Source organism: Hydractinia symbiolongicarpus, chromosome 7, assembly GCF_029227915.1.
Source record: "Hydractinia symbiolongicarpus strain clone_291-10 chromosome 7, HSymV2.1, whole genome shotgun sequence".
Taxonomy (NCBI): domain Eukaryota; kingdom Metazoa; phylum Cnidaria; class Hydrozoa; order Anthoathecata; family Hydractiniidae; genus Hydractinia; species Hydractinia symbiolongicarpus.
This window is the reverse complement of record NC_079881.1, coordinates 14,192,778-14,441,143: the sequence shown is the minus strand read 5'-3', so window position 1 is coordinate 14,441,143 and position 248,366 is coordinate 14,192,778. Positions and strand designations below refer to the sequence as shown.

The 248,366-nt window shown below is 35.7% G+C and overlaps 11 protein-coding genes, 3 long non-coding RNA genes and 1 pseudogene across 34 annotated transcripts; 10 read left to right on the top strand and 5 right to left on the bottom strand.

The window, feature by feature from the left end:
* Positions 1–19,296: 19,296 nt before the first annotated feature.
* On the bottom strand, positions 19,297–75,089 carry LOC130648972 (DNA-directed RNA polymerases I and III subunit RPAC2-like). 10 transcript variants are annotated; one of them, XM_057455137.1, is made up of 5 exons: positions 74,952–75,087; positions 66,705–66,818; positions 43,512–43,642; positions 28,252–28,674; positions 19,297–20,309 (listed from the first exon to the last, which is right to left on the bottom strand). In XM_057455137.1, the coding sequence occupies exon 4, from the start codon at positions 28,670–28,672 to the stop codon at positions 28,253–28,255; it is 420 nt and encodes a 139-aa protein (XP_057311120.1). In that variant the 5' UTR covers positions 28,673–28,674; positions 43,512–43,642; positions 66,705–66,818; positions 74,952–75,087; the 3' UTR covers positions 19,297–20,309; position 28,252. The 10 variants fall into 10 exon arrangements, with proteins under 10 accessions (XP_057311120.1, XP_057311124.1, XP_057311121.1 ...); XM_057455141.1 differs by lacking the exon at positions 19,297–20,309 and adding an exon at positions 35,659–35,718 and having other exon boundaries at positions 28,141–28,674; positions 74,952–75,089; XM_057455138.1 differs by lacking the exon at positions 19,297–20,309 and adding an exon at positions 65,598–65,651 and having other exon boundaries at positions 28,141–28,674.
* A 9,903-nt stretch (positions 75,090–84,992) lies between these two features.
* On the bottom strand, positions 84,993–85,544 carry LOC130648520 (uncharacterized). Its single transcript, XM_057454573.1, has 2 exons — positions 85,449–85,544; positions 84,993–85,373 (listed from the first exon to the last, which is right to left on the bottom strand). The coding sequence occupies exons 1-2, from the start codon at positions 85,542–85,544 to the stop codon at positions 84,993–84,995; spliced, it is 477 nt and encodes a 158-aa protein (XP_057310556.1).
* Positions 85,545–86,450: 906 nt separating this feature from the next.
* On the top strand, positions 86,451–90,835 carry LOC130648975 (uncharacterized). The gene is made up of 3 exons (XR_008982988.1): positions 86,451–89,382; positions 89,488–89,642; positions 89,761–90,835. It is a non-coding gene; the product is annotated as an uncharacterized LOC130648975 (long non-coding RNA).
* Positions 90,836–91,591: 756 nt separating this feature from the next.
* On the bottom strand, positions 91,592–92,542 carry LOC130648519 (uncharacterized). Its single transcript, XM_057454572.1, has one exon. The coding sequence runs from the start codon at positions 92,540–92,542 to the stop codon at positions 91,592–91,594; it is 951 nt and encodes a 316-aa protein (XP_057310555.1).
* A 6,676-nt stretch (positions 92,543–99,218) lies between these two features.
* On the top strand, positions 99,219–105,323 carry LOC130648970 (uncharacterized). Of its 7 annotated transcripts, XM_057455131.1 has the most exons (7): positions 99,226–101,729; positions 101,829–102,019; positions 102,145–102,469; positions 102,697–103,931; positions 104,017–104,089; positions 104,161–104,439; positions 104,666–105,323. In XM_057455131.1, the coding sequence occupies exons 4-7, from the start codon at positions 103,901–103,903 to the stop codon at positions 104,754–104,756; spliced, it is 474 nt and encodes a 157-aa protein (XP_057311114.1). In that variant the 5' UTR covers positions 99,226–101,729; positions 101,829–102,019; positions 102,145–102,469; positions 102,697–103,900; the 3' UTR covers positions 104,757–105,323. The 7 variants fall into 7 exon arrangements, with proteins under 7 accessions (XP_057311111.1, XP_057311112.1, XP_057311113.1 ...); XM_057455128.1 differs by lacking the exons at positions 104,017–104,089; positions 104,161–104,439; positions 104,666–105,323 and having other exon boundaries at positions 99,219–99,646; positions 100,891–100,992; positions 101,189–101,729; positions 102,697–103,550; XM_057455129.1 differs by lacking the exons at positions 104,017–104,089; positions 104,161–104,439; positions 104,666–105,323 and having other exon boundaries at positions 99,219–100,069; positions 100,891–100,992; positions 101,189–101,729; positions 102,697–103,550.
* On the bottom strand, positions 105,324–113,303 carry LOC130648974 (uncharacterized). Of its 3 annotated transcripts, none has more exons than XR_008982986.1 (4): positions 113,162–113,303; positions 107,805–111,239; positions 107,189–107,305; positions 105,324–106,514 (listed from the first exon to the last, which is right to left on the bottom strand). It is a non-coding gene; the product is annotated as an uncharacterized LOC130648974 (long non-coding RNA). The 3 variants fall into 3 exon arrangements; XR_008982987.1 differs by having other exon boundaries at positions 107,216–107,305; XR_008982985.1 differs by having other exon boundaries at positions 105,324–107,305.
* Positions 113,304–113,691: 388 nt separating this feature from the next.
* Positions 113,692–131,556, top strand: LOC130648968 (ankyrin repeat domain-containing protein 50-like; annotated as a pseudogene).
* LOC130648518 (uncharacterized) lies at positions 119,123–119,792 on the top strand. Its single transcript, XM_057454571.1, has 2 exons — positions 119,123–119,264; positions 119,404–119,792. The coding sequence occupies exons 1-2, from the start codon at positions 119,123–119,125 to the stop codon at positions 119,790–119,792; spliced, it is 531 nt and encodes a 176-aa protein (XP_057310554.1).
* On the top strand, positions 119,805–120,122 carry LOC130648517 (uncharacterized). The gene has a single exon (XM_057454570.1). It carries the CDS (start codon positions 119,805–119,807, stop codon positions 120,120–120,122), a length of 318 nt encoding a protein of 105 aa, XP_057310553.1.
* Positions 131,557–131,708: 152 nt separating the features above from the next.
* LOC130648967 (uncharacterized) lies at positions 131,709–153,080 on the top strand. Its single transcript, XM_057455123.1, has 2 exons — positions 131,709–150,313; positions 151,877–153,080. Exon 1 carries the CDS (start codon positions 132,221–132,223, stop codon positions 133,499–133,501), a length of 1,281 nt encoding a protein of 426 aa, XP_057311106.1. The 5' UTR covers positions 131,709–132,220; the 3' UTR covers positions 133,502–150,313; positions 151,877–153,080.
* On the bottom strand, positions 137,342–138,344 carry LOC130648516 (protein adenylyltransferase fic-1-like). Its single transcript, XM_057454569.1, has 2 exons — positions 137,595–138,344; positions 137,342–137,440 (listed from the first exon to the last, which is right to left on the bottom strand). The coding sequence occupies exons 1-2, from the start codon at positions 138,342–138,344 to the stop codon at positions 137,342–137,344; spliced, it is 849 nt and encodes a 282-aa protein (XP_057310552.1).
* An 11,940-nt stretch (positions 153,081–165,020) lies between the features above and the next one.
* Positions 165,021–169,663, top strand: LOC130648963 (52 kDa repressor of the inhibitor of the protein kinase-like). The gene is made up of 2 exons (XM_057455116.1): positions 165,021–165,738; positions 166,284–169,663. The coding sequence occupies exons 1-2, from the start codon at positions 165,452–165,454 to the stop codon at positions 169,387–169,389; spliced, it is 3,393 nt and encodes a 1,130-aa protein (XP_057311099.1). The 5' UTR covers positions 165,021–165,451; the 3' UTR covers positions 169,390–169,663.
* Positions 169,664–172,521: 2,858 nt separating this feature from the next.
* LOC130648965 (rho GTPase-activating protein 44-like) lies at positions 172,522–223,822 on the top strand. 4 transcript variants are annotated; one of them, XM_057455119.1, is made up of 19 exons: positions 172,522–172,621; positions 175,511–175,620; positions 185,775–185,814; positions 185,894–185,995; positions 186,099–186,175; positions 186,588–186,699; positions 186,787–186,863; positions 192,755–192,944; positions 195,992–196,073; positions 201,941–202,068; positions 202,822–202,869; positions 202,950–203,013; positions 203,105–203,186; positions 208,892–208,972; positions 209,061–209,177; positions 209,863–209,942; positions 218,341–218,518; positions 222,705–222,880; positions 222,958–223,822. In XM_057455119.1, exons 2-19 carry the CDS (start codon positions 175,568–175,570, stop codon positions 223,191–223,193), a joined length of 1,923 nt encoding a protein of 640 aa, XP_057311102.1. In that variant the 5' UTR covers positions 172,522–172,621; positions 175,511–175,567; the 3' UTR covers positions 223,194–223,822. The 4 variants fall into 4 exon arrangements, with proteins under 4 accessions (XP_057311102.1, XP_057311103.1, XP_057311101.1 ...); XM_057455120.1 differs by having other exon boundaries at positions 172,525–172,621; positions 175,562–175,620; XM_057455118.1 differs by lacking the exon at positions 172,522–172,621 and adding an exon at positions 172,832–172,855 and having other exon boundaries at positions 175,562–175,620.
* On the top strand, positions 218,525–221,614 carry LOC130648976 (uncharacterized). Its single transcript, XR_008982989.1, has 2 exons — positions 218,525–219,625; positions 219,757–221,614. It is a non-coding gene; the product is annotated as an uncharacterized LOC130648976 (long non-coding RNA).
* Positions 223,823–246,565: 22,743 nt separating the features above from the next.
* On the top strand, positions 246,566–248,046 carry LOC130648515 (uncharacterized). The gene is made up of 4 exons (XM_057454567.1): positions 246,566–246,749; positions 246,918–247,646; positions 247,693–247,697; positions 247,837–248,046. Exons 1-4 carry the CDS (start codon positions 246,566–246,568, stop codon positions 248,044–248,046), a joined length of 1,128 nt encoding a protein of 375 aa, XP_057310550.1.
* Positions 248,047–248,366: the final 320 nt, after the last annotated feature.

The window sequence follows — 248,366 nt, the reverse complement described above, 5'->3', positions numbered from 1 at the left end:
AAGTCTATTGCCATTTCGAGGTGAATGTATTCACCATTTATCAGATCCCCTCCCTACTTAGATGCGTACGTACTAAATGGATGGTCCCACAGTGCAACTCCCTCTCAATAACCCAAATATTCCTTCAGAATTCTAGTTATCGAGAGTTTTATAAACGAAAAATACATAATTATTGTAAAAACAATTAGAAGGCTTATTACTTACTTTAAATTAGAAAGAGAATAAACATTACAATAAACTATACAGTATCACAAAATAAAACCAACATTAGCAGTATTTTTATCAATGCCATGCATATCTCTACACATATAAAGTAAGTAGCCTCTCATTGTAGGTGGTGGTAAAACACAAAAGTGCTTTGAAATCAATGTCTCAAAAGGTGTTGAGCAGACACTCACTCTCATTTCCACAATCACATCATATTATTTATTTCGAATCCTTACTTGACTACTTCAGGGCTTATTAAAATAACAGGACGTCGTCATCACTGTAGAGAAAAGACTTTTCAGAGCATTTCACTTTTCAGAGCATTTCCAAAAAGGCCAGGCCATCTTGTGGACTGAAAATGCTCTGAAAAGCCTCTTCCTTGCAGTGACGACCGCCCGTTATTATAAGCCCTATGTAATTGTCAGTGCAAAACCTAAACTCAAAACCACCATCCCACAACACCCTCCCCCAGCATCTTGTAAATCTATTTATTTCTAAGACAAATTGTAATGGCCTCATGGTCAGTAAAGAACAAACTTTTTACACTCACATAAACAAGGAACTGTTCTAATAACGATTTTTTATGTATACATGATCTAGTATCGACCCCCCTAAAGGCGTTGGTTCTGAAACAACCTGTTTATAACCATTAAGCGTTTGTTCTAGCAGTGCATTTGGTTTTAAATTAAAATCACCAACAACAATATCAATGTTCATAGACACAGATGCACACTCCTTCACCCAGAGTTTCTAAAAATTGTCCAACTAGCACATCTTTTTTTTTTGTACAATAACAATATTTTAATTTTCTATGGAAGATTATGGCTAGGTTATGGCAGAAAAACCATTAATTTTGAAATGATCTAGTAATTTTGTTTTTGTAATACATTGATAAGCTAGAAAATCTGTGTTCATTATCATTATTACACGTCAATTTAAAACCATCAATCAAGATATCTGTCAAATTTTCAGTATTTTTCAGTTGCGTTTCAGTGCAGAGAATAATATCACTAGATAAAAGTGTTTTATCACAAGATAAATCTTTGCAATGCTTACGCAATGATCTTACATTACAAACAACTAAAGACAATATGTTATGTTCGAATTCCTTTGCCACCAAATCTGTTGTAAAGCTTAAACTTTAATTTTCTCTTAAGTACTGATATTCATTTTTAGCTTTCTTGTCAACATTGATGGCACTGGACTTGAACACCCCTATTAAGTGGAGCCCTTGCAAAGACATTACACGGCTGAGAGCTACATACATCTGTCCATTATTGGATGATCTCTGTTTCAGCAAATTAAAACTAATGACAACCTCTTGTAAACTGAGGCCTTGAACTTTGTGTACAGTACAAGCCCATGATAACATTAAAGGAAACTGGGTACGTTTAATGACCGGAGAGGAAAGTTTTTTCTCGTTTGTTCTTATTTCGGTAGTCACTCGATCAATTGGTACTGCATTTAATTGTTGTGCAAGTCTGTCTGAACGTATTTTACTTGTTCCAACATTTAGATTGTCAAATTCAACATAAATGGTTTTAATTGAATCATTTTGCGCTACAACATGGACTATTGTATCAATTTGACCATTTATTAGCTTATCAGGAATGTCAATATTAAATGTCAACATTGCCTTAGCACCTATCTTTAAGGTTACTGTAAAGGAAACAAATTTTTTTTTATGTTTTTTGCAAGAAAAAATATGACATATAAAAAAAAAATTCTCTTTCGAATGAAATATTTCATATTCCATGAAAACATTTTGAACATCCCTTTTTTCTGGAAAAAGCCTTTTCAGAGGTGTTACATTCTTCACACCTTCGAAAAAATATGTGCGAAATGAGTTGGGCATATTTTTTGTAAACATTGTGCATGATATGGAACTCCCGTTTAAAAATATGCATAATAATATTATTTAGATAGTTTACTCTCGATATATTAAGGAGTGTGCATATGAGATCTGAGATGCCGAAAAAGTTGAAGTCAGCTGGTGTAGATAATTGACCTAACAATAACGTAATCATCTTTTTAAAATATAACAACAAAATTATCTAACAAGTCGACGTGAAAATCTTTGCATTTATACGGCTATGTGCCATGCTTTCGGAAATCTTATTATTAAATTGGAATCATGTCGAAATATAGTTATAAAAGTAATCCTTTCCGTTCCTCGGGAAAACGTAAAAAAAATAGCACTAATAATTTAGCTTCGCCTGCTAAAAAAGTAAAGGGTCGTGGTTTGATGATGTTGGCGAAAATACACCTTTAATGAAATCATCAGCAAGTCGGAAAAAATCTTTGAGAATGGGGAGAAAATGATTACAGTGATGAAAGTTCATTTTCTGATACGGACGATGACTTCGATGACGACGAAGATATAACGGAAAGTAGTTCTTGGATAGTGAACATAAAACTGTTATCAGAATATGCGAAGGAACACGTTGTTTGTAGACAATGCTTTTCAAAAGTAGAGGTTCAGGAGAAATCTAATTTTAGGGCTGGATTAGCAACAAAGCTGAGCTTCAGCTGATCAAATGAAAGTTGCGTCACCCACATCGACAGATTTGACGGATTTTACACAACAGAAAATTCGGAAAAGGTTTTCGATATTAATAGAAAAAGTTTGCAAGCAGAATCATAGGAAAAGGAGGGAGAAGTTTAGAAAAATTTTGCAGTGTCCTTGGGCTATCGCAACCTGTCAGCAGACCTGCGTTTTCAGAACACACGAAGTATATAGAAGAGAAAGCATTCGATTTGATGCAGAGAAATATAAGAGAAGCAGCAAAAAGGGCCAAAGCTATTATAAATAATGACACAGAAACTCAAACTGTCACAAATTTACCAACTTCGTTCGATGGATCGTGGAGCAGCAGAGGATGGTTAGCCAAGATGGGAATTGTATCAGCAATAGCGGAAAATACTTCGCAAGTGGTAGATATTGTTTTCAAGAGCAACTCTTGTAGACAGTGCAAAGTCATGGATGGGAAAAAAAAAAGATGCGAAGTAGACACGTTGGGATATATACAGTGGTACACACAGCACGAACCTGGTTGTTATTTTAATCATGATGGAAGCCCTCAGGTATTTATCACAACGTTTTTTGTTTGTCGTATCTTTGTTTCGCAGCAATAAAGTTACCAGTATTTTCATTGCTTCCTTTTAAGAAAATGGAGTCTGAAGGGATATTGATGATGTTTAAGCGATTCATAGAATTGAATGAAGTGCGATATCGACCTTTCATTGGGGATGGAGACAGTTATCATATTCCGTTGTTGATAAAGTGATGCCGTATGGTCCACTCTGTTTCATTGAGAAGGCCGAGTGCACTAATCATGAAGAGAATGGGTTCGGGTTTACAATCCTTGATAAAAGACAATAAAGGTAATTCTTATTAGTTTTAAAATAATTTTCTATTTGAAAACTATAACATTATAAATTACGTTATAATTATGCTATTGTTATGGAAAAAACTATCCGACGGAAAGTCTTTGAGCGGAAGAGGAAGGTTAACCTTGGCAAAGTGTGATGCGATGCAAAACTTCTATGGGAGAACCATAAGAGATAATAAGGGTCATGCTAAAGCAATGTCGAAAGGAACGTGGGCAATATTGAAACATTATTCGAGTACTGTTACTGAGCCAAAACATGACGACTACCCAACAGGTGAAGCAAGTTGGTGTAGTTACCAACGGGATATAAGTACAGGAAAGAATACGCATCAGCCAACAGCATATCCATTTACAGACGCAATGGTCAAAAGTTGGGGAGTGAATGCTTCCTTGAAAGTGTCAAAGGATGTTACACGCAAACCCCAACGAAGCTTTGAATCATGTTATATGGAGTTTAGCCCCAAAAGAACAGTTCACTTCTCCTCATGAAACTTCCTTGGCAATTGATCTCGCTGTGAGCATATTCAATAGCCGTACGGCTTACACACTTACTACTTTATTTGAAATGTGTGGACTGAGTTATTCAGTTCAAACATTAGCACGGTGGCAGTCGTTCGAAATATACAATAAACAAGATGCTACAATTTGTTGAAAATGAGCATGTCAAACCTAAATTATTCTACAATTTTGCGGGTAAAATTACAGATATCAACGATATCAACGCGGACTACCTGACAGTGTCGGATCCCATTCCCACTAATGGGGGTAAGGATCAACGGTATATAGTAGGATACCATACACTGGACCTTGTGGTAGCCCTCAGGGTAATAACACCAAAAATCTAGTCCCCACATGGGGTCAACCGGTATAATGCCAATGCAGTACCTGCAACGAGTCTTGATTTTGAAGAGTAGCCCGATTGGATTGCAAAGTATCGTCAAATCTGGTTCAAAATCGAAGAGTTGATATCTGAGCAATTGACGACAGAACCTGTGAAAAAGGACCGTTATGTGAACGCTAAACTCAAATATTACAAGGATGCAATCACAACTAAATTCTACGGTATTCCAGTACCCTATGATGAACCCTGCCAAGCCAGTGCCATCCTGGCCATTTCATCGGTGTATGTGCAAGGTAAAAACTACTACCCTCAGGTACATATTACGGAATGTCGGTACAAGGATTTTAAAAAGGAATCATTGCTGTGTGAGGATTAAAAACCATCTTATATATTAATTCCCTTGCGTGAGTAAAACTGTGAGTCCACGACACGGAAATCACGGGTCACTTTCTTATGACGTGGCTGTACGCTAAAATTTAACTAAAAAGATTAGGAATGTACTTCATAGAAATCGCACATAAGGTGTAAATATATAACCCGCTGCTAATAACGATATAAATATATATACCCTTATGCCAAAAAACTCTATGTTAGCATATATATAGGTATCGCTACATATGAAACGGTATTAGATATTCACAAAGCATACGGACTGTTAAATGAAGTTCCTAGCATAAAACGGAAATTGTGTTTACGAAAAAGATGGCTGTTCTTTTTGAGTATTCTCTACTCTTTCATTCAAAATAAATCTTTAAAAAAACATTTGAAGAAGAGCATGGTTTTATAAATTAATCATAGCAAGGTTCTGTAAGGTTTTATCATGTTTTATTTTCAGTTTTGATTATATTATTGTTGCCAGACATGTTTTATAGCTAGCATCATAAAAAGCCAACCACCACCAACAACTAGCTAGCTAGCTAGGAATATATATATATATATATATATATATATATATATATATATATATATATATATATATATATATATATATATATATATATATATATATATATATATATATATATATATATATATATATATATATATATATATATATATATATATATATATATATATATATATATATATATATATATATATATGTAGCCATGTTCTTTATACCTAGCTAAGTCTCCAGTTTATATTTAAGTGACTAGCTATTAGCTGCTGTAACTAGCTAATGCTAGCTTTAAACTAAAGATTCCCAGTATATATATTCCCACAAAACCCATCAAACGTTATTAACCCTGAAGATTTTAAACATTTTCCTGGTTTTTTTTGGTTTGCGAAGTTCTTTTCCTCCAAATATTCTGAAAATAAAGTTCAGAAATTACTTATTCTTAAAATGTAAATTTAATTTGTTTCAAATTGTGGTTTTGACATTTTCATGTAAGAATTTGTGGGCAAAAACCTTAATCAGCATGTTAAAAGAACTGACTTTTCTTAATTTAGAATTACTAAACACAACCATTTTCTTACATTTAGTGTAAACTTTTGTGCGTATGGCTTATATTTAATACACCAAAAGAGCTACTTTGTTGATTTCAATTTTATACTCTTTGTAAGCTATTTTTTTCTTCTTTTTGACATTTTGAATTAACTTATTGTTGTAGAAGGCATATAATATACATGCATATAAAAAAATGAAATTTTGCAAATTTCTGTTTTATATACCACTCGATTTTTACATTTTATAAGTTATTTGGAACAGAATGGTATGAAATAGACCAAAATACCTGATCTTAGTTGTTTTTAATTTACAGGCTGTGTCTGTGAAACTTTAAGGGGAACATTTGGTGGAAGACAATGGCATGACATATACTGATAGAACTGATTTTTGTTGTGTTAGATGTCATATCTGAACCTTTTTGACATTTTATGTTAATTTTGCGAGGAAGGACCATATATATATACACAGAAGAAGAATTCAATGTTACACCTTGCAAGCTTTGTTTTTCTATATTTTGTATAAATTCTTACTGGGGAGGACTCCGTGCAATATATCGAAATGACTGATCCTTCTCGATTTAAATTTGATGTGTTCTAGATCGTATATAGTTTTGGAAATTTTGTGTAAGATTTAATGGGTAAGGGCTAGATGCAATATGTCAAAAAAACTTTTTTTGTTGAATCAGAAGCACTCCCTACAACCATTCTTTTTTTTACAGTTTGTGAAGCTTTTGTGAGGAAAGAGTGTATGCAATATTATCGAAATAACTGATTTTTGTTGCAAACTGTTTTTCTTTGGCATTTTGGATTAAAATATTCTTTTAGAGGGCATATGCAGTAGATATATGTACCTAAATAATTAAATTTTGCAAACTTTGATTTTGTCGTTACCTCTCATTTTTTACATTTTGATTAAACTTTTGTGGGAGACCGTCGGTATGCGAAGGACCAAAATAAGAGATTTTAGTATTATTTAGAATTTGTATTTTGTGTTGCAAAATTTGTGACAGAATACTATGTGAGATTTGAAATTTTGTTTACTTTATTGATGGTAAAACAGCATGCAAATTGCTAAAAGGACTTTATTAATTTTAAATTTAAACACCGTTATTTTGTTGGCATTTTGTCTAAAGTTTGGTGAGGAAGGACCGTATGCAATATATCAAAAACGTTTCATTGCATTATAATTTATCGTTGCAAATCCCTTTTTAACACCTTAGATAAAAATTTCTACTTAGCCAAAATTTATTGTTTATTTTTCACATTTTGTGTCAACCTTTTTGGCAGGGTTTGCAATAAACTAACTGATTTTAACATATACAATGAGAGAGATTTGTGTTTGACATTGATCAGCTTTTTTGTATATATGTGGCGTTTTGAGTGATTTAAATTTTATGGGTGAGATGTATGTTGAAATGCTTTTAAAAACTTCTTTCCAAATAATTTTCGCATTTGTCAGATGGTCAGAGCAAGTAATTTTAGTAGATTTAGATTTTAAATGTCACATATATACTGCAGTTGTTGAAAACCTTTAATTTTTTTGGTCATTTATATAATAATGCAGATGTAAGATGCGCACTGCTGTATTGTTTGTTTTTTGATGGACATATATCTGCTACATAAATTAAATGGAATACAGTGGATTCTTCCACGGGAAACAGCTAGTATATTTTATAGGCCATACAAGACCTATATAATATATAAGATTAATGCTTATACTCAGGTGGTGACTCTAGGTACCGCTTACATACTGCGCAGGTCGAACGTTTTTTAAAATTTCATCTTGCATTTCTTTCCTCTCTTCATCCCGACCTTTCGCAAATAGCTGGGCACGCTCCTGTTCGTTGATGCTGTTCACGACACGGTTAAACCGCTGCCGCATCTGCTCCTTTAACAACACATACCACTCATTTTCCCTGCTGATCAAGCTGTACTCGCAGTCACTAATCACACCATTTTCCATTGCCTTTGAGATAAGATCAATGATAGAGTTCAGTTTCGATTCGGCTAATAGCCTTAATGCTTCTTGCTCTGAACCCCAAGCATTTGTGAAGCGTTTCGGAGATTTGCTTGACCTATCCCGGCCGCAATCGTGAATCCTCCTATAACCAGGGGGACCCCTAGGCCTGAGGCTATAACGCCAATGCCAAGCCCCGACGTAATCATGCTCACACCAAGCAAGCCATGGTCACAGAATTGTACCCAGGTCCCATGCATTTTAAATTTCTTGACAAGCTTGTCCCGCTCTTTAATTTCATTCCGCAGATACTTTTCAATATCATCGATTTTTTGAGTCCGTAAATTTGGCTCTCATCCTGCATATCGGAGCCTTCCGCAGGTGCACTCGGTAGGTTTGGGTACAGCTTAGCTATATCGTTCATCTTTATTCTATCAGCAAATTCATCGTAAGGCCGGTGAACGAGACGTTCTTTTCATGATGGTATAAGTCCGTTAGCATGAACTCTAGACGATCCGTAGAGTCCTTTAGTGGAAGGTAAACAGGAGTGTCAAAACTCCAAGTTAACATGTCCCCCAGGCGCTTAGCTCCTTAGTGGGAAGTAAGGCCAGAATTTTAGACTTTTTACCATCCAGTAGGCAGTCGTGTTCATCCAATTGCGGACAAACGAGTCTCAATCTTTGATACACGTCGGTCCTATAATAGGCATCGTGGTCACCGCTCGTGTAGTACTTTTTCGCGGGATCGTAGGGTAGGCCCAGGAACTCCTGTAGGGGTCTGTTAATCACCACCGTATAGCCATCGCTGACATGGAGCCTACAGAGTCTATTTTTCAGGACAAAAAGCATAATCTTATCTTCCGTCTGGCTATTGACAATAGTCGCGATATCTTCTATCCTATATATACCGTTCATGATCTTGATCCGAGTTACCCTCTGATCAGGCCCAACTAAAATCGTTATTACTGTACAGGTTCAACCTAGCGCAGTCGCGTGACGCAATACAGTGACGTCACAGTAAGTCACACCAATCCCATAATAGTCACCGCACCATCCAAGACCTATTATTCACTACATTAATGACGTCATCTGTAGATAAAAAGACCCCCCTCCAAATTTCTGACGCAATTTCCCATAATATTCTACGCACACAAGGGAAATTCCCTAATGATACTAATATTCATCAAAAAATCAACGCATGCGCTGTAAGAAGATACAACATAATCATCCATCCAGATTTTCAATTAACAGTTTTTTTTAACCTAGGATTAATTATACAATCACAAAATTCTCTATAACTAGCAGAGGACCTAAATTGTGGAATACATTTCTTGATAACGACATGAAAACTATTACATCACTTAACGAAATCAAACATTAACTAAAACATAAACTATTGACTACTGACAATCTATATTTATTTTAGAACACACGACAGTTACAACATACGACACATAACACAACTCCTCATCATCTTCAATGCTAACCTTTTATATAGGTTGGGGGCTTGGTGATAAGGCTATTATAGCCTTCTTCTCGCTCCTGCCATTTTTTACCTCTCTAGCTAATATTTTTAGCATATGCAATCCTATCTTTAGATTATACGATATAATAGCTTAAGATTTGTATTTTATTCTTACGGAAAACTGTAAATTCTTCAACGGCAAAATAAAAAAAAAAAAAGTAAGGACAGGGGAATTTCCCTTGAGGGAAATAACCGCGTTAGTATTGACCGTTATGAAATCCTCCGACAATGTTAAAATTCTACATAAATAAAGAGAAAATGGATTCATACACTGCCAAACAATTACGTGATATTGCAAAAGGTCGTGGATTAACAGGGTATAATAGACTACGTAAAGCTGAATTGATTAGCCTGTTGGAGGACGATATCGCAAACCAGGAAGATTGGATCGAGGCCATTGAGGACTATCTCCGTATGTGCCTGAACATACCGGATCGGTTCAAGACGCAAGACGTGTGCAACAGAGTGGTTGAAATGTACCCTACACGATCAAGCATGTACTGGATCAATTCAAGACCCAGAACATGTGCAACAGGACCGTTGAAAGATATCCTCACATGTTTAGGCATGTGCCGAACCGGTTTTTCGAGATGCTCGAGCATGTGCCGGATCAATTCAAGACCCAGGACATGTGCCGCAAGGCTGTTGAAAAACGCTCCGGTTTGTTCGAGTATGTCCCGGTTTGGTTTGTCACCCGGGATATATTGAAAAATATAAAAATTGGGACCGAGTGGCGAAAAGTCTAACATCAAAGGAAATCCGAAAAGACCAGAATTAAGGAGGATCTTCTTCCATTGGCCTGGCATCCAGATAGGGTCATCGATTGGTGTTTTTCAGAGGATGTCTTTCTCTGAATTACTTTTTGCACTTTTTTCAAGACGAAGGGACCGTTCTTTTGTTGTTGTTTTTCGGTGTCGAGGGCCACCATTTGGGAAAAAAAAGCCGTTAAATTCTTTTCAGCAAATCAAGTTGCTCTATTGTGATCACGTGATGTAAACAAAGTAAACACGCTAGCAAAATGGATATAACTTTTTCGGAGACTTCAAAGGAATTTTCGGCTACATCAAAGGAAAATGAACACACCCACTTTGCCTGTCACAAACACACGGAATTGGCGTATTATTATATAGACTAGTCCATAAGGTCCGTGGAAAAATCCACGTTGGCGCAGAAGGACATTAAAAAATAGGTTGTTTTAGATTTTTTGCTGACGTCAGCAGTGCAGATACAAAAAAAATAGCGAAGTTTAGTTTATTGGTTGCCTGAATTGTGTAGAGGTTAAAACCCTGATGAGAAAAATGTATAGGATCATGGGTTTTCGACGAACGTATAAGGAAACATAAGGGTTTGATAATTTAGGTGACGTCAGCAAAGACCCGCAAAACACACACAAACATTTTTTCCAGAATTTTATAAATCTAATGACTTCATGTATAGATCTTGAAAGGCCGATCAAGAAAATGTATAGGATCGTTTACATTTGACAAAGGGTTGCAGAAATATTAGTGTTTGAAGGTTTTTGGATGACGTCATCAATCCGTTCATTCCGAAACGGATTCAGGGACCCAGGTTTGGGAACTTACCCAAATTGGTCCCAGGCGGTCCCTAGTCACCCACGCGGTGAAAAGTCATTGACGTCACCACCTCATTTCCAAATTATTTGGCCTCAAAGTTTTAGGTGTACTAAAATAGCTTCATTAATTTAAAGTAGTGTTATTGACGTCGCGCCGTTACGTCAGAAAATTTAACATTTGAAACATAACGTTTTCGGTGATATCAAAGCAAAATGAACACATCCACTTTGCTTCTCACAGACAGACACACTCAGCGTAATATTATATACACTAGCCGTAAATCACGTAAAGCGCATACACCATTATAGTGTTGCAACTGTCACATATTTTTTAAAAAGTAACTTTCCCGCAACAAAAGCTGAAATAAAAACAGAGTTTACAAACCGTTGTTACTCCGTTATAGCAAAAACAATTAGTCAATATTATTTTATTTTGCGGAATAAGTTTCGTAAACGTTAAGTAATTAATCGTGACATCGGGCTATGCGTTTAGTACAGTTAAACAGAGTTGAAGAGGCGTGTAATACCCAGTGACAATACCCTTTTGAAAAAAAATTCTCACAGACTCTGTTTAAATAAAAACACAAGAAACAGTCCATTACCAACACAGGGTTGAGCGGTTAGTCCAGGTAAACAGTGTTCCACACCCGTACAGACGTGATTCCCGAGAAAGTTTAAAAAGTAATTGTCACGGTGGGCCGCCCCTTAGTACAGGTAAACCACATCGCACATGCTCTAGGCGTAACAGCCTTTTCCAAAAAAACAGTCCATTGTTAACACTAAGCTTAGCACTTAGTACAAGTAAAATGTGTCGCACAAGCCTATAAGCTTATTAGCCTTTTCTAAAATACTTCAGTTCAAATAAAAACACAGGAAACAGACCGTCGTTTAACAACACGGGATAGGCACATAGCACAAGTACTCTGTGTCTCATTAATAAACTTTTGACTTTTGCTAAATTTTATATTACAGTAAAGTGGTAGCTAACTACTTAATTGCATTTAGTATGAAAAAGATTACTTAAAAATTCTGTTGCAGCCAACTGTATTTGGTTACTTTTACATTTTAGCTTAAAAAGGGTAGCTAACCCCAGTTCACAACCAAGTAAAAATCAGATTGGCAAAGTTAACACAAAAATCAGAAATGCTAGCTAACATCTAAGTTGGTAGCCAGAATCTTAAAATTGGTTTTGTTTAAGATTAATATATGGCTAGAGAACGTGACAGTAAGAGGCAAATAAAACTAATACAAATCTTTAGGTGGCTGAATAGGTAGCTTAGCTAGTAGCTAGCTAGCTAACTATAAAGTATAGGTGAATAAACATAAAAGAAACTGCAATCTTGTTAGAAAACAAATAGAAATATCAGAAAGAAAAATTAAAGCAAACAGTTAAGAAACTTTTCTTTCTCCAGCAATGAGTTGGTTCAATCTGCTTGTCAAATTTCGGACCGATAACGTAAAAATCGTTGCTAAGAAATATAAAGAGCTTTAGTTTCTGATTGGTCATTTATATAAAACTCCGCTCCTGATTGGACCTTTATTTTAGCGGCAATTGTCCCTGTGCCGGTGGGGTCCGACGGGTTTCTCGCCCGGCGTATATTGTATTTCGTGCGTGGTTAACACAAGTCGCTTTTGACGCACGAACAGACAGACGACGGCTGTTATTATAGAGACTAGCCGGGAAACCCGGCGTCGAAACGCCGGGCTAAGCCACAAGTCAAGGTGTGACCATGCGTTGAACGCCCTGAGAAGTGCTTAATAAGAGTCGTAAACTGTGCCGCACGGTCACGTGGGTGCTTTAGTACAGGCATGGAGTATGCCGTAAATTAAGTAAAGCGCATACACCATTATAGTTTTGCAACTGTTACATATTTTTCAAAAAGTAACTTCCCCACAACAAAAGCTGAAAAAAAAACAGAGTTTACAAACCGTTGTTACTCCGTCATAGCAAAAACAATTAGTCAATATTATTTTATTTTTCGGAATAAGTTTCACGTTCCGTAGGCTTAGCATGACGCTTCACGTTATTCACATCAACTTGAACCCCAACGCTTACATTGGCAGACGCAATCAGGATGTTGTTGTTATAACCGTCCATTTTACCGATACGCTGGTTTATATCTGATGGCAACATGTACACGCTGGGCCTGACGGCAAAATTAACCGGAGTCCTGGCATCGTGGAGCACTTTCTGGAATTGCGTTATGTCTTGACCTATGTTCTCTTCCCGCTTTACCATACTTTCAAAATTTTGCAGCAAGATTTGCCTTGCCGTATAGTTGTCCGCACCAGAGCCGAGTAGGGATGCCTTGGCCCCCGGCTGCGAGCAACAAGACCACGTAGACGCGGATACTTTCACTCAATTTTGTCAGACCCTCCGCCGTAAGACCCTGACTTGTTGGCATGATAAACTTCGCATAGTCCTCGTCAACCTGTGGCCACCATGAACCGTTGGTGAGTGAAGAGCTTACTGCCTTAAGTTTGCACACGCTATTAGGATCCGCACCATATCCGACATATTTGTGCAAATCCAGACGTTGAATAGGGATTTTGTACTGGACAAACCGATCGTTAAAAAGCATTGGCATCTTCATTCGTGCTAGAATACGATTCATGTGGTAGTACACGTGGAACTGAAATATCGAGTTGGTAAGTGGTACGGAACCTGTCATATGCTTGGCGGATATGCCCAAGGCCGTGGTTGCGCAATGGGTTGCGAAATTAACTTGAATGTTCCGGTAATCCAATGCTTGCCCATTAAAGCCAAGTCTAACAGCATCATTGAGGTAGGTTGTTGGAATCTTGATGGAATACCTAGTAAACTCGGGGAATACCAAGGGGTCATTCTCCCCTGTTTGATTTATACCTAGCTCTTGGTTTGTACGAGTAGATATTCATTCCTTTCTTCTAAGAAGAAAGGATGAAGCAACTCTACATTACCGATATTGAAAAACCCACGATGTTTGAGGATTACCTGGGCCAGGATGCGAGAATTGCCCTAAAGTCCATCAGTATTCGACCTACGTGGCTCAACATTTACAGCGACAACGACTTGGCGGGGTCCATGCAGGTGGAAGTCCGTATCGAAATAATTAACATTCTGTATAGGATAGAGGATTTGACGACCATTGTCAACAGTCAGGCACAGGAAAAGCTGTTTGTCCGGAAAAATGGACTCTGCAGACTTAGTTAGGGTACATAGGGGTGATTAATCGACAACTGCAGGAGCTCACGGGCTTTCCCTACGACCCCAGTAAAAGTACTACACCAAGGAAGACTATGATGCATTCTACAAGACTGGCGCTTACCAAAGATTGAGTTTGTCGTTTGCCCTCAGTTGGACGAAAATGATGCCCTACTTGATGGTAAAAAGTCCAAAATTCTGGCTTTGCTTCCCACCAAGGAGTTGAACGCCTGGGGGACATGCTTACCTGGACCTTTAACACCCCGATATACCTTCCCTTGAAAGGATCGACAGATCGTCTCCAGTTCATGCTGACAGATGAGTATAACCAGTACAAAAACGTTTCGTTTACCAGAATCACGATGCATTTGCTGGTAGAATAAAGGATGAACGATATAACCAAGTTGTATCCATATTTACCAAGTGCACCCGAAGACGATACTATCCACGAAAGCCAGGTCTACAGGCTCAAAAAGATCGACAAGATTGAACAGTACCTGCGAAGGGAAACCAAGGAGCGGGATGGACTTGCAAAAAAGTTCAAGATGCACGGGATCTGGGTACGCTACTGTGACTATGGACCGCTGGGTGTCAACGTTGTCACTGCAGGTGTCGGAATTGGGGCGTTAGCCTCGGGCCTGAGGGCTCCACTATGTATTGCCATGGGAGGAATCACATTGGCAATGGGGGTCGGGCAGGTTGGCATGAAGAACGCTTCAAAAAGATTGGGTGGTAAGTCCAAGAAACACGAAAGCATCAGGCTACTCGCGGAATCAAAGCTGAATTCAGTTGTTGATCTTATATCAAAAGCGGTAGAAAGCGGGGTTATCAGTGATTATTAATTTAGTCTCATTATGCAGGAAAAAGCTATTGAAAGAGCAAATACGACAACGCGTTGACTCAATTATCGAAAGAGAGCGCGCCCAGCTAGTTGCGAAGGGAAGACAAGAGGGTAAAGATGAACTTTTAAAAGAACTTCAATCTGTACAGTATGCCAGCGGTACTTAGAGTCTCCACCTGTTTATAAGCCTTTTTGTAGTCCTTGTACCTAAATTCCACAACTTGCACCTTGCACCTGGATGGCACTGACTTGGCAGTGTTCATCATAGGGTACCCGCATACCATGAAATTTAGTCGTGATTGCGTCCTTGTAGTATTTGAGTTTGGCGTTTATATAACGCTCCTTTTTCACTGGCTCCGTCGTTAGGCTTTGAGATATCAAATTTTGGATTTTGTTCCAAATTTGACGATATTTTTTAATCCAATCGGGATATTCGTCGAAATTAAGACCCATCGATGGTACGGCGCCGGCGTTGTATCGGCTGACTGCATTCGGGGACCAGATTTTAGGCTTCTTTACCCTCAGGGCCACTATAAGGTCTCGCGTATGGTAGCCGAGAATATACTGTTGATCTTTACCTTTTTGCGAGGATTGGATCAGACAAAGTCAGGTAATACACGTTAATGTCGTTGATATTTGTGAAATTGCAGACATGGCTGTAGAAATCCCTAGGTTTGAGCTCAGCTCCGAAAGCATCTTTATTGAAATTTCAACAAGGTCTGAGGATTGCTTCTATCGTTCCTTGCACATGCGCAACTACCTCCGTTATACGTGATACACTACTGGTAGCAGTACCAACATAGCATTTTAGCCTTTAACATGAGCCTTTGTCCGCATTTACATCTGTCGTACTCGTCAAGTACGCGTTCGCAGTCATCGCATTGTTCCATTTATCTTATAACCCTGAGGGGCTATGAGATACTCAGGGCTCCACAACTTTTCCAGATCTGTCTTTTCATGCCCTGAAAAGCACCAGCCTATGCCAGGAATTCCTTTTCCGTCAAATCGCCCCCAAATCTGACGAGGCGTCTCCAGTCTGGGGCGGCCCTTCTTTTGTAGCGCCTTTTCAACAACCACAGCGACATTCCGTTGGCGCTGTCATACACCTTTCGCTCTGCCACGTAAGCCAAGCAGCACGCATTTCCACAAAAGTAGCCCTCGTACACGTACTCACCTTCGTGTTCGCCAATATGAGCAGCCATGTTTTTCTTGACATGAAGATTCCGTCGTATGTTTTGTAATAACCTGCGGGGGGTTGTATCTCATGGGGCACCTGACACATTTTTTGTCGCACAGTTCTACACAGCACCAGTAACAAAGTACCATTTTATTAATGATAGCCCTGTAGCGCCGAAGTTTTAATTAGCTTTTGACCAATTAAAACCTATACTTACCAATCCGTTGGTTGTCGGTCTATTACCTAGGGCCTACAAATTGGTAGGAATCCATTCAACCACCCAATTACACATTTCCTGCGTCTTGATATGATCTGGAACATACTTGAGTAGCCTGGGCTCCTTTTCAACTCCTCAATCCATATTTGTTGAATAATAAGACGCTCTAGCACATTTTGAAACCAACTCATCTTTATTTTTCGTATTTGGATTTTCAAATCGGCTGTTCAAAACTGGCGCGGTCATTTTTGGTGCGGTCATTTGACACGGTCAGGACATTCAATGCATTTTGCTAACGTCAGCAGTTACGTGGCTGGGGAGTGTGCTGGAAATTGTAACTCACTTGAGGCATGATGTGTGTGTGCCCCTTTGAGCTGCGCCAGAACATACATTTTGTATTCTCTTATATATATTCGACTGCACCGACTGTGTGCTGGATTTACGGGGATTCGAGCAATTGCGGTTATCAGCGATCAAAATGCTTTCACTCAGTATCTTATTAACAATGATACCACTTTTAAAAACTGCAAGTCTCATGCTTTCAGTGGTGAAAACCGCATTATAAATAGGTCCGAAAGTGAGTTTACTGCGGGATACTTTCTTTTTTTACAGTCGACTACACTGGTTTGTACGGGATTTACGGGAATCCTCGCATTTTCGGTTTCCAGCGGTCAATCTACTTTCACTCAGGATCTAATAAAAAATAATACCACTTTTAAAACTACAAGTTTCATGCTTTTTAGTGGTGAAAACTGCATTTCAAGAAACGGGCAAGAAGTGAATTTATTCTGGAATACTTCTCATATATACATTCGGTTGTACCAAATGTGTGCCGGATTTATTAGAATTTTGGCAATTTCGGTTTACGGCGATCAAACTGCTTTTGCTAGAGCATCTGATCAAAAATTGTTACACTTCTAAAAACTACACGTCTCATGCTTTTCAGTAGTGAAAACTGCATTTCTAAACACGCTCACGAAGTGGGTGTATTCTGAAGTACTTTCCATATATATATTTGAGTGCACCGACTGTGTGCTGCATTTACGGGAATTCGAGCATTTTCGGTTTCCAGCGATCAAACTACTTTCACTCAGCGTCCCATCACAAAAGAGAGCATTTTTAAAATCTAGAATTCACATGCTTTCAGTGGTGAAAACTGCATTACCAATTAGTTCGGAAGTGAGTTTACTGCGGGATACTTTCTTTATATAAATTTGACTATACCAGTTCATCCGGGATGTACGCAATTTGCGCATTTTCTGTTTCCAGCGATCAAACTACTTTCACTCATCATCCGATCAAAAATGATAGATCTTTTAAAACCTACAAGTGACATGCTTTTCAGTGGTGAAAACCGCATTACAACTCGGTCCTGGAGTTTACTGCGGGATAATTTCTTTAATTACACTCGACTACACGGGTTTGTCCATGATTTACGAGAATTCTCGCAATTTATGTTTTTAGCGATCAAATTGCTTTCACTGGAGTATCTGATCAAAAATGATACCACTTTTAAAAACTCCGGAAGTAAGTTTACTGCGAGATATTTTCTTATTTACACTCGACTACACCGGTTTGTCCGGGATTTACGCAAGTTTCCGCAATTTCGATTATCAGGAATCCAACTGCTTTCACTCAGTAAATGATTAAAAATGATACCACTTTTAAAAAATACAAGTCTCATGCTTTTCCGTGGTGAAAACTGCATTTTAATTCTATCCGGAATTGAGTTTACTCGGAATAATTTCTTTATATACATTCGACTGTACCGAATGAGTGCAGCATTTACGAGAATTCACGTATTTTCGGTTTCCGTCGATCAAACTCATTTCACTTAGCGTCTGATCAAAAATGATACCACTCTTAAAAACTACAAGTCTTATGCTTTTCAGTAGTGGAAACCGCATTAAAAATCGATCCGGAAATGACTTTACTGAAGGACATTTTCTTTACATACACCCGACTATAACGGTTTGCCCGAGATTTACGAGAATTCTCACAATTTCGGTTTTTATCGAACAAATTGCTTTTACTCAGCGACCGATCAAAAATGATACCATTTTTAAAAACTACAGATCTGATGCTTTTCCATAGTGAAAACTGCATTTCAAATTCGTCCGGAAGTGAGTTTACGGTGGGATAATATCTTTATCAACATTCGCCTATACAGGTTATCCGGAATTTACGGCAATTCGCGCTTTTTCGGTTGCGGCGATCAAACTGCTTTCACGAAACATCTGATCAAAAATAATTCCAATTTTAAAAATTAGAAGTGTATGCATTTCAGGGGTGAAAACCGCATTTGAAATCGGTCCAGAAGTGAGTTTACTGCAGGATACTTTCTTTATTTACACTCGACAACACCGGTTTGTCCGGGATTTACGGGAATTCTCGCAATTTTGGATTTCAGTGATCAAATTGCTTTCACTCAGTATTTGATTAAAATGATACAACTTTTAAAAACTCCAAGTCTCATGCGTTTTCGTGGTAAAAATCGCATTACAAGTCGGTCCGGAAGTGAATTTACTGCGAGGTCCTTTCTTTATATATACTCGACTACATTGGTTTCTCGCAATTTCGGTTTTCAGCGATCAAACTGCTTTCACTCAGCGTCTGATCAAAAATTATAACATTTTTAAAAACTACAGGTCTCATGCTTTTCGTTGAGGAAGCTGAATTTCAAATCGGTCCGAAAGTGAGTTTACTGCCGGATACTTTCCTTATATACATTTCGTCCGGGATTTACGGCAATTCGCGCATTTTCGGTATCCTGCGATCAAACTGCTTTCACTCGACGTCTCATCAAATATGATATCATTTTTGGCAACTACAGGTATCGTGCATTTTAGTGGTAATCACCGCATTTCAAAAATTGGTCGGAAAGTGAAATATAATTTAGCTAGCTAGCAAGTACTTCCTGAAGAGAACTTTTGTTAGATAGTTAGTAGTTTCACACATTCGTAGAAATGTGTGATTTGGTATGGGCTGCGGTCTGTCATGGTGGTAACGAAAAGTTGAAAGGGGCGCGAATAGTATCAAAATCAAAGCCACCACAAATAGCGCGCTATATTGACCAAAAGTTTTTGTTTATGTGTTGTTTTTTTTGCGTAGCAGCGTTTTTTGTTGTTTTCTTATTATCGTCTAGCTTTATATAGTATACCCACAATAACGAAATCAGTAGATATCTATTCGAATTTTGAGAAATCTCGCATCAAATGAGGGTGTTCATTGTCTTGAAATAATTGTTTTGATTAACTATATGTTGACAACGTTATCATGTTCGAAATTGACTCGAGTTGTGTGCTCTTCAGGCATATCTCAGTTATCGAAAAATAGTCACAACTTTTAAAATGATTCAATTTATTATCATCTCCTTCTCTAAGTTTGTGCCTTAATATTTTATACCAAATTTTATCATTGCATATTTTATATTTTAATAAATACATTTTAATTATTTATCATCATAGTGTTGTGTGAGTGTTCAAACCGCTTCAGTTCTTGTTGTTTTTACATGAGACTTAAAATTCGATTGACAATATTATATGTTAAAACTTGGACATCATGTGTATGTGTACAAATTAAAACAACATTTTACGACGTTTCGAGTGTCATACACCCATTTTCAAGTAAAAAAAAAAATTATACAACAGGTCTATATAAACAAGAACATTGCCATAGATACAAGATATATAAACATAATCAATACAATATTTAAGTATAAAGTATGTATACAATACGAATGTGTGATCAAACCGGACGGTTTTCTTAAGTCTAGATTTCAAATCCAGTTTATGGAAGTTTTTATTTTGTGGCGTTCTGAATCCAATGGATAAAAAACAATGTAGACATCTTCAGATTATAACAGCCTGCTTTAGATGTATATTTGGATGTAAACGAAGTATATAATTCTCTGTTATCAAGATAAATCTTTAGTGGAGTTACGGGTCCTAAATTAATTAGAAATGAAGTTTTTTATGATTGGTAGTAGTCTTTTATGATTGGTTTAATTGTTAAAGTCTTGCTTCATAAATATTCAGCAATCTTGAAATTTGTGATGAGCTAAATTTTAGAAAAATATTTTGTTTACAAAAGGCTTCAGATAGCTTACAAAAGTTTTCGAACATTCTGTTATGTGAAAGAGCAAAACTATTGTATACTAAGAGAATTTTTGGGAGAACTAATTTTTAAAACACTTTTAAATTTAAGTTCCCATCTTTTTTCAAAACAGAATTTGAGAAGATTTGAGGACTTTTAAGGAGATTTTTGTGATATTTGAGGGAGCTTTTGGTAACAAAATTGAGGAGATTTGAGGAGAAAAACTTGCATTTGTAAAAATGAAGGAACACAGACTGGCATTTCAATATTTTCTTACAAAAGATAACTAAGAAACTTTGCTTAAAATACAAGCACAACAAAAAAAAGTAATGTTTGCAGGCCACAGCAACCACAAATTGTGGTGATACAAAATGAATAATATAAAAACTCAAATTTTTTTTTAGGAGATTTGAGAAGAAAACCTAGATTTCATTTGAGGAGAATTCAGGAGATCTTTGGAATTTAAGGAGACTTTGGGAGTTATGAGAAGGCATGGGAACCCTGTTATATCAATTTTGACAGTATATCAATTTTCAAAGATACATGTGCAAAAAACATTAAGAACAATTTTCATTATTGAAATATTTCTAAGTGTTTTGTTAGGGTTTAAATAAAAATTTGTACCATGTTTGATTGGTACAACTCAGTTTCACATTTGCTAATTTTTTGAACGCACTATCTCACAGATAGAAAATAAAATAAATCTTTCAAAATAAAATAAAATTCTGTTGCAGGACACCCATCAAAAAAAAGTCACCGAATGCCAGCTAACAGCGGGTAGGTTGATTTTACCTGCCCCTGTATGAATACAGTTAAGGTAGTTATGAAATTCAGGGATTTCTCAGACACTAGATCCCTTCTTTCCCAAGTTTAATAATTACATTCTCTTTTCTTAAATAAATTCATCAATTTTAAGTTAATATTTGATAAATATTTGCAAATAGGGTGCCAAGAAATATACGTATTTTTGGGAATCCGATTTCAAACAAATATTGCAAGTTTTTGAAAGAAATTTAATTAAGGAACAAAGAAATAAAGTTTCTAATGCTCTCTAAATTTGCAAATTTTACTATGAAAAGTTAAGCTAGCTAGCTAGCTAATAGCTAAATGTATAAAAATACCAAGCTAAAATATGTAAAGCTAGATGTCATCAACACGTCTACATTAGGCATTTGATCACCTACTACGTGCTAAACAAGGTACAAACCTTGTTACCTAGCTGCCCCTATTTTTCTTAATGTACAACGCGTCACCATGAACTAGTCAAAACCAAATGTTTTTTAATAAATTTATAACAAGTTTTGTTGTTTACAAATATAATAGACCACGGCTCAATGCGCAATTTTAATCTTGACCTGAAAAAGTGCTAAGGAAAAAAGTCGTAATAATTATGCGAAAATGTAAAAACCAATAATATTTCAATATCCGGTCAACGATACCAGGGTATTTTTCGACGTAAAAAAACTTAGGGACGACGGTGGGGTTACATGAACTTTTAACAAAAAGTGAATATGTCATTGAGAATTTCTTATGAAAATCTTTCAGGAAAGTCTAACTTTTAAAAGTACCGTGGGATCCCATCAACATCTGTTTCGGCATCAGATTTCAACATATATATTCTGAATCTTTATCCGATTGTTCAAATTACAGACGCTCTTACCAATAAGGAGACTAAATGTAAATCAGGCAGTTCCACGAGTCCAGACGGGCGGCCATCGGTCTAGTCTTTTCAACCTCAAGGGACGGCGATGAATTAAGTCGTTTTCCAGAGCGCCAGGCCCTAAGAAAGCTGCCAAGTATGGGGACAGGCATTTAAAGCGTCTAATATGGCCTTTTACGGCCTAATAGGGAGACTACACGTGAACCACGAGATTCCACGAGCCCAAACAAGTGGCTATCGCTGTATTCCTTCCAATCTCAATAAACTACTAAGCATTAAGTCGTTTTCCGGAGCGCCAGGCTCTAAGAACGCTGCTAACTAAGTGCAGAGGCCTTTAAAGCGTCTAATATGGCCTTTTACGGCCTAATAGGGAGACTACACGTGAACCACGTGGTTCCACTAGCCCAGACATGTGGCTATCGCTCTATTCCCACCAATCTCAATGGACTACCATGTATTAAGGCGTTTTCGTGGACTCCAGGCTTTAAGAACGCTGCTAACTACGTGGACAGGCCTTTAAATTGTGTAATATTGCCTTTTTCGACCTAATAAGGGGACTACACGTAAATCACGGAGTTCCACGAGTCTAGCTAAATGGCCATCGAACTATTCCTTTTAATGTCAATGGTCTACGATGCATTAGGTCGTCTTCCTGAGCGCCAGGCCCAGTTGTCAACTATGTGGAAAGGCCTTTAAACCGTCTAATATGGCCTTTTACGCTCTAATAAGAAGACTACACGTGAGCCACCAGGTTCCACGAGCCTAGACAAGTGGCCATCGCTGTACTCGTTCCACTCTCAATAAAGTCGTCGTCGTAAGTCGTTTTTCTGAGCGCCAGGCTCTAAGAACGCTGCTAACTGCCAAGACAGGCCTTTAAATCGTGCAATATGGCCTTTTACGGACCAATAAGAAGACTAAATGTAAATCGGGCAGTTCCACGAGTCCAGACGGGCGGCCATCGGTCTAGTCTTTTCAACCTCAATGGACGACGATGTATTATGTCGTTTTCCTGAGCGCCAGGCTCTAAGAACGCTGCTAAGTACGTGGACAGGCCTTTGAAGCGTGTAATATGGCCTTTTACGGGTAGCCTGAAAAAATAACCGTCAAAATGGCTAAAACTGTGAGGAACCATGTTATTCAAAAAAATGCAGCTTATAACAAAATTGTACGCTGACCAAAAAGAAGACGTGGTTCTTGTGTCTTTTTTGGTAAAATCTTCTGTAACTGTTGCACAGCCGAAAAGAAAGAATGCGAAGACTCTACTGTTCTAAAGAAGTAGATACTTTGTAATCGATGGCTAAGGGTAGTTTATTTTGAAAGATAGAATAGAACATACTTATAATTTTATTTGTTTCTTTTCATCTTGGAGGAAAGAATACGGAAGGAGAAACAACTTTATTTCTGTACGCTTTAAATGTATTGAATTTTCTATTGTTTTTAATTTTAAAAGAATCAGTGCGTGAGGTGCTTGACCGAGTCTTTTTCGCAAAAAATGATCAAATTCCATATTCTCCTTTAATAGGGGCTAACTTTTTTCTATTGAAATCTGACTGTAACACGCTGCAGGCACGTGATATTTGTATGGAAAGTGTGTCTAATATAAGTCGGTAAACATTGCTGTTAAAAACTTCAACAATACGTTTGGAAATAAGCGTTTAACCATGATATTAACCTATTTTTACAGGCTTGAGTATACCACTTTGATTAATGTTTATTCTAACTAAAGAAATAACTTCTTATAACAGAACGTCGTTTTAAAACGAGACATAAACTTTTTCTTTTTGTTTACAAAAGTGTCGAGCATGTGCTTCTTCGCTAATTATGTTAACAAAAGAACAAAAGAAATTTTACCGATTTCAATATGGCTTTTTGTTTTGATAATATCAAATTCATCATCAAATTATTTAATTGTTTTTATAACCAATCATAGTTGCGAATTGATATTCACGAATAATTTAGTCACACAACCGCCAAAATTTCAAATTCACCGTTCCCGTAAAAGAGAGTTTTCGCAATGCATTGTGGTAAATGTAGTCAAAAACATAAACAATCATGGAGGCGTCAGGAGAAAAAACACTTAATACAGATATTTTATCAGCTTGTTCAACACCTAAAAACAGCTTTTTTCAAAGCTTTACTTCACCAAACAACATCGAAGTTTTCTTAGACAATTTATCTACAGATTTCACCGTAGAGAATGCTACAAACATTGGGAATTTGCCAGGAACTTCAACAACAAACGCTGCAGCTGGGGGAGGATTTACATGTTGTGTACCTTTATGTTACAACAACTCAAAAAGAAACAGAGAATTGTCGTTTTACGTCATTCCAAAAGATGAAGGTTTAAGAAAGACTTGGCTTTCAAAAATAAGTAGAAAAAACTTTAAACCAACATCAGGCCATAGAGTATGCTCTGCTCATTTTGAAGGTGGTAAAAAAACGTACATGAACAATATTCCAACGATTGTACCAAAAACTATAGCACCTACACCGGTTAAAAAAAGAAACACCATGACTAGTCTTGGTTTAAAAAGAAAGCTACCTTCCCCTGAAAAACCTAAAGATCCTGAGCTGACTGTAGAGGAGGCATTACAGCAAGAGATTCAAAAATTGGAAGCCACCATAGCTAATATGAAAGTTGAAATAACAAAAAAAGAAAACTCATTATTAGCAGAGATAAATTCTTTACAAACAGAAGTTGATGAAAATAAATTTACAGTGGACAGATTTAAATACAACACTGCACATTTTAAATTTTACACTGGTTTTGAAAGCTACGAAATGTTTAAACTTGTACTTGAATATTTACAACCAGCTGCTGACTCTCTAATATACTGGGGATCAAATACTAACATTGAAAACACAAAAACCTATAATGGTAAACGTGGGCGATCCAGAGCTACAACAGCTGAAACAGAATTTTTTATGATTCTTATTAGACTTCGCTGTGGATTTCCTATTGAAGACATGGCAATACGATTTAACATGTCGACTAGTAATGTAAGTCGAATATTCATTACTTGGATAGACTTTTTGCACACTCAACTGAGAGTACTTCCTATATGGGCTTCAAAAAAAACAGTAGCAGAGACAATGCCAAAATGTTTTAAAGATTTATATCCCACAACACGTGTTATAATAGACTGTACAGAAATATTTACAGAGATGCCTTCTTCATACCGCAGCCAATCAGCTACTTTTTCCAGCTATAAACATCACAACACTGCTAAAGGATTGGTAGGGATTGCACCAAGTGGAGCAGTTACATTCGTATCTGATTTATATGCTGGAAGAAGTAGTGACCAAAAAATTACTCGACACAGTGGAATTTTAAATTTATTAGAACATGGTGACTCGTTAATGGCTGATCGAGGATTCGATATTGAAGAGGATTTACCTGATGGAGTAACTCTTAATATACCTGCGTTTCTAAAAGGTAAAACACAACTAGATTTGGGAGAAGAACTTGAAACTAGAAGAATTGCTTCTGTAAGAGTTCATGTGGAGAGAGCAATTAATCGAGTTAAAAACTTTAGAATTTTACAGTCAATATTTCCATTGTCAATGGCACCTGATTTAAATAAAGTCTGGGTAATTTGCTGTTATTTAGTCAATTTTCTTCCACCACTTATAGCACAGAATGAGGAATAAACAATATATATATACGAATATAAAATGTATATAAAAATATATATGCTATGTATCTTTAAATATTTTGTTGGACATAAAGTCAAAATAAAATTTTGTCAGACATGGTAACCAATTCGTGTTCCATTTTTCACTCTCAAACTTTAAAGTTTCAATGTGCATAAATTTTTCAGTATAAACTATAAAATCCAATTCACTAATTCCAGTTACTGCCATGACACCTTGGCACTGAAAATAATATATGTGACTCCGTTTAAGTTTGGGTTCTTCATCACACATTTGCAAAAAAAAACTTTTGTCGCCACATGCTTCTTCGATCGTCAAATCTTTTTTTGAAAAAGGGCATTTAACTTCAATTGCTTTTGTTTCGCTAACAATTCCATCTGGACTGCAACCCAACCAAGGCCATTTAGGATTTATAAAAAAACCACATTTTTCCACAGTAACTTCTTTTGCTAATTCATATTTTTTTACTGCAATACTTTCCGTAGAAATTCCATAATTACAGGCTTCTGAAAAAAAAGACTTATTTTGACACAAAATCTTTTTCAACAATGAAGTTGGAAAGACCCCTTTACGCCTGTTTATTACACTTCCAAAATTAGATGCAGTTAACCTTTTTTTTCGTTCTGCAAACCACGCTTTGCTATTAGATTGCTTTATCGTTTTCTCTTCAATATTCTTAATTTCTTTGCATGTTACACTCAAATGATTTTTCACGAAATTAAGATTAAGCTCTGTCAGCAGGGTACTTTCAATATCAAAATTAAAGTTTTCAATGAGTGCATTAATATGTTTTCTAACTGGTGCATTTTCCTCTGCTTCCATCTCACAGTTTGTCACAGATGTTGTGAAAAAAGAGCAAGGCTCATAGTCATTTCCTTGTAGCAAAGTAGCCATTGTTACTCCTTGTTTAAGTTTTAATAAGTTCCCACTAAGCTGCTTCATTTTTTCACTTGATGGTTCTCTTGCAAATAACGGTGTCGAACAGTGCTTTCGGTCACCAGTAACTATTGGTCTTTTGCGACTTTTATTTTTGTCCTTTTCAAAATCAGCCTTTTCAAACTGCAAGTTTGAAAATAAAATAGCCTCAGAGTTCGCAGCTTCACCAGGTACATGCCACTGTTGCAAAACATCTGTACATACTTTATCATCAGGAACACTTTTCAGTTCTAGTTCCCTGTAATCTACAAGCTGGTAAAGGACTGCAGCGACATGCTTACAACAACCCCCTGCTCCAGCTTTGCAGTTGCATTTAGCATATAAAACATCTCCAGATTTTTGACAAAGGTGAATGTACACGCTGTATTGAATTTTCTTCATGGAGGCTGTTACCAGGCATTTAACAATAAACAAACTTGTATTTGCAACAATATTTGGTTTTACTCTGACCTTCTTCACGAAATGCTCTTTAAATAACCTGTATCCCAGAATTTTGTGCTTAATTGCACCTCTAGATTTATTATCCACTTCTAAAGTATCTTCTACCATATACTTTTGTAGTTTTTTATGAGAAATGGCAGGCAAAAGAGATAAGTCTTTGGACCATTCTTTTATACTACAGGTCAGTTCCTCTTCTTCGTCTCTTTCAATTTCCTGATTTGAAATTTCTCTGAAAACTGGCCTTGATACCGTGCTAGAGCTTTGAGAAAAGCTAGGCTCAAGGGCAGTATCATTATCCGTAAAAAATATACTTAAATCTTCATTAAAATCCATTATAAGTTGTCGTTTCACTATCCTTCCCTCAAATAAGCCTTTTTCTACTTTGTTTTGTTAAACACTTGATTAATCTATTACAGAGATAAAGTTTTTACAAAGAGCTATGATCATGGAGATAATTATTTTGTAACAAAACATGATTACTCTCCACAATATATTGCTACGGTTATTTAATTGTTACACGCAAGCAATTTTTTTTAATTTCGGTTTTTTTTCTTGACTTCAAGTACCACAATGCATTGCGCATCTCACTCTTTATGGGAACGGTGAATTAAGTTTCTATACAGACACCTGCTAGAACCTCACGCAGTGTTTCAATAGAATTAAAAGAGTTGTTTCTCCTTCCGTATTCTTTCCTCCAAGTTTTCATATGAGAAAACTGGGAGGTGACAAACGAAGGAAGTAAAATATACAAACGCTTGTGGAAGTGGAGATTTCGTTTATGGAATTTTTCTTATATTTCACCGATCTGACAATAATTGAAAAATATCGCGGCGACAAATTTTCGCGGATGGCTACTTTCTAGATTTTCGCGGGGACTCAATTTCAATTGAAACATTCAGCCTGATACGAAGAAAATAATGTTATATAGCAGCGACATACACCCACCCACTCACCCCCTATCAGAAAAAAATCAGAAAATAATAAAACAAAAATTTTGCTTTTTGACTACAATCCATGTTCTTTCACTCGGAGATTACAAAAAACTTAATATGGAATGCTGATTAACGCCGAGTTGAACTTCACACAAGCTTAATCATTATTACTTTAATTTTCTTGGCCATCCTCCTCTTCTTCTTCATCCTCATCATCTTCTTCATCTTCTTCATTTTCCTTTGTTACATCTTCGTCCACTTTTCCTTCCTTGAATTCCATTACCGAATTTTTGAACGTGTTTAACACATAATTGCAAACCTTTTGCAGTTCAACAAACGAGGCTTTCAACACTTCCTTGCACGGTTTTTCTCGAGTTTGGATGCGAAGGTTAATCTTCTCTTCAGAAGGATGTGGTACGCTATAACCGCAGTACTCAACTGCAGCATTTTTCATTAGAACATAACGTAGGGAATTTCCCAATGTATGATCTTCGTGGTGCAAAACGTACGTTAGACAAGTACGGTCTTCCTCGTGATTTGAGGCGACAACCTCAATACGATGAATTGATTTGTTGGGAATTAATTCATTCATATCTAAACAAGAACGAAATAAGAAAAACCATCCAGTTTTATCATAAACTTGGATTATTACAAGATAGCGGAGAATTGAAAGCTAGGTGTCAGTTATCAGTACGCCAAATTAAAATATCCCGGAAATTTCGGGGATATGCAGTCGTTGTTGTTTTCCGAACTTTAAACGCATGTCTAGGGATCGATGAAGTAGGCTGAAACGTTCCATTAATCACATAAATTTAAAAATATAAATATATATAAATAAATAGTCATATTAATCATATATAATCGGTGTAAAAATAAAAAATGATGATTATTTTGTCAGCACAAATGGACCAACTGGCTAAAGTATAACTCTAGTAAAAAAGCCAATAAGTACGTCCCCTATTTTTTCTAGGTTTTTTGTTGCGTTGTTTTTTCTTGAGATTTGATCATGTGCAGATCAAGGCAACACACAGGCTAGCTCTGTTTTGTATAAAAAAAACTTGGAAGTAATTTCTGCAATAACCATGGAGTAGCTATATTAATACCTGACTGATAGATAGCTACACGAAAACCTGTATCTATGACATGCCAAATATCTGATCGACCCTTATTCAGTAACCTGTTACAGTATTAAAAAAATATTTACTTTTGCTATCAAGCCACCATCAATGCATTTTAATTCTCTTTAATAATAGAAGAAGAAAAGTTTGTGAATTAAGTTTCCGATTTAGTTCGTTGCTCTAATAAGCCTATTGACATATCTGTTCCGCAAGTTTATTATGAATATTTTATTTTTCACAGCGTGTTTTTGTTGAGAAGAAGACTTTACCACAAGATTTTAACCTTTTAGTGAGCTTTATTTCCATATTTTCTAAAATTATGGATACAGATAAAATAATAAGAGGCTAGTAGTAGTAAGGGTGTGGCAGGAAAACGAAAATATTCTCGTGGATTGCAGTGCGCAGCTTTTGGACGTAACAGTACGTACTACGACAAAAACGGAAGTAGAACCCCATTTTATTTTTTTAAATTCCCCATGCAAAATCCAGAGAAAAGTGCATGGTATAGCTTGATCAAGCGTCAAGATGTTAAAGATGGATTCTCTGTTACCAAAAACACATATCTATGTCACCTTCACTTCAGAGAAGACCAATATAAAAGGAACCCAACCAGCTGGAGATTGCATAAGGGAATTAAACCATCATTGAACTATACATCAGTTTTACTTCCACTAAACCATCTAGACCTCCAAGAAATCGCAGTTCCTCCTTATCAACTGAACACTTGATTTCAACATCTAATATTGAAGATAATAGCAGTGTTTTACTTTCACCACATTTTTCACCTGTTAGTTTTACTGACCCAATTTGAGAAAGTTCAATTTCTGAAGACAACACAGAATCAAGTATTGAGGCAGGGACACAGACAGAATTTTCATTTGTTCACACTGCCTATGTTTTAAACGATGACAGAAATGAGTATACAACAGCTCATGATCAATCAATCATATGCCAAGTTTCATTCAACACAAAATTCCTTAGTCAATATATGTATACTTAAGGAGAAAATGGAAGATGACATCAAGAAATTTTCCAATAATATTGTTGTGCTAAAAAATAAAGTTATGGATCTTAACAAGGAAATCAATTCATACCAGAGCAACGCATTTTCCTTAGAAACAATAAAAAGTGATCCACGTGCAGTAAAATGTTACACTGTTTTTCCCAAACTATGAGTCACTGTTATCAGTTTTTTCATACTTGGAACCAAAATTACGTCGTATCCACTATTGGTCTGGTCCAAAGTCTTAAGATATTGTCATTCCAACCTGGTCGTAAACGTTCACTGTCTTTATTGGATGAGTTTTTTATTGTCTCAGTACGTTTGAAGGTTGGTTTGTTTGTTGATGATATTGCTGATCGTTTTAAGGTATCTTCTTGTCACATCTCAAGAAAACTTACCACTTGGATAAACTTTCTTTATTATGAACTTCCTCTGCTGTTCCCATTTCCTTCTCAACAGATGGTTCGAAAATACATGCCTAACCAATTTCGAGAGTGTCCCACAACACGTGTTATCATTGATGTAACTGAAGTTTCTATACAAACCCCTTCTTCTATGGCATCACAGTCACAAACGTGGTCACAGTATAAACATCATAACACTTGGAAACCCTTGGTGGGGATATCCCCAAATGGAAGTGTCACGTTTGTATCAAAGTTATGATACTGGTCGAGTAAGTGACAAAGAACTAACGAAAAAGTCTGGAATTTTGTCTCTATTAACTTGTGGTGATAATGTAATGGCTGATAGTGGTTTTGACATATCAGACATTCTTCCTGATGGTGTAACTTTGAATATTCTACCATATAAAGGTCAGCGAGACAAGCTTACAGCAGAAGAAACTAAAGAAACTGCTAGGATTGCTGCTGTCAGAATACATGTGAAAAGAGGAATTGTTAAAGTCAAATGTTATCACATTTTGGATGGAATAATCCCTTTGTCGATATGAACCCATCAAGTTATTTGTTTACATATGATCAACCAATGAAAATACATAGTTTTTACGGAAGAACCAATTAATTTTTGTGAAAATAAAGTTTCATCAGCTACCTCCTTGTAGCGTTTTTTACCATAAGCGTTAAGGATTGTTGTTTCAACCACCATGTAAGTATAATTTCTTCCTATCTGCAACTCTCTGTGTAAAATACTCAGGAAATACACCTCTTCTGTAAAAACGACTCAACCCAGGTAACATTTTAGAAGACCAGTGTTTTTCATCAAAAAATATTTTCTCGACATATAAGGGCTCCTTATTCCCAAGCCATACGACGAAGTCGATGTGGTTTAGTTGAGAACAAAATAGTTGACCCTGTAACTAATAGTAATATTTGTGGGAAGTTGATAACGACATTTTGCCATTTTTATCTCTTAAGAAAAACCTCTTATCTTTTAGAGTTTGCTCCACGTTATATTTCGAAAAAGGGGCATTTTATTTCAACTCCCCACTTTTGACCAGAGTGGATGTTAACCATCGAGAGTTGCTCCTAAATATGGATAATCTTTGGAAAGAAGCAATCCAACACTGTCAACATGAATGTTTTTATCCTGAAACGATGATTTATATAACTTCAGCACATGATTTTCGTATTGCTTACCATGCCATGTTGCATTTGTGTTGAAGGAACTATAAAGCATTGCTTTCGACAGTGTTCATGCATGCCATGTAGAAGTTTGATGCTGTTATTTTTAACAAACGGTGTTTACGCCACTGACTGGATGAACTTTGTCCACTTGTACTTTTCTCAATTTTGTATGTTTTTGATTGAGAAACAGAAAGGGATGAAGCATAATGATCCATCATATCCTCGAATCCTCTTTTAGTGATGTCATAGTGATCATTGAAAGAGCAAGGTGTTTCATTTGAAGTCATTACAGTCTCAGATGTCACAACATGGTCAGGATTGGTGTCTAAACTAACCAATTTCCCTTGTACCTTTTGAACAGCTCCTTTGGCTATTGGTTTACGCCATGGAACAAAAAAAAGCAACATTGCTCCAAACAAGCAGAAAGGTCTTGCTTAAGTTAATTCAAGTGTGTATTATTAATCTGTCTGTCGTCTTCAGTGGATCATACAAGTTTGTTCTTGGCTTTAAAATTTGAGATGGGTTACTACCAAACTTTATCTTATCTATCAATACCTCCTCTATCGGTACATCATTGGACAAGTCAGGTGGTACATTCCATTCTCCAATCCAAAGAGCACACCACCTACATGATTACAATGGTCAAACCCGCCAAGACCAGTACCAGCCGGATAGGTGCAAGCAGCAGCTGCAACATCACTAGTAGTGGAACATAGTTTTACAATGACCATGCACAATTTATTTCTCATGGACGCCTTCATTTTAACATCAAAATAACAGTGTGTAATGTTGAGGCAGTTTCAATATTTTTTATAAAACCTTCTTGAAAGAATTGAAATGACTTAAGCCTTTTGTACTGTGGACTTTTAAGAAGAATATGTTTGTATTTAACAGTTCTTATTACAAGATAATTGTACAGTTGAATGGTGGTGTTTTACTGAGATCTTGGCTCCATGGGACCTTATGACACTCTCCCTTTATAATACCATAAGTATTGCGATCTTCTTCAGAACATGTAGGGATATTAACAGTGTTCCTATTATTTGTTACGCGACAGAATACAGCATAAACTTGAAGGATAAGGTCAGCTTTTTTGCCAGATGTTTTCTCCTTATAAACAAACAAAATCTTTTTTAATTCGGCAACACGCAACGATCCGAAGTCTTCCAAACCATTAACTGTTTTACTATGAGGTAATAGCGCTTAAAACTAATCCATATTGCACTCAAGTGGAGCCAAAAATAAGGAAAAAGTGTATTTTTTTAAGTAGTTTGTGCACTCTCCCGCTATAATTTCAAATGGTTCATAATAAACCTCGTTTTCGTGTTGCGCTAACATTTAGAGCCGCCACATGCGACTTATTATTATTTTTTGTTTATTTGTACATGTGAGTAGATTTAGTTAGTAGATTTACTTGTTTCTTTTTTTATTTCGCTGCTAGTCAGATCACTTATTTCCTTTTTATTTGTTTTGAATTTTGGTAATTATTTACAAAGGAACTACACGTAGTCAATCATAAATGTTTCCCCTCCAAACAATTTTCTAATTAAACATGGCTATGCGTATCTCCCGTCAGAAATTGCAATGATTACGTTGAGCATAATTATGCACATCGTCTTCTGCGCCTACAAAATCATGTAGTGGTTAATGGTGCTCGGTTAAGGGACCATGCTGAAAGACAAAGGTAACATCATGTTTAACAGGTAATGAAAAATTAGACCAATGCGGCTGTTCAAGAAGCTGACCAAGTCCGGGAAGGGAACGCTCTGTGACAAAATGTAAGACGTGCAAATGAAAACTTTGTACAGGCAAAGACACAGACCTTTTGCGTTATCGAGTTAGGCCTCCACAGCATAATTTTTCTTCAAACAAGGAAGTCGGAATAGTTAAGGTGGGAAAAATTACGCTGGGTCTAAAACGATTTTCCTGCGGCCAGAATACCGACCACGCTTTTTGATTGGTTAATTCTATTGTTATTTACTCACGTGACCAATATCGGGAAATCCTGTTTTGAGCGCGACTTACATCACTCACCCGAACAAATATAATTAATTCTTGAATTACTTAAGAGGGTAAGACGTGACTATGCCGACCTTAAGACGATTGGTTGATTGTAATGCGGGGTTTGCTATGAGTTGGTTTTGAAATTTGGGAATTTGCTCCGACATCTGTTTGCATCTAAGCTTTCGTTTGAGAGAAACTGAATTTGATATCCTCGAAGAAACCTTAGTTAACTAGGCTACTTAATAATAACAATGTGTTACCTCTTATGCATTCTGCAAGTAATTTTAATGTGTCAGCATTGTGAAGCAATTAAATTCAATAACGAAAACCATTTTAAGTGTTGTCACAATGGCAAGGTGACCCTGCCTGCCTTTTTAGAATTTCCTGCTGGATCATGATTTGTTAAGCAGCATTTCAGCCCAAGCCAAACATTTTCGGATTTATTATTATTATTATTATTATTATTATTATTTCCGAATTTATATACAGAATGAGTATGTCTGTAATAGTAATACTGTTATAAAAATACGTCCTGTAAATATAAGTGTATACAATAGCTTTGCTTCTTTGTCAGCAAACATTCGACCACCACCAGGTTATGGACCACCCTGTTTTAGAACAAATGGTCAATCATTCCACAAGTATCGTGCTTTGTTTCCTAGTCAAAATGAAGTGACTAATTTCAGTCAACTGTAAATTGTAGAGGCTGCATCTGCTTCCAAAATGTGTATAAAAAAGCCAACACATGTTGATTGTAATCGTGAAACGATGGAAATCATTCAAGCTGTTCTTAATCATATGCTAAGCATTTTAATTGATTTATTTATTTACGAGTATTTCCATAGGATGAAACACTTCAGTTAATTAAAAACTGTTGTCAACGTGTTTCCTGCTTAAAAAATATGAAATAAAATAAAATATATATTATGAAAAAATATTAAAAACATAAAACACATAAACACGCACTTTATGCTAGCGAGGAAAAAGAAATGAGAAAAAGTGAAAAACGTAGAGTAAAAAATACTAAAACCATGTCAAAACAAAACAAGAAGAAAGTAAAATGGATAGGACTCTTAAGTCTGAACACAACTTTACCTAAGTGATTGATATAAAAGTTATACAAAAACCGTAATTTTAAACCTTTCTTTAGACTAGATTCAACTTTGCGTATTTTAGCTGGCAAAGCAATAAAAAGCTTCGCAGCGGAAAAATAAACCGATTTCCCTGCAAACTCAATTTTCACTGTTGGAAGTTTTAACAAATAATTGTTATTGCGTGTTTGTTTCTCGTGACATATCATTTCAAAATAATTGCAACAGTTTTCACACACATTTTGTTAATACACTTTCTAACAAACATGCAGGCGTGTCGTTTCTTAACTGAGTCGATAGAGCAGATGTCAGTATTTTCAGGTGTTTTATGAAGACGATTGATGCTAAACGTTTACCTTGTGTTTTCGGCATAACAATTGCTAATATACTGCAACACGTAATACTGGTACAATAAGGGATTGTATATTGCAGTGGCGAATTTAAAGTCCAGTTGTGAGCGTAGTCTATTAAGTAAATGTAATCTACAAGATGCTTTCTTGTAAAGTTGTCACATTTATACTCATTTGCTCGTATAAGACATTAAGCGGACGTGCTATAGCCGATAAGCGTCCACCTGTACTAAACAACATACCTTATTCCATGAAATTAACGAGTCAAGAAATTAACGCGAATTATTAACTGTCATGAAATTAACGCGGTTCAATGATATTATTTTTAAACAGACATTTAATTAACGCGGTTGGGCAAGGCTGTTTTTAAAAATGTATTTAATTAACGCGAATTTTAAAATACGCGATATCACACGAAGCAAAACTTACGGTAACAGTCGAATTCACAGTAGTAAAGCGGTCTCCTCTATTATAAGGCGGTTTGGAAATCTAAATAAAAGTTTTCGTTGTTTGGAAAGACAATGGTAAAAATTTAAAAAATTTTGGAAGAGAAAGTATGCTTTTAGTTAATTTTCCACTTGGATCAAGAGTATGAAGATTGTACAAAAGTTATTTTAAAAAAGATTGCTGAAAAAGAGAACACGGTTTACCTATCGTCGGATGAGGAAGACATAGTAAAAAATTTAAGAAAAAAATTGTATTGTTGTTTTTTAGGCTTTTATATATTGTAAAAAAGTCATCAAATTACCAGTATTTTAATTAACGCGAATTTTAAAAAACCGCGTTAATTTCATAACTCATTAATTTATGGAATAAGGTAGCATGTCTTTCCTTTCTTAAGGTTAAGCTTATTTTCTTCAAGCCACAAAGTCAAACTGGAAATCAGACGTTACATGAGTTTCAATAATCTCGATACTCTTACCAGCTACGTACAGAACAGTATCATCAGCATACTTAATAATGTTTGTACACCAAATGTAATTTTCAATATCATTTGCAATGGGAGTACGCTTCACGTAACGTGATTTATATCAGACAAAACGTTTTTATACTTGACCAACTGAGTTCTATTAAAAAGATAATCAGAAAACCATTCTAGCTCTTTTTTTTTGATTCCATACGAGAATAGATTAAGGAGTAGCTTAGCATGAGGCAGAGTATCAAATGCTTTGCTAAAATCGATAAAGATACACCCAGTAAGAATTTTATTATCAGCATTTCTCCTAATGTCATCACAAAGTAATGTCACTGCTAGTTCAGTTGACTTTTTTTCTCTAAAACCAAATTGATTTTCACAGTAGATGTGTTTAGCCAAATACTCACTCAGCCTTGCGTGAACAATCTTTTCAATGGTTTTTGAGTGCGTTGGTAGAACTGATATCGGCCGATAGTTTCCCCATTTATCTGTCGAACTACTTTTGTGCAATGAAATTATAATTGCATTTTTCCAAACACTAGGAAACATTCCAGTCTAAATTTATGATAAAGGCTAATAGTTGAGCAATTACTTCAGCTGCATCTTTTAGCATTTTCAGTGACCTCTTTTTGTTTTAGCTGTTTTACATGTTTCATTGTTTGAACAACAGACACATAACCGAATAAAAACCTCTGTTGGGTTCTCATTGGAACTTTTTGACTTCTCCAAACAAAATCATTAAAGGATATGCAGCAGATTTTAACAACGAAACAGCTGTCGAAAAATAATTACAAAAACCATTTAAGATTTCAGTTGGATCATCAATTTGCGAGCCATTTATATCGAGTGATCTCTCTATTCGGTTGGTTCTCGATTTTAATGGGAAAACTCGCTTTAATTGCAGCCCAAAGCCTGTTGGATTGTTCGAATTTTCAGTTCTCGTATAATCGGACTTCGCTTTACTGATCATGGCATTTACTTTTTTTTTATTTAAATTCTTTATTAATGCTACCTTTTAAAAAATCTACATTTACATCTCCCAAAATGATTGTTTTTTTCTGTCTCTGATAACTTTTGAGCATGGTTTTTTAAATCGTGATTTTTTCAGCGATAGTTAATCAAAGTTTTTTCATTCATACATCACCAAAAAGCATTTTTAAACACCTATCAAATAATATAAAAATAAGTTGAAACTTTTTAACTCGTGAAAAGTACAGAGACGTTTTTGAAAAAAGTGACTTCATTTACAAAACTACTTCGTTTCCAAATCTCATTCGATGTACCTTAGAATCGTGATAGATGTATGTAAAAACGATTTTTTAATTTTTTTCCACAAAGTCCCAGTTTTTGATTTATTTTACTTTTTTTAAAAAAGCCATATTTTAACTGAAACTTTCGTATTTAAGATGTAATATCTAGAGAATCGTTGATTTTTTAAAAATAAAAAAAATCGCTTTTGGATAAACACATTGGCTTCAGCACAGTAGCACTCTCCCTTGTAGATCTTCTGTAGTTTTGTAAAAGAGATTTGAAATGTAATAGATGGTATACGAAAAAAACAACACTACGAAAAAGTGTTTTAAAGATTTTTTAAAATATCACACCTTTCAAGCATACTCATAATGATGGTGATACTTTCACACTTCTGAGGCGATGAATATTCAAAAGGTTGTTCATTTAAATTTTATTATTCGCAAAGACGTGACTGAGAATACCACAGACATAGAACTTTCTAAGTCGTTTAACATTTTTTGAGACTCGCAAAAACAGAACAGGATGGCATACATTTTTAGAACTGGAAGTGTTTTTTTTCAGATGGTCATTTCTTTTCGGAAAGGAAATATAATTTATTTTTAAAAGTTATACTCAAGAGGACGATAAGTGTTAAAACATTCACTCTTAACTCTTATTTAATTTAAGGTGTGAAAGATCGATCAGAAAAAAAAGTTAGTTATTTGGATAAGTCAATATTCCCTTTCGAAAAATAAATAAATAGTTTCACCATTGGAAAGATCGTCGTTTCTTTAGTATAAATGCTAATAAATTTTTTGATACAATAAACCTCTATTGTATCAAAAAATCGATTTTACCGTCACCTTTAATAGTTCCGAAAATAGAGCGTTAAAATTGCGATTAATTTAATCCGATATGTCAAAGGGTTAATGGATAAAAAACACAAAAAAAACTCTTAGCTTTTCCATTTTAAATGATTTTTGATATAAACACCACCTCCACTTTCTTTCTTTCTCCGGTTTACTAACAAAATCAAATCCCGGAAAATTTAAATTATCTCCGTAATCAATTAGTAGATGTGTTCCGTAAGAGCAAAAATCGGAAATTTGTTTTTGAAACTTTTAAAACGTTCAATAATATAAGCTTTACTGCTACACTTTGATGAAAAATGTACATTCTTCTACAACTTAACAAACTTTCAAGTTATGGAATTGGTCGCTGTGCAGGGCTGGGACACGTCTCTATATCACAACTAAGAATCAACAAAAACTCAAAAGTTACTTTAGGCTTAAATTTTATAACTTTACAACGTTGTACCACAAACATTGATTCACTAATGTACGTATTATCTACATCTTCCACTTCTTCTCCATAAAAACTGTAACAGACGGAGTCGAAGTATGACGCATTGCATAAATGATGAAACTGGTATCACATAGAAATCAATGAGCGCACCGCTCATGATGAAGTAACAACATTTTTAGAAGCTAGATATGTATCTGCACCTGAAGTAACTTGGCATGTCTGTAAATTTCCTATGCATTCTCCGAGTCATTCCATTATAAGACTTCCTACCTTTCAGATCACCAAGAAGTGTTTTTTTAGGGAAGGTAATGAGGCTGTTGCATGCTTAGCACGAGGATTGTTAGCTGATGACAATCTTTGGATTCGCGCTATGAATGAGTTGGTGAAATATTCATCTCAATACGAAAAGCATTTTCTTTTATATTGAATCATGGTGAGCCAAATAACCCACATGAATTTTGTGGGTTATTTATGAATTAAGGAAGTTATTGCGAAGAATCTGTGTGTTGCTACTTGTGCCTGGGCAGGTATTGGTGCTACATAATTGCAGAATAGTAAGACTGTCCACACTCTTTTCAACTTAAAAGTCCCTGTTTTAGACGGCTGTACATGTAATATCAAACCTAATAGTGACCATGCAGCATTTTTAAGAAGGGACATGATTATTTTTGATGAAGCCAGCATGATTTCTAAATATGCTTTGGAAGCAATTGATAGAATGTTTAGGGATATATGTAATAGTGAAATTCCCTTTGCACGTAAAGTTATTCTTTTAGGAGGAGATTTCTGTCAAGTACTCCCTGCTTTTATCTATTAATTATTGCCCTCCAAATTCTAGGTCGCATATCTCCAAATATTGGCTTTTACTTGAAACTAACATTTAGATTTCTATGAAATATTTATAACTTCAAGGCAAGCAGGCGAAAAACTGCAACATATCTCAGGAGTGCTTGCCCACAATTTGTATGCATCAATTATTGAAATTACTTGATACACATGCAACAACATGAATGACAACATGAATGTAAGCTTGTTCATGTTGAAATATATGGTGAAATAAGTATCAGCTATGTCTGTTTCAAATATAGATTGTTTAGATTGTTTGTTTTTCTTGATTTCCGCCAGCGAAGGCGGAATCTTTAAAGTCGCCTGAGGAGATAGAGACAGCGCAGCTAAGCTGGATGCTGCTAAATTTGTGTCCAGGCTAAAACCTCGGAAAATTTCTATTCTATTCAAGAACGAAAGCCAATGAAAATGCTTCATTTTAATCTTGCCAATTTAATGATCAATTTGAACAAAGTTTGCGTACTCTTCACGTTTCCAGAACATTCTGTGTACGGCCATGACTAAAAGTGCTAACATTTTGTTGTTGGCCCCTTGCTGGTCTGGTTGGCCGTAGTAGCTTTAATGATGTAGCTGGGGAGCTAAACACTATTCTTTAAATTCGTGTATTTTATCAGGTAAAAATTATTTTATATATAAGTGAGAAAAGTGTGCTGGCTAGCTAGCAATCTTAATTTTAGGTGCTGACTTGAGTGCCTTTCTTTCTTAAAGAGCCAGCAACATAAAACCTTTGTCCTGTTTTGTGTAATTTTTCCATGGCTGAACGCCCAACTCCTGTTTTTATAGGGAAAAGAGTCTACTTCTATCAGATAAAAAGAGACGGGATTTTTTTTAATATTTTTTTGGAGAAAAGTTGTCGAAACGTGACAAAAGTTTACTGTTGTTTGCACCAAACAGTCAGGGTAAACTGATGATTAGCCTGTAACAAAATACAATAAAACGGCTAACTATTCCGTTACTGGCTTATTATCAGTTCTTGTAGCTACCGTGCCATTAAAAAGGCTAACTATTCTGTTACTGGCTAATTATCAGTTCTCCTTGAGTGCCTAATTTGCTTGAAAATATTTCTTGAACTCACCAAAAGTATCACGAAATATTTTTCTAAGATTTCTTAGAAAAGACCTGATTTTTAAAAATCTCACAAAAAGGACCATCGATTCATCAAATCCGCAAATTTATTAATTGTATGTTTACCTTTTTTTGTTTCAACTTGTTGAATTCAATTTGGCATTTTTTCTAACAAAACAATGGCCAATCAGTTTCCTCAAAATGAAAAATTGTAACTAATCCGACTCCTCGAAAGAAATTTAAATTTGGGAATTTGAATCAAAAAAGGATAATAAACAATCAACTCTGTTGAATTTAATAAATCGATTTCAACAAAATAAACCCTGTATTGTCCACATGTTTCAAAATTATGTATTGCCTACTTTATATGTTATATACTATATAAGATATTAAAAGCCAGCTTGATTAAATTTATATACATATATTTATATATATAATATACCTTGTGCATCACATGACATTGATTTGTATCCTTTTAATCAATTGCCTTTTCAAATCAAAGAGGCAAAGAGAGGTTAAGGAGACAATAATTAAACAACCTGGTTTTAATGCAGTTTATGGTAAAATTGTATTCTTGTTTCTCATTTCTAAAACGTACTTTCTTTTTCAGATTAGCTGTTATCAAACCATGCACCATCAGCATTTTCAAAAAAATTTTAACAACGGCCTAAGGCCTTTTAAAACCTAAATACTGAAATATTCAAATGCTTATATGTATTTATTGCTGAATTTATTAACAATGAACTGCTTCATCATTTAAATTGAGCTCGTTCAGAAGTTATTATATTCGAATCGTATAAAACATAACAAAATTTGTATTTTGGAATTTCCAGAATTTTCCTGATCAGTTTTAAAAATATCCAGTTAAAGTTTTAACTGTTTTTTTTGGAAAACTTCATATAGCTAATTAAAATTTTTATTTTTTATTAATTGAGTTGTATTTTAACAGGTTAGTTACAATAATAATTGAGAATACTCAATGATTTGTTTATTCTATAATTCTCCGTTTTCAAGATCAACTTCAAATTTAAAATCTTTCAGGCTAATGGCGGAAATATTTAAGACCCTGGGCTTCTTGCTTTCATTGTTTTTCGTGAGTTTTCAAAATAGATTGCAACAGATTCCTTAACTTCGAGAAATAGATTTCCATAACTAGTGCCGGTACATTTAGGTGAAAAAAATAACACAAGCTGCCTTATTCGGCTTCCATTTTGTGGAATTTTGTGAGGTCATCTCCTGAATCGTTAACACGAATGTCACATTATTATCTGAGTCCCGTGTTTCATATTGAAAGACCGTACCCTAATTCGTGAAATTGTTGCACAATTTCTACGGGTTGTCCAATTCAATATATTGCATACATTTTAGAATAAGGGTTTTTAACTTTATAAGGTATAATATGGAATGGTTTATTGGTGCTCAAAAACGTCATCAATGTTGGTTTACATTAACCAACACTGACAATGTTGCTATTAGCATTCTTTAACTTTTTTTTCAATCCTGTGGAAAAAGTTGTTTACCTCTAGTATTTTACCTCTTTTTAATATTTTTTTAGTTTCGTGCGATCTAATTTTTTCGAATTCGCAAAAAATCACTATTTTTGCGCAAGGAATTGTTTAACAGAGAGTTCGTTTCACAACCTCGTCCCTAAAGTTGTTCTATGCCGATAATATTCAGCTTTGTATTCCAATATATAAGCTGCAGGAAGATGTTAAAGCCTTGTCGTATTACTTTAATGGATTAAATTTTCGCGGGGATAAAATTTCGCGGTCGTGCTCCTCCGCGAAATTTTAGCATTTCGCGGGGACTTATTTTCGCGGATAAGGTCATAATAGCAGTTTTTGAAAAAATAAGTTGTCAAATGGGTTCGGGGCCGAATGGCACTGTCTCATCGACCCTCGTTAACCTGTCATTTCTACACCGACTTAGACAAAATGTAGATTTGCGTTTTAGTTCAAAGCTCTTTCAACACAACTATAACGTCAGGTAGAACATATCAACTATGGGTAAAATAAACACAATTAGATAAAAACCGAAACGATTGAATTCAAAAAAGCTGATTTTTCATCTGTTACATCCACTACTACTATTTCACTTCGTGCGGGATGTAAGGAACTTTCAATTGTTCATTCGCGAGGCTGGAAAGAGAACTTAATCATCTACATTAGAAGGTGGGAGCAAAGGATCGGTATCCTTGAAAGGGTAAACTGATTCGAAACCTTTGTCAATTTTCTGTTATCTTTTCATCTTCAGTAATCGGTTGAAAAATTAGGCCTACAAAATAGAAAGCCTCAGGGACTTTGAAAACAAAGAAACACTAAAATTTAAAATGTCGATCAAGCAATTTTTCAAAATCTTCGCGGGGACAAATTTTCGCGGATGGCCTGATTCCAAATTTTTAAAGAGACATATTTTCGCGGACAGTACCTAAATCCGCGAAAGGAACAAGTATTGGCCGGTAGAAAAAAAGTCGATCGGCCGCTATCACCACGACGAAAGCACACGAAACCAAACACACATTTATACTGAATGTGTGAAAAAAGCGTTATTTAGCTGTGAGCTTTGCGAACGAGGATGTAAATATTACATGCAGTAAACATGCAATCGCTTTCTAAGTTGACATTAACTGTTCTTGTTTTGTGATGTTGAGACTTTCCTTATATCGTTCTTAAAAAACTGTTTAAAGTAACTTCTGTATTCATCCTTGACTGTTCTAAATTTCCAACAAGGTTTTTAGTTTATTTTGTGTAATCTCCTATACATTTTCATTTACAACGAACGGGGAAATCCTTTTATACACCAGCAGGATGTCCTTATAGCCTAACATGTTTTTAATTTGTTACTTTTTTTAGCCAAAATCTAAAGGCTATAAAATTATTCTAATACAAAAGCGTAAGTGTGACGGAGATATACGCACCATTAATTATGAATAAACAACGTCAGTCCTATCCAGTTGAGAAACGCACATACGAATGCCACAACGGCTGTACTTGGAATCAACAAACCAAAATAACACAGTGAATATTCAAAACAGCACAATGGAAATGTCTAGAACGAAAATAACATGGTAAATTCTCAAAACAGAACAATGGAAATGTCTAGAAAGAAAAGAATACGGTGAATTATCAAAACAGCACAATGAAAATGTCTAGAACGAAAATAACACAGCGAATTCTCAAAACAAAAATTAAACATTTGCCATAAAAGAAAAATATACAATTCGATAGGAAAAATAAATCTCTTCGACCGTTAGACTACAAAGGACGCGTATTGGTGTCGCAACGAGAGTACAATACCAACATACTATCTGTTAGCCATATCTCGTGATCACTCAAGGAGGTTTAGCCAACTTCATGAAAGTCTGTGACGCGAAAAAAATGGTGCTTAAATGCAAGAACGATAATGTACGCCAAAAAAGATCCGGCAAAGAACGGTTTATTTCAGCTTTATTTTAATCTTTTATAATAAAAAGGAAACACGTTTTAAGGTTCAATCTTTGAAATTTTACGCGTAACTGTTAGTGATTCACCAAAATCTTTTAATATGGCTCCTTAGCAAAAGTTTATGCTCGCGAAATGAAATTTCAGATTTCAGGTGCATTTTGTTCTTGTTTATAAAACACCTTCGCCACATGTCCTGCTCGTTTAGTGCAATAGTACTAGAATAAACATAAAAATTGTAGACAGTCGTATTTTTTAACTTGCAAAAAAAGTTGCCATGACAGTTGCAATACCAGAGATCTCATGCAGAGAGGACGGCAAATTAGCCGACAGTAAACAGACCAGTGGCATGAGATCGGCAGCTGTTGTCTTACACAAACCTTACGCAGAGAGAAAGCAAACTAATATAAAGAAATTCTACTTGTATAACACAAATAAAGCATTATACCTTTTGTGGCACAAGTGGGAAATTAGAAAAAATAAGGCACCTTTCCCTAACAACTTACCTTACTCTTGCTTAACCACAACACATCAGTATAAAAAAACCGGAAAAGCAAGTAAATTCGAAAACATATTTCTTAATTAACATAGCAGTACAGAAAAGCCAAAACTCAAGAAAATTAAAAATATTTCCCAAAAGTACCAGAAGCTAAAACTGTAGTATGAACTTAAACAAATATATTTTTTCGATCATGTTTTGATCCTCCATCCTGTTTGCTTACGATCGCTAGTAATGGTAAATAACACCGGGTTGAACAGTAGGTAAACCATGTTGCACATCTGTGTAGAATGCTTACAGTACTGCTCCACTTAAGGAGTAATGATAAGGAGTCCTTTTATAAAAAATATTTTCCCGTAACTTTGGTTGACCAATACCGCCGGTCATTACCCTGTTCAGTCAAACCAGTCCCTGTTTTATTTGCATACAAGTTTTTATGAAATTTGCAAAATTAATCGTATAGCAATATATAACTTAGTTTAAATAAAAGCAGACTTTTTGTTACCCTGTGTAGCCAGTCACATAGTACTTTTATTCTGTGAAATAGGATTTCTCTAAAGTTAATGATCAGTGTAAAAGAGCTTGTCATTACAAAATGAATTGTAAGATTGGAAATTTTGTTAACACAATATATACTTAGACTTTTTAGCTGAAGTTTTATTAATATTTTTTTTTTCAGTTAATTCAGTTATGTATAAAATTCAGTTAGTTAAGTCGTTTTTACACGAACAAATTTTATATGATATATCATCATATAAACCACCTGCTCTTCTCATCATATGCACTGTTGTTACACGATCATACATTGTGCATCAAATTTTACTTTCACTTCTTTTTCTTCATAAACATTAGCGACAAAGAACTAGCCGCCGCTGCTGTAATAATAGCAGTTGTTTAAAAAGTCAAGAAGAAGAAAAAGAAAGTATTGGGTGAAGCCGTGACTCAGTACGCGGCCAAAACTCGCTCTTTGTGAAACTTTGATCTCGGAATTGCGTTTAGAACAGGAAAATGACTATGAATGACTATGAAAATTACTTGCGAATGACAGCTGAAAATTTTGACGAAATACTTAGAACACAGTAACGACAGATAGCGATAGCGATCCTCGCGAAAATTAAACTAGGAAACTCAATCCGCTTTCTATCTACTGGGGAATGCTATAAAAGCTTGCAATACCTTCAGAGTAAACAAAATCTACTTTGAGTAAATTTATTCCAAAGGAATTCGAGGAAATTTATAAGAAATTAAAGGATCAATAAAGATCAATATACATTTTTATTATTATTTTATATCTGTTCTTATTGATACGGTAAAGAATGATCCTTCGGTTGAGAATGGTATTTTGGTGGACCTAAAGATAGAGAGTCAAAGGGTGTGTGATCGGGAGTTTGTATTATCTGCATGAATTGTCCTTGGCCTTGATTCTCGGAACCAGGTAAAAACTGATTCCCTTGGGATCTGTTAGTCATAAAATGTGCTTCAAAAACAACTCCTTGAATTTTCATATTCAAAACATGTTTGGTTGGAGAATAAATTTAAAGCAAATTATATAAGAAACTTGCGCTTAATCCCAAAAGTTTCCGCTAATCTGTTTAATGCTAACTGTCTCATGTTCCTGTTTTGGTATTCCTCAAAAGTCACATTCCGCAGATACTCTTCCTTCTACCAAACATTAATAATTTTGTCTGTGTTAATTTTAGATTTTCTGTCTGCCATGGTTTTTTTCTTGAACATTTCCTCGCTCTTTTGCATGTTTGTTTATCTTTAAATAAAATCAGCACAATTGAAAATGCATTATGATTTGTTAACACCTCAATTTCAATATAAGACAATAGGTTTGTACGATGATATATCATATGAAAAATAGGACGTGTTTTATCTTTAAAAAAATTGATCATTTAAATATGATCATAGAAATTTTATCGTGCAAAAGCGGTATAAGATCTGGGTTTGGCGGTTTTTTATAATGCAGCTGGCTATAGCTACGTTTTTTTGGAAAATCCTTAACGAATTTGCTTTAAAGGGATCCTTCCATGCAAAACAAAAAATGTGTGAAACAATACAGACTACTTTTCTATAGAACAAAATAATAACAACTCTTTCAAATTTGCAATGGACTAAAGTATTTTAAAATATACTTTTCAACTTACAGCGCCTTCGCCTCTTCCAAGGGTCCTTCCTCGCCAGCTAAAAAAATCATAATGACACTTGCCGCACGCGTCACGACCAGAATCTTTACAGACCAGATTTGAGTATTATACGAGTTTGCGTTATTCCCTTGATAAATATAATACAAACACGAGCAAAAATAATTCTCAGGAAGATAATTATTTTACGAGAAGGTATAAAGGTTTTTCGAAAATTATTTTAAAACTTAGTGTTAGATTCTTAATTCGAGCATGAAAGGAATTTATAGATGTGCATACTTTACAATGGCTAGCCTCACAAATATCGAGGGATATACCCTGTCTATTATTTCCAGGAGAGGTCATGACTTAAATGGGGAGTCCTTGAGTATATAATGCTCGTTTCGAGCTACGCAGACCCAATCAGGGAATCAGGGTCCGTGGTCTACCAGACAACTCCCTGCAACAACCAACAGCCCTAAAAGTGTAGTATCTCCCTAATTTTTCTCACATGGCTTGTGTCAACCTGGGCCTATAGTAACATTTACTCGCTCATATTGAATCGACGCTAACAGGAATCAAACCCTGTTCTCCTGCACAAGTGCAATAGTTATAAAGACTAAGCTACACCAAGCAAAGTAGATATCCGAATGGTCTCAATCTATAAGAAATTAAAAGAACGGCGCCAATATTCTGTTCTTTCTGCCTTGTCAAATCGAACTTGACTTTTGCTGTTCGATTTAACTGGATTTGTGTGAACTGAAAACATAATCTTTTTGAAGGGTATTATCTCAAAAAGTTTCTGAACACCTGACCGTCGTCTCTCCAGGGTGAAATAGATGGCCTGCATAAAATACGCACTTTAACTAAACCATATAACATTTGAATTGAACTCATTAGGCATTTGTCTACCAATAATGTTTCGGCCATTCTTGCATTATATTAATTTCATTGCGGGTTTTTATTACCGCCGGCTCGATTTTCCTTTTTGTATCACAAAAACCATCACGTGCGAAAAAAACTCCTCACCTTTAGAAAATAATGTCCCAGGACACTGGGAGACTCTAAACTTTCTTAAAAGATTGATAAACAGAATGCTCATCTTCTATGGACAGACAGTGTACCTTGGTTAGTATCATGGCGCATATTTCTGCTATTCTAATAAAATTTGATATGTGTCTATCAGTATAAGAGATTAAGTAACTTCGTTCTCAGGATTTCTTTTTTCATTTGTAATCGAGCGCTTGCTTAGAAAGATCGACCCTTGAACCCATTAAATTGTGCAAAACCTGTGCACACATCATATTAAATAAAAACAGTATTGAATTATTGAATAATATAGATATTATCATGTCATGAAAAGGCAAGTTCATTCTAGGCTACGTTTTGTCATCGACAGGTAATGATTGTAATCATCTTCGGCTATTTGTTAGTTGAGGAGATAATTGGAAAATCAAATTTAATTAATCAGATTACAGCAATTAACGTAATTAGCTCTCTTAGGGACCTACATGGAAGTAATAAATTAATTAAAATCTTTCCTTTTTTACGAAGAGTGATCACTGTAAAAACTCGAAAGAGACATACTGATTAATGTAATCAATGTAGTCAGTGGAGAAAATGACAGAAAGAAAGAGTTATCCTATATAAAGAACACTTGCAACCAGGTACTCGAGACAAACTATCAAAGGAAAATCAGAAATAGAACTGTTAAGAAAGGTGACGAGAAGGATGAACAAGTAGCTACTGTGTGTATGCCATATATACCACAGACAAGTAACATACTTCGTCTGGTATTAAAAGATCATAAAACAAAGCCAGTGTTTGAATCTAAAACCACGCTACGTAGTACTGTCTCATCCGAAAGACAAAATGAGTCTAGAGAGTCGATGTAGTATTGTCTACGAAAACCCATGTATAAGGATTGTGATGCTGTTATGTCGGTTAAACGTAACAAATTCTCAAACAATGTATATGCAAGAACAAAAAAGAACCGTACACAACGCAGATACAGACAAAAATGAGATTGCGTACCGTAGCTGAAAGAATTGTCATATTATTGACTGGGACAATAAAAAGATCATAGACCAAGAGTCGAAAGAAAAGTGAAAGAAACCATAAAAAGTCTAGATAGAAATATTCATATCAATAGCATTTCCTATCAACTTTTAGAAAGTTACCTTAACTTCGAAAAGCGAATATTTAGAAAAAGGGCAAAATGGTTCAAGTTAAATGTAAGAGAAGGCAACGGAAGGATCCTTTTAAGATTATAACATGGGTAAAACATGATAAAATATTTATCCGACATATGAAAACAGAAAAAGATTAAAAGAAAGAATTAAAATTCGTCTTGCAAACATTTTGCTGAGGGGTATAACTTTTTACTTGTCTAAGAAATGGGAAATCAAAATAGAGGAAATCAAGTATAGAAAATCAAAATAGTAGCTGTTAATGGAGGTAAAAAACATGGCACACCACAACAAAATGGTGTTTGAAACGTTTGGTGAACTTGCACACGAAGCAATCAGGACATACAGGAATAATATTGGAATAACATGGAAGCTTATGCACAACAAAAGAAGGAAGATGTTGAAAAACAGTTTTGTGTTACAAACACTCAAGCAAGCAGGAGGAAGAGGAAAATATGGAAGAAAAAATCCTAGAGTATAGTAGAATATATAGCAATGTTTTAATAGGAAGCGCAGTCTCATCTGATATACACTCACAACAACGTTTTCCTGTAAAACTTAAATTTGCATGAAAAAGTGTTACTATTGTAAACACTCATGGCGCAACGTTACATTCAGATCTTGGAATTAAATTCTAAGGAATAACCTTGCAGACGTACAAGCAATCACAATCAATAAGTACAAAAGGTGTCTAACATACTTTCGTTTCATGTACATACGGGGCTAACGCAAAATTTTGTATGCCAACCTGATAAAACGTTTGCCGCAAAAACTGTGTGTTTGAAGATCTGTACCAATTGTCTTTAGTGATAGCACATTGTGTGTTCTCCTGTTATTGGGAAGTTAGCAAAATTTTGAACGCGGACCCTCTGTGGTGAAAGTTTAAATTTTAAGAGTTGACAGTTGTTATTGACATGCTTCATCAAATAGAAAACGTAAGTCATGTTTGTAAAGGTGAAGTATTATCAAACAGCAGATAATCTCCCCAGATGATCTTAAGTTTTGCAGTGACACAATAATTTGCAGAAAAAGAGTATAATTTCATAATAAAACGAAATTAGAAGCTAATGCAAATCAGTTAACCTCATGTCAGCTATTGACGAACTCTTAACAGAGATTTCGTAACAAGCTCTTGAAAAACCATTGTTGAAAAATCAATCTGAGACAAAAGACCGTGAACTAAAAGTAAAATTATAAGCAAGAGTTATGTTGAGTGAATATTGTTATCTCGGACAAGCTTAGTAATGGCTACCCTGGTACAATTTCAAGATTTAATATTGTACCTGGGATCAATTCCAAAAATAAAGGAGGCTTTTGTGACATTTTTAATTTCTGACTTTAAAATAGGCTGGAAGTGACAATTTTTGACTTACTAAGCTTTGGGGTTAAATTAGGACACACCCTTTAGCTATGAGGCTGTGAAGGAACAATAAAAATTGACTTACTCCATTTCATTTTATGCAAGTGACTTATTTTGACTTGTTTTTGGATTTGACTTATTACATAGCTGTACTAGGATGGGCAATATAAGATATTACTTTAATATTTGAGGGAAGAAATGTTGTCATTTTATCCTGGAAGGGTTAAACTTAATAGTGAGTGATCATTTTGACTTACTTTTAAGGTTAAATGTGCCAAAATATGACTTAATTTCTATTTGTCATAACAGACAAAATACTTCATAGGTTGTTCATATTTTTCCTCACACACCTACTTTGTCTACTATTAAAGGTCACCACACAATGTTTTAAAGATACAGGTGACTTTATTTGACTTATTGTTAATATTTTTGTAGAATATTTTTTTTAAAATTTTAAAAAATTTTCTGTAATATCAGTACTACAACCTTTAATTATTAGTTATAGTCAATAAATCCCGTAGAAAAATCCACTTAGAGAGGATAACAGTAAAAAATAACCGTTATTTAAATTGTGATAACGTCGGCAAGGACCTGTCAAGAGACAAAATATTTTTTCTTCGAAATTTGTTTACTTGTTGACTCTATTGTGTAGAGCTTGAATAGCTGATTAAAATAATGTATAGAATCATTTGTTTTGGACAAAACCTCAGGAGATATAAGGGTTTAAAAATTTTTGCTGACGTCAGCAGAAACGAACAAATATTCAAAAAAACTATTTTAAGAAATTTGTATACCTGCTGCCTTCATCGTATATATCTTGAAACGCTGATCAAGAAAATGTATAGGATAATGTACTTTTGACAAACTGTTGCAGAGATATTGAGGTTTGAAGGTTTTTTGATGACGTCATTAACCCGTCCATTCCGAAAAGGATTTGGGGACCCGGGTTTGAAAAACTTACCCAAATTGGTCCCAGGTGGTCCCTAGTTACCCACGCAGTGAAAAAACATTGACGTCACCACCTCGTTTCCAAGTTATTTGGCCTCAAATTTTTAAGTCCACTGTAATGGCTTCATTAATTTAATATAGGATATTGACGTTGAAATAGTGTTATTGACGTCGTGCCGTAACGTCAGAAAATTTAACATATTAGACATAAGTTTTTCGACGACATCAAAGGAAAATGACGATATCCACTTTGCCTGTTACGGACAGACACAGTCTCTGTATTATTATAATAGACTAGTCGATAAGGTCCGTGGAGAAATCCACTTAGGCAGGATAAAAATGAGAATAAAGCGTCATTTAAATTTTGATGACGTCAGCAGAGACCTGTCAGAACACAAAAATTTTTTTTCCAGAAATGTGTATGCCTGTTGCCTTCATCGTATAGATCTTAAAACGCTGATCAAGAAAATGTATAAGAATCGTGTACTTTTGACAAACGGAAGCAGAGATATTAGGGTTTAAAAGTTTTTTGATGACATCATTAACTCGTACATTCCAAAACGGATTCGGTGACTAAGGTTTAGAAAACCTACCCAAATTGGTCCCAGGTAGTCCCTAGTTACCCACGTGGGAGATGGCGTCAGTTATTTCCACCCGTTTTCAAGAATTTAAAAGTACAATGCAATGGCTTCACTAATCTTAAAATACTTTCCTTTGACGTCAATATTGCTCTAGCGTAAAGTTTGCTAATTTACAGAACAAATTTATAGGCGATGTTTTATAGACTTTATCAAAGAAATTTTATTCACTTTGCAAAAATCACAGACAGACAGACAGAACTGGCGTATTATTATATAGACTAGTCGATAAGGCTCGTGGAAAAATCCACTTAGGCAAAAGCCCAATGAAAAAATAGGTTGCTTTAGATGTTTTGCTGACGTCAGCAGTGCATATACAAAAAAAATGTTCTTAAAATCTTACACCAAATACTAAATGTCAAATAGCATTAAATCCTCCACACAAATCTTACACAAAATAAAAAAGAACAGCATGCAAGGTGCAAAATCTAGTTGATAAAAACTTAGACACTCACAACATCAACACTCACAACATCAACACTCACAACACCATCTAAACCGAAAGTAAGAATACCGACAGTTACAACACCGACAGTCACAACACGGATAATAACAATGTTAGAAATAACGCATCTCAAATATGTACATCTTATAAGTAATTATGTTGAAAACCCTCAGTATTTTATTCTGAAATGTCAAAAAAGAGGCCTGCAAAGAGTTAGCACAAATCAACAAAAATAAGTTCTTTACACATTTTAAATATTGTCTTTCCCTTAAAAGCATAGTTAGGAAAACATCAAATTTAAATCTAGAAAAATCAGTCACTTCGGTTGCATACCATCCTCTCCCGCAAAGTTACACAAAATGTAAAAATCAACCACTTAAGCACAAAAAATTTATTTTTTAGTATGATGATCCATAGTGCCCTTTACCAACAATTTTAAACCTAAATGTCAAAAAATCAATAAGCAAAGATTAAAATTGAATCAACCAACATTGTATATATACGGTTCATAAACAAACGTTTACACAAAATGTAAAACAGATCGGTTTTTGAGAAACACATCTAAATCAACAAAAATAAGTTCATTCAGCATGTCGTATATTGCCATTAACCATTAATCTTCCACAGAAAGGTTATGAAACACATCAAAATTTAAAAAAATCAATGATTTCAGTGCATACAGTCCACCCGTTTAGATTACAAAATATAAAAAACAAAAACAGTTTAAGTCAGAACATTAAGTATATAATTTTTTTATCATCAGCAAACATTATCCCTACAAAATTTTGTAAAATTCTCAAGAAAAACAAAAACGTGAAACCATGGAATTTTCTTCCAGCAAAAATTACATCACATACAGTTAGTTCTCCCAAACAATAGTTTATAATACGAAATTTAAAGACAAAGTTGTTTATATAGTCTGAAGATGTACTTACACCGTACTAAAAGCTTAACAAATAAATACTTTTTAACTTTCAAACTCGTTTTATTTCTTACTTAATTAGTAAACGATGGCTGTTATTTTTACCGATGAAGACATCAGCTTTGCAACAGCTTACAGTGAAGTCTGATTCTACGAAGATTTGTTCTTTCCGTATATATATAGCATGTGGTCTATTTCCAAAAAGATTACACAAAATTTCAAAAAACAGCATTTTGCAACACGAACAATATGAACTGACAATTTTTTTTAATCTACGTATAAACCCACGTATATAAATTTCCAATCAAATGTCAAAAACCCCTGTAAAAAAACCTGGCATTTTACATGTAGGCTGACAAAAGTTTAACAGGATGAGGAAACATAACTATAAAAATAACTTAACACACACACTTTAAATTCTATAAAATTCGTTCTACTTGTCATGTTGTGGCCGCCTTGCAAGGTTTACAGGAAATGTGAAAAGATTATTCTCTATGGGCATAAAAATGTGTCAAAGTATCCTAAAAGTTTAAGAAAGATTTTGTAGCTAGCTTGTTACATCATAATTCGTGTTCAAAAAAGAAGAGAAGTTTGACTACTAAGGTAGCTATAAATACCTAAAAAAGAGGAATAACAACAAAAGTCATAGATTAGAGCTAGCTATGGGATGAAGCCTTGAAGCTAACATTAGCTACCTAACAAAACAGTACCTAAGACAACCAGTTAAATATACTTAAGCTGGGGAGACTTAGCTACGTCTATAGCTAGCTATTTATGCTTAGTACAACACATATAAAGGAAAACAATAGCAATGTAAAAATTATGACATTTGCATTTAGTTCAACAAACCAAAACTTTCCATTTCGCTGGCACATTTGTTTGGTAGCAAGCTAACAGCTTTATGCAGCATTTTGAATTTTAGGACATTAATTATGCAAACCATTGTAAATAAATGCTTGCTTTTTTATAAAAAACGCGGTAAAATATAAATTTGAAGCTCCAATGGATTTTTTTTGAGAATGCGATTCTTTTTGACAATTTTAAGTGTGTTACATATAAAAACGGAACGTCCCAAAATTTAAAAGTTCTTATTTTTTCTCAATTCCAATTCACTTGAAACTCTAGCATTCATTTTGTACTTCTAACTTTACTTTACTACTTCTTAGCTCCACTCTTCACTTCCGCAGTAACTTCTTGCGGCTTTCAACTTTATTTTTCTACTTCTTTACTTAGAGTTTACTTCTAACTTTACTTTACTACTTCCTAGCTCCGCTCTTCACTTTATTTTTCTACTTCTACTTCTTTACTTAGAGTTTTCTTTCTCTGAATACCTTTTTTCAAGACGAAGGGACCTTTCTTTTGTGTTTTTTTTCGTGTCGAGGGACACCATTTTTGGAACGTTAGCCGTTAAATTTATTTCAGCAAATCAAATTGAGTCGTTTTCATCACGTTACGTAAACAAAGTAAAGCCGCTAACAAAAGAGACATATTTCTTTCGGTAACATCAAAGATTTTTACGGCGACATCAAAGGAAAATAAACATATCCACTTTGCCTGTCACAAAGACACGAAACTGGCGTATAATTATAAGAGACTAGTCGTTAGCCCGTGGAAAAATCCACGGGTTCGCCCGTCCTTTAAATAGACCCGTGGCATCAAAGTGGATAAAAACATATCGTATTTGATATTCGTGCGCATTTTCAATACTTCGTGTTTCTGTTACGGAACGCCGCTTTCGCGGACACACAGACAGACGATGGCTATTATTAAAGAGATAGTCGATAAGGCCCGTGGAAAAATCCACTTAGGCAACAGGCCAATGAAAAATAGGTTGCTTTAGATGTTTTTCTGACGTCATTAGTGCATATACAAAAAAAATGTTTTTAAAATCTTACACAAAATGTCAAATGTCAAAATGCATTAAATCATGCACACAAATCTTACACAAAATCAAAAAGAACAGCTTGCAAGGTGTAAAATCTAGTTGATAAAAAGTTACAAAAACGACACTCACAACATCGACACTCACAACACCAATACTCACAAAAATGACAGTAAGAACACCAACAGTTACAACACCGACAGTCACAACACGGATAATAATAATGTCAGAAATAACGCATCCAAAATATGTACATCTTATAAGTGATTATGTTGAAAACCCTTGGTATTTTATTCTAAAATGTCAAAAAGGAGGCCTGCAAGAGTTAGCACAAATCAACAAATATATATAAGTTCTTATTATAAATACTGTCGTTCCTTTAAAAGCTTTTACAAAAATATAAAAAAAGCCATATAGTTTCGAAAACATCAAATTTAAATCTAGAAAAAATCAGTCATTTCGATTGGATACCATCATCTCCATCAAAAATTTACACAAAATGTAAAAATCAACTAGTTAAAAACACAAAAATTTTCCTTTTTAGTTCCGTACTGCCCTTTTCCCAACAATTTTAAGCCTAAATGTCAAAAATCAATGAGCAAAGAATAAACTTGAATCAACAAAGATCATTATTTTGGAAACATTGTATACGGTTCGTAAACAAAAGTTTACACAAAATGTAAAACAGATCGGTTTTTGAGAACGACATCTAAATCAACAAAAATAATTTCATTCAGCATGTCGTATATTACTATTACCCATCAATCTTCCACAAAAAGGTTATGAAACACATCAAAATTTAGAAAAATCAGTCATTGCAGTGCATACAGTCATCGACCATTAGATTACAAAATCAGAAACAAAAACAATAATAAATAACTTAACACACACACTTTAAATTTTATAAAATTCGCTCCACTTGTCATACTTCATGTGGTCCCCTTTGTAAAGTGCACAGGTAATGTGAAAAAAATTATACATGAATTCCAGCGTGACGTCATTTGTTTACTTTTTAGCAGTAAGCTCCTTGGCTCTGGATTTTGCGTGGCAGAAAAAAGATGCTATGATTTGGTGAGGAAAGGTCTTTTACTGTGGATTTCTTCTAATTGGGACATCGTTTGGGTTATAAACTATTATCGAGTGAAGGTTGATGCCTTCTGATTTATTTGAATTCATAAAAAGTCATAAGAATGCCTTCGTTTGAAGAAATGAACTGATAATTACTTTGCTTCACCTAGCACCCCAATCTTTCTCTTGCCACGCAAATGCCAAAGCCGAAAGGGCTTACCACTGAAAATGTAAACAACAGAATTCATCTATACTCTACAGGCATAAAAATACATCCTACTATCCTGCAAAAGTTTAAGTCTTTGAAAGATTTTGTAGGTAGCTAACTAGCTTGTAACATAATTCGTGCTCATAAAAGAAGAGAAATTTGAAAATTATAGAAGTTAGCTATAGATAATTAAAAAAGAGGAATAACAACAGAAGTCATAGGTTAGAACTAGCCATAATAGGATGGGGGAGCTGGAGTTGGAGGCTAACCTTAGCTAGCTAACAGTAGATAAGACTTCCAGTTAAATATACTTAAACTTGGAACACTTAACTAAAACTAAAGCAAGCTATTTATGCTTAGTAAAACACATATAAAGAGAGGCAATAGTGATGTAAAATTAATAAAATTACAGTTCAAAAAACCAAAGTTTTGCGTTTTTTGTCAGCCAACAGCTTTATGTAGCATTTTGAATTTTAAGACAACACATTAGTTACGCGCAAATATGGCTACATACGCGGTAAAATATAAAACTGTGGCTTTTCCTGGGAAATGCGAGTCTGCTTGCTCCACTGACATAAAAACCAAACGTCTAAAAATATCAAAGTTCTTACTATTTGTAAACTCTAGCCTTTGTTTTCTACTTCTAACTTTACTTTACATCTAGCTCTACTTCTCACTTCACTTTTCTACTTCTTCACTTGGTCTCTTTTATTTTAAATATATATCTATGCTTTTTAAAACCACTTTTCCCCCTTTTTTCAAGGTAAAGGATCGTTCTTCTGTGCTATTTTTTGGTGACCTTTATTTTCTACTTCTAAATTTACTTTACTTCTAGCTCCATGTAGCTCCGCTTTAACTTCCAACTTCACTTTTCTACTTCTTAACTCGGACTTTTTTCTTTTAATTATGCTTTGTTGAACCACTTATTTTACTTTTTTTAAGATCGTTCTTTTGTGGGTTTTTTTGGTGGCGAGAGGACACCATTTTTCGAAAGTTAGCCGTTAAATTTATTTCACCAAATCAAATTGAGTCGTTTTCATCACGTGATGTAAACAAAGTAAACCTGCTAGAAAAATGGACATAATTTTTTCGGCGACTTCAAAGAAAATTTGGCGATATCAAAGGAAAACAAGAAGCCCTGGGGGCTCTAAGAATTTCCGCGCGCTACCAAAATATTTGATGAAAACCTGCTAATTCGTTGTGTTATTGTGCCAAACATTCGAAGGGGTTTGGTGCATGAACCTCTGAAGTTAAAGCACACCAATGACATTATATCTTACAACAAACACAAACAAAACGAAACGTGTCATAATAAACTCACATTTTAAAAGAAATTGCTAACAAAAAATACGGCCTACCATTCATGGTTGAAAGTCTTGCGATTGAAACGTTTATGGTCTTAAACGGCATTAGTTGACAAAAATCAAAATTTTGATGTGACCATCATTTTCAGCATACTTTTTTATTAACTGTGTCAATTTTTGTCGAAACTAAAGCAGTTTTAATTTTTGGATAAATTTTGGCCTGAAATGACATTTAGGTGACAAAAAATCAAACTTTTGTACCATCATCATTTTCAGCATACTTTTTTTGTTAACTTTGCCAATTTTTGTTGAAAATGAAGTAGTTTTAATTTTTGGACCAATTTTGGCCTAAAATGACATTTTGGTAACAAGAAATCAAAATTTTGATGTCACCATCATGTTCAGCATACTTTATTTGTTTACTGTGCCAAATTTTGTTAAAAATAAAGTAGTTTTAATTTTTGGACCAATTTTGGCCTTAAATGACATTTAGGTAAAAAAATCAAAATTATTATGTCACCATTATGTTCAGCATACTTTTTTTGGTAACTGTGCCAAATTTTGTCGAAAACAAATACCAATTTTGGCCTGAAACGTCAATACGAGACTTCCCAGGAGTTAAGGAGCTTGGGTACGAAGTTTACATCTGTGACGGAGGAACGTGAAATCCCAGGGTCGATTTTTTCTCAAAAAATGCTCCGAAAGAAAAAAACGACGGTTTTAAAGAATTTTCTACGCCTTCGGGCGCGGAAATTCAATGACAATATCACCTTTGCCTATCACAGAGACACGGAACTGGCGTATTATTATATAGACTAGTCGATAAAGCCCGTGGAAAAATCCACTTAGGCAGGATAATAGAGAAAAACAACCGTCATTTAAATTTTGCTGACGTCAGCAGAGACCTGACAGAACACCAAAAAAAATTTTTCAGAAAATTGTATGCCTTCATCGTATAGATCTTGAAACGCTGGTCAAGAAAATGTATAGGATCGTGTACTTTTGACAAACGGGTGCAGAGATATTAGGGTTTAAAGGTTTTTTGATGACGTCATTAACCTGTCCATTCCGAAACGGATTCGCTGACCTAGGTTTGGAAAACCTACCCAAATTGGTCCCAGGTAGTCCCTAGTTACCCACACAGGAGATGACGTTAGTTATTTCCACCCGTTTCCAAGTTATTAAGCCTTAAATTTAAAAGTGCAATGCAATGGCTTCACTAATCTTAATATACTTTCCTTTGACGTCAATATTGCTTTAACGTCAAAGTTTGCTAATTTACAGAACAAATTTATAGGCCATGTTTTATAGACTTTATCAAAGAAATTTTATCAACTTTGCAAAAGTGACAGACAGACAGAACTGGCGTATTATTATATAGGTATAAAAAACGAAGTCTTAATTTTATTATGATAAGTATATGATAAGTTATGATATATGACTTACCATTTCATATATCATACTACATGTTAACTTTGAAATAGATCTACTCAATTTTGTTTAACCAAGTAGACTATCACACAGTAATGTTTTGATAATAGAATTTATGTTAAGTGTTAAAATTGCATTGCTAGAAATTATTTGACAACAGATATATCTACTATTTTTTTATAATAGAATTTTAGGCTTAGTGGTTCATAGAAACTGACCAATAGTAAGTCAAAATGAAGGCACTTTTTTATATTACTTCGTTTTCCAGAAGCTTGAACTATGTTTTAGGTTTAGGTTCCCAGCAATAATTTAAAGAATAACTTAATTTGAATATTTTTGACTTACTTTAACCATACCTAGTTATTTTCTGTGGTAAGTCAAAATATAGCACCTCTATCGCAATTTTTAAACACTAGCTACACCAGTTTAAATGGGCTATTTTCTACCTGTGATAAAAATTTTAGGCTAAAATAACCAAGTAAGTCAATTTTATGCACATTTTTAATTTTTTGGCCTTTTTTAAAAACATAAAAAATGGGACAAGTGCAAAAAATTAAAGTATATCCCAGATCGCAATACCCCATAGTTAGAAAAATGAAATTTCCTATTACATTAGCTTGGATTGTGGGATTGTGCTGCTCACAAAGTCCAAAGTCAATCAATACAAAGAGCAGTAAGTGTTAGTTTGGGACTCCGCTCAGAGCAACATACATATGTTAATAACAGCAGCCTCTGTTTCTAGATAATATGATCTTTCAAAGACAAAAATGACAACTGCAAGGTATACAAAAATATTATCTAATTCACCCAAAAACAATAATAAAACATGATGGTTGCCATAGCTTCAAGTCAAAATCAAAATTGAGGGTGGAAAAGAGTTCTAGCAGTTGCTTTCATGTCAATACCGTATTGTTGTGCTCTTACGGTTATATTTGTAGAATATTGCATGATTGTAATTTTTTTTTTAGAATTTTCATTATTTAGGTTTAAACAATATGCTCTTTTTGAGACAGATGCTGTGATTCTACATGCTCTATGAATTTGCCATGCTGTTGACAAGCGCTGTTCTCTTGTAACTTTCGTTAACTTTTTGTACTGACTGTAACAGTAGCCATTTTTGTATTCGTAATAAAGATCTCTGCACTCTGATTGAATTTCTTCAGGATTATTATTAATTAATTGTGGCTTAAAAAGGCTTGTCAAAGGTTCAGGATGCTATTTAATTCGGTTTCGTCAGCAGTTTCAGTTTCACTATTGGTAACTGTAAAATCTTCTGGATCATTGTCGTATAGGCTAGTAAGAATTGCATCTGGATTTACTGTAAAGTTCTTTTAATTTTTGTTTATGAAACTCATTATTTATATGTGTGGGATCCCTGAAAGAAAAAGGCTTCTTCATTCTATCCGACATAACTTTTTTTCTTTGGGTACTGTTTGCTTCTGCTTTGGTCTGCTGAAGTCTATCTCCAGTCAGAGCTGGTTCTGCGAATCGTCTAGAGCGTTTCCAAGCGCAAAGTTTACTTGTACATGCAATTTTGTTTATTCCTAATAATCCACCGGCTTGGAGCTTAAATAATAGAGCCCCAACATGGCTACATGCCGAGCCAAGTCTAAACAAAATGTAGTGTATTAGAGCTAGGTTGCCTAATAAGTTTTATACACAATGTTTATAACCTGCTTACCCGGCCATGCATGTGCAGTTTGCAGTAAGGACCCAGTCACCCTTCTGATGTAATGCAACCCATACCTCATATAGTTTTTGTTTTTGGCCTTGACTTTGACTTGGTAAAACCTTTAAAATAAAAATAGAGCAATAAGGGGAGCAGTCACAAAAAATAAAAAGCTAACAATATAGCAAAGGCAAACAAACCTCTGTTTTGATGTAACAAAATTCGCTTTTTGCATCAATGTTATGATAATAGACGTCTTGTACATGACCACATAAAAAAAAGTTGTATGAATCCAATGATTTAAAAGGCTTCATCGACTCGTGAGTGATACCAATACTAGGACCTTTCACTAAGTACATATGGATAATGTTATATCTGGTGAAAACTTTGGATCGTTTTGCCAGTCTTTTTTTAAGATATAAGGATCTGGCAATACCTCATCATTGACTAGTGTGAGCTTTTTAATATACGAAGTTTTCTCAATCTTATCAAGCGAAAGAAAATAACTTGAATCGGACCACATGGCGTCCTAGTTATTTCTGCAGCAACGACAAACAGGCCGGTTAATTTCGGCGAACGTATTTTTTTGTAAACCTTGGGAGATGTGAATTTGGTGGCCTACACATGCACTGGCGTTTGCTGTTTTTTATCCTGCCAGCTTCCACAAGGTCCGTGAAAATGTAAACAAATGATGTCACAACGCAAGCCGTCTATTAGTTTTCAAATTTCTCGCTGGAAATTTTTAAGGTTTAAAACCATGGTCCCACAGTAACTTTTTCATCCTTATCCTAATGTCATATACATAAGCTATGCAACAACTTTTGAAGAAAAATAAAAACACATCAGAAAAAAAGGTTGTTAAAACATAAATTAATTTCAAACCGATTAGTCCCTGCAGCCATTTTGGTGTTAGCGGTGTGAAAAGCTATACTAAGTAAAAGTCCTATTACTTCAGTAAAAATTGAAATAATGACTTGAAACTTAGTACTACTATCATAGTTTGTGAGTTTCTGAAATTAGCCATTTTTGGAGACGTCGATAAACTGTTTTTGACAGCATATCAATTGTGACAAGCCGTGTGTACAGAAAACATTCAAAGTGATTCTCAAGATTAAAAAATAATTCAAACAGATAAAATGTGTCCCAGGTTTAGGACCAAATAATCCAGCTCAGAGAAAGTGGGAATGTGCCTCTAAAGCACAGTGCTAAATGCATAATCTAAATTTTATGCTGTATAAATACAAAGTGGTTAGAAAGTTATTTTTTTGTCCACCTGGATCTGCAACACGTTTACTTGCACTAATCGCTTAGCCTAATGCCACTCACAATTAATTTTTGAATATCCACAGGAACTTATTATGCAAAATGAAAAATGCTAAACAACTGTATTTGCTTTGCAGAAGTACCAGTACGCTTCATTATAAGTCCTGTGAATGTTGGTTTATGAAAAATATACTGTATCTTTAATGCAATAAGCGCTCCACTGGATTTGTAACACATTACACTTAGTCTCCTCCATCGGACACAGTTTAACCTTTACTAAGTCCTAACCTGGACAGAGACTTTAGGTCTTCCCGCTCCAAGCGAATATTACTTCTGGCTATTACTACTTTCCCAAATTTTGTTATTTCATAAAAGAAACCTAAAAATCTACAAAAAATTATTTATGAAAAATAGCTTATTTATGAAAAATAGGTTCCTGTTCGATAAAAGTAACCTGAACATTTGCAGAAATTTATTTTGAAATACAGGTTTCTGTTTGTTGCGACAACATATTTAACCAGCATGCAATGCTTTACATACCTAACTAGCTATATTTCTTGACTGTTTACTGTTATGGAAGGTCCAAATACCTAGCTAGCTATCTTTATTTAAAATGACAGAATGCCTTGAAAAATCTTTTGTGTAGCTACATAAAAATAATATATTTAGGTCTTGTACTTTATCACGTCATTGTTTAATAACAAATGTGCCCCTGGAGTGCTGGCATGGTACTAGCTAGGTAGCTTAAAATCACAAAGTAAATATTATCCAGATGCAACCATCTTTCATCATCAGACATCAGAATGGCATTTCTGTTCTTTACTTCTCATTGTGAGGTACCTCAAATTCTTGTAAATCCAATGAAAAAAAATTACTCAAGATTTCCTTAGTTCCAACGGCGTCTCTTTCACAAGTTTCAGCGCTGGCCAATATGATGGACAATGTCGAGTGGTTCTGCCTTATGATTTTCAGATTTTTGCTGCTGATATCAGCATATTTTAGCCCTCGAGTACTACATCTCTGTATATATAGGTGTTTTTATTATTTTCAAGAGAGCAGCAGCAGAAAAGAATGTGACATCACCTGAGTTAATTGTAACACCATTCGATGTAGGGAGGTACCCAGTAGTCCAAAAGGAGCAACTATTCATTAATGCAGATTGTCCTGAGCCTTATGACCCATCAGATTTAAATGACCAAGTATGCAATAATTAATTCTGGGATGAAAAAAATGCACCTTAAGAATTTTGATATTTTAGAGAGCTCATGAAAAATTCGATATAGTTTATTTTAGTAGAATTTTAAACTGTATTATGTTTCACACCATTTAATTTAACATCAAATTGATTTTCAGTCTGATGAGGATGTAGAAAATGCTTTGTTCAGGTAAACATTCAAAGAACAAAAATTTATTCCATTTTTCAATATATGTTCATTTGACAGAAAAATTGTTGATTTGCATTTCAGCACACCAGATGAAGTTTCAATAATTGCTGGAACTGGAATAAGTGATAAATCTTCTAGGCACAAGGGTTTAATTTTTACATTTGCAGGAAATCAGTGTAAGTTTGAAAGTTTCTCATATATATTCCAATGTCTAATATCAATTTAGTGTTCCTGGTATGCAAATAGAAAACATTGATTATGAAACAACTTTCGATAATAATGTATCAACAGCTGTATCAACAAAATTTAATTGGAGAGTAATAAAAATGGGAAATCAGATACTGCCATTCCTAACTTTTCTGTTCTCTCATTCTTAAGCACATTCAAGCAAAGTTTTTCTTTTATATCTTCCAGTAAATCATCATCATCTGCAATAGCTACTAAAGTACCCATTTTTAAAAACAACAAGCATTATACTAAACCCACTTTTACTAAATTGTGCCACCATCAACGTTTTCACGTTAACGGTAAATCATTTTTATTAACGGTCAATGTTTTTTGTTGCCTGTTAACTTTTCTTGTTAACTGATAACAAATTTAATTGTCCGTCAGTTTAAAAGATTGGCCGTTAATAAAGTTAGTTGACGGTTAATAATTTTAATTGTCGGTCATTACAGATATTTTATAAATATCTAAGACGAATTAACTGTTAATAAAAATTATTGACGGCCAATCAGAAAAATTAACGATTAATTAAATATCTTGTCTGCCAATTTTAAATGTTGCCAGTCAATTTAAATTCTAAATTTTAGTCAAGTGCACTGAAACTTTGTATTGGTTAATTCTTTCGTATCATTTTATTTTTGATACAACTTTTTCGAATTATCAAAATTATAAAGTTCGTATTATTTCAAAGAAATTTGTATGTAGCTCGTATCGTTTCAAAGAAGTTTGTATCAGAAGTTGCTCATACGAAGTTATTATAATTGGACCATTTTCTAAAGTCTTCATATTTAAATTTTTTAACTATTATAAAGTTTATTTCCTTATACAAAATTCGGTTATTTTATTTGGACTTATTATCTAAGGTATTTATAATCAAATATAGAAACGCGCTGATTAAGAGATATTTGGATCCGGCGATAGAATAAAGCTCCCTTGCAAAGTTGAGTGAATTTAACTTTGTAAGGGAGCTTTTTTTAGTTGACGATAAATTTATTTTGTTGACGTTGACGCTATTTAATAAAAGCGTGTTTGGTAGTGAAGGTAAATAATAATAATTATGCACATTGAGAGCAAAATGTTTGTCAGACAAAAAGAAAAAAAATATTAACATCCGAAAATTTTTACACTGGATGTATTTGGTTCGAAAATAAATGCAATTATATTATACAGGCAGCAGTACTGTTCCAACAAAATTATACATATTTCCTCTGCATAGATGTTATAGTTTAAATGTTAACTTAGTTCTATGAATAAATGTGAAAATGTAGTGAGTAAGTCACTACAATTTTATATTTATTCATAGAACTGGGGAGAATGATTTTGAAAAAACTGAATTTATCATTAACGTCCTTGTGAATAGTCCAGAAGATTTTGCACAATGTGAAAAGCCAGATGTGGAACAAATTAGAAAAAATAATTTTATATGTATAATGAATCGTAAGAACATATACATATTGCATCTGCAAAAGCAGATGGAAATGGAGCATATTCGAAGAAAGGTAACTCGAAGAAAAGTTATTATTATGATAGTAATGGATGCCAAGTTTTTTTACTAGGATACAGAGAAAACAAGTGGTATATAAATGCTCATTAGAAGGTCAATGTGAATTCAGGAGATGTTTTTCATGTAAAAAGACACTACCGCTATAATAAACTCAATAAAGACTTCTGTCAATTGATTGCTGAAGTGCAACGTGCAACTGACGAACTACCATGGGAAAATGGAGAGAGTAAAGAGAACTTTTCCATGGGTAGACATGGCAACGCAAAAAATCCTTTTACAGGTACACTCTAGATATCTTCACTTGACACCAATGATAAATCTTTTTTTAAACACTCCTTAACATCACTTAGCGAGCGCATTATAATCAAACGACGTAGAGTTGCAATGCGTATAAAGTACGTTAAACCACGCTGTTTGAGTATCAGGTGTAATTCGCGCTTTAAAAATAAAAATTTTATTTATTTTTTCAATACGCATTTATTTTAATTTCTACTCACATATTCTCAGGTGATAATTACCAAAAAGATCCAGATGTATTGAAGACCGTATATCTGAAAATTTGGGAAACAGAATATCACCGGAAGAAGTGTACATAGCGAACAATATGAATTAAATCAGTTCAAGCAGAATAGTTAATCTCGAATCTGTTAACAATCTGAAAAGCCTGTGGAATGTAATGAGGCAGAGAAGCTCATATCCTGCGTCAGAAAGGAAATCACCAAGTCAGTTCGACTTACAATTGACCGATATACCACTTTGAACTGTAAAGATTATATGTTAAAAGACATTGTACGGTTTTGTGTTTACAGGAAGTCGATACTGAATGTAAATACAACTTTCGACTTAGTTCCTGACCTGTGGTTGACAGATATGACATACCAAAATCTTGCATTATTGAACAAAAATGGGAATATCCAGAATTTCCAGGACCTTCCATGTGGCATTTCAAGAAAGATCGCATCGAGTTTTGTCAATTCCCCAGAAATAACTGGCTTGTGCCCTGACTTGCTATTAAAAAGGTCAGTCATGATTTAGATCTCTGACAGCTAATGGAATTGCCGATGTATTCACCGGGGCAACTGTTTATACGATGGTAGATCACGAAATTGTTCTAAGCAATGTTTTACTTGACATGTATCTATCATACCTTATATACTGTAACAATAAGCATACTTTAAAAAAGTAGGTAAATAACAAAAATAACAATAGCTTTTAGGCTTTTACACTACACTTTTAAAAGTATAGTGCGGACCAAGGAAATAAAATTCTTTAACAACACTTTAAATGAATGCAACGTATTAGCATCAATGTAAATTAAGTTTAACGACGTAGCTATACTACTTTCAAGTTTTACGACTTCATGATAACAATTACATATATATTACGGTCCCCGAATTTTCCTTGTGACCCAGTTGTTGCCTTGTTTTCCTATCATTTCCACTCGACTTCCAAGTTTCGTGATCGTTTTCCCTAGTTTCCAGTCTGTTTTACTCTGTTTTTAAAGCTATTTCCCCCAGTTTCTTCATAGTTTCCCCTATTTCCCCTGCGTTTAAACTAAAGTACTTACGCTAAATCAATACAAAATTTGAAGTAATACTACATACCTCTCCATGTATTGCATCAAAACAAACCAAACTGAATGAGAAAAAAACTGCCAAGGCAACAAGAAGAAATATCGATTTTAATTCTATGTAGTTGAATGTGCCATTCATCAAGAACTAAATAGATAAATAGGGAGATGCAAATCTGGTTTTTGGTGTTATTCTATATATGCGATACTTCAGGGTTTTTTTAAACAGTCAAAACATTTCTATTTTTGGCTTTCAGTGGCTTCTATTTCGATTTTTGGCTTCCAATGCTCATAGAACATATTGGAAAAATGTACTTTCCAACGGCAAGAAAAATATTGCAACCCAGAAAGTCTAACCTTTGTTACAATACCCCAATAATCTACTGTAAAAATTAATGCCCTAAGGTATATAACCTGGGGTTACTAGTCATAATAATACCGGCGTAGAAAAATGTTATTAGAGTTATGGAAATCATTGGAAAACACAAACACACATTTTCACAATAACACAATGTAAATAGTTCATTAAAAAAGATGTAAAATATTTAGGTACTAGGTTTAATTTGCCATAAGTTTGCTTGATAATATCAACATTTTTGAATTTTTTTTTTTTTTTTTTTGGTTGCTTAAATGTTGGAAGCATCTTTTCGTTTGTGTAAGGCACAATTAGTTGCCAGTCAATTTATATAACATTCATTTTTGTAATCCAACAAGTGCCATTGATTGGCTGTTATTTCAAGCAATGAAGTACAACAATCTTTTTCCAATCAGAATGTTTTTCAACATTAAAAAATATCAAAAAGTTAAAAAAGATGCATTACTGTCTGGTATTAAAAATCTAATAGATGTAGTATTCGAACTTTTTAATTAAGTTGTTTTTTTAATTTTGAGGGTTACAGCTGTTTTTTAAGCAGGAACTTTGTTTTAAACTGATGAAAAAACCAATAACTTGTAGTAATTGTCAGATTTATTGTAGCCCACAATATTAGGGTGTTACAAATCATCATCATCATCATCATTCTCGGCTTAACGTCCGTTTTCCATGCTAGCATGGGTTGGACGGGGTAAATTAATGACCCTCTTCCAATCTGATCTAGACTGTGTTAGATCTAAACTCAACTTCCTCTGTCTGTCCTTATAACCTCCTGCCAAGTCTTTCTCGGTCTGCCTCTGGGCATTTCTTACCCAATTATCCTCCTCCATTCTTTCCAAGTGCCCCAGCCAATTCAATCTTCTTATCTGGATAACATCTTTAATTCTACGGAGACTTAGCCTGCTTCTTAGCTCATCTGAACTCTTTCTGTCTCTCAGACTGGCTTACACATCCACCTAACCATTCTCATATCATTCCTTTCTAAACGGTCAAGATCTTCCTGCTTCACTGCCCATGTCTCACTACCGTACAACATAACACTTCTTACACAGGCCTCATACAACCTACCTTTTACCTCAATTGACAGGACTCTGCTAGTCAACAAAGAAAGTAACTCTCTGAACTTTTTCCAAGCAGAACCTATCCTGCAAGTAACACTTCTTCCAACACCCTCTTCACTGCCCAACATATCACCTAAGTAACAGAAGTTCTTAACTATATCTAACGAGCCACTGTTGTACATCATTAAAGCTGGAAATACTTCATTCTTTATAATCTCACCTTTGCAACGCTTGCATACAACTGTATGTCAGCTCTTAACCTTCCACTAATACTACTGCACTTCTTATGTACCCAATGCTTGCAAGTCTGACAAAAAATTGAGTTACTACCAACCCCTTTTCTGCAAACTCCACAAGGCCACTTTCCAATCACAAGGCCACACTTGGCTGCAATGCTACTTACTTAGACCTTTCTTCCACTTCTCAAACTTTTCAACTAATTCTTCCATCGACTCTGCTATGAGAACCAAATCATCTGCATACAGTAACTCCCATTGACAACCTGTTCTGAACTCCATCGACAGCGCTTCTAAGACTAGAATAAACAACAAAGGACTAAGTACAGAACCCTGATGTACACCAACATTTACACTAAATTCATCACTAAGTGAATCGTTAATCCTGACACGACTTCTAGCATTGCTGTACATAGACTGTACCATCGTAACTAGCCACTCATCCACACCTAATTTTCTCATAGCCCACAAATAACTTTACGTGGCACTCTATCAAAAGCTTTCTCTAAATCTACAAAGGCAAAATAGAGATTCTTTCTCTTTCCTAAATACTTTTCCTGAAGCTGTCTGAGTAAAAATATTGCATCTGTAGTGCCACGCCCTGGAACAAAACCAAATTGCATCTTATCTATATCAATTCTTTCTCTAAGTAACTTATCAATCACTCTTTCAATAACTTTCATTACTTGGTCAACTAACTTCAAACCTCTATAGTTACCCCTTTCTAAAGCATCACCCTTGCCCTTGAAACAATTCACTATTACACTCGACTGCCACTCACTCGGAATAGCACCATCCTTTATAATCTGGTTAGCAAGACTTGTAATAAGCTCAACTCCAATATATCCAGATGCTTTTACCATCTCTGCAACAATACCCGATACTCCTGCAGCCTTGCCAATCTTCAATTTCCTAATAGTCTCCACTACCCATTCTGTCTTGATCTGCATAGCTGGCCCTTCTACAACATCATCATCAGACAAATTATCCTCGTCCCAATCAAACTCAGTGTTAGGCAACCTCTGATATTGATTCTTCCAAGCTACCCTTTTCTCCTCCTCTGTGCTAGCAAAAACACCTTCATCATTACGTATACACTTCTCACCTACAATATCTTGATTAGTCTTCTTCATTTGCTTTGCTATCTTGAATACCTCATTGCGCTGGTCTTCCCTTCTTAACACATCTGCAAATCTGTTTCTCTCAGCTTCTGATTTTGCCTTATACACTGCTGTACGAGCGCGACGCTTAGCTTCTAAGTAAATATTTTTACTACCACCTGACTTTCACTCTTTCCAAAGTTTCCTCTTTTCTTTTATACACTGGTCAACCTCATTATTCCACCACCAGGTCTGTCTATGTCTAGCTGGTCCTTTCGTCCACCCACAGGTATCATCAGAAGCTTCTGACAATTCTTCAAAGTAGTCCAAGTACTTTCAACATTGTCACTACAACATTGACTATTGTAGGCTAACCGCTGAACTTTTGCACTAAATTGTCTTGCTACAATCTCTTCCTTCAGCTTCCAGACTTTTCGACGGGGCCTGTACTTTCCCTTGGCTTCTTTAACACTCTTCAAGATAATATCACAAACCAGCAACCTATGCTGGGAAACACACTCTTCCCCCGATATAAGTTTCACGTTCTTCACCACTTTCTTGTCTAACTTTCTAACCAGGAAGTAATCTATCTGTGTCTTACAACCACCTGACTCATATGTTATCAGCCTACTCTGTCTCTTACTGAATGATGTGTTGCAAACCACCATGTCCGTTGCCATTCCAAACTCAAGCAATCTTTCCCCTTCCTTATTTCTGCTCCCAAATCCATAACCTCCATGCACACCTCTATAACCTTCAGATGACTTCCCAACATGACCATTAAAGTCGCCGCCCACCACGACAAGTTCAGTGTCTCCAAACTTTGATGTGACTGCTATTAACTCATCATAAAACTTATCTTTATCTTTCTCACTGAGTCCACACTGTGGAGCATAAACTGACAGAAAAGTGACAATCCTATTACCTATCAAAAACTTTATCACTATAACACGACTATTAACACGCATAACATCTATTACTTTTTCTACCCACTTCTCTGCAACGAATATGCCAACTCCTCGATATCCATCACTATTACCAATCCAAAAAAGCTTATACCTTGCCCTCCTACCTTCCACAAATCTCACTGAAACTCCTCTCCACCTAACTTCCTGAACACAACTACTTCACCTGCTCTACCTCTCAGAGTACCAACATTTACACTAGCCATCCTCAACCTAGTGTTATCTACCTTGTGATGTGATAGCTGGGTAACGGTCTGACGATGCTCACACCTGCCATCTGTCCTACCATGCGCGACACCTTTACTCCTTAGAGTTCCAGCCCCGTTTACGCAGTTTGTCTGATCAACTATTCTTATGGCCATTAAAAAAAGAGTTTTGGCATTGTTTTACAGCTGGATGGCCTTCCTAGCGCCAACTGTTCACAGACCGGACTGGGTGTTTTTTAAAGTGACACCATCACTATGTGGCATTTTATGGGACTTCCACAATCGCCCCTTTAAACTAAGGTATGGTGGAGGACGTTCAACTCCTCTCTTGTCTCTTAAGGAGACCCTTCACCCAAAACCCTTCACCCAACAAATGTTGGAGAAAAATAAAAGTATTATGCAAAATATCAATGCAATTTCTTAAAACGATTTTTATGTGGGTTACAGTGTCAAATAATCACATAAACTAGATATTTTTTAACTTGCATGTTTCCCACTTAAAACAGCTGAGGAATGAAGTAATTTAATACACCTTATGCCATTTTAAAATGTTCAGTGAAATATAACATTTGTGACCTGCGCGGTCTGGGCCCTAGATAGTTTTGGTAGGGAAAAACAAACTAAATCGTGGCTGAGCTAGTGCATGTTGCATGCTAATCTTTTTTTATTGTTTGAAGTTGAAATTGTATTTTACATTAGGGGTCGTCTACAAATTTCGTATGATATTTTATACGAATATATATGAATTTAATTGCTTTTAATTCGTATAAAAATCGTATACAATTCGTACAGTGTTAAATAGTTTTACGATTTTTAAAAAATCTAATACGAATTTTATACGATTTTCATATGAATTGTCATACCAATTATATTCTCTTTTATACGATTTTCATACGAATTATATTTCGTTTTTAAACTTTTAAAATGCGATCTAAAAAAACATTTTTATCGCCATTTTTTGTTTTTAAACTTTTAAAATGTGATCTAAAAAAACATTTCTATCGCGGTTTTTTGTTTTTAAACTTTTAAAATGCAATCTAAAAAAACATTTCTATCGCCGTTCTTCGTTTTTAAACTTTTAAAATGCGATCTAAAAAAATATTTTATTTTGAAACTCATATACGAATTTAATACAATGTCAAACGATTTTTTTTTTTTTTAAAAAACCATACCCATCTAATTAAAATCTTATACGAATTTTTTGTTAAACTCGTACGAATTTAACTCATACGAATTTAATATAAAACTTATACGAATTTAATTTAAAACTTATACGAATTTTTTTAAACTCATACGAATTTAATTTAAAACTCATACGAATTTAATTAAAAACTCATACGAATTTTATACGATTTTAGAAAAATTTCACACAAATTTAATTACTGTATGGCAAAAGAAAATTCGTATAGCATATACGAATTTTTTTGATACGAATTGCTACGAATTTTGTAGATGACCCCTTATCTTAACATGTCAAGACATTGTGCTGTTAACAGTTGCTCTAATTGTGATTACAAACAAATGGAAAAAATCTCACTCTTGTATAAATCAATTATGTGAATGGTAATCCCCTTACAGGTAAAGTAATAACTATTAGCTAGCTAAGTTTGTGAATTACAGTCATGTCGCTTGTTCATGTAAACATAAACTTATACTATGTTTTTACATATGGTTACAGCTTATTAATCGATTGGGCACTAACAACTACTGGGTTTCCCAGTTCGGGAGATGACACTAAAAGGGAAACGGTTTCCCATGTTTTATAGAGAAACCACTTCCCGACCATAGCTATAGGAAACTGTTTCCTAAACAAATTTTTTTGATTTTATTTTTTTCCCAAATGCGAAACCGTTTCCCAGATGGGTAGTGGTTTCCCTTGGTAGTGGTTTCCCTTGGGTAGTGGTTTTCCTTTTTGACTCAACTCCTGGACTGTGTTCCCAGCCAGGCAAACCGGATCATTGTTCTGCCCAGATTGCGAAAACGACCTGTTTACAACGGGGACAGCCGGATTATGTACGCACGGTCCGATTATGTTTTTTTTGCACTGTTATGTCGTGGTGACCGGATTATGAACGCTGATATAAATAGCTGGGAGACAGGCTGTGATTGGCATTTTCTTCAAGCTTTTGTAAATTAAACATTCTCTGGAAGATAGAACACCCCTAAAAACTAGACATAGCGAAATAAAAAAGTGTCGACGTAATTGAATTTCCGCGCTGAAGGCATAGGAAATTCTTTAAAACCGTCGTTTTTTTCTTTCGGAGCATTTTTTGAGAAAAAATCGACCCTGGGATTTCACATTGCTCTGTCACAGATGTAAACTTCGTAGCCAAGCTCCTTAACTACTGGGAAGTCTCGTATTGACGTTTCAGGCTAAAATTGGTATTTTTTTTCGACAAAATTTGGCACAGTTAACAAAAAAAGTATGCTGAACATAATGGTGACATAATAATTTTGATTTTTGTCACCTAAATGTCATTTTAGGCTAAAATTGGTCCAAAAATTAGAACTACTTTATTTTCAACAAAATTTGGCACAGTTAACAAATAAAGTATGCTGAACATAATGGTGACATCAAAATTTTGATTTTTGTCACCTAAATGCCATTTTAGGCCAAACAGTGGTCCAAAAATTAAAACCACTTCATTTTCGGCTAAATCTGGCACAGTTAACAAATAAAGTATGCTGAAAATGATTATGGTACAAAAGTTTGATTTTTTGTCACGTAAATGTCATTTCAGGCCAAAATTTATCCAAAAATTAAAACTGCTTTATTTTCGACAAAAACTGACACAGTTAATAAAAAAAGTATGCTGAAAATGATGGTCACATCAAAATTTTGATTTTTTGTCAACTAATGCCGTTTAAGACCATAAACGTTTCAATCATGAATGATAGGCTGTATTTTTGTTAGCAATTTTTTTTAAAATGCGAGTTTAATGACACGTTTCCTTTTGTTTGCGTTTATTGTAAGATATAATGTCACTGGTGTGCTTTATCTTCAGAGGTTCATGCACCAAACCCCTTCGAATGTTTGGCAGAATAACACAACGAATTAGCAGGTTTTCATCAAATATTTTGGTAGCGCGCGTAAATTCTTAGAGCCCCCAGGGCTTCTTGTTCTTAGTATAAACTACCCTTGTAGTAAATACATTTCAACATAATATACTTTGAAGCAACTAAATTTCACGGAACCTAAATTATTCTTTTTGCGGGAATTAATTTTGGTGAAAAGTTATTAAACTTGCGAATCCCAAAATTTAGTATTTGCCACGAATGATATAAAAGCAGTCAGCCCCAATTATATTTGTGTTATTTAAGTCCTATAATTGTCGAATAATATTTGACTGTCATACATAAGTCGGCCTGCCCCGATTATGTTCGTTCTATAATAAGTGAGAAATAATATTACACTGTCGTATATAAACTGCCCTGATTATGTTCCTTTTATAAGTGCCAAATAATATTTTTTGAGTAATAAGCCGGCCTGTCCCGATTATGTTGCCCTGATTATGTATTTTCTGCCCTGTTCTTAACCGGGGCAAGCTGCCGTACTTAATCAGGCCAATGTTCATTATCCGGGCAGAACATCATTTCATTGATGGTTACCCCCAAAAAACAGTTAGGGGCAACTGCAAATTAGACTATTTCTCCTAAATAAGCTAGTAGCTAAATTAGAAGAATGTTGATAGCTTAACTTGGAGAGAATAGTCTATTTTGGAGATGGAAAATTTTAATTGAAGATATCCTCGCAATCTTTGTTGGTCGCGCCATTATTTTTTCTACTTGCTGACTTAGTCATCTTTGCTTAGGGTCAAATTTCATAGGATTTGCATGGCGGATATAAAAGTTATACATGTATGCCCACCCAACCTCGTCCCCAAGGCATCTTGTATCTTTCTGACTCCACTCTACCATAAATTATATGATACTCATGACCTGGCATGCGTGCAGGAATCCGAGGGTAGGAAGTATAATAAGCAGAGAATTCAAGACTTATGGGAACGTCTTGATGACCTGGAGGATGATCGTCCCTGTAACTGTGAGAAATAAAAATGGAGCATTGTAACGATTGTGAACGTATGTTGGATGCATCAACAGGTGTACCTGCGGACGTAGGTTTGTGGTAAGTGGTAAAATGTTATGCTGGTACTGCTATCATGAATATATCACATATAACGGTGGCGGCTGTGCGTGCACAATGACATGTAATTCTCTGAAGTCGTTCAAAATATACAATAAACAGAATGCTACAATTTGAGAACGAGCTTGTCAATCCAAAACTATTCTACTCATTTGCCGCTACCTTCACAGACATTGACGATATGAATGTAGACTACCTGACGGTATCAGATCCCATTCCTGCTAACGGGGATAAGAATCAACGGTACATCGTGGGATACATACACGGGCCTTGTGGTAGACCTCGGAATGAAGATACCGAAAATCTGGTCCGCACATGGGATGACCCGGTATAACGCCAAGGCGGTACCAGCAATGAGTCTCGATTTTGAAGAGTACCCCGACTGGGTTACGAAGTATTGCCAAATCTGGGGGAAGATCGAAGAGTTAATATCCGAGAAATTGACGACAGAGCCTGTGAAAAAAGACCGTTACATCAATGCTAAACTCCGGTACTACAAGGATGCAATTACCACTAAGTTTTATGGTATGCCAGTACCCTATGATGAGCCTGCCAAGCCAGTGCAATACTGGCCATTTCATTGGTATATGTACAAGGTAAAAAATACTAACCTCAGGTACATATTACGAAATGCCGATACAAAGACTTTAAAAAATAATGGTTGGTGAGGATTAAAAAACCATATATTTTATAGGCCCTGTATGACCTATATAATATAATACAAAGTAGGGTCTATACTCAGGTGGGGACTCTACATAGTGCTTGCATGTTTCCCCTCCTCCCTGCCCTTGGCAACCAACTGAGCTCTCTCCTGTTCGTTGATAACATTCACAATACGATTAAACCTCTGCCGCATTTGTTCCTTTAATAACATGTGCCTCTGTTTTTCACGGCTAATCAGGCTATACTCATGGTCACTGATAACGCCGTTTTCCATTGCCTCACTGACCAGGTCTACAATAGAGTTTAATTTCGAGTCCGCGATTAGCCTGATACCTTCATGCTTTTTGCCCTTAACTCCAAACATTTTTGAGGCATTTCTAAGGCCTGCTAGCCCTATCCCGGCTGCAATCGCGAGTCCTCCCATGGCACAGGCTAGGGGAACCCCTAACCTGAGACCATGGCTCCGATCCCCAGCCCTGAAGTAATAACACTTACGCCAAGCAGGCCGTAGTCGCAGAACTTGACCCATGTATTGTGCATTTTGAACTTTTTTCCAACTCTATTACGCTCCTTTATTTCATCCCGCAGATATTGCTCTATTTCCTCAATCTTCTTGAGTCTAAAGAGCTGTCCCTCATCCTGATCAGAGCCTTGCGCAGGCGCACTAGGCAAACTCGGGTAAAGTTTGCTGATATCGCTCATTTATTATTCTATCAAGATTTGCATAGTTATGTTAAAGAACGTCCATTCTTCTCGTGATGGTAGATGTCTGTTAGCATGAACTCCAGACGGTCCGTCGAACCTTTCAGTGGAAGGTAGACAGGGCTGTCAAAGCTCCAGGTTAACATGTCTCCCCAGGCGTTCAATTCTTTAGTGGGAAGTAAAGCCAAAATTTTGGACTTTTTTCCATCCAGAAGACAGTCGTCCTCGTCTAACTGTGGATAGACGAATCTCAGCCTATGGTAAAAATCGGTCCTGTATAAGGCATCGTAGTCGCCCTTCATATAATACTTTAATGAAGGGTCGTAGGGCAGCCCCAACAGCTCTTGTAATTGTCAATTCATCACCACCACTACTATAGGGGAATGAAAATAAGTACACTTCGCTCCTTCGAAACCTTTACCTCCTCAAAACCCTGCCTCAACCAACGCTTCATGATGTTGTTGAACATGAGGCGCAGATGATAGAAGACGGAAATCGAGTGAACACATGGCGGTTCAATAAGACCCTTAACCAACCACTGGCAGATGCTATTATGCAAAAAACTCAACTGTGATATTCACAAAGGTGGTGGTGATGTGTCAGGTTATAACAAGACCAAGAACTCTGGGTCACTATCGAGCATTGCAGAAATTGAAACCTTCATAGAGCAATGTGAGATGAAACGTCTCAACCTCGAAGATGCGGAGTTTTGGACCAAGGCATACCTACCACCCGACAGAACTATCGAGACCCCTGGAGCACACGAGGGCAAAATTGTCTTCAAGCATGTACAGATCAAGATCATCTCATCAAGAGAACCGTTACTTGGATGTGGACCACTTCCTGACTGGTTGCAAAAGAAGAGATGCATCTACAGTTTTGACAAAGACGATGAAAGAACGGACAATTTGTGCTTCTGGAGATGCCTAGCCGTGAACTACAGAGGAGAGCGCAAGCAGCGTGAAAAGCGCTCCACACAAGAATCCCTCGCCCTGGCTCGTGAGTACTACGAGGACCCCAATCTAAAACGTGAAAATGTGCGCTCTACAAAGCTTGTAGATTTCGAGGGTATTGCTAAACGATTCAAGATTAACATAAGAAAATTTGAACTGAAGACGAACACTGACAAGGCACCATGGCGGCTCGTCTATGGACAGACAAATACAAGAAGGGGTTAGGCACGATCAATCTTGGTATGTTGGATGGCCACTGCTTTTTCATTAAAAAGATGGATGTTTTAACGCAACATTGGGAATGCGAGGCGTGTAATCAATGGTTCACGCAAAGCAACAACCTCACGCGACATAAACAGGACGAGTGCGAAGGTGCCAAGACTACGATCATTTGCAAAGGCAAAAAGGTCGAGCGTATTCCGAGCAAATCAGAAAAGTCTTTTACCCCGATAAGGGTTTTAGCTATGCGGCATGTCAGAGGATAGAAGCGATGGCTGAGCAAACATGTAGACACATACATCACGCACTCTGTGGACATGGAGGTGAACGAGTGCTGCGAGATGATCTAAAGCGCGAGGTGCATAAAGTTGACGGTTATGAGCCAATTTCGCAGACAGTCTACGAATACAACGGCTGCAAGTGGCACGGATGTCTCTGCCAACCCAATAGATCTAATACAGACAAAAATTTGTACATTGCAACTAAGTGGAAGGAAGACTTCATAGTGGGGTCAGGGTATAACCTTGTCACAGGATGGGAGTGCGAGAACCCACCAAAAATCAAGAGATGCTTCAAGAAAGAACTTTGATCCTACCCTCACTACATCGTGTTCAACTTTGAGGCCCTCCTAACACCATTGAATCAGAGACAAACAGCAGATCTAACATATCTATCCGAGCATATCCCAGTAAGTGTGGCTGTTCACGAAGTCTCAACGAAAATCCAAAATTCATCGAGCACCACGATCCCAAGATTTTGGTTAAACAGTTCGTTAAGGAGCTGGAGAAAACTCATCGTTGAAAAAGTTGAGATACCCCAAGGCCCGACGATTTTGACATGCTGCCATACAGATACCAGGACGCGTGGAATGAGTGAGTGAACCAAGTGACGGTTATAGGTTTTAACAGTGGTAAGTATGACATCAACCTGATCAAGCGGTACTTTGTCGAACGAATTGCGGATGATGACGAGGATAAGATTAAAGTACCAAAGAAGAACAATGATTACATGTTCCTCACCACTTCAAAGTTTAAATTCATGGATATTAAAAACTTTCTAGCGCCCAGGATGAGCTATGAAGGTTGGTGCAAGTCGTTGGATTGCAACCTCAAAAAGCTCGTATTCCTATACGAGTGGTTGTTGAGATATGACAAGCTGAATCATATCGGCCCCGTCGATCATAAGGCCTTCTATAGCAACCTTAGCGGAAAAACACACTCTCACCCGAAGATTACCAGGCGTTCCGGGATGAGTTCTATAAGATGGGGTGTGTTACTATGATGGACTGGTTGGCCCCGTACAACCTGGTGGACATGGTACCCTTTGTCGAAGCTGTCAATAAGACGAGAACTACATACTACGGGGATCAGAATGACATTCTCAAGGATGCTGTGAGCATTCCGGGTGCGTCGATGCGATACGTCTTGAACAAGTCTCTGCGCTTGAACCCCGAGTTAGAGCTCTATGCGCCAGGAGAACCCTGCAGGCATAAATGTCAAGAATTTCAAAGCCAGGTGCAAGGCCTGCATTGAGATCAAAAAAGCATGCGACGAGTTCACCAGGAATGACGCTTATGATCTCCTGCAAACAGGTATGGTAAGTGGCCCCGCTATTGTAGGTATCATGGGCGAAATGTGACAGGTATAAAATCTCACATTTATGACAGCCCACGCAAGTGCAAGACCATATTAGGTTATGACGCGAACATGCTCTACCCTAGCAGCCTGCTGCAGGACTTCCCTTGCGGGAAGGAGAAGCTGATAAAGATGGCAGACCCCGTTGGAGGATTGGAGGCTCTGGTGCAAGGTGTTCAGGATGGATCGCTCTTTGGTTTTGCCCAAGTTGATATAGAAGTGCCTGCCGAGCTGTACGACAAGTTCAGCGAAATGGCCCCGTTATTAGTGTTGAAGGAGATCCCTGATAGCCAAATACCTCAGCACATGCACGAGTATTTGACCAAGACCGGGCGGAAACGTATCCCTGGCACTAGGAAGCTCCTGGGGCTGATGAAAGCGGAGAAGACCCTGCTGTGTACAGACCTGCTCAAGTGGTATCTGGAGCGTGGGTTAGTAGTCACGGCCTGCTACCAACTACTCAAGGGGTAAGCCATTTGCGTGGTTCCCGGAAAAGATTGCGGATGCGCGGCGCCAAGCAGATAAAGACCCCGACAAGTGCATCGCGGGCGATATAGCAAAGTTGAAAGGCAACAGCTTCTATTGAAAAATGATCGAAGACCTGGCAAGGCATGCCAACACCACCTTTACCATGGATGAGAAGGTGGTAGATGCGGCAATGAGGAGCCCATACCTGGAGGATTTGGAAGAGATTGGAGACGCGTACGAGGTGAGAAGTGGGAAGCAATAGGTTTCCATCGATCGAGCCTATCAATGTGGGATATATGTTTACCAATTAGCCAAGTTGCCCATGCTGGAGTTCCATTATGATTTTCTAGATCGGTACGTCGATCGATGAGATTTTGAGTACATTTATATGAATACAGATAGCGCTTATTTTGCCATCTCTGGAGATGATAATAAAGATGTCAAATCTTGTTGATATTTTCGAAAAAAGGAAGGCACGAAATTCTCGTGCAAAGGCATGTCCAAAAGCCAGAATGAAGTAACGTGGGCCAGGTATATGTGAGTTTTAAAGGGTGAGACACTGCCAAAAATGTAGGTTTCAGGGTATACGACCAAGGCATGGTGACGTATCAGCAGAACAAGCTGGGACTCTCTGCTTTTTATGATAAGCAAATTGTGCATGACGACGTGGTACACACCTCCCCGCTGACGCTGTAAATAGTGAGGTTTCCCTGTCCGGATTTTTGTGAAGCGATGCCTTACAAAAACAACAAAACACCCAGAGGGTTCCCTTGAAAGGGTTTTGTTTTGAAAATAAACATGCTATGCGAGATATGTCTATGTCTCGCTGCACTCCTGCCGTATGCTTTGATCGTGTTCGGTTATTTGAGATACAGACGACTAATAATAAAGATGTCAAATCTCGTTGATATTTTCGATGTTGTTGATACCCCGGCAGAAGTGCTTGAGCAACGTGAAAAACCTATAGATAAGCGTCAGGCTTTGAAGGATGCAATACGTCAAGGTAAACAGCACCTTCTCCCAAGAAATGCACAGAAGGTTTTGTTGATAAAGCATCACCTGAGATGATCGACAAGATACACACTGCGTTCGTTCAGCGCGAGATTCAGGACAGGCCATCAAGACATCGCGAGTAAGATCGATCAGTTTGAAGTGGCCTCTGTTTCGCTCGACGAGTCCTACTTCCTCAAACCTGTTGGAGTCGCATACAAGGTTGGGTTGTCAATGACGACAATCTCTTCAGACTTTGGAAATTTCTTTTTAAACCAACTCCTTATGCTGCATATATCGCGTCTTTAAACACGCTGGAGCATATACGAGAGACGATGATACTCGTCATCGTCAGGTGTGGTATGTTTACAGGAAATTACGATCACATTACCCTGCCCAGGATCCTTCGCGCTGCATCTCTTTCGAAGAGCCTCAATTTCTCGGGACTGTTCTAAAATGTATTGATCCATATCTTCGAGCTCACCCTCCTGCATCGCGAGGGTCGCATCCTTAATTAACTTGATTAACTTACGCTGCTCATCAAGTTTCCTCTGTAATTTTGCAAGACAAGACATTTTATCTTACAGTTTTGGATCCGGGGATTATATATGCACAGACGATGCTCGTGATTTTTGTGGCTTTGATAAACCACAAAACTACGACTTAATCTTCTAGCGCCGTAACGCCCGGGTTTTAATATTTCATCATCTGGATCATGGTAAGAGCCAGCGACGAAACACACAGGATTAAAGCGATCCGTTTGTTGTATTTTTCCCTCAAATTCAACCTATACAGCTCCCAATTTCTTTCCTTGAGATCTGCTTCCAAGTCCTCAATTGTTTCCTCCAATTTCTGGATCTCTCCCTCAAGCTCCTCTCGTAATTTTTTGATACAAGACATATTTATTTATTAGTTGAAAGTCAAGGCAAAAATGCTACAGATGACGTCATGACTTGCAGTGACATGCCGTTGACTTACCGTGACGTGCCGTGGGCGCGCACGCGACTGCGCCAGAAGGAACATTTCACTATCTCTCTTATCAAATGGAGTGGTTTCCTACTTCTTTTGGAGGGCCAGACAGTATATCTGCTCAGACCAAAAAACCAGTTTGCAAATGATCTCACAATTGAAAAAAGTAACACTCTTCCCTTCTTCGTTACAAGCAAAGAGCCAATAGAGTATGTTGGCCGATTCAACTGCAGAGACGAAAGAGAAACAGACATGATGAACTCGCGTTGGAGAATTTTTAATTTTTCAGTGCCATAAAACAAATCAAAACAATGCTTTAGCGTTATGGTGACAAGAGGAATGGACGGTTAAAGTTTTTTTTGAATGGTTTGTTTTTATCAAACATTTCTTGTTATGTTACGTTTTTGTTTTTAGAGTTCATTTTACGGTTTTTCAATCATTTCCAAATGCGTCACCAGTGCGTCATTAATGCGTTACCAAACATTTCTTTGGTTTACACGGGAAATAAAAGTGCGTAACCAGCGTCACCGATTTTCTTTAAAGAATTGAGATATATTTGTTTACTGAAAAAAGTTGGTGACGCTGGTGACGCTCCTCTTTTTTCCATATTACACTGGTGACAATTTGATGGAAAACATTTGACGCACTGGTAATGCAATGGTGACGCACTGGTGACGCAATGAAACTTAAAATACAACTTAAAAGTGATAGCCACACAAACACTTAGAGGTTACAATGTTATCACAAATGTAAATATTCAATATTTTGTGATATTCTTCTTAGTAGCATCGTCTTTTAGCTTTTCTTTTGCACCAGATAGAAAATTTTTTTAATAACATTCAGATCAGGCGAACGTGCAGGACTTTTTACCAACTCATGTCATATCTCAATTTTTCCCATGCTTTTTTTGCCACCGCTACATTTTGTTTGGGGCAACCGTCTTGTTTAAACTTTTTAATTGGCGCAGACCCACATCGTGCAAACGCTTTCGGAAATTCTTCGCTGACCAGTTTATTCGCAAAATTGTTGCCATCAATTTTCCAAATATGATGGTGGTATATCACAACCCCATGGTTATGTGATATGGCAACAAAAAAATTGGCCATGAGGCCTCCACTTCCTTCTTTTTGCGTCCCTTTGTGGTTATTACCAGCCCTTCACTGGGTCTGCGCCAAGTCATGGATGAGACAGCAGGAGCAAACCTAACTCCATCCAGGAAAAAGCCAATGTCACTGGTCCAAAATGTGTGCCTTCGCAAACAACGGCATATGTCTCTTGTGCTCACCTTTGAGGGAACTCCTGACTCCCTCAAAATTCTACTCGCGGTAAACTAATTAGAATTCTGTCGAAGACGTTTTACCGTCCTTGTAATAATTCTTTCGTGTCGCAGCGTCAACTTTCGGGGGCGTCCTCCATTCTTGTGACGGTTGTCAAACGGTTCCTCTCTTTTCTTCCTACTTTGAGTGGCTTTTTGGCATGCCTGTATATACTACATTCAGCGTATACTCCCTTGTACTTCTGAGTTAGCTCATAACAGGAGACCTTATGCTGCTGGTGCATAATCCTGAGCATCAAGGATGCTTTCAGGCCAATCTTTTGACATTTACTTTTGTTTGGTGTTCAATTTGGCGGTTGATTTTCTTTACTTACATTTTTTTATTTTGCCTTAAAATATGTATAAAAATTACAATGACAAATTAATATGAAGTATAATTATCATAACTATGCTTCAAGCCATCAAAAATGTTTCATACTGTAATTCAACCCCACCATATGATAATTTTATAACATTGCAGCATGAACGAATAAACGTGTAATCTTTATCAAACAGTAAATAATATTATCATGGGGTGCTCCCCAAAAAAGTTCTTTCCAGCGACCGTAACAAATAAGAACAAATTACAAAGCTGTTTAAAGCTCGAAAACACCTCCGATAGATACAAGAACCCAATTTGGGCGTCATTTTGACGTCTAAAATACCTAATTTGCACGCCTATTTCCTATCTATTGAGGTCATCTAACGACAAATCAACACTTATCACACAAGTACTGTTAAAAAACTCCAGTGAAAAATTGAACCAAAAATATGAAAAAAAGTTCTAAGTCTAAAATTTTCGAAGACAATCCCTGCCAAAATAATTTGGCAGTAAAGCTCAAAATTGGGTTATACAACCCCTCCCCCCAATCTTCAATGGTTGGTGGGGTACTAACCCAAATTTCTACCATTGAAAGTTAGAGGGAGGGGGGAGGTCTGTTGTTACACTATAAAGAAGAAAATCAGCTAATTCTTAAGTTTACTGCCGCATATTTACATAGCTAGCTTGGTAACAACCTACAAAAGAGAGTATATAAGGTAAGAAGCGTCAAATTCTAGTGAATCTGGAACAAGGGATGTGTATGTTTCGAATTGGGAGTATTTCAACAACAAGACCTTTATCGAAGCAACATGTAACGTCGACGAGTCGTTTAACACAATTGGTGATTCTTTTGTACCTCCTTCAAAAAAGCAAAAAAAGGAATCAAAATCAGACAGGAACATTGCAGAACAAAATACAAAACTGGAAGTGTGGAAAGCTCTTGCAACTTCATTATCCTCGCCGCCTGCATCAGCACGTGAAGCAGAAAACCGATCAACACAACGCGAACCTGATCTTCGTGATACAGCGCAATTATTTGGCAGAACTGTAACTGATAGCCTGCTACAGTGTGACAGTAACGATTGGTATATGTTGAAGAAGAGAATAATGGATATCTTCTTCGATTATGAACATCAGAGAAGAAACAATACTGGATTTACTTTTCCTATGTATTCTCAAAGCACCTCAATCCCACCTATCCATATTCACCGTTTCACGGATATAACCATTCAAATGAGTCATACACAAGTTGAAAATCTCTCGAAAACAAACATATAAAGAATGTATATCTCTTGTTGTACATATAACATACATGTGTTATTACTATTTGTTTCACTTATATATCTACTTTTGCATATTTCCATTGCCTGCGAACACAGCCTTCCTGCGTAAAGTATTCTGTGAATTCTTGCCTTATCTCATTGGCCTGATTGCTTGCATGATTACCACGACTTGTAGCCAAGGGTATCCACGTATCTCTACTTTCATCCGATCTCCAAGCACCTTCTATGATTTTACCATTTTCAATATCCTCACGATTGACGAGTCCGCTAGGAATATACACTTTTCCAGCATCTGTGTCACGCCTCGACCAGTTGTGAAGGGCTATGATAGCAACTGTTATCGTTCTAACTTTATGTGGCTCTATTACGAATGGACGACGAAAAACACGCCAACGATTTGCAAGTATTCCAAAAGTGTTATCAGAAATTCTTCGCATTCTTGACCAGCGATAGTTGAAAATCTTTTTATCAACACTGGGACTTTTGAAAGGGTAAGGTTTAATCAGATACTTGGATAAGGGAAATGCATCATCACCCGTACAAACATACGGTATCATTAAACGACGATGTGGTAACGGTGTGGAAGCAGGGAGATTAGTACTACTGGACTCTAATGCAAACTTTAGCACACACTTTTCCCAAATTCAACCATCAGAATTTCTGTTATTGATACCTATATCAACGAACAAAATTTTATATTCTGGGCCTATCATACCCACTTAAACGATGCTGTCAGTACCTTTGTGGTTCCGATAGTGAGAGTCAGAGTGTGACGGTTGCTCGATGACAATATGCTTCCCATCTATAGCACCAATTCCGTTCGAAAAATTCCAACGTAATAAGAATTTTTTCGAAATATCCAACCAGGCATCTTCAGTGTTTGGTGTTGTCAAATATTCAATTCTCAGTTCTTCAATTATTGTCATATATACCTCAAGAATAATACTTGATATGGTTCTTTTGCCTATTCGGAATTGAAATTCCAATGAACGAAACGATTCTCCACTAGCAAGATAACGCAATGTAAGACAGCACATTTCTTCCGGTTTTATGCATTCACGCATATTCGTATCCTGTTCAATGATATGTTTGTAGACCTTCTGTAACAACAATTCAAATTTTGTTCTATCCAACCTCAGTTCTTGAAGGCTATATTATCTAGCTTTAAGTTTTACGATCCATGGTCGTGTCCATATTCTATTTCTTCTTCTTTCTTCCTCATCTTCCTCGTCAAGTAACAACGCTATGACAGCTGCTCTTTGCACAGCCATATTGAGTTAGTGAGTGAAAAAAGTGATAATTTTGTTGCATATAAATTGTTGCACAGGCGGCGAGACGAGAGCGTCTTTTTTCTCCTTGCAATGCAACAAAATCGCATTACATGCGGATAAAAAAATAGCATCGTCTCCCCAAAGCTTAACCAGGGTTGTTACAAGCGATTTTACAGGAAAGAATTTATTTGGTATTTGGTCTAGAAGACCTGAGTGTGCAATGGAGTGCTGGGTATCCTGATGATCCACAGGCAAAACACCTGTGAGAGTAGGTGCATGGGGTATATGTGCAACTGAGTATTTAATATTTAGTATAAATTATACTAATTATGTTAATTTATGTTGCCGGTTTGTATTTCGTGTTTTTGTATTTTAAGTTTTTTAATTTTTAATTTGGAGTCGACTATATACTACACTAAAAAGAACCAAAATTTCGTAATATTTTTCATGGTCCACCGAGCCGGATAATAGGATGAGTTTAGAAAGATTGTTAAGAAAGAAGAACGCACTTGTGAGTAGTGTCTGTGGAATTATTAACAACAACGAGAGTAAGTTAGAAAATTGGAAAGAATTTCGAGAAGAATTACTCGCATCTGAAACGATACTCAGCCAGAGATTAACACAAGTGAACAGTATTTATGACGAAATACTTGAAATAGCTATGAACGATGATGATGCGACTGACAGTTTAAATGATTGTTATGTATTTGAATTAAAGGTTCAAAAGCACTTGAATAATTTAAAGGAAACTTGTAAAAGAACAGTTGAAATTGAGCCTGTTCTAAGAGAGAGAAGCAACTTGCACAAAGAAACTGTTAGATTACCCAAGTTAGAAATTACAAAGTTTACTGGTGACTGTACAAAATGGTTAGGTTTTTATGACAGTTTTAAAGCCTCGATTCATAAGTCACAACTAAGTAACATTGAGAAATTTAATTATTTGAGGTGCTATTTAGAAGGAGACGCTTTAAATTGTATATCTGGATTATCTCTTTCTAACGAAAATTACGAGGAAGCATTGAAGCTATTGTCCAACATATTTGGAAATCCACAAGTAATTATAAACTCACACATGCACGGATTTTTGAAGATGAATTCATTAAGATGAGTTTATAACGATCGCGACCTAACAGCTCTTCGATGACTCTACGATGATATAGAATCTCATGTACGAAGTTTAAACAGCTTGGGTATTGAAGGAAGGGACTATGGCTCTTTACTCAATCCGATCATTATGGAACAACTGCCGCACGAATTTAAATTGACTGTTTCCAGGAATCTGAAACAAGAGGTCTAGGATATTAACAAACTCCTCGAACTAATAAATGACGAGTTAAAAGCTAGAGAAAATTGCATCGTATCGTCGTACCTACCGTTAACTCACACAGAACAGAAAAGGATCATAGTAACGACATGGGTAAGAAACGTTTTGATTTTTCGCATTCATATGAGCCCTCTTCTGGCGCGTCTTTGTTATCTGAATCCAGCCCAAGCAGAAATGCGTATTTTGTGAAGGTTGTCATTGGCCTGACAAGTGCCCAGTTATTACGGATGTGGCGTCTAGAAAGGAGTGTCTAAAAAAATCAAATCGTTGTTTTTTGTGTTCCAGAGAAAATCACAAACAAAATCAATGCCAAAAGAAAAAACCGTGTTTTTATTGTAGAAGTATACACAATTCCGCACTTTGTTTTCAAAAAAACAAGAAAAAGGGTGATTCCCCGGGCACAGAAAAAGAACCGTCGCAGGTTACGCATCAAAACCATGTGCAAAACAATTCAAACAACGTGTTTCTGCAAACTGCGGATGTCATGCTCAAAAATCCAACCACCGACCAAAGCGTACAAGTTCAGGTTTTGTTCGATGGGGGTTCTCAGAGGACACACATCTCTGATCGCGCTCGAAGAACGTTGAATTTAAACACCGAGATCACGGAAGAAATTATTATCTCTACTTTCAGTAATCGCAATGTTATTTTCACTTAGCGCACTTTCGGTACCTATAATTTGTTTACCAATTAAATCGCAACCCGTAAATTCGTCAAAACAAAAATTTACAGATTTGAAAGAGACTGATTTCGCTTCTTCGGGAGTTGGGAACGAAATTGACTTACTGATCGGATCGCATATGTATTGGGATATAGTTACCGGGAAAATTAACAGGAGTGTGGGAAGTAGTTTGGTCGCCATAGAAACAAAATTCGGTTGGGTTTTGAGCGGAGTGCATGAGTCTGTGAGAGGGTGTGAAAAGAACGTAACATCGACAAGTATTGGGATTTCAAAAAATGAAAAAACTTGTTATGATCTCGTTTTTGATAAGATAAAAAAGAATGAAGATAATCGTTATGAGTTAGCCTTGCCGTTTAAAGAAAATCATTCCTTACTGCCAGACAATTTTGAACTCAGCCGAAAGCGCTTATTAAAACTACACAATCGCTTGAAAAACAACCCGTCGCTTCTAGTTGATTACGATAATATTTTTAAGGAACAAATGAAATTGGGTATTATTGAACCAGTACGCGATGTTGGGACACCGGGAGAAATACATTACTTGCCACACCGCGCTGTTTTACGTGACGATAAAAACACGACAAAAATGAGAATAGTTTTTGACGAATTAACCACGAGTCGCCCAGTCTAAACGACATACTGTACAAGGGTCCTCAGCTAACGCCGCAACTGTATGATATTCTCTTGCGATTCAGATCATATCCTATTGTTTTGATAGCCGACATAGAAAAAGCATTTCTACAAATTGCGATCAAAGAAACAGATCGTAACTTTTTGAGGTTTTTGTGGTTTGACGATATCCTTGCGGAACAACCCACCATCGTTAGAAATCGATTCGCCCGTTTAGTGTTTGGATTGACGAGTTCACCATTTTGTTTGAACGGTACTATTCGAAATCACATAAGTCAGTATGAATTTGACCCACTGTTTGTTCAAAAGGTTGTGAGGTCGTTTTTTGTCGACGATTTTATTGGCGGTCACGTGAATGAGGAAGAAGTTGTAAAGTTGTTTAAACAGCTTAAACTCCGATTTATAGAAGGGAATTTTTACCTTCGTAAATAGCATACAAATAATGAAAATGTTCGGAACTATATAAATCATATCACCAACTCAACCGCGCCTCCCCAAACTAATGGTAAAATTCTTGGACTTGTTTGGAATGAACAGACCGATAAATTATGTTTTGACTTTTCAGAATTATTGAAGTCGGCAAAAGCGTTAAAACCTACTAAGAGAAATATATTAAAAGATTTTGTCTTCGTTCTACGATCCTGTGGGACTCATTCAACCAATATTGATTAGCATGAAAATTTTGATGCAGAAAATATGTGAGAGGAAGCTAGGTTGGGATGATGATGTTGACGCTGAATTGAAGGTGAGTTGGGAGAGCATCTTGAAGGAGATGGAGAGTGTGGGAGTTGTTGAGGTTGGTCGTAGGATACTCCTTTTTATTAATAAAATGACGTCATTCAAAATTTTCATGGAAACGAGGCATCCTATGCCAAAAATTTTGATTGGGAAGGCGGCGAGAAAAACATTTTGAATTCAAACGACATAAATTTGTTTTAATGGAGATAATATCATCCCCATTTAATTTCTCTCGTGTCTCCACTATAAAATGGCGTAATCATTATATCTCCATGATCTAGCAACTCAGTTAATGGCAAAACATTGCGAAAGCAGTAAGCTCCAATTCTTTTTCGCGAAGGAAGGAAGAAGTATTGTTGTTTAGCTCTGATTTTATTTTTGCTAGCAACTAACTTTAAATGCAGATATGGATTTATACATAGAAGTTCCTGATTTCTACAACTTTTTTGAAGATTCTCTTGTTGGTGAGTACCATATATTATCGTAATCTGTGGTGATTTTGGTGGCTAGGTAGCTAGGCTGTAATTGTGGTTGATGAAGGTTTAGATAGCACAAACTTGTCATTTTAGATCCTACGTCTATCAAACTACAAGAAGATGACATTGATGATGATACTGTTCACATCGATGTTAAAAATCTAGCTTGTTATAAAGCTGAACATTTGAAGAAGTGGTTAAGTGATTCCCTGGAAAGGAATAGACACTTTGAAGGAGACACAAGTTAGGTATGTCCATGTTAATAAACCACTATTTGAGTGACTATTCTATTTTAGCTGCATGTTAAATACATGTTATGTAGAAATTGAACATCAGTAAGCAAAAATGTTTTTCTTTTTTTATCAGGGTGCTGCAGTACTACAAAAATGGCACACAAAATAACATTGTAGATCCAACTAGTGATAAAAAATGGCTGAGAAAAAAAGCTGAGAAACTTGGAATTTTATCACCGGGGAAGACGAATAATTGGAATATCATTATCCAATGCCCAGAGGTGTTAAGGAACGAAATAGGTCATCCGAAAAACACAGCTGGATGGAAAAAATACATCACGAATTTGCCAAAAATAACAATATACGAAATATCGAACAGTACCATAAAAAGATCAATGACCTGGTATTAGAAAAGTCTCTCAAAATTAAAAAACCATTTACTCGGGGTGCACAATTCCGGGAAGAAAATTTTATTGATGTTGGTTCAATACATGCAAAGGAAAATGATAATATATTTAGTTTGAAAGGTGTGTGTGGTGCAAGCTTGAAGAAAGCAGATAGATGGATTTTTGTTGCCATTGATAAATTATCAAATGAAATCTTGTATTGTTTTTGCCAATGTCCAGCTGGAAAGGTGGGAACTTGTTCTCACGCTTACGCTTTGATGAAGTTGTTGGCTAAATGGGTCCTGGATAACTTAAAAATTATTTCAGAACCGAAAAGCATGCAGCACATCAAAGGCCTGTGAGTGGTCAGTTCCTCAGAGTAGAAATCATGTTAATAAAGTCCCAATATCGGATATAACCATCACTACCCCAGTTTCAAAACGAAGAAATACAAATGACGATACAGAATACAAAAAGCGCAGTGGAATTAAAACGACATTGTATGATGCTAGAGCCGACCATACAAAACATGAGCCAGCTTATAATTTGGAAGTTTTTTTGAATAGCGACACTAATAATCATGCTAAGAAAATCATAAATCCTAATCCGCTTCTGTTTACAGATACAGTGTATGGAGTAATGCCGATTGGTTCTACTTTATCGCATCAATGTTCCCCAATACCAGCTGATTTTGCTGTATATTCTAGCATTTCTACAGTCACAGGAAACCTAACTGAATATAACACTTATCCAAGTTTTCCTTTTAATTCAATTAAATACATGCTTGATGAATACTTAAGAAGTGAAATATGTGAGGAAAAATTGGCCATATTGAATGAATTAAGGTCACATTCTGCACATGCTGTAGAAATCGAAGTTAATACGCGTGACCAAGCAAGAGATGCGAATTGGTTTATGTACCGCAAAAACAGATTCACAGCATCTATTTGTAATAAAATTGGTGATCTAACTAAAAAAACTGAGAAGGGGATCAAAACTATAGCTCATAACATTGTATTTGGTGACAAAAATGAGAAAAACAAAGTTGTGCAAATGAAAATGAGGTACGGCAAATTTTTTGAGCCCATCGCCATCCAAGCATATGAAAAATTTATGCACCTATCGGGTTGGAAGATTTCTGTTGATCAATGTGGATTGGTTATTAATTTGCAAAATTTTGTTTTGGGTGCCACTCCTGATGGAAAAGTTTTGATGGAGCGTCTTTCGGAATACTAGAGGTTAAATGTAGTGAGCACTATAAAGATTGGATCCGAAAGATGTTTGCTCTATTTCGAAAGAACCATGTATCGTATACAACAGTGAATCAAATACTATACATATCAATAAAAATCATACATATTATAATCAAGTTCAAATGCAGCTAGCTCTTACATGTCAAACATTGTGTGACTTTGTTTTTTATACTTCAAAAGGAATGGTAATTGATAGAGTTCAATTTGATGCAGTGTATTGGGAAAAGCTACAATCATCTATTTTGTCATTTTATTTTAACTACGTACTACCAGAAATTGTATCAAAAGAGAAAAAGTGAAGAACAGAATTTTTGTGTATATAAATTTAATTTACATCTTTTAAAATAGGGTCTTGAAAGTTTGATAATAATGCTGCTACAGTTATGATTTGATTTAAAGAACCAGCCATGTTAAGTGGCATTACACGGTTGAATATGTGATAACATTTTAAGCGCTGTATCATTCGTTCAACATGAATTCGTTCACGAGCAATTTGTTGACTTTTTACCAATTCAAGTTCTGTAAACTGTTCACGTCCTTGTAAAAATGAGGGTATGATCAACTCCACATTCATTGGTTTCAAATATTCTGCAATAGTGAATCCTCTATCGGCCATAGCAGCGTCTCCTTCTTGCCACAACTTGGGTCTCAAAAATCCACTTTTAACAACAATGTTTTTGTCCGAAATGCTACCTGGGTATGCAGAGGAGATGAATGTGAAGCCCCCGCCCGGTGCTATCCCAACTAAGATTTTAACTGTCGTGTGACTTTTATAATCAGAATATAACATTTTATGCAGCCTTAGTGATGTTGGAACAGCTACTTTGATTTCTAAACAATCAATTATACACCGTGTGTTGGCAAAGTGTTGTTTCATAGATTCAGGCATTATTTTTTGAACCTGTTCTCTTGTTGGCCATATACATATGCTACCAACTCTGATGTACATAAAGTTTATCCATGTATTGAATGTATTGCTTATCGTACCTTCTGATGCATTGAATATGTATGAAAAATGAATAATTCCAGAATTCCGTCTCAATTTTACAAGTGTCAGCACGAAACTTTCCAATGGTGAGAAACACCTTCTACGACCACCACGTGCATCGTTTTTCCCTTCTTTATAGTTGTACAAAATAATATTTTGACCAGTTTCACCAGCATCAAGAAAAATGAGAACATCTTGAAATATTTTCAGTGATGGAAAACCTATATAATAATTACATGATTCATCTGATTTTAATACATGCCCCATAAATACCCGTGTAGCTGACATTAATGCAGGAGTGGACGTAACATACCGCACTTTGAATGTTATGGCGGATGAGGAACGGTACATCTACTTCATCTCAGATCCACCACACTTAATTAAAACAGCCCGCAATTGCCTGAGTAATTCTCTTGCAGGAAGATGTACCAGAAGTATGTGGAATGATGGAAGTTATATCACCTGGAACCATATTTCAAAGTTATTCCTTGATGACTTAGACTGTGGATTACATCTTGTTCCTAAAATAACAAATGACCACATCAAGCTCACACCATATTCAGTCATGAATGTACGTCTGGCAGCACAAGTGTTAAGCGAATCTGTCTTTAACACTCTTCAATTGTATGGACCACCAGAAGCTAATGCAACTGCCAAATATTGTAATATGTTCGACCAATTTTTTGACTGTCTTAACGTCAAGAATACCAAAGAAGCAGCAATTAAACGTAAACTATTTCTTAAACCGTACACATCTGTTGATGATGAAAGATTCTTATGGTTGACCGAAACATTTCTAGGATATTTCAAAACATGGAAGGATTCAATTGCTGATAGGCCTGGTAATTTTACGGATAATGCTAGAGCAAATATATTTTATTCTAGTCTTAGAAGCGCTGTCGATGGAGTTCAGAACAGGTTGCCCATGGGAGTTATTGTATGCAGATGATTTGGTTCTCATAGCAGAGTTGATGGAAGAATTAGTTGAAAAGTTTGAGAAGTGGAAGAAAGGACTAGAAGAGAAAGGGCTGAAGGTAAACACAGCAAAGTCTAAAGTCATGATTAGTAGCATTGCAGCCAAGTGTGACCTTGTAGTTGGAAAGTGGCCTTGTGGAGTTTGCAGGAAAGGGGTTGGTAGTAACTCAATTTTTTGTCAGACTTGCAAGCATTGGGTACATAAGAAGTGCAGTAGTATTAGTGGAAGGTTAAGAGCTGGCATACAGTTTGTATGCAAGCGTTGCAAAGGTGATGCAAAGATTTTGCAAAGATTATAGAGAATGAAGTATTTCCAGCTTTAACGATGTACAACAGTGGCTCGTTAGAGATAGTTAAGAACTTCTGTTACTTAGGTGATATGTTGGGCAGTGAAGGGGGTGTTGGAAGAAGTGTTACTTGCAGGACAGGTTCTGCTTGGAAAAAGTTTAGAGAGTTACTTCCTTTATTGACTAGCAGAGTCCTGTCAATTGAGGTAAAAGGTAGGTTGTATGAGGCCTGTGTAAGAAGTGTTATGTTGTATGGGGGCAGTGAAGCAGGAAGATCTTGACCGTTTAGAAAGGAATGATATGAGAATGGTTAGGTGGATGTGTAATGCCAGTCTGAGAGACAGAAAGAGTTCAGATGAGCTAAGAAGCAGGCTAAGTCTCTGTAGAATTAAAGATGTTATCCAGATAAGAACATTGAATTGGCTGGGGCACTTGGAAAGAATGGAGGAGGATAATTGGGTAAGAAAGTGTAGAGACTTGATAGTTCCTGGGGCAAAGCCCAGAGGCAGACCAAGAAAGACTTGGCAGGAGGTTATAAGGACAGACTTGATAGAGAGGAAGTTGAGTTTAGATCTAACACAGTCTAGATCAGATTGGAAGAGGGTCATTAATATACCCCGTCCAACCCATGCTAGCATGGAAAACGGACGTTAAGCCGAGAATGATGATGATGATGATGATGAAACCTACCAAGGAATCAAAATCACTGTCCATTCTACTGTTGAATTAATCCAGTATTTAATTAATAATGGAGTTCCATATGTACTGACAGAAAGATTTTGTCAAGATCCCCTAGAAAACTACTTTGGTCGTCAACGTGCAATTGGTCATAGGAAAGATAACCCATCAATCCGTGATTTTGGTTATAACGACAACACAATTAGAACACAAAAGATTTTCCGACCCATAGCTGGTAACTGTAATGAAATTGATATTGAAACTGTGCCATGCCGTAAGAGCAATTAAACACACTTAGAAGAAAGAAGAAACTAAAAACGGTTATTTTTATAGCCACACATTTATAAAAAACATTAAATTGGCTTAATAAGCAAGAACAAGCACTGTATTTCTGCTTAACACAAACATTAATAAAAAATATTTTGAAATACCTTAAAACCTATATATAGTGAGGGCTGCTATGTTCTGATATAAAGCTTCGTGTGCACATGTGTGTTAAAAGTGATTTTTTGATTTGAAGTTGTTCCTTAGGTCCCAAATTACCAAAATTTGGGACCTAAGGAACAACTTTAAATCAAAAAATCACTTTTAACACACATGTGCACACGAAATTACATAGTGGCCCTCACTAATACACTACCTGGACCTTTTTGTAGACTTCCATAATTATTTATTATACCATGTGCCAAAATAATATTGTTTTAAAATTTTTTGCTATAAAAATAGCAGTTGTAACAGGTTTATAGTCACTGTTCTGGACTCTTAGTGTCAATGTCCATCTGAAAGATTGCTTGAAGATTTCTTGATTTCAGTGCGTAGAGATCGAGCTTTTTTCTGTTTTGATGCAATTTTGTGCAGCTCACATTTATCTTTCACAAATGAAAAAACACGAACACGAACATAAAGCATGATGAGATGCTCAAGTAAGTTCATTGCTAATTCTTTTGTGACTTTTTCGGTTGAGTGTGATGTTATTTTGTTGTAATTACAAAGCACAACAGGGTTCTCAAGCAGGTCTGAAACAATTTTCTTACTATCAATTGTATGGTGAAAATTAGCAGTTGCAGCACGAACTTCAAGTTCTGCACAACAAAAAATTCTGAAAACATCAACGGTTACTGACCATAACCCTCCTCTGTCCTTCATATTTACTAAATCAAAATTTTTATCGTCTTCCACAAGACATGACTTTCCAGCTAATAAGATGTCTAAACTTTGAACTCCAAGCATACTTCTTGATTTTTTTGATCTCCTAATGCGACGATATAGGGTACTAAATACATAACCATTTAGATATTGAATTATGTTTCTTTCTTTGGGTGAAAAATTCACATGGGAAGAAAATTCTACAGTGTTTTCTTTTACAGTTGAATTAGTGAGATAAGCAAGTACGTGATAAGCCACTTCAAAACCAAGGAGAATAGAGCTTCGATTTGATAAATTTCTGAAAACAATATTTTCAGACACAGATTTATAGAAGGCCGGATAAAACTTTTCAGCATCGCCTTTAAAACTACCAATCACATCTCTGACAAAACTATAGGAAAAGTTTGTATCGTCGTTTGTAATAACATAATTGAAAAATTCATTTCTGGTCTTCTCACTATAGCATTCATCTTTAGAAAGTTTACTTGCACTTAATTGGGTGTACTTCAGGGGCGGATTTAGACTTCGGCCACTTCGGCACTCGCCTAAGGAGAAATTTTGCCAATGAGAAAATCATGTGTATCTAAATATAGAAATTGATTTAAAGCAACGCATAATTTTTATTATAAGCGTTTAATAAGATTCCTTTGCGCCCAGGATCCGAGGTAATACTCTTATCTCCACTCAGGAGTGTTTGCCGAGGCTCGACTCTCCTTCGATGTGCTTTGCCGAAGTACTATGGTTCTTACGGTAGTCGAACTACATTTTGCCGCATTTCGCTGACTTTGTTTATGGCAAGCCCTATCTTATATATTCCCTTGCGTGAGTAAAACTGTGAGTCCACGACACGGAAATCATGGGTCACTTACTTATGACGTGGCTGTACGCTAAAATTTAACTGAAAAAGTTAGGCACGTACTTCATAGAAATCGCACATAAAGTGTAAATACATAACCCGCAGCTAATAACGATATAAATATATATACCCTTATGCTAAAAAATCTATATGAGCATATATATAGGTATCGCTACATACGAAACGGTATTAGATATTCACAAAGGATACGTACCGCTAAATGAAGTTCCTAGCATAAAACGGAAATTTTGTTTACGAAAAAGATGGCTGTTCTTTTTGAGTATTCTCTACTCTTTCATTCAACATAAATCTTTAAAAAAACATTTGAAGAGGAGCATGGTTTAATAAGTTAATCATAGCAAGGTTTCTGTAAGTTCTTTTCATGTTTTTTCAGTTTTGATGATACTAATGATGCCAGACATGTTTTATAGCTAGCATCATAAAAAGCCAACCACCAGCTAGCTAGGAATTTATTTTTATGTAGCCATGTTCTTTATACCTGGCTAAGTCTCCAGTTTATATTTAATTGACCAGCTATTAGCTGCTGTAGCTAGCTAATGTTAGCTTTAAACTAAAGATTCCCAGTATACCTAGCTAACCTGTGAATTTTATGTTGCTTTTACATGTAGCTAGGTAGATAGATAGGATTATGGCTGTAACTTATTTGACTTGACCTTTTAAGCTTAAATAAGAAGATATAAGAAGCTACAACATCTTAAGAAAGTATTTATAATATTTCAGGATAGTTTAAGGACTCTTTTTTATGCAAATATATAATGTATTTTTCACATTTTGTGTAACTAAACTTATATCGGTTGCATGCAATATGACAAAAGGATTTTTATTTAACATGTAGTAATTCTGATGTTCTAGATGTTCTTACTCAAATGTTTTTTTTATGACATTTCGTGTTATTTAGGAAAACTTTAAACCTTTTTGAGAAAGTTACTACATGCTATAACACCGAAAAACCTGTGTTTTTTAAAGTTCTTAATTGATAGAGGTTTGTGACATAATGGGAAAAATTTACGAGGCTTTTTCACATTTTTTGATTTTGTTGCAGTATTTACATGGGTTTTTAATTTTTTATTTATTTTTTTTTAGGAGGGAGGGGGGAGCCGGGGAAATTATTTACATGGTTTTTTTACATTTACGGTAAAAAATGTACAGGGAAGACTGGGGTGACTTTTCATTTATGTTTATACATGGTATATATAATATATACAAACTATTTTGCTTTTCTTTTGAAATTTTGTGTTAACTTTTGTGACACAAGGATCATGCAATATACCGAAAGAACTAATTTTTGTAGAATTTGGCTTTACACCTTACAAGCCTTTCATGTTTTATATTAAAATAAGAAATTCAACTCTGACATTATATATATATGTATATAAATTTCTGTTTACCACTCAATTTTTACATTTTATATAAATTATTTGGGACAGAATGGTATAAAATAGATTAAAATACCTGATCTTAGTTGTTTATAATTTACAGGCTGTGTCTGTGAAACTTTAAGGGGAACATTTTGTGTAAGACAATGGCATGACATATACTGATAGAACTGATTTTTGTTGTGTTAGATGTTATATCTGAACCTTTTTGACATTTTATGTTAATTTTGCGAGGAAGGACCATATATACACAAAAGAAGAATTCGATTTTACACCTTGCAAGCTTTTTTTTTCTATAATTTGTATAAATTCTTACCGGGGAGGACTCTGCGCAATATACCGAAATGACTGATCCTTGAAATTTTGTGTAAGATTTAATGGGTAAGGACAAGATACAAAATGTCAAAAAACCCTGATTTTTGTTGAATCAGAAGCACTCACTACAACCATTTTTTTTTTACAGTTTGTGAAGCTTTTGTGGGGAAAGAGTGTATGCAGTATCATCGAAATAACTGATTTTTGTTGCAAACTGTTTTTATTTGGCATTTTGGATTAAAATATTGTTTTTAAGGGCATTTGCAGTAGATATATGTACCAAAATTATTACATTCTGCAAACTTTGATTTTGTCGTTACCTCTCATTTTTTTCATTTTGATTAAACTTTTGTGGGAGACCGTTGGTATGCGAAGGACCAAAATAAGAGATTTTAGTATTATTTAGAATTTGTATTTTTTGTTGCAAATTTGGTGCAAAAATTGACATAAAATGAACTTTTAGATTGATTGCTGTTGTTTAACATGACTCTTATATATGACTTTTATATATATTTTATGAAAACATTTGTGACAGAATACTATGTGAGATTTGAAATTTTGTTTACTTTATTGATGGTAAAACAGCATGCAAGTTGCTAAAAGGCCTTTATTAATTTTAGGTTTAAACACAGTTTTTTTTGTTGAAATTAAAGTTTAGTGTCTAAAGTTTAGTGAGGAAGGACCGTATGCAATATATCAAAACATTTTATTGCATTATAATTTATCCTTGCAAATCCCTATTTAACACCTTAGATAAAAATTTCTACTTAGGCACAATTTATTGTTTATTTCTCACATTTTGTATCAACCTTCGGCAGGGTTTGCAATAAACTAACTGACTTTAACATATACAATGAGAAAGATTTGTGTTTGACATTGATCTGCTTTTTTGTATATATGTGACGTTTTGAGTGATTTAAATTTTATGGATGAGATGTATGTTAAAATGCTTTTGAAAACTTCTTTCTGAATTTTCGCATTTGTCAGATGGTCAGAGCAGTAATTGGACACCTTCATTTTTTTGGTCATTTATATAATAATGCAGATGTAAGATGCGCACTGCTGTATTGTTTTTTTTTATGGACGTATATCTGCTACATAAATTAAATGAGAATACAGTGGACTCTTCCACGGGAAACAGCTAGTTCACAATTATTCGATATACCTTGTATATCAACGGTACCTTCGAGAAACCCGGTTTATCGATCGAAAAACCTGGTTTATCGGACGAGTTTTCATGTTTCTCGCGAGAAACCTGGTATCTCGCTCGAAAAACCAGGTTTTTCGATCAAGCTGCCCTGCAAATGTGCACTCAGTTTATGGCTAATAGATATATTTTAAATAAAAACATTCCGCGATGACGAGAAACAAGGTTTCTCGCTCAAGAAACTTAGTTTATCAAAATTCAAAAAAAGAAGAATAAAATCAATGAGAAGAATGAAATTGATTGTCCCGCGTATTTCACTATGGGGGTATTTATTTCTTCATCCCACATGGTTTGCTTCACAAGCTCTTTCTGCAACTTGAGAGAAGAACAGAACGTCATATCCAAAAGCAAAAGACCAAAACCACAAGAAGTATACCTGAGAGCAGGAGTTAGGAAGAAGATGCCTACTAACGGCTCACAACACCGCGGTACAGGGAGAGATTTCAGAAGAATGGTGAATTCTCCTTACTTTAGAAGTACTGGAAATTTGCCATCGTTGCCAGAAAATTCTCATAGCAACACTAGTCTTAGGTTTGTGAAATGTTATATTAATTTTTTTGCATGTCCTGGGTGTCTTTTTTCAAACTAGAAATACACCTCTTGACATTGTTGTTGTACTCATGTGCAGTTCCTTTTACCTACTCAGGTCCTACTCAGTCTGCTAAGCTGCGCTCTGTTTACCTGTACAAAACAATACAAAACAGCACATTGTTTGCAGAACAGAATAACACGCAATACTGACACTGCAATGTGGAATGGTTTTGATTAGTTAAGATATTCATGATGCATCCATTTACATTCAGTCCCGCACTGATACAAAGTTTTAAATGTTTCAGAAACCATTTTTTATCTAAGTGCAAGATATTTCCTTTTTAATATGTTCAGGTCTTATTTTTCCAAGAATGGAAAGGAGGGGGTTACATGGAAGAAACAGCACTTCCATCCCTTCATCAGGTACATATATAAATCAGTTCTGTTTTTAAGTTTTAGAGAAGTATGCATAGATACATTTATGTAGATCTTTTTATAACATTTAATTGCAATGTATGAATCCCTCTTTTAGCTAGAAATTATAGAGCTTTTTTTAAGGAGAACTAACGACAAAATCTGCGCACATGTTTTTTTGTAATAAATATGTTTGTTCATATCACAAAAACAACATTGCATACCATTTTTTTCTATTTACTCTATTTTTTGTCCAAATTTTGTCCCTAAACTTGGTCAATGGTGTTTTTTCACATTGTCCAAAGTTTCAATATTGGGCAATGTCTAATCCCCTGTGGTTGAAAACAAACCAATGCTCAACAATCTTGAGATTTTCAATTCTATATTTTCTAACTGTGTGGTTTTTGGGTTGCTTGCTTTTTGGGGTGCATTATGAATTATTTGAAAAATTTAGCACATTATATTGGTCCACCTCACCTTGAGCTGATATTACTATCACATTGTTACGTCATAAATCTTATTAATTTACCGAATAGCGTTTCTGTGTAGCCACTGTCATGGTAGCGACCATAAGCCCCTTTTGACCAGAGCTAATAAAGGCGTAACAAATTTCACACTTCATATTGGCTTTGAAATAAACAATTTAAGCAGAACATGTCATCATTCGTTGGTTCTCCCTTAAGAAGGTGGGTTATCAGAAGGGGATTGAGGACCGGTACTGTATAATAAAAAATCCTGTTTGTGAAATTACTTCATTGCAAAATGATAGTTTTTATAAATTTATAAAAAAGAGGTTTTAAAAGCATGATGTAATAATATTTACTTTATAGCTTTTCAACAAGATACTAATTCACAAAGTTTACCATCTTCTGCAAGTACCATTACTTCGAAATCTACAACAATATCAAACTCTTCACTTTCATCTGTATTAGGTAATGACATACACATCACCACCACTTATGAGGAATAATTTTTTCTCTTTGTTGCAACACACAAAAAAAACTTGAGTTTTGTGTGCTGTTAAGTCAAATGATAATTTTTACGTCTTCAAATTAATGCAAGATCAGTTTAAATACAGACGGTAAATAGATCTCAAATACAAGCATGATGGTATTTGTTTTGTATTAGGTTCTCAAGTTGATATGTTGTCTACACTCTCACATGCACCAGTTACACAAGATGTTGCTTCTTTTGGTAAATAGTTTGACTTTGCTATCATCACTAGGAAGCCGTTACTTCCACAATTCTCCTTGTAAAATTACACCATCTCGTTTCAATTACTATTATGTCCAGTGTTCCAAGTTCTGGAAATGATGAAGGTGTTTCAAATGCGATGCAAAGTGTTTTGACAACGTTGCCAAAAAATAATATTACCTTTCCAGAAAATATCACATTCTCTGATGATGATGATGATGATGATGATGATGATGATGATGATTGTTCTCTACAAACGCAGCTGCCTGCTTAAGCAACATGGAAACCTTAAGACTTCATAGTTTTTAAATTCCAGAGAAAACAAAAAAACGCAGAAAAAAAAGGGGTCCTTTACCATCTACGACAAAGGCAAAGTTTTATCATCTCCCAGACGCATCAAAAATTCCAAAATTCCGAAAACTGACAAATGGCTCTGCTGATCCTCTTTTATTAGAACATATTAATAGTGGCTACGGTAGGTTTAAGTAAAACATCCAGCAGGGTAACAAGGTAGCACTATTGCCCTACCTAACAAAGGAAAAATGACTAATAATTATGTGCATTTTATTTTTAGGTTTTCCGCGTGACTGTTATAATTTCGAAAAAAAAGAACCATGCTCAATTTCATTGTCACTTGGCCTCACAGAACAACGATTTGATGATAGGATAAGACAATACTTCCCTTTACTACCAAATATTTATTTTTTCCACACAAATAAGAAACTCATTCTCAGAAACTCAACTCAATACAAAAGTGAATCTGAGGTACTGACATTTTATTATATGTATTTAAAGATAACTTCAAACTCAAGAATAAATAAGAATTTCAAGCTAAAATACAGAAAATAACTTTTCTTGTAAAAATGAAGTAATGCAAAATTTCTTTGTAGATGGAATTTTGTTATCCATGGAATTATCGATGGCTACTCAAGATTTGTACCAATGCTTAGAATATCAACAGATAACTTGGCGAAAACGGCTTTTGATTTTTTCCTGGAAAGTATAAGATCTTGTGGAATTCCTGGGAGAATGCGCGCTGATGGGGGAAGCGAATTTAACCACGTAGAATCTTTCATGAAATTAGCGAATGGACAGAATAGAGGGAGTTTTATGAGGGGGAAGTCGGTTCATAATCAAAGAATCGAAAGATTGTGGAAAGACGTCCACGAAAAGGTTGTTGCTAAGTATAAAGATACGTTTCTCCATATGGAAAATGTAAGTACTGTTAACCCTATTCATACTAGGCTTTTTTGGGCTGTTCAGAGACAAAGGACCGTCATGAAAACAACAAAATAACACATCACAATTTTTAATATCAGTGCCTTTAGTGTGACATTATCACGAAATTTAAAAAATACGAAAAACTGAAAAACGTGTTCGTTTTGTCAAAAGGCAAAATTGGAGGAGCAACGTAGCCATTATAAACAGTTTTTTCTTCTTAGTATGACATCTTAGACGTAGAGGATCCCATACACATGTTTTGTTTACATCACACATTTGCAAAACGCATTGATCGAGACTTGCAGAAATGGAAGGATGCGCATAACAACCATAAAATGCGAACGGAACATCACCAGACACCTCTTCAGCTTTGGATCAGTGGAGGAATTTTTTCACAGCAATTTCAATCGACAGCGATGGATAACCTTCACCGCAGAAGTTTACGTGAAATAGAGGATTTAATTACAAGGTTTTTACGGAGTAATCGTCTGATAGAACCTAGCGGTATTACAGCTGTTTTACAAAGATTCCCCGCACCATTGACAGCGGTGAAACTACAACTATTAGAGCAAAGTATTAACACCCAAGCCGATTCCGATCAATATGGGATTGACATATATATAAAAGTAGTGGAATTTGTACGTAATAATCGCTGAGACTGAGCACATATATCTTAAAGCTTTATCCTTTATTTTTTTTAATTATCATTGAATGTCTTGTACAAGGTTTGGAAGATCATTCGTTTAGTAAGTGTGGAGCCTATTTAATTTATATCGAGCATTTCTTCAATCGAATCCATATATCTAGAAAATTATTTGACGCGACAATGGATCGTTAGCATTTATCCGATTTAAAGATCTCGTGTGTTTGACGGAAAATAGGTTACTTTGCTACAAAAGTGAACATGTAATAAATATTGTTTATCATATAACAATTAATATAACCGTAAAAACTGATGACGAGTGATGTTAATTTCCTTCTGTGAATTGACTGTTTCTGAATATTTCGCGAGGATTTATTTTCGAAGTGAGTGGACTTGTATATCTTCAGAATATAAAAACAGGATTTTTATCAACGTTTTGGAAGTTTTTTTTCCATTTTCAAGATTAGAATTGTTTTTACAAGTGTGCTGTCTTTTATTTATTTTCGCGACAATTTGGGGATATTTTGTTCGTAGTATTTTAAGTTATTTTGGGGATTAGAACCAAAAAACAAGGCGTAGACCATGTCGATGCTATAGAGGGATGACTATTGGTTCAATTTTGAAAAACGTTCCATTTTTAATTTTTTAAAAAAAAATTTGGCCAGGAAATTTAACCCATGCGAAAAATTAAGCCACTTAAGGTACTTATTGAACAGTGCTTTCTTTACCTTAGTTACAAACCTGACATTGATTTTTTTAGACCATAATCAATCTTACATAATATGCGGTGGTCACTCGAGGAAATAAGCAAAGGTACTTTTTCTTATTCCTATAATAATATGAACATTTTGTGCTTAGGATTTTCAGTTTGAAAATTTGTTATTGCTTTATACATTAGGTGTATTGTCTGGGGTATTGCCTGAAAAATTGGAAAACTGCGATGTTGTTGTGCAGCATGTAGTACATAAAATGTAAGTTTTGGTTTTGCTGAACTGTCTTCCCCATCTGTATATGAAATAATAATCTCACATTTGGTGTTTAGGGGTTGTCGTATCAGAAAAAAAATAACATCAGAACTTGGGAGTGTTGACGCTGTTGTGGAGAGCAGAAGCAACAATAGATCTCGATACATTGTGATGTGTCCTGTCAGTGGTTGTGACTATCAAGGGCAACACGTTGATAGCCATCTGGTGTCGTTACATCAATGGACAAGATACCATGGACGATTTTTCAAATCTCGTCAAATTCGGATGTTCAATTTCATAATGAAACTTTCCCATCACGGTCAGCATAAGCCATTACCATGTTCTTTATGCGGACGGTACGTTTATATTTCACAGTATTTAGCTCATAAACATTAACCTGTCGTTCTTCGTAACCCTTGTGATATAGTAAAATCAAGATTCAAAGCTGACAGGAAAACAGTTCATAATAGAGCTTTCCATAAACTGATAAAATTACATCGTCTCCACAAGAAACAATCCGGTTATGTTTTAAAACAATGAAAAATTAATTATCTGAGGCAACATTTGCATTTTTTATTCTAGTTATCTCGACCGTTTGGACACCCATTTAAAAAAGACACATGGAATAGCTACCAAAAAGGTTCCTGTTGCTTGGTGGTATGTAGCCATCTGACACAATCAACTCGATATCGTACGAAGATTTTCAGCAGCCTAGTTTGATGAGTGCAACTTTCAAAACTCTGAAGGGCACAGAGCCAATTAATTTTAATTAGTTTCAATCCGTGGATAGAATCGATAAATTGAATCGTAAACTATTATACTTATTAGCGCATAGTAAGTGTAGTCCCCGTCGATAAACAGTTCCTAGCGGTGGTAAAAATATAGTTGCGTGCATTTCTGCTAGGTACAACATGTTGTGTGGTGGTATATAGCCAACCGACACACTTAGTTTGATGAGTGCACCTTCCAAAATTCTGAAGGGCACTAAGCCAATTGATTCTTATTAATTTCGACCCGTGTTTAGAGTTGATAAATTGAATCGTAAACTATTGTACTTATCAACGCATAGTAAGTGTGACGCCCGTCGATAAGCAGTTCCACGCAATGGTAAAAATATAGTTGCGTGCATTTCTGCTAGGTACAACATGTTGTGTGGTGGTATATAGCCAACCGAGACACTATAGTATGAACCAGTACTTCTGTACTTTAGCAAGTGAACACTAAGACCATTAATAGCAAATTTATAAATAACTTACATATCAATAATAACGAATACTCATTAAAAATACGACACACTGATAATTAAAATAAAGTTAAAAATTATCACTAACTTCAAGAATGATTGTTCTACTTGTTTTCATATTAAATATTTATTTTGTTTATTTCGGGCTTGCAAGCGTTACGACAAATTTCAACTACTAGCAATTTTCACAGAATTTTTAAGGTGATTCTTTCCTATGGCCTAAGCTCAATATGCTTAAGATTTCTTCGACTAGAGTTCCAATTTATGCTTAAATGGCATGCTTTATTTAAAAACTGACGTAGAAATTAGTGTACATCTCTACGCATGAATAAGTTCATAGGTAGAATTCGTAACACAGAATATTTTAATAATTACAATTTGTAAATATGAATATGAATGATTTAATTGTATAGTGTTTATTGTTAATATTATTTTATTTATTTATTTCCGATTATATTTGCTTACTGTAATTGTAAAATATATTTATTGTTTAAAGTGTCAATACGAGTTTGATATAAAAAGTTCAGAATATTTTTATCGCAAAATATTTGTCGTCTTTGATATCGTTATTTCTGCAATTTATTAAAAATGTACGTTTCAACGTTAACGTAAATGTCTTAAATATTAAAAATGCTTATTTTTTCTAAAAAGTTAAATAAAAAAACACAAAACAATAAAAACAATAAAAACCAAGGAAGACGTCTTATAGATAGATAAAAGATGTCTTTCTAAAGATGCATTTAAAAAGTTGCATTAAAGATGCATTTTAGTCGCTTCTACATCTGTAAAAGGTCTAAAAGATGTCTTTAAAAAGACGCGTCGGAAAAGAATTTCTTAATAGATATTTTTGGAAAGACGTTTAAGAGATGTCTAAAAGAGGTCTTTTGAAATGCATCTTTTTAGACGCTTAAAAAAGATACATTATAAACGGACAAATCAGCGCTAAAAAAGACGTCTTTTAGAAATGCGAAAGATGTCTGAAAGACGTCTTTTAGAGCTCTTTGTGCCGGCTGGGATAGCATTCCAGTCAAATATCTAACACCAGTTGGCGATTTTGTCACATCACCACTTGTACATATAATCCACACGTATTGATAAAACAATCTTTTCTGTTCCAAAAATTGAAAAGACCAATTTCCGCGTTACCGTCAAAGTTATACGAACGTGTCATATTGAACAGCTTTGTGACTATATAGATAAAAAGTCTTTAGTTAATGGAACACAACCAGGTTACAGTGAGAGAAACTCGACAACAACGCAAAGCTATGAATAAAGGTAACCCTGGTTGTTTTAATTGACTACTTGAAAGCATTTGATATTGCACATTATGAATCTTTACTTCTCAAATTATATCAAATGAATTTCACAAAAAAAAACTTATTGATAATTCATGACTATCTTTCTGAAAGAAAACAGTTTGTTTAAGATATGATATAACATTAAACTCGCAACCTATGTATTTTGGAGTTCCTCAAGGTAGCATTTTAGGTCCAATTCTATTTAACTTGTACGTTATGGATCTATGCTCAGAATATTTCTTTAAATACAACACAATCTGCTGACGACACTATATTCAACCTAAATCCCAAAGTGAAAATTTTGAAAACATGTGCCAAATCACTTGAGGACGTTTATCTGGTTGGTCACCCAAACAGAATCGTCTTTTCAACGATGAGAAGACGAAATTAATGTTTTTTTAACGAATAAAATGAGTTCGTATCGTCATCTTGAATTGAGCAACGATTGCGAAATTATTTATAATGCTAATTCAATCGAACGTAACACATTTTCATCAAATTTAAATCGCATCTGAAAGTCTTTTTGTCCTACCAGAACACAAGTAAATATAAACACAAATACACCTTTTGTCTTCTACTATTACTACGCACGTTTGATTTCTCTTCCTTTATTGTGTTTTTAGCCTTCTTCAGCCTCTACCAGCGTTCTCTAATCACCATGTGCCATTGTCTCTTCTTAGTCTAAAATTTTATAATATTTTTTCAATGCGTATATATATATATTTATCATAATTTTAATTGGAACTATTTTTCAACCTGTGATCTCCGTCGATAGGCAGATCACCTTAACTAACCGCTAATAGGTATAATAGTTTACGACTCAAATTATAAAATCTATACACGGGTCGAAACTAATAAAAACGAATTGGCTTAGCACCATTTAGAATTATGGAAGGTTCACTCATCAAACGTCTAAGTTAGCTATATACCACCAAAAAACACATTTTTCATACCAGAGATGCACGCAACCGTATCTTTACCATCACGTGGAACTGCTTATGGACGGGGTACCAGGTGATGATAAAAATATAGTTGCGTACATCTCTGGTATGAAAATGTGTTGTTTGGTGAACTTATCCTAATTTCTAAAGGGCACTGGGCCAATTGATTTGTATTATAAATCAAATCTTGTCTAAATTGGAAAATTTGAACGATAAACAGGCACGTGATGATTGCTTACCAAATTTTTGAGCAGTCCCCTTTTGATATTAGAACCTTCTTAACTTATACATCGGTCTCATATTTCGTAACCATGTCAATACCTTATGCAGGAGGGCCCAGCACTTGGAAGAAACGCCAGATAATTGGAAATTTTTCGTGGCATCTGAAACAGGTTACTGTCCACTTGTATGGGCATTTTCAAGTAGGTCTTTATTATTTAAGAGTGTGAACTTTAAGTTTTGAAAATATAAAGTTAGTTTTTGGTAAGATACGCATCATTTAGTTTTGTGATGTAAAAACCCTGCGGTAGACCGCTCGGCCATCCATTCATTAGACAAATCGTTACTCCAGTAAGAATTTGGTTCACCATTAAGTTCAACTGAGACCTTCATCATTGATATCTAAATTAGAAATCGGTTTTTTGATTTTTTTACAAATAACCACAACATATTTTTGAGGTTGATATTACCTCCGATAAAGTGAGCATACATTTTATTTGAAAAATGTGAACAGAACTTTATGTACAAATTTGAGGTAGTTAGCATATTTTGCACTGTAAGTTTTGAAATCTGTCTGTGAAATCCATGCAAAAGTATAGGGAAAATGCAAACTTTAACAAAACGAGAAATTGATTAAAGTACTTTTTACGGCTGTGGATAAAAACAAACAGTGTGATTTTAATGCCTATCTTAGCTTTTTGTTTTTATATTACGTTTATGTTTCGTTGGTTAATGTTATAGAGATATCGCTTTTAATATCATAAGAGCAATTAACTCTGCCACTTCAAATACTAGCGACTCAAAACATCATCGAGGCTGGGTGTTTTTGTTCGGTAGCATAAAGTCACTTCACACGCGAGCCTTGATTATATTAACAATTCTTTTAAATATTCTTTTAAAAAGTAGCGATTTGTCTGATGGTATATAGCCAACCTTGACATTCAACACAAGACAAATGACTTCTTACAGACAACTTATACTGTAGTACTGTAGTAATTTCATTACGCTTAAGATTGGGAAAAGCACAAACCCAATAGGAAAGTTAGTCTGCCAAATGTCTTGACAAAACAATAGCAACTATTACTGACTAGCGACGAGTTTAGACATATTCAAGACCCGTTTTTCAACAGCGGTGCATGATCGAATAACATGTTGGGTACTTCTTTTAAAACAAAGCTACTTGTTTGATGGTATATAGCCAACCATCCAGCACAAGACAAATGACTACTTTAAGGGAAGAAACGTTCACAGTATAAAACATTCGCAGTAATTTAGCCTTGTTTTCCGCGAAAGTTTCTTCCGTCAAAACACGCTATAAAGTTGATCAAAGCGCGAAAGTTTATTTCCGCGAAATATTTAAATTTTTAAAAACGTTAAAGTTACCTAGACAATTTTTGTTCTCTTTTTTTTATGTCAGTGTTTTTTTTTTACTTTGCCAAATGTTCAGGTTCAACATTTTGAAAATCAGCTTTTTTGGAATAAAATCAAAACAAATAGGATTTACCGAATAAAATTTTGGGAGGTGCCGTCTTTTAAGACCCTCGAAATTTTCCCGTAATTTTGAGGAGTCCGTTCGGAATGAATATTCCAAAAACATTAGTTCTTTAATTTAGCTAATAACTAAAGCACGTAATTGCTAAACTTGTTTAAAACCACTCAGAAATCATCTTAGATACCTGAATTCTCGAAAACCAAGTCGAAGAGCACTTTTGGAAGATTTATTCCAGCGGAAACTTTCGATGTATTTGAAAATTATTTTTCTACTGAATATTAGAAGATTTACGGTAGCATAGACTGAATTAGTAGCTTATACTATTCTGAGAACATATATTACACCAATTAAAATCTATGATATCGGAAGAAAGAGCATTTAAAGAATAGAAATTCCATAAAATGGAAGTCAGAAATTTGCGAGATATTAAATATATTTTCAGAAGGAATAAAAACGTATCACTGTATATATACGTTTAGCTCCGGGTAAAAGAAAATGGAATTTTTAATCCTTTTTGCCTCTGAAACTCTACATACTGAGTGAGCTGCCTAATTAAATTACCGTCAAATTTGGTCTCGAAAAAAAAGTCCTCAAACTGAACATTTGGCAAAGTAAAAAAAAAAACACTGACTTATACACGTCAATAATATACGTAATAGCGTCATTCTAAAATTGCGATGTCATCATTATTTTCTGTTTTTCGATCGTTTTTTTAACCTAAATATATATACGAAACCCTCATATAAGCAAAAGTTTATTCCAAAAAAAAATTCTAAAAAAACCTAAACGCAAACCTGAAATTTTGCGGTGATTTTGGTACTGCGAATTTTTTTTTGCGCGAAAGTCTCTTTCCTTAAAGTATTATATCCTACAACCCCAGACATAAATTATTGGAAAGAAGGACGAAATTTCGAAGTTCGTAATTACAAGCAATTGAGAAAGCCGTTTCTATGTAAATAACAGGCACTCTAAATTTGTAAAGAGTCCTTGTCAAACTCTTAAACGGTGCTAATTTTTGCTGCCGTCGGCACGCCCTAATTTCCCGATATTATGGGCCTTTCTGGACGTGGAATGAGTTATGTCATAAGACAGACATTGCAAAAAGTGCAGCTAGCGCATTTTCGACGTTCGTTACTTGGCTCCACACCCTTGTCAAAGTAAAACGTTTACAACTTACCAGCTGCATAGTACTGGTGAAGTAATGCTGTTTAGCCATTTTGAGAAACAGCCAAAAAACGGCCATTTCCACAAATATTGTGTCCAGGGTTGTAGCTTGATATCCTCTAAGATTGCGGATACCATATAGTAAATTGAAATATTTTCGAGTGTATTAATTTTCGTGCAAAACGTTTTGGGCGTAATTTCTGCACTACTAACGAACGTTTTTATATATGCCATACATTAATTTGATCAGCGTTCCAAGATTTGCAGAATACAATACAAGCAGAAGCTAAACTTTTTTTAAAAAAAATTGTATATTTCCCCAGCAGAACTTTATGCTAAAGCCAACAACTTGTACACAAAAATAGTAATTTTTTTGTCCATCGAGTTTCATCACACCGACTTGGAAATAATATTGGTATAAATAAGCTTTTATTATAAAAAAATTGTTATTGATTGTACCCCTGGTGTATGTTTATTGCATTCAAAATTTTATATAGCACAAATAAAAATTAATAAATAGGATAAATGGACAAATAGTAAAAAGTGGACAAATAGTAAAAAATGACATAGCCCAAGGATAACAAAAAACAAATGTTAAATTTTAAATAAATGGAATATAATAAAATTATAACAAGGTTATGAAAATACAAATTTTTCAAGTACAGTATTTTCTTACACAGTAACATGTATTTTTCATATTGATTTAAAAATAACTCCTTTAGTCATTTGTATCTACTCCATATGATAATGACATGCATTGCTCTTTTTAGTTCATACAATACGACAACTCCCAAAATATCTAAAAAAAAATACTTGTTTATAGTATGCTAGGGTCCTCACTGAGACAAAATATGGAAAGTTTCTAACAAGGTTTTCCAGAATTTAAAAAGTGTTTCAGAGTTAGCCAATTTTTCTCAATTACTTTGGTAATCTAATACTCTAGCAGGAAAGATCCTGATTCATGAAATTTTTGTGCAAGTTTAAATTCCAGAGAACTCTCCACAGACTTTCCAGGTAATAAGAATGGCTTATTAACTGCTTACCATAAAATATAGATAAAAAAACACACTGCGGTTTATCTTTTTTTATTGTTTTGTTTTTTGATTTCCCGGCAGTGTTACTTGTTTACATATAGCTATCATTATTGCTGCTACAAAATTAAAAGTTATATGGTGCAGTATATATATGTAAAGCCTGTCGTTAAGGCTTTTTAGCCAATAAGCACTTGTATATATATATATATATATATAGAGAGAGATTTTTTTGAATGTTTACATTTTTCACAGTAAGCCTTCTGGCTTTAGAAATTGCCTGGTAGGCAAAAAGATGTACATGCTAGGTGAAAGGAAGTCTTGTTCAGTCTATTCCTTTGGACAAAGGTATTGTTAAGACTTTAAATGAATATATAGGTATATCAAGCAGAATGTAGAGCAATCTACAATAATAGTTTAAAGCCTCAACAATGTTTCCATAAAAAGAAATGGTCTGATAGGACATTTCTTAAGCAAGCTTCCACATCTTTTTACCTGCCATGCGGTTGTTAGAGCCAAAATGGCTTACCCACAGAAAAATGTAAACATTCAAAAAGGTCTATTAACCAGTTAAAAATAGTTATCAGTTAATAAGGTGTCATAAACTGATTGTGCGATTAAATATGTCTAAAAAATGCCAAAATGCCTGTCCTTAAATGAACTTCTAAACATGCCTGTCTTAAAGCTCACCAAGCTCTTTTTTTTATTGATTTCCAGTAGTAATGTGGCGCCGTAGATTAGTGGTTATAGCTTTCGTACTCTGTGCGGGAGACCGGGGTTCGATTCCTCTTGACGGCGATTCAACATGGGCGAGTGAATGTTACCATAGCCCCGGGTTAACCCAAGCCATGTGAGGGAAATTGGGAAGATGGCACACTGTGTGGGCCGTTGGATGTTGCCGGGAGTTGTCTAGTAGAGCGCGGGCTCTAATTGGGTCTGCGTAGCTCAAAATGAGCATTAAATACTCTAGGACTCTCCATCTACGCCATGGCCCCTCCTGGAAATAATAGACAGGGTATATCCCTCGATATTTGTGAGGCTAGCCATGTAAAATATGCACATCTATTTATCTAAAACGGATTCTGAGAACAACAAAATGATGAGTAACAGCAGAGATGTTTTTGGTGCCTAGCCATATAATTTGATGTAGGTAACTAGGTAACTGTTATTAAGTAGTAAAAGATCACTTACTGGGGTAAGATCACTTTTTTTTTTACTTCGTCATCATTAGTGTGCTAGCTAGCCCCAACATAAGTTTGCTTTAAGCAAAATTAAGTTGGGGCATACCCTATGGCTGTTTCTTAGAACGGAAACATAATACTACCAATAGTTATCTTACACTGCCTGTCTTTAGCTAGGATCCTCTCTCTCTCTCCTAGCTTCAATATCACTGTCTCGTAGTGGTAAATGAAAGTATAAACAAAACCTGCTTTTGCAGGGTTTTTTTTAGCAAAAAGTCATCGCTGCATTGAACAAGATGTCAATGGTGTTTTTTGCGGAACCTAACTTAGTCGAAATAGATATGCATCACTACACTGGATTATTATCCATCCACTGGTGTATTTTTTAGAAACCTTGAATCTCGACCGAAATACCAAGTTTTTACAAAATTTACTTTGAGATACCAGGTTTATCGAATCGAAAAACCTAGTATCTCGATCACGGGAACGAAAAACCTAGTTTTTCTTACCGTTAAACCTAGTTTTTCGATTGATATACTAGGCATATCGAATACTTGTGAATTTGGCTTGCCATATTTGTTTCTCTCGATTCCTTTGTTTTCTGCCGTAAAAACAGTCGACTTCGGCGGCTGCCGAGGTGTGGACTTTTGGACTCTCTTAAACAAAAGAAACACAAAAGAATTATGACGTCGAGAAAAATCTCGCCGAGGTGTGGACTTTTGGACTCTGGTTAAAACAAAAGAATTTGTGACGTAAAAAGAATCTCGCCGAAGTGTGGACTTTTGGACTCTCTTTAGTCGAAATTTACGGTGAAAGAAAGATTGATATTAGGGGATGGGTGCGTAGGAATAATTTACTCTTCCTATTGTTATTGCCTCGCGGTAGCCGGTCTGTTTAATGGGTTCGGCCAGCTTCGGCCAACTGCAATTCTGAAGTTCTTTCTGATCCAACATGTCTTCTGATGGGAGCTTGCGGGATCGGGTTGTGCTTGCTGTAAAAAGCAATGATATTTGCGAATGTAAAAGTCTTTATAAGATATTGAAAGATAAAATAACAGAGTTTCCTGATTTTGGAACATTAGATCATTGGAGAAAGATTGAGAAAAGTTGTTAAGCAGAAATTTCAGTGTTGAACATTTTATTCCTGGGTATGCAAAAGAGAAAGCATTCGTCGCTTTGAGGTAACTATCTATTTTTACTTTTGTTGATAATCCCTAAGGAATGTTTAAAAATAAATTAATTGTATTGTGGTGACAAAGCGCAATTAAGCTTTTAAACAATAAACAAAAGGGGGTTCACTACAATAAACAAAAAGTTTCTATTTGGGTCATCGAGACTATTTAATGACAATAATAGAGCCAGCTGTTATTCTTGTTGTAGATTTGCAGTAGAGTGAAGTGAACAATTTTTTTATGTTCACTTTTGTAGATCTGAAGCTTCTGGAAATTGTTTATACAGTTCAGCATCCTTGTGTTTGGGAAGTAACGATATGTTGGTGGACTTGCTACGACTTCTGGTATCGTTGGAACTTTTTCTCTTCCCAAATTTTTATTCCAATCATCCTCTATTTTCTTCCATCTTTCAAGAGCAGAGAGGTTCTTTCAGTTCTCTGAAAAATATTCTATTTTTCTGTGTTTCCCATGTTGCTTGTGACAGCAATAAAGAGGGGGAAGAGCTTATAAAAGAGGAAGCTGTCTTAAATTTAAATGACAAAAACTGGTCAAGTTTCCTTTGTCTTTTAGCTTTGTCCTCAGTTACAGGGAGAATTATATTCTCATATTACCCTGATATTGGAGAGGAAAAGTTTAAGGTTTGTATGAACCAAAAAATAATTCCCCGTAAGCATGTTTCAATGAAGGCTGATCTACACATAATGTTTTGTTATGAAGGCCTTATGTTATCTTCAAAATTTCAGTCCAACCATTTCGTGCCTCTCGTTCATTCTTCTTTAAAACGAAAGACTGATCAATCACTTAAATTATGTTTTCCTAAAAAAGTATTTACTGACGGTAATATGTGTGTAGGTGGTAAATTACAGACAAAACTTAATTTCTTAACAAAACCTATAGTTAAAACATATGAATCACCTGCTATAACTTCCAGTATTAGCACAATTTCCAAAAATTGTTCCACTGTTGATAGTACAGAACCTGAAATGGTTTATGTTTGTGAAAATGATGTTGGATCTTTTCGAAAAAAAGTTGCTAAATTAAAGGAAAGTGATATTCGTAAACTTATTACAAATTTATTCATTCCAGATAACACTTACAATTTCCCTGTCAGTAACGGGAAATTTCAGTATAAATGGCTTTCTGATTTTTCATGGCTGGCATATTCGCCTACTATGGATGGTGCATTTTGTCTTCCTTGTGTCCTATTTGGAGACAGATTTCCCAGTAAATCTTATAAGGTCACCAAACTTTTTTCTGAACCTCAAAAACATTGGCCAGATGCAGTACCTTCTTTTAAACGTCATTGTTCGTCTAAGCAGGGTTTACATGTAAATACTTCTCTTCTCTTCAATTCTTTTATTGATAATATGTCTGGGGCAAGGCCATCAATTGACACATTGATTGACCAAAATTTACAGAAAAGTATTAACGATAACAGGCAAAAACTGATTCCAATCATTGATACAATTATTTTGTGTGGGCGAATTGGCATAGCTTTGCGTGGCCACAGAGATGGTCCTGATTCACAACCAAAAATAGGGGAATACTCGCAAGGGGGGCTGGAAATTTTCGTGAACTTTTAAACTTTAGGGTACGTGCAGTAGACAATGTATTAAAAGAACATTTACAATCTGCCAGTAAGAATGCTACATACATCTCGAAAACGTCTCAAAATGCTTTGATATCATGTTGTGGTTCAGTGATATCTGACACTATTGTCAACGAGGTTAAAAGAAATAAGTTTTTTTCCATAATTGCAGATGAGGCAGCTGATTGTTCTAATAAGGAACAAATGTCTCTGGTTTTACGTTTTGTGGACAGCAGTTGTGATATTAGGGAGGATTTTATAAGATATATTTATTGTGAGGAAGGGTTAGCAGGAAAAGATTTAGCCTCAGTTCTGCTAAAATGTGTTTCCAAAGATTTATCTTTGGATATTTTAAATTGTCGTGGGCAAGGATATGATGGGGCAGGGTCTGTTTCTGGACATATAAATGGACTGTCAGCTCACATTTTAAGAATAAATAGGAAGGCTATATACACTCACTGTCACAGCCATCGTTTAAATTTAAGTGTTTGTGGCTCATGCTCCATCCAATCTGTTAAAAATACCCTAGAAAGAGTAAAGGAATTGTCCTATTTTTTCAACCTGTCTCAAGTTAGGCAACAGCTCCTAGAGGCAAATATTTTACGACATTGTCCTGAAGCTAAAAAGAAAAAGTTAATTGATGTTTGTCGGACTAGATGGATTGAACGGATAATTGGCTTAGATATTTTTCAGGAATTATTTGTTGCAATTGTATACACTTTGGAGGACATGAGTATGAATCTTGATAAGAAATGTAACCGTGATACTTCTACAAAAGCTACCTCCCTTCTGCATCTTGTTACTAATTTTGATTTTATTGTTTCACTAGTTGTAACACGGTCAGTAATGGACTTATTGTTGCCAGTTACAAAGATTTTACAAGGAAAAACTATTGACCTTTTATCGAGCTTGCATCTTATACAAAGTCTTAAAAATATGTCCTTAACTATAAGAGCTTCTGCAAATGATTATCACAACAATTGGTACAAAGAGGCTGTTTCCCTAGCGTCTACAGTCCGTGTGCAAGAAAATAGACCTAGAGTTTGTTCTCGGCAGGTACATAAAAGTAATGTATCAGCTGATACTATATCTAGTTACTACCTGCGCAGCTTAACAATTCCAATTCTAGATCACCTAAGCACTGAACTTAGTAAACGATTTGAACCTAGTTCCTTAGCAGCTTATGCTGGTTTTGCAGTAATTCCATCCAACATGATTTCTCTTCTTTACCATCACCATCACCAAAAATCTTGGAAGGATAACTTCAGAAATTTTGTTCAGTTTTACGAAGAAGACATGCCTAATTCTTTAGCTATTGAAGCTGAAATGGACTTGTGGGAAGAATATTGGACTTCGTACAAATTTGATGCACCAGATAATGTTTCCTCTACACTTAAATTAATTCATTTTCCTGGCTTTGAAAATATAACTGTGGCCCTAAGAATTTTAGGCACATTACCAGTCACCTCATGTGAATGTGAAAGGTCCTTTTCTGCACTACGACGATTAAAAAATTATAACCGCAGTACTATGTCTAACTATAGACTAAATGGCTTAGCTCTTCTCCACATCCATAAAGAAATAAACGTTGATATAAATGAAGTTATAAATAAATTTTCCATTGATAACAGAAGACTAAAATTTTAAGACATGACATGTTTTGAGATATATAACTAATGATAAAGAAATGTTAATAGATAGTACTTACCATGTTACCCCCCCCCCCCCACCCCGTTGGTTTTGACAATTGATCAATTTGACTCATTTCATGACAGATTCATTTTGTTCATGGTTGGTTATATTACCTGATGTGCAAGCTGGAAGAAAGAAGAAAGAAGATTTTGAATGAAGAAAGAAGATTTTGACTGGATTATTAATTTAATCCTCTAATCTTTAAAAAATGTTATTTTTGGATTTCATTTATCTGGATGTGAATCTGGAAGTAAGAAGAAATTTTGCTGGCTGGCTAATTTTAGCCTTAATTTTTCTGAAAACATTATTTGGCTTTTATTTATGAATTTTATGGTTGTTTTTTTTCCAATAACATATAAGAAATGGACATGTGAAGGTCCTGTCTGCTGCATTTTTGAGTGCTGAAATAGATAAATAAGCTAAAGACCCCCAGCTGTTTTATCACGCGCAATTTTTGCTACGCAAAAATTGCGCGTGGGCTTCGCTTCGCAAATCCGCCTAAGGAGAAAAAAATCCTGTATCCGCCCCTGATTTTTTTCTAATAAATCTTCACCAATAACAGCCAAGATTGCATCAAAATCATCTTCACCAAAGAAATCTTCCCCATGGGCAGCCATTATTGATAATTTCGTGCAGTCTTAAACTGGCCACCCCGATTTAAGAAACATATCTGCTTGTGAACAATAGGAACACATTATGGACGGCCCGGAATTACCAGACTATCTCTTTTTCTTATGACTATGATTAAACCAAGCAATTGAAAGTGATGAGGCAGGTGAGTATTTGTACAAAGTTGCAACAGTAAAAATGCAAAAATAAATATCCTAGCAGATTTTAACAAGGAAGCTAATCCGGGACGGAAGAAATCAAAATCCACTCAAAGAAGAAGGGTCCTGCTAATTTGAAATCAACGCCAGTGCAGTTTTACGTCAATCCAGTGCAAGTAAATTCAACTACTAATGGTGGCGCATCAACAACAACAACTACTACAACTGCAACTTCAGCAAGTACCACATCTACTCCTACAGCAGCGAAAATATCTGCGAGTACAAATACACCTACAACTACAGGTATCACAAAGAATTTAGTAAATCAGCCTTCTCAACCAGATCCTGCTCCACACTGTTACCAGCTGACATTGCTAAAATGTTGTCACAAGAACGTAACATGCTGTTATGGTTGTGGTGGACGATACGGAAAGTCTGAAGAACCAAATGATTTGATTTTAGTCCTAAGTCGAAGGAGTTAACTCAATTGGCCGACTTTACTCGCGTGTATTATCATCTAAAATAGTCTTGTTTTTCGAAATATGATAATTTTTTTCACGTTTCGTCAATATTAGTGCCGGATGACTTACGGCACATCTAAGTGCAAGGCACAAAACTCTTTGAAAATCAATCGGCATACTTTATATATTATTACATTTAAACTTTAAAATCTTTTGTTATACTTTTTATACATATACTTTACACTCTTTTGTTCACAAGATGAAGAACTTTAACTTTATAAAAACCCTAACACTGTTTGCCAGTGTGATATCAACAAAAAATACTGCATTCATATTCTCCTCTTCGTTTAAAAAATGGTGTTCATGATTCATGACACAACGCTTTGTGTATGATATCGATTTTATCTTTCTTTTTTTTACAATTTTTAATATTATTTTTTACCTTTTTACAGTTTCTGTTTTATTCTTTGTTCAACGTGTTTATATTTTTGAAACACGCCTTGTGTATGATTTTTATTTTTCATCTTTTTTTAGAATTTCTGTTCATTCTTTATTCAAACGTGTATATAACACACATTGGGAATGACTACCATCGACTTATCATATTTTCCATCCAAACGGTCCTGATTTTACACATCCGATACACAGTCCCGCGAAACTCGTAAAATATTCATTTTCCAGGGTCCCGCGTCCCGAGTCCTGCGTCCCGAGTCCCGCGTCCCAGGTTCCGAGTCCCGCATCCCGACTCAACAAGCCCGCGTCCCACTTTTACGATATGCCCACAGAAAAAGATGTTGTTTTTTATCGACGAAAAAGGTTTATTACGTTGCAGGGGTCGACTTGTAAACGCACCGTTACCCGTTGAAACGATATCGCCTATACTGTTCGACCGAGATCACTCGTTAACTAAGCTAATCATCATGGATATTCACTGTAAGCTAAAACACATCTCTCAAAAACAAACACTTACCGAATTCCGACAGAGTTATTGGAGCAAAAGTGCTCGTAGTTTAGTGCGAATTTTATTACACCAGTGTCTTTTATGTAAGCGTTTGAGATCATATCATCTCAGACAATTGTAATAATTTTGTTTCACGTGATACGCAAACTTATATTTCAAATCTAAAAATAAATTGGCATTTTAACCTCCCTCCATGGCACGGAGGGTTTTTCGAAAGACTTGTGCGCAGTACAAAGGAACTATTAAGAAAGCATTTAAGGTCGACTAAACTCTCATTTGAAGAGATGCAAACAGTTTTGTATGAGATCGAGTGTATATTAAACAATCTTCCACTCACGTACGAATATTCTACCGAGTTTGAAAGTTGTTTGTCGCCAAACCATATGCTTTTTGGACGTAGACTTAACTTGTATTCTAATTCAACCACCCTTAAATCACACGAAGAATTGAACCTTGCCCATCACAGCACCAAAATAAGTCAGATCATTGAACACTTTTAGAATCGTTTGCGCATGGAGTACGTAGTAAACTTAAGAGAATCACACCGATCGCTTCAAAACAGTAAGGACAACCCGCAAGTCAAGTTGAATGACGTTGTTCTAATTCATGAAGAGAAAGTACCGAAGTCGCTTTGGAAAATCGGTAAAGTTATCAATCTTTATAAAGGACGTGATGGACAAATTCGAGGAGCTTTAGTTAAAACCCAGACCTCAGAGTTGAAGAGACCTGTGAACAAATTATATTCTGTCGATTGTTTACGTGAACACGAAAACAAAGTCGATGTTGAGGTACGACCTCAAAGAAATGCGAAAGTCATAGGAAAGTCATAATGTTTAATATTTAGTATAAATTATACTAATTATGTTAATTTATGTTGCCGGTTTGTATTTCGTGTTTTTGTATTTTAAGTTTTTAATTTTGAATTTGGAGTCGACTATATACTACACTAAAAAAAACCAAAATTTCGTAGTATTTTTCGCTGAGTCCTCTATTAATTCAATGCACCGTGGTTGTTGGGGATTACTTCGAAACTACCGGTGGCATTCCGAAACTTCTGCTCATTGGCTTTCCTAAACCGCCCACTTCGAGTGGGGCATTGGTTAGCGAAGTGCCATATCTCGTTGCAGATGTAACATGCATAGCTCAACCTGAAGGATGTAGATGAATATGACCCCCAAGCAACAGCATCTCTTTTTGGCAATACAGGAGCGCCTCTAAGGTGCTGGTTGTACAGCAAGTCATCAATAACATCCCACCTCCTGCTGGTATCATATGCTGGAATTTATTCTGTGTAGTTTATCAAAGGCATACACATATGAAAAAAGATACTGATTGGCAAATTGGGCAATGTACGTCTGATGTCTGAGTGGTGAGTAGGAGCATACAACTAAGTTAATAGCTCCAAGTTAAACTCGACGAAGCATAATCCTTAATAGGAGACTTTTTACATTTTTTTCTACACATAGCAAATGTAGATATGCCATCTAGGTGCGCATCTTCATCTCGTACTCACCTCCATCGTCCATGATGGGCAAGGACGACAAGGACTTTGAGCCATTGAGCGATGGAGGCAATAAATAATCGAAATTTACATACTCACTGCCTACTCTTATCCAAAATTGGCTTAGAAGCCGGCGGGAGAGAAATTGATAGGGTTGGTCCTACCACCCCCGCAGACGAACCGGAAGTAGCAAAATTTGTAGCAATAGTGAGATCAGCAACTGAACGGCCTGTGACTGACACAGCATCTTTAAAATTGGCATGTTCCACGGAACCGGCTGTTGGGAAAATATATCGCTGGGGGAAAATACGAAAAGATGGCTGACTTGGCTCGATATTTTTCAACATTCAACATACACAGCGGAGATGGTGTAGTGGTAGAGCATTCGACTTGTAATCACTTTAAACTAGCTCTTTCCCGTGGAAATACAACAAAACATTTTTTTTTATATATTGCATACAGTACTTCCTCACTAAGCTTTAGACAAAGAGTAAAAAAAACAAAACAGTTTTTAAACCCAAAATAAATAAAAATCAGTTCTTTTAGCAACTTGCATGCTGTTTTACCGTCAATAAATCCTACACAAAATTTCGAATTTCCCATAATATTCCTTCACAAATGTTCACATAAAATATATGTAAAAAATAACATATTGTATAGTGTAAAACCAATTGACAAAATTTTTTTGGACTAATTAGTCAAATTTAAAACGCAAAAAAGCTTGGGTCATATTGAGTCATGTTAAAACTACAACAATCAATCTAAGAGTTCATTTTATGTCAATTTTTGCACCAAATTTGCAAATACCAAATTCTAAATAATTCTAAATTCTCTTATTTTCGTCCATTGCATACTCACTGTCATCCACAAAAGTTTAATCAAAATATAAAAAATGAGAGGCCAACGACAAAATTAAAGTTTGCAAAATTTAATTCTTTTGGTATATATATCTATTGCATATGCCCTCCAAAACAATATTTTAATCCTAAATGCAGAAAAAAACAGTTTGCAACAAAAATCAGTTATTCCGATGAGATTGCATATACTCTTCCCCCACAAAAGCTTCACAAAGTGGAAAAAAATGGTTGTAGAAAGTACTTCTGATTCAACAAATGTTTTTTGACTTTTTTCATGCTGTCCTTACACTTTAAATCTTACCCAAAATTTCAAAAAAACTGCGATTTGGAACGCATCAAATTTAAATGGAGAAGGATCAGTCATATCGTTATGTTGTACAGTCCTCGGCAGTAAGAATTTTTAGAAAATATAGAAAACACAGCTTGCAATTATAAAATCTAATTCTTCTGTGTATCGTCCTTCCTCACAAAATAACATAAATATGTCAATAAAAGTTTCAGTTATAAGATCTAAAACAACAAAACTCAGTTCTATCAGTATATGTCATGCCATTGTCTTACACAAAATGTTCACCTTAAAGTTTCACAAGGCACAGCCTATAAATTAAAATCAACTAAGATCAGGGGTTTTGGTCTACTTTATACTATCCTGTCCCAAAGAATTTATATAAAGTGCGAAAATTCAGTGGTAAAAGAGAAATTTGCAAAGTACTATTTTTTTTACATACATATTGTATATGCCTTCTGCAACAATAAGTTAGGGGCTGTTCATATGGGAAATATTTCCTGGGAAACCAGGTAAATGTTTGAGCATGATATCAAGTCGAGATCACGAACTGTTAACAAACTCTTAACAAAAATTAGTTCCGTTCATATGAGAAAAAACAATTCCCCGCCTACAGAGATCTAGAGAGATCTTACTTACGTTTTGTTTATATTTTTTTAGTTTTAATGATATTATTGATGCGAGACATGTTTGTCAGCTAGCATCGTAAAGCTAACCACACCAAGAACAACTAGCTAGCTAGGAATTTATAAAATGTAGCCATGCCTTTATACCTAGGTGTGTCTTTCCGTTTGTTTTGAAGTTAACTTCCATCCTATTTTTGTTTCTCATTAAAAAATACCTTTAAATTACACTTTTCTGGCTTACTTCCTTACTTGCGGTCCCAGAAATCTAGCAAATTAACGTTCAAGGAAAATCATTCACTTTAAGAGAGACGTCACTCTCACTCTTTGCACTGCGCCAGCAATTCATATGATCTTTAATAACAAATGTGTGGAACGAAACACGATTGAATATTAAACGACAGAAAATGACAAGGTCCAGCTGATTTCTATTAATGCAGGATTCAAATTTGGTAGTTCCCTTAGAGGAAAACTATACCGCAAGGAACTTCTTTCTCAAGTTTTTTGAAGAGAATTTCGTATTATGAGACAGTACGTTCACGCCCCCAATGGTCACGTGTGTGGATTGAGCGTAACGGATTTTACTAATGTTGAATCATCTTTTGGGGAGCTGATGCGGAATTTCTAGGACAAAAATGACGCAGAAACAGGGGAAATCAAGCAATTTATCGGCAAAATTCTTGACTGGTAGATCGACAAAAGGTTGCTGTACTGTAAAGCACCTCATACCTGAGATTTTTTCAGTAAAGTCTAACTGATCACAAGGAAACTCCGATGATGAAACGACAATTTATTTTTTGCGGGATCTATTTTTGCCCTTTTGTACCAATTTTGTACTAATGCTTTAAAAACTATGCAATCATTTAAAAACATTTAATCATTTTAAAAAATATTTAATCCTTCAACCACCATTCAATCTTTTAAGAACTATTCAATCTTCCTCAATGAGCGCGGTTGCACCCGGGCTCTTTTATGCACAAGAAACCGCGGGAGGGGGGTTTAAAATCTAATATCTCCGCGGAGTATACTTTGGTTTTGCCCGATTGAGGATACTGGTTTGCATGCATTTTCGGCAGGAAGATAATAAAATTTGACAAAAATTCAACTATTGAATTATCCGCTAACTCTTTAAAATAGAATTTTTGTATTTTTCTTATTATCGTTAAATATGTAATATTTTCCCCGTAGTCTTTAATTTCATTAAAGGAGGCAAATAAAACGTTTTAAACGAAATAGATAACAACAATAACAATGTTATTGAAATAGAGCAACTTTGTGAATTGCTATCATACTGCCTGACAGTGAGCGGAATTTGATCCGCGGTACCCAGAGCTGGGAGCAACAGACGAATCCGCTACACTACGTACGGCAAAATGCTAACAACGCACGCAGTAGTTTATTCGGATGGCGTATATATACATATATAAATAAATGTTTGTCATGGCACATCCGTGACAATAATGTTAATTGTCCAATACTTTGCCGGGAAATGAATTTATTACAAAGCAATTGCAAGGCGATAACACCCCTTCTTGATTAAAAACTCATGACGAAAAATTTACCTTATCATACAATAAAATTCCCAGCTGACCAAATCGATTTGTTTTATCACATGATTTGTTCTAATTAAAAATGTAAACAAAAAGTTTTGTAACTAACAGATTATAGTTTTAGGAGATGTTTTATAGACGAAAATTGTTAAAAAAATATAATCGCCCTTGCCTGTCACAGACGGACAGACACACAGACAGACAGACGGAACTGGAGTATTAATATAATAGATAAATAATATAATAGAGTATTAATAAAATAGTCAGAACCTGAATCCATAAATTCGCAATTTTTAATATAAATTCTCTCAAAATTTGAGTGTGACTAAAAATAGTTTTATGTTGATACTAGCGAGGAATATCCCTTAATCGTTAAGAAAAGAATTGTCCGCTTCATAGAGATGTCCGCTTTTATAGATATTTGACCAAAATTCAGAATCTTCTGCGAGTAATGTAAATGATAGAAATGAGACGTTATTGCACAGTTGCAGGCAACCCCGTCCCGGGCCTTTTTGTCTTTTCTCGGCGCTGTGCTTGCGTAAGTTATAAAAAAGATACAACGGGTCTTAGGATGGTATTGGGTCGCAGTGACTTTCGTGAAGCGGGTGAATTTATTGGTACTGGAAAAACATTTTTTTTTTTGAAAACATAAATAAGAAAGTTAACAACTGTGTAAAATAAGAAACTGTAAAAGAAAAAGAATTGATAAATAATTTTTGTCGTCATATGCTATATTTGCATTTTATAGAGACCTTTTAGTAGTAAAAAAATTATTTGGTGCAAAAAGTCTCTTTCGCTTTATGGAGTTTCCGTTTTATGGAGATTTTTATGGAGGAGTTTAACTTAAAAGGGAACTCAAGTTAAAAATAAAACTTGTAAAAACTGTTTTTTTAAATACTATAAAGTTAACTATACAAGAAAAAATCAATATTTAATCTTCTTTTTTGTTAGATATCCATAAAACGATCTCTTTAGTTCTCGAAAAACACTCTCCGAAACAAGACGGCAAAGTTTTTTATTAAAGCCCTGTGTGTTAAAATAATAAAAAAATTCATTTCTCTAGCGGTTGTCAATGAAATAGCATTACTTTTGAGAATTAAAATGATTAACTGTGCTGCTGTTGGGTGTTTAAATCGGTCAAACGATAATCCTGAAATAATTTCCCATAAATTTCAATCTTAGAAGAAAAAATTACAACGAAAGAAGTGACTCCAACATACACGACGTGATGGCAATCTTCCAAAGGACGAAAGTTTTTACATATGCTCCAATCATTTCGAAAAGAATTGTTTCAAGCGAGATTTGCAAGTATAATCATTTCCTTTTTTGTATCTTTCATTTATTCTTCTGTTTAAAAAAACTTTGTATAGGTTGCTTTAAAAAATATTTTTCGGATTTTATGTTTCTGGAAGTGAGAAGTTTCGATATTTCAAAGCAATTACATTAGGACGGGGGTATAGCCAATTTATATATTGTTTACGTTCTTTTTGTAGGCTGAATTGACCGGACAAAAACGAAGAAGATTTCTAACAGGGGATGCTGTGCCAACAAAGTTTATGTTTTGTAAAGAAGGTCAGCCAAGAGAGTCATCCATCAAGCGAAAGCATCAAAGCAGATGCAAGAGGTAATAACTTTCTAACTTCTTTCCCAAAATCTTGGCAGTTACATGGAGGTGGATGAGGTTTCAACTGCTTCACACAGAGCTGATGAAAATCAGATGATAAATAATAAGCGTGGGGGGACGAAAGTTGAATGTGTAGACAAATCCGTTGGTAATCATGTGTGTTACAAATCCGTGAGAACACAATACAATGCGATGGACAGCAACTAAAAAAATGATCCTCACACCACAACTAAGCCGATACTTTCGGTTAAAATCACCCGTCCAAGTATTCGCGAACACCAATGCTGAACAGTTCTTTCCCATTCATGAAAATGTGCGTAAAGACAATGAAGATCAAATCACCAATTTAATGGGAAAAAACGCTGCAAGTAGTGAAGATTCAAGTTTTGTTTTAGAGGAAAGTGAAGAGCAGACCACAGAAGAAGAATGTGAAAGTGACACTGATGAGGAGAAAGTAAACAGGGAACATGTCTCTTTAACGCCTTCCGCAAATCCCAAGTTTATAGTTTTTTAGTCTGCTACAGTTATTCCAACACTGTTTTGTTTGTTTCGGTAGATGTAAAGTAGTAGAAGTGAAGGGCGGCGAGTCACATTTTATTGTAACTTTGCAGTGTCTAAGGCACCATCGATACGTTTAGAGTTCACAGCCGTTAGTAGACGGGATAGGAGCAGGTAACCTACTTTTAACATCGGCAATTCTTTACTCTGGTCACACTTACATGCGCATATTAAACAACGTTTTATGCGATTCAAAAAGAAATAGTGTTTCCAGTTTTAAATCGCGTAGCTAGAGTAGGAGGTAATTAAAGTACGGTTTAGGTTTTCGACGGTCAAACCCTATTAAAAAACGCTGCTTTTAGACCCCCTAAAAAATCTGTGACGTCACAGATTTCATCATGCCTCAAATGAGTAAAACACGTGACATCATGACGGCACTCGACAAATTTGCTGACATCAACAAAAGCGCATGCGCAAATCTGTTCGAGTAGGGAAATTCCCTACTCAAATTGTGACCGCTGTTAGTTGAAGTCTGAATGTACTTATAATAAAGAGAAATGAGTTTGTTCAAAAATGCAATCATGGGACTTGCAGCTGAAAAGGGTCACATCGAGATTGTTAAGCTGTGCAAAGAGTGGGGTGCGACGAACTTTGATTGGGCCATAAAACTTGCAGCTGAAAAGGGTCACATCGAGATTGTTAAGCTGTGCAAAGAGTGGGGTGCGACATACTTTGATTTGACCATGAAACTTGCAGCTGAAAATGGTCACATTGAGATTGTTAAGCTGTGCAAAGAGTGGGGTGCGACATACTTTGATTTGTCCATGGGACTTGCAGCTGAAAAGGGTCACATCGAGATTGTTAAGCTGTGCAAAGAGTGGGGTGCGACATACTTTGATTCGGCTCTAGAAAATGCAGCTGAAAATGGTCACATTGAGATTGTTAAGCTGTGCAAAGAGTGGGGTGCGACATACTTTGATTTGTCCATGGGACTTGCAGCTGAAAAGGGTCACATCGAGATTGTTAAGCTGTGCAAAGAGTGGGGTGCGACATACTTTGATTCGGCTCTAGAAAATGCAGCTGAAAATGGTCACATTGAGATTGTTAAGCTGTGCAAAGAGTGGGGTGCGACAGATTTTGATTTGTCCATGGGACTTGCAGCTGAAAAGGGTCACATCGAGATTGTTGTATTGCTGCGTGGTTTTGATATAATTCATGATGAATTGCTGCGACATCATCACAAGCGTAATTTTTATGCAAAAATATGGAATGAGGTAATGCCAGTGGCATCCGGATCGATATTGGAATTGGTGTTTAGATGAGGAAGAAAAGCGCGAGATCTCTAAATTATGAAAGTAATGTCCAGTATTTTGATCCTGGTTGAGGTTTAAAAAATCTATAATAAAGAGATGCCTTTCCTATCTGGAGAACAATTTGATGCCTTGAAATCAGAACACGAGAGTATTATGAAGTGGCGTGATGTTCAAAATTGAGTATGTTGAAGAGATCAAGACCAAAAAAGGTGATGCAACTGTCATCGCCTTGATCGATTGCGATGGTGAACGATTTCGAGCATGGGCAACGAGTGTACTGAGAGAAGCTTTGATAGGTCGAACAGGTCAGATGTTCATCAAATCACTGGGAAAGAAACAATCTACGAAGAATCCTGGTCAATTTTACTATGATTACAACCTTGTGGAAGTGGAAGACTAAAAAGACAAAAAAAGTAATCTTTTGTGACTGGAGACAGTCACAAAAATAACGAAAGCCTGGCGCTGTTCACATAAACAAATGGACAAACTGCGACAAGAAGCTAAAGCCTTAGGTCTCAAGGGGTACTCTACGTTGAAGCGAGCAGACCTTGTCGAAGCTATACACAAAGTCAAGTATAAGGATGCGTCGACACAAACGGACGGACCGTACTGCGAGCCTTGTGTTAAAATTGCATGGCAGAAAAATCTAGCTCAATATTTTAGGGGTCTTGCTCAGCGACGTGTCGTACATGATAGCGACTTGCTCATAGATCAAGATACGAGAGAAGTGATCGAAATTGTGTAGGTGATCTAGTGTTTTGAACAATACACTAGATCTATGAATAAGCAGGTGGAGACTCTAAGTAGCGCTGACATACTGCGCAGATTGAAGTTTTTTCAAAATTTCATCTTTGGCTTCTTGCCTGCCTTATGCCACCAACTCTGCGCGTTCATTCTCGTTGATGGATTTCACAGCTTTTTTCGTTCGTTGTCGGATCTGCCCCTTGAGTATCATGTAGCGCTGTTTTTCCTGCATGATCCATGTAAACTTGTAGTCTGAAATTGTACTATCTTGGATCGCTCTGGAAATCTTATCGTATACAGTGTCTAGCTTCGACTCTGCCAGGAGTTTGATGCATTCGTGCTTGTGCACCTTGTGCTCTAATCGCTTCGAGGCATTCTTGAGACCTACTTGGCCTATTCCCACTGCAAGAGCCGCGGCTTCAAGACCAATTGCTATAGGGGCTCCGAATCCGGTTGCGAGCGTGGCAATACCTGCTGCGGAGGTGATGACAGTAACAGCAATCATGCCATGATCAGCATACCGAAGCCCCATTCCCCAAAGCTTGAACCTTTTGTATAGTTTTTCTCTCTCCTTGATCTCAGCACGCAGGTACTGCTCGATTTCTTCGATCTTTTTTAGTCTGTAGACCTGACTTTCGTCAGGCTCATGCTCAGGAGCACTTGGCGGCAAAGTTGGGTAAAGCTTCATTGTATCAGTCATTTATTCTATGAGTAAATGCATCGTAATTCCGACGAACGAAACATTTTTTTCATGATGATGCTCGTCCGTCAAAGGAAGGTAGATTGGAGTGTCAAAACTCCATGTAAGCATGTCTCCCCATGCGTTTAACTCTTTGGTGGGAAGCAAAGCAAGAATTTTTGATTTCTTTCCATCCAGTAGGCAGTCATCCTCATCCAGCTGGGGGCAAACGAGTCTTAATCTTTGGTACACGTCAGTTTTGTATAAGCTGTCATGGTCGCCTTTGGTAAAATACTTTTTTGCAGGGTCGTAGGGTAGCCCCATAAGCTCTTGCAGTTGTCGATGGATTACCACAGTATACCCGTCACTAACCCTAAGCCTGCAGAGTCCATTTTTCAGGACAAACAGCTTAATCTTGTCCCCTGCCTGACTGTTGACGATGGCCGCGATATCCTCGATCTTGTACAGGCCGTTCATTATTGTAATTCGGGTAACAGTCTGATCAGGTCATACTTTGCGTATTGTAAAATCACTGTCGTTGTAAAGGTTCAGCCACGTAGGTCGAATACTTGATTTCAGGGCAATTCTCGTGTCCTGCCCTAGGTAATCGTCAAAAATTGTAGGCTTCTCTATATCCGTGACATACAGCTGTCTCATGTTTATTCTTAAAGAAACATGAACATTTATAGCTATAACCACAGGGCAAAATACAAGTCCAATAGAGGAGAATGGCCCCTCGGTGTAATTAATCTAGAACATCAAGACCTCTACGTTTCTACAGAATCACACATTCCCGTGACCTTCTCGATGTTCATGAAATACCCTATAAAAGTCCCCACTAACCTGTTGAACGACCCAGTCAGTGTAAATTGGACCGGTCAAGCCCTTGGCTACTGGAATATACAAGTTAATTTCGCTTGTCATTGCGCTAGTACCGCCCTAGGTATATCCGCCAAACACTTGAATGGCTCCGTGCCTCTCATCAACAGTATCTTTAAATTCCACGTCTATTACCACATGCGGCGTATCCTAGCGAGAATGAAGGTACCCATGCCATACGATGACGGCTTTTCTCAATACGAGAACCCCTACTCTACATCTGGATATGCCCAGAATTGTCGTGAATATGGTGCCGACCCCAATGCCCAATACAAGTTAAAAGCTCTCATGTCCTCGCTCACAAATGGTAGCTGGTGGCCGCAAGTTGATGGGGACTGGGCCAAGTTTATCATGCCTACGAGCCAAGGCCTGACATCGGAAGGTCTGTCGAAGCTTAGCGAGAGTATTCGAGTTTACGTGATTTTACTACTAGGATCCCAAGCTGATGCCAAGGCATCCCTTATAGGTTCGGATGCTGACAATTTTACAGCGAGACAGATACTACTACAGAAATTCGAAGCCATGGTACAACGTGAGAAGAACGTAGGCCACGATATCACCGAGTTTCAAAAGGTGCTTCAATATGCCAGGACCCCAGTGAATTTTGCCGTGATGCACCACGTGTACATGCTACCATCCGATATGAACTTGCGTATTGGTAAAATTGTGGGGTATAACAACAACATCTTGATTGCGCCGGCGAGTGCGATGATTGGCATAACGCTAGACCTAAACAACAAGCCCACACAGCCTCAGGGTTTAAAACGAGGCAGTCCTACCCAAGCGGGGCGGGGTGCCCTAACCCGGGGGTCTGAAAAGATGCCACCGATACCTCAGTCAGGTCTAGGAGATGGAAACCCTCACGAGGACACCAAGACCACCTTGGTTACTGCGGGAGTAGGTCTCATCTTAGCATATCTATGGATTAAAAAATAGGTGCTCATGCTGAGACGGGCTTTGCCCTTCCGCTGACACGGCCGCAAGGCGATCTAATATTTTTTTTGTCAACATACTAGATCATCTACGATAGTTTACCTCTCTTCCCAACATATACCACAACAAGAGCAGCAGCGGCAGCGATCGCCATGTATAGATGCTTGGCTACATATTCGACAACTCTCGCAGCCACTCTGAAAAAGAACGAGACAACCGTGCCAATAATCCCTGGTAGCGCCGCACCTGCCTTACCTGCTAAGTATTTCAAAAATTTTCCAAGCCTTTCCAGCTGTTTTTGTATGAAACCCTTCCCTGCGGCACTTCCTCCTGCGCCTGTTGCGGAACCACCACCACCTGTAACTGCGAGTACGATGGTGGAAATCAGTAGACCAACAGCCGCCACGATGCTAGCTATAGTAATCCCTTGCTCCTTGAATAAGATTCTAAGCTTTTCAGCCAGAGATTTATCGCCTTCTGCGATTTTCATCAGCGTTTCCTTAATTGCTTTCAGTTGGCTCTGAGTGTCAGATGATAGTAAACCGTGTGCTTCTCGTACTGCTTCCTTTTGATCTTGGAGTCGTTCTAGATCTTCCCTAGCCTTTGCAATGTCTTCGTTCCAGATAGTTTGCTGCTCCTCTGATACTCCAGGTGTAGCTTTCTTCGTTTCAAGCCTTTTCACCTTGGCTTCTGCTTTGGCGATCTCGCTGTCGTAGAAGATCATCTTGTTTTTCAGGTGCCTCAGGTTACCCCTTAGCGTTTGAAGCTCGAGGTTGAGCCCTCTTCTTTCACGCTCTGTGAAGCCAAAAGGAGTCTCTTCCTCCGGTAGGCGATCGATCAGGCTCTCCGTTTCATCAAGGACGTTCTCGAGCAGCGGCATCATTTCGATATCATCGGCCTTCTGTTGCTGAGCCGCTAGGCGATCAACGTGAACAATCTCGTTAAGGAGTTTCTGAGCCATTACCTTACTGCCTTTGTTTGGTGTAGTATAGTCAGTAAACCCCATGGCTCGCAAGCGATTTGTACCTAACCTCCTCTGTATCTGGGCAACGCTCCTTAATTCACCATGCCTTTTCGTGATCTCTATGCCATCGAAAAGAAGCTGGTTTCCTTGTACCTCAAACTCGTTATAAAATCTCGCGATTGGCTGCCCTAGCTCCTCACCAAGGTGTTTGTAAAGATCGTCGACCTTTGATTTTAATAGCTCTTCCCTCTGCCTTGTTGTGGTGTCAGTGAGGTCGCCTCGTGCTGAGCCGGATTGTTCCTGATCTTGCTGGTGATGCTCTTGCAGAGCCGCCAGGCGATCGGGCGTTAAATTGGCATCAGGCTGGAGCGTACTGAAATCCTCGTCTGAAATTTTTTCCTCTGGCGTAAAGTCGTCTCCTTCGTATATTGGATTAATTGGCATTTATTTGAAACGAATATCAGCTAATAATAAAGCATGAGTAACATATTCGGAACTAAGCTCGATCCCTACGCGGAGATTAAAACAATGATGGCTATGAAAGGGAAGAAGCAGCGTGTAAAAGTAGGTCATGTGCCTAGTATGATTAATCAGAACGAGGACTTGTATGTTGACATCTCCAACATGGGGCAGAACGATGTAATTTTTCCATCTAGTATCAAACTACTTTTTTATCTGGAACTTACGGGAACAAACACGAAGCGCACTATCGTCAGCAATATAGGTAAATCCTTGGTGCAAAATCTTCGTATTACTTTGAAGGACAACGAGGTGCAAAATATTAGCGCCTACAGGGTGCTCGCTACCTACAAGGACCTATGGTTGCCCAAGTTTGATCGGGAAAACAACCTGATCCTAGAGGGGATCAATCCCAACGACGGTACAATCCGCGCCCTACAGGTAAAAGCGACTGATCATGTAGGCACGGATGAGGAAAAAGCGATCGTCGCAGCTTATGGCAGCACGTTTTGCATCCCTATCGGTAAAATGTTCGAACTCACGAGGGATCTGCCGTTCTACCAGCCAGGGCTACACGATAGGTTACAGTTTGTGATCCATTTTGCATCATATGGTGACGTTATAAAGGATGCCGGTACCCCAGCTGTTGGAAGCACGGCAGCTAAACCCGCAGACAGTGCGTACAAGATCACTAATATCGCACTAGAGTTTGACAAGGTTAATAACGAGGCTCTCGCGAGCGCTATGATGTCACGGTATAGTCGTTTGGCGCTACCCTATGAAAGGGTACTCCGTAGCAAAGTTGTCACGATAAAAAAGGCTGATACCAGCTACAATTTGCAAATTGATACTCCAGCAAAAAGTTTAAAAGGCGTCTTATTATTGTTCGTAGATCCTGGAAAAGTAAAGGCTTACTCGGGTGCTAACGAGGTCTTCTACAACCCAAAGATCGAAAAAATCTCGATCACTGTCGAAGGTGAGCCTAATGAGCTCTACACGCACGCGATGCTCCCGAAAGATCACCTCGAACAGATCGTAAACTTATTCGGTAGCCACGATTCAAAGGTGATTGGGCAGTTCTTCACAGAGAGATACGCCCTGTTTGTTGATTTCCGAGCATCACCTGATCATAGTCTACACGGTTCCGGAAGGCCATTACAGAGAGTGTCAGACGGTATAACCTTGCATATGACCAAGAAAGCAGACGGAACAACAGGGGATATTAAATGCTACGTTTTCCTACTTCAAGATGCTCAGCTGAACATCTTAGATGGGTGTTTTCACAGTGTCGAATATTAAACGAGAATCCTAAAATAAAGATGGCAAGCATATTAGTACTCGCGGGTGGGGCTATAATCAATGCCTTCGCGTTCTCGGGGAGCAACTATTTGCTCAGTAAGCTGTCAGGCCATGGTGAGGCCGTGCGTAAAAGGCACGACAAGGCGATTGAACAACTTCAAGCAGCTCAGCAACAGTGGGTAAGAGATCGGCAGGCAAAGATCGATTGGTATAACCATCAACGAGAGCTGAAAAGGCAAGCTGGAGAGAGCTTGAAGGAGCTCGATGAAGCTATGAGAGACTATTACATCGCAACGATCGAGAAGGCTCCTAAGTTATCCGACTTCTACACGCCCAGCAAACAGCAACAAGACGGCGAGCTGACGTTTATCGTAGGATCCTTAGCCCTCCTTGGTTTTGCAGTGTACAAGTTCGCCTAGACGGTGGGCGTAAAATGTTTTCGATATGTAATAAACATGTCGAAACATATCAGAAGAAGCGAAAAAATTGAGCAGTATTTACTATACCCCTGAAAATCTCTGGATCAGTCGCAAGGCTGTTAAATTGCTCGCTGAGCACAGTGGACTACCTAAAAAGAAAGTCGTACACTGGCTGTCTAGACAACTCTTATGGCTTAGACATATTCGAGGACCTAAAAGGATTGATTACCCGCATTTTACAATCACAAGGCCTAATGAAATGCACCAATTTAATTTGCTCTACATGCCTCATGATCACCTGTATGGCTCGAAATACAAATATATCCTCACAGGGATCGATGTAGCCTCGCGCTACAAGGTAGCTAGACCATTGAGAACTAAGAAAGCCAGCGAAGTCGCTGACATGATCAAGGACATTTACGCGAAGCCCGGAGGTAAAGGAGGACCTTTACGCTATCCGAAGATCTTCCAGTGTGACAACGGTAGTGAGTTCAAGTCAGATGTGACGAAGCTGCTAGAGGGCAAAGGGGTCGAGATTAAGCGCGCAACTACCAAGTACCACCATACGTTCACAGCCTTTGTCGAGTCTTATAACAAGGTGCTCGCTGAGAGACTGTTCAAGTCCCAGGACGCGCAAGAGTTGGTCACTGATGAGACTAGTACCACATGGGTGAAACATCTGTACACTATCGTAAAAAGCATGAACAATACCAAAACTGGCATGATCGGTATGAAACCCAACAAGGCAATCAAGCTAGAGGAAGTCCCACTTACGAAAGATCGCCTGGAGCAAGAAAAACCGTTACCTGAGGACGGTCTTTACTTGTACCTGCTACAACCGGGGGAAGAGCATGGTGATGCTAAAAGACGTGCAACGGACGCTTGGTGGAGCAAAAAGCTGTATAGGTTGGATCGCATCGAGGCGGCCGTGTCAGCGGAAGGGCGAAGCCCGTCTAGCCGTCTGTTGTACTATCTTGCAGGTGGGCCCGAACGTAGTTTTGTGGCAGAGGAGCTCATGCTAATCCCAGAGGATGTTCAAGTACCTCCTGAGCATGTCAAGGAGTGGTAAGCTGACGATATTTTTGTAGCCTCGTGCTCTTGCTGAGCCGCTAGGCGATGAAGCTACAAAAAAGTTGAGTCTCGCTAGTCTTCGAGCGCAGGCACTCCCAGGTCATACAAATCGTCGCGAGTAAGATCGATGAGTCGAAAGTGGCATTGATACCGTTCTATGTGTCCTTCTTCTTCGAATCGATTGAACGCGTGCATCCCGTTAGGATTATCGATGACCACAATCTCTTCACAGTTTGGATAGTTGTCCCTAAGCCATCTCCTTTTGGTGGAGATTTTCCGTCTTTGAACACGTGCACAGTAGTAGGGAAGACGATGGCACTGATCATCGTCTGGTGCAGTATGCTTGCGGTAAATCATGATCGCGTTGTCTTTTCGAGGATCTTGCGCACGTGGAACATGTCGCTGTCGTAGCCCCGTGATTATTTGCGCTTGTACCGCAAGTTGTCTATCTTTTTCTTCAAGATCTTCGTCAAGGATCGCAATGGCTACGTCTTTTTCATCGATAGCTTGACGCTGCCCTCGTACTTCATCTTGCAGCTTTTCTATACCTTTTTGCGCTAGCCACCTGGTAAGCTCGATGGCTTTAGGTTTTCTACAACGGTCTGCAATCTCAAGAGCTCCACTTAGTGTCACAAACATATCGTGAGGATTAGCATGTTTTGGTTCTTAAAAGGTTTGCTTTAAAAGCAACCCTTTTATATCACGACGAGGCGTTGTTTTTACGTCTCTGTAAGTCGTCGCAATGTTACGGATCCCTAAAAATCTACCAAGATCAGCACGCTTGAAGCGTGGCTGCGAGTGCTCGTCATACAAGGTTTCGATCGCTCCAGCAGGCACGGCGTTGCACAGGTCAAGTTGAGAAGACATATTTCTTATACACGCCAAGGCTCAACTAGGGATTTTGTGATTCGAAAAAAGTCACAAAATTACGAGGTCCAATAACCAACACTAAGCTGAGGAAGCCATGGATATTTTTTGCATAACTCTTCAATATCCCGAGTTGTGTTTACCAGTTTGCTGTCATCGTCATTATCCACTGCATCTATTAGTCTGGAATGGGCTCTCAAAAGAGCCTGATACACAGCTTTAATTACGCTCTCATAATCTATCTTTTCTTACATGTCAAGAGTCTAACCAACAATCTTGTAACTTTTAGGATGCTCCAGTCTTACGTACAAGCAAGCGTGCTTGGACTTTTCTAGCTGAGCCTTGATGTTTTCCCAGTCGCTGATCATGTTTGTTTCCTCGTCGACGAGTTTAATGTCTGATCGTTCGTGGGGGTACCACATGAACAACTGTTTCTTCTGTCGTCTGAGGTTCTTCGGCAAGGCGGTATACGACTGCGTTAGTAGCCAGAGACTGTGTTTGCGATGTCTACCACTGACGGCAAGCTTAAGCAAGGGCTGTCGCTTTTTATCCAGACTCTCGTCGGCTATCATATCGTCAACGATGAACAGCGTCTCTTCTTTCGCCAGCTTCGACGACAGTTCTTTGATCCACTCGAACAGCTGCTCCTTGGGGTCCATCAGAGCCACGTAGTCATCCCTCCATAGCGAGGATCTCTCGAGATAGGTCTTGTTCCAGCGTAGTGTAGGGCAAAGAATGACAATGTTGTCGAAATGCTGCCTATACTCGTTCTCAAGCAAATCCAGGACACGCTGCGTCTTGCCACAGCTTGTCGGTCCAGTAAAGAATGTCTAGAGTCATATTTATTCTGAGTTAGACAGTTACTTCGGAGGCATCATGGAACGCTTATACCACCCTTGTTTTATCGCGTAATCGTCGAATAATATCGCTCCTGTCATATATCCAGCGAGCTTCAAGCCGTCCTCCATGTCCATCTTGGCCCCCGGTCTAGAAACTCCCAGAGCCTTTTTCGCGCCTAGCGCCAAGACAATAGTATAGGATACTAGTCTGACAGATTCCCACAAGGAATCGACGACTTCTTTCTGATACTCTTTGCTGCTCATTTATTATAGGTTTATCGCATTTTGAAAATGTCAATTTGGGGTTTCGAAGGCTCTCGCGTGTGCTGCTGAGACGCACGTACTCCTGCGGAGATGGTTTCAGCAGGCTTCTTGGAACTATTTTCTGCGCTGCCACGTATGTAATAGACTGCCACGCAAGCGGTAAGTACGGCAGCGAGACCTCCAGCGACATAGAGATATGCACTGTCCGGGAACTTGTGAGGACTTGCGACAAGTTCCTGACCCTCTTGTGAAGTACTTTTGCCTAAGTTCTTCTGTAAGTCAGCCTTGTTCTTGCGATTCCATTCAGCAAGTCTCTTGCCAGCAGCAACACGACCCTCATTCTTCTTGGTTATGACTTGGTTAGATTGCTCTTCACTCATTTATTTGTAAGGTGAGACCTTGGAAAAAGATGAAGACAAAAAGACTTTATCTGAGGTCTCTAGAGGGGGTGACCAGATGGGGGACGATTCATCCTCCACCTACAACGAGGGAAAAGCCATCGTTTTAAACGACCAAAGGCACGCCTGGGCTAAAAATTTTGTAAAGGGCCTTACAAAATTTCCTTGTAGTGACGAATCAGTGAATTTTTGACTTTTCTAGTTGAGCCAAGTTTTGCTCCAAATTATCCCATACCTTCACCAAAGACCTACAGACCATCGTGTAAAATAACGATGGTCTCTTTTCAAACCTTATAACAGCCTGAAGGTAATGGCGCCTGCCGCGTTTGTGGAACGAGCTAAGCAAAACCGGAAAGAGACTCATTCCACTCTCCACAAGTACGTGGGAAATAACGAGCCTACATAGCCTCCCGTTCCCATCTTCGAATGGATGGGTATTAATCAAGTCCATAAACAACCTCACCGCGTTCCATATCAGATCGTCAGTCTCTGTAAAGTAGTATCGATCCAGGGCGTCTATCACTAACCTTGGGATTGCAGAAACAGGGGCAAATTCGTGAAAACCAGCGAATGCCTTAGTCGTCCTGTATTTCCCTGTCAGCACGGGTTTGCCGCCCCTGTGTTTTTCCACGCGCATCATGATTTCATGGATAGTTTGGATTTTGTCAGGTGTGAGACGTCCGCAGCACTGCATCCATTTTAGAGCGCGCATAAAGTTTATCATCTGCCTTTTGAAACTTTTCGTCTTTTCGTCAAGATGTGCGTCTTCAGGATCCTGCATCAGCTTCCAGGCATCAGATGATGAAAAGTTGGAGTCTACCTCCCCTTCGAATGTGTAGGTTCCGTACGCGAACAGGGCTTCCCACCCTTTTAGAAATTCCTCTACGTATGCGTGGTTTTTTCGCTTTCGCGAGAGTTCGGCTAGCCTTGCAGTTTTATTTAGAACATTTCGGTACTCGTCTTCGTCTACCATCCAATACTGCATTTTCAATTTTTTGTTAAATATCTGACTGCTCCCCATCTTCTTCTTGCTGTTCATCATCTCGCTTTTTATCTGTCTTGGACACATGCTGGCAGGCATGGTTAAATGTATGGGCAACAACCAATATTGGCGCTAGAAATTTTCCAAAGGCAGAGTACACAAGTCCCCCCAAATCTGCCATGGAGTCCTTGATAATCGGGTCTTCCTCGATGTCTTTTTTCAGACCCTCCGCACTATCGAGTTGAACAACATTACCTATGGCCTTCGCGTACATGTCAATCGCATGTGGGGAGAGTGCCTTGGCGGTCTTTTCTCCTTTCTCGTGAATTTCATGTTGAACGAATTCCGCATACGCTTTTTCGATCACCTCATCTGATGCCTTGTCAGTAAAGCTTTCAGTACATTTCTTCGGCAAGAGATGTTGTTTGCCTTTGCGTATAGCATCCTTCAAGGCTTGACGTTTGTCGATAGGTTTTTTACGATGTTGAAAGGCTTCCGTGTCTGCAACATCAAATATATCTGTAATCTCACTCATCTTTATTAGAAGCGTTCTATAACGCAAAAAGCAGAGCACGATCAAGACGTACGGAAGGATTATTGCTACAGTGAGGCTTATAACGCGACCTACAACTCTAGCGGTACTGTGTGGATGCCATCATCGAGTACCTTTCGCTTATTATAAAAAGCCGAGAGGCCCAGCTTCTTTTGTTCGTACGTAACCATCCCCTGGTTGTGAACCCGAAAACCTACGTTTTTGGCCATGTCAATAGAGCCATTCAACGCGTTCTTATACCTCTCCCATGTCATAGCGTTATGCTTCTTCGACATGCCTTTACACGAGAATTTTGTGCCCTCTTTCCCTTCAACGAAATAGCACTTGGTTGTGTCAGCGATCATTCTAAAACCGATAAATTCCGGTTTGAATATCCCTCCTGTTCGACTCGAGTACTTATCAGTGACGAGCCAGTTTTTCACGTCTTTGTCGTACTCGTCAAGCAGTTCAGGGCAAACGACATCACGTAACGCTTCCCCAGAGATGGCAAAATACGCGCTGTCTGTATCCATGTAAATATATTCAAAATCTCGACGATCCACGTAGTTATCCAAAAATTGTAATAGAACTGAAGCATGCGCAACATAGAACGAGTTCCCTTTCTGTTTGGCTGTATCTCCTGCAATACGCTTGTCTGGGTCTTTATCGGCTTGTCGTCGTGCATCGGCAATTTCTTCCGGAAACCATGCAAATGGCTTACCTTGTTTGTACTTGATGAACTGGTGAAACGCTGTCACCTTCAGGCCCTGGTCAAGGTACTCCTCGAGCAAGGTTGTGAGCAACAAGATCTTTTCAGCTTTCATCAACCCTAGAAGCTTACGTGTGCCTGAAATACGTTTGCGCCCTGTTGCTTTTAGGTACTCGTGCATGTGCTCAGGGATTTGATCGTCGGGTATCTCCTTGACCACAAATAGCGGAGCCATCTCGCTAAATTTGTCATGCAGTTCCAGAGGGACCTCGATGTCGACCGGCGCAAAACCGAATCAGCTGCCGCTCTGCACCCCTTCTGTTAACAGTCTGATGTTGTGCTCAGCCGTGGGTGGGTTGATCTTGATCAGCTTCTCCTTTCCACAAGGAAAGTAGTTCAACAACGTACTCGGGTACAGCATGTTCGCGTCGTACCCTAGAATGGTCTTGCACATTTTAGCGTCCTCGTATACGTGAGATCTGATACCCGTCACGTCTCTCTCGTGGTACCTACAGAACACGATGGCAGGCCCTCCCACCATGCCCGTTTGAAGCAGTTCATACGCCTCATTCTTCGTGCACTCAGTGCAAGCCTTTTGCACCTTTTTGCACGCCTTGCAACTCTTTCCCTTGCACGGTTTGCTTTCACACTTGTGTTTGCAAGGCTCTCCTGGAGCGTAGAGCTCTAGCTTTGGGTTCAGTCGTAGAGACTTGTTCAAGACGTAGCGCATCGATACACCTGGAATGCTTACCGCGTCTTTTAAAATATCTATCTCGTCGTCGTAGTACTGCAGCCTTGTCTTGTCCACGGCTTCGATGAAGGGTTCCACATCGGCTAAATTGTACTCACGCAACCAGTCCATCATGGTGACGCAGCCTCGCTTGTAAAACTCTGCACGGAATGTTTCGTACCCATCAAGAGAGAGGGCGTTTTTCCCACTAAGACTGCTATAGAAGTGTTCGTACGCCACGGGTCCGACGTGGGTTAGCTTGTCATAGCTCGTCAGCCACTCGTATGGGAACACCAGCTTTTCGAGCTTGCAATCCAGAGACTTGCACCATCGGTCGTAGCTCAGACCAGGAGCGAGAAAATTTTTGATATCGAGAAATTTGAACCTCGAGGTCGTGAGGAACATGTAGTCGTTGTCTTTCTTAGCCACGTTGATCTTTTCGCTATCGTCTCTGACAATTTGATCGACAAAGTACCGCTTGATCATGTTCAGGTCATACTTGCCACTGTTGAAGCCGATCACGGCCACTTGGTTTACCCACTCGTTCCATGCCTTCTGAGTCTTGTCTGGAAGCATGTCAAAATCATCAGGTCTCGGGTACATTCTCTCCACCTCTTTCACGATGATGGCGTGTCTCTTTTCGAGCTGCTCCACAAATCGTTCAACCAAGATCTTGGGATCATCGTGCTCCAAGAACGTTGGATCCCAGTTCAGACTATCGTGAATGGCGACGCTGGCCGGTACATGCTCCGAGATGTATGTTAGATCGGATGTTTGCCACTGATTTAGAGGGAGCATGAGGGCCTCGAAATCAAACACGATGTAGTGAGGGTAGGGTCGAAATTTTTTCTTGAAGTACCTCTTAGCTTTGGGTGGGCTCTCACACTCCCACACTGTCAGTTTGTAGCCAAGTTTTCGGATGCCTTCCTCCTTAGACTTGGTGGCCGTATATCGATATTTATTCGTGTTTGTTCCTTGGCAGGGGCATCCGTGCCACTTACAGCCGTGGTACTCATAGACTGTCCTGGTCTGAGGTTCATAGCCGTCTACAAGGTAGACCTCATTTTCTTTCTCCCCGTAGCGAATCACGCGTTCTCCTCCATGCCCACAGAGTGCGTGATGGATGTGTCTTCCAGTTTCCCTCGACATGTGCTCGAGCCATTTACAAGCGTCATAGCTGAAGCCCTCACCGCAAAAGACCTTCTCTGACTTGCTAGGCATGCGCTTGACCTTCTCGCCTTTGCAGATGATAGTCGGCTTTCTTCCCTCGCACTCGTTCTTTTTGTGCCTTGTTAGGTTTTCAACTCTGGTGAATCGCTGTTTGCAGGCTTCGCATTCCCAATGTTGCGTTAAAACCAACATACCAAGGTTTATCGTGTCTAAATCTTTTTTGTATTGATTCTAACCGTACACGAGTCTCCAGGGTGCCTTTTCAGAGTTTGATAGGGGCTCAAAAGCTCTGATGTTAATCTTGAAACGCTTCGCTATGCCCTCAAAGTCAACGAGCTTCGTAGCACGTACTTCTTCCCGCTTTAGTTTGGGATTCTCGTAGTACTCACGTGCTAGTGCGAGAGCTGGTCTCGTGACACGTTTCTCGCGCTGCTGTCTTTCTTCACGGTAGTGTACGGCAAGACATCTCCAGACACACAAATTGTCGGTTCTCTCATCCTCCTTGTCAAAGCTGTAGATGCACCTCTTCTTTCGCAACCAGTCTGGTAAAGGTCCACAGCCTAACAAAGGCTCCCTTGTGGAGATGATCTTGATCTGCACATGCTGGAAGACTATTTTCCCTTCGTACGATCCTGGGGTCTCGATTGTTCTTTCTGGTGGCAGGTACGCCTTCCCCCAAAACTCATGATCTCCTAGATCTAATCGCTGCATTTCGCATTTTTCGATAAAGGCTTCGATGTCAGCTAGGCTCGTAAGCGATCCTTCGCTTCCCTTGGTCTTGTGATACGGAGCCGTGCCACCTCCTGCTTCGTAGATGGTGCAAGCAAAACTGTAGACTACCTTGACTCTCATGTCTATGTAGGGCGTAATTTTTCGCATGATGGCCTCCGTCAGTGGCTGATTAAGGTTCTTGTTGAACCGCCATGTCTTGACACGATTTCCGTCTTCCAACATTCTGTGTGTCATTTTCGTCAAAAATGTGCTGAATGTCTTCGACGCCTTCGGATCGGTTTTTCTCTTGTGGGAACATGTGCTTGATGTCTTCGACTCCGCTGTATTCGTCTTGTATGTCTCCAGCATCGTAAAAGTCCTCTTGCGCCTCGGCTTCGATTTCATCGTGCAGCGTCGTCCTTCCAGCATTTTGCTCCTTCGCCCTACCCGCCTTTTCCATGCTTGGCCGCATGGAAAAGGCGGGTCTCTGTGTCTTATTGCAAAAGTTGGAAAACGCAAACGTCAAAATTAAGTTAGTAGCAACAGATCGTCATATTCAAATTCGCGCATTCATGAAAAGGAAAAACCAGAAATTAACCATCAGCTTGGATTAAGGCTATAATAAACCACCTTTGGTGGTGTTGTGCTACTTGCGAAGGAGATGAGCAACTTTTTAAGGAATAATGGCTCAGTATTTTCTATCGTATATTGTGACTCATTACAAGGTAGTAAAAAATTTCGCAAACTTTTCACTTAGTCGCTTCCACGGTTTATGTTTTTCCTGAACGTTATGATGTCATATGTTTTATTCGCTTCCAGCCTCTTCAATTTTACGTGACCACAACAGATTTCTTGAGAACACGGATTTTATAAATATTGATATAAAGGTAGTTTATATTTGTTTTTTTGAATATATTTTTGTCCGTAATTTCAACTGTGAGATTTTTTCAAAATCAGTTTTTTTTAACTTGAGTTCCACTTTAAGATCCATCCGTTCTAGCTTTCACTGTCCGTCTTATAGAGCTTTAGGGAGATTTCACTGTACCTTAAGTGAAGAAATTGTTTGCAGAAAAAAAGATTGCAAGACTTAAGTTTGTGAATAGGTTCTTCAGAATTGCGCAAAATGAGCACATTTAATAAAAGATTGCGAACAAGTAACCTAAGTTAATTTTACACTGATTTTACATGAAAATTGCAAGCCGGAATAAAGGTAAAATGCGAAAAAAAAGTTTTCAAATATCCGTTCTTGTTGTTAGTTTGGAAACATTAATTAATTCCGTACTCTTTTGCACGAAATGAACTTTGCTACCGAAAAATCTCTATATTTAGCAGACAGGGAAGAAAATACAAATGTTTTACTTACCCAATTATCCTCCTCCATCCACTTTATTTTAAGTTTTTTCTCTCCGCCCTTAATTAACTTGAATTGACTATTGGTTACCTAATTCGTAGGCAGGAAATGACTGTTCAAATAGCTGACACCTCTAATTAGCGGACAAAAACTGATTGGTGCCCGCTATTTAGACTCGGTGTGCGCTATGTGGTCGCTGTATAGAAGTTCCTTCCAAATTGGCTTATATTGTTTTAAAAGCTTTCCCTTGGGTGTTAGGGTATAGTGGGATCGACCTTAAAGTGTGTCAAGAGGCTGATTTTGGATGAAGAAGGAACCTGAAGACAATATTTATAGTAAATATGCTGTCTTTCATTCAAAAAAGTAAAACAGACTCGAGACCTCACAACTTGAGATTTTGCGCAGACAATTTAATATTTTGAAATTGTAACATATTGTTTTAAGGAAAATATAGACAGACATCTTACAAGAATTTTTTTATATGACCCATTGTATATTGTAGTGTAGAGGTAAGTTTTAGGGGGTAATATATATTGGAACCTTGAAACAACGTCCGCTAGGGAGAGGTGTCCACTAAAAACTGGCCGCTACATATATGTTTTATTACGAGAGTTTGACCGTCATTTCATCCGTTCTTGGAAAAAGTGTCTGTACAAAGGTGTCCGATAAAGGTTGTCCGCTATAAGGAGGTTCCACTGTAAACATAAGTTCAGTATTAACTGCACCATTGGCCAGCAAATTATTTAACAGGTGGAAATTATATTATTGCTAAAAAATTTTTCGAATATTTCTGATTTGTGACAAAAGCAGTATTAGGAAAGGATTTCTTAATGATACATCTGATTGGGATTTTATTCGGATTGCTTTAGATTTTCTTAGCTGTTTAAGATAGATTCTGGAGTTTCCTTTCATTTTTTGCAGGATCTTCTTTAACGAGAGCAAATTTTGCGAAGACTTATTTTCGCCTCACGTGTTTTCTCGTGATATCGCAAAGACTCACTTCTACATAAAGAAAAGAAGTTTATAATATACACAGTCTACTCTCGATAAGTGTAACCTCCAAGGGACCGAAGAAAAGTTTCACTTTTGACAAGGTCTAAAAATTAAGCCACGGTTTTTTTATGTGCAAAAGTATAAGAACTACGCGGCGAAAATTCAAATTCGAATCGAATGTTTTGATTGAAGTATATTTCAACTTTTTAAAATCATTTTATTATGAAAATAATTATATAGAAGGTCAAATGGATATGGAAATTACACAGAATGGGCTTCAAATAGTTTTACATAAAGCATTTGAATTCACATCTTATGTTATGGGATATCATGAATATAAAGATTTCTGGACACTAGTGAAGAGTGAAATGTTGAAGGCGGTTATGGAGCCAAAAAACAAAACAGACAAATTTGCTGTTTCAGTAATGAAAAAGGCTGTTTGGTCGGACATTTACCAAAAGAAAAAACAGGAAGATTTGCAAAAATGATTTTCTACTTTCTTCGAGCCTGTGACTCAAATACTTGCTCCGTCGAAATTGTTGGAAAAGCCATCAATTAAGGAGATGGAAAAGGAATGAAAGTGCCTTGTAAGTTACATTTTCCGGCTGAAGATAGTTTTATAAACGTTTTGAAAGAACAACTTCAAAAGTCTCTATAAATATACAATAATTATATATGTAATATAAATATATTTAGTTACCTGAACAGTTTTGAAACTGACATTGAATCGTTTTTTTCCATTGACTCACCCGTCCATCAAAACATGAAAGTCATTGAGATCTCATGATTTTGCAAACTCTAGAGCTTTTTCTTTGAATATACTACAGCTGATAGGAATATTGTTGTGTCTTGCAGTTTTCAGCCATTTATAAACGGCAAAGTACAACGAGAGTAGACTGTAGTGTTACGAAAATGACACCAGGAAAAAATGATTAATTATTTCCGACTTTCACGAATTTTACGAATTTCGTGAATAGTAGAAGTTTTTGTAAATATTTCGCGGATATCTATTTTCGCAAACCGTGCCTGTTGTCATTCCTGAATTTAAATTCGCGAAAACTGGGAAAAGTCACGAAATTCGCAAAATATAATCTCGTGATTACTTAATCTTGTCTTGTTTTCCAAATTTCTTCTCGCTAAAACCGACACTTTTTTACATTTCTGCATTAACATTGACTTCTTTGTTTATTAATGCGTGCCATGTAGCTCTCAATTTGATTGCTGCACACCTAAGAAAAAAAGAACAGAATGTTATTGACAGAAAAAACGTGGGGAATAGTCATAACGTTTTCGATCACAAATAATTCTGGGTAATTGAAGTTATACTTGATGACTAAAATATAAAAAAAAAGAAAATCTTACCAGCGTAAACTTTTACTTTAAATTACTGATTAGGTGGCCAGTGACCAATTTTCGCGTAAAGGTTTTTTTTTTAATTCTTTTTACTTCATTTTGTGACAGTAAATTTTCGCGACTCAGATGTTTACAATTTTTTGGCTGGAATTAAATCTAATGATAAAATATTGGTAGCAAGCGAAAGGCAACGGAGAGGTGAAATGTAATAACTACTGTAATTCTTCGAATAAACGTCTTAAATAAAAATAAATGCAGAAGGCCAAAAATCCCTAAATCCTTCTGAATGGAATTGAAAAATGCAGCGACATAACTAGCGACATAACTAGCGACAACAGTTATAACTATCAGCATAACTCGCGGCGACGGTAATCACTAGCGGCATAACCAGCGGCGACAGTTACGAATCGAAATACAAATGTTACATACATTTGCCTAACCTTCCTGAATTTTATCCTGGCCAGTTGCTTAGCGGTTTTTGACACAAATCTCAGCCCTACCCCTTAGCAACTCGGCTGGTTATAAAAGACAAACGTGTAATTTCAGACATTTTTTAATTGGTCATACTTCAGGATTCGTTTACTCTGGATCCGTTTCTGTATTAGTTTTCGACAAAAAAAAACAACACAAAATCAACTTAAAAAACAAAAAATTCAGCACAGCTACTTTTTTAAAAAAACGCCTACATTTTAGATGATGCTTGATGGATGTGCGCATATTTTCAACACTTTTCTAAAAATAAGGATATATGTGAGCAGATTTTTTGGGTCTGCTAAGTTATTCAAAACTGTACCACTAAGGTTGTCGCAAATACTTAACAACAAGTCATGCTAGCTGTAAGATACCATACGAAACACAAAAGTGCCCACTATGTCCGTGTGAAACTTATCTATCAACGCATCACCGTCTGCAACCTTGAAATAGTCCGTTTAATTATAGTTCCTTGCGAATAATATATTGTTTATATGTTAAGGAAAACACAAAGAATAAGGAAGAACAGTGCAAAGGTGCTATACAACTCAAGTTTGGGTTGTCTAATAAAGTAATTTTCCATTTTACAAGCAGAATATTGCATTGGTACTTCTTTTCCAGTTCCCTTCCTTAACTCTAAAAATTGGAGCTTACTTGCTACAGATTCTTTGCGACATTTCTGGGACCGCTTCATTTTAAAATGACGACAAGTATAAGAAAGTTTAATTTTTCTACTACATTTTTGGCCAGTTTTCTGGGACCGCTAAGTTTTTTAAAACTGTGCCACTAAGATTGTCACAAATACTTAACACCTAGTTTTGCTTGTCGTAACATATCTTACGAAACACGAAACTGCCAACTACGTCCGTGTGATTATTATCTGTCAACGCATAACTACATGCAAACTTAAAATAGTCCGTTATATATAGCTCTTTGCGAATAATATTTTGTCTTTCTTTTATGTAAAGGATAACAAAGAACAAAGATGCTGTACCACTCAAGCCTGAGTTGTCTAACAAAGTAATTTTACAATTAGCGCATTTCCACTCCCTAACTCTAAAAATTGGAGCTTGCTTGCTACATATTTTTTGCAACATTTCTGGGACCGCTTTAATTCAAAATGATGACTAGTAGGATAACGTTTAATTTTTCTACTACGCTTTTCGGGAGTTTTCTGGGACCGCTAAGTTATTCAAATTTGGACCAATAAGGTTGTGGCAACTACTTAACAACAAGTCATGCTTTTTGTACGATACCTTAAGAAACACAAAAGTGCCCGCTATGTCTGTATGATAATTATCTATCAACGCATTACCGTATGCAACCTTAAAATAAACCATTACATATAGTTCCTTGCAAATAATATTTTGTTTTCCTGTTAAGGAACATACAAAGGATAACGGAGAGCAGTGCAAAGACTCTGTACAACTCAAGCGTGAGTTGTCTAACAAAGTAGTTTTACATTTTATAAGTAGAACGTTGCATATGAATTACCTTTATCGCATCTCCACTCCCTAACTCTCTAAAAATTGGAGCGTGCTTGCTATAGATTTTTTTGCAACATTTCTGCGACCGCTTTAATTCAAAATGACGACTAGTAGGATAACATTTCATTTTTCTACTACATTTTTGGCAGTTTACTGCGACCGCTAAGTTTTTTAAAACTGTGCTACTAAGATTGTCGCAAATACTTAACACCTGGTTATGCTTGTCGTAAGATATCTTAAGAAACACGAAACTGCCAACTACGTCCGTGTGATTATTATCTGTCAACGCATTACTGTCTCCTACCTTAAAATAGTCCGTTATATATAGTCCCTTGCAAATAATGTTTTGTTTTTATGTGAAGGAAAATGCAAAAAATGACAAAGAACAATATAAAGATGCTGTACCACCCAAGCGTGAGTTGTCTAACAAAGTAATTTTACAATTTACAAGTAGAACATTGCATATGCATTACCTTTAGCGCATCTCCACTCCCTAACCCTAAAAATTGGAGCTTGCTTGCTACATATTTTTTGCAACATTTCTGGGACCGCTTTAATTCAAAATGATGACTAGTAGGATAACGTTTAATTTTTCTACTACGCTTTTCGGCAGTTTTCTGGGACCGCTAAGTTTTTTAAAAGCGGTTTTTCTACTACGCTTTTCGGCAGTTTTCTGGGACCGCTAAGTTTTTTAAAAGCGGTAGCACCAAGGTTGTTGCAAATACTTAACACCAAGTCATGTTCGATACCTAACGAAACTTAAAACTGCCCATTACGTCCGTGTAATAATTATATTTTAACGCATAACCTTTTGCAACTTTTTAATAGTCCCTTACATACAGTTTCTTTCAAATAACATTTTTCTTTCATGTTATGCAAAGGATAAGTCTAATAAGGTAATTTTACATCTTACAAGTAAAATATTGCATGAGTATTTTTTCCAGTTCCATTCCCTAACGGCGAACTAGTAAAAGTTTCTTAAATTCTGATTTGTCATGTTACTATAAAAAATTGCCTTTTTGCCTATTATGATCTAAAATGATGTGTTTCCTGTTAACATCGTCAGAATAATCAACTCGATATTCGCCCAATTTCTTGTTGGTAGTTATGGGTGAAAAAGACTCTAACTTAAAAAGTTTTATTTTTACTAGTAAAAGTTTCTTAATTTTTTGAAAGACAACTAATCAGTTTCTTACATGGTAGTTTTTTATAAGAAAAAAACCCGTGTGTTTCCACTTTCGGTACTAAGATTTTTAAAAAGCAGTACCAAAATTTTATTTATTGAAATGTAAGATTAAATTGGAAAAATTAATGTAAACAAAAAATCTAACATTAGTGACTATTAATTTTAACCAACTAACCTTTACGCCCAATAAGGTTCAAAATCGTTGCACTTTTGAATCTTTCGCATGAGGCAGTTTCTACGTTGTTTACTATGGTTGTACTTTTAATAAATTAGCACTATTCTGTGGGGGCAAAAAAGTCCATGTGAATTTTTTTAATTTTTTCATAACTTCTAATCATTATCGTTTTGGGGATTGAAACTTAGTAACTTTTTATCATTGATAGTTAATGCCGAAAAAATATGGATAAAATTTTGTTTATCATTATCCTAACAATTCCAAAGTCATTAGTCAGGCAAAGAAATAAATGTAGATATTTTAGCCTTTATATCAAGAAATTTCACACATCCAGATCGTTTGCACGGCTTTTTATTATCTTATCCCAAAATTTATTTTTCACCGTTTTAGCCTTCCTTCAGGTTCGGAAATATATGATGACGTCGCTTTTGATCAAATGACGTCATTCAATTCCTTTAAATACAATTCTCCTCCAACATAAAATTGTGCCAGTCACTTTTGGAGAAGGGCTAGCAAGTTCGTCCTAAATATAACATGATAAGGGCTATTCTTGATTGTAATTGCGAGATAACAAATGAACGCGAAGAGGCAATATTACTAGTAATTTGGTGAAATTGGACAACCCCTTGCTGGCAATTTCCCATATCTATTACGCCACTGGAAATGACAACGACATTTTAAATCACGATATCTTCGTCGTACTAAACTAAGGGAGCGTTACACGGAAATATAAACCTCTTTTAATTAATTTTCTCGTAAAATTCAAAAAAAGGATAACAAGGCAAGATTTAAAATTTCTTTAAATATGATTTATACAGTCACTACTATGTTAAACATATCACAGACATCCAACATCTCCTAAAATTCCTATAATAGGGAAAGAATAGGCCAACTCCCTAAATCCTTTTAAAATTGCCATTTTTACCCAAATTCGCTCTAATAAGTTTCGCATTTTTTAATTCCCCAAGCTTTTATTCTCGCACTTTCTTATTTGTTTAAGGTACTTGTAAAAGAAAACTTGAACTTGAAGTCCAAGAACTTAAGAAACGAAAAATTGTAGAAAATGATTGTCAAAAATTCCTTCGTAATTTGTGCTTGGCACAGGTACGTATTCTTTTTCCTGTATGATAATTTATCGTTGTTTTAACCTTCAGAGTCGCGTTTTTTCCTAAATTCCTCCTAATATATAACATAAAATACCCTGAAATTCCTCCAATATTTAGCCTTAAAAACTCCTAAAATCCTAAATAAAATTGCTAAAAAATTGAGAGGCTTGATATCAAGATCAAATTTTAAGTACAATTCATTTTTAGACAACATTGCTTCAAGGGTTTAAAATTTTGCTAGATCGATTTAAAAAAAAAGAAATTTGCATAACTTACTTCTGCTACGGCCTCAAATCGCAAATATTGCACTCCAATACTACATAATTTTTTAAGTATCTTTTAAAGAAAAAGTGACGTATTATGTTCAGAAAGAAAACTCTGCTCTGTATTTTCTTCCTTGTTATTTTCCTTCTTCTGTAATCGTCAAAGTTCATTAGCTATTATAAAAAACTAGTTGATTTGACTTAAGTAGGAACAAAATTGGAACATTCCGATGAAAAATAATCCGGTAGTAAATTTTTCGGCAGATTTTTTTTGTCGGGTTAAAGTTAGTTGGGTAAAATTATTAGTCGGGGATTAATTTAGTCAGAGATTAAGTTAGTCGGGAAAATTTTATTCACTGAACCACAGATGTAGTCACTTTTCGCCGGGTTTTTTTCGCCGATAAGGTATTGTACATATCTAGACTAATAAATTTATTTTTTAGCCGACAAAGTTTAATTATGACTGGGGATCTATAATTGACCAGAAACGAGACAAAGCTATTAAACAGATTTTTTTCATATATTAAATTTTCCAGATTTTTAGGTTCGCCCGTCGTATATATCCAAGTCCTTAGATTATTGTCCGTCGTACATATTTCCGGAATCGCTATTTCGTACATTCTTAGCACGGCGGTCGGCTACTTCGTGCTTAGTGCATTTTGAAAACAATACGGCTATTAATAAAGAGACTGACAAATTCAAATATTTGATTTACATATCATAAATTTATCACAAAAGATTTTTAAAATTAGGAAAATGTCTCTTTTTAACTGAAAAATGGAGCGTTTTTTAGAGACTGGGTGTTTTTTAGTGCGTTTATGGTAACTAATAACAATTACTAATTTTTTATCCCTAGTAATAACACCCGCATACTTAAAATTTATAACTCTAAATTTGCGTATCCTGCAGTTACCAAAGAGAAGCTATGACATTTTCTGACTGCAGCTAACCATAGTGCATCACAGCGAGTACGAGAGGAGATCGCTTTCTTTTTTTGGATCTGGAAAGTAAAATAAATTAAAAATGTCAAATTCTTTTAATAAATTTTTGCAAATTGACAAAATTAATTTTCGCGGAAAGCCTTTTTTAGACCTCCCAAGAGGTGTCTAGTTGTTCCAGCCACATAAAAAGCATTATACACAAAAAATTATAAACAATTCCGGACGGGATTTGTAAACTGGATGTGTAAAAGAGAAATAATAATCCTTAACCATTGAAGGTCCGGTCAAAGACTGCTCCACTGCCGGATCGCCATAACTTCTGAGAACTAAGTTGTCATGAAACGTGCTATTTTTTAGAAAGAAAAGCTATCGAACGGTACCAAACAGAAACCGTCTACAATCCTTGCCAGAATATGTGGGCGCAAGACTTCAATTTTCGAAGTTCGTCGGCACAAGTAATGATTAAGGCTATTTCTATATGATTCGTGTAATATTAACTTGTGAAAGTTCCCTGACTAATGTTTACAGCAGACATAGGACAAACATCGGATCTAACGTTATTTGGTTAAATCTACAGTTGACTCTCTCTATCTCGAACTCGCAAGGGACCAGAAAATTTGTTCGAGATAGAGAAAGTTCGAGATAGAGAAAAATTGACAAAAATTGGATTTTTTCGTAAAAAACGTATTTTTAACCTTCAGTGTATCGGGAGTTGATAGAGGTCAATGAGAGATGTTAAAATGTTAATATTCAATGCACAAGACTTCTTTTAAAATAAATACATAAAATAAATTTACAGCTTCATTTAAAGAAATCGGTTATGTCTTTTTGTTTAAGTGATGCCACTCTGTCTTCATTATACATTTTTTCGAATTTGGAGATAAGCATTTGCATTTCATTGCCTTTTTCGCAACACATTGTTAGATCTTTCAAAAGATCAATACTACACTCGACTTTTGATCTTGATGGTTTTTCGACAACTATATCAAATGAATCATCCTCCATGTCACTGCCATCGTCTTCAGCTTCGTCGTCCTGAGATTTCCGAAATTCATCAATGATGAGTGCCTTTTCTTTTATCAAATTGCCATCGATCGGAATGTTTTGGCTTCTTTGAACAGTAAACCATTTGAAAACAGCCTTGTCTATCTGCTCATAATCACAGCCTCAAACCCTTTTCGAACCAGACGCGGTTTTTTGTTCTTCCAAGCTTTGTAGGATCTTATGTTTTTTTTTCATCCAAGTTGAAATTGTATTTTTGGGGATCCCGTATTTTTCTGCTGCCTTCTTGTTTGACATTCCTTTCTCGATTTCCCGAATTATTTGACATTTTTGAATTAAAGAAACGTTATTGAGTTTTCTTTTTAAAGCCGACATCTTCACCTCAAGAAGGTTTCTGGTTCAAAACACTGTAAACAATGTTTTGTGAGTGACTTTAGAATTCGAACGTCAAACATTTTCGTTCGAAAATGGAACATTTTAATTCGATTTTTAGTGTAAATAGGTTCTTAAATCCGGAAAAGTTCGAGATAGAGAGAGAAACAGTCAGACGGGACCGAGATTTTGGTTTGAGATAGAGAGGTATTCGAGTTAGAGAGGTTCGAGATAAAGAGAGGAAAATAGCTTAGAGCCTACACAAATGTCCAAGGGACCGAGACTTTGGTTCGAGATAGAGAGATGTTCGAGATAGAGGGTAGTCGAGATAGAGAGAGTCAACTGTAAGAACAATAGCAAGACTGAAATTTTCTTGATATAAAAAAGCCCGCACAAAAAACATGGAAAAATACAACTTTAAAGCAGAATTTATTGCAGAATTGATTGTTGCGAATTTTTGTGACATAACATAAGAGAACGAATGAACATTCGGCTTTTATGTAAAAAAGTACATAAAGTACGAATGCGGCTATAATTTGATGTGGAAACGATAAAATAGAGCACGCATTTTGAAATCGATCACACTTTCAAAGGTGATCTATTGTATTCTAACCCGACTGCGCAATTTTTCTGCTTGTCTTCTCCTTGCTTATGTCATGAGGAAAATGCATAAACACTTATGTCATACATGTTGTTAACACATTTATGTAATTTTATATAATTTTTTGACATACATAAGAGAATGAATGAACATTCGACAGTTATATAAAAAAATACATAGAAGTGAATGCAGCTTTATTTTCCTATTCACTTTGTTCAACCGAAAATAAGAGCCTTATTGTCTACGTAATCTCTTCAAGACTTAAGACGCTATTCGAGAAATAAAATTTAGTGAGTGTAGTCATCTTCGGTATTCTGTACGTGAATAGAATTGAATTGTAAGTAAAAATGGGTGGGAAGTTCTTTTCAAGCATGCGCTATCAGGCGCATGCGTAGCTTGCTTCGATTACTACGAAAGTAAGTTACATTAAACTTTGCGAATAGGACCTCAATAAAATGCGGAAAAAAAATTTGTAAATTAACGCATTTTTATTTTGAAGATCTCTAAAGTGAATGTTAAAAAGAAAAATTGCATAAAATTCGGAAATAAGGTAATATGCGTTGATTTCTTCCCTTAAGGTAAGAACATTCAGACTGAAGCTAAATTTTCTGGTTCTTATAAAAAAGTGTATTCAGAGGACGAATACACTTATGGGAACACTCAACTTGAAGGAAATCTTCGAATGTTCTTAACGTTTTAAATTTAAAGCCTCAAAATGTTCTTAATATGTTTTAACGTTTTAGACCTTTGAAGCCATATTCTTATATAGTTGGATCTTATTACAAAACGTGTTTGCAAACAAGGTTTTAAATATTAGTCTTAAAATGATAGAATGTTAATTTTAAAGTGACATAATTTTTTCCCAGAAATTTTGTATCATTAGTCGTTCTTATACTGAGTTTACTTTAACATTTGATGTGCTTCAAATGACAGGTGTTTCATAAAGAGATCAGTGTAAGGCACCGAAAAGGCGAAAAAAAAAGAAAGGTGTTCTCATCTAAGAAAATGTGCATGTATAAACGAAGACTAACTTTATTATAAAATATAAGTAAAGGTTTTCATTGTAGCGTTTTTGGTTGCAGCGTTTGAGCATGCACATTGCAAAATATTTCTGGACGCAGCGCCTGAAATTTCGGAAGTCAGGAAGTTGAGAAGTAGCGAACTTTCTTGTCGGGAGCTTTGAGCGCTGTCTTTAATAAGCAATAAAAATTCAGAAAACGCTGCCATCTTTAATGTAATGGAAATTGAGCGTATTAAGAGCTGACGTTTTAGCACAGGGAGATGCGGCCATAAAAGCGTTAATGGAAAGCAGCATTAACAATTTTTACACAGAATGGAGAAAAGGAAAAAGTTATTGAATAAGGCATGGAGTAATAATGAGTGCAAGAAAAGAAAGTTGTTAAAAATGGCGCCAAAAATTCAAAAATATCAACGTGAAAAGATAGTTTTAAAAATTATCCATTATGCTATGCGACTGATATATAGTCCGAAAATATAATATTTCAAAAGAAATTTACAATTAAAGCGCGCCATCTTTATTTGTTAACTCAGTTGATAAAATCTTAGAGGAAAAGAGAACGCCAGATTTTACACTGAGACTTCTTCGCCAGTTTTATAAAAACGACTGGTGTTCTAAAGAAATATCCGTATAAAAACAGTTATTGTTTTGTCATCGCAACAATTTACAAAACGACAATCTCAAAATTAATACAACTTGACAAGTAAGCGAAATTTTTACAAAAACCTAGTTTATAAGAACGTTGAGGTGAGATTCTACCAAAAATTAATTAAATTAATTCTTTCATTGACTATAAGAACAAAATAATGTGAGTCTAGAATTACTAATAAACTAATAATTACTAATAAATTACTAATAAACAATTGTTTTAGAACTGCTGTACACGTATGTTTTTACAATAACTTCAACATCATTTTTTTCAATCCTAGCCAAGTATACTTAGCACTCTTATTTCGAGAAAACGAGAGCTAAGTTGCAACGGATTTTGCTCACATTAGCATCACGTGATTAATCATAAAGTTTCGGCTAATCAGTAACCTTGTCATTGTTAACGTACTTATTTTAAAAATATTGCAAAAAATAAACAGCAAAAAATAAAAAGTAAACATTATTTATAAAAATATTTTTAGAAGTAGCGCGCGTTAAAAAAATCTAGCTAGCTAGTTGGATTAAAATGATTTTATTTCTATATCTAACAGCGTAAAGTTAATTTTAAAAGTAATTTTATTTTGAGCAATTTGCCCAAATTATTAACATCATTTACGTTTTTGTGCACAATATCCAATTTTCACAATAGCCAATCAGCATTCTCGCACATATACTGACCGTAATCTTGGCCGTTGCGATCCAGCGCTGCTTGAATGAAATTCAAATTGAGTGAAAGTTTAGCTGAGTGTCCTGGTTATTCCAATCCTAAAAATATTTATTATCATCCGTTAATCTGACCATATATATCCTTATTTTTAGAAAAGTGTTAAAAATTATGCACATCCATCCAGCATCAGCTGAAATTTAGACGTTCTTTTAAAAACATAGCAGTGCTGAATTTTTTGTTTTTTTATGTTAATTTTTACTTGCAACTGGTCCCACAAAACTACCTAAGTTCTATTTTCATTGCTTTTTGTACGATGCAGTCTGGGGACTAGATGGTGAAAAGAAACTAAAAATCCTGTTTTACACGTTTTTAAAATAGACGTTTTGTGATTTGAAATTCTAAACGTCGAATTATTTATTCCCTCGCATCTAACACCAACTTCATACTTACTCTTGGCCCTTAATGAACGCCCCCTTCCCCCGTGCTTCTGTAATTTTTTATTCATAATGCATTTTTACCCTATAATTAAAAGTTTTTTTAGGAATACAAATACTAAAGGCGCTGCAATTGATATTTTTTCACCATTATATTCTCTTTTCTTTTTAAGAGTAATTTTCTTTACCTGAAAATGGTTTTACGCAAAATACTTTAAAGGAAGAAACTTTCGCTGGAAAAAAGTTTTGCGGTGCGGAAGAACCGCAAAAATTTTGCATTTTGCGGGAAAAAACTTTCCCGGAAGAGCAATTTGAAAATAATTTACGGGAAAAAACTTTCGCAGACCGATAATAAAGTATTAAAAAACAATACAAAACAAAGGATATGAATGTTGTTATTATTTTATCACAAAAAAAAAATACTATATAATATTCTTAGTCTATGATTATAATGTCTTCGCAATATTCCGAAATTTCATCATCTTTTGAATGAAAATTATTTTCTCGTTGATAAAAATTACAAAAATTATTGTTCTGCTTCTTTATCACCTTTGTTATAGTTTCTAAGCCTTTCTTCTCAAAGCCATTCCTATAAACTCAACTGATTAAAAAAAAAAAAAAAAAATAAGACAACAATACTTGTTTTTTGCTTTTACTGAGTAGTTAAATACAATTAACAGCCTTCACTAGGAACTAAATTTACAAAAAAATTGGCAGGAAAAAACTTTTTCAGACACACGTTTTAGAAAAAGTCGCGGGAAAAAACTTTCGCGGACAACACGTTTTAAAAAATTTCGCGGAAGAAACTTTCGCGAAAAGGCCCCAAAAAACGCGAAACCACGAAACTTTATTCCAGCGAAAGTTTCTTCCTTTTACCGGTTCCACGCACAACACAAGATTGATTGCATAGATAGAGTTATGTCAAAAGTCGTGTCTACTCATCAAGAATTTGCTTACAGTAATTTTACAAACTCGCCAAAAGGTTATCGAATTTGCATGCGTTCGACGTTCTTGTTCTTAGGTGTGGCAGACAAGCCACAGAAAACTGCTTGAGTCCCTAACCTCCTAAGTTGCATTTCGAATACTCTTAAATGCTCTTAGAAAACTACCAAAATTTAGTTAAAACATGACAAAATTTCACAAGATTTTGTAGAGTGAAAACAAGGACTGACGTACATTAAAATTGTACTGTTGTGTTGTCCACCCGGGACAAACTAAAATTAAACAGGCTCTACAGAACTAGTTACGGTACGTTTTCATGCATGTCATGTCCCACAAATCTGCTTAAATTACAACCCGTATTCCATTATAAAAAGTCCCACAGAACTGCGAAAATTACAAATGATCTGGTTGATGACGTCATCAAAAAACTTTTGAACCTCAATATTTTCGAAACCGTTTGTCAAAATTACATGGTCCTATACATTTTCTTGATCAGCGGTTCAAGATCTATACGATGAAGGCAACAGGTATACAAATTTCTAAAAAAAAAAATTCGGTTTTGGGGGCCATTGCTGACGTCAGCAAAATTTTTAAACCCTTCTTTATATATCATTAACCGCTGATATCAAAAGCACATGATCATATATATTTTCTTGATCAGCGCTTTAAGGTCTACACAATAGAGGCAACGTGAAAACAAAATTCTAAATTTTTAATGGATAGGTTGCTGACGTCATCAAAATTTTTATCCTGCCTCAGTGGATTTTTCCACTGGCCTCATCGACTATTTAATATATTGTCATTGTTTTATTTTTCTTCTTTCCAAATGTTTCCTGTTCCTTACAGAGATTATGATTCAGATACTTTTATTACAATTGTTTTAGAAGTTCGCTACTTGAAAGCAATTAGAAAAATTTAAAAATATATTGAAGACCAAGATCGCTTGTCGTATAATTATTCAGCACTCGTGTCTATTTTACTCGGAACCAAAGCCTTTTCATTTTTACCAGTCCAGTCAAGTCAAGTGACAGCAGACAAGAGAGAAGTAAAGTTGATCATCTAGAACTAGCTAGAATTTTTCCTTGAGCAACATACAAAGATTTTTCTTCTCTGCTGTCCTGCTTGTATCCATATAATAGCATAAATAAAACAAAATTAAAGTCTCATTTTTCTTTCACCTTACCAATGTCATATTCATTGGCAGAGGGTAACAAGGAATTATTTTGAAGGAATCGTTGCTATTGCAAACAGCAAAGAAAAATTACATACAGCTGTATGATAGAATAGAAAATAAAATAGAATGAAAAACAATCACTTCCCCAGAAGGATTGCAGACGTTTCTTTATTCTTCTTAATTTAGATATATTATTGCGACTCACTTGCTGGAAGAATTGCTGAAGCGGTATGGAAGCATACAAAGACATGCATACAAAGATTTTTCTTCTCTGCTGTCCTGCTTGTATCCATATAATAGCATAAATAAAACAAAATTAAAGTCTCATTTTTCTTTCACCTTACCAATGTCATATTCATTGGCAGAGGGTAACAAGGAATTATTTTGAAGGAATGTCAAATATGAATTGAGTTGACTAGACTGATTCCCTTGGTTTATAACAGGTGCTGTTGAAAACGTGTTACTCGGACACTGTGCATATAATTTTGGTTATTACCCTGCATCATGACTTGTCCTATTACTTCCATTGCCTGAGATAATCCCTGAGCAACTAACGTTATCGATCTACTCATTTCTTGCATAGAGGAAGCAAATGTTTTGTTGGATTGGCATATTGCTTCTGCTATATCTCTTTTAAATTTCGCATCTTTCTTTGAATCATTTAATAAAATTGCTCCATATGTTTATCAATTAAACGAGGAACCAGGTTTTCTGTAGATTTTCACTTTCGCTGTTTTCCGATCTTAATAGTAGAGGTGCTTGGTGAAATACTACAGTCAGTTCTCTCCATACTTCCTCCAAATGAAAACAAACCAGCATAACACCATTACAACTTTCATCATCTGATTGATTAGCAAGGTTATCATTATCGTCATGACCGAAAGAAGGTCTGGTAATAAAACTATCGAAGCTGGCTCCAAACGCAAGTGATTCTGTTGCTGGAAAACCACCCCCAATTGCAACAAGTTGGTCATAAAACTCCAAAACCACCTTTCCACTGCCACTTTCTACGACCAGAAGTGACAGCACTCGCCAAAATTTTGTCTTATATCTTTAATTTTCTCTTGCACTCTTGCGTACCCTTTTTTATAAGCTCCTTATCTTTCTTTCTTTGATTAATAAAATCATTGTACGCAGCGGAACTACAGTCATCACTACTCGAATGTTCCATTTCTGACAAAGATGGAGGACCAAAATTAGGCTACATCGGAGCTATATAAAGTAGCCATCGCCTTCCGTACAGCTTCATATTGCTTGACCTTGCCAGCATTAAAGTCACAGTTGGAAAACTACATCTATGACTTGTAGTTTGCAAGGCATTGAATTATATTGCTTATTTTGTCATCCTTATCCCAACGAAACCTTGTTTTCACTTGTTGAGATGCCATCTTGAATGTTACAATTTTTCCATGTACGCATGCGTATGGTTGTTTTCACCCGGGCTGAAAAAATATTTGCGACTACATGACATTTCGCCCCGGGGCGAAAATCCTAGCACGGTTGTTCTACCCCGAGCTGAAATTTCTCCCGGGGCGAAATCTCAGCCCGGGTTGAAATTTTTTCATGTAATCACAATTCCTAATGTGAGTGAATTTTCAGTTAAAGGTGGGATGAAATTTTTGCCCGGGCTGAAATTTTCCATGTAATCACCCCCTTCTCTGTGCTGAAGGAAAACATTAATGTAGACGAAACAATAATAGACGAACTAAGAATGATTATTGAGAATTGGTATACCCCGAACACAGACTGCGTTTCAGAACGATTTTAGATGCCGACATCAGACTATAATATATATATTTTTTATTTTTTGTTTTTTTATTTCTTTTTTTTTTATTATTCCTTTCCCTTATTGTTTGTAATATGTATCCGAATGGGTGTTAATTTCAAAGATGAAATATATAGATAATATTTCGGCAATCATTTTCACAGAATTTTGGAAAAGACTTTTTGCACCTATCGGCTTCCGTATGTCAGGCTTTCGCTCGTTTTCTTGTATTAATTGCAAACTTGGTACATTATTTTAACTTAGCTTTTGTAAATCGGTAGTGGCTAGATGCAGCGTGACTCAGAACCAAGTTAAAAAAGCGAGTCCACGATTCACTGAATGCGAGTTGGATGAAAACAATAATTTTACGCGGAAAAGTTGTTTATATATATTCAAAGTGTTGATGCTGTAGATACACCACGTGGGTGATCATTCAATTACGATTTATAGTTGTTTGTACGAAATTAAATTGTTTTGTACTGTTTTACTGACAAGTTTATTATTTTTTATTTATTGAAATTTGGTTCAAAATATTTATTTTATCGAAAAGGAAAAAGTTTAAGATAAATTTGGTAGGTACAACATTTTTTTTCTTTTCGAAATAGTGAATAGATTATTCTTCGGATTATTCCTAACATTGTTGAGAATATTTTTCACTGATTATTATTTCTTTCTTCTCCTAGTTTACTTGTGATATGGAATCTATTAGGGAAGAAAAGTCGATTGATAATATTAAAAACGAGCTCCCAAACAAGAAAGAAGAAGCTACAGGTATATTTTTACTATTATGCATAATTGATTAGCTAAGTAGAAAAAGAAACGAAAAACTTAGACATTATTAAGTGATTTCTTTTAGATTTTGAAACATTTAAGTCATATGAGTTTAGAGCGGAACTAGGGAAGTATGAGTATGAACATCGTTCAAAGTTTTCCATCACAAGATGCTCCAAAGGTTTCACAGAATAAGGTACTTCATTTTGTAAATACTTATCAGTTAGCTGAAGTTCAAAAAGCTTACTTTTCTTTTTTGTTACAATAGTTAAATTGGGCGATATATCAAGCGAAAAAGCTCCACGCATGTTGTGGGAATTTTGCAGTAAAGACGACCAACTGCCTATGAAATTTACCGGTGCTCCCTATATGGTGTTAGGTTCCCAGGACTACCAGTGTCACCATGGAAAAGATTGGCATGCAAATAGCAAGAAAATAAGAAAATCAAAAAAAGAAAAAATTGGATTGCCCAGTTACATTTATTGTTAAAAAGGTATTTTTTTATTCAAAGTACAAGATCGAAAAAGATACGAAAAGGAAAAAGAACCGACATGGCCAAAAAGATAAAGGAAGAAGATAATCGTTGCTATTGCAAACAGCAAAGAAAAATTACATACAGCTGTATGATAGAATAGAAAATAAAATAGAATGAAAAACAATCACTTCCCCAGAAGGATTGCAGACGTTTCTTTATTCCTCTTAATTTAGATATATTATTGCGACTCACTTGCTGGAAGAATTGCTGAAGCGGTATGGAAGCAGATAGCCGATATCACATTCACTTCAGAAAGCACCTTATCTGATAACATTTCTCCTGTCCATCAACAAAAAAACTCTATTGATTGTGGAGTTTTTGCCGTAGCTTTTGTAATATCTCGTAAAAAGGAACTCATGGAAACGTGTCTTACATCAACAAAAAATTTTCTGTACATCTACATCACTTTCGTCACACGTGGCTTTAAGAGTCACGTGTTAAAAATACATAAATAATTAACACTCCCCACCAAAAACGATGATGTCATCTTCGTTTATAAAGTCAATTTTAATTTCGTCGTTATCTTCCTTGTCATTCTCGTAGTCGCGATCAGACTGTTCAACAGGATAAAGTTTGTTCAAAGTGCGTGTAATTATCGTTTTACGATTGTTGTTAGTTGCGACTAATACCTTTGCTGCACGTATACGAGCGTCCTTGCTTTTCAACAATTCCGTTACTCGACCTATCTTCCATTTTGCTCTAGTTTTAACATCATCGTGTATAAGAACAACATCGTTTACTTCAATTTCGTAAGAGGACTGTAGCTTTTTCTTCTTCTGTTTGTGAAATTCGCGTAAATCGACAACGTATTCATTTAACCAACGTTTCCAAAAATGATCGAGCCAGATTTTATGTACTTCGCGCGAACTGTCAACTCGTCACTTTTTTCGCCATCGTATTCTTCATAATCGATACTAACGTTTTTTCCGTATATTAATTGATTCGGAGTTAATGGACTTTCGTTAACATCGTCGTAAATAAACGTCAAAGGACGGTTATTAAGTATGCGTTCAATTGCTGAGAAAATAGTCAACATCTCTTCATAATCAACTAAAGTTTTAAAAAGTACTTTTTTCAAACAACGTTTAAGAGACTGAATTATCCTTTCGAAATATCCACCCTGCCAGGGGGCAGTTTCAATATTAAAACACCACTTAATGCCATGTGATGATGTAAAATGTTGAACTTCTTTACTAATAAAGTTAGAACCATTGTCTGAGTTGATAACTTTCGGAGCTCCATTTTTATTTACAAAACGTTTTAAAACATTAACACAAGCTGAAGCAGACAAATCAGTACTAATATCCAAATAAACAGCTCTACTGCTAGCACAAGTAATCAAACAAATCCACGCTTTATGTACATCAGAACGTGAATAAATATCTCGTATATACAACGGACCTGCATAATCGATTCCAATAGTGAAGGCAAAGTTCAACGACAAACGAAAATCAGGTAACGCAGAAGTACTTGGGTAAGTAAACGCTTTACTTTCAAATCTTTTACACAATGTACAGTTACGTAATAAATTTCTAACAACTTGTCTGAGACGCGGTATCCAAAATTGTTTACGCACGTGACAAAGAGTGTCACGTGGTCCATTATGACTAACAGCACGATGTGAATCCGAAACAATAAGAGGCAAAAGCTCACATTGTGTAGGTAAAAACACTGGATGCCGAGTGTCGTATGGTAAAAGGTGAATTTTGTACACGACCTTTACATCGCAGAAATCCATCGTCATTCTTAAAAAGACCAAGTTTCACTTTTTCTACTTCAAAATTCTTGTTATTCTGGACCTTCCATTGAAACAGTTTTAACCACTTGAAGGGTAGTTAGATTTTGCACCCTCGATGTTTTGGTTTGTCAAAGGATAGCATATTTCGGATACGAACGCGTTTACCGTAATATTTTCTTCGTCATTTTTTGTTTTAACGGTAAATCTAACCATGTCCAAAGTTTTGTTTTGTTTAGCTCCTCCAAACGTTTTAAGACACATTTGTTTTTTGTCGATTGTTTTCAATTTCAATTTTTCCGCCGCTTGCGGATAAATGTATGACATTTGACTGCCACTATTAAACAAAATTCTAAACCTGTGACAGTTTTTATCATCAGAAAAAATTTCCGCAGACGCAGTTTGTAACAAAACTGTGTTAAAATCACATTCAGTATTCGCCACGTTATTTGAAGTTCCCTCACCTTCATTCTGATCATTGCTATCCTGGTCTCGATTACCCTTATTGCAAATAGACACATGATGACGTCCCTTACATTTAAAACATTTCCATCTAACTGTGCAGTGTCTTGCTACATGGCCTGACTGTAGACATAAAAGCATAATCCTTTCCTTTTTAAAATGGAAGAGCGCGCAGTCGGTTTGGAAACAATAGAGCAAAATTGCGGTTTGTGCCCTGGGTTTTCACAAAAAGCACATTTTCTTTCTTTCGCATCGAAATTCCGTCGATTTCCAACATAAAGGGAAGCACCAGAAAAACAAGGGCTTTCCTCCTGACCGGTTGAAACTTTTTCTCGCGCTTCTAATTCAGTTTTAAAAGCTTGCATTACCTCGCTTACTTTCCATGCGTTTTTTCCAAGTTGGCGACTAATAATCAGACGCAATTCTCCTGGCAGTTTTTGCAATAACACAGGTATAAGCATTGAGCCAAAGTTTTGAGATTGAACTCCTAAAGATTGTAAACTACGCACTTGCGCCTCAGTTATATCGAACAATTGGCGTAAATTACGAACGTCAGAAATAGCCATGACAGGCTCCAAGTTTAATAGTTTATTCATATGTCCTGAAATTATCATTTGCGGATCTCCGAAGCGATCTTTTAACAAATTTAAAGCAATCTCATAATTATCATTACTCAGTTTTTAACAACAAATCCTAACAAATAATTCATTTTTTCAACATTAGACAAGTGATCGTTTTTGTCAACTGCTGCTTCAAAAGAATCAATAAATGAAAACCAATTAGTTGGATCGCCATCAAATTTTTTTATTTCAATTTTTGGCAGTTTAATAGAGCTTGAAGCACTAACTGACCTCGTACTGACTGTGTCACTTCTATCTTGTTTTTATTTTAGGAAACGATCAAGTATTAGCAGTTCATTTCTTACCCGTACTTCAAAGTCACTACTTTCTTGAGCATCTTTTATTAGATGATCTTCCTCTTCAATAATTTCGGAAATCTCTTCCGTAATACTTAAAAATTTTCCAAGTTTGCTCTCTATCGTAGTGTTCAACGTTTGCAATAACGTAAGTTTTTCTTCGTGATAATGTTCATAACAAGGTTTTATTTCTTTTTATTATTTTTTTTTTTTTTTTACTAACGTGTTTCTTATTCTTAACTTCTTTTCCAAAGGCAACATGTTTGTTTATAATACGTTCAAAATAAATAATACTCTGTTTCTTCTAACACACACAACCACGTCTTCTTTCCTTTTTTAATATAATAAATAATTTAATAAATAACGTATAAATGATATCAAAACTATCCGGCTCGGTTTGACCATGTAATATCTCGTAAAAAGGAACTCATCAGGGGCGGATCCAGTGTACGTCAGCGCCGTCACGCGACTGACATAATTTTTACTAAGAGTCGTAAAAAATAATAGGGTACTGTGATCCCGCAGGCCCTGCGTCCGTTGAGCTTTATTTTACGGACCTTCCTCTTCCGTGACTGAGTTGATGGATACGGCAAAAAGCGACTGACATCCGAAGAATGTTCATGCAAATTGATTGGCTTGCCGGCCGAAATAACGTATTCTGATTGGTTTACAAAAACTGACGACTTTGACCCAATATTTACGGTATTCGAAGTGTGATTCAGCCTGTATTTTCTTATAATAATTAAAGCTTTCATAAACCGATACCGTGTAATTAAAATTTCGGACCAAACGAAAGCAATTAGGTGAGCTTTTTCGGACCAAATGAAAGCAATCAAAGGCTTTTCGGACCAAATGAAAGCAATCAAAGGCTTTTCGGACCAAATGAAAGCATGCAGGACTTTATAATGGGTGATCAGGGCGTATTGTTTCTCTTTTCGATAGAAAGCATGGCGACTTACGACATGTTTGACCGAATACGTGCTGAAATGAGAAGTAATAATTTTTTGTATATGCAAGAAATCTATGAGAAATCATTAAAAAAAATCAAATCTTTGTGTCACAAAGATCTTTACCAAAGCTTAAACGATGGAACAATATCTCGAAATTTTAATGCAGAGGTTTATTTTCCAAAGTTATTGTGGAGGAAAGACCCAGGGAGTTCTGCAATTGCTTTGTGGTGAGATAAATAATATTCTTTTGTTATCTTAAACACTTATATATTGAATAAATTATTTAATAGGCCATTCAAAGTTGTTTTCTTTGGCCATCTGCCAAATGATCTTTTGCATAATTGTTTTAATAGCTTTGATTCAAAAGAATTTCGGCAAAACAAAGTAGCTAGCTAGAGATTAAAAGGATCATGTTCATGCTGTTGTGTACAAGATTTTTTGTTATAATATTGCAATAATAACATATAATATTTAAATATATTTTTAAATTTGATTTAATAACTATAGCCTAGCTAAGTAGCTAAACTGTAAAAAAGTTGAACCAATGAAGTAAATATATATATATAGTAAATAAACCACAGGCTTTTAAGAACATTTAGAGTGTCATTTTGAAGTGTGGCTATGTATTCTTTATCTAGATTAGCTTTTAAATTAATATTTGCATGAATGTGAAGTTAGTTTTGACAATTTACTTTTTCGTTGAATAAAATAAGTTTGTAAATGGTTGTGACATAATGGTTAATCATGCATGTAGTTTCCTTTCTTGTTTTAGTTCTGAAGCCACTGGGAATTGTTTGTACAGCTCCATGTCCCTGCTTCTTGTTGGCGACAACACACTGGTTGACGAGCTGCGACATTTAACTTCGTTAGAACTTTTTCTTCACCCTGAGGTATATAGTAAGCATCCTGTTTTAGTTTCTTGCTATGAAAAACATCAAGGTAAGTCATTTAAATCTTTTAATTGTATTTTACATATGAGCATGTCTTTTTCTGCAACTGAAACTGGTGTAACACCAATAGACTTTGTGAGAAATGAAGCTGTTTTGAACTGTACTAACCAGACTTGGTGTAGTTTGCTGTGCATGTTTGCTTTGTCTACGGTAACATTAAAAAACATCTTTTCCTATTTCCCTGACTGTGGTGATGAGAGAGATAAACTTTTATTTAACTGCAAAATTGAACCCATGTTTACATCATTAAACGATAAAGTTACTGATGCTCATATTTTGTTTTGTCTGCAAGGTGTTCATGCAGAATGTGGTCAGACTTTTAAAGCCAACCATTTTGTGCCAGTATTATTTCTTCCTAATGGTACCAAAAGGAAACTAATTCAACATTCCAAAAAAATCTTGCCGCAGTCTAAAAAACCCTGTTTGTTCCCAAAAGATGGGAAGGTACAATCAAAGTTGTCGTTTTGGACAGACCAGCGCAGCGACAAACTTATTTTGCCTACTTGTAAGAAAAAAGACTTACCCCAAATAAAAGAGGAGCACAAAACTGTTGTTGATGTTTCTTCCATGCCTCCTTTTGCTGGTAGTAGTAAAGTTAATTCAGATACTGTTGTTTGTGATAGTGCATTGTCCAATGCACCAGACACAACTACTAGTCATCCTCTGTGTTCATCTTTAAACTATCCTCAAACTTATTTTGATGTCTCAGATTACACAGATAAAGTTTTTCAAATAAAGGATGATCCATTAAAAGTTCATGAACTTATCCAAAATGTTTATAAACCTGATCATTCTTATAAATTTCCGAAAACAAATAGGTCTTTTCGTTTTGAGTGGTTAACAAAGTTTTCCTGGTTATGTTATTCACCCAAGGTTGATGGAGCTTATTGTCTGCCATGTGTTTTGTTTGGACACAAGTTTTCTTCCAAATTAAGTAAAATTAAAAAACTGTTTTCTGAACCTTTTAAGTACTGGCCTGATGCTTGTGCCAACTTTGTGAAACATGAGTCAAGTACTGGCCTTCATGCTTACACATCTGCTACGTTTACTAGTTTTATGGCTAACTATTTTGGTAATTCTCAGCCGATTGATGTGCTTCTTGATACTAACCATCAGAAGAAAATTACTGAGAACAGAAAGAAATTGATACCAATTGTTCAGGCCATTATTTACTCTGGTAGACAAGGGCATGCTTTAAGAGGTCACCGTGATGACTCACAATATCATGGTGAATTAGGAGAATTTTCTGGTGGTCGGGTAGGAAATTTTGTTGAACTTTTGAATTTTAGAGTACAAGGTGGAGATACAGCTCTTGCTGACCATCTTAAAACTTGTCCCAAAAATGCTACATACATTTCTAAAACTACCCAGAATGAATTAATCAACTGTTGTGGATCTGTAATTTTAGATGAAATAATCCAAGAAGTAAAATCAAACACTTTCTTTTCTATTCTGGCAGATGAAGCTGCTGATTTATCTAATAAAGAGCAAATGTCCTTAGTTTTACGTTTTGTTGACAGTAATTTGAATATACGTGAGGAGTTTGTTCAATATATTCATCGTGATGAGGGGCTGGCAGGTAAAGACTTGAAGTCTGTTCTCTTAAAGTCACTTCATAACCTGACTTTAAATATTAAGGATTGTCGGGGTCAAGCATATGATGGTGCAGGTGCTGTTGCTGGGTATAAGAATGGACTTTCTGCCCATATTCTTAATTTAAATAAAAAGGCTATATATGTTCATTGCAACAGTCATCGTTTAAATTTAGCAGTTGGAAAATCTTGTACAATCAGCTTAGTTGCCCATGTGATGGCTAAAATAAAACACATTTCCTATTTCTTTAACTATTCTCAAAAAAGACAGCAATCCCTTATGATTAACATAGATAAATATAGTCCGACTTCTAAAAAAACTAAATTAAAGGATGTTTGCCGTACTCGGTGGGTTGAACGAATTACTGGTTTAGATCTCTTTCAAGAGTTATATGTGCCTATTTATATTACTTTGGAAGAGATGAAATTAAACTTAAATCGGCAGTTCAATTATGACACATCAAAACAAGCTGTTGGTTTTTTTCACCAAATAGCTAATTTTGAATTTCTTGTCACTCTGGTGATCACAAGGAACGTATTTGACATAACACTTCCAGTTACTCAATTGCTACAAAATAGAACAATTGATGTTATGGACAGCATAGAGCTTATTCAAACATTAAAAAATGTTCTCCTTCAAACCAGAAATAATGTGGAACATTTTCATGATAGGTGGTATGAGGAGGCTCTTTCTCTTTGTGAAAAAGTAGGAATTGTGGAGGAGAAGAAAAGGACTGTTGGAAGGCAAACCACAAGAGATAATCATCCTTCTTTTTCAACTTCTGATTACTATAAAAAATCAGTTACTAATCCTCTTTTAGACCATTTAAATAGTGAAATGAAGAATCGTTTTCAACTGTTTTCTCTAAATGCTTATAATGGCCTATGCATTGTTCCAGCAAAAATGGTTTCTTTGATTTCTGGAGGTAAAACAAACTGGAAGGAGAAATTCAAGTCTTTTGTCTCTTTCTATGAAGATGACCTTCCAAATATACTTGGGCTTAATGCTGAATTAGAAATTTGGGAGAAGTATTGGATTGATTTTAAAGGAAATAGACCCCAAACTATTGCTCAAACGTTGAAGTCTATTAATCTAAATGTCTTTGTTAATTTGCATGTGGCCCTAAGAATTTTAGCCACTATTCCTGTCACCACATGTGAATGTGAACGCTCTTTCTCTGCTATGAGAAAACTTAAAAATTATACTCGCACTACTATGGTATCTGAACGCCTCAACGGGCTAGCGCTTATGTATATTCACAAAGAAATAGTGCCAGATGTTGATAAAGTTTTAAATAAATTTGCTAAAGATAAAAGAAGACTTGAATTAATATAAATTTTTCCACTATACAATCTAGAACAAATTAATGAATAAATAAATAAATAATTAAATCTTACCCACTCCTAATTGAAAAAAATAGTAACCATTTATATAAAATAAATTCCCTTTCCTCTTGTTTACGTTGTGTCTTTATCTTTCTGCAGGTTCAGCTTGCTCCGGCTGATAGTACCTGTTCTAGGAGCCCCCTGTCAGGGGCTTTAATAACTTTCTATTTTTATATCAATTCCTTTTCTTTAACCCCCCCCCCCCTTTTCCGAGTTCGGCTTGCTCCAGCTGATAGCACTCGGTTGATTGGAGCAGACTGTCCATGTCTGGAATAGCTAATATTACGTTATTAGCTGTTTCCTAGGCATGCTGACGAGCCCTGATATTGGGCGAAACAGTCTTAAAATATATGAATTTAAACCGTTGTTTTTATTTTTCCTACACTTTTTTGCAACCCTTTACAAGATTGTTTGTTATTTTGCTGTCCATTCGAAACAAAAAACATCTCTAACAGAGCTAATAATTTGGACATTAATTAGGCCGTTTATAGTGCGTAGAGGCTCAAAATAGCGAAAGTTTCCGGGGCTGCGCCCCGGACCCCCCATGGGGGGCTTACAGCGCCCCCCAGGACCCACAGCTGTTCTGGGCGCAGCAAATTGCTGCGCCGTTTTTTGCTTCGCAAAAAAAGTGACTGACATGTTACAAATGCTGGATCCGCCCCTGCTCATGAAAACGTGTCTTATATCAACAAAATATTTTCTGTACATCTACATCACATTCGTCACACGTGGCTTTAAGAGTCACGTGTTAAAAATACATAAATAATTAACAGCTTTTCTTGTCGATGCATTGTTTGGCGTTACTCCTGTAGGTCACAACAATTCGACATTGCCAAAATGAGAAAACATCTTCTTTCATGCTTGGTTGAAGAAAAGTTTTCGCCGTTTCCTCGCACAGAAAAAAGGTGCAGACAGAGCGTTGGTCAGGGCGATAGAGTCATACAATCAGAAAGGTCCGTAAAACTTTTGGGAGTAACAATTGATGATAAATTAAAACTGCAGTTACCAGGATGTTTTTTGTGTTTGTCGTCGACCATTTTTCACTAAAGACGCCGAAGCTGACAGCAAGATGTTCATGGCTGTTTGCAGTAAATGCGAGGAATGGTATCACAGAAAGTGTGTGTCCATTCCTTTAAAAGTATTTAAAAACGATGACGAGGCTGTTAAATGGAAGTGTGGAAAGTGTTAATGTTCATTCAAAACAGTGTATTTCTCTTTCTTATCATTATGATTTTACTAAGCGTTTTTTATATATTGTTTTTTTATTTACATTTTACATACTTTTTTTTAAAAAAAAAGATAAAATGATGATTTAATTTAAGTTTCATCTATCCGCTCGAACTTCTCCACAAAAAACATTGATGGAGGGTGACCTCCGAGATGAAGTGTATTTGAAAAAAATATGATGGTTCTGAGTCGCGCTGCATCTAGCCACTACCTTGTAAATCATAGCTCTGTTCTGCCCAGATTGCGAAAACGGCCTGTTTACAACCGGGACAGCCGGATTATGTACGCACGGTCCGATTATGTTTTTTTTGCACTGTTATGTCGTGGTGACCGGATTATGAACGCTGATATAAATAGCTGGGAGACAGGCTGTGATTGGCATTTTCTTCAAGCTTTTGTAAATTAAACATTCTCTGGAAGATAGAACACCCCTAAAAACTAGACATGGCGAAATAAAAAAGTGTCGACGTAATTGAATTTCCGCGCCGAAGGCATAGGAAATTCTTTAAAACCGTCGTTTTTTTCTTTCGGAGCATTTTTTGAGAAAAAATCGACCCTGGGATTTCACATTGCTCTGTCACAGATGTAAACTTCGTAGCCAAGCTCCTTAACTACTGGGAAGTCTCGTATTGACGTTTCAGGCTAAAATTGGTATTTTTTTTCGACAAAATTTGGCACAGTTAACAAAAAAAGTATGCTGAACATAATGGTGACATAATAATTTTGATTTTTGTCACCTAAATGTCATTTTAGGCTAAAATTGGTCCAAAAATTAGAACTACTTTATTTTCAACAAAATTTGGCACAGTTAACAAATAAAGTATGCTGAACATAATGGTGACATCAAAATTTTGATTTTTGTCACCTAAATGCCATTTTAGGCCAAAACAGTGGTCCAAAAATTAAAACCACTTCATTTTCGGCTAAATCTGGCACAGTTAACAAATAAAGTATGCTGAAAATGATTATGGTACAAAAGTTTGATTTTTTGTCACGTAAATGTCATTTCAGGCCAAAATTTATCCAAAAATTAAAACTGCTTTATTTTCGACAAAAACTGACACAGTTAATAAAAAAAGTATGCTGAAAATGATGGTCACATCAAAATTTTGATTTTTTGTCAACTAATGCCGTTTAAGACCATAAACGTTTCAATCATGAATGATAGGCTGTATTTTTGTTAGCAATTTTTTTTAAAATGTGAGTTTAATGACACGTTTCCTTTTGTTTGCGTTTATTGTAAGATATAATGTCACTGGTGTGCTTTATCTTCAGAGGTTCATGCACCAAACCCCTTCGAATGTTTGGCAGAATAACACAACGAATTAGCAGGTTTTCATCAAATATTTTGGTAGCGCGCGTAAATTCTTAGAGCCCCCAGGGCTTCTTGTTCTTAGTATAAACTACCCTTGTAGTAAATACATTTCAACATAATATACTTTGAAGCAACTAAATTTCACGGAACCTAAATTATTCTTTTTGCGGGAATTAATTTTGGTGAAAAGTTATTAAACTTGCGAATCCCAAAATTTAGTATTTGCCACGAATGATATAAAAGCAGTCAGCCCCAATTATATTTGTGTTATTTAAGTCCTATAATTGTCGAATAATATTTGACTGTCATACATAAGTCGGCCTGCCCCGATTATGTTCGTTCTATAATAAGTGAGAAATAATATTACACTGTCGTATATAAACTGCCCTGATTATGTTCCTTTTATAAGTGCCAAATAATATTTTTTGAGTAATAAGCCGGCCTGTCCCGATTATGTTGCCCTGATTATGTATTTTCTGCCCTGTTCTTAACCGGGGCAAGCTGCCGTACTCAATCAGGCCAATGTTCATTATCCGGGCAACGCATTTCTTAATATTTTAGACTAATAGTTCGACTTTTGTTAGTGTGCTAAAAAGTAAAAGTGGAAAGTTGTTTTCCCTGCTCAATTTGTGATAAAGAGGTAAAAAATGATGCTATTTACTGTAATTTTTGCAATTTATGGGTTCTCCGTAAATGTAATAAGCTTAGTATCCCTGACTTTTAGAAACTTATTGATTCTGATGATGATGGTGAAATCTGGTCATGTTATAGCTAGATGTAATCGCACGCTCTTTCCTATGAATAATGAACCCGCTGAACAAAGTTTTAATATTCATAATACCCATTCCTACGGTGATAATTGTTAATGATTATAGTGAGTTTCATGGTATCTTTTAGATTCCAAGTATTATGACTCTAACTCATTTAACAAACTTTCCTTATCTTTAAACAGTAATATATCTTTTTTCCATCTTAACATAAGTTCTTTCAACTTACATTTTGATAGTCTTGAACTTTTCTTGACGAGTCTTAAACTTAATTTTGGTATTATAGCCCTCTCTGAAAAACGAATTCTTTCTACTACTTCCTTCAATCTTTCCTATCAAGGCTTATAACTGTTTTCATACCCCAACAGAAGCTACCCATGTAGGAACTCTCCTTTTAATTAAAAAATACCCTTAGATCTTTAAAAAGATCTGTCCTCAAGGATTTAATGTATTCATCTAAATTACTAGAATCAACTTTTGCAGAAATTATTGTGAAAAATCATCCTAATATTATAGCTGGTTCAATTTATAGACATCATTCTCTTTGTTAGACAAGCAGGCCTCTCAATAAGAGGAGAGCAATTGCTCTTGCTCACGCAAAGGTATTATTACAGTGAAAAATAACCAAAATATATATAAAAAAGATAAAATAAAATAGATAAGAAAGACTTTGTGATAAAATATGCGTTTATAAACATATTCTATTTATTCAGATTGCTCACCCAGTTTAAATTATTGTAACTTTGGAGGATCGTTTTATTGCTCGGGTCTTATTTTCTTATTGATAGGCCTTGGCAAGGTTAGCAAAGAAAATAAACTACTTGTTCTTTTGGGTGACTTTAATATTGACCTTATTAATACTAGTAAAAATCCAAATATTGACAGATTTCTTGACACCTTAGATTTAGGTTACCTTTAAATTCCTTATATATATTACGCTGCCCACACGAGTATGTTGAACATCAAAAACTCTGATTGATAACATTTTTATTTCCCCCAATAACATGAAATCTTTATCTGGTAATTTCACTATTGGCATATCAGACCATCTCATTCAATTTACTATTTTACAAACATTTTCGTCAAGAAAGCATTAAGAGTGAAAAATTATACAAGGATTGGAAAGAGTTTAACGGTATCAATTTTAAACAATATTTAATTTAACTGACTCGGAAAAGGTGCTAAATCTTAACAATAAAAAGCCTAGCCTTTCTTTTGATTCTTTCTTTAATCGAAAAACTGAACTGATAGATCTGTGCACACCCACAAAAAAGTTGTCCAAAACAGGCTAAAAATAATATGAAACCATGGATAACCAAAGGGATTAAAAAATCAATACTCAGAAGAGATTCTTTGTTAAAAAATTTATAAAAACTAAAAGTGAAGTAAATAAGGACATTTTACACAGTCAATATAAAATGCCTTATTCCATGAAATTAACGAGTTATGAAATTACCATGGTTTTTCAAAATTTGCGTTAATTTAATGACCGTTAATTAAATGCATTGTTAATTTAAAGACTGTTAATTTCATGACTCCCTAATTAAATACTATTAATTTCGTGACTTTTTTACTATATATGTAAAAGCCTAAAAAACAACAGTACAATTTTTTTTACAAATTTTCTACCATGTCTTCCTCATCCGACGATAGCTCAACCATGTTCTCTTTTTCAGCAATCTTTTTTAAAATGGCTTTTGTATAATCTTCATACTCTTGATCCAAGTAGAAAATTTACTAAAAGCATACTTTCTCTTCCAAAATTTTGAAATTTTTACCATTTTCTTTCCAATCAAAGAAAACTTTTATTTAGATTTCCAAACCACCTTGTAACAGAGGAAACCACTTTACTACCGTGTATTCGACTGTTGCCGTAAGTTTTGCTTCGTGTGATATCGCACATCCTAAAATCCATGTTAATTAAATGCATTTTAAAAAACAACCTTGCCCAACTGCATTAATTAAATGCCTGTTTCAATATAATATCATTGAAGTTTAAGTCGTGTTAATTTCTTGACTCATTAATTTCATGGAGTAAGGTATACAGAAATAAAATTGTTGCTCTTATTAAACTCAGTAAAAAAACTTTTATAAAAAGTTCTTTAAAGAAATACATTAAAAACTCTAAAGCCACTTGGAAGGGTATAAATGAAATTATTAATAAATCAAATAAAAATCAACCTAAGATCTTTCTAAATAAATTTAATAATATAATTTCAGACCCAGGTGAAATTGCAAATTCATTTAATGAGTTTTTTAGTTCTATTGCTATCAAACTTTAAGAAAAAATACCCAATTTTGGCAATTACGAGGACTTCATCTCAAAGAACCCCCAGTCTTTTTCAGGAATATTTGAGTAGGTGTGCGATGATTCGCACATGTAAATCAAGTAACGCATGCGATATATAAAACGCATGTGCAAAGAATGTTAGGACAATAATTAACTACTAACCACATCGCATGTGTAACATTCTTTGCATTTACATCTTCACGTTTTCATCGCACGCATTACTTGATTTACACGTGAGAATCATCGCACACCTACTCTAAAATTCCTGAAAAAGACTGAAAGGGGCGTGGGGGTTCTTCTGACAAGTGTTAAAGATTGCAAAAAATGTCAAAAATTTTCTGTACTGCGTATTTTGTATTGGCGCTGCATCACGAAACTGGAAATGGCTAAAATTATTTGCATTGTCATAATTTGGAACATTTTAAAATTTTAACCTGTGACCTGTGGAATACAGCTGCATGATTTTTTTTAGTTTATAACAAAAAGTGAAGTACAGAAGAAGGCTATTATAAATCTTTCATAGGGGGAGATGAAGAAGCAGTTGTATCGTGTTAAGCAGCTTGCTGATCAGAGAGTAGGCAGGTAAGATTTAGATGCTAAAGAAACTAAAAAGCAGGTATATATATATTTCTTTCCCTCACAAAGGACTCAATAAACTCTAACGTTTTTCAGAAACAAACTATGATAGTTTACTTAATTCAATGAAATTACTGCAATCACTATGGTGGGGACCACTTCAAAAGTGGCTAATGGTTTTCTGTGAGGTAAAAAAAACCCAAAAAACTATGTGGGATATGTTTCTATGATTGGTGTGGTCTGCAGTCCCGATCATTAGGATTTCACCAGCTAAGGAAAACCACACTCAAACTTGCATCGCACATCTCTCTCAACTGTCTTAGGGAGAGTTTTAACACATCTGACATATGCAGTCTTCTATCATGCCTAAAGAACTTTTCAAATGTGTGCACACCCTTTTTGCCTATGGTTTGTTGTTATTGTTTCTGGTGATACAATAATAAAAAACAAAGGAGTCTATTGGATTGGCCAACTAAAATGTTGTCCTGAAATTGCACAAAATGTTTACCACAGTGCCAATCGTGGTAAAAATAGTTATAAAAAGTATCCTAATAAAAATATATAAAAAGTCACTTTAGTCAATAGTAACAGCGAAATCAGTATCTGAAAGGTTTTTGTTTTTCTCAACTTTTTTTGTGTAGTCTCGTTTTTCCTTTGCCTTTTTTGGAAGAAGTTCTGTATATCTTTACATCCTTTTGATGGTTTTCCATTGCTTTGGAGTTTTCCTCTTTTTTGGCCATACAGGCTCCATAGGCAGTTTGGCATGTTTGTTTTCAAAAGAAGATCCCATTATATTCTCTTCTTTCGGCAGACAATATAGTTCATCATAATCATCATTCTCGGCTTAACGTCCGTTTTCCATGCTAGCATGGGTTGGACAGGGTATATTAATGACCCTCTTCCAATCTGATCTAGACTGTGTTAGGTCTAAACTCAACTTCTTCTGTATCAAGTCTGTCCTTATAACCTCCTGCCAAGTTTTTCTCGGTCTGCATCTGGGCTTTGCCCCAGGAACTATCAAGTCTCTACACTTTCTTGCCCAATTATCCTCCTCCATTCTTTGCAAGTGCCCAGGCCAATTCAGTCTTCTTAGCTGGATAACATCTTTAATTCTACGGATACTTAACCTGCTTCTTAGCTCATCTGAACTCTTTCTGTCTTTCAGACTGGCGTTACACATCCACCTAACCATTCTCATATCATTCCTTTCTCCTTTTCCTTTCACTGCCCATGTCTCACTACCGTACAACAAAACACTTCTTACACAGGCCTCATACAACCTACCTTTTACCTCAATTGACAAGACTTTGCTAGTCAACAAAGGAAGTAACTCTCTGATTTTGGTAACGCTGCAAAACTATATGACCTTTGATACTCGACCATATTGATATAAGTGGATCCAACTGGGCACAGAGTTTGTTTCGAAGTTCCCTTTCTTAAAGCTCTTTGTAAAGAACTTGTAACCTCCTACCTTCATGATATTGTAAGAAAAATCGAGAATAACAACATTCCACTATCAATGGTTCTTAATCTTGACCAGACACCTTCGAAATATGTCCCAGTATCCAACAGAACCTTAGCAACAAAAGATGCGGAAACTGTACCGATAAAAGGTTCAAATAAAAATCATCCTGCTTTGCTAATAATGAATGTATTTAAAGGTCAGATGACAAATCCGACTTTAAAGGTCTTGGCTGTTAACCACATTTTGCTACTGAGAAAGATCACGTTGACATTTACAATAATCCTTGACAGGAAATTTTTACCCCCCTCATAATTTATGCCGAAAAAACGCAGCTAAGTCTACCTAGAGTAAAATTTCCAACAACATTTTCATTGAGTGGAATCCAAAATCCTATAGTAATAAAGAAGAATCCATTAAATGGCTAAATGAAATCATTATTCCATATGTCGAGAAAGAAAGGAACTCACTCGGATTGGAGAAAAGTCATCCTGCTTTGCTAATAATGAATGTATTTAAAGGTCAGATGACAAATCCGATTTTAAAGGTCTTGGCTGATAACCACATTTTGCTACAGAGTGTTCCAGCAAACTTTACTTACATCCTTCAACCACTTGATGTCGAGGGGGTCCTAATGGTTATGTAAAAAGAATAATGAAGAAAAAATTCGCCAATTGGTACACAGATTAAATCACTCAAACAATGGACAACAAAACAGTCAAGAGTTAGAAACCATAGAAGACTGGTCTGTCTTTAGCTCAAACTTTAGATTATCAAACCATTGCACACAAATTGGTTAATAGAGATGTATAACGAAATGATGCAGCTGATGAGAAGCAGATCTGCCTGAAAGGTTGGGAAATAGCAGGTATAAAGGAAATAGTGGAAAAAAATTTAAAAAAAATATTTTAAAGTTCAGCTTTTCCATCTTGTACTTATTAAGATTTCGGATGTATCAGAAATCTTATTTAAACAAGGTCGTTTCTTTCTTTTTCTCCTTCTGATATTTGTGAAATTGGGAAAGAATGAAGACCATATTAAGAATTTAATCACAAATATTGTTGTAGACTGTTATTTTAATATGAGCTATGCTTGATACTCCTTCAAATTTTCTTTTCCAGTTATGTTTTTAACGAAACGGATTTTGTTCAACTAAACCGAACTCAAAAGGGTACGAGTCATTCCTTTCAAAGGGGCAGAGTTAAAGGACGCCATATTGATTATACTCCAGCTTGTTCATCGATATCGAATCCAATCATAGGGCTTAAAGAGCACATGTTTCTTAGGCGCGTAAAAAGCTTTTTCTTTTTCAAATAGCAATCAAACAGATTGGTTATCTCAGCTTCTTCAGCGAAAATAATAGGTAGTCGTAAGGTGCAAAGGTATCGATGAGTACGTGTGCAAAGTTTTGTTAAGTTTCTCTATCGTGGAGGGGAGTTTCGGACATTTTAAGTCATGTATACATCATGAAAAACAAACATCTAAGGAATAATAGGAATAATAACTTTCATAATAACAATAACCTGTTGAGAATTTTTCAGCACAGAGTCTATAGAATTCATAAATAACAGCAATCAAAAATATGAAAACATTAACTTAACTGTACTGTACTGTACTTCAGAGGAATTTTAAATAAAGATACTCATTAACTACAAAATAAACTTTTTTGTTGTGCTGATAATGAATGGTAATTTTTTTGTACTAAAACATCCCTGTAGGTTGTGTAAAACTACCAAAACAGGACCGTAATTGCTAAAAAGTCTATTTAGATTACTTTAAAACTATGAAAAGAGGTCTGTAGAGATTATTATGGCGCCATAGTTTACTTGAAACTGTCAAAATGGTAACGTAGAAGGTTAATGTGGTGCTATAGGTTGGTTGGTCGAAAATATAAGACTTAAAAAGGCTAAATTTTAAGAAACTTTGACAGACTGGGAAATCTCCAACTTTAAAGGAAACCAAGGTATAAAATGATTAAAAAGCTCTTTTTACATTTAAAGAATTTCAGATTTTATTATGTTGCATAAATTATGATGTCATATTCAAACTTTATCATAAAGGTTAATTGATTAACATAATTTTTTTGCCAAAATGACATTTAAATTTATGGCTAATCTCCTACAAAATTATTGCCTTATAACTTATAATCCTATATTGGTTGTGCTAACTAGCTATTTAGCTCGATTTTTTTATTTCAGAATGGAACTATAAATAGCGAATCACAGACTTTGGGGATAATTTAGTCTTTGTTTTTTTTTGAATTTCCGCGCCCGAAGGCGTAGGAAATTCTTTAAAACCATCGTTTTTTTCTTTCGGAGCATTTTTTGAGAAAAAATCGACCCTGGGATTTCACGTTGGTCCGTCACAGATGTAAACTTCGTACCCAAGCTCCTTAACTACTGGGAAGTCTAGTATTGACGCTTCAGGCCAAAATTGGTATTTGTTTTCGACAAAATTCGGCACAGTTAACAAAAAAAGTATGCTGAACATGATGGTGACATCAATATTTTGATTTCTTCTTACCTAAATGTCATTTCAGGCCAAAATAGGTCCAAAAATTAAAACTACTTTATTTTTAACAAAATTTGGCACAGTAAACAAATAAAGTATGCTGAACATGATGGTGACATCAAAATTTTGATTTCTTGTTACCTAAATGTCATTTTAGGCAAAAATTGGTCTAAAAATAAACTACTTTATTTTTGACAAATTTTGGCACAATTGACAAAAAAAGTATGCTGAAAATGATGGTCACATCAAAATTTTGATTTTTTGTCAACTAATGCCGTTTAAGACCATAAACGTTTCAATCGCAAGACTTTCAACCATGAATGATAGGCTGTATTTTTTGTTAGCAATTTCTTTTAAAATGTAAGTTTATTATGACACGTTTCGTTTTGTTTGCGTTTGCTGTAAGATATAATGTCACTGATGGGCTTTATCTTCAGAGGTTCATGCACCAAACCCCTTCGAATGTTTGGCACAATAACACAACGAATTAGCAGGTTTTCATCAAATATTTTGGTAGCGCAGGGAAATTCTTAGAGCCCCCAGGGCTTCTTGTTTAACTTTAGATGATTAGTTTCTAGATAAAAAAGCAAACAAAAGAATAAAAAATGACCCAGAAAGTTTTGCTAGTTACCTAGATTTTTAGGTTTAGTCAGAAATATTTTTATTTTTAGGATTTTGCTAATAACATAAAGTATAGTGTTATCCCAAGTGACTGGCAGTCGAGTGTAATAGTGAATTGTTTCAAGAATAGTGAATTGTTTCAAGGGCAAGGGTGATGCATTAGAAAGAAGTAATTATAGTGGGTTGAAGTTTAGTGATTGATAGAGAAAGAATTGAAGTGGATATGATGCAATTTAGTTTTACCCTAGGGCGTGGCACTACAGATGCAATATTTTTACTCAGATAGCTTCAGGAAAAGTCTTTATTAAAGGGGCTACCGAACGGCTGTTGGTTTTCGACTTTAGTGACTTCACGAAAGTCGAGCTGATGGCGGTGAAAAACAAAACTGGCTATTTCTCCGGCATGTATGTAATACATATACTCACACATATAGATTTATCTTACCCAGCCTTGGTCATGTTTGCATCCAGAATGAGTCTCGCTGAAATATTTCTTTGTAATATACTTTTGGAAAAAAATGTTGAAACAGCGAGCAAAGTGCCCTGGTCTGTTCATTGTGCAAAATGCGTTTGCTGGATTTTTAATATGTGCGCGGGATATATAGAATGTGAGCATTTTAACTAGTTCGTAGCCCCTTTAAAGATAAGTAATCTCTACTTTGTCTTTGTAGAGTTACAAAAAGCTTTTGATAGAGTGCCACTTAAAGTTTTTGGCGGGCTATAAGAAAATTGATGTGAATAAGTGGCTAGTTAAGATGGTACAGTCTATGTACAGCAAGGCTACAAGTCGTGTCAGGATACTTAGTGATGAATTTAGTGTAGCTGTTTGTGTACATCAGGGCTCTGTACTTTGTGATAATTAATAAAACCACTAACCTTTTTTCTTCTATAAGACTTTCTGATATTCTTCTTCCTCAGTAATCTTTTGTTCTGATAGTCTATAATCTTTTTGATGGAATCCAACAGCTTCTCTTGCTTTCTTATATTCTGCCTTGCTCAATGATACTTTCATCTAATACTCATATTCAATCTTTCTTGTATAACCCAACACCTTAGCTATATTTACAGGGTCAGTGATATTGTCTTACTCCTTGTTCTATATGACAATAAATACATGTTAACACTTTGTTCTTTGTTTGTTTTAGTCTCAGAAGCACTGTCGATGAAGTTCAGAACAGTTGAGGACAAAGGTTTTATGAGGCCTCTGTAAGAAGTGTTATGTTGTATGGTAGTGAGACATGGGCAGTAAAGCAGGAAGACCTTGACCGTTTGAAAAGAAATGATATGAGAATGGTTAGGTGAATGTGTAATAGCAGTCTGTGAGACAGAAAGAGTTGAGAGGAACTAAGAACCAGGCTGGGTATCCATAGCATTAAAGATGTTATCCAGATTAGAAGAGTGAGTTGGTTGGAACTCTTGGAAAGAATAGAGAAGGATAAATGGGAAAGAAAGTGTAGAGACTTATTGGTTCCTGAGGCAAAGCCTAGAGGTAGACCGATGCAGAGGAATTTGAGTTTAGATCTAACACAGTCTAAATCAGGTTGGAAGAGGGTTATTAATATACCCTGTCCAACCCATCCTAGCATGGAAAACAGACATTACATAGGTGGAGAATGACGATAAGACAAACATAAAAACCTTATTTACAGTTAATTTGGGGTAATGAAGGCCTAGTAGCATATTTTTCTCCAACATGAAATGAACTGAAATTTGTAAAAAATCATCTGTTCTCAGGTTATAAATTCATCAATCAAGTATATCAAAAAAGAAACTAATCAATTTTAAGAAAATGTGAAAAACCATATTTTAAGCTGATTTTGAAACCAGAGTTTTGCAACTTGTGGGACCAAATTAAATTTGTAAAGATAATTTTTACACCATTATGTCAGTTTGTAGTATTTATTGTAAGTGCAAAAAATCAGAAAAAGTGATAAGCGGATCCAGGGGTAAGCTGTGACGTATATACGGACCCTATTTCTTAGGTAACTTCACTATCAAATGTGACCAAAAAGAAGCGGCATATTGCTATACATATAATTCAAAGAAGGACCATGGAACCATCAAGCTTTCTGTAACAAACAAAACTAACTTTTCTCCACCAAGTAACACCATAATTCTAAATTTTAAGGAATATGTAATGTAGATTTTGGCCTAAAAATTGGGTATCAAAATTTCTGATGATACCATCTCCCATAAATGAAACGTCCAATATAGAATTCCACTGTGAAAGAAAATAAAACTTTTGAATCCCGTTAAAAAAAATTTGATCATAAACAATAACTTGACTTCGCGTTCAACGAGTTTAAAAAGTAAACTGTAGATCAGAAATTTTATTATTAATTTAGTTTATTTCCAACTTACGACATTATCGTCAGTGTTAGCCAGCGTACGATTATATTACGTTGTTATAAAAAAAGTTTATTTACAGCAATGTGTTATGGTTCCATTTATGTTTAGCTACTATGTTTTGGAACAAGCGTTCCAAAATCATAGTAGCTGCAAATGTTTCATTTCGTCGATAACGATCTTATCAAAAACCTGTTTGACATATTGTAAGATGAAAACAGGATCGTAGAAAACGAAAAGATCCCCATAAATTGTTTAAAAATCATGAAAACAGGATCGTAGAAAGCAAAAAGATTGCCGTAGATCGTTTAAAAATCCTGAAAACGGAATCGTAGAAATATAAAAGATTGCATTAAATCGTAGAAATCGTAGAAATCGAAAAGATCGCCATAGATTGTTTAAAAATCATGAAAGCAAAATCGAAAAAATCAAAAAGAACGCCGTAGATCATTTAAAAATTATGAAAATGGGATCGCAGTAATTAAAAATATCGCCCTAGATAGTTTAAAAATCATTAAAAAAGGGATCGTAAAAATCAAAAAGATCGCCTTAGATTGTATACTGTGAAATGATGGTGGAGACAGTTCTTATATCGCGTTATAACGGTTAGAATAAGCATTATAACACCTGTATAACGCTTCAATGATTGACGGTCACTATAAAGAAGCTTTTTAACGCGTTATAACGGTTAGAAGTCACAGTTTTGAAACGTCTGTCTGAGCAATGTTCAAAAGTTTTCTACGTCTGAAATTTTGTGAAATCTGTAACGCCGTTATTAACGAGTTATAACGCTGCTAAATGATGAGCCAATCAGTTTAAAGTAAGCAAGATGAACTTTAACGCTGGTATACTTCTTACAGTCAGCGTTATAACATGTTATTGACGCCGTTAGAATATCAAATAAAGTTAAAAAGCAAACGGTTGATAATCGCAAGCCATTTCACGTGTATTGTATGTTGTGTGGTTTGTAAGGTTTGCAAATTATTATGCAAAATAGTATATGACGAGCTAGAAGTTAAAACCAAAAGGTAAAGGTGAAACTTGTGTTTAAGAATTGGTGTGAAATTCGGTATGTTAAGCAAGTATGTAATGTATATTTGCAAAATATATGCTTCAAATACCAAAATTAGGTACCCAACCACTACTCCAAACGCTAACCCAATTGAGGCACCGCATGTTTTCAATTAATTAAATCAGTTAGGTATTTTTACGGGGAAAAAACATGAAAAAACTTTTTTTCTCGTTGTGCTTACCTGCCGCATTTAATTTTCTTTCATTGGAATGGCAAAGCGAAAAGGTTTCGGAACAAGTTTGATTGGAAATTAACTTGCAATGCGGAATATAATGATTTTCTTTACTTTTTTTTTTCGTGTGGCATTAACTGCTATTGAATAATTGTTCGACCTAAGGTGTTATAAGTCCTAGAAATACCACTTATTCTTTGTGACTCTTTTCTCCATACTCCTGGAATAAAAACGTCTCTGCCTTCTCTGTTAACATAGTTTTGGCAGTAGCTATAGGTATTGACTGTATTCAACAGTCATTAAGTATAGTTGTATATGAAAAGGATACCTGTCTCTTCCCTGCTTTCGCTATTGATTGCCCTTTAGCATAAAGCTCCCACATGTGGATTTAGTTAACTAGATTAATTGTGTAAAGCCATTACTGCTTTAGTAATACAACTTTTTCCGCCTTGCTTTTGAAAACAGCTTGCTGCAATTCCAAATAAATTTTTTACTACTCTGCAAGCTCTTCAGAGCCTGTAGTTGAATACTCGCTTTTCTGTTGACAAGTTTAGGAGTAGGTAAGGCTTCATCGTGTGCGGTTTGAGCATGAAAAGCATGATCACCAATAAAAGTATAAGGCAATGCCTGATTTCACTCAGGTTGCTTTGGGGATATTAAGGTGGCAGTAACCCGGATTTTTTTTACTGGGTTACGAAAGGTTATTTTCGGACTTTATATCTGTATTTTTTTGTTATTGCACACTTGTCACCATTTTATAGCTGTAATACTATTATCTTTCACCAACTTTGATCTCTATTGCGCATCACCCCAACAGTTTTAACTTCTGATAGCATTTTCGTTTCTTTTTAGAAAAAAGAAAGAAAGAAACAAAGTAAGAAAAAAACAAAGTTTTCTGCACACCCTTTTGATACAAACAACCCTTGTGAAAGCTATATTTTCTTCTTTATTGTATATTTATAAATGAGTATATCTGCTGACTCAGCAAATTAAAAAAATTAACAAAACTGTTTCTTTATGCCTGAAGGCCAATATTTTCAGGAAATAATAAAGGAAGTTTAATAATACACTGACTGAAAAATCCATCTTTTTGAAAGGCTAAAAAAGGGTTACTGCCACCTTAAGTAGATTATTTTGATAGCAAAGATTACTGTTCCCATCAACACAGCCATCACTTTGCCTTCCTGTATCTCCAATATCCACCAGCAAAGATTTAAGTGCCATACACACTGCCGTAATCACAATACTGTGTTGCTATTTATGTAAAGAATGCTGAAACTGATCTTGCTGGGTCCTGCATCACAACATGTTTTTATCTATTTCACCTAAAGCATTTGGAAAGTTCCATTTCTTATCACATATCTGTGCTACATGTTGCCATTCTTCCAGAGTGCTTGGAGGTTTTAGTTAGTTTACCCAGATAATGCACTGCAAATGATCCTACATATTTCAGGGATAATTCTTTCAACAATAGTTTGATTCATTCGGAATTTTGGGGGTGATTGTTACCTGGGTATCTCCAATAACAAGTATCTCATAGTAACACATAATCTTTCACTTGGGTTGATCGATTCTCACAGTCTTGTTTCTTCTTTTAAAGCAAGGGGAGCTACCCAAGACAGTAATGTTAACAAATCAAAAGGAGATATACAAAAGTATTTAATAAGCGGTTGGTGATCATGTAGTTTCAAATTCTTTAACAGTAGATGATCTCGTTCTTAGTAAATTTGGTGACCCCAGAATCTCTTTTTATATTTCCCATTTTTTTTCCTTCTCCAGTGCCAATAACTTCAATAGCATAACTTTTTCAAGAAGTAATAATTGGCTCCTAAACTTAATTTTCTTGTTTACATTCTAATAGCTTTTGTGTCGTTTTTTAATAGAAAATAAAATTAGTTTGGCATAATGGGAAAAAGAAATGTGTACTGCAGGTACCACTAAATTTCCGGTTTAATTGTTTTTTAAACTTTGTTGTAGAGCAGAGAAAACTGATCTACTGACCGAAGATTTACAACACGTATGTACATCTACTAGTTTAGAGTTTTTCAATTACTTGATGTTTTATTTATTGCTTGTTCATGTACTTATTTTTAAAGGTAGAAAAATCTTTGGAAAAAATCAAAATTGCTTGTTCATCCACAGGCAGAAAACTTGCATCATGTATGTTGAGCAGTGGGCCTGATGCTGAGCGAAGAAAGGTAAAATTAAGTAAATTGATCACAAATATTGACTGTTCAGCAAACCAAAATATTCTCGGAAAAAGGTCAAATTTTTTTAGTATGAATATTTATTTTCTTTTAGAAAAAACTGAACCAGTTTCAGTTTGGTCAAAGTATGTTAGAATGTGGTCAAATGCTCGGAGATATGTCCATTTTAGGGTATACCTTTTATAACTACTTCTTCTTTTGAATTTTGCTGTACCTATTTCTTGCAGATTAAAATGTGCTAAATTGCAGATAATATTTGTATGTGCTTAATGCAGTTAGGGAGGAAAGGGTATGGTGTTTAATATTTCGAGTCTATCGCTACAAGAAGAATAGATTCACTTGGCTTTGTAAGCATAGGGAATCTAGACAGCAATTGATTTTTACAAATTGCTGTTGTGAACGTAATTTGTGGTAGCAAAAAATATTGAACCGACCAAAAACAAGGCAAAAAAATTTACAATCTGTATATTATTATGACTTGCATTGTTAAATGTTTCCACAGAAACCTTTTGCCACCGTTGTGACGCTTTATTTATAAATTATTTGTAATGCTAAATTTTGTGTAATGGCCTAACTTTTATAGCTCTGTCCTGATGTCAGCTGGTGAAACGCAGTCTGTGATATCTGCAGAGTTAGCTACTTATGAAACAGAAATCGATGAAACTGTTTTAGCACCACTTCAGAAGTTAATAGAGGTAAGTTCTAATTGTTACTTCCTCCATAACTATACTGGTTACAGCCTGTTCAACTTTATAATTGTTTTTTCCTCTTATTGATTAAAGGTTGACATTCCTAATATTCAACTTACAAAAAAGAAATTGTCAAAAACTAGATTAGACATGGATGCTTGCAGAACCAGGTACAATCTGTTTGTAGGATCAATATAATGAATTTCCGTCAATTAATCTAGGAATTGCATAGGTTACATGTTTTGCAATTTAAGATACTCCTGTTTTTCCAAAATGTGCTATAATTTTACGCTGATAAAATTGCTAGTATAGTGTTTTTTGTTACACATAGTATTTAAGTACAATACTGTACTATTTCATTGCTACACTGTAGATACTTTTAAACACCATAGAAAATATTTATGATGCCATAATGGTATGCTGTACTTTTAAGATGAATTTGTTTTTATTTGTAAGGTTATTGTGATGGTTTTACGAAATGACGATGTTCAAGCTCTGAATAAAGCTTTTTAGTCATCTCTTAGTAAAATATAACGATTTTTTTGATGATAACAATTGTTAATACAAAAGAAGTTTTTTGAATTTATAACAAAATACGCTTATGTAAACACCTTGTAAGAAAGCTTTTCAATCAATCCTTAAAAATATGTGACGATGTCGAAAATCTTTTCTAATGATTTATTAATAAAATTTTCTAAATAAAATACGAAAATCTGTGATGTTATTATGCTGTTTATTTTTATGCCAAGAAAATTTAAATCATAGAAAAAAAACAGAGATTATACTTGGGTTTAAACCCTAACGTGACCTAGGTGACAATAAAAAATTGTTCCAAAATTAGTTTCAAATTCTAGATAAAACATCTAAAAATATAAATTTTACAGCATTTAAGACTCAAATGATGCACCTGGCTCTTTTTGTGTGATGTCAATAAAAAGAAACATTCTAGATCACATTGTAGTGCGTTTTCAATAAGTTTGTAAAATAAAAAACCCCAGCTACACAGGAAAAAACTTCATAAATAATAAAATAGACCAGCAAATTTATATAAATATCAATGCTTCTTTCCACATAATGTTTTATGTATGTGAAAATATTTACCAACGTGAAAGTGTGGAAGCCTGATATGCAAAGTTAAATTAAGTTGATAATGCGATACGTCGATGTTCTATGTGTGGTTGCCAATTAATTAAAGGTTTGTATTGATTCTCACTGTTCTGTCAAGACAGAACAGTCAGAATGCTGTTTATTTACAGCACGCTGCCATTTTCAAATTTCTAACTCTCATCACACATAGCATAACTATATTTATTGTTTTGCTGAGGGATTTCCACTGCTGAAATCAGTATACTGAGACCTTCATCATTGTGAAAACTATTAAAAAACTACCTAATAAAGTTTTTAAAATGCTGTATTTTATTAAGAAATCGTTAGAAAAGTTTTTATTAAGAATTTTCTACATCACAATATTTTTTTAAGAATTGATTGAAAAGCTTAGTTACAAGGTGTTCTCATTAACATATTTTGTTATAAATTCAAAAAACTTCTTTCATAGTTAACAATTGTTATCATCTCAAAAACATTTTGTTGAAGGTAGAGAAGATAAAAAAAGAAAATTAGAAGAATGATCTCCAGAACTGTGTGTTAGAGAGAGTGTGGAAATCGTAATAAGAGTACTGCTAAACAATAGAAATATAAAAGTCTAAAAAAAGTCAAAATGATTTTTACTTTCAAAATGACCAGCATGACACACTAATAAGTACTTTGATTAATGCACCTTGAATGTGCTGAAAGATCAAAATGGACTTTTGGCTTTACAAATTACCAGATAATACAGAAGGTTATGTTGAATATAAATATTCTTAATTACTTTTAAGTAAATAATAGGTTATACAGTGTTTTCAATTTCCTTATAAATAGGTATAGTCTGCCTTGTTGTCTCTCACCTGTTCTACCATTTTGCTTTTGGTCAAGGGAAATAGTTATTGTTGTAAAAAAGTTGTGGCAATTTACCGAAAAGCATCTTTGCCTTTTTTTAACAGGGAAGTTACCCAAAAAATTGTTTTTTGATATTTGATCCAGCTAGTCCATGAAATCACAAAAATATAACTTAGTTCCTTAATGTTGTTTTATCATTGTGAATTAGCTTTTGTTTTGCTTCAAAGAATTGAAGAACGCTTTATATCGAACAGCAATAATGATATAAGGAAATTCAGAGGTTGAATCACCCCCCTTTGAATGAGGTTGCGTGCGTATAGGCAAAAGGCATAAACTGGAATAAGCCTCAACTGTCATTATTTTTTTAAAGCATCATGCCTAGTTTCAGACGCAATTGCAACCAAACCAAAATGTATTTTCTTGTATGCTTTCCTTTTCTCTAAGATTGTTTACTACTTTATATTTTTAAAACTTTTTTGAAACAAGCTTGTGTTATTACCGCAACAAGACAAATGTATTAGTGAATTCTTTTTGAGTGCACTATCGAGGTCACATTCAGAATACACACCTGGTGTGCTAATAAAGTAATATTTGAAAATGGCACGTTTAATACTTTTTTGGTTACATGAGGAAACAAAAGAGGGAAAATGATTGTGTTATAATAAAAATGTCAATCAAATGCAAAAAGAAACAATACAGGGAGAGAAACGTCTACAAACACAACACACAACAAGAAGAAATTTAATTTGTATCTGTGTACATTAAAAAATTAGTGTACCTAAAAGGCTATTAACACATATAAATAAAATCACAAATAAATTACTCAATAGTTCATTTGAAAATAAGTGGTAGAAAATAGTAACAACATATATTTCAAAGTATGCTTTAATAAGCAATACATAAAAAAAATTCCTTAACTATTTTTTGCTTTTTTTTAAGCATTTTTGGGTGCTCTGGGTTATAAACCATGTGAAAAAGTTGAAAATATGATGATGACAATGAAGACAGGGTTTGTAAAATATATTTCCAAAGAAAAAATATTTGGACATAATTCCCCTTTAAACAAGTACTTTCAATTGTTTTTAACTCTGGATCTCCGAATATATGCTGTTTGCCACTTCACACTGCTTTCTTCACTGTTGAAATAGCTCTTCAATGATTCCCTCGTTTGGACAGCTTGTAGGTATCGGGAATCTTGAACAGGGCAAATATCAACTAAACCATTCCATAAGTTTGAGTCTACTTCAGTATGCAATATCCCTCTCTCAACTGTCCGGAAGCATCAATCAACTGAGGCATTATCAGTTAAACGTAGATAGTAATGTAATACTATACATGCTAGCGTATATTTTTCCACAATTGACACATTGCCACATATTGGTTTGTGGATAAGCCACCATCTACCAGAAAAAATCTTCAATAGTTCGCCATGCCCTAAAAAGGCAATGCAGTATTTCCCGGTATATAACCCACACATCGTATAACCCGCAAACCAGCTTTTTTAGGGAGTTATGAACTAGATGCTATCAGATAGCCGGCACCTCCGTATAACCCGCATTAATTTCAATCAATGTGTTTTACTTACCGCACCTTTGTATAACCCACATCGTGTAAAGAAAAAAATTAAAATGTATTCGTCCTTCAAGCAATTGTTTATAGCAGTAGATGTTTCTCAAGTTACGTTACTAACTGTACATTTCCCCATGTGGAATGAAAAGCTTGTAATTGCTGGGACTCACCAGAAGCTAAAAAAGCTAACGTTAGAATCAGGCGCTCTTGAGCACTTATCCTGCTTTTTGTATTAAGGGCCCAACTAAACTTAGAAGATGTTCCAACCTTGCTGGCGACATGCGCAAGAACCTGCAATGAAATACACAAATCAAAATTTATTTAGAGCCTTATTTGTGGCACAAAATATGTGACTCAACACCCAACCGGAAATAAAACTTGTGAGGATGAAATAAACCATGTGTAATTTGTTTCAGATATGTCATGAACCCAAAACCTTTTCTTTCTCTTTTATATTTCTCATCCTTGTCTCCTTTCTTAACAACATTACTGCTAAAAGATAATACACATCTTTGTTCATTTTTGCGAATAAGCAACTTAATTTCATAATTTCCCGTTATCACAAAATGCAGAATATGTGTGACGCTCATAAACATTCAAAGTAAATGATAATAAATGCTATTAAAACCACAAGTTAGAACGAACTTCACTGAACCTTCAACCACCGCACATATGAAAAAAGTTAAAGAGGGAGCTGGGGTGGGAAAATAGGGATGAATCACCCCCCTTTGAATAAGGTTCAGGGCAGTTGCAGCTTTTGTAATTCGAGACAGCAAACAGCATTTGTCAACGTATGAAGCAACGTTTCGTTAAAACATACTGTTGGTCCCTTGGACTTTGTGGGATCACTTGTGCATGAAAAAAGCTGAAGATATTACAACGAAAAAAAGCGATTGTTTTTCTCGAGTATAGTTCAGTTGCCTCCTGCAGCAATGTACAAACAAACTGTTAGCGAAAAATTTGTTAACATTTTTTGGCATCATTAAAAAACAGTTTATCACCACTTTGGATAAATAAAATTATTGCAAAAAACTCTAAAATATATTTAATAAAATGCCGCTTCTCTTGCATTGAACTTATTAATATTTATTCATTTAACTATTTTTTGTTTTTTGATATATATATATTCTTCTTCTTTCTCTTTGTTTATTAAAACAGTGCTAAAAAAAAAGAGCGATTTATACACACGGGAATGAAACAAAGACAATTTTTACATTCAATACTATAGTTTCATACTTTCGCAATCCTCAGTTGGATAATCTCGCAGAAAATAAGAAAAGAAAAAGAAATATAATATGGTTTAATCCTCCTTATAACGTAAACGTATCTACGAAAATCGGAAAGTTGTTCTTGCTTCTTATAGACAAACATTTCCCTATTAACGTTCCTATCCAAAACTTTTCCTTTTGCAACAATAACGAATCAATTTCACCCTTCGTAAGATTTTTAACATTATTAACTACGTCAATAATAATAAAACGAATGTTTCACAACGCGTCATTGGTACACTTTTCCGTAAAATGTCGTACTACTCTACAGGATGGCATCTTCTTTATTATATGCGATTTGTAATTTGCCAATCTTAATTTCCAAGATCCAGTTGAACCAAGTCCTTCCTTACCACATAATTTTTTACCAGGCCCTTTTCAATGCACGTTTTTGAGAAAGAAAAACTACGTAAGGTTATTTTTAATGGTCTTTTAACAAAATATGGGGATGTAAAAACTTTGTAGGAAAGTTTCTTAATGGTTTCTCTGTAACATACGGCAATGTAAAAACTTAGATATTTTTTTAATCGCTTACAGTTAATTGTTTCTTAATAAAGTACAGCAATGTTTAAGATTCATAAGAAAGGTTTTTTATGTAACAAAATACTGCATGATTTTTTGCCAATGTAAAATAAAAAAATTAAACTTGGCGTAGAAAAATAAACTACAGTGTAGAAATTTTTTTGTATGTATGATTTTTTCAAAATTAACGATTTCCCTCTCAGCTGTGTTAATTTTAGGACGCATTAATTTCATATATGTGTTAATTAAGTAATACATTATTATTGTGACTGTGTTAATTTTAAGAACGTTAAACTTTGTCCACAAAGAATTTTTAACGTGGAATGGGCGATTTATTAACCAGGTATTCTATTCATCTATTTCTTAATCACTCTCACTCCCCTCTCTTTTGCTGGTTCAATCATTGTCCTTAATGTCCTTTGAAATGTATGATGAATCATCAGAATATTTGGTACACTTTAACTGAAAATTAAGTTATCACTAGACTTTTTCCAAACCCTGCGAATTTCATGCATCCACAATGTAGGTTTTTTGGAAAACCACATTAATTTTATGCTGTCAAACTTTTATGAGTTGTTAATTTCCGGTAAGGTATTTATGCCGTTTTTTCAACAAAAATTTTAACCAGTATCCCAAATCGCAAAACATGTCACATATTATTAGTGTGACTGTTTTTAGGTATTGCATTTAAACCACTGGTGAAAACACAATAAAGTAAATTAATAAATTTTAGCTTGCATTGTATTTGCTGACTGCAATTTTAGATGGTTAAATGCAGTGAAAGTGTCACAAACTAGTGGTGGCAACAAGGTGGATGCTGTTGCAAAAGCTGAATTATTAAAAGGAGACCTTGAAGATCAAACAGCCCTCTTTCAACAAATACAGGATAATTTAGCTACTGAGATGTTTACTTTTGTAGCTGGTGAAAGAACTTATGCTCAGTGGTTCATGAAAGTAAGCAAATTCTTTCTGTTTGTTTCAGTATATTCTCTGACTCAGTGTTTAAAAGTTGTTAAACTCGGATTGTTACATGTAAATTAGTGAGATGGTTTCCTCTATGCAATTCAGTTTTCTATGATAATACCTCCACGATGTATGTAATAAAACTAAATCAAAGGATTACTAAAGCAAATTGTAACTGTTTGTTTAAGCATGTTTATGTGTACATATTTACATCGCTAATTTAAACATGTACAAAATCTCTGAGGGGTTAGTTTAGTTGTTCGTTTTAGGGGTCCCAGCTGGCATAAAATCATAAAAGAGCAATTTTTTCTTGAAAATCATAATTATTGTACATATTGTTTGCTCTTTACTCAGCATTTATTACTCGTATGACATTTCCCATAGTTTTATGTAGCAATTATTTAAGTTGAGAAGACAGTAGAACAACTTTTTTGAAGGTTAGTAATTACAATAAGGATTGATTGAACACTTATCCAAACCCAACTAATTTCTTTAGTCAAAAGGGAGTAGTTTATTTTTGGAATCTCGCTTTTGAAGGCCGTAAACTTTCATAATATTAATACTATTTTTTTTAGACTTAGTGTATAAAATATAGCTATACTAGTTATATGGGCAAAACAACATAACCATCCAGAGTGGAAAAAAGCGACTCAGTTTAGTTAAAAATGATAAATTTTCAGCTTATTGTGAAATTTGTGTTTTCAAGGCCGTAAACCTTCATAATATTAATTACTAGTCTATAAAGACCGTGCAAAAATCCACTGAGGCAGGATAAAAATAAAAAAGAAGCGTCATTTGAATTTTGATAATGTCAGCAACCCATTCACACAAAAAAATTAGAACCTTGTTTTCATGTTGTGTAGAGCTTAAACTGCTGATCAAGAAAATGTATATGATCATGTACTTTTGATGAGTAGTTAACAAGACCCAATTTTTTTTTAAAAAAATTGTGTACCTGTTGGCTTTATTGTATAGATCTTGAAACGCTGATCAAGAAAATGTATAGGATCGTGTACTTTTGACAAATGTTCATCAACCCGTCCATTCCGAAACGGATTCGGGGACCCAGGTTTGGGAAACTTACTTAGTCCCTAGTTACCCACGCGTTGAAAAATCATTGACGTCACCACCTTGTTTCCAAGTTATTTGGCCTCAAAGTTTTGGGTGCACTGTAATGGCTTCATTAATTTAATATAGGATTATCACATTTTAAGTATTTCGAATTTACCAAGTAAAGATCGGAAGTCCTGAGTCCACTCTGAACATTGACAAGTTCAAGATGCGTGAATCTAATATAGAAATAGCCTGCGCAATTACTTGTGGTGGCAAACTTAAATTAGCTGTCTTGTCCAACATATTGTGACCACGATTGTAGTTCAAAAGATTGCAAGTTAAGTCTTAGTCCAGGCAGTTTATTCCTAACCCAAGAAGATTAGAAACGAAGGCAGAAATTTTAGAAGCTTTATAGATAGTTGATCAAAACCATTTGTTTGCTCCGCCGACTAAGGGGAACAGTGACATATTTTGTTTAATGTTCCCTAATTCTAGTATTGCTAAATCTTACAGTATGGCAAACACTTAACCGCAGTAAAGTATAAAATGTAATATAGCAGAAAATCTTAGAAAGAAATTAATATATGATGTTAACAATGTACCGTATTCTTTTTTGTTTGATGAAACTACAAGAATTCAAGTGAAGAAGCAGCATAATGCATACTTACCCTATTGGTCTAACCGTCATAATAAGGTTGCATGTGCATGTGTTGGTTCTTTGTTTGTAGGACATTGTACTGTCGTTGATCTTGTTGAAAATTAAGATGAGTAAAGCGAATTGCACTGAGGATGGTGATAGATGACCTAGATATGATTGCTGGTTTCATAAATTTTAACATCACCTGTGGGTTAATATCTGATGTTAAGGCATCGTTTTCAGAGGACGATGCAGATAGGGTAACTAGAAAAGAAATTGCTGATGCATAGGCTGCTCGAAGGAAGAAGGATATTAAAGAGTCAGCAAGAAATGTGCTGATTGAGAACAAGGTGGCTTCAGTTAATACAGAAATTGAAAAGTGTAAACCGAGTTTAATAGTTGCAGATGATATTACAGATGATGCAAAAACAAAATTTCAGAAGCTCTAGCTCATAAGAAAGTGGATAGAAGTTTAGTACAGCAAGCATTCTCAAAAATAGAAGTTGGGACCAAAAGAAAACGAAAGTTCGAAGATGACCTTAAAGAACAGTATTCTAAGAAAAAATCCTTTAGATCACTTATGGCATTCTTTTTCAGCTGTGTTATAATTCTGTTTGCCGTTAGTGACATTGACTTTAACTTGATTGTGTTTGAAGCTAATTTTGTTTTGTTTTTTGTTTTTCTTCAACAGGTCAAAGGCTTTTCTCTAAAACGTGTTTGATCAATCATTTTCTTTTCATCTTAGTGAGATTAGAAGAGTCTTGAGACACAGATTTCAGAAACAAATTTGAGAGGCAAACCCTTAGACTTGATTGATTTAACCCATTGTTGAAGAATGAACCTTGGTGGTAACAGTATAGACTTACAAAGCAAATTCAAAGCACTTTTTATGTGTTTACCTAGTTTTCCAAGGGTTAACCAGTTTTCGCAGGAGATATGTCAAATCTATTAGAAATTAGTAAGGACCACTGAACCATACAGTTATTAAAATTAGGCATTGGCATAAAATTAGCTAAATTTTCCTTAAAAATGGCATGAAATTAGAAGTGAAGGGCATGAGATAGCATAAAAGTAGGGTGTAAATTGGCATAAAATCATAAATAAAATCTGTGTTCTTGCCCTGGGACCCGTTTATTATTACATTTGTTCTCTCATTCTGTCACTTTTGTTAGCTTCAGTGCTTCTGTTTTGTTGTTGTTGATGATAGAACCATTTTTTAAGGTATTTGAAATAAAAAAGCATATTCGTTTTGTAGTTGTCTTAATTTGGTGTTATGATATTTCTTTACTTCATCTTCCAGTACAAATCTTGGCCTACTATTTAATTCATCAATTAATTCTTCCTGCAGTTAATGAAAGCGCAAATGAGATACCATGAAGCATCGTTGGAGGTAATAAAAAAACATTTACCCATTGCACAAGTGCAGTTAGGTCAGTAGATCACTATTGTTTTCTGTTTTAATTAAACAATTTGCAAAATCGCTATCATCCTAATGAATTATTACTATTGAGAAAACCTATAAACACAAAGTTAAAAACTCTTACCCAACATGAAATAAGTAAATCAGTACATTTTTATTCTTCCATAACATATTTTTTCATCAAATTTTGTGACACTTTGTAACTCCAAATCAATCACAATTTGTAGTCTTTTTGTGTCACACTTAATAATCCTTTATATTTTTAGGTTCTGTTTTTTGTTAAGTTGGCCTGTATTGAAGACCTTAACTGCCTTAAGTGATCAGTTATGCTTAGCATATGTTGCGTCTTATTATATGAGGTTCATTTGTTGATGCAAGCAGTCCATATGATAGGTTTATTTCACATTAGATGCGGTGCTATAAACATTATACAAGGTTGATATAACATTATATGAGACATACAACATCATATGCGGTTTGTTAATAAATATATGCGGTTTGTTAATATTATACGAAACACAGGTTCAAACAACATTATATGCGGTTTGTTTAACATTATAATGAGGTTCAAACAACATTATATGGGGTTTGTTAATATATATACTCAGTTTGTTTTTCATTTTACGCTGTGCATAGAAAACGCAATTTATGATGTCAATTCTTCTATTATGTTCAGTTTCATTCACAATAATACGTGACTTCAACATTATACGAATTTTCTTTATTCAAATCTTTGTACTTATATGACGAGGAAGTGTGAAAAACTTAGTGATAGAGAGTAAAAATTTGTGATTTCTTGTATCGGTAAACAAATTTTACGTGTGTATCAGAACCAGACTTTTAGAGATGGTGGAGAAAAAAATGAGAGACATATTAACAAGTCTCTGTATTACAGATAAAATTCCAAAGTTTGCTGTGGAAAAGATCGCACCTAATATTGTACCTAAGCTGTCCTTGTTGGAGTTGGCAGGATTAGGTGTGACAGAACAAAAAAATATCATGGATCTTCGGAACCAATGCAACGTTTATTGTTAATCTTCGCCAGCCAGGAAATTCAATCTAAATGTTGGTGCTCCAAAGTATGAAATCAACCAGTATATCTTGGAAGATTTACTAGCTGAAGCATTCTACGTAAAAGAGATTTCTTCGTTATTAGGAGTCTCTGAGCGAACTATTTACAGACGAATGCTGGATTTCGATCTCAAAGTTCAAAAGTTTGATGTTATGACTGATAATGAACTTGATAGTTCTTTGGTTAAACTGACGTCAGAGTATCCAAACTGTGGAGAGGGAATGCTGATTCCGGTGCTGAAACAACAAGGTATAAGCATTTACCGATTTCAGGTGCGTGAAAGCATAAAAAGGTTGATTCCGATGGTAGAAGGTGAATGAAAAATGAAAGGCTAAGTCGACGAGTGTATAAGGATCTAACCACTTATGGCATCTAGATACCAATCACAAATTGGTACAATTGGTACTCTATGATTATTGCACCTATGATTATAGGTGCAATAGATGGATACAGTAGATCATCCGTAGTCTGGATTGTACATCTAGCAACAAAGCAACTGTGGTCTTGAATGATTTTCTAAAAGGAGTAGATGAGTACGGGTTACCCATGTGTGTGCGATCTGATAAAGGAATGGAAAATGTCCTTGTTGCCAACTGTATGATACAAAAACGCGGAGAGAACAGAGGTAGCATGATTAAAGGAAAGAGCACGCATAATCAGAGAATTGAACGTCTGTGGAGAGATGTATATACTGGTGTTCTAAGTTCTTTTTATAAATTGTTTTATTACATGGAAGAACAAGGTATCATCATCATCATTATCATTATCAACAACAATATTGTCAGAAAACAACTCATCAAAAAACTCATCTTTACTTTTACCACATCGTCTTACATGATTTCTCAAATCCTTCAATAAAAATTGATTTCCACAAGGTATGCATTTTTCTTTCAATAATGATTGATTTTCTTTAATCCGTGACCATGTTGATAGGTTTTTTTGAATAGGTCTTATATATGCTTTTGACTGTCCTCCACCTAAACAAGCTTTTAGATCTTTCGCGGACATCCTACATGGTAGTTTATTGTGATCTCTGGAATTAGCTAAGCATGTTAGTAATTTGAAACCCCTGCAGTCCTTTAATTGAGGAAAACCCATAAAACTTTCTTCCCCATCTTTTTCATACTGCTGGTCAGCTTGTTGAATACGTCTTCCTCAAAATCTAACATGTCTATTTTTATTTTTTTAAATCCCAAAGCAGCATTTTGTAAAATACCTCTTTCGTCATTGCTGGGAACTCTGCATGCATATTTTGAAGCCAAATATACAAAAGAAATAGTCCATGGTCTACCTTTCTTGGCACCAATCATTGATTTTTTGATAGAAATTCTACTTTTTCCCATGTTAAACAAATTAGAACGTTCTCTAAGAATGTCGGAATAGGACTTCTCTCCAGCTGATGAACTATTTTGTCCTTTTTTTCAATGTGGTCTTTGCAGAATTCTTTTAATCTTATTCTGTCTTCCAATGTCGACACTCCTAATCGAGAGAGTTCCAGATCAGATGCTGAGCAAATTATGTCAATATCCACCTGCTTTTCCTCGAATCTCTGATTCAAGTGACCCAAACCAACTTTGTTCAACATAACTTCCGTGACAAAATCTCTTGAACCAGACTGAACGGGCAACACTGACGCCATGTTTGTTGTTATACAAATTGTAACCGAGAAAGGGGGACAATTTTGAAACACACTCCTCTGTATAAATTTTATAAATCGTATAATGATTTTACTGAGCTGCTTCGTATGCACCGCATATAATGAACAGACTGCATATAATGTGGTATGTACCACATATGATGACAAACAAACTGCATATATTTATTAACAAATCGCATATAATTATTAACAAACCATGTATAATGTTGTATGTACCTCATATAATGTTATATCAACCTAATAATGAGAAATAAACCGACTGTAACATCATATGGACTGCATGTATCAACAAATGAACCTCGTATAATAAGAAAACGCTAAGGGTAACTGATCACTTAAGACAGTTCAGGCGTTCCATAGGCCTGGTTTTCTGTGTTAATTAACAAATATCTGTGCGATCCTCTCTCTAGCATGATTTTTATCTCAAAATCAAAATTGTGTTCATTGAATGTTGAAATGCTGATTTCCAATAATTTATCTTCATTGATGTTTTTTTCAGGCTACAGGGTACTAAACTATCACACTTTTCCGAATAAAGCTAGTCACCAGCAGACAATTAGTCAGTTCTTATTTTTCACAGACAATTAATTAATTTTTTTATGATGTGTTATACCTTTATTCTACCATCCAAAAAGTTCTGAAATAAAATTATTTTTGTTTAAGTTTAGAATTAGAAAGTGCATCTATTAACTTTTAACACAAAAAAAACAACATGATAAACCTGGGTAATGATAAGCCCACAACTATAAGAGCTTTCTAAAAATCGCAGGTAAGCCTCGGGCACAATATTGACCTAACATTTGAATTGAAAAAGGCTTGGTTTCCACTGGTGACTAACATAAATAAACATGAAAAAAAAAATTTTTTTTTTTTTTTATTTCGCAATATCTGATTGATTATGCATAGTGTCCACTGCAGAGAAAGCTTATTTTACAGTAAACAGAACCAACAAGTGCATGGTATTTTTAGAAAAAAATGTTACTGAAATTGTTGTATATAGCCATACGAAATAAACATTCTCATCTCCAGTCCTGATAAGGAGTAAATTCTGTTCAACATTGATGTAGAAGTCTTGTTTCAAGTGATTTATTTAAATTAATAAAAAAAACGATCCATTAAATTTCTTTTTTTAAACCTTAAACTCATTTTGAAACGTCTCTATCTAAATTCTGACACTATATGTTTTGTAACTCCCATTTGCATAAAAATATCAGTATTTCTTTTGATGTAGCCTTATTTCATGAAATAAACGTGAACTTCGTATCAAAAGATTTTGATGTCAAGTCCACATTATTTCAGAAGTAAGAAGAAGGTGAGTTTGAAATAAACATGTTTCCACTGTGGACTAACATGAAGTAAGAAATTATGTTCAAAAATTAATTCATGTTATTTTACGTTACCAGTGGAAACCAAGGTTTAAAGATCTTGTAAGTTCAAAAAAAACTTTTTAACAACTTAAATTTTACAGCTTGTTCATGTCTTTATATTTAAAATGTATAGAAATGCTTCACTGTTTAAGAAGTTAGAAGATCTGCACCAATATTCGTTTTTTCACCCTGTGGAATTGAGAGTCGAGATTGATTCTGAAAATAGTAATAATATTACCTTGAGTGTGTGTGTCATTCTTGTAAGTCAAGCAGTAAATAATTCTGTTGTTCAACACAACAGTAACATTTACCATAAATAATTAATGCCATAAGCCACAGATAAATCAATGGCATAAGTTGAAAACCAATAATACAACTGCCATGATTATAATACTTCATCAGCCTAGATCAACCATCAATAACGCAACTATTTTAACACAACTCTTCTTTGGTTAATCTCATGCACAACGTATTTCAAAGCTGCTAAACAGCTGTTATTAGTTTGTCTGAAGAGATAGTAGTAATATTAAATATTGTCAGACTCATCTTCATATTTTTGCAGCATATCTATTTTATTGCCTGTTTTTATTAGAGCTGGCACGATTTCCTTTTTTGTATCACCAAAACAATTACGTTGAAAATCTGCCTCCAACCCAGGGATTTTAATCTCTTTTTATTAGAAAAAATGTCCTTTGACACAGGTTGATTTTGAACTATTTTAAAAAAAGCTCTGTTGCGACAAGACAATGTCCTGATTAGTACCCATTGTGTTTATTTTAGCTTGTCTAATAGGAATTTTTGAATCTAATAAAAAAGTATGTTTCATTTATTTAATTACTAAATAATTTTGTCTTTGTCCTTTGCCGCCTCATTTACATCAGCATGATAATGTCTATCCTTTATGAGTTTTACTTATATAGTATGCAAAAAAAATAATTAACCTCATTTTCAATGTCAAGAATTAAAAAAGCAACCCGATGAGAAATAATATTTATTCTGTTAAATGAATAATAGCCATGAAGATTTCAAATAACACAGCCACCATTTAAATATGTCAAGAAACAATCAAACTTAAAACTGAAGATACTAATTAATTTTAAAATCATTGAATTATTTGCAAATAAAAAATAAAAAAAAATGCTGACTCTTTTCAAAAGTATTTCATAATGTGTAAACGTACTGAATTTGCTGCCGTGACTGGATTACAAAGTGACACACTACCTTATTCCAGAAAATTAACGGAGCACAAACTTAACATGAATTTTGAAAATTTGCTTTAATTAAATGACTCTTATTAAGGCGTAACAAAAAAAGGTCCAGGGCACTAAACATGTTACTAGTTAATGTAAAACCTGCAATTAAAGTTTAAAAATTAAATTATCTGTCAATTGCATTATTAAGCTTACACACACACACACACACGCATACTTAGTTCTTTGGTACAGTTCACCCACCTAATGTTATAAAGGCAGGCTGCAGGGCAGCTAATATTGTAAACGTTGAAGAAAAAAAGAAAAAATGGTTGTCACTAAACCATTCTCAACATAAAGATTGAAATATATTTATAAATTTGAGTTATTTTAATGCTTTTTGTAAGTCTGTTGAGCTAAATTGCGTTAATTAATTCATTTTTTTAAGTTGTTATAAGCATTCACGTGAATTTCCTCATTGCTAACTCTGTGATCGTTAATTTTGCACCTCATAAATTTTTTGGAATAATATATAGAGCAACTAATCAACTATAAGAAACAATTACACTTAGTTAACAACTTTTATTATAGATAGCTCAATGTTTCGTCCAATGTTTGGTTGTCCATTATTAGATCATCTTTGTAGTACTGGCCGACAAATTGCTCATGTAATTGAAGAATGTGTTTTGTATTTATTAGAGTCATCTATGGATGTTGAGGTGACTTCTGTATTTTTTGTACATTTTTTGTAATACTCATTTTTTATTTACACACTGAAATTAGATTTTAAGACAAAATAGGTGCACCTATGATGCAAGTTAAAAATTAACATGGGTTTTATGACATTTTTAATGACAAGCAGACGAGATGGTTCTAAATTGTGATTATGTGGGTTCCAGTAAAAATTTAAGGTTTTAAAAATTCTAAAAGTAATTTGCGCTTAATTTAAGAATTGGGGTTACCTGCTCAATTAAGGCTTTTACTAAGGTATGAAATTGTGGGTTACCTTACAACTGTTCTTCAAATTCTCTGGAAAAAAGTTTTTTCTAATTGTGGAGCAAAGGATTTGCTTTTCGAATTAGGTGAGTTTCGGGGGGTTTAAAGGATATTAATGTGTGTTATTACGGTTTACTTTTGTCATGCAGTTGCTAAGAAGAACCCTTTTCAATAAGTTGTATTAATACTTTGTATAGATAGTTTTCATTTTTCTCCAACAACATCCTAATACTGTGATAATCACAACAAATTCTTACACCCAAAATGTAAAATGTAACTTCCTGAAACACACTTACAACAAGGGAAAATTGCACACCTAATTATGTGAGTAGAAATAATAAACATTGAACCTTCAGATGTACTATTGTTTAGATTGTCAGTACATTTTGTTTCTTCTGTGAGTTACAAAAAAGTTCATGATCAAAAGACAGTAGTAACCTACTGTAATGTTAATTTGTACTAAATCTTTCTTATAGGGACTATTTAGGCTTGCTGGAAGTTCCACAAAAATAAAGAAATTAAAAGTAGGAACAGTTGGTCATAATATTGTTTTTGTTTGTTTTCTCTTATTTTCATTTAATTCCTCAATTAAATTTTTTTGCAGGCCGCATTTGATGCTGGTGTTGTGGAAATGGAAGACTTTACAAACGAAGTGCATGCAGTGACAGGTAAAGTTGTTACTAACCTGTCTGTAATATCTGTAAAAAGCAATGTATTATAGGAATTATTTTATTTACAACATTTTTTATTATACTTCAGGTGTGCTAAAGTTGTATTTACGAGAGTTACCTGATCCTCTACTTACTTTTGAGCTATTTGAAGAATGGATTGTGGCTAGCAAGTAAGTCTTACTGAAATTTCCTTTTTTCTTTCATTTCAATATGAAACAGTAGAAGCTTAAATTTGTGTAAAACGTACTCCATGAAAAACAAGGTGATATCATTTGAAAAAGCTTTAAAAGTTAACTAGGAATCTTCTGGTAGAAAAAATGATGTTGTGCGATCATTCACACCTCATAACTAATTTGTTAATACAGCATTAATCAGTACTATTTGACCTAGCGTGCAGAGTTTCGCACACCTTACTTCTTCTGCAGTGCAATATTATGATTGTTTTGGTGTGCGTTTGGATGCTGTAATAAGTGTGTGACAACGGGCGCATCATGTGTTGCATGTGTCTTGTTCTTTGTATTTTTTTAATATTTTAGTGGCCACAGTCTGTTGCTTGAAAGTAGCTAAGAGAAAAAAACAAAACAATATCATCATCTAAATCTAATTTTAACATTTCTCAATATTTTCAACAGCAATTAATAATTAATTCCTGGTCAATAGGTTGTGAAATACATGTCAAAACACCTAGAAATGATACCTGCCATACTCCTCTATTACCTCTATCAAATCATCTTAATATGCTTTAATATGTGATTCCAAAGATATTAAAATTGCACTCAACACAAGCTAAAAATTATCCTCCAAGATTGTGTTAAAGAGAGCGTGGAAAACATCATACAGGTTTCCCCTATTCGATTGCACAATACTTCGCTATACGTGGAGACAAGACTTGGAATATTATAATGTAAACAAAGTATGCAAAATCAATATGACTTTTTAACACCGGACCTTGAAAGTTTTAAACTCATTGAAATGTACTTACCTACCAAATATTTTAAAAATTCTTTTAAAAACAAAATGGGGACCTGTAGTCAATGATTCACTATAAGTCTGGACCTCTTGTAAAGTTTCCCCATCAAATTGGTCAGCAGAAACTGCAACAGACTCTTCGGACTGAAATGACTTCACTCTGTTTAGATGTGGGGTCTTCCACATACTTTTTTTGTCTCTTTTTTGAAGATAAAGGTACAGCACCAGCGACTAGTTTTTTTTTAACTGATGTTACTCTGATATCTTCAGTTTCGAAGTAAAACTCACAAACTCTATATTTTTTTTGGTCTTTTGTGTCAAAATTATCAGTGCCACCTTTTCTTCTAATATTTTTGATAACATTAGTCCACAGTGTCTCGGGTTTCTTGTTTAGGAATTAAAAAGTCCAATGTTTGTTTTCTTTCTATCTGAGTTGTAAAGAGCTCTTTATACAGCCGGGAATACAACAATAATTCCCATATCCCCGAGATAAATTTTTTGAGAGTGAGTTTTACTACTACCTGCATATAATTCTTGTGAATTCATTTTTATTTTTTATATTTGTTCGCTAACTCAACCACAAGATAGTTGAGCTTATCTTGTTAAAATTTATTTTGCATGCACTAAATGGGGACCTGTAGTCAATGACTATAGTGAAAAGGGAAGTTAATTGAAAGAACTGAAAGAAAAAATACAAGAATTTGAACAACGCAACAAAAGAAAATGAGCAGTTTTTCCCCATAAATACAGATATGAAAATGTCCATACACATAAACTATTTGGACTACTGGTTTGGAAGTAGAAAATTTTGATATCCTGTTTAAGTTTTTATATGCAGGAGAAGATTGTCTTAATAGGAAGTTCTATAACACAATAAAAAGGTTTTGCAATGTCTTTAACTAATAAACCCTACTTTTTCAAATCTGGGCCAAAGCTGTGTACTCAAGAGCAACTGGTCTTTTATGTCACATGGTTGAAAAATGGTTTTAAACTTTCTCATGTTTCATCGCTGTTTTATATATCAAAGGCAAGAGTTTCTAGATATCTCATAACATGGACAAATTGTAGGTCCACTTGCAAGGACGTGGGGGTTCTGTTCACAACACACACAACACAGTTTTGATGATGATCGTGTAATGTAATGTTCAAACTAAAGTATTAAAATGATTACAAAGATTAACTAACCTAAAGGCCCGACAAACACTGAAAGGGCAAAGACACACAAAACCTGCAAAAAGCGAAAAGAGACAAACAAGAAAAACACGAAAAACCTACCAGCTGGCCCAGAGTGTGCGCTGGACTAGTGAGCCAGTGAGAAAAATTGAAACTTGATTGATTCGACTACTTCATAGTCAACTAGTGACTGAACGAAAAACGAGAAAAAACGTAGGCCTTATATAGAAAAAAAATGATATAAAAACTAGTTTGACAAGATACAGAAACAATGCTACATAAAACCCTAGAGAAATAAAAACTAATTGAATGGCTAACATGTGTGAAAATGAATTAGTGATTAGTTGATGAATGGTGGAACGAAACGATAATTCACTAAAAACATGAGACAAATACCAAAGGGATGAATATTGCTTTTTTACGTAATCGTCGATCACTTTACACAAATTTTTGCTTATGCTAGAAAGTTTCAAGAAAACCTATCCATCCACTAGGTGTATAATAGACTGCACTGAGTTGTATTGTCAAAGACCATCTTTACTTGGTATTCAAAGTTCCCTTTATTCGCACTACACAAGTCATGTGACCTACAAAGGCTTACTTAGCATTTCACCATCTGGTGTCACAACATTTATCAGTCAACTTTTTGAGGGGTCCATATCAGACAAAAAAGTTGTGCAGAGGTCTGGATTGCTAGAAAGAAGCTTTTGGAAAAACAATGACAGTGTTATGGCAGAAGTTTTACAATTAAAGATAACCTTAATCGACTTAACTTCCGTTTAAATATTCCTTCATTTTTGGGAGGCAGAGACCAACTAACTGCTGCTAAAATAGAGAAAAGTCAAACAATTGCTTTAGTAAGAATATCAAATTTGTACAATTTGTTGTCTTTTATGTAACTTTTACCACCTCTTATAAAAAAAAGTTTCGTTTGAACCAATCTTTAATTTTCTTGACAATTTCCACAGCTCATTCTTACTTTGTGAAACTTTATCTGTTTCTAACAATCTGTATTTAAATACTTTTGTTCTGTAAAGGTATTGACCCAACCTTTTAAGTACTAGCTCATTTTCATCTTTTATAAATAAATAACAAGGGTAGTTCAGTGCAATTGTGCTCGCTATATAACGGATTTTTTGTATTTTATTTATATTTGTGTCAACTTTTGTTGTAAATCAACTGGATTCAGGTGAAGAAAAGATGTGAACCAACACTCGGGTAACTTACGGACAGTCCCTTACAGGTCAATGTAATGATGTCACTATGGGAAGAAAACTTTTGATATTGCTTTTTGGGCTAAAAGGTTGTGATACACTGTTCTTAAAAAAAGCTGTTAAATGATTATAACCTAAAAATTGATGTCACAGCCTTGATTTTAACTTCCTTTTGTAAGAAAGTGACCCGTACTTTGCGTGTCGTGGACTCACATAGTCACTCAGACAAGCGTATTATTATATAAATTATTGCGTGCGATAACAAATTATGGCTTGTGCAAGTGCAATCCTACACCATTCCTGGTCACGCCTGAATCTTCTTATTATTAGTTAAGAAATAAGTTTTTTAAAATATAGGACTTAAAAGTGTAGGTAAATACGAACATCATCAACTACAAAATATATTAAGACAGTGCAACTAATTTCTAAGTTTTTGGCCACGGAATTGCATTGGCTGTTATTATATCAGATTTACATATTTTAAACCTGTCAAAGCTACCTTTCCAATGCTTAGAGTGGACTTAGGCCTTAGGTCATTTGGAAAATCTTGAAATGTACTTACAGCAGAGCATTTTCTATTTGATGCTGCATTTGTTTTTAATTCTAAAACGTATAATTAGTTAGTTTTAGGTTGTTGTTTTTTTGTTTCTTTTTCTTATTCATCATCATCATCATCATCATTCTCGGCTTAACGTCCGTTTTCCATGCTAGCATGGGTTGGACGGGGTATATTAATGACCCTCTTCCAATCTGATCTAGACTGTGTTAGATCTAAACTCAACTTCCTCTCTATCAAGTCTGTCCTTATAACCTCCTGCCAAGTCTTTCTCGGTCTGCCTCTGGGCTTTGCCCCAGGAACTATCAAGTCTCTACACTTTCTTACCCAATTATCCTCCTCCATTCTTTCCAAGTGCCCCAGCCAATTCAATCTTCTTATCTGGATAACATCTTTAATTCTACAGAGACTTAGCCTGCTTCTTAGCTCATCTGAACTCTTTCTGTCTCTCAGACTGGCATTACACATTCACCTAACCATTCTCATATCATTCCTTTCTAAACGGTCAAGATCTTCCTGCTTCACTGCCCATGTCTCACTACCGTACAACATAACACTTCTTACACAGGCCTCATACAACCTACCTTTTACCTCAATTGACAGGACTCTGCTAGTCAATAAAGGAAGTAACTCTCTAAACTTTTTCCAAGCAGAACCTATCCTGCAAGTAACACTTCTTCCAACACCCCCTTCACTGCCCAACATATCACCTAAGTAACAGAAGTTCTTAACTATCTCTAACGAGCCACTGTTGTACATCATTAAAGCTGGAAATACTTCACTTTGTTTTATTGGCTTATTGATTTTATTTTTTTCGTGATGCTTCAATTTTTTCTTTAATATGCATTATCAAAGCCTCCTGTAGCTTTGATCAATTATAATGGTTCATTTATTCTAATGTCAATGACTTCTAATGTCAATGACTGATAGCCTTGTGGTAGAGCGTTCGCTTTCAGTGCGGGAGGTCTTGGGTTCAAACCCCGGCCGAGTCATGCCAGAGACTATAAAAGTGTGAATCTATCCTTTCTGCTTAGCGCTCAGCATGAGAATAGGATTGATATCTTAGGCGGTTGTCTAGTTGAGCGATTGCTGTGCTTGCACGACTTTCGTAGCTCAAATGGGAGCTTTAAATGCGCTAGGACCCCCTTCGCAGGACCCTCGTTGATAGCAGTACCAATAGGAACTGAAGAGGCTATCCTGGGTAAATAATAGTAATAATATAATAAATGTTCACAACTACAATCTTTTTTTTATTATTTGACTGATTCTTTCGTCTATGTTCTTTTTTCTTGTGTTTATTTTGTTTTTATTTTTGATTGAAGTTATATTTACATGTGCACATACATTTATTATTTACGCATTTTAGCATAAAGAACCTTTGTAATTTATGGATGCTTGAAATGTACTAATAATAATAATGATAATGATAATAATAATAATAATAATAATAATAAGCATAATCATATTAACTCAATATTAAAATTCTTGTTTAAACTAATTAGTAAAACACAATCTCTTTAAGCCTTTAAGTACAACACAAAGACTAACCGATGATGTCAAGGATGGTGCCATGCATAGTGAAACTTTTAAGTCCATTTTTGATGAAGTGGTCAAGATTATTTCAAAATAATATAGAAATTCCTGGGGGACTTTCCAAGCTTTTTCATATGATTTTTTTCATAGCAGGTAAGCTTTAAAGAACAACCTTGTATACGATGACAATACTTTATATTTTACACAACTAGTTGTTAGCCCGTTGAAAATCCACGGGTTTGCCCATCCTTTTTATACCGCATTGCGTGCTTCTCGCTATTGCACAGCTAAGCTACCATTTTGCGTGACAGACAGACAGACGTATACGGGCATTATAATAAAGATAACTGATAAAATGATATCTTCCCAAGCAATTTTATGGTGTTCCAACATGTTTAAAATTTACCTAATCATTTTAACCTTTTTACAGAATAAAAGATCGTGATCAGAAACTACAGACTTATTGGAGTTTAGTAGAGAAACTACCTGGTGTCAACAAAGAAAATTTAAAGTATGATGAGCAACCAATACATCGCTTGTTTAACATATTCAGTCAGTACCTATATTACTGTTACGTTGCTCATGTGATTTCTTTTTAGATATTTAATATGTTTTTTGTCGAAGTTGGCAGAGAATTCTGAAGAAAATAAAATGAGTGCTGGTAATATTGCTATTGTTATAGCGCCCAACCTTTTGTGGAGTGCAGATGATGGAGGGTATGTCTATATGCACCGTTATTAAGCGTAAAAAACACGAGCTACAATTCAAATGAAGAAAATACTCACTGACAGATATCTCTAAAACGTCATTATTATAAAGATCACTAATTGCTATCTTTGATTTTCTAATAGATGGAGTTCCAAACTCCACATGTGCCCCAAATATCGGTTTTTGAGGTGCCGAAAGTATACCAACTATAAACAGCCCGTTTTTGAGTTATTAAAGGATGTTGGAAAGCTAAGGGCATGTTAGATATAATTTCCTTTAGGCTTTAAACAAAAAATGTGTGGTACATCGCACCCATTAAATTTGCTTGGTATCCAACGAACTCTACACACCACTATTCGAAAGATGGTGTGTGCTATACAATAACTATGATTTCCTAGGAAAATAATTATTTAAGAAAAACTAAAGAAACTGTTTGTTTGGTAAAACTAGCCATAGTTGCCCATGAATCCTATTTAACATCTACAAACAGACTGCATAATGTTCTACAGTGTTAAGGTCACACATATATACAATTCGATTGAATGAAACTGACAAAATTGCATAAAAATAGCTGTTGCAATCCAAACACAAAAATGATGTTTAAAGTGATGCATTGATTTTCTGTGAAATTCTATCCACAATGGCTGTGTTTGTTTACACGTTATTAATACCATGATTTATACCATTCTTTAGTGTATCAATTACCAATACTGGCAATGTATCCAACATAGTGGAATCGCTGATTGAACATTGTGAATGGTTTTTTCCTGGAGGTATAGGCTTTAATGTTCAAATAAAAATAATTATATAAAAAAATCTTTCCTGGCTAGTAGGGAAATCTAATGGAAAACCACACTACTCCCAATAATTTCTGAAGCAATATTCCCATAGGAGAAAATGTGATAAAAATTCATACGAAACTGAACTAAGTAAAAACAAAATAGTGGCGTCTTTGTGTACTTTCTTTCCCAAGATGCATTCCTGACAAATTGGAAAGGTTACACAAAGCAGAAATTAAAAATTCACAGTAAAATAATGAGATGTTTTTTTGAAATTTATTTAAAGATATATTCTACATACACTATTTTTGCCTTTGTAGATTTAGAGAAAGCTTTTGATAGAGTGCCACGTAAAGTTATTTGGTGGGCTATGAGAAAATTAGGTGTGGATGAGTGGCTAGTTACGATGGTACAGTCTATTTACAGCAATGCTAGAAGTCGTGTCAGTATTAACGATTCACTTAGTGATGAATTTAATGTAAATGTTGGTGTACATCAGGGTTCTGTACTTAGTCCTTTGTTGTTTTTTCTAGTCTTAGAAGCGCTGTCGATGGAGTTCAGAACAGGTTGTCCATGGGAGTTATTGTATGCAGATGATTTGGTTCTCATAGCAGAGTCGATGGAAGAATTAGTTGAAAAGTTTGAGAAGTGGAAGAAAGGACTAGAAGAGAAAGGGCTAAAGGTAAACACAGCAAAGTCTAAAGTCATGATTAGTAGCATTGCAGCCACGTGTGGCCTTGTAGTTGGAAAGTGGCCTTGTGGAGTTTGCAGGAAAGGGGTTGGTAGTAACTCAATTTTTTGTCAGACTTGCAAGCATTGGGTACATAAGAAGTGCAGTAGTATTAGTGGAAGGCTAAGAGCTGACATTCAGTTTGTATGCAAGCGTTGCAAAGGTGAGATTATAGAGAATGAAGTATTTCCAGCTTTAATGATGTATAACAGTGGCTCGTTAGAGATAGTTGAGAACTTCTGTTACTTAGGTGATATGTTAGGCAGTGAAGGGGGTGTTGGAAGAAGTGTTACTTGCAGGATAGGTTTTGCTTGGAAAAAGTTCAGAGAGTTACTTCCTTTGTTGACTAGCAGAGTCCTGTCAATTGAGGTATTAGGTAGGTTGTATGAGGCCTGTGTAAGAACTGTTTTGTTGTACGGTAGTGAGACATGGGCAGTGAAAGGAAAAGGAGAAAGGAATGATATGAGAATGGTTAGGTGGATGTGTAACGCCTGTCTGAGAGACAGAAAGAGTTCAGATGAGCTAAGAAGCAGGCTAAGTCTCCGTAGAATTATAGATGTTATCCAGATAAGAAGATTGAATTGGATGGGGCACTTGGAAAGAATGAAGGAGGATAATTGGGTAAGAAAGTGTAGAGACTTGATAGTTCCTGGGGCAAAGCCCAGAGGCAGACCGAGAAAGACTTGGCAGGAGGTTATAAGGACAGACTTGATACAGAGGAAGTTGAGTTTAGATCTAACACAGTCTAGATCAGATTGGAAGAGGGTCATTAATATACCCTGTGCAACCTATGCTAGCATGGAAAACGGACGTTAAGCCGAGAATGATGATGATGATATTCTACATACCCTAAAGTTTGAAAATCCAGGCTATAATCTCAGTCCTCGACACAGACGTCATTTCACAAGTTTGAAAGCAATTTTTTTCTGCCATGGCGGACCCATATTAAATAATTATCATCCAGATTATATGAATTTCATCATGGAACAAAAGATATCTGCCCAAATAAAAGTATATTTCTTTTGTTTTGTATGGGGGTTTAACAGTTTATATTTGGGTAGCGGATTTTAAGTTGTTTTGGCACGTGATTGAACTGCCTAATAGGATTACCGTAAATGATCGAATAAGCGGTCCTTCTTTTAGATGAATTTTGAAATAAGCGCCCCTACTCATATTAGCGCCCCTGAGGGCTCTTTCAAATTTATATTAAGAGCAAAAAGGGTGCTTATTTGGATTTTTGTAAAATAGAAAGAAAACAAGTATTTCAAAAAATATAGCTTTCTTTTTTATTTCTTTTTCACGGTCAAACTTCATTTCAAAATATTTTTCTTTCTTCTTCTTCGAAAGTTCATTGTTCAGAATAATCATCATATCTTTATTTTACGTCAAAACACTATATCTCGCAGGGATGACAAGTCCAACCTCTCTCTTTCTCTTCCCTGTAACCGTTGCAATTAAGAGATTCTTTTTATCTGCATCGAGAAATTGCCTCATTAGCTTTAAGAGAATGATTGTACAAAGAGTGTAGACTTTCTAGCAAGTACAGGGTGGGTAAATAAGTTTATGCGAAGAACTGGATTTAAGCCGAAAAACTTCTGTAGCTGAAAAGGATCCATCAAGCTTGATTGGTAAACTTGTTTCTTATGTCCTCAATGTTCAATGCTTTTCATTAAATATACATCCTGTTGTTTACAAATGTTAAAATTGCCTTTTAATGTCACCAGAGCCGTTCTAAGTGACTTATAGAAAGCAGAAGGATAAGACTATTGGAAGATGACAAATGATGCACACGTAAAAGCATGTAATGACAGTGAAAAACGTCCTGCATAAAGCACAACGTGGAAGTGCTGAAGTGCGTTAAAGCATTGAAGAATGGATTTATCGTAGCATTTTTTTCCTTTATTCCGTAAGTAACTGTTTTAGAACATTACTTTTTCAATTGCACATTAACAACAACTTTAGTTTCCTGGTAGAATAAGCTTTAGCCTGATTGCTGGCAACATCAGGTGGAATTAAGAGTGTGGTGTCTTAGCTATACTTGGCTATACTTCCTGAGTTCTAAAATTTAGACACTTTAAGGGAGGGTGATAAGACTATTCAAAGAACATGTAAATAAGTACAATTTATTCAGCAAAATAATTTCTTCAAAGTCTGTGCATTTTCCTAGAAAAGTGCAGACCAAATGAGCTGAAATGGTGGCCCATGTCTCACGAATTTATAAGGAAAATCAGAAAACTATAATTAGGGTTCGTAGCGCCTAGAAACTGTAGGAGAAAACTTTATTTAACAAGGAATATCTAAGAAATTGGTAAAATGTTGTAAGTATTAGTATGCTTATCAATAATCCATTTAGTAAAGTGAATAATCTTTATTATTTGAAAGGGTAAAAAAAATAAAAAAATAATGTCTTATGGTACTACTCTTTTGCAGATAAATACAATATGCATTTATAAGTTATAGTATGCCTAAAGCTATTTCCAAACCCTAAAAGTACAGTAAGAATGCATTTTTGTAAATTTTGTGTTAGACATGCATCTCTTTTTTATTTTAGATAAAGTGTCCTATGGCTTACCTTCACTTGGTGCACTTCGTCAAGTAATTAGCATATAAGCATATACATGTTTATTTAAACCAATAAATTTTGTAACAATATGACTGGTGACTAAATTTCAAAAGTTGTTAAAAAGACATTTACGGGCACCTCGGTTAAGAGCGAAGTGATTTTTACATTTTTTTTAAACTCACTGAAATTCGAAGTAACAAAGACATACTATGTATCTACTAATTTTAAATCAGCAAAGAAGTTGAATACTTTTGTGTTTTTATATATTGTAGTTGTGTTGGTTAAAAAACACTATTGTTATAAAACAAATGTGCTGCTTACATGCTAATTATAAACTGAAAGCCATGGCATGGACCCAGTCAGTGTATTTCCAAAGTAATTTTTGTATATATGTATATACATCACAGTTATATCTGCATGCTAAATGACTATACTTAAAATTTTATATTAGTACACTTACTGTGTGTAAATTGAAGCAGTAAATAAAGGGTGAATATTGAATATAGAAATAGTGTTAAAACAAAACTATAATTTGCTGACATACTTTATTGCTAATTTTTTTATGTTATAGCCAGGTATATTTCACAGCCTTTTTATTTATTTTTCTTGAACTAAATAGTTTTTTTTTTCTTTAGAGTAATAACATCACACATAAACACACAAGCATTTACTTTTCAAAACTGTTTGATACTGACAGGTACACGTTCATATTAGTATTGTTGTTCTTAAGGATACGTCAAACCCTTTTTGCCCATGTTGAGAATAATGCATATATTTCCTAAACTATAAAATTTAACTTAATAAAAGTATATATATTCTGAAAGCCTATTAAATTTCCTATGTAGCCATGCTATTCTTATTATTGGTCGAAAAAATGGAAAGGCGTAAAAAATTATCGAACACGTTTTCAGAGTCTCTGATACTTCAGCATTTTATTTTTATATTGCAAAAGTTATATCATTAAACTCAGCTCCCCATGGGCATGGAAAAGGTGTCTGCGTTTTTTTTCTAAAAACATATTTTTAGTTTTATTACAAAAAATTGATTTTGGTACTCCTTCGTTGATAAAAATAAACTTTATCACATGGTAACCTCTGAATGGTACATTTTTTTTCAAAAAAAAAACAAACACCTTTGGAGAGCTGAATATCTTGATAATAATTATGTGCTAATTTTATCTCGATATTGAAGTCCCTGTACCTTCTACTCAACAATTCCTCTTTAAATTAAAATTCAATGATAATTAATTAGTTCTGCTGAATATAGCTTTAGTCTACGTGCTTACAAAATTGTAGTACAGAAGGAAATGACGTAATTATATAACATCAAAGATGGCGCAATAAAAGACGATCTTCATTATGGGTACATTATAGGACTTCAATATATCGAGATAAAATTAGCACATAATTATTATCAAGATATTCAGCTCTCCAAAGGTGTTGCCTTTAAAAAAATGTACCATTCAGAGGTTACCATGTGATAAAGTTTATTTTTATCAACGAAGGAGTACCAAAATCAATTTTTTGTAATAAAACTAAAAATATGTTTTTAGAAAAAAAACGCAGACACCTTTTCCATGCCCATGGGGAGCTGAGTTTAATGATATAACTTTTGCAATATAAAAATAAAATGCTGAAGTATCAGAGACTCTGAAAACGTGTTCGATAATTTTTTACGCCTTTCCATTTTTTCGACCAATAATAAGAATAGCATGGCTACATAGGAAATTTAATAGGCTTTCAGAATATATATACTTTTATAAAGTTAAATTTTATAGTTTAGGAAATATATGCATTATTCTCAACATGGGCAAAAAGGGTTTGACGTATCCTTAAGAACAACAATACTAATATGAACGTGTACCTGTCAGTATCAAACAGTTTTGAAAAGTAAATGCTTGTGTGTTTATGTGTGATGTTATTACTCTAAAGAAAAAAAAACTATTTAGTTCAAGAAAAATAAATAAAAAGGCTGTGAAATATACCTGGCTATAACATAAAAAAAATTAGCAATAAAGTATGTCAGCAAATTATAGTTTTGTTTTAACACTATTTCTATATTCAATATTCACCCTTTATTTACTGCTTCAATTTACACACAATAAGTGTACTAATATAAAATTTTAAGTGTAGTCATTTAGCATGCAGATATAACTGTGATGTATATACATATATACAAAAATTACTTTGGAAATACACTGACTGGGTCCATGCCATGGCTTTCAGTTTATAATTAGCATGTAAGCAGCACATTTGTTTTATAACAATAGTGTTTTTTAACCAACACAACTACAATATATAAAAACACAAAAGTATTCAACTTCTTTGCTGATTTAAAATTAGTAGATACATAGTATGTCTTTGTTACTTCGAATTTCAGTGAGTTTAAAAAAAATGTAAAAATCACTTCGCTCTTAACCGAGGTGCCCGTAAATGTCTTTTTAACAATTTTTGAAATTTAGTCACCAGTCATATTGTTACAAAATTTATTGGTTTAAATAAACATGTATATGCTTATATGCTAATTACTTGACGAAGTGCACCAAGTGAAGGTAAGCCATAGGACACTTTATCTAAAATAAAAAAGAGATGCATGTCTAACACAAAATTTACAAAAATGCATTCTTACTGTACTTTTAGGGTTTGGAAATAGCTTTAGGTATACTATAACTTATAAATGCATATTGTATTTATCTGGAAAAGAGTAGTACTATAAGACATTATTTTTTTATTTTTTTTACTCTTTCAAATAATAAAGATTATTCACTTTAATAAATGGATTATTGATAAGCATACTAATACTTACAACATTTTACCAATTTCTTAGATATTCCTTGTTAAATAAAGTTTTCTCCTACAGTTTCTAGGCGCTACGAACCCTAATTATAGTTTTCTGATTTTCCTTATAAATTCGTGAGACAGGGGCCACCATTTCAGCTCATTTGGTCTGAACTTTTCTAGGAAAATGCACAGACTTTGAAGAAATTATTTTGCTGAATAAATTGTACTTATTTACATGTTCTTTGAATAGTCTTATCACCCTCCCTTAAAGTGTCTAAATTCTAGAACTCAGGAAGTATAGCCAAGTATAGCTAAGACACCACACTCTTAATTCCACCTGATGTTGCCAGCAATCGGCCTAAAGCTTATTCTACCAGGAAACTAAAGTTGTTGTTAATGTACAATTGACCTGCCTGTATAAGGAGAATATGGAAGACTGGCATCATATCAAATCTGAAAAATATTCTCTTTTGTGCCCTGCTACAGAAAGTAATATTTGGACTCTCCCCTGTTCTGCCATTGCATTGGGTGCACATGGCTACTGTTGAGACTAGATTGGCTCGCTTCACTCTCAAACTGCTCAGTTCAGCATCCATGAAAGGCTCTTTCTATAATTTGGTTGGCTCTCTTCTATAGGTAACAAGTTGCCAAAAAAGTAATGTTCTAAAACAGTTACTTACGGAATAAAGGAAAAAAATGCTACGATAAATCCATTCTTCAATGCTTTAACGCACTTCAGCACTTCCACGTTGTGCTTTATGCAGGACGTTTTTCACTGTCATTACATGCTTCTACGTGTGCATCTATTTTCGTCATTTGTCATCTTCCAATAGTCTTATCCTTCTGCTTTCCATAAGGCACTTAGAACGGCTCTGGTGACATTAAAAGGCAATTTTAACATTTGTAAACAACAGGATGTGCGTGAAATTGGAAGTATATGTTTCAGTTCTGTTTAAAAATGTTAATAAAAAATTGAAGCACTTCTATCTAATACCGAAGAAGTAAAGCGACAAAAGATCGACCTTAAAAAATTGACAGAAAAGCTAGGAACTGCTGGAATTTCATCTTATAAAAAGTCAGAAAAAAATCTACCAATAAGAGCATTAGAAGTTGAGATAAAACAGGGGTACAGCATGATGCAGGTGGTTGTAAGAAACGAAAGATGATAGTTAATGTGGAGGAAGAAATCACAGTCAAGTTAAAGAAGAAAGTTGAATCTTTAAAGAAATGAAGGAAATGAATGACATAGATGAAATAAGACTTACGAAACATATTTTTAAAACTATTTACGCTCTCTTTTGATTTATAGTTTCTATTGTTTTATATTGCTTTTTACATTACCGTGACAAATAAAGGGGAAATAGAATAAAACACAGTATTTAAGATATTCACCTTATGTTCAGTAGCTTTGCAACTGTCTACAAGAATAATAAAGATTATGTCTTTACTATGTTAGTATAGTCGCTTACTCTTCTATTGAGGAAGAAAGTTTTTAAAGTTGTATTTTTTTAAATATATAGTAAAATTCAAAAAGTTTTTAACAGAAATGCTATGATCGTTGCTTCTTTGACTTTCTTTGATAAAAGCACAAAATTACAGACAAGAGAATATTCTAAGAGCCATAAACTCATGAATTTCGGTGGAAATGCACCCTTGAAACCCTTGATTTTGGCATGGAGGTAGAAAGTTCATTTTCTTATAACAGACTTATTTTTCATACATAATTGTTTTGTCTTTTTTGACTGTAGGTAACAAGACATGCCAAACAGAAAAAAAGCTGTAGCTATCACTGACACAGATAATGGATGCCTAAGCATTTTGAAGTGAAAATATTCCTCATTTATTAAATTAAACCTTTTTGTAACTCAGCATGACCAGAACCAATATAAGAAACTGTCTCTTATTTAATGTTTGTTTGATGCGCAAGACAATGCGAAGTTGTATCGAACATTACTAGTTCGACTTATTCACATTTTTAGACGCCTCATACTGATTTACTTTGAGTGGAAAAAAGAGTGGGAATTCAATACGGTGATTGGCTGAAATAAGATAATATTGTGATCCTTCATCATAGATTATTTTGTTAAGTTATTGCAGTCAAAATCTGCCACATTTTTTTATTCATGCTTGTAACCTTTTATTGTTTCATTTAAGAATTTATTGCATTTCAATTCAATTTAATTTTTCTTAGGCATTGTTCTTCCTTTTCCTCTTTTTATTTCTCCTACTAATTTATGCACAGTATGGTAACAAATTTTTGCAGGAAGACAAGCCTTCGTATTAGATGCCTTTAGACGCCTATTGTTTTTCTTTGACTAGGTTGCAAGTTTGTTCGTCATCAGCTATCGGAAGATAAACTTGATGCCATTAGTAGTCGGTTCATTACAAAAGATACAGAATCTCCAGGATCTCCGGAAATGCCGATCATGGGAGTTGGCAGTCTTTTTAGTGAAGTATCTAAAAAGCTTGGTTGGAAGGAAGGTTCTTCAGAAGTCAGGTTTGTTACTGCATGATTGTCATTACTACTATAGATGCCAGGGGCAGATTTAGTTTTTGATAAGTTTAGCTAAGGAGAATGTACCAATACATATCAAAATGATTACCTTATTTTTACTAGATAGTAAGGGTTGCTACATTGTAATAAAAAGCTTCGTGTGCACACGTGTGTTAAAAGTGATTTTTTGATTCGAGGTTGTTGTTTAGGTCACAAATACAAAAAAAAAATTGTTGCCAAAAATTTCGGTCCCGTGGGATCAAATTAGTTGACATCATTACTTTCACGGTCAGCAAAAAAACAATTTTAAAATTTTATTTTATATATGGTTGGAAAGAGGAGATCAAGGGGGTCAATAAAAATGTAAAAACTATATGCTGAAAATTTATCATTCGTGAGATTTTAACATTTGAAATTTGTATAAAATACAGACCGTTAATTTACTGACCCAGCTTAAAAAGGACTAGAACTTGGTCATTTGTGCTCTTTTTGTGGTGAATTTTGGCAAGGTGTTAGGTCGCCTTAGTATCTTTCTGTTTAATTGAAATTTATTGTTCAAGTCACTGCGGGGGATAATTCACAGACCAATAATTTACAGACTCAGGTATCAAACATTCTTAAAAAAGGAACAAAATTATGGAACCCTAGCAACAAAAATTAAATATACATCTAGTTATCGAAATGATCTTCATCAGACCAATCTGAGTCAGTGTCAAGTTCTTCTTTACTACTTTCGCATTTCTCTTAATTCGAACAGTTGAAACATTTACACATGTCCGTGAATACAAATTTGTTTTTGATGTATTAACATCTTCCTACTGTAATCTCCATGACATCCACAAACACTCAACTCAATCAATCCCAGTGCAGCAGGAAGATTATCTGTCATTATTGGATTAAGCGAATTACCATTTAACTCCCAGCCATAGTTTTGAGGAAACGGGAGATTTTGGATGGACATGTGTGACTTCTTCAGCACCAGACATACTAAATGACTTCTAAAAATTATATACTTAAATGCGTTACTAGTAGGAGGCGACTTTGTTGAATCCATTTGGTACTTTGAGAAAAGGAATCATCAAAGATTTGCCAAGGTTGTCATCTCTTCAGGTAATTTTTTATCGCAATATGTGTTGACAACAAAACGCTCTATTGTTCAAGGGTGGATAGATTTGGTTATCGATACAGAGTTTCCTAAACATGAAAAAGCCTTATGATATCGCTGTCTGCTTTCACAACAGATTTTCACCATGTCGTTTTCATTTTTCCTGAAAAGCGTCCAATGTGGTCGCAACCTGTGAACACATGGAAACCCAACATGGCAGCTAATCGCTCTTCACCTAGAACTTCGAAGTACCGTCTGATACTGATATCACGGGTATCGGTTCCTCTTCCAGTACGAAAATATGTTGCGAGTGGTAACGATTCACAATAATAGAGAAGCAATAAAAACACATCTGTATCGCGGTGCTCCGAAGAGGTTAGAAGATTTCCATGGTTATGGATCTGCCAAGCCAACTCAACTTGATAAACCAAAAGATCTCTACCGCAAGCGCTATTACGAAGCCCTGGATCATGTTGTGAATTGCATCAAAGAAAGATTCAACCAAGAAGATTATCGAAAATATGCTGCGTTGCAAGAGCTTATTCTCAAAGCTGCCAGAAAATAGCCGTTCTCTACAGAGTTGGAGGAGGTGCTACAGTTTTACAACAGCGATTTCGATGGATCTCTTTTGAAGTTACAGTTAACAATGTTCGAGGAAGATTTTCCCAAAATTACTTCAGATGTAAATTTCACTGATGTGGTGAAGTATTTGAAAAGTCTTCATTTTAGCAAAAAACACTTTTCTCTGAAGTATTTCGTCTCGCAAAGTTAATTCTGGTTTGCCCAGCGACAAATGCCACAAGTGAACGGTCGTTTAGTGCACTGCGCCGTGCCAAAATGTACCTGCAAAGTACAATGACCTACAAACGTCTGAACCATATCAAGATGTTGATGTTGCTAATATTTTTGTGAGTGGATCCGAGCACCGTCTTTTAATTTTCGGTAAATTTCACGAAACTGACAAAAGAAAAGCAAACGTTCTTGTAAAAACAAAAGGAACACAAGTATCTTTTTAGCAATTATTTTAGCTTTTAGTTTATATCCGGAAAAAAGCGGAGCGATATGAGTTACTCGAAAGTGTGGTCACAAAGTTTGATACTCAAAGACGTGCAATTGTTAATTTAATCACTTTTTAATGTCAAATTGAATTGCAAATTCTTTCATAAAAGAAAATAAAGTTGAGGCGATGTTTTCGATCAACTCAAAACATTCCGCTTTTTTACGGACAATCTGCACGGTAGTTTTGTATTTTCATTTTCAAAATAGAAATTTCAATTAAAAATAGCTTGCTATCTATGCATAAATTAAGTGAATTCCTATTTTCTGGAGAAATATAGGGAGATGTTTGTCGCATGTATTTGAAATATAAGCAATGATGCTTTTGTATCTCAAACTTTAACCGTATTTAGGCAGGCATTCGTCAAATTTCAAAATTATAGTTTCATTTGAAGACACTTCTTTATGCGTAAAAACATACACTATATGTAATCGTTACATTTTAAACCAATTTAGCCTCGTAAATAGGCTAAAAAATTTTCTAAGGGGGCTTACAGCGCTCGCTACCGCCGCATGAACTTTGCACTGCTTCCGCCGGGCCTGATATTTTAATTATAAAAAGAAATACGAGAAGTTTTAGTGTTGAAAAATATTTCTGTTGCGGATATTTTGTAGTATATCTACAAGACATTACCAACGTACAATAATTTTTGTGTTGTTAACACTACAACTTTTTTTATTATTTCTTTACCTACTTTCGCAAATTATTATATTTTTTAAGAATTATTTTTTTTTACGACGATGTTGTTCTACTGGAATTTAACTTGTTTCCTTCACCCTTCAGTTTTCACATTATTTTCACTTATTAAGGTTTAAGTTCGACATGACAAGCATTTTGTGGACAAAATTTTACAGAATATTTTTTATTTGCACGCACTACGTCAGAAACCATTTCCTTTTTTTTTTTTTTTTTCAAGCAACAATTTTTAATTTCCCACTCTGAATACAAAATTTAAGAATTAGGATATCATCCCTTTTGTCAACCCTATATTTTGAATTTTAAATAATTTTCACCAAATACAATCTATGATAGTGGCTTAAAATGTGACACAAACAAGCAAGAACATTCCAAGGAAAGTTTAAAGTCCAACTTTCCCCACCAAGTCAAATTAGTATCCTAATTCTAAAATCACAAATGTGTAAAATGTGACTTAAAAGCTACAGGATATATGCCAGCAACATCACTAATTTTGGTAAGCACCTTAAAATTTCACGTTTGTTTGGAACAAGTCAACCGGCCAACTAGCTAGCTAGCTACTGATATTGTATTCAAAGGTAGCTAATACCTGGCTCATTTAACACCAAGAATAATAAACAAAAGCATTAGAACGGCCCAGTGATGATGCTATACCGACTGATAGCCTTGTGGTAGAGCGTTCGCTTTCAGTGTGGGAGGTCTTGGGTTCAAACCCCGGCCGAGTCATGCCAGAGACTATAAAAGTGTGAATCTATCCTTTCTGCTTAGCGCTCAGCATGAGAATAGGATTGATATCTTAGGCGGTTGTCTAGTTGAGCGATTGCTGTGCTTCCACGACTTTCGTAGCTTAAATGGGAGCTTTAAATGCGCTAGGACCCCCTTCGCAGGACCCTCGTTGATAGCAGTACCAATAGGAACTGAAGAGGCTATCCTGGGTAAATAATAGTAATAATAATAATAATAATAATATCCCCTACTATCACCAAATGTTAATAACAATCTGTATGACAAATTAATTTTGCAAATATTGCAAGTAAACAAACCATCTCTGCACTACTTCGCTGTAAACTAAAAATTTGCTCATAACTAATCTTGTTTTCATGTTTTTCGGTATTTTTGTATGTATATTCCGCGGAACAAAAATGATATGAAAATAAGTCTATTCCAAAATGTATGGAAACCTATGCTACTGACTAAATTATGACGCTGCTAGCAAAAAAAAATTCTAACCTAGCTTTGGATTGTTTCAATTTGTTGTAGTAGTTGTTTTAGATGCTATTTGAAAGTTTATGCTCTTTATATTCTTGTTGTTTTTAAAATGTTATCTTTAGTAATGTGAATAGTGCTTCAGTACAAGGTTACTACAACCCTTTGGCGGCACAATATGATCCTGACCTTGATACAACCGAGGATTTGCCCTCCTTATCTAAGAAACCTACCACTACACCACAGATTGATACAACTCCTGAGAACAGTAAAAGCCAGACTCCATCTACGCCATCCATGGGTAGCTAAATTTTTTTTTGTACCACTTATTATTATTTCTGTTGTTTTGTTGTTTATTCTAGCGTTTGTCGTTATTAGGTGAAGAAGTTCCGTCAGTTTCCAGTCATCAGAGGACAAATTCGAGAGACATACCTCGTAGACCGGCACCACCAGTACCAAAACATCCACCAAGATCTACTCCACACAACATACCGCCCGGCTCACCAATAAGAAAAGGCACAGACTTTTCAAAGCCAAAACTTTCTGCTCTTGCGGAAGCGCATAAAGTAAATAAGTCGGGAGACCAGCTAGGTCATCAAGCGTCGCTAAGATAACGTTGCTAGGGGGACCGTTAAATAATTTTTCGCTGTATCGGTGATTACAGAAGAATTTTACATTAAATAAAAATGAGCGAGTTCGAATAACTTCTAGCAGGATTTTGGTTATCTTTGATATTATTCGATTTTATTCTTAGCAACCATTAGGCAACTTTTCTATCAATTTGGAGTTAGTTTTTATCAACTGAAGTGCCAGCTCAAAATTAAAGATATAAAAAACAAACGTGATAAAAGAAATTCTAGGCTTGCTAGATTGCCAGATTCTTTTTTTATAACATTACCTTTTGATTCAATTTTGACACGTCTACTGGAAAATTCTTATTTTAGACGAAAATCTCACCTTCCCCCCCCCCCCTCTTCCTCCTCTTTTTTTTATGTAAATTCAAGGCGCACAGATCATTGGTATTTAACAAAGCAGATTTCTAATTTAATAAAGCTTACATAAATTTTTCTTTAATGAAAATATTTGCTAACTTTATAAATTTATTTTTCTTGTATATCAAAATATTTTTTAGAAGTTCAGTTGGCAGTAACCCTTTTTTAGCTGTCCAAACAATTGTATTTTACTTCGTGTTTTATGTATATGAGTTCTTTACTTCTCTAGAAAATATGGACCTTAAGATGTATGGAAATAGACTTTTTATCCGAATTGCTGCGTTAACAGAAAAACTGCTTTTACGAGCTCCATTTTATTTACTGCGTCGTGATTCTTCTTCAGTTTCTGTTTTAAAATGAATTTTAATTGCCGCCCATAAGAAGTGGCTTCCTTGCTGAGCCTGTGCGCGATGGGGTGGGAATGAAGCTAATACTGGATATCCCCCATCTCGCAATAAATCTAGAGGTCATAGCCGAAACACATCCGCTTTAACATGTTCCCGCGAAGGCGTTCAGAATGATTTTGAAATAAAACTTTTCGTAGCATAACCGTGAACACGTTGACAAATCCTGGGGAAAACGCCTTGGTAGGGAAAATATAATAACAAAAGACATGTAGAGCCAAAAGTTTTATTTTAAAACAAAGAAGAAGCAATACATATTAGTGGCCACGATAGCCGTAATTGCCACGATATCCTCCTCGACTGTATCCTAAACGAAAAAAAAATATGTGAAAATACGGGATCGGAGGGACACAGTATTAGCTCGTGCTTCGATTTCATTCAAGAAATCGGGATTACCTTGCGGGCACTACGCGCCCTTACGTGATCCTCCATTTCATGAAATCTCCGCAGAGCTAATACTGGATATCCCCCATCTCGCAATAAATCTATCAGAGCAAAAGGAGGGAAAGCGTATGCGTAATGGTGTTTCCACTTGATCTGAAAAGCATCCCTCCCCTTGCTGAATGGGCCTAGTTTCCAGGACATGTAGCTCTGAAGTTGATGCGACATCCTTGAGGCGAATAAATCTATGTCCGGTATCCCCCATATCTGGCATACCTTTTGGAATACTGTTGGTAGCAGTCTCCATTCGCTGTCTGAGAGATTGTGCCTGGTTTTCCGGTCTGTCTCTACATTCAGGTAGCCTGGTATGTAACCTGCAGTATTCGTGATCTCTCTCTCCATTATATGTTGCCAAATTTCTTTTGCTATTTTTAGCAGAGTCTCGTTCTTGGTTTCCGCCATTATTACTAAATATGATAGGGCTGTCATATTGTCCATCTTTACATGGACTGCTACCCTTTCTTTTCCATATATGTAAAGGTTCTTAAAGCAAAGTTGATAGCCTTCAACTCCAGTATGTTGATGTAAAGATCCCTTTCCTTTTGAGTCCATGGGCCACCCGTTTTTTGTCCCTGGCAAAATGCTTCCCACCCCATCTTGGAGGAATCTGTGCTTATTTTCTGAATTACCAGTGGGGTTGGTGTTAATAGGGATTTGCCATTGTAAAATTCTAGATTGTTCAGCCACAAATGAAGCTCCCTCTTGATTAGATCTGACAAAATTATCTGAGCATCGAAGTTGTGTTTTGTCATCAACCCTTTTATCTGTTCTTGTTGAATGAACCTGTATTGTAAGGGGGCTGGAAATACTGCTACTGCTGATGAGGAAAGTTTTCCTATGAGTTTGGACAGTTCTCTTATTGTGACCCACTCCTGCTTTAACAATTTTGCATTGTAATTTCAATTTTGTAACTTTTGCCATTGGCAGTTTTACTGTCATTGTCAGAGAATTTATTCTCGCCCCAAAAAATCGAGGCATTGGGTTGGTTCGAAAACTGACCTGTTGCTGTTGATTAGAAACCCTAAATTCTGAAGGAGAAAAATCAGAGTATCCCTGGCCATCAACAACTCTTCCTTTGTACTGGCCATAATAATCATATCGTCCAAATAAACTATTTTTTTTTACTCTCAGTTTCTTTAGGAGGGAGATTGGGATCTTTAGGAGTTTTGTGAAAATCCACGGGGATTTTGAGAGCCCGAAACATAGGCACAGAAACTCGTAGAGCTGTCCTTCCCAAAGAAACCGAACAAACTTCCTCGAATTTTTTGACAATGGGACTGCAAAATAAGGGTCTTTTAAGTCCAGTTTGCACATAAAATCCCCTGGACATAGCATTTCATTTAAGAGATGTAATCCCTCCATCTTGAAATGAACATAAGGAATGTTTTAGTTCAGTTTCTTTAAATTTATTACTGGCCGATGACCACCGTCTTTTTTGTCCACAAGAAAAATTGTACTGATAAATTCCCCCCGTACATGAGTTGCCCTTTTTAATGGCACCCTTTCTCAGCCTACTTTGGACCTCCTTGTCCACAAGGGATTTCTCCTCTTGACTGATATGAATAGGGGGTGGAACAATTCTCTGTTTTGGTGGGGAAAGAAAGGGTATCTCGTATCCCTGTAGGATCTTTAACATTGTCTGATCGTTTGTCAGATTTTTCCAATTCTCCACAAAGTATTGAGTTCTTCCTGCAGGAGGCAGGTGGGGAATAGGTATTGGAAATAACCTTTTTATCAAAGGATGTACATTTGGGAAGTCCCTTATGTCCAAAATCTCTGATAAGCTGAGATAAGGCACCTCTAATATTGAATTAAAACATACCTCTGCTTCCTCTGTTGCCTCCCCGATTAGATCCACGGTTGTTGTAATTTTGACCAGCTGCGCAGAAGAAACCTCGCCCCCTACCTCTGGTCTGAAATAGAGGGCCTCTTGAAAAGGGTCGGCTGGCAGCATGTGATCCTCTGCTGCTATTCTTTTTGAATGAAGTAAATAGTTCTTTAGTAAATAGTTCATATTTAGGACCAAACAAAGCTGGTTCAGTTTTCTCAGAGGGCACAAAACTTGATGACATTTCCTTTAACATACTCTCTACTTTCTTTTTATCTGGTATGAAAGATATCAGCACATTAAACCTTCTCAAATAGGAGCAAGAATTGTATGCCTGTCCTAGAAGGCGTCCCGTCCCTTCTTTACGTAAAATGAATAAATATAGACTATGGACCATTTATTTACCGTGGTGAGGATGCAGCAATTTTTTTGTCAATAAGGCTGAAGATCTTGCGAAGCTAATCTATGAAAAGCATCTAACACCGATAAAACCAATCGAAATGACAAAGGAAAACTGGGTAAAGTTTAGGGAGAATAATTGTCATATCTGTGAGAAGGAGATATGATATCAGCGGGTGTGTAGCCAGGGAAAACCTGTTTATAAATCCTGTTGTTTTGATGAAGATAGTGGATATTGCTTAATCGACAAGGATACCTCCAAGGTAGATTGGAGAGAGTTTTATTCGACTAAGGATTGTCATGTTTGCAACAAACCGTTAATAATGGAAAGGTAAATATATAAGAATTTGTCCTGTTGTCCGAATTTGTCCTGTTGTCCTGAATTTGAATATTCCATTACGTCAATGACTCCCTTAAGGAGCCATTAAGTTGATTTATATTTAGAATATATCATTATGTAAAAAACGAGCTTTAATTCTATTAGGGAATTCACTTTTCTTTGTATATATATATATACCGTAACATTTTATTCACTTGCGAGTTGCGTTAGTGAAAGAAATCACAATTTGTAATTGTTGAAAGAGAAACATCGCAAATAAAAGCTTCTTCACTGCGATTACAAGATTACAAATTTTGACAACGAGAAACTGAAAAGGGCGTTTAAAGAAGAGAGTAGCAGACATTTAGCTGCTGTCATTGAAATTGCTGTAGAGCTGTGGACCTGCTGGGAATTTATTTAAGGCTCTAGTTACATCATTGCTGATTTACACATTAAACTACGCTGTTTGCGGAGGTGCTGTACTGATCCTGAGTTTGCTGCTTGCTGACTGTGTTTGCTGCTTGATGAGTCGATCCTGTTTGTAAGAACTTTAACCTTCACTGTTGTTCGAAATTTCCTGTAGAGCTGTGGACCTGCTGGGAATGCAGTTAAGGCTCTAGTTACAATCATTGCTGGTATATATATACATTAACTCTAAGCTGTTCGCTGAGTTGCTGTACTGATCCTGTTTGCTTTTCCTGAGTTGCTGTACTGCTGCAATGACGGAGCCACAGAAGGATCTTTTGTTTCAAGATCGTTCTGAACAAAATATGAATGTCCTGAAAAGACAACGTGGTGGAAAAAAAGGCTCTATCACAAAGAGAATCCAACAACTAAAAGAGCTTATACAAGAAAGGGGAAGCCGCACACGAATTAATTTGTTATTTTAAAGTCTTTTGGTGGTTCAAAGAGAAGCGAAGGAGATAAACTAAGCATTAGAAGATCTCTGGGAATCTCTTATCCATCGACAATTGCAAGTCAAAAATAGATGAATATTTTGACCAAAGACAACACGAAGCACCATCTTAAGAAGGGAGAACTTAATGGATGTGTTTGGGAAGTCTGTGGAACAAAACACTTATGCTAATGCATAACTTACCTCCCAATTCTCCCGGCTATCAACAACCGATTTATCAACAAATGTACATCTGGGATCTATGGTAACATCCAATCCTACAACCTACTACGAATTCGAATATGGAAATGGACAGACACTAAGAACACTATTTAAAACACAATATTCTACTGTCATGACATCTCAGCCTAATACAACAATTGGACCTACACATGGAGCTGTACCAAAATTGCAGAGAAAAGTAGATCCTACACCATTCCACACTTCAACACAAGTAAGACAACGGCCATTGAAAAAAAATCAGATGGACTCATGGATTGATTTTCTAGACGCAAAGATATACCACCATTATCATTCGACGCAAAGGTAGAAGTTTCGCTGTCGTCATGGTTTGTCCAACAAGGACTACCTCGCATCAGAATACCTTGGTTTGACGGATCCCCTCAGCATTACGTCGATTGCATCACCAGTTTCAAAAATCTAGTTCACAGTCAAGAGTACTTGTCAATAATACAGAAATGTGTTTACCTTAATCAACATGTAGAAGGTGAAGTACCACGCGCAATTCAGGGATTCAAAAAGGATTATGAGGAATACGTCATGTCCCTGAAAAGAATAAAATATATGTTTGGGAAAAGATCACGAATTGCTAATGCTGTCCTATCAAAGGGACTTGGTGATGCTTTTGGGTTATAATTATAGTACTAAGCTTGCGGGGGTTGCTATGAGGATTGGGGAGACTAATGTCGAGGTTAATATCCCTCATGTTTCCAAGTCAAGTCATAATGTTACTGCCAGTATGATGATTGGTTCGGCTGTGGTTAATGCTGTTTCGTTTAGTGGAGGTGGTGTGCTTGCTAGAATGCTTGGTAGTAGTGATGGGGAAAGAATTAGACATGATAAAGCTTTGGAGAGACTTACAGAGGCAAGAGATAGATTTAAAAAGGGGAAGGTTTAGAGGATCGATATGACTAATAAAACGTTTAGAGGGGAGAGAGAGAGAGATGCTAGGAATGATTTTAGTTAGTACAATACTGCTATGAGAGAGTATTATTTATTGAGAGTATTAGTAAAACTAAGTTACCGGAGTTGAAGGAGCCTAAGTTGAGTGACTATTATGTCCCTAGTGAATGACAGAAGATGGGGGAGATCGTGTTTGTTGTTGGTGGGATTGAATTTTTGGGTTATTATTTTTGGGATAAGTAAATGTATGTTAGGATTACAGATATTAGTAAGGTTTGAGTTAAATCAGAATACATTTAGTTGTAATAGTATTGAGGTTGGTGGTGGGGTTGAATCAGAATATAATTAGTTGTAATGGTATTGAGGTTGGGCTGGTTAGTGCCAGTTTCATTTTTTCATGTTATAATGTTCTTGTGGATGAGATGGTTTCCCCTGGTGGAAAATATTAAAGGCAGGATTTTATACGTTTAGCGAGCTTATGGAATTTGTCGGAGGTATTAATTTTGATAAGCAAAGCGGGAAGGTTAGTATTGATGCTGATGTTGTTATGCCGAAATATTTAAGGAAAATGGTCGAGGCGTTGAATACGTTTGATGGTCTTAGGTCGTTGTCATTAAGATTGGAAGAGTTGAATATTTCAGATAATTTAATCAATGAGGTTAGGTGTAAGGATTTATATACATGGCATGCAGGTAGGAGAGAGATTCGATATGGAAGCGTTGTGTGTAGGAACTAAGAATATTTTGTATAAGAGATTGTCGTGGGCGAGTATTTATTCCCTGGATGTTAGTATTGTGGATAGATATGGAAAAAAAATTAATATGGACTATCCTATTGAAGTGGTTTCACATTTTAGGAAAAAAAAATTTGGAAAATAGAAAATGTATGGGAATGTAATGTACTAATGTAATTTGAAGTGGGAGGTCAGCTTTAAAAAGAGAAAGTAATAGTTAGAAAAACTAATTCTAGTTGCTTTTCTATCTGAAATCAGTAAAGTTAGAAGCTAATTAGCGTATTTTTGCCTCTTAGTATGCACACACAAATTCCATAGCTAGCTAGCTATAGCTAACTTTGTAAACATTGAATTATCTATATATAGCCAGCCTATAGCTATATTTAAAATACAGTGTCCTGTTAAATGCAAAAAATACAGTATATAGCTACCTAGCTAGCTAGCTAGGTACAGGAAAGCTTTAAGTTAAAATATTTATTACCTAAGCTAGTTCAATCACACCCCAATCAAATTTTCTGTAAAGATGAATTCTGGAGGTAAATATATACTCTGGAAGGTTTTCCAGAGAGCAATGCAATATTAATATCTTTTAACAGCTATGTATATATATATATATATATATACATAGCTGTATATATATATATATATATATATATATATATATATATATATATATATATATATATATATATATACATAGCTGTATATATATATATATATATATATATATATATATATATATATATATATATATATATATATATATATATATATATATATATATATATATATATATATATATATATATATATATATATATATATATATATATATATATATATATATATATATATATATATATATATATACATATATATATATATATACATATATATATATATATATATATATATATATATATTATGTGTGTCAGATTCAATAAAATACACGGTACTTTTGTACGACTTTAAGTTTCATGTTAAACAATCATCAGGTACAAGTTACCAAATATTTTTTTAAATCTATAAGATAAAACAAAACAAGCATTAATACAAAATCATAAACATATCTTAAAATCTTGAACTTTTATATTTAACCCACACCGATTCTCTTAACGTTCTTTAACAAGTATTTGTTGTCATGACGACAACAACTGATAAATTCGTTTTTTGAGTTAAGTAATTTCGGGTCGTCAAGGGAGTTCAAAATCACAATTTTCTCTGTTAGACATAATTTGCAATAATTCAATCTGGCTTTAGCGTTCGTGGTTTTGATAATTTTCCAACTGATAATTGGCTCTTTGTTTTGATCTTCCAAGTTCCAAACGTAGCTTGACAATGCGGTACTTTTTCTATACCCCGATGATTTTATATCTCGTTTGTGATTTCGATATCTTTCCTTAAATGTAGTTTCAGCGGCGCCTACGTATATCCTTTTCTCTTCATCTTTGTTATTACCGACCTCTGCCTGGTAAATCAATTTCGATATTAAGCATCAATTTTGCATAGGAAATTCTCCTTTTTTTCTGCAGTTGCATCCAAAAGTTTTATCGATATTAAGCATCGATTTTGCATAGGAAATTTTCCTTTTTTTCTGCAGTTGCATCCAAAAGTTTTATCCGGTGGGAACAAAGTTTGCTTATTATGCCTGGAGATTATCGTGCCGACATTAGTCATGCAGGAGTAGCTGACTTTAATTGTGTTTTTGTTGAATAGTTTGTGGAGATCTGATGTTTCTGGAAAATGTTTTTTGACTAATTTTAACGTAATTTTTCCAACATTTGTGGCGACATTCTTGGAAAAAGGTGGATTGAACCAAATTATACGTCGTTTACGTCTTCTTTTTTCCTGTTTTTCGTTTTGTAAAAGCTCTGCGTCTTCTACTTTTTCCACATATTCTGGGGTTACATTGTGTCCAGAATTTTTCAGGGCGTTTTCGTATAGTTTGAATGATTCTTCGAATATTTCTTTAGATGAACGGAGTTCTGATACGCGTTTGTTTACAATATTTACAATATATATATATATATATATATATATATATATATATATATATATATATATATATATATATATATATATATATATATATATATATATATATATATATATATATATATATATATATATATATATATATATATATATATATATATATATATATATATATATATATATATATATATATATATATATATATATATATATATATATATATATATGTATATATATATATATATATATATATATATATGTATATATATATATATGTCTGTATATATATGTATATGTATATATATGTATATATATGTATATATATATATATATATGTATATATATATATGTATATTTATGAAAACAATAAAATTAATTAACCGTGACTTTTTAAAACAAAAAATCAATTTGAAAAAGCACACAAAAGACAGAATAAAAATAAAATTTTAGCAAAAGTTACATGTTACTGCGGCTGTTTCTTTAAGAAAAACACACCAACTTTGTCTGTTACAGACACACGGTACTGGCGTATTAATACATAGACTAGTCGTTAGCCCGTGGAAAAATCCATGGGTTCGCCCGTCCTTTATATTTACCCGTTGCAACAACGTGGATAAAAATATATCGCATTTGATATTCGTGTTTCCGTAACATCATTTTTTAACTCAGCGGGGGGTCCGCGCAGAGACAGACAGACGACGGCTATTATTATAGAGACTAGCCGGGAAACCCGACGTCGAAACGCCGGGGTAAGCCACAAGTGAAGGTGTGACCCGGTTGAACATTCTGTGGAGCGCTTTATAAGAGTCGGAAACTGTGCCACACGATGAGATGGAGCGCTTTAGTACAGGTATGCAGTATGTCCTAAAATAAGTGAAGCACATACACCTTTGTAGTGTTGCGACTGTAACATATTTTTCAAAAAATAACTTTCCTGCAAAAAAAGCTGAAATAAAAACAGAGTTTACAAACCGTTGTTACACCGTCATAACAAAAACAATCGGTCAATATTATTTTATTTTGCAGAATAATTGTCTGTGAAAGTTAAACAATTAATCGTGACACCGAGCTGAGCGCTAAGTACAGGTAAACTGTGTCGCACATGCGTTTAGGCTTAATACCCTTTTCAAAAAAACTGAATATATTGCAGCTTTGGTCTACAAAACACAGGATACACTCTGTTGAAACGCCGGGTTAAGCCACAAGTAACTTTGTTTCCCGGCGTTAAACACCCGAATTAGTGATTAATAACCGTCAACTGTGCAATACATTCAGGCAAGTATGTAGTAAATCAAGTAAAGCGCACACAATTTATGGTGTTTCCGGTGTAATAAATTTTGCAAAAAATAACTTTCAACATTTTAAGCTGAAATAAAAACACAGATTAAAATCTGTTGTTATCCCGTCACAGCAAAAACAATTATATATTCGATATAATTTTTTAAAAACACACAAAACAGCTCGTTGTTTACACTGGACCGAGCTCTTTGTACAGATACACTGTGTCGCACAGGAGTATAGACGTAACACCATTTTTCAAAAAAATTTATCGCAACTTTGGTTTTAAAAGAAATCAGTGAACAGCCTGGCTTAACCCAGGGGTTAGTTAAAAAAATTACTCAGCAAATTATATTTTGTAGAATAAATTTTTATAACTGTATTATGACTGTATTTAGCATAATTATTATTAGGAATTTTGTTGGTAACCAAACTGTATTTGGCTACTTTCATTTTTTAGTTAGAGGTAGCTAAAGAGCTAATTAGATAGCCACAACACCAAATTCGAATGAATAATAGTATACCAAACTGAATAAAAACGTCAAAAGAATAGGAATATATAAAGTTAATTTAGCTAGCTAGCTAGCTAGCCAAGCCGAATCAAAAGCTACGTTCCTTGTCAAACTTTTACAATCGATAATTTAAGATTTGTGTGTGGTTAAAAAAACGTAAAAATATATGTGCCTTAACATTTTAAAACAAATACTACAAAATTAAAAAGCTTAGCTAGGGAAGATAAAAAGGTCAAACAGATCTGCAAACTTGACACCCTCACTTTCAAACTGAAATGGCCTCCGTAGCATGTTGTTTATCCGGTTCTGGCGTGATTATTATTCTGAAAATAAGCATTGTCCAGCCGAAAAAAGGAGGTCCGTAAAAATCGGGCCCTGCGCTATTTTTCCGAAAAAGCTGTGCGCAACCATTTTGAACAGACAGAATACGGCTATTATTAAAGAGACTAGCCGGGAAACCCGGCGTCGAAACGCCGGGGTAAGCCACAAGTCAAGGTGTGACCCGCCGTTGAACACTATGTGGAGCGCTTAATAAGACCCGTAAACTGTGATACACGGTCAGGTGTGTCGCTTTAGTACAGGTATGCAGTATGTCGTTAATCGAGTAAAGCGCACACAAACTATAGTGTTTGGGTTGTAGTGTATTTTTGAAAATATAACTTCGCTGCAACTTAAAACTGTAACAAAATAAAAACACAATTTACAACCATTTGTTACCCCGTCGTAGGAAAAAAATAACTTTCGACAACTTAGGTAAAACAAAAACACAGATAACAATTCAATGTTATCCCGTCAGACCGAAAGCAGCTGGCCAACCTTCTTTTTTTTCAGGGAATGTTCCCGGAAAAAGTTCAAAAAAATGTTAAGCTGAGCGCTTAGTATAGGTAAATAATGTGTACAGGATACAAAGTACTCAGAAGAAAAAAGGATCAAAAGGAGACATACAAATTTCAAACCATCACTTCCAAACCAAAATGATCTTTGTAGGGGTAGCATGTTTCCTCCGTCAGCATGCTGAAGCCGCGAGGCACTTGGATTGGTCTATAGTGAAAATGGAGCCTCGTGATTGGTCTATTACGCGTTAGCGATAAAAACAAGTCAGTAAAAACGGGGTCTGCCGTGGATCAGAAATAAAGCTGCAGGGCCGCGGGGATTTTCCGTATGTCTCGCTACTTGCTCCGCCATGTTGCGCAGAGTCAAACAGACGACGGCTATTATTAAAGAAACTAGTCGTTAGCCCATGAAAAAATACACGGGTTCGCCCGTCCTTTTAATATACCCGTGGCAACAAAGTGGATAAGAATATATCGCATTTGATATTCGTGTTTCCGTAACATCATTTTGTAACTCAGCGGGGGTCCGCGCAGAGACAGACAGACGGAATACGGCTATTATTAAAGAGACGTCGAAGCGCCGGGGTAAGCCACAAGTCAAGGTGTGACCATGCGTTGAACGCCCTGAGGAGTGCTAAATAAGAGTCGTAAACTGTGCCACACGGTCAGGTGGGTGCTTTAGTACAGGTATACAGTATGCCGTAAATCAAGTAAAGCGCATACACCATTATAGTGTTGCAACTGTCACATGTATTTCAAAAAGTAACTTTCCCACAACAAAAGCTGAAATAAAAACAGAGTTTACAAACCGTTGTTACTCCGTCATAGCAAAAACAATTAGTCAATATTATTTTATTTTGCGGAATAAGTTTCAGTAAACGTTAAAAAATTAATTGTGACATCGGGCTAAGCGTTTAGTACAGTTAAACAGAGTTGAAGAGGCGTGTAGGGACAATACCCTTTTGAAAAAAATTTCTCGCAGACTCTGTTTAAATAAAAACACAAGAAACAGAGTCCATTACCAACACAGGGTTGGGCGGTTAGTCCAGGTAAACAGTGTTGCACACCCGTACAGACGTGATTCCCCAGAAAGTTTAAAAAGTAATTGTCACAGTGGGCTGACCCCTTAGTACAGGTAAACCACATCGCACATGCTCTAGGCGTAACAGCTTTTCCAAAAAAGCAGTCCATTGTTAACACTAACCTAAGCACTTAGTACAGGTAAAATGTGTCGCACATGCCTATAAGCTTAATAGCCTTTTCCAAAATACTTCAGTTTAAATAAAAACACAGGAAACAGACCGTCGTTTAACAACACGGGATAGGCACATAGCACAGGTACTCTGTGTCTCATTAATAAACTTTTGACTTTTGCTAAATTTTATATTACAGTAAAGTGGTAGCTAATTACTTAATTGCATTTAGTATGAAAAAGATTACTTAAAAATTCTGTTGCAGACAACTGTATTTGGTTACTTTTACATTGGGTATTGAGGTTGCTCACAATCTCCAGTATATTTATACCCTTTGAAACAAAACGTTTAAAAATATAAGCAGGTCGAACAACAAAATAAAATAAAAATGCAAAAGCTGTAACAAAATGGAAGGTGTCTAACAACGGTTATGTAAAAAGTTAAATCTGCTAAAACTATATACTTGCTTTGCCATGTCAGAAGTACACCAGGGATGATAGTATACCAGACATTAAGGAAAATCGTTAAGTCACACAAAAACGGTTATTGCAAAATTTCCACAATGTACAGTTTGTAACGATCATACCAAATCAGCTATTTAGTCTATTGCATGCGCAAACGTACCGTGCATGATAACAATGCAGCCAGCGTTTTCGAATTTCAGAATCTATATAATAATACGCCAGTTCCGTGTCTCTGTGACAGGCAAAGTTGATATCCTTATTTTGCTTTAATGTCGCCGAAAAATGCATGTCTAATATGCTAAATTTTCTGACGTTACGGCGCGACGTCAATAACACTACTTTAACGTCAATATCCTATATTAAATTAATGAAGCCATTACAGTGCACCTAAAACTTTGAGGCTAAATAACTTAGAAACGAGGTGGTAACGTCAATAATTTTTCACAGCGTGGCTAACTAGGGACCACCTAGGACCAATTTGGGTAAGTTTCCCAAACCTGGGTCACCAAGTTCGTTTCGGAATGGACGGGTTAATGACGCCATCTAAAAACCTTCAAACCTTAATATCTTTGCAACCGTTTAGCTAGAGTAGGGAGGTAATATAATCAGGTTTTAGGTTTTCGACGGTCAAACCCCTATTAAAAAACGCTGCTTTTAGACCCCTAAAAAATCTGTGACGTCACAGATTTCATCATGCCTCAAATGAGTAAACAAGTCACGTGACATCATGACGGCACTCGGCAAAACGCTGACATCATCAAAAATGACGGCACTCGACAAAACTGCTGACATCAACAAATCTGTTTGAGTAGGGAAATTCCCTACTCAAATTGCGACCGCTGTTAGTTGAATCTCTTTAATAATAGCCGTATTCCGTCTGTCTGTGTGTCCGCAAAGCAGCGTCTTGTAACGGAAACACGAAATTTTCAAAATGCGCACGAATATCAAATGCGATATATTTTTATCCACCTTGTTACGACGGGTAAATTTAAAGGATGAGCGAACACGACGGGCGACCCCGTGGATTTTTCCACGGGCAACGACTAGTCTCTTTAATAATAGCCGTATTTTGTCTGTCTGTCCGCGAAAGCGGCGTCCTGTAACGGAAACACGAAATTTTCAAAATGCGCACGAATATCAAATGCGATATATTTTTATCCACTTTGTTTTGACCGCTCGCGCGTGGAACACCATTCACAACGCCTGATTCTTTAAAAAAAAACCAAGATTATCGCGACCAGAAAGAATCCAAGATCTTCGCGGAACGAAGGCCATTTTGATAATGGTCGTGTTTGTGGTCAGTGTGTGAGGTTTGTAGGCCTGTTTGACTTTTTTATCTTCTAAAAGCCTTATATATTTGTAATATTTGTTTTCTGTTTGTTTTCAATGTTAGGATAAATATATTGTCACGTTTTTTAGCCACGTACAGATCTTAAACGCACCAGTTTTAGGATGTTTGGCTAGGAACGAAGATTAGCTAGCTATAGCTACTAGCTAGCTAGAGCCTCACTTATTGCTATTCTGTATGGTATAAGAGCTTTTTATCCTAGCCAACATTTATTTTTATGTTGAGGCTGTGGCTATTTAGCTAGCTCCTTAAAAAGTGAAAGTATAAAAATGCAGTTTGGCTACAACAATATTCTTAAGCAATATATAATTTTTATGCTAAATGCAGTTAGCTAGCTAGGTATAGCTACATATTTTATTATTTTTCTGCAAACTTTTTCTGCAAATGAAATGGTTGAGTGATTGTTTTGGCTGGACAGGCTAACGACAGGCTGTTCCCTTTGTTTTTATTTAAACCGAAGTTGCAATGAACATTTTTGGAAAAGGGTAATATGCCTTATGCGCCTGTTCAACTGTGTTTAACTGTACTAAGCGATTAGCCCAGTGTTAAAAACAGACTGTTTTTTGTAAAAGCCTGTTACGCCTATGGGCATGTGCAACACCGTTTAGCTGTATATACTAAGGTCAGCCCAACACTGTGACAATTAATTTTTAAACTTTCTTGGGAATCACGCCTGGACTAACCGCTCAGCCCTGTGTCTGCGAGAAAGTTTTTTCAAAAGGGTATTATTACTATACGCTGTACAACACGGTTTAACTGTACTAAGCACTCAGCCCAGTGTCACGATTAATTTTTTAACTTTTAAAAAGACTTTTCCACAAAATAAAATAATATTGACCGATTGTTTTTGCTATGATGGAGTAACAACACTTTGTAAACTCTGTTTTTATATCAGTTATCGTTGCGGGAAAGTTATTTTTTGAAAAATATGTTACAGTCGCACACTATAATGGTGTATGCGCTTCAAAAGATTAACGACATACTGTATACCTGTACTAAAGCGCTTCACCTGATCGTGTGGGACAATTTACGGCTCTTATTAAGCGCTCCACAGAGTGTTCAATGCCGGATCACACCTTCACTTGTGGCTTAACCCGGCGTTTCGACGCCGGGTTTCCCGGCTAGTCTCTTTAATAATAGCCGTATTTTGTCTGTCTGTCCGCGAAAGCCGCGTCCCGTAACGGAAACACGAAATTTTGTAAATTACGCGCCGATACCAAATGCGATATATTTTTACCGACTTTGTTTTGACCGCTCGCGCGTGGAACACCATTCACAACGCCTGATTCTTTAAAAAAAAACCAAGATTTTCGCGACCAGAAAGAATCCAAGATCTTCGCGGAACGAAGGCCATTTTGATAATGGTCGTGTTTGTGGTCAGTGTGTGAGGTTTGTAGGCCTGTTTGACTTTTTTATCTTCTAAAAGCCTTATATATTTGTAATATTTGTTTTCTGTTTGTTTTCAATGTTGGGATAAATATATTGTCACGTTTTTTAGCCACGTACAGATCTTAAACGCACCAGTTTTAGGATGTTTGGCTAGGAACGAAGATTAGCTAGCTATAGCTACTAGCTAGCTAGAGCCTCACTTATTGCTATTCTGTATGGTATAAGAGCTTTTTATCCTAGCCAACATTTATTTTTATGTTGAGGCTGTGGCTATTTAAAAAAGTGAAAGTATAAAAATGCAGTTTGGCTACAACAATATTCTTAAGCAATACATAATTTTTATGCTAAATGCAGTTAGCTAGCTAGGTATAGCTACATATTTTATAATTTTTCTGCAAACTTTTTCTGCAAATGAAATGGCTGAGCGATTGTTTTGGCTGGACGAGTAACGACAGGCTGTTCCCTGTGTTTTTATTTAAACCGAAGTTGCAATGAACATTTTTGGAAAAGGGTAATACGCCTTATGCGTCTGTTCAACATTGTTTAACTGTACTAAGCGGTTAGCCCAGTGTTAAAAACAGACTGTTTTTTGTAAAAGGCTGTTACGCCTATGGGCATGTGCAACACCGTTTACCTGTATATACTAAGGTCAGCCCACCACTGTGACAATTAATTTTTAAACTTTCTTGGGAATCACGCCTGGACTAACCGCTCAGCCCTGTGTCTGCGAGAAAGTTTTTTTCAAAAGGGTATTATTCCTATACGCTGTGCAACACGGTTTAACTGTACTAAGGCTCAGCCCAGTATCACGATTAATTTTTTAACTTGCGCAAAAAGTTATTCTGCAAAATGAAATAAAATTGACGATTGTTTTTGCTATGATGGAGTAACAACACTTTGTAAACTCTGTTTTTATATCAGTTATCGTTGCGGGAAAGTTATTTTTTGAAAAATATGTTACAGTCGCACACTATAATGGTGTATGCGCTTCAAAAGATTAACGACATACTGTATACCTGTACTAAAGCGCTCCACCTGATCGTGTGGGACAGTTTACGGCTCTTATTAAGCGCTCCACAGAGTGTTCAATGCCGGATCACACCTTTACTTGTGGCTTAACCCGGCGTTTCGACGCCGGGTTTCCCGGCTAGTCTACTTATAATAAAGAGAAATGAGTTGGTTCAAGACTGCAATTAGTAAATTATATAGCGCTGTCTCAGCGCCAGTAGCAGCAACTCGCGACGCTCTTGCCGATCGCCTGAAGAGTGTACGAGACACTGTTACTTCTTATTATAACAGAGTAAGGGAACAAATTGCTGGAAGGACGACGCTGCACGATGAAATTGAAACCGAAGCGCGAGAGGATTTTTACGATGCTGGAGACATACAAGACGAATACAGCGGAGTCGAAGACATCAAGCACATGTTCCCACAAGAGAAAAAACGATCTTAAGGCGTCGAAAACATTCAGCATATTTTTGACGAAAATGACACACAGATGTTGGAAGACAGAAATCGTGTCAAGACATGGCGGTTCAACAAGAACCTTAATCAGCCACTGGCGGAGGCCATCATGCGAAAAGATACGCCCTACATAGATATGAGAGTCAAGGTAGTCTACAGTTTTGCTTGCACCATCTACGAAGCAGGAGGTGGCACGGCTCCGTATCACAAGACCAAGGGAAGCGAAGTATCGCTTACGAGCCTAGCTGACATCGAGGCCTTTGTCGAAAAATGTGAAATGCAGCGATTAGATCTAGGAGATCATGAGTTTACGGGGAAGGCGTACTTGCCACCAGAAAGAACAATCGAGACCCCAGGATCGTATGAAGGGAAAATAGTCTTCCAGCATGTGCAGATCAAGATCATCTCTAGGAGGGAGCCCTTGTTAAGTTGTGGACCTTTACCAGACTGGTTGCGGGGGAAAAGGTGCATCTACAGCTTTGACAAGGAGGATGAAAGAACCGACAATTTGTGTGTCTGGAGATGCCTGGTCGTACACTCACGTGAAGATAAGAAGCAAAAAGAAAAGTACATTACTCGGCCAGCTCTCGCACTAGCACGCGAGTACTACGAGAATCCCAAACTAAAGAGGGAAGATGTACGTGCTACGAAGCTCGTTGACTTTGAGGGGATAGCGAAGCGCTTCAAGATCAATATCAGAGTCTTTGAACCGAAGACAAACTCTGAAAAGGCACCCTGGAGACTCGTGTACGGTCAGAATAAGTATAGAAAGGGACTGAATGACATCAACCTCGGCATGCTGGAAGGGCACTGTTTTTACATTAAAAAGATAGATGTTTTAACACAAAACTGGGAATGCGAAGCCTGCAAACAGCGATTCACCAGAGTTGAAAACCTAACAAGGCATAAAAAGAACGAGTGCGAGGGAAAAAAGCCGACTATCATCTGCAAAGGCAAGAAGGTCAAGCGCATGCCTAGCAAGTCAGAGAAGGTCTTTTACGGTGAGGGCTTCAGTTATGACGCTTGTAAATGGCTCGAACACATGTCAAGAAAAACTGGAAGGCATACCCATCACGCGCTGTGTGGGCATGGAGGAGAACGCGTGATTCGCTGCAGGGAGAAAAAAAATGAGGTCTACAAGGTAGACGGCTATGAACCTCAGACCAGGACAGTCTATAAGTACCACGGTTGCAAGTGGCACGGATGCCCCGGCCAAGGAACAAACAAAAATCGATATACGGCCACCAAATCAAAGGAGGAAGGCATCCGAAAACTTGGCTACAACCTCGTGACAGTGTGGGAGTGTGAGAGCCCACCCAAAGCCAAGAGGTACTTCAAGAAAAAATTTAGACCCTACCCTCACTACATCGTGTTTGATTTCGAGGCCCTCATGCTCCCTCTGAATCAGCGACAAACATCCGATCTAACATACATCTCGGAGCATGTGCCGGTCAGCGTCGCTATTCACGATAGTCTGAACGGAGATCCAACGTTCTTAGAGCACGATGATCCTAAGATCTTGGTAAACGGTTTGTGGAGCAGCTCGACAAGAAACACGCCCTCATCGTGGAAGAGGTAGAGAAAATGTACCCGAGACCCAATGATTTTGACATGCTTCCAGATAAGACTCAGAAGGCATGGAACGAGTGGGTAAACCAAGTGGCCGTGATCGGTTTCAACAGTGGCAATTATGACCTGAACATGATCAAGCGGTACTTTGTCGATGAAATTGTCAGAGGCGATAGCGAAAAGATCAAGGTGGCGAAGAAAGATAACAACTACATGTTCTTTACTACCTCGAGGTTCAAATTTCTCGATATCAAAAATTTTCTCTCTCCTGTTATGAGCTATGACCTATGGTGCAAGTCTCTGGATTGCAAGCTCGAAAAGCTGGTGTTCCCCTACGAGTGGCTGACGAGCTATGACAAGCTAAACCACGTCGGCCCCGTGGATCACGAACACTTCTATAACAGTCTTATTGGTAAAAACACCCTCTCTCTTGATGAGTACGAAACATTCCGTGCAGAGTTTTACAAGCGAGGCTGCGTCACCATGATGGACTGGTTGCGTGAGTACAATTTAGCCGACGTGGAACCTTTCATCGAAGCCGTGGACAAAACAAGGCAGCAGTACTACGACGACGGGAAAGACATTTTGAAAGACGCGGTAAGCATTCCAGGCGTATCGATGCGCTACGTCTTGAACAAGTCTCTACGACTGAACCCATAGCTAGAGCTCTACGCTCCAGGAGAGCCGTGCAAACACAAGTGTGAAAGCAAACCGTGCAAAGGGGTGGGCTGCGAGGCGTGCAAGAAAGCTCGAGAACAGTGTAAAGAGTGTGAGGGTAACTTTTGCGAGGTGTGTAACGGTAGGCCATGCGAGGGTTGTGGTGGAAAGAGAAAGAAAGGTGAGAATTGCGAGACTTGCAAAGGGAAAAAATGCAAGACATGCAGGGGTAAAAAGTGCAAGACATGCAAGGGAAAAAAATGTGCAGGGGGATGCAAAGGAAAGAGTTGCAAGGCGTGCAAAAAGGTGCAAAAGGCTTGCACTGAGTGCACAAAGAATGAGGCGTATGAACTGCTTCAAACGGGCATGGTGGGAGGGCCTGCCATCGTGTTCTGTAGGTACCACGAGAGAGACGTGACGGGTATCAGATCTCACATCTACCAGGAGCCACGGAAGTGCAAAACTGTTTTGGGGCTTGACGCGAACCTACTGTACCCGAGTACGTTGCTGAACTACTTTCCATGTGGGAAGGAGAAGCTGATCAAGATCAACCCACCCACGGCTGAGCACAACATCAGACTGTTGATAGAAGGGGTGCAAAACGGATCCCTCTTTGGTTTTGCGCAGGTCGACATCGAGGTCCCGAGGGAGCTGTATGACAAATTCAGCGAGATGGCTCCGCTATTTGTGGTCAAGGAGATACCCGACGATCAAATCCCCGAGCACATGCACGAGTACCTAAAAGCAACAGGGCGGAAGCGTGTTCCAGGTACACGTAAGCTCCTAGGGTTGATGAAAGCTGAAAAGATCTTGCTGTTCACAATCTTGCTCGAGTGGTACCTTGACCATGGCTTGAAGGTGACAGCGTATCACCAGTTCATCAAGTATGAACGAGGTAAACCGTTTGCGTGGTTTCCGGAAGAAATTGCGGATGCACGACGACAAGCCGATAACGATCCTAACAAGCGTATTGCTGGAGATACGGCAAAGCTGAAAGGGACCCCGTTCTATGGGAAAATGATCGAAGATCAAGCGAGGCACGCGAACACCACCTTTACGAGAGATGAAAAGAAGGTGGATGCAGCGATGAGATCGCCGTACCTTGAAGATCTTGAAGAGATAGGTGATGGTTACGAGATCCGAGAAGGAAAGAAAAAGGTGCATATCGACAGGGCGTACCAGTGCGGCATTGCGGTGTACTAGCTGACCAAATTGCGCATGCTTGAGTTCTATTACGATTTTTTGGATAAGTACGTGGATCGTCGGAATTTTGAATACGTGTATATGGATACGGATAGTGCCTATTTTGCCATCTCTGGAGAAGAGTTGCGAGATGTCGTTCGCCCTGAACTGCTTGACGAGTACGACAAAGACGTGAAAAACTGGCTCGTCACTGATAAGTACTCGAGTCGAACAGGAGGGATATTCAAACCGGAATTTATCGGGTTTAGGATGATCGCTGACTCAATCAAGTGTTACTTCGTCGAAGGGAAAGAGGGCACAAAGTTTTCGTGTAAGGGGATGTCGAAGAAGCAGAACGCTATGACATGGGAGAGGTATAAGAACGGGTTGAATGGCTCTATAGACATGGCCAAAAACGTAGGTTTCCGGGTGCGCAACCGGGGGATGGTTACGTACGAACAAAACAAGCTGGGCCTCTCGGCGTTTTATGACAAGCGGAAGGTACTCGAGGATGGCATCCACACAGTACCGCTAGAGTTGTAGGTCGCGTTGAAAAATATTTTAAATTTTCAGACAACTTTAAGTCACTCCTCTTCAGTATAAAGCGGTAGCAACAAGATAAAACTCATTTGCCTCATCCATTCAAAAATGATAAACATTTTTGAATAAGCAAGAAGTTTTCTGTATGACGTGCAAACGAGCTAACCGGTGATGCGTGAATTTTTACACAGGTAGTACTCAAAGTGATACTGAATAGTTTTATACGAAGCTCGAATTATAGTAAAATTGTGGGAGCAGGCTTAGATCCTGGCGGAAGGGTAGGAGTGCGCGGGCGAGATTACGTCCTAGCTGGAAGCGGCCGTCTCGCCCCGGTTTCTCCCACACTGTGCCACGACGGGAAAAATTGTGCCAAAATGCCGGTTAAATGTCAGTGCTAGGAACGGCCTCTGAAAGTGCTCACTTAAAAAGGTGGGTTTCGTTAATGCGTAGTACAAGCACGACACTCTGTATAAAGAGCAAGTACGCTAAGCCTGCAAAGCAGGAAAACACTGAAAAACACCTCGGATATGGTGAACCAAAGGCTCTTAGTGGTATACTCACAGAATCAAAAACCCTCTGGGTTCAAACAATAACAACAAAAACAACAAAAACCTAGAGGGTTCCCTTGCGAGGGTTTTGTTTTGAAAAATAAAAATGATGAACGACATAGGCCTCACTATAGCAATAATTCTTCCGTACGTCTTGATCGTGCTCTACTTTTTGCGCTATAGAAGGGTATTAATAAAGATGAGTGAGACTACAGCTATATTTGATGTTGTAGACACGGAAGCCTTTCAACCCAAAGAAAAACCTATCGACAAACGTCAAGCTTTGAAAGAAGCTATACGCAAAGGCAAACAGCATCTCTTGCCGAACAAATGTACTGAAAGCTTTGCTGACAAGGCTCCAGATGAGGTTCAACGAGAGCTCCACGATAAGGGAGAAAAGACCGCCAAGGCACTATCTTCACATGCGATTAGCATGTACGCGAAGGCCGTAGGTAATGTTGTTCAACTCGATAGTGCGGAGGGTCTGGAAAAAGACATCGAGGAAGATCCGATTATCAAGGACTCCATTGCAGATTTGGGGATCCTTGTGTACTCTGCCTTTGGAAAATTTCTAGCGCCAATCTTGGTTGCTGCTCATACCATTAATCACACTTTAGCTCATGTGTCCAAGACAGATGAAAAGCGAGATGACGAACAGCAAGAAAAAATAAAAAATAAAAATAGATGCTTTCAAAAGAGCGGCTCTTTTAAAACTGGAATCAGTGATCATCATCATCTGATTTTCACATTTTTTAAATCGTCTCTTATAAAATGTTCACCTAAATATATAAGATATAGAACTTTCAGAAATTTTCATCGCACAAATTTTGAGTATGACCTTTCATCTGAGTTATTAGCTATTGATCAATCTAATTTTAATGCTTTTCACAACGTCTTCACAGACGTTCTAAATAGACATGCACCGGCAAAAATTCGAGTAGTAAGAGGTAATCAAAAGCCTCACATCACTAGAAATATAAGGAAGGCCATCATGAAACGCTCTTACTACAAAAATAAAGCTAATAAATCAGGTTACTCTAAATATATAAAGCTTTATAAAAAACAAAGAAACATTATTGTAAATATGAACAGAGCAGTAAAGAGATCATATTTTCATTCCCACGGGACCAATTCCAAAGACTTTTGGAGCTCTTGTAAACCTTTTTTTTCGAACAAATCTCGCGGTAGTGAAAAGATTTCTTTGTTAGATGATGTTAAAAATGAATTCATCTCTGATGAAAGTGAAGTAGCGACAATGTTTAATAAATATTTCATAGATTTAATAAGGAAACTTGATTTAAAACCCTGGAAATCCAAAGTGGCCTCTTCAGTATCTCTAAATGAACTTGATTCTATCCTTCTCCATTATGCTGATCACCCTAGTGTTTTAAAGATCCGTTCAAAAACGAAGAGACACTTCTCCTTTTTACCTGTTAATCCTGAGGAAGTTCATAAAGTAATACTGAGCCTAAATGCAAAAAAGGCAGTCAGTGGCCCAATTCCAACGAGAATAATTCAGATAGTTACAGACAAAATTTGCTTGCCACTTACAAACTGCATAAATTCTTGCATCACTGACGGTATGTTTCCATCATTACTGAAACTATCTGAAGTTATTCCCGTTTTTAAAAAGGGTGACAACTCTCGGAAAGAAAATTACCGACCAATTAGTATTTTAAATAGTTTTTCTAAAATTTTGGAACGGCTTCTATTTAATCAGATTTCTAGCTATTTTCAACCAATATTTTCATCATTATGATGTGGTTTTAGAAGTAAATATAGCACCCAAAATGCTCTATTTCGCCTAATTGGTAAATGGCATCAGTGCTTAGATAAATCTGGGGTGGTGGGAACTGTCTTAATGGACTTGTCAAAAGCATTTGATTCCATAGATCATGGCCTTTTAATCTCAAAATTGGCTGCTTATGGTTTTGATAGAAAAAGTCTTTACCTTATGAAAAGTTATCTCTCTGGACGTTTTCAAAGAACCAAAATCTGCAGTTCTTTTAGTGAGTTGCTCTCAATTGTTTCCGGCGTTCCACAAGGTTCTATTCTCGGTCCACTTCTGTTTAATATATTTATAAATGACTTATTATAATTTATTGAAAAAACTGATATTTGCAACTTTGCTGATGATAATACAATCTACACTTGTGGATTTCAATTAAATGAAGTCATTGCTGACCTTCAGCATGACTTAAATAACGTATTAGCCTGGTTTGAAAACAACCAATTGGTTGCTAATCCAGCAAAGTTTCAGATGATGTTTTTAGGTTGTCCACACAGTGATACTTTATCGCTAAGAATAAACAATAACTTCTTAGTCGCATCGGAATCTGTAAAATTATTAGGCATTACTATTGATAGATGTCTCACTTTTAATGAGCACATCTCTAATCTATGTAAAAAAGGAAATAGCAATGTCAGATGTCTTTACAGAATAAGACGATTCATTAGTTTTGAACAATCAAAGTTATTGCTTAATTCTTATATTTTATCAATATTTACCTATTGTCCCATTATATGGATGTATTGCAGTGCTGTGCAGTATAAATTAATCATTTCAACACACAAACGTGCATTGAGAGCTGTAACAAAAGACTATCATTCCAGTTATCAGGACTTGTTGGTAAATTGTAACAGTGTGCAAATTCACGAACTGCATTTACGTATAATCTGCACAGAGATTTATAAAACATTAACAGACGAAAATTCGTCATTTATGCAGTCTTTTTACGCTATAAGACGTATCAGTTACAATTTGCGCAGCAAAAATAGTCTACTTTTACCATCCACAAGTTCAACACGCTTTGGTACTAGATCTTTTTTATTTCGAAGTTGTTTGTTATGGAACTCTTTGCCTGACAGAGTGAAGAGTTCTCTCTCCATCAAGAGTTTTAAAAAGGAACTAATCTCACTTAATCTTTCAGATCTCTGCACATGTAGGCTTTTTTTTTTTTTTGTTTATTTATTTATTTTTTGCTTTAGTTGGTGTAAATTAGTATTTACTATTTACTATGTAAAACCAACTTTAAATAAATGAAATAATAAATAATAAATAAAAAATAAAAAGATGGGAAACAGTCTTTCGAAGTTTCATATGAGCAATCGTAAAAATATTGATCGTATAAGCAATGGGAAAATGGGCAGAATAAAGCACGGTACACAGATTGGTGCAGCATTTACGGTGACTCCCACTCACGCGGTTGGGTAATCCTGACACCAGAAGCTGATCGCTTTCCACCACAGGCGTGTAATTTAGTGAGGACTTCGTATAAGAACGCGATAAGATACGCTGGCAGAAACGGTTTGAAGGCCTCCAGATGTATGATCAAGATCTAGCCGTCTTGATGTAAAAAAAAAGAAATGGGGAGCAGTCAGATATTTAACAAAATGGAAAAATTAAAAAGGCAGCATTGGATGGCAGACGAAGACGAGTACCAGAATGTTCTAAATAAAACTGCGACGCTAGCCGAACTCTCGCAAAAGCGGAAAAACCACGCATACGTAGAGGAATTTCTAAAAGGGTGGGAAGCCCTGTTTGCGTACGGAACCTACACATCGGAAGGAGAGGTAGACTCCAACTTTTCAGCATCTGAAACTTGGAACCTGATGCAAGATCCTGAAGACGCACATCTTGACGGCAAGACGAAAAGTTTCAA

What these genes read in the sequence shown, in the direction of transcription:
- LOC130648963 (XM_057455116.1), top strand. Translation starts at nt 165,452, where the DNA reads ATGCAGGACTTTATAATGGGTGATCAGGGCGTATTGTTTCTCTTTTCG. An exon ending in AGTTCTGCAATTGCTTTGTG is followed by an intron (nt 165,739 to 166,283) that starts GTGAGATAAATA and finishes TTCTTGTTTTAG; the next exon opens with TTCTGAAGCCACTGGGAATT.
- LOC130648967 (XM_057455123.1), top strand. Translation starts at nt 132,221, where the DNA reads ATGAGTAACATATTCGGAACTAAGCTCGATCCCTACGCGGAGATTAAA.
- LOC130648972 (XM_057455141.1), bottom strand. Translation starts at nt 28,672, where the DNA reads ATGAATGAATTAATTCCCAACAAATCAATTCATCGTATTGAGGTTGTC.
- LOC130648970 (XM_057455128.1), top strand. Translation starts at nt 102,197, where the DNA reads ATGCTTAGAATATCAACAGATAACTTGGCGAAAACGGCTTTTGATTTT. An exon ending in CGTTTCTCCATATGGAAAAT is followed by an intron (nt 102,470 to 102,696) that starts GTAAGTACTGTT and finishes TTTTCTTCTTAG; the next exon opens with TATGACATCTTAGACGTAGA.
- LOC130648515 (XM_057454567.1), top strand. Translation starts at nt 246,566, where the DNA reads ATGGACTTGTCAAAAGCATTTGATTCCATAGATCATGGCCTTTTAATC. An exon ending in TGTTTCCGGCGTTCCACAAG is followed by an intron (nt 246,750 to 246,917) that starts GTTCTATTCTCG and finishes ATAACGTATTAG; the next exon opens with CCTGGTTTGAAAACAACCAA.
- LOC130648965 (XM_057455118.1), top strand. An exon ending in CTGATGCTGAGCGAAGAAAG is followed by an intron (nt 185,996 to 186,098) that starts GTAAAATTAAGT and finishes ATTTTCTTTTAG; the next exon opens with AAAAAACTGAACCAGTTTCA. An exon ending in GGAGATATGTCCATTTTAGG is followed by an intron (nt 186,176 to 186,587) that starts GTATACCTTTTA and finishes TAACTTTTATAG; the next exon opens with CTCTGTCCTGATGTCAGCTG.
- LOC130648520 (XM_057454573.1), bottom strand. Translation starts at nt 85,544, where the DNA reads ATGGCTGTGCAAAGAGCAGCTGTCATAGCGTTGTTACTTGACGAGGAA. An exon ending in TATGGACACGACCATGGATC is followed by an intron (nt 85,374 to 85,448) that starts GTAAAACTTAAA and finishes TTGTTGTTACAG; the next exon opens with AAGGTCTACAAACATATCAT.
- LOC130648519 (XM_057454572.1), bottom strand. Translation starts at nt 92,542, where the DNA reads ATGTCAGCTACACGGGTATTTATGGGGCATGTATTAAAATCAGATGAA.
- LOC130648517 (XM_057454570.1), top strand. Translation starts at nt 119,805, where the DNA reads ATGGAGTACGTAGTAAACTTAAGAGAATCACACCGATCGCTTCAAAAC.
- LOC130648518 (XM_057454571.1), top strand. Translation starts at nt 119,123, where the DNA reads ATGTTGTTTTTTATCGACGAAAAAGGTTTATTACGTTGCAGGGGTCGA. An exon ending in AATCATCATGGATATTCACT is followed by an intron (nt 119,265 to 119,403) that starts GTAAGCTAAAAC and finishes ATATCATCTCAG; the next exon opens with ACAATTGTAATAATTTTGTT.
- LOC130648516 (XM_057454569.1), bottom strand. Translation starts at nt 138,344, where the DNA reads ATGCAGTATTGGATGGTAGACGAAGACGAGTACCGAAATGTTCTAAAT. An exon ending in TCTGTAGGTCTTTGGTGAAG is followed by an intron (nt 137,441 to 137,594) that starts GTATGGGATAAT and finishes CCCTCGTTGTAG; the next exon opens with GTGGAGGATGAATCGTCCCC.